Raw genomic sequence first — 288,358 nt, 5'->3', positions numbered from 1 at the left:
TCATGTTAAATAGCATCAGTCTAGGTTATACAGGCATAATACATAAACAATTTAAGCATAATTACACTAAAAAGCATCAAAATCGAATTGGGTATAAAATTGCTCAAGAACACTAATTTTCGAATTAAATGGTGTTTAGGTGTAGAAATTTACCGTTTTCCTTGAGTAATTCCTTGATAGCATTCTTCTCAACATGATTTTAGTAAAAAATGTGATGATTTTTGGTGAAAAAATTCGATTTTGAGAGTGTTTTTTCGGTATTTTTCGCAGTATTTTGAAGAGTGTGGTTTGGGACTGATCTGTTCGGCCCTTTTATTTTTTTCTGGATTTTAGACCCTCCGCGAGTCACGGCACTTTTGTTCTTCAAACTCCGCAAGTCGCGGAGTTTGACCTTTTTTTTTTATAAAAACCTTAACTTATAAAACAATTAATTAATTAATTTTAAAATTTTGTTTCCCTTGTTATTTAGGACGAGGTCGTTTCGGAATGATGTCCTAGTCCGTCCCTCGACAAAATTTTAAAATTTGTCTTTTTCAAGCGATTGTTTTAAAAGCTTAGATTTTTGAGTTTTTTAATGTTTTTGGCATACTTTAATTCAATAAGATTAAAAATAATGATAATAAAAGTTCTCGTCCCTCCCTCGGGTAAAGCAATTTCGGTTCAACGACCTAGTCTTCAACTCACGACGAATTTTAAAAATCATATTTTTAACTTAGCGAAATAAAGTAAATTTTTGTTTTTAAATTCACACCAAACTTTAAATTTAAAATGCATAAAATTAAAAATTCACACCAACTTAATTAAAAATTCATATTATAAATTCACACCAAACTTAAATTTAAAATGCATAAAATTAAAAAAAATTCACACCAAACTTATATTAAATTTTGTTTTTATACGTACAAACTTATATTAAAAATATTAATTTTTTTTCAAATATTTACAATTTTAAATATTTATTAATTTTAAAAACATGGTAAAAATAAAATTAAAAATCTTTTTGGCTTTTATCCCACTTTAATCAATCAAATATTATCAAAAATATGCGCCCCTCTTTTCGGTAAAGTAATTTCGGTTCCATGACCTAATTTAACTCATGACGAATTTTTGAAATATTTTTGGTTGATTGATTAAAGATATTTATACCTTAAGAATAAACGTTAAATTTCGCAGTGATGTAATAAATTTTTGAATGATATCAATAATTTCAGTCGCAAGACCTAATTTCATCGAATACCAATTTAATACTTTATAGCGAACAAATTAGCGTTTATTATCAAAAGGTTAAAAATAAAAATAAAAACTGTACAAACTTACCTGTGAAATATAATTCTTAGTGAAATGCTCTAGCCCACTCATAAGATAGTCGGACTAATTGATTTTCCATGGCTACATAGGCGTAACCTCGAGCATTTAATGTTTTTTCTTCTAAACATATGAACGGTCCATCTCTGCATAGAGTAACAAATTCGGTATTTGAATAGGTTTGATTATTTGAACATTTACCTTCGTGTGACCATTTTTCGCATTTGTGACATTTTTCAAGGTGTCGTGCTCTCCTTTTCGCTGCGGATTTTGATTTTCCTTTACCAAATTGTAACTTATTATCTTTGCATCTGGATTCTTTTCTTACTCCGTCCAATTTACCTTTGATTAATGATACTATTTCACTCGGAAGTGTATCATTATTACGTTTAGTGATCAAAGCGTGTAGCATTAGACCATGGTTTAGTTCACAGGAAGTCTTCATTTCGTAAAAACCTAAAAAAAAATAAAAATTCAGAATGGGGGGAGAAGACTAGTTCTTTAGGGTCTGCTAGGGAAAGACCATTCAGGTTCCATTTTCGAGAAATACACGAAAATAGAAAATCTAACTCTAACAGAAATACATATTATCCTTTCAAAGACTTGATTCTCCCCACACTTAGTTAGCTGTGGTATCGAAATTGTGATTAACTTCATTGTCAACTTCCATCAGACCATGTATGTAATGTTTAACTCTGTGACCATTAACTTTAAATTCAATCCCATTTGAATTTATTAATTCTACTGTTCCGTATGGAAAAACTCTTTTGACTATGAATGGTCCAGACCACCTTGATTTCAATTTTCCAGGAAATAGCTTGAATCGTGAATTGAAAAGAAGAACTCTGTCTCCTTCTTTGAATTCTTTTGAACTTCTGATTCTTTTATCATGCCATTTCTTCGTTCTTTCCTTATAGATTAACGAATTTTCATATGCTTGTCTTAATTCTTCTAATTCGTTTAATTGACTTAACCGTAGACGTCCAGCTTCATGTAAATCAAGATTACATGTCTTCAAAACCCAAAATGCTTTGTGTTCAATTTCTACTGGAAGATGACATGCTTTTCCGTAAACGAGTTTAAAAGGTGTGGTTCCAATTGGAGTTTTGTAGGCTGTCCTAAAAGCCCAGAGTGCATCCTCCAATTTTATGGACCATTCCTTCGGATTTGATCCTACGGTTTTCTCTAGAATACGTTTTAAAGCTCGGTTGGTATTTTCAACTTGTCCACTTGTTTGTGGATGATAAGCGGTGGAGATTTTATGAGTTACTCCATATCTTTTAAGAACTTTCTCAAGTTGATTATTACAGAAATGAGTTCCCCGATCACTTATTAAAGCTTTCGGTGTTCTAAACCTTGCAAAAAGAAGTTTTAAAAAGTTGACTACAACTCGTGCATCGTTAGTTGGGAGAGCTTGTGCTTCCGCCCATTTAGATACATAATCAATGGTTACGAGAATGTAGAGATTATTATGAGATTTTGGAAATGGACCCATAAAGTCAATACCCCAAATGTCAAATACTTCACATACTTGAATGACATTTTGTGGCATTTCATCACGTTGACTTATTTTTCCTGCCCTTTGACAAGCATCACAGGATTTGCAAAGAAGGTGTGCGTCTTTGTAAATTGTAGGCCAATAGAATCCAGCATCATAAACTTTTCTTGCTGTTAGTTGAGGCCCATAATGCCCTCCTATTGGTCCTGTGTGACAATGGTTTAAGATTTTACTAGGTTCATCTCCGAATACACATCGGCGTATTATTTCATCTGGACAACTTTTAAACAGATGTGGATCTTCCCATAAATAGTGTTTTATATCACTAAAGAATTTCTTTCATTTTTGGTACGATAATCCTTTTTCAAGGAATCCACATACTAAGTAGTTTGCATAGTCTGCAAGCCATGGAATTTCATTATAATCTATCTTTAATAGATATTCATCAGGAAAGTTGTCTTGTATGGCCGATTCATTTAGAACTTCTAATTCGGGATTTTCAAGACGAGAAAGATGATCAGCGGCGAGATTTTCTGCTCCTCTTTTATCTCGGATTTCAATATCGAACTCTTGTAAGAGTAAGATCCAACGGATTAATCTTGGTTTGGCATCTTGTTTCGAAAATAGGTATCTAAGAGCAGAATGGTCAGTATAGACTACCGTTTTAGCTAGAACGAGATATGAACGAAATTTGTCAAAAGCAAAGACAATAGCAAGGAGTTCTTTTTCAGTAGTTGTGTAATTCGTTTGTGCTCCTTGTAACGTCTTACTAGCATAATATATAGGTTGAAATCGTTTTTCAATCCTTTGTCCTAAAACGGCTCCCATTGCAAAATCACTTGCATCGCACATTAGTTCAAACGGTAGATTCCAATTTGGTGTTATCATGATCGGCGCATTAGTGAGTTTCTCTTTAAGAATATTAAAAGATTTGATACATTCATCTGAAAAGATGAATGGAGCATCCTTTTCTAGGAGTTTATTCATAGGAGTGGCAATTTTAGAAAAATCTTTTATGAAACGTCGGTAAAAACCGGCATGCCCTAGAAAACTCCTAACTCCTCTAACATTGGTGGGATGTGGAAGTTTAGCAATTACATCTACTTTAGCTCTATCCACTTCAATTCCTTCCTTTGAAATTTTATGTCCAAGAAAAATGTCTTCTTTAACCATGAAATGACATTTCTCCCAATTAAGTACTAGATTTGATTGTTCGCATCTAATAAGCATTCGTTCAAGATTAGCTAGACATGATTCAAATGTATCACCGAAGACTGAAAATTCATCCATGAAAACTTCCATGCATTCTTCTATCATGTCGTGAAAAATCGCCATCATGCACCTTTGAAAGGTTGCAGGGGCGTTGCAAAGTCCAAATGGCATGCGTTTGTAAGCAAAAGTACCATAAGGGCACGTGAATGTGGTTTTCTCTTGATCTTCGGGTGCTATTGGAATTTGAAAATATCCGGAAAAACCATCAAGAAAACGATAGTAACTGTTTTCGGCTAATCTTTCCAACATTTGATCAATGAAAGGTAAGGGAAAGTGATCTTTTCTGGTGGCGTCATTTAATTTTCTATAATCAATACATACACGCCATCCTGTTACAGTCCTAGCAGGAATAAGCTCATTTTTCTCATTTGTAATGACAGTCATGCCACCTTTCTTAGGCACGCATTGAACTGGGCTTACCCATGGACTATCAGAAATTGGATAAATTAAACCTGCATCTAGCAGTTTAATAATTTCTTTCTTAACTACATCTTGCATATTAGGATTTAATCTTCGTTGGCATTGCACATACGTTTTATGATTTTCTTCCACGAGGATTTTATGTGTGCAATACGAAGGACTTATTCCTTTAATATCATGAATCTTCCATGCAATGGCTGGTTTATGAGCTTTCAACACAGAAATGAGTTGTGATTTCTCATTTTCAGTAAGAGAAGACGATATTACTATAGGTAATTCAGATTCACCATGTAAATAAGCGTATTCCAAATGGTTTGGAAGTGGCTTTAACTCTAATGTCGGAGGTTCTTCTATCGATGATTTATATCGATATCTGTCTTCTTCTATTAGCATTTGAATTTCTTCTGTTGTTGGTTCATATCCATTAGCTATAAGTGTAGCTAACATTTCAGTTTCATCAATTGGTTCAGTACCTTCTCCTAAAGAACATTCTCCTGTTCCTTGTAATTCTGGAAATTCTTCTAACAATTCTGCATGTGAGTCTATAGTTTGAATATAATAACATGTATCATCTGCAGATTGCGGTTGTTGCATTGCTTTATCAACTGAAAAGGTAACACTCTCGTCCTCTATACTTAGGGTCAGTTTCTTACCAAACACGTCTATCATTGCTTTAGCCGTGTTTAAGAATGGTCTTCCAAATATGAGAGGAACTTGAGAATCTTCTTCCATATCTAGAACAACAAAATCTACTGGAAATACTAAAGTACCAACTTTAACTAGCATGTTCTCCATTATCCCTCTAGGATATTTTATTGATCGATCGGCTAGTTGTATGCTTATTCTTGTTGGTTTCAATTCTCCAAGGACTAGTTTAGTGTATAGTGAATACGGCATTAGATTTATACTAGCACCTAAGTCTGTCAATGCTTCTATTGAACTAAGACTACCCAGAAAATATGGAATTGTGAAACTTCCTGGATCTGATAATTTTTCTGGTATCTTATTCAACAGCACTGCTGAACAATTAGCATTCATAGTAACGGCCGAGAGTTCTTCCATTTTTTTTCTATTTGTGATTAAATCTTTCAGAAATTTAGCATATCTAGGCATTCCTAAAATTACATCAATGAAAGGAAGATTTACATTTATCTGTTTAAACATATCCAAGAATTTGGATTGCTCGGCTTCAAGTTTCTCTTTTTTCATTTTACTCGGGTAAGGAAGTGGTGGTTGGTATGGTTTAACATAAGGTTTAGCCTTAACTATGTTATCTTCATTAACCTTTTCAACTACCGGTTCTTTTTCCTTATCTTGTTCAGGTTGTGGTTCTTGTGGAGTAGGAATAGCTTCATCAGAAATTACAGGTATTTTAGGTGATTTAAGTGTTGTACCACTTCTTGTGGTAATGGCTTTAGCTGTTTCATTTCGGGGGTTTGCATTTGTATCACTAGGTAAACTTCCCAGTTTTCTTTCACCTATTAACCTTGCTAGGTTACTTACTTCTTGTTCCAAGTTTTGAATAGAAGCTTGTTGATTTCTAAATGCTTGAGCATTTTGTTCATTGGTTTGTTTCTGAGATGTGAAAAACTGCGTTTGAGTTTCAACTAGCTTTGTCATCATATCTTCTAAATTCGGCTTTTTATCATCGGTTTGTGGTAGTTTGTTTTGAAAATTAGGTCTTTGCTGATTGTAAGTATTGTTGGATACTTGTTGATTGCTAGGACCTTGTTGGTTGTTGTATGGAACATTTCGGTTATAATTCTGGTTTTGATTGTAAATCGGTCTTGGCGGTTGATAATTATTCTGATAATTATTTCCAGGCCTTTAGTTTATGTATGAAATATTCTCTCTTTGTTCCATTGTTAGCTCAATACTGAGACAATCTTTTGTCAAATGTGGTCCTCCACGCTGCTCATAACTAATTCGTATTGAGTGGATATCTTTAGTCATCTTTTCCATTCGTCTCTCGACAGCATCTATCTTTGCTGAAATGGAATCTAAGTCATGGCTAGAATCGGCTCTAGCTGCTTTAGATAATCTAACGATATCTTTTTCTTGGTGCCACTCATGTGAGTGGGAAGCAGTGTTATCAATAATTTTGTAAGCATCAGTTTCTGTTTTCTTCATAATAGAACCACCAGCTGCTATATCTATGTCTTTTCTTGTAGTGATGTCGCATCCTTGGTAGAATATTTGTACTATTTGACAAGTGTCTAAACCATGTTGCGGACATCCTCTTAATAACTTTCCAAATCTTGTCCACACCTCATATAGAGTTTCATTTGGTTTCTGTGTGAACGTAACAATTTCTCCTTGAAGTCTTACGGCTTTAGATGCCGGAAAGAATTGTTTAAGAAATTTTTCAACTAAAACGTCCCATGTGTCAATCGCCCTTTCAGGTAACGATTCCAACCAATCTTTGGCTTCTCCCTTTAAATTCCAGGGAAATAACATGAGATATATCTGTTCATCTTCAACTTCCCGGATTTTAAATAGAGTGCAGATCCTATTAAAGGTACGAAGATGTTCATTTGGATCTTCCTTCGGCGCACCACTAAATTGGCATTGATTAGTCACCATGTGTAGAATTTGTCCTTTGATTTCATAATCTGGCGCATTAATGTCTGGATAAGTAATTGCGTGACCTTGGCCAGTGCGTTTAGCTCTCATTCGGTCTTCCATACTTAAAGGTTCCAGATTCTCCATAATTGAATTTGTTGAATCTGAATCACTAGAAGATTCTGATTTAATGGTTCGTTCCTCAATAATCTCTGTTTGAATGATTGGTGGTTTCGGAGGAAAAATTAATGGTTCAGGATCTACGAATTGTCCCTGAATATTCTCCAGATTCTCAATTGTGAGGTCTGGTTCAAAAAATGGATTATCGGAAATTTGAATTGGAGTACTTGGTCGACTGGATGACGATTCTAAAGAAAAATCAACGGCGGTAATATTTGCTAAATGTCTTGATCTAGTTACAGGTGGTGAACGTACAAAAGGTGGTGAACGTCTTGCTCGGTGCATTTACTGAATATCCTATTAGTTTTTAAAAAGAAAGAAAAATTATATAAGTTATCCAATTAATAGACTTTTCTGATTTTGCCCACGTTTCGAATAGCCAAAAGATGCAGCAGAGGGGCAGGATTCGTTTGGTGTCAATATAATTGAGTACTGTTTGGCTCCAATAACCCGGTCCACGTACAAATCCAACTATTACTACGAACCAGAAAATTTTGATGTCTATCAATTTAACCACTTAAAATAAATTTTTGTAATTTTAAGAAATTTAGATAAGAAGTAGAATAAAAATCTATGTCCTAAAACTAGGATGGCGAGAAATAAGAAAGAAAAAGAGCGCGTCGAAAAAGGTCGAAAAAGAAAAGGATTGAAAAATAAAAGGCGTCGAAAAAATAAGAAAGAAAAAGAGTGACTATGAAACTTTAAAACACTCGACTAACCCAACCTTATTACTATCACTAACTTAAAATTAAAATTGCAAATTGAGATTACTAATTGGAGTGATAATTGATACATAGGTAAAAGGGCGTCGAAAAATGAAAGTAAGAAAGTAGCGCGTCTAAACTTAAAAAGGAACTAAAAACTAAAAATTAAAAGTTGCGTCTAAAAATATTAAAGCTTAAAAGAAATACTATATCCCAAATGGCAATATCTTAAAAAGGAACTAAAACTTAAAAAGGCGTCGCAAAATTCTAAAGCACTTAGATCTTAGTCTAAAGAGAAAGCACTTAAGGGATTTTACGGCAAAGCCTAAAAATCTAAAAATAAAAATAACTATGGCAAAAATTATATTTAAAACTAATTATGAGCGAAAAATACAAAAATTACGCTAAAAACAAATAAAAAGGGACAAAATATAAAAATATACTAAAAGTTGTAAAAAGTACAATTTTTTTATAAAAATATTATTTTTATATTATTTATTTATTAAAACTATTAATTTTATAAACTAATTAAACTAATTAAACTAAATATATAAAATACTAAATAAACTAAACTAAATAATAAATAATTAAAACCTATTTAGGGTTTTAAATTTAATAATAATAATAATTATACGTAATTAATGCCTGATTAGGGCTTCCTGTGTGCCCGTGTCAGACGGCTCCGCGAGTTGCGGTGCCACGTACCAGCAAACCCCGCGAGTCGCGGAGGTTAATATTTTAACTGCACAAGTTTCGTTCGGCAGGTTCTGTTTTTAATATATATATATATATATATATATATATATATATATATATATATATATATATATATATATATATATATATATATATATATATATATATATATATTTTTTTTTTTTTTTTTCTGTTTTATATTTTCTATTTTAATAATTAACTAAAATATTTATATAAATTAAATAAAAATTTATGTTTTAAAAACTAAAATAAAAATAGAAATACTTTATAATTTTATAAAAATCTTAAAAATAGATTTATATATTTTTTTTTGGTTTTTTAATTTTTTATATTTTTTATATATGTTTTAAATAAACACAAAATATTTAAATAAAACTTATATTTTTATTAAATAAAAATAAAGAGACTTTATAAAACTTAAATATTTAACAAACTCTTAAAAATATTTATATTTTTGTTTTTATTTTTATATTTTTGGATTTTTAAAACGTATTTTTAAAAACGTATTTTTATAAAAGTAAACTAAAAATAAAAATCTTTTTTTTTTCTTATATATTAGCGTTGCGCTTCCGGCGTTTAAGCTAGATTTTAAATTCCCCGGCAGCGGCGCCAAAAATACTTGATAGTTATGCGAGGTGTATATAAAATAGCTTATATTTTACTAGGAAAAACTATTAAATACGATACAATTTTACACAAGATATTTATTTATTTATAGAATGGATATACTTAAACCTTGCTACAACACTTATAGGCAGTGTACCTAATCGTACAGTAGTGTAGTTTTTAGTAAGTTCGGTTCGTTCCACAGGGAAAAAATCTTTAAACAAAGCTTAACGCTATATTAGTTTTATTTTATAAAAATATAAATATATATATAAGTAATATTATTATTGTAAAAAGGGGGGTTTTTACCGTTTAATGACTGGTTTGTCGATTTTAAAAACTTAAGTCGCAGTTAAAACCAAATGTAAAATATTAAAAATAAATACAAGACTTAATTTAAAGTGTAAAGTAAATAACGATAATGAAATTGCGATAAATAAAAGTGCGATAAAATAAACTTGCGATAATTAAAAAGTACGATAATTAAAAGTGCAATTAAATACAATAACAATAAAAGTGCGATAATTAGAAGTGCAATTAAATATAAAATAAAGGAAATTAAATATGAAATAAAATAATTATGCTTATTTAAACTTCCGTAATCATGATGTTTGACGTGTTGATTTTAGTTTTATGCCCATGGGTTAATTGTCCTTTGTCCTGGATTATTTAATATGTATGTCTGGTTTTTGTCCATAACAGTCCATCAGTCATAAATATAAAGTGCGAGTGTCCTTGTCAAATTATCCTTATACCCGAAGTTAAATATTCCAACTAATTGGGGACTTAAACTGTAACAAGGTTTTAATACTTTGTTTAATAATTACACCAGGTTATCGACTGCGTGTAACCCAAAGTTTTAATACTTTGTTATCAATTATGTCAAGTGTCCTTGTACATAATTTCACCCCTGTTTTAATAATTCTAGTGGCTATTAATCCATTCCCGTGTCCGGTTAAATGAACGATTATTCGTACATATAAATACCCCGCCCATCGTGTCCGATCGAGTGTATATGGTTATTTATAGGGACGTCCAATTGTAAATCTTTATATTAAAATTAACAAACTATCATTTAGTTAAACAAATATAAAGCCCATTAATAGCCCATAGTCTAATTTCCACAAGTGTCGTTCTTTTGTCCAAACCCCAATTATGGTACAAAGCCTAATTACCCAATTTTAGTAATTAGCCCAACATCATGATTACTTCGTTTTAAATAAGCATAATAATAACTTAGCTACGAGACATGAATGAAAATAATATAAACATAACTTACAATGATTAAAAATAGCGTAGCGTTACACGGACAGAATTTCGACTTACACCCTTACAACATTCGCTAACATACCCTTATTATTAGGATTTAAAATTAAAATTAAAATTAAAATATAAATTATATATATATATTTACGTATATATTGAGAGAGAGATAGATTATGGATATTTTTACGATCAAAATGCGTTGCCTTTTATAGGAATTTTCGTCCAGGGAAGCTCCGCAACTCGCGACATTTTTGGCCTTCAAACTCCGCAACTCGCGGAGTTCGTATTTCCAGCTCACACAGCCTTGGCTCCTAGCTTGCCGACGGTTTATAATATATTATATAATATATAAATAATTATAAGAATTATTTAAATATTATATTATATTTATGTGCATAGTTGACTTGTAGTTTTTAGTCCGTTGCGTCGAGCGTTGAGAGTTGACTCTGGTCCTGGTTCCGGATTTTCGAACGTCCTTGCGTACAATTTAATATCTTGTACTTTGCGTTTTGAATCTTGTACTCTTGTAATTTCGAGACGTTTCTTAACAATAATTGGAACCTCTTTGATTGTATTTTGTACTTTTGAGCTTTTTGGTCGTTTGCGTCTTCAATTCGTCGAATCTGTCTTTTATCTTCACCTTTTATTATTTAAACGAATATCACTTGTAAATAGAACAATTGCAACTAAAAGCTTGTCTTTCTTGAGGAATAATGCTATGAAATATATGTTCGTTTTTAGCATTATCATAACACTAATGAGCATTCTTCACTTAAGGGCAAGCTAACTATCTCTCTTAATCTCTCTTTGTTTGAAAGTAGTTCTTTGAAAAATTTGGCGCAGTTCGGCATTTCTACTAAAGCATCTACTAGACGTACATTCAAATGCAGATTTTTAATAATATCCCAATACTTAGCAAATTGTGCTTCTTGTTTTTCCTTCCTAAGCCTACCTGGGAAAGGTATGCGGGTGTGCGGAATAATTTCCGGGGCCTTAGGAGAGATAGGTTCTGGTGGATTGACGACTGGGTCAATTGGCACAGGTTCCTTATCGGAAAAATCTTGTATGGGTATATTAATAGTTATTTCTTTCCCTCCTCTAGTAATTACTAGGGCATCAAACTCACTACACTCTATATCAATTTTAGTGGTTAATCGTTTAAGCATAAGCTGAAAATTAGTGATTAATTCTTCAAAAGTCTTTATTAAAGTGTCGAACTTGTTCTGGCATTCTATGACTTGAAGGTTTATTATATATTACTTTTTCATAAATTCAACTAAAATTTCCTTAGAGTGGAGAGTAGGTTTATGCAATGGGAATATTATATTATGATCCGAGCTATTTTGCTATTTGTGTGCCCATCTAGGGTAAGGATACCTTAGATTGGTTCTAATAGCATCGGAGTTTTTAGGAATTTGTAAACTTTGAAGAGTGAGGGTGAGATCTTATGTAACGACCCGGATTTTTCCGCTAATATATTGAAGATTAATATTTACATAATTAAATGTTTCCAACATGTTAAGCAATCAAACTTGTCAAGATATATATATTTGGAATGGATTTTATGCAAATGTTTGACAACCCAGTCTGTCTGACGATTTACGAACATCATAATTTGAAATAATTATATAATGATGTATATATGAATATATATATATATATACTTATGATTTGTTAAAATGATATTTAAGTATCTCATTATATATAATAACAATTGGTTATATACATAAAATGAGATTACTAACTTAAAGACTTCAAGACTATATACATATATATAACGATTAACGTTGTAATAACTTCTAAATTAAAATGTATGTATATGTATTGTATTAATATGTATTAATACACTTTTGAAAGACTTAATAATATATATAAATATATTTATACTCAATAAAGATAGCTATACTCATTTTCTCATTGAATTTTATCAAGAATCATATTCGTATTCATATGGTATTTATACCCGTATAATACCCAGCTTCTATACGTATTTACAATGGGTATATACATACCAAATCATTGATCTTAGCAGCCCTCAATCAGTTGTGAGATATGTATAAACATGATGTAGACTTGTGGGAACCATGGCTTGGAAACTAGTATGACTAAATGCATAAAATTACAAACCATGGAGCCATGTTGTTGTCCCCATTTTGATGCCAACATGTAGGATAAATAACCATCCATTTCATTCCAATTAACTACATCATTTTACTCTCTAAACACATACTCAAACACTCTCTCAAACCTCCATTCAATTCAGCAAGTGTTGGTCTCTTAATCCAAGTTATAATCATCATAACAAAGCTTGATCAAGAACACTTCAAGAATTCCAAGCCATCAAGGGTATCTTTGAACTCAAGATATTCTCCTTATTTCTCTAGCAACTTTACTCATTTGATTTGAGGTAGTAACCTTATTCATAATCTTATTTGATTCGTATTCATATAGCTATCTTATTTTGAGTTATAACTAATAACAACAAGAACATAGTTTAGATTATTTCTAAACTTGTTTGCAAATAAACTTAATCCTTCTAACTTGACTTTTAAAACACTTCAACACATGTATTATGATAGTATGTCAAGCTAACATAAGGATATAAAACTTGTAAACACGAAGAACACCTTAAAATCGAATATACGCCGTCTTAGTTGAACGGGGGCTGTTTTGGGTTTAATTTTAAAAACCTATCTTAAACTTTGAATTAAAAGATTTCCTTTGGTGAAAAATCTTATTTTATATGGATATGAAATATATCCAAAATCCATGGTTAAACTCAAAGTGAAAGTATGTTTTTCAAAAAGGGTCATCAAGATGTCGTTCTTACGACGGATATGACTATCTACTCTTATTTGACACCTAAGCTGTATTTTCAACTATAAACCTATACTTTTTCTGTTAATATTAATAATGTTGAGTTCGATACGAAACCATGGCAACTCGAATCACTCAAAACGGATTTGTAACGAAGAAATTATGGGTAAAACAAAATTGGATATTTTTCTTAATTTTTAGCTACGGACATGATTTATAAAAATGGATGCTAACCTTATCCTAGCTAACTTACCTTGTATCCTGCATGTATTTATACATGTCTTGTTCCCGAACTTATGGAAATACAATTTATAATAGTCGTGATTAAGTTCTACGACAATATATTATAGTCTTAATAAAGATCGTAAGGCACCATATATATATATGACTTGATCACCGTGGACTCGTATACAAAGTTTTGACATATCATTTTGACTTCTTCTATATATATTATTGGAAAGAACTATTAAACACCATTGGCAGTAATCTCGAGTTAGCTGTGGGTTAAAGTGGATTCCAAAATATTATATACTTTGAGTTGTGATCGAGCCTGAGACATGTATACAATGGGTCACGGATTGCTTCAGACAATATACATATTATGTGTCTTATTATATTAAGATAATATATTATAGTGTTAGTGAATTCTAACACAATATACGCATTTATATTTATACTATTGGACTATTGGACTACGAACGTTGGACTACTAACAATGGACAATTAAAATTATCACAAGTATCATAAGTATGGAATATTAATTATATATATATATATACATCTTGACACAAGAATATTATTATTAGGTTCGTGAATTTGTCAAAAGGCCAAGTCTTATCACCATCTATTCGGAAATCATCACAAGTGAGTTATAGTCCCATTTTTACTATTTAAATTATTTTGGGATGAGAATACATGCAAAATTTATAAATGTTTTACAAAATAACCACAAGTTCATGGAACTTCATTCTACGATTGAATTGTTATACCGGATATCTGTACTTATTATTATTATGCTTGGTAACCTAAGAATTAGTGAAAAACACTAATTGACGTGAATCCTAAAGGTAGATCTACGGGCACCAACCACCCCCATTTTCGAATAGTGGAAATGCTTTAGTACTTTGAAGGGTTCTTGTCATACATTTGAATAGTGGAATGTATGATGCCAGATATCTTAAGCGCTCTATGTTAAGGTCGGTTACCAGGCGACTCATCGTATGAATGATTTTTGTAGTTGTAATGATCCTGCGCATTTAATTAAATGAAATCTTGTGGCTTATTAAATGTTATGATTATTATATAGAAATTAAACCTATGACTCACCAACATTTTTGTTGACATTTTAAGCATGTTTATTCTCAGGTGAATATTAAAAACGCTTCCGCGGTCGTATGCCAACCCAAGGTCAAGATTTGGAGTCGGCATAATTGTTTATATTGTTTAAACTTGCATTCGGACTATTTGTTGTAATATATTTGATCATATTGTAATGGGTTGTGTAAAAACTTATTTATTTGAGGAGATTGTCTTTGATAGACAATCTAAATTATGTCATTAAGACCTTTATTCAATAATAAAGATTATGATTGTTTTTAAAAACGAATGCAAGATTTGAAAAACGTCTCATATAGAGGTCAAAATCTCGCAAAGAAACCAATTAATATGAAACGTTTATAATTAATATGAACGGGGCATTTCATCTTGTAACCTGGTTTCCAACATTTTTACCGTATGAGCGAAGACGTCATCCTTCTCAGCAGCTTCATTGTTCCAATCTTCCTGCTGTGCAGCTATTGCGTCCAAGAGATTCCATGCTTCGTCTGCTGTTCGGGACATGAAATTGCCTTGCGAGGCCATGTCTAAGAGAGACTTATCACCCTTGGTCAAACCATTGTAAAGCGTACAGATTATATCTGCCCGACTTAACGAATGATTCGGACATCTTTTAAGCATCATCTTTACTCTATTCCATGCTAGACACAATGACTCATTTTCTTTTTGAGAAAAGTTTGTGATGTCATTTCTTAAACAGGTTTGCAGGGAGGGTGGATAAAATTTATTTAGAAATTTAGTATCTAAATCCTCCCATGTACGGATTGAATTCGGGTTAAGTGCTTCAAACCATGCTAAAGCGTGTGCAGAAAGTGAATATTGAAAAAGATGAAGTTTTAAAATATTTTTCTCGTTTGATTCCTTCTTAAAAGAGTCAACCAGACTGATAAATTTATTTATATGAAAGTTAAGATTTTCAGTCGGTAATCCTTGAAATTTACAGATTATACTGACTAGTTTAATCATGTGTGAACTGATTTTAGGAGTTTCTTCGGTTCCTAAGGTGATTGGTCCTCCTCTTTCCTCTAAGCATGACTTATGCATAGAATCAAGGGTATCTAATTGTTCCATTTTTTATATTTTCTGTTTTAAAAAGACTTAAAAGTAACTTTTAGAAAATATTAGTTTACTAAAAGGATCGATAATTTAATAAAAACAATTATTCTTGAAATTCGGTCGCTAACCAGATCGGATATCTTAACTGATAGGACTTCTCACAGATTACTCGTATCGAGGTGGCCAGGCCGACTACGGAGAGGCAGGATCCTTTTGGTTCCAATATAATTAGAGACTGTTCGGAAAATCCAATAACCAAGTCCGTGTATAATTGTCTTTCCTAGACACCACCAAATAATACTTTGTCTGCTTAAAATCTTTCTCGATCAAAATATTCGAGTCCTCGGCAGCGGCGCCAAGAAGAGACAGCTGATATGCCACTAACGGATGGTTTTGTTTTGTGCGGTGTCGTTAGGTCGCACGATGTCCGATTTGGTAGCACACAGCGTCTTCGTTTATTTATATTTTGCGGGGCCTAAATTTACTTTTACTTTCTAAGGTGTAGAAGGTGTAAGTTAACCTAGTGTCGAATTTTATGCTGATTAACGAATTGAAGATCAAGTGGATAATTGTCTTTTAGTTAAATTACCTGGATAAAAGATAGTAGTTGATTTTAGCTAAAGGTCCTAAATGCAGAAAAGTAAATAAAGTGGAAGGATATCCGAAGTATGCAGATCAGGGAAATGTTGACCAAGACATCAGTATTGGGTTAGGGAAAGGTAATTATGCTTATGTTAAGACTATGCTTGGATTGACGTAGATCTGGTTGGATGAGCCAATTACACAGACCTACTTATCTCTGAACTCTCGGAGTTCTCTTTGAGCAGTGAGAAGTATGTCACTTGGTCGTATAACTGAAGTGTAGCAATACCTCGGAGGTTATCCTCAGTAAAGTACTAGGTTTATTAGTGAGCTGAGCTCTAATCCTAACCCTCGTTATCAGTTTAGGTAACTGAATAACAACGTGCCGTGTTGATTGAACACTGATCATAAACGGAAGGAGTCCGTCGGTTTAAGTTGGCAAAACCTTAAATGAAAACTAACAACCATTTCATCATACTAATGAGATCTCAACATATCAAACATTATACAGCATTACAGTTAATATACTGATAGTAAAGCAGATAGAAACCTAATGAGTACCTAAACAGTTGATATGACTAAGACCTAAGGCAACAATTAGACAAGAGCATTCAATAGGCTTGGGTCATATAATAAAGGCACTAACTAGATCTTAACAACTCCTAAGAGGTCTCTTTGGAACAGTCAATAGGTATACTAGGTCATTCATGTCTCAATTCCTAGGTTCCGTGTCCTAAAAGTACATTAGATGCCTTTCGGGAACTCCGGCCATACCGAGTTCATAGAATCTTCAGATACAGTATAACCAGGGGTCTTAATCCTATGAAGTAGCTAATTTCATATAGGTGGACAAGTCCTGATCACAACCTAAGTTGGTCAATCCTTAAGATGCTAGCATACAAATCTATCAGACTTCCTAGTTCAGTATTATAACAGTAATCGTACTAAATTAACATAATTACGCTAACCCAAACTTCTATCATGGCAACATACAGATAAGTTAAGCTATCATGGCAATATCGGAACGCATTATTAAACATAAAAAGTAAGAATACATGTTTAATACAAAAGACAAGCGTTTCGGATAAAAAACCTGAAAAGGCCGAAAAAATCTGCCCGAGATCGCAGGGACTCGCCGGGATATCCTCCGAAAAATAAAAGCTAAGCTGGCTGCTACTAAAAACTAACTAAAAGATTGAAAATATAAATTGAATTGCAAGTTGAGTGTATGTTGGAATGGATGGAGAAGGCCCTTTAAATAGACCAGAATTTTGCCCAAATACGCCTGGCAGGCCGTATGGTGGCCCGTATTTGGCAGGCCGTATGGCTGGCTGGCCGTTTCTTGGGGGCGTTTGCTGGGCCGTGTGGCTGGCCGTATGATAATGCTAAAAACGAACATATATTTCATAGCATTATTCCTCAAAAAAAGACAAGCTTTTAGTTGCAATTGTTCTATTTACAAGTTATATTCGTTTAAATAATAAAAGGTGAAGACAAAAGACAGATTCGACGAATTGAAGACGCAAACGACCAAAAAGCTCAAAAGTACAAAAGACAATCAAAAAGGTTCCAATTATTGATAAGAAACGTCTCAAAATTACAAGAGTACAAGATTCAAAACGCAAAGTACAAAATATAAAATTGTACGCAAGGACGTTCGAAAATCCGGAACCGGGACCAGAGTCAACTCTTAACGCTCGACGCAACGGACTAAAAATTACAAGTTAACTAGGCATATAAATATAATATAATATATAATTAATTATATTAATTATATATATATATTATATATATATATTATAAAACCATCGACAGAGAAAGACTCCAAGGGTGTGAGCTGTAAATTCATTCTTCGCGACTCGCGGAGTTTGAAGAGGATTTTGCCGCGAGTCGCGGAGCCCCAAAATTCGACTTTTCCTATAAAAGCAACCGAATTCTGATCGCAATTCATAATCTTTTTCTTCTCTTATCATACGTAAACGATATATATATATATATATATATATATATATATATATATATATATATATATATATATATATATATATATATATAATTTATATTTTAATTTTAATTTTAATTCTAATAATAAGGGTATGTTAGCGAATGTTGTAAGGGTGTAAGTCGAAATTCTGTCCGTGTAACGCTACGCTATTTTTAATCATTGTAAGTTATGTTCAACCTTTTTACATTAATGTCTCGTAGCTAAGTTATTATTATGCTTATTTAAAACGAAGTAATCATGATGTTGGACTAATTACTAAAATTGGGTAATTGGACTTTGTACCATAATTGGGGTTTGGACAAAAGAACGACACTTGTGGAAATTAGACTATGGGCTATTAATGGGCTTTATATTTGTTTAACTAAATGATAGTTTGTTAATGTTAATATAAAGATTTACAATTGGGCGTCCCTATAAATTACCATATACACTCGATCGGACACGATGGGCGGGGTATTTATATGTACGAATAATCGTTCATTTAACCGGACACGGGAATGGATTAATAGCCACTAGAATAATTAAAACAGGGGTGAAATTACATTCAAGGGTAATTGGTGTAATTGTTAACAAAGTAGTAAAACCTTGGTCTACACGCAGTCGATAACCTGGTGTATTCATTAAACAAAGTATTAAAACCTTGTTACAATTCGAATCCCCAATTAGTTGGAATATTTAACTTCGGGTATAATAATAATTTGACGAGGACACTCGCACTTTATATTTATGACTGATGGACTGTTTTGGACAAAAACCAGACGGACATATTAAATAATCCAGGACAAAGGACAATTAACCCATGGGGCATAAAACTAAAATCAACACGTCGAACATCATGATTACGGAAGTTTAAATAAGCATAATTCTTTTATTTCATATTTAATTTCCTTTATTTTATATTTAATTGCACTTCTAATTATCGCACTTTTATTTATTGTTATTTAATCGCACTTTTAATTATCGTACTTTTTAATTATCGCAAGTTTATTTTATCGCACTTTTATTATTCGCAATTTCATTATCGTTATTTACTTTACGCTTTAATTTAAGTCTTGTATTTATTTTATATTTTACATTAGGTTTTAACTGCGACTAAAGTCTTAAAATCGACAAACCGGTCATTAAACGGTAAAAACCCCCTTTATAATAATAATATTACTTATATATATGTTTGTATTTTTATAAAAGTAAACTAATATAGCTTTGAGCTTTGTTTAAAGATTTCCCTGTGGAACGAACCGGACTTACTAAAAACTACACTACTTTACGATTAGGTACACTGCCTATAAGTGTTGTAGCAAGGTTTAAGTATATCCATTCTATAAATAAATAAATATCTTGTGTAAAATTGTATCGTATTTAATAGTTTTTCCTAGTAAAATATAAACTATTTCGTATACACCTCGCATAACATCAAGTATTTTTGGCGCCGCTGCTAGGAAAATCTCTTAAAAGCCGGAAGCGGAACGCTAATATAAAAAAAAAGATTTTTATTTTACTTTTATTAAAAGTCGCTTTTGTAAAAATACGTTTTTAAAAAAATTCGAAAATATAAAAAGAAAAACAAAAATTTATATATTTTTAAGAGTTTGTTAAAAGTTTTATAAGTTTCTTTATTTTTATTTTAGTTTATAAAAATATAAGTTTTATTAACTATCTTTTATTTATAGAAAAAAACAGAAAACAGATAAAAAAAAACGCGTAAAAATTTCAAACTGCTCCAGATCTGAAATTCTGAACCCCGCGACTCGCGGGGTTTGAAGCATTAAATACCGCGACTCGCGGAGACTTTCTGACACGCCGACAGAAGCCCTAATTCAGCATTTATTACGGATTATTATTAATTATTATTAATATAAACCCTAATTATGTATTATTATTATAATTAAGTTTTATTTTAAAATTTCTTTTTATTTAATTTGTTTTATTTTGTTTAAATTAGTTTTATTAAATTGTAAAATTAGTAGTTTTATTAAAAAAAAAATATAAAAATAATATTTTTATAAAAATTGTACTTTTTACAACTTTTTATATATTTTTATATTTTGTCCCTTTTTAATCGTTTTAGCGTAATATTTGTATTTTTAGCTCATATTTAATTTTAAACTTAGTTTTTGCTATAGTTATTTTTACTCCTAGATTTTTAGGCTTTGCCGTAGAATTCCTTAAGTGCTTTTTCTTTAGACTAAGATTTAGGTGCTTTAGAATTTTGCGACGCCTTTTTAAGTTTTAGTTTCTTTTTAAGTTATTTCCATTTGGTATTTAGTTTTTCCTGTAAGCTTTAATATTTTTTAGACACCTTTTACTATGTATCAATTTTCATTCCAATTAGTAATTTCAATTTGCGATTATAATTTTAAGTTAGTTGTAGTAATAAGGTTAGGTTAGTCAAGTATTTTTAAGTTTTTATAAGTTTCTTTTATTTTTCCGTCACCTTTTATTTTTCAACCATTTTTTCTTTTTCGACCTTTTTCGACGAACTCTTTTTCTTTCTCATTTCTCGCCATTCTAGTTTTTAGGACTTAGAATTTTTTCTACTTCTTATCTAAATTTCTTAAAATTACGAAAATTTATTTTAAGTGGTTAAATTAATAGACATCAAAATTTTCTGGTTCGTAGTAATAGTTGGATTTGTATGTGGACCGGGTTATTGGAGCCAAACAGTCCTCAATTATATTGAGACCAAACGAATCCTGCCCCTCTGTTGCATCTTTTGGCTATTCAAAACGTGGGCAAAATCAGAAAAGTCTATTGGTTGGATAACTTATTATAATTTTTTTTTCCTTTTAAAAACTAATAGGATATTCAGTGAATGCACCGAGCAAGACGTTCATCACCTTTTGTACGTTCACCACCTGTAACTAGATCAAGACATTTAGCAAATATAACCGCCGTTGATTTTTCTTTAGAATCGTCATCCAGTAGACCAAGTACTTCAGTTCAAATTTCCGATAATCCATTTTTTGAACCCAACATCACAATTGAGAATCCGGAGAATATTCAGGAACGGTTCGTAGATCCTGAACCATTAAACTTTCCTCCGGAGCCACCAATCATTCAAACAGAGATTGTTGAGGAACGAACCATTAAATCAGAATCATCTAGTGATACCGATTCAACAAATTCAATTATGGAGAATCTGGAACCTTTAAGTATGGAAGACCGAATGAGAGCTAAACGCACTGGCCAAGGTCACGCAATTACTCATCCAGACATTAATGCGCCAGATTATGAAATCAAAGGACAAATTCTACACATGGTGACTAATCAATGCCAATTTAGTGGTGCGCCGAAGGAAGATCCAAATGAACATCTACGTACCTTTAATAGGATCTGCACACTATTTAAAATCCGAGAAGTGGAGGATGAACAGATATATCTCATGTTATTTCCCTGGACTTTAAAGGGAGAAGCCAAAGATTGGTTGGAATCGTTACCTGAAGGGGCGATCGATACATGGTGTAACATCCCGCATTTTTCCGTTAAATTATTTTAACGCCCGTCTTTTTCTTTTTAAATAATACCCTTCGTATCTAGATTCGTATCCTTTGTTATGTAACGTTTTAAATATTCTCGTTATCGGATTTCAATATCTCCCGTACTCCCGTGTAACTTAAAATATTCGATCGGTTAAATCCCGCACCCGCTTTGAAACTCGAGGGACCGGAGTTGCCAAATGGGCAAACTAGTTGACTAGGTCAACTAGTCAACCCATTTTTCATTCCATCATCTCCCTCATCTCTTTTCTCTCCATCTCAAGAACACACACACAAACCCATTCCATTCATTCATCATCTAAATTCAATCTTGGAAGCTCACAACAAATCCGACTACATATTCTTAATCCTCTCGTCATTCTCTACGATTTGATACTAACTTCATCGATTTTGGGTAACATTTCTAAAACTCTAGATTTCTCAAATTCGTGTTTTTGACTTGATATGTTGTTAGTTAGTGTCTATGGCTCGTGTATAACATGAATATATGATTTGTATGCTCGATCTTGATGTTTAGGTGTAACTAGCTTGATAATGAAAAGTGTATGCTTAATCTTTGATTTTGGATGATGAAATGTGTTTAGATGTTAATGTTTGTGTGTTCAAAGTGTTAGTTACTTCAATAGCTTCGTTTTGGTGTGTTGATTGACATGAAAACCTTACATTAACATGATTAGTGATTTTGAGGTTTGGTTAGGGTTTGACAACTCTTAAAACGAAATTTTGATGCGTTGAATGCTTGTTAATGTTATTGATAAGTGTTTAGTTGTATTACACATTTCATTACCTTCAAAACGGCATATCCTATGTATAAATTGGATTCCCGAAACTTGAATTGCAATTGATGAACTTGAAACCTTGTTTTGGAACATTTAACGAACTTTCGACGAGATTTTTGTTGTCTAAAATGATAAATTTGATTTAGGAAATGTATCTAGTTGTGTTCCTTGTCGAAAGAGCTTTCCGGTGATATAAAATACATGTCTTAATTGTTTGCGGATCATAAACTAGGATTGATTGAAGTTTGGCTCGTGCCTTGTGTTTTCTGCAAGCAGGACCTGTAAGCCTTTTGGGACGCCGTCCCAACAACCTAGACGCCGTCCCACCCTTCATATTGGGACGCCGTCCTGACAATTGGGACGCCGTCCCACTCTTCATATCAGGACCCCGTCCTGATTTTTGGGACCCCGTCCTGATACACTAAAACTGGCTGTTCGATTTGGTCATTTGACATGAAAATGTTTGCTATGCTACGGACCTCCGATTAACATGAAACTTGGCCAACATGCTCATATATGATTATATAACTTAGAAAAATTGTCGGATATCCAACCCGACCCCGTTGACTTTTCCGTTGACTTTGACCCGACCAAGTTTGACTTTTTGTCAAACTTAACCAAATACTTATGCAACCTTTCTAACATGATTATTTACTTGTAACTTGCATGAAACTTGACTAGTTGATTCACATGTTAATATAATCGAGTCGTAACGAGCCATAGGACTAATTGAACATCTTTGACCGTTTGTGCTTACCGATATTGATATAACCTATATGTTTAGGTCAAGACTAGCTTTGTCTTTGCACGCGTTTACTTGTTGAAGTACTTTATTAACTCTCGCGCTCAAGGTGAGATCATAGTCCCACTTTTACTCTTTTTGAACTTATATTGGGATGAGAAAACATAAACGATTCTTTTGAACTAAGTGAACACAAAAACGGGAAAACAAACATTCTACATACGAGTTTAGAACAAAAATCCTCAATTCGATTATCATTAGTTACACTTGCCGGGTGTAAGCGAGAACTTATGTTATATGGCCATATGGGTTGACAACCCTCATCCTTGACGGTTCGCTACCGTCTACGGATGAAATATATTTTCGAGAATCAGTGTTTGTTCTAGCACTAAGTGATGGGGTATACAATGGAAGGAATGTTAAGCTTTGATAATTGGGTGCTCGTGAAACAAATTTTTGGAATGTATTACTATTATTTCATTGATGCAAATCTTGTGGTTCACTTGTACTTACTTACTTAAACCTATGATTTCACCAACGTTTTCGTTGACAGATTTCTATGTTTTTCTCAGGTCTTGCACAATATGTGAAACATGCTTCCGCTTACTATTTGATACTTGCATCCGATGTCGAGTATACATGCATTTCATGGAGCGTCTTTTGACTTTACTTTGAACCGTGTCGCCTAGATTTCAATCGTACTTATAACGTTGTAACTTAACTTTTGGTTGAACAATTCTTGTAAACTTTGAAACAATCTTTATTTTGAAATGAAGGCGACATATTTTGGTCAAACGTTATCTTAAAGACTTATAATCAGGTAATGGGACCCACGTAGCCGACGCCGTCACTTGACGATTTGTCGGGGTCGCTACAAGTGGTATCAGAGCCTTGGTTGTAGGGATTTAGAGTTCATTTGTGTCCACCCCGAGTCATAGGGTACATAGGTGAATCTAGACTACAACCGGCATATAGACTGAAGTAGGAATTATTTGACTAATTGTGCATTTATACTCGAACTCTTCTATCATATCTAACTCGTATTCGATCTTGATCTTACGTTGATAAATTTTGTTGATGCGCCACCTTGACTTTATGAAGTAATGTTAAATGCACATGAGAATCAGGGTAATATAATTTCCGGGATTATATTACGGTGATTCACATGGACGTTCCGACATTATGACGTAAAGAATTTAAGGCAAGTCAAGGAAAAATTTCCTCTCTATCCTATTTCCATACTCCGGTTAGTATTGTTGAAAATACTAACCAACGATATTCTTGTCTCATGAAGGAACAATGGCTCACCAAGGTCAACACAATACTCCTCTCGAAACTCTGGAACAAGCTCTTCAACGAATGATAACCACCGCCGTGGGTACGGCCGTGGCCGATCACTTTTCTAACAACAACAATCATGGAGCCGGTAATTCAATCGAGGGTTGCTCCTACAAGAACTTCATGAAGTACAATCCTCCCACTTTCGATGGAACCGGAGGACCGGTTACTCTCACCCGATGGTTTGAACAAATGGAGACCGTTTTTAACACAAGCGGTTGTCGAGACCAAGATAAGGTCAAGTTTTCCACCCTCACCTTCACCGGCATTGCTCTCTCGTGGTGGAACACGTATGTACAATTGGTGGGGAGCGATGAAGCCCACACACTCTCTTGGACCGAATTAAGAGAAAGAATGATCACCGAATACTTTCCGCGCGACGAGACTCGAAGGCTCGAACAGGGTCTAAGGAATTTAAAAACAGTCGGAAATGACCTCGAAGCTTATAATCAACGGTTTACCGAACTAGTCTCGATGTGTCCAAATCTCATGACTCCTGAATCCCTAAGAGTCGAACTTTACATGGATGGCCTCCCTAAGAGCATTCAACACAAGGTAATGACATCTCAACCCACTAGCCTACAAGAGGCTTTAACAATGGCCCGCCAAGCCTTAGAAACGGTGAATGAAATGGAAGCACCGGCACCAATGGTCGAGAACCACCCGAGTAACAACAAAAGAACATGGGAAGCCTCTCAATCAAGCAACCACAACAATAACAACAACCCCGCCAAGAAGCCTTTCGCCTCCAACGACAAGAAAGGCTATACCGGAAAACTACCTTTTTGTAACGAATGCCACAAGCATCACTTTGAAGGATGTGGCAGGTTTCACCACCGGCGCCAAGGACCCGTCGCTCGAAGGATGTCCAACGCACACAGAACGGGTGCTTGCTTCGAATGTGGCCAACTGGGTCATTTTAGGAATGTGTGCCCAAATAAGAAAATCAACCCCAACGCACGCCGTTGAACCTTCAACATCGACACCTAGGATGCCCGGAACGACGATGGACTAGTAACGGGTACGTTTCTTCACAACAAAATGTATACTTCATACTTATTCGATTTCATTACCGTTAGACGTTTTATAACCAAGTCTTTGACTCGTGCTCTTTGCAATCCACTTTTTCCCTAGACACTACTTAGGCAATTTAAGCGACCAACGGAAAATATTGTGTGCCTATAAATATTATCGGAGGATATACGTTAAGAAATTTAACTCGACACCAATAGAACTAAGGAACTCAAAACCTATTCATTAAGGAGAAATTGTTGCCCTACATTTATGTATAGATTATTGTGAACTAAGAAATTTTCGGTTGTAAACCGATACCCTCTCCCTCGCATCCATGACCTCATGATTATTTGCACGAATCCCGTATATTCCAAATCGACCTCCGTTCCGGTTATCACCAATTGGGGGTTAAGGGAGATGATGTCTCCTAAGCCACTTTCCGAACTCGCTACGTTAGTTGTAAATCTCTCTTAGTACCGTTTGATTTATTTAGGGCTCGCCCGTATCCATAAACCTCTTGAACCGCGTATGCAAATTCATATAGACTAATCTGTATTTATAGATGACATCTTAACTTATTCAAGTAAAGAAGGAAAACGAACAACATCACCATCTTAAGCTCGAACTTTTGAGAAAAGAGCAGCTTTATACCAAATTCTCCGAGTGAGAATTTCTGTTGAACGAAGTCCAATTTTCTAGACCATGATGTTAAAGGTCAAGGCATTACAATCAATCTCGAAATCAAGCCACATGTAATCAGGAAACTCTCCCAACTCAGACTTGTATTCGTAAAATCTTAAATCTCGTCTATTTTTTTTACCGAAGATTCATTTCTGACTTTTCTCGTGTTACACGACTTTTAAACTCGTTAACTCACTAAGGAAAACTTTAAACCTCTTCATGTCTGAGCCTTGAACGTGATTCTTCACACCAACCTTCCTAGCTAAATTCGTATAGCACTAGATGGAACTCAAACATGGAAATATTTCTACTCGAACGCCGAAAGGCATACTCTCTCGTCTCAAAAAAAAAAAAAAAAAAAAAAAAAAAACATAACTAAAATTCGTTATTTTACACGAAGAATTCGAATACTAAATTGTGGATCCGATCAAACTTCTCGTCATCACGTACCACACTACATACCTCTGTTATTTCACCGTCACCGTCTGATATTACTGAAATTTAAGATAACACACAACCCAACGATACTTCACTCTTCTTTGATTTAACGTCCTTGTGTTTCTGATAATCGGCCAACCACTATTCAACCCCGAACTATACAACTACGTGTACTATCTCGTTTCTCTTTCAAACCTCAACTTTTGACAACTAGAGGCACGATATGGCAACCTCGATGTGTAAACTCACTCTACTCTAAGTTCTCATTTCACTCCTATCTTTATCGCTCGCACTTCCGTATAAGAAAACTTCTTGTAACATTTCCCAATGGATAGAGAAACTCTTCATATTACTTTAGTATTCGCCACGAGGGTGAATAGTCCTAACGAACATTTTTCGAACCCTAACTGACTTGTTCAAACATATCTTGAGAGATTCTATTCCAACACGGTGTATCTTTGTCAATTATCCCGTATCGAAATACTCGTTTCACTTCTAGTTTTACAAGAAACCTTGGAGACCCGCTTAGACATGAGTACCGCGTACCACCCACAAACCGACGAACCAAGCAAACGAACGATTTATGTCTTGGAAAGACATGTCACAAACTCGTATTGTCACCTTTAGTAGTTCTCCTTACAACGACAGCTATCATTCGTATATTAACGCAACACTTCCGAAACCCTATATGACCGCAGATGTCATACCCCTGTTCATTTAACCAAAACATGTGGCAAGCAAAACACAGAATCTGAACTCAATCAAGAAACAACAATTGAGATCATTCAAGTCCGAGAAGGGCTCGAGACAACCCATAGTCACCAAAAGAGTTATACCAAACTTAGATGAAAACCTCACAAAATCCCTGTAACAGTGTAATATTGAGAACCCGCACCTTGGAAAGGTGTAATCCGTTTCGGGAATCAGGGAAAGTTAAACTCGCGACACGTTAACCCTTTTGAAACCTTGGGGCGTATTGGAACCGCTTCCTACCGTTTGGAACTTCTGACTCAATTAAGTTTCCGCTTACCCTGTGTACCATGTAACAAACTTAGAAACGTGTCCTGCGGAACAGGAACGTGCAATCCTGCTAGATACATCAACTATCGATGACAAATTTCTCTTCATAGGAAAACCAGTTGAAACCAGGTATCGTAAAAACCGAACCTTAATACAACGAAATACCCTAACTATCCAAATTCATGAGAACACTCAAGGACGTGCCTTCACTTATTCATAACATTGACAACGTAAAGTCTCGAGTAAGAGATATCGACTACTACTTCCAACTAAATTTCGGGACGAAATTTCTTTTGAGGTGTGGATAATGTAACATCCCGCATTTTTCCGTTAAATTATTTTAACGCCCGTCTTTTTCTTTTTAAATAATACCCTTCGTATCTAGATTCGTATCCTTTGTTATGTAACGTTTTAAATATTCTCGTTATCGGATTTCAATATCTCCCGTACTCCCGTGTAACTTAAAATATTCGATCGGTTAAATCCCGCACCCGCTTTGAAACTCGAGGGACCGGAGTTGCCAAATGGGCAAACTAGTTGACTAGGTCAACTAGTCAACCCATTTTTCATTCCATCATCTCCCTCATCTCTTTTCTCTCCATCTCAAGAACACACACACAAACCCATTCCATTCATTCATCATCTAAATTCAATCTTGGAAGCTCACAACAAATCCGACTACATATTCTTAATCCTCTCGTCATTCTCTACGATTTGATACTAACTTCATCGATTTTGGGTAACATTTCTAAAACTCTAGATTTCTCAAATTCGTGTTTTTGACTTGATATGTTGTTAGTTAGTGTCTATGGCTCGTGTATAACATGAATATATGATTTGTATGCTCGATCTGGATGTTTAGGTGTAACTAGCTTGATAATGAAAAGTGTATGCTTAATCTTTGATTTTGGATGATGAAATGTGTTTAGATGTTAATGTTTGTGTGTTCAAAGTGTTAGTTACTTCAATAGCTTCGTTTTGGTGTGTTGATTGACATGAAAACCTTACATTAACATGATTAGTGATTTTGAGGTTTGGTTAGGGTTTGACAACTCTTAAAACGAACTTTTGATGCGTTGAATGCTTGTTAATGTTATTGATAAGTGTTTAGTTGTATTACACATTTCATTACCTTCAAAACGGCATATCCTATGTATAAATTGGATTCCCGAAACTTGAATTGCAATTGATGAACTTGAAACCTTGTTTTGGAACATTTAACGAACTTTCGACGAGATTTTTGTTGTCTAAAATGATAAATTTGATTTAGGAAATGTATTTAGTTGTGTTCCTTGTCGAAAGAGCTTTCCGGTGATATAAAATACATGTCTTAATTGTTTGCGGATCATAAACTAGGATTGATTGAAGTTTGGCTCGTGCCTTGTGTTTTCTGCAAACAGGACCTGTAAGCCTTTTGGGACGCCGTCCCAACAACCTAGACGCCGTCCCACCCTTCATATTGGGACGCCGTCCTGACAATTGGGACGCCGTCCCACTCTTCATATCAGGACCCCGTCCTGATACACTAAAACTGGCTGTTCGATTTGGTCATTTGACATGAAAATGTTTGCTATGCTACGGACCTCCGATTAACATGAAACTTGGCCAACATGCTCATATATGATTATATAACTTAGAAAAATTGTCGGATATCCAACCCGACCCCGTTGACTTTTCCGTTGACTTTGACCCGACCAAGTTTGACTTTTTGTCAAACTTAACCAAATACTTATGCAACCTTTCTAACATGATTATTTACTTGTAACTTGCATGAAACTTGACTAGTTGATTCACATGTTAATATAATCGAGTCGTAATGAGCCATAGGACTAATTGAACATCTTTGACCGTTTGTGCTTACCGATATTGATATAACCTATATGTTTAGGTCAAGACTAGCTTTGTCTTTGCACGCGTTTACTTGTTGAAGTACTTTATTAACTCTCGCGCTCAAGGTGAGATCATAGTCCCACTTTTACTCTTTTTGAACTTATATTGGGATGAGAAAACATAAACGATTCTTTTGAACTAAGTGAACACAAGAACGGGAAAACAAACATTCTACATACGAGTTTAGAACAAAAATCCTCAATTCGATTATCATTAGTTACACTTGCCGGGTGTAAGCGAGAACTTATGTTATATGGCCATATGGGTTGACAACCCTCATCCTTGATGGTTCGCTACCGTCTACGGATGAAATATATTTTCGAGAATCAGTGTTTGTTCTAGCACTAAGTGATGGGGTATACAATGGAAGGAATGTTAAGCTTTGATAATTGGGTGCTCGTGAAACAAATTTTTGGAATGTATTACTATTATTTCATTGATGCAAATCTTGTGGTTCACTTGTACTTACTTACTTAAACCTATGATTTCACCAACGTTTTCGTTGACAGATTTCTATGTTTTTCTCAGGTCTTGCACAATATGTGAAACATGCTTCCGCTTACTATTTGATACTTGCATCCGATGTCGAGTATACATGCATTTCATGGAGCGTCTTTTGACTTTACTTTGAACCGTGTCGCCTAGATTTCAATCGTACTTATAACGTTGTAACTTAACTTTTGGTTGAACAATTCTTGTAAACTTTGAAACAATCTTTATTTTGAAATGAAGGCGACATATTTTGGTCAAACGTTATCTTAAAGACTTATAATCAGGTAATGGGACCCACGTAGCCGACGCCGTCACTTGACGATTTGTCGGGGTCGCTACACATGGGACGTTTTAGTTGACAAATTTCTTAAACAATTCTTTCCTGCATCTAAAGCCGTAAGACTTCAAGCAGAAATTGTTACGTTCACACAGAAACCAAATGAAACTCTATATGAGGCGTGGACAAGATATGGAAAGTTGTTAAGAGGATGTCCGCAACATGGTTTAGACACCTGTCAAATAGTACAAATATTCTACCAAGGATGCGACATCACTACAAGGAAAGACATAGATATAGCAGCTGGTGGTTCTATTATGAAGAAAACCGAAACTGATGCTTGCAAAATTATTGATAACACTGCTTCCCACTCACATGAGTGGCACCAAGAAAAAGATATCATTAGATCATCTAAAGCAGCTAGAGCCGATTCTAGTCATGACTTAGATTCCATTTCCGCAAAGATAGATGCTGTGGAGAGACGAATGGAAAAGATGACTAAGGATATTAACTCAATACGAATTAGTTGTGAGCAGTGTGGAGGACCACATTTGACAAAAGATTGTCTCAGTATTGAATTAACAATGGAACAAAGAGAGAATATTTCATACATAAACCAAAGGCCTGGAAATAATTATCAGAATAATTATCAACCGCCAAGACCGATTTACAATCAAAACCAGAATTATAACCGAAATATTCCATACAACAACCAACAAGGTCCTAGCAATCAACAAGTATCCAATAATACTTACAATCAGCAAAGACCAAATTTTCAAAACAAACCACCACAACAAACCGATGATAAAAAGCCGAATTTAGAAGATATGATGACGAAGCTAGTTGAAACTCAAACGCAGTTTTTCACATCTCAAAAACAAACCAATGAACAAAATGCTCAAGCATTTAGAAATCAACAAGCTTCTATTATAAATCTGGAACAAGAAGTAAGTAACCGAGCAAGGTTAATAGGTGAAAGAAAACCGGGAAGTCTACCTAGTGATACAAATGCTAACCCCAGGAATGAAACAGCTAAAGCTATTACCACAAGAAGTGGTACAACAATTAAACCACCTGAAATACCTGTAACTTCTGATGAAACTATTCCTACTCCACAAGAACCACAACCTGATCAAGATAAGGAAAAAGAACCGGTAGTTGAAAAAGTTAATGAAGATAACACAGTTAAGGATAAACCTTATGTTAAACCATACCAACCACCACTTCCTTACCCGAGTAAAATGAAGAAAGAAAAACTTGAAGCCGAGCAATCCAAATTCTTGGATATGTTTAAACAGATAAATGTAAATCTTCCTTTCATTGATGTGATTTCAGGAATGCCAAGATATGCTAAATTCTTGAAAGATCTAATCTCAATTAGAAAGAAAATGGAAGAACTCTCGGCTGTTACTATGAATGCTAATTGTTCAGCAGTGCTGTTGAATAAGATACCAGAAAAATTATCTGATCCAGGAAGTTTCACAATTCCATGTTTTCTGGGTAGTCTTAGTTCAATAGAAGCATTGGCAGACTTAGGTGCTAGTATAAATCTAATGCCGTATTCACTATACACTAAACTAGACCTTGGAGAATTAAAACCAACCAGAATAAGCATACAACTAGCCGATAGATCAATAAAATATCCTAGAGGGATAATGGAGAACATGCTAGTTAAAGTTGGTACTTTAGTATTTCCAGTAGATTTTGTTGTTTTGGACATGGAAGAAGATTCTCAAGTTCCTCTCATATTAGGAAGACCATTCTTAAACACGGCTAAAGCAATGATAGACGTGTTCGGTAAGAAATTGACCCTAAGTATAGAGGATGAGAGTGTTACCTTTTCAGTTGATAGAGCAATGCAACAACCACAATCTGCAGATGATACATGTTATTATATTCAAACTATAGATGCACATGCAGAATTATTAGAAGAATTTCCAGAATTACAAGGAACAGGAGAATGTTCTTTAGGAGAAGGTAATGAACCAATTGATGAAGCTGAAATGTTAGCTACACTTATAGCTAATGGATATGAACCAACAACAGAAGAAATTCAAATGCTAAAAGAAGAAGACAGATATCGATATAAATCATCGATAGAAGAACCTCCGAAATTAGAGTTAAAGCCACTTCTAAACCATTTGGAATACGCTTATTTACATGGTGAATCTGAATTACCTGTAATAATATCGTCTTCTCTTACTGAAAATGAGAAATCACAACTCATTTCTGTGTTGAAAGCTCATAAACCAGCCATTGCATGGAAGATTCATGATATTAAAGGAATAAGTCCTTCGTATTGCACACATAAAATCCTTATGGAAGAAGGTCATAAAACGTACGTGCAACGCCAACGAAGACTAAATCCTAATATGCAAGATGTAGTTAAGAAAGAGATTATTAAACTGCTAGATGCAGGTTTGATATATCCAATTTCTGATAGCCCATGGGTAAGCCCAGTTCAATGCGTACCTAAGAAGGGTGGCATGACTGTCATTACAAATGAGAAAAATGAGCTTATTCCTACTAGGACTGTAACAGGATGGCGTGTATGTATTGAATATAGAAAATTAAATGACCCCACCAGAAAAGATCACTTTCCCTTACCTTTCATAGATCAAATGTTGGAAAGATTAGCCGGATGGATTTTCCGGATATTTTCAAATTCCAATAGCACCCGAGGACCAAGAGAAAACCACATTCACGTGCCCTTATGGTACTTTTGCTTACAAACGCATGCCATTTGGACTTTGTAACGCCCCTGCAACCTTTCAAAGGTGTATGATGGCGATTTTTCACGACATGATAGAAGAATGCATGGAAGTATTCATGGATGACTTTTCAGTCTTCGGTGATACATTTAAATCATGTCTAGTTAATCTGGAACGAATGCTAATTAGATGCGAAAAATCAAATCTAGTACTTAATTGGGAGAAATGCCATTTCATGGTTAAAGAAGGCATCGTTCTTGGACATAAAATTTCAAAAGAAGGAATTGAAGTGGATAGAGCTAAAGTAGATGTAATTGCTAAACTTTCACATCCCACAAATGTTAGAGGAGTTAGGAGTTTTCTAGGGCATGCCGGTTTTTACCGACGTTTCATAAAAGATTTTTCTAAAATTGCCACTCCTATGAATAAACTCCTAGAAAAGGATGCGCCATTCATCTTTTCAGATGAATGTATCAAATCTTTTAATATTCTTAAAGAAAAACTCACTAATGCGCCGATCATGATAACACCAAATTGGAATCTACCATTTGAACTAATGTGCGATGCAAGTGATTTTGCAATGGGAGCCGTTTTAGGACAAAGGATTGAAAAACGATTTCAACCTATATATTATGCTAGTAAGACATTACAAGGAGCACAAACGAACTATACAACTACTGAAAAAGAACTCCTTGCTATTGTCTTTGCTTTTGACAAATTTCGATCATATCTCGTTCTAGCAAAAACGGTGGTCTATACCGACCATTCTGCTCTTAGATACCTATTTTCAAAACAAGATGCTAAACCAAGATTAATCCGTTGGATCTTACTCTTACAAGAGTTTGATATTGAAATCCGAGATAAAAGAGGAGCAGAAAATCTCGCCGCTGATCATCTTTCTCGTCTTGAAAATCCCGAATTAGAAGTTCTGAATGAATACGCCATACAAGACAACTTTCCTGATGAATATCTATTGAAGATAGATTATAATGAAATCCCATGGTTTGCAGACTATGCAAACTACTTAGTTTGTGGATTCCTTGAAAAAGGATTATCGTACCAAAGACGAAAGAAATTCTTCAGTGATATAAAACACTATTTCTGGGAAGATCCACATCTGTTTAAAAGTTGTCCCGATGGAATAATACGCCGATGTGTATTTGGAGATGAAGCTAGTAAAATTTTAAACCATTGTCACACAGGACTAACAGGAGGGCATTATGGGCCTCAACTAACAGCAAGAAAAGTTTATGAAGCTGGATTCTATTGGCCTACAATTTACAAAGATGCACACTTTCTTTGCAAATCCTGTGATGCATGTCAAAGGGCCGGAAAAATAAGTCAACGTGATGAAATGCCACAAAATGTCATCCAAGTATGTGAAGTATTTGACATTTGGGGTATTGACTTTATGGGTCCATTTCCAAAATCTCATAATAATCTATATATACTCGTAGCCATTGATTATGTATCTAAATGGGCGGAAGCACAAGCTCTCCCAACTAACGATGCACGAGTTGTAGTCAACTTTTTAAAACGTCTTTTTGCAAGGTTTGGAACACCGAAAGCTTTAATAAGTGATCGGGGTACTCATTTCTGTAATAATCAACTTGAGAAAGTTCTTAAAAGATATGGAGTAACTCATAAAATCTCCACCGCATATCATCCACAAACAAGTGGACAAGTTGAAAATACCAACCGAGCTTTAAAACGTATTCTAGAGAAAACCGTAGGATCAAATCCGAAGGAATGGTCCATTAAATTGGAGGATGCACTCTGGGCTTTTAGAACAGCCTACAAAACTCCAATTGGAACCACACCTTTTAGACTTATTTATGGAAAAGCATGTCATCTTTCAGTAGAAATTGAACACAAAGCATTTTGGGCTTTGAAGACATGTAATCTTGATTTACATGAAGCCGGACGTCTACGATTAAGTCAACTAAATGAATTAGAAGAATTAAGACATGAAGCATACGAAAATTCGTTAATCTATAAAGAAAGAACGAAGAAATGGCATGATAAAAGAATCAGAAGTTCAAAAGAATTTAAAGAAGGAGACAGAGTTCTTCTTTTCAATTCACGATTCAATCTATTTCCTGGAAAATTGAAATCAAGATGGTCTAGACCATTCATAGTCAAAAGAGTTTTCCCATACGGAACGATAGAATTGATAAATTCAAATGGGATTGAATTTAAAGTTAATGGTCACAGAGTTAAACATTACATACATGGTCCGATGGAAGTCGACAACGAAGTTAATCACAATTTCGACACCACAGCTAACTAAGTGTGGGGAGAATTAAGTCTTTAAAGGATAATATGTATTTCTGTTAGAGTTAGATTGTCTGTTTTCGTGTAGTTCTCGAAAATGGAACCCGAATGGTCTTTCCCTAGCAGACCCTAAAGAACTAGTCTTCTCCCCCCATTCTGAATTTTTATTTTTTTTTAGGTTTTTACAAAATGAAGACTGCCTGTGAACTAAACCATGGTCTAATGCTACACGCTTTGATCACTAAACGTAATAATGACATACTCCCGAGTGAAATAGTATCAGTAATCAGAGAAAGAATGGACGGAGTTAGAAAAGAATCCAGATGTGAAGATAATAAGTTACAATTTGGTAAAGGAAAATCAAAATCCGCAGCGAAAAGAAGAGCACGACACCTAGAACGATGTCACAAATGCGGAAAATGGTCACATGGAGGTAAATGTTCCAATAATCAAACCTATTCAAATACCGAATTTGTTACTTTATGCAGAGACGGACCGTTCATATGTTTAGAAGAAAAGACACTGAATGCTCGAGGTTACGCCTATGTAGCCATGGAAAATCAATTAAACCGACTATCTTATGAATGGGATAGATCATATAACTAAGAAATCTATTTCACAGGTATGTCTGTACAGTTTTTATTTTTTTTTTATTTTTAACCTTTTGATAATAAACGCTAATTTGTTCGCTAAAAAGTATTAAATTGGTATTGAATAAAATTAGGTTTGGCGACCGAAATTATTGATATCATTCAAAAATTTATTACATCACTGCGAAATTTAACGTTTATTCTTAAGGTATAAATATTTTTAATCAATCAAACCAAAATATTTCAAAAATTCATCATGAGTTAAATTAGGTCTTGGAACCGAAATTACTTTACCGAAAAGAGGGGCGCATATTTTTGATAATATTTGATTGATTAAAGTGGGATAAAAAGACAAAAAGATTTTTAAATTTATTTTTACCATGTTTTTAAAATTAATATTTAAATCTTAAATTAATATTGTAAACTTTGTAAAAACAATATTTTTAAAATTATAATTATTTGATTTTTTAAATTAAGTTTGGTGTGAACTTTTAATTTTTAAAATATAAATTCTTAATTTTATGCATTTTAAATTTTAAGTTTGGTGTGAATTTTTAATATTAATTTTGAATTTTATATTTAAGTTGTGTGAATTTAAAAACAAAAATTTACTTTATCTCATTAAGTTAAGAATATGATTTTTAAAATTCGTCGTAAGTTGAAGACTAGGTCTTTGAACCGAAATTGCTTTACCCGAGGGAGGGACGAGAACTTTTATTATCATTATTTTTAATCTTATTGAATTAGAGTATGCCAAAAACATTGAAAAAACCCAAAAATCTTAGCTTTTAAAACAATCGCTACAAAAAGACAAATTTTAAAAATTTTGTCGAAGGACAGACTAGGACATCGATCCGAAACGACCTCGTCCTAAATAACAAGGGAAACAAAATTTTAAAATTAATTACTTAATTGTTTTAATAAGTTAATGATTATAAAAAAAAAAAAAAAAAAAACCAAACTCCGCGACTCGCGGAGTTTGGAGCCTAAATCTCCGCGACTCGCGGAGGGACCAATTTACAAAAAAAAAATAAAACGTAAAAACACAGATCAGTGCACCACACAACTCAAACAACAGCAAAAAACACAGCGAATTCTGCACGCGAAAAACCCGAAAAACACCCCCAAAAATCCCAATTTTTAACCGTTAATCACCAAATTTTTTGCTAAAATCATGTTAAGAAGGATGCTATCTAAGAATTACTCAAGAAAAATGGTAAATTTCTACACCTAAACACCATTTAATTCGAAATTTGATGTTCTTGAGCAAATTTTTCCCCAATTTGATTTTGATGCTTTTTAGTGTAATTAAGCTTAAATTGTTTATGTATTATGCTTGTATAACCTAGATTGATGCTGTTTAACATGATTAGAAGCCTTAAACTTCAAATTTTGAATAATCTAGGGTTTGTGTTCTTGAGCAAATTTGGGGCTTTTTGATATAAACAGGTTATGGCCGATTTTTGTCATGAATTGTTGCTAAATTGAGTAATGTAACATGTCTAGGTAGTTAAATGATCCAAACTTTGAGCCTAAACATGATTTTGAGAATTAAAGTGGACTTTTTCAAGTCTAAAATTCATGAACTTGATTTTTGAAAGATAATGCCATTTGAGACTTGTTTGATTGCTAGTAATGATTATTTTGACATGTTATTTGAGTTGAATGCTTATGAACTTGGCGAAAATTTTTGTATATGCTTATTTGAAAAAGTGTAGATTTGATAAAAATGTGAAAATAAGCTTAAGTTTGATATAAATTGATAATGTCATTGTAATTATTTTGATTGATGATTTTGCTGACACTAATGCATATTTGGATGCACAAAAATTGTGTTTGATGTGTTTTGCAGAATGAAAGGGGTGAATCTTCATCCCAAGCCCGCAATGCTCCTGCTGAGAATTTGGAACAACAGGAGGTGGATAACTACTACAAGCAGGATATACCTCATCCAGTCATGACCTTTTCCGATATGCACTTGGAAGAGTTGCACCCGAACCTGAGATTTGACAGACTTTGGATAGATTATCCAAAATATCAAAGGGGTTTGCATACTCTTCATTCTAAGGTTGTTGAGGTACCGAGGGTCATAGAATGGGGACCCTTAGAAGCTGTAGAATTGGCCGGGCCAATTAGGGAATTACTTGTACAGAGGTATGGTAATTCTTCTTTTAATGACTGGGTACATTTATTCACCATACGTAGACCTGTATATAAAGTATGGTGTGAAGAATTGTTATGTAGTATAGAGTTGAATGATCGGGTAGCTAGTTTAACCGATCGTTCTTTTATTAGATTTTTGTTAGGCGGTTCGATGCGCCACATGTCTTTACTGGACATGGCTCAGGCTTTACGTATATATACGCCTGAGGAGTTAGCGTCTGCCGATTGTAGAGGATTGATACTAAACGGTAGAAAGATAGATGAAAATTTTGATACACACGGTGTGTGGAGTCAAATGACAAGCCATCACCGTTTCAAAGGGGGAAATTACTCTTATTTGGATATAGATAGAGCCGAATTAAGAGTGATACATAGGTTTTTAGCTAATTCGATTACACAAAGGGGTAAAAACAAGGAAAAAGTAAATGAACAGGATTTGTTTTACCATATGTGTATTCGAGACCCACAAAGCGCTGTAAGTATACCATATTGTGTGGGTTATTATTTATCAGCTATGGTTCGGGGGATGCGACCGCATAGCATAATAGGAGGTGGTATTTTTATTACTTTGATTGGTGAATATCTCGGTGTGGATATAAGTCGGGGGGGATTATTAGTAGAAGAACCAGAACCCCGCGATACTATAGGTTTAAATGTATACCATGGTGCGAAAGTTTTGAAGAGGCGAAATAACGCCGCAGTACGATACCATGGTAGACATCCACAGGTGGAGAGAAACCAACAGCAAGGTAATGTAGGAGGGGGGAATGAGATGCAAGAAATGCATAGGTTTATAGCTTCTCAGGAATACGAAAATGCTAGACAGAGAGCATTTGAAGATTGGCAAGTTCATCAGAACCAAATCATAGCTCATTGCCAACATATAGGTAGAAACTATATTCCTACACCGAAACCCATCTTCCCTCCTTGGTCTATAGAGATGCAGCCACCATATCCTACGTATGACCCTGCCGAAGCATTCTATAGCACTTATGGTTATGCCTGGAACCCCTATTGGTACCAATATCATCCTTAGTTTACTTATTATTATTTTTTTTTATTTTTTTATTTTGTAATTTGTAATTATTGATACGTTTAATACTTTTGTTAATATTGTAATCATTTTTATAATTATCTAACTTTTATTCTTAGATTTTAATAATTTTTGAACGTGGGGTAATATACCAAACTTCAAAAATATGTATATATGTTTGCAAGTTTATCTTATGTACACAACAGGGTAAAACAACGCATTTTCAAAGACTGGCATTAAGTTCAGCAAAAGCAACTAATTTTGACGACAAGATGCAAAATATATGTGAAATAACAACAAGACGGAATGAACAAATGATGTGCACCATTTATCATTCAGCAAACAAACGCCAATATATTTGGAAACTTTGATAAAAATTTAATCATTTTCACACAAATCACCCTCAATAATTTAAATTGTTACTGATTTCTTGTAAATGAGGGCATTGCAAGATCTTAAGTGTGGGAAGGGGTTAAATTCTTTCGGATTTTAAAAATTTTTACTTTATACACTTGGTTACCATTAAAAATACTAGTAAAGCAGTAGTTGTATTAGAATCTAGTGCTCTCTGATAAAAAAGAACAGCCCTAGTCTTATATACTGACTACCCAATTCTAGTAAAATTTTTCAAAATTTTCAATTAAATGAATTCAAATCATGTTTATACATATTTATGAACGATAAAACTAGGTTTTAACACCGAAATTATTGTTACCTCGGAAAGGACATAAATTGAGAAACAAACTAAAATGTTAAAATTCATTTAAAATGGAATAGAGGACGATAAAAAGGAAAATAAAAGCCAAGTGTGGGAAAATTTACCAAGTTATCTTAAACATATGTCACATATATCTGTAACAAATAACTGAAAATACTTTTGCTTTGGACTAAACTAAACTGTTTTACCCAATGAAAGAAAAGAAGAGATGGATCTACACGATGAATCAATTCCATCATTAAAAGGAAGTAAAGTCTTCCGAAAAAGAAACGCGCTTATTGATTTAGGTCATGAAGTTGTCGTCCAGACCAGCTGTAGGTTGACGAAAAATCTAGAAAAGTCATCACTAAAATCAGCAGGAAATCCACGGACCTCAGCATTAAACAGGGTCGCCAAGTGGTCAGATTTATCCTAACCATGAGAAGGATTTATCTCGTACAATGGGGGGGGCACCATGCAAATTAGCTGGATAAGACTAATGAATCAGATCCCCAGAAAGGATTATCTCCTTAAAGATTAAAAATCAGCTTTTAAGACTGATATTACTCAATCCTAGAGATTGACCTTAAAGATTGAGAATTACAAACTCATGGAATTCAATGATATCTAAACTCGAGCTTGAACGAGAAAATATTTTGATCAAAATTACAAACCGATTTGTTTTCTGAAAACCCTATTTTCAATACGTTCATTACCATTGAACGTAAAATCCTAGGAATTCACCTGGAATTCATTAGGTCACCTGAACTAAATCGGGTGTCAACCGTAAGAACGGTGGTTGCATAGTGGTCAAAGACAGGACCTTGTGCCATACCGAAAAATTATAAGGGTGAGTTTTACTATTGCTCCTACCAAGGATAGTAATTGCGTCCGACACGTTATAGACCATAATTAAAAGCATGTTAGGGGACATTGCCTTAACAGTTGCTTGTTCAACGCTTTCCTTTCAACCGGACGGTAGTTTACCGAAAGGTAATATACGGGACAAGTAAACTGGACGTGTTGCTTTCCAAATACAAGGTTAGCAAGTGGGTGACACAAAACCGCAAGTTTTGAGCTAAAATTTTCAAATCTAAAACCCACCAAATGTGAAGACCCGTCCTAATCCATCCGGACGAAGTCCATATCGATTATAAACGATTCACAACAGTTGATTACATCGCGAGATACTTGACCTCTATATGATACATTTTACAAACATTGCATTCGTTTTTGAAAAGACAAACTTTCATTACATCGAAAGTTGACAGGCATGCATACCATTTCATAATATATCCAACTATAATTGACTTGATAATAATCTTGATGAACTCGACGACTCGAATGCAACGTCTTTTGAAATATGCCATGAATGACTCCAAGTAATATCTATAAAATGAGCAAATACACAGCGGAAGATTTCTTTCGTACCTGAGAATAAACATGCTTTAAAGTGTCAACCAAAAGGTTGGTGAGTTCATTAGTTTAACTTAAACAATCGTTTCCATCATTTTAATAGACCACAAGATTTCAGATTTCCATTTCTCATAAACATACGTCCCATGCATAGAGACAAAAATATCATTCATATGGATTGAACACCTGGTAACCGACATTAACAATATGCATATATAAGAATATCCCCATCATTCCGGGATCCTCCTTCGGACATGATATAAATTTCGAAGTACTAAAACATCCGGTACTTTGGATGGGGCTTGTTGGGCCCGATAGATCTATCTTTAGGATTCGCGTCAATTAAGGTGTCTGTTCCCTAATTCTTAGATTACCAGACTTAATAAAAAGGGGCATATTCGACTTCGATAATCCAACCATAGAATGTAGTTTCACGTACTTGTGTCAATTTCGTAAAACAGTTATAAAAGTTGCGCATGTATTCTCAGCCCAAAAATATAAAGGGTAAAAAGGCAAATGAAACTCACGATACTGTATTTTGTAGTAAAAATACATATGACGTCATTGAACAATGCAGGGTTGGCCTCGGATTCACGAACCTATATCAATTGTGTATATATTAATACGTATAATGTAAGTTACAAAATTTCATTTATTAATATGTATTATTTATATATTATAGTTTTGTAGAATTTATTCTAACCTTTATTTTAAAACGTATACTTATATTATATTTTAAGTTATATTTTATATATATATATCGATTTTATGTATATATATCTATAATGATTTACGTTTATATAAATAGTGACATTAATATATTTATATACATATATTTGTGGTTAGTATTGTATTTATGAAATTTTATTAGTTTGTTATGTGAATTATTAATACAATCCTAGTATATACCATAAGTATATATATAGTGTACAAAAGATTTATTTGTTAAAATAATAATTTAGATAATAATGATTTACTAATAATAATAATAATTTTATTAATAATGATAATACTAATAGCAAAAAAAATGAAAATGATAACTGTTAATGATACTAATAATAATAACTCTAAAATAATATTAATACTAATACTAATACCATACTTATGTTAATAATAAGGGTTCTAATATTTATAAAATGATAAATGATAATCATAATAATACTAGTAAATATTAATGATGATACTGATAAATATGATATTATTAATTGTAAATGTACTGATGATACTATTATTTATAAACCGGTACAAATTCTAATATTGATGATAATAATATATTTTTATTTCCTTCATAATAATAATAATGATAATCATAATCCTAATGATGATAAAATACTAAAATGATAAGTTTATTACTAATAATAATATTATTAATACTTATCATAATAATAATAGTAATGTCTATAATACTTTCAAATATGATAACAAGTATGATACTAATAATAACAATAACAATAACAATCAAAACAATCACAATAATAATAATAATACTAATAATAATTAATATATAATAACAATAATAAAATTAGAAAAGAAAACTACCTCACATGAAAAGAGTTTCAAAAAAAAAAAAAAAGAAACTACCGTCCTCTGGACTCGATCTCGTGACCACATGCTCACACGCAAACACTCTCGACCATCCCACCAATTCTGATTCTCTGTACTAATATCGAATTTAAATTTTATATATAAACTGTTTTTCTTCTATTCCTCTTCTTCTCCACAAGTCTCATGGATTCAACAAAACATCAATAACCAAAAAAAAAAAAAAAAAAAAAAAATCAGGGTTCCTTTTAAAGCTTCAAAACATTACAGAAAAAAAAATAATTTGGGTTCTAAAATAAAAAAAAAACACTAAAGGCCTACTGCAGCGTCGGTTCTTGGAACAAAACAAAAAAAATTGATTTCGTAATAGATAACATTATAGATAATGTTTATAACACGAAATAGTTTTCTAAACATGTATAAAAACTACTGGAATCGTCAATTTGATCAGAAACATATACACGAACGCGAATTTGTCTCAAGAACAATTGTTGACTTTTTTTAAACTAAACTTTGACTTCAAAATTCAAGATCGATATAAAGATTTGAGAGTTGAGATTTTGCAGATAGATTCAAAGAAAGATTTCTAACCTTTCTGCATTTTTAGATTTTGAAACTTTATTCGAAATTGAATTAAGAGAAAAAAAATTGGAGCGTGCAGAGAAGAAGAAAAAAAAAATATCGCTGTGCTCTTTAATCCCATTGGATTTCCTTTTTATTTGATTTGCAATTATACATAATCATTTTGTAATAATAGAGATCGGTTGATAAAAAATGGAGAAAATGTGAACACAGGTTCACGAGTTTGGAGCAGGAAAGAAACAAAAAAAATAATAATAATAGAGATAAAGGATACAGAGGTCAAGCGTATAATATAGATCCCTACTATTTTTTTTAATTAATAATAATAATATATAATAACAATACTATTAATATCTAATAATATTAATAAAATTAATAATAATGATAAATATAATATTAATGATAATAATAATTGTAAAAAATGATAATAATAATAATAATAATAATAATAATAATACCATACTAATTATGATAATATTAATATTTTATCGATAATAATAATATTAGTAATAATAATCTAATTTATACATCCAATTTCATCTTTATATGATATAAAGTGATATTATGAATACAAATATTGATATTTGACGATACAAATAACATTACTACAACAACTATATTTGTATTTAAATTTAATTTATTAATATCATCTATTATTATGTAATATTTAATAATTATGTAATATGTATTGTAACATATACTGAATATTATATATTTATGCATTTTAATATAAATATATTATAATATTTATTTACATACTAATTATATTATACTTATGTATGTAATTATGAAAAATATAAATGTTTTATATATGTAAGTATTATATATATTTATTAAAATAGTACATTATTTCATCATAGATATATTATAAATTTCTACATATACATAATATAATAATTATGTATAAAATCATATATATATAGTTATATTTATGTATATATGTATACTACCATATATATAAAATCATGTTTTAAATGTTGAGTAGATGATTAATTATGTATATTAAACAATTAACTACAAAGTATAACATTGTACATTTAATATTTTGATAACGTTGGTAAAATATGTTTGAATCATTTATATACAATATACTATATATATTCAAAATGAAAATCTTTAGTTATTAAATGTTATCTTTTATAATAACAAAATTACTTAATAGTTCATTAATACTAATATAATTAGTTTTATATATAATTATTTATATTTACATTCTTAGTTACAATTAAAGGTTCGTGAATCGTCGGAAATAGTTAAAGGTCAAATGTTATCATGAAATAGTTCAAACATAATGAGACTCGGTTTAATAGACTTTGCTTATCGAGTCGAATCATATAAGATTATGTTTAAATTTGGTCGGAAATTCCCGGGTCATCACAGTACCTACCCGTTAAAGAAATTTCGTCCCGAAATTTGAGTGAGGTCGTCATAGCTAACAATAAATATGTTTTCCTGACGAATATGAGTTGATAACTTGAGTTTTATCATCATTGAGTAATATGGATAAAAATAATTCAATTATTCGAAGAGTGCGAATGAAGCTATTCACAAAAGGATGAAATGAGAAACAAAGATTTGTTTTTAACTTTTGACGTAGTCAGGTTTGAATTTAGAAAATAAGGCGCGTCTTAACTTTTGACATTGCCTTGGTTGAATTCCGGAATTTAAGGGATTTAAAGAAAATCTTGAAGATCTATAAAATCTGATTCTTCGGGATTTATGGAAATTAAGATCTCTTTAATTAAATACGGTGATCTGCCCCGATTACTACGTCTGATATTTCCAGTATAAATTAAGCTCTTCCTTTCCATTATTCTCACCATTCTTATACTTTCTTTCTTAGTTCATACATCCAAAAGATTCTGAAAATGATTAATCCAGTTCTGATCCTTGTCCTCATCCTTACTATCGCAACAATCATTCTCCTTTTCCAACTTCCACCAGAGGAATCTGCTTTCTTCTACTTCGCCCTAGGGATTATAATGTTTTTAATTCTCCCGTGTCTTTATGTTGCGATAAACATTGATATACACGGTTTGTAATTTATGTGTTGTTATCGGACTTTATATTCTCCCTTATATTTCAAAGCTCTATGCTTTTGTTTTCTCTTCCCGACTTCAAGTCAAGCGAATAATGGTCCAGAATTTATAGATATAGAGTTTCGAATGATTATAATGTTCTAAGCATGAAGGAACGTGATAGCACGATTTGATTTTCAAATTTATCAACATCACGGAAGATAGAACCATCAAGAATACATTTTCTTGATTTGTTACGGAGTTAAGTAGGATGAAAGAGTTATGTAACATGGCACATGATGACGTTATGATCTGTGAATCATCACGTTTCATTTAGAAACTCAGCATGACTTACTGTAATATAATCACGTTGATCAAGTGTCATTATATTATACTAACTCATGCATCAGTTCCCATCATTACTACAATAACATTCATATTTTAAGCTTGAAAATTTACATAATATAGAAACTAACAGTTTCTATATGATGTAATACTGATAGCACGAAAAGATTAATGATTTCAGATAAGAATAGTTATAAAAATATCTCCAGAAATATGGAGGATATTTATAATGAAAGGTACGATAATATCTCAGAATATCTAAGATCATAGGATGATAGAAACTATTGTCTGCAAGGGTTTAGAGTAAGGAGCAAGTTATTCACTATAGACTTTAGCAGACATTGAATTATTTGGATTCTTTGAAGTCAAACTTATTCTTTGTGATTTATCCACGGCTTTCTTCATAGTTTCGCATAATCTGCTTTTCGGTACTATATTTTCTATTGAATGTTTCCAATATATTGATACACAGGAAGTACGAAGAGGTATATAATTTCGGACGAGAATATTTATGAAAATATCCTCAGAAATATCAAAGATATTGATGATGATATTTTGGAATTTCTAAGTTCGACGGTTGATGGAGAAAGATTTTCCGCAAGATTTTAACATGACTTCGGAGCAAGATATTCTCTAAAGATTTCAACGGATCCAGAATTACCTGAATCCTTTGAATATAGGATTTGGTCCTTGTATTTGTCCTTGGTCTCCTTCATGGGTAACTCAATCTGTTTTTCAATACCCAATTTTCTATCGAGCGTTCCTAACACTCCTTTCTTTATCATCAAACTTTTGTCCGTTTAGACCATCTACCATTTTTCTGTTTCCTCTGCATTTAATGCTATGATATCTGAATCATCGGTTATTAATCCGAGGTGGTTTCAGGAGAATTGTGTTTTTAGATGATTAAACGCTGATGGTAATATGATGGAATATGAAAGGTTACCTGGTAACAATAAAAGAGCACGCGTATATATAAACGTTATAATAAGGTTGTTTCGTACGAAAAGTCGAAGTTGACTTGTTGGAGTTGTGACAAAATTGGCTAATTTTGAAAAGGGATCGCAAAGTTGTTTTTGTTAATAAATGCCAAAGGATCTGACGCGGCTACGTGTTGAACTTTTACTCAATTGCCGAGAGTTTCTCAGGTGCATAACTATATGCATAAATCTTTCCTTCCGTAGATGAAGTGCGGTTGATTCATCCTATCGATTGAGGTGTTTTCAAGAATCATGAAAGGTTTGAACGCAGAATGTAATCGTGAAGATACAAATGAGGTTTAAGACGAAATCAAGTGGCAAACTTGAAGAATTGTTTAGTTTCATATGTTATATTCAATATTTTAATTCATTTTAATTGTCCAATGTTATTAGTCCACAGTCGATAGTCCACAGTTGACAGTGCAATCATTCATATATAGTTTAATATATAATATTTGAATTAATTAATACGTATCGTGACCCGTGTACATGTCTCAGACTCGATCACAACTCAAAGTATATATATTATTATAGAATCAACCTCAACCCTGTATAGAGAACTCGATCATTACTGCATATAGAGTGTCTATGGTGATTCCAAATAATATATATAGATGTGTCGATATGATATGTCAAAACCTTGTATACGTGTCCCGATATTTAAAGTGCGTAAAATAAATAACAGAAATTAAATGACGATAAATAAAGTGCGTAAAGTAAATAACAGAAATTAAATGACAATAAATAAAATTGCGAGAATATAAATTGCGATAAAATAAATTGCGATAAATAAATTGCGATAAATAAAATGTAATACGGAATTAACAGTTAGCTAGGATTTTGTTAGCGTGGTTTCTTAATAAAATTTAATATTGTTAATTAGTCTGTTTCTAATCAATTTTTATTGTGTCCATTATTTCTTCATTATGCCACTTGTTGGATTCTGATAGGTCAAAATTCAAATATGAAATTGAATTTGAATGAAAATAGTTATTCTTTGGTGAACGGATAACTATCCCGGTGGTTGTAAATAGGATAGTGAATAACTGTTGAATCAGATTCGAAGAATATACAGTGTAACTTATTAATCTGAAATTTAAATATTCCTCGGGTATTACCTACCCGTTAAAATATTTTTATTATTAACAGTTTGTACAAAAGAATTTTTAATTACAATCTTTATGAAAACATATATACATATATATTTTCTTCAGATGTAATCATGAATTTAATGAGTTAACATGATATTAAACTCATTTAGTTTTCAGTTGGAACTAGAATAAATAATCTCTAAAACATTAGAGGTTACATAATCACCATGTCGAACGAAGATAACTGATGTAGAATGTCATGTAGAATGATGATTATACTCGAGGTATAGATTGAGATGTTGAGGCATGTGATATTGAAATTTGGGTTGTTGGTGGTACCGTTGGTGCCGGTGATTTGGATGAAGCTGGTACGTTTTGCACCATATTTTCCAAGACTACAACTTATGCGCGAAGTTCGTTAACTTCTTCTATTACACCGGGATGATTGTCGGTTCGGACGAGCGGATGAATGAGGTTTAGAATCTGAGATAGTATATGATCGTGATGAGATACTTTGGAAATGAGAGAGAAAATGGTGTCTCGAACAGGTTCGCCGGTAAACGTTTTAGGTCCATTGTCAAGAGGTGAATTTGGTTAGTGGAAATGATCGCCTTCTTCGCGTTTCCATTGATTAAGTCGACTACGAACCCATCTCCAATTCATTCAGAATAGATGATGGCTAATTGATCGATTCATTCCGGTTACTCTGCTTTCGGAGCTCGAGTGGAAATCCATATCGAAATAGCTGTCGGAATAACTATCGAAATAGCTATCGAAATCAGATGGACTCGAACTGGTTGAGGGATTCATCTCGTACGATCAGATGAAGGATTTTCGATAAGAAATAGATTATAGGATGTAGATTAGTACCCTGCAATACATAATTTACATATGCATACATAATACTAAAATCCCATAAGCTACGGAGGAATCTACGGAAGCTGTCAGGCAAAGGTAACAATAACAGATACGCTAAGATATGAATTTAACTATACACTGTCTATGCAATAAAGGCATTAAGACGTGTCTTAGACTTTAAGGATGATAAGTAAATAATTTTTCGACACTAAATGATAAGCAAAACTTTTGACATGCAAACACGGTCGAAGTCCAGACTCATTAATGCATTCTAACGACTATCAGTTAGACTCACTAATGCAAGACCTGGTTCGCTAAGACCACCGCTCTGATACCAACTGTGAAGACCCGTCCTAATCCATCCGGACGAAGTCCATATCGATTATAAACGATTCACAACAGTTGATTACATCGCGAGATACTTGACCTCTATATGATACATTTTACAAACATTGCATTCGTTTTTGAAAAGACAAACTTTCATTACATCGAAAGTTGACAGGCATGCATACCATTTCATAATATATCCAACTATAATTGACTTGATAATAATCTTGATGAACTCGACGACTCGAATGCAACGTCTTTTGAAATATGCCATGAATGACTCCAAGTAATATCTATAAAATGAGCAAATACACAGCGGAAGATTTCTTTCGTACCTGAGAATAAACATGCTTTAAAGTGTCAACCAAAAGGTTGGTGAGTTCATTAGTTTAACTTAAACAATCGTTTCCATCATTTTAATAGACCACAAGATTTCAGATTTCCATTTCTCATAAACATACGTCCCATGCATAGAGACAAAAATATCATTCATATGGATTGAACACCTGGTAACCGACATTAACAATATGCATATATAAGAATATCCCCATCATTCCGGGATCCTCCTTCGGACATGATATAAATTTCGAAGTACTAAAACATCCGGTACTTTGGATGGGGCTTGTTGGGCCCGATAGATCTATCTTTAGGATTCGCGTCAATTAAGGTGTCTGTTCCCTAATTCTTAGATTACCAGACTTAATAAAAAGGGGCATATTCGACTTCGATAATCCAACCATAGAATGTAGTTTCACGTACTTGTGTCAATTTCGTAAAACAGTTATAAAAGTTGCGCATGTATTCTCAGCCCAAAAATATAAAGGGTAAAAAGGCAAATGAAACTCACGATACTGTATTTTGTAGTAAAAATACATATGACGTCATTGAACAATGCAGGGTTGGCCTCGGATTCACGAACCTATATCAATTGTGTATATATTAATACGTATAATGTAAGTTACAAAATTTCATTTATTAATATGTATTATTTATATATTATAGTTTTGTAGAATTTATTCTAACCTTTATTTTAAAACGTATACTTATATTATATTTTAAGTTATATTTTATATATATATATCGATTTTATGTATATATATCTATAATGATTTACGTTTATATAAATAGTGACATTAATATATTTATATACATATATTTGTGGTTAGTATTGTATTTATGAAATTTTATTAGTTTGTTATGTGAATTATTAATACAATCCTAGTATATACCATAAGTATATATATAGTGTACAAAAGATTTATTTGTTAAAATAATAATTTAGATAATAATGATTTACTAATAATAATAATAATTTTATTAATAATGATAATACTAATAGCAAAAAAAATGAAAATGATAACTGTTAATGATACTAATAATAATAACTCTAAAATAATATTAATACTAATACTAATACCATACTTATGTTAATAATAAGGGTTCTAATATTTATAAAATGATAAATGATAATCATAATAATACTAGTAAATATTAATGATGATACTGATAAATATGATATTATTAATTGTAAATGTACTGATGATACTATTATTTATAAACCGGTACAAATTCTAATATTGATGATAATAATATATTTTTATTTCCTTCATAATAATAATAATGATAATCATAATCCTAATGATGATAAAATACTAAAATGATAAGTTTATTACTAATAATAATATTATTAATACTTATCATAATAATAATAGTAATGTCTATAATACTTTCAAATATGATAACAAGTATGATACTAATAATAACAATAACAATAACAATCAAAACAATCACAATAATAATAATAATACTAATAATAATTAATATATAATAACAATAATAAAATTAGAAAAGAAAACTACCTCACATGAAAAGAGTTTCAAAAAAAAAAAAAAAAGAAACTACCGTCCTCTGGACTCGATCTCGTGACCACATGCTCACACGCAAACACTCTCGACCATCCCACCAATTCTGATTCTCTGTACTAATATCGAATTTAAATTTTATATATAAACTGTTTTTCTTCTATTCCTCTTCTTCTCCACAAGTCTCATGGATTCAACAAAACATCAATAACCAAAAAAAAAAAAAAAAAAAAAAAATCAGGGTTCCTTTTAAAGCTTCAAAACATTACAGAAAAAAAAATAATTTGGGTTCTAAAATAAAAAAAAAACACTAAAGGCCTACTGCAGCGTCGGTTCTTGGAACAAAACAAAAAAAATTGATTTCGTAATAGATAACATTATAGATAATGTTTATAACACGAAATAGTTTTCTAAACATGTATAAAAACTACTGGAATCGTCAATTTGATCAGAAACATATACACGAACGCGAATTTGTCTCAAGAACAATTGTTGACTTTTTTTAAACTAAACTTTGACTTCAAAATTCAAGATCGATATAAAGATTTGAGAGTTGAGATTTTGCAGATAGATTCAAAGAAAGATTTCTAACCTTTCTGCATTTTTAGATTTTGAAACTTTATTCGAAATTGAATTAAGAGAAAAAAAATTGGAGCGTGCAGAGAAGAAGAAAAAAAAAATATCGCTGTGCTCTTTAATCCCATTGGATTTCCTTTTTATTTGATTTGCAATTATACATAATCATTTTGTAATAATAGAGATCGGTTGATAAAAAATGGAGAAAATGTGAACACAGGTTCACGAGTTTGGAGCAGGAAAGAAACAAAAAAAATAATAATAATAGAGATAAAGGATACAGAGGTCAAGCGTATAATATAGATCCCTACTATTTTTTTTAATTAATAATAATAATATATAATAACAATACTATTAATATCTAATAATATTAATAAAATTAATAATAATGATAAATATAATATTAATGATAATAATAATTGTAAAAAATGATAATAATAATAATAATAATAATAATAATACCATACTAATTATGATAATATTAATATTTTATCGATAATAATAATATTAGTAATAATAATCTAATTTATACATCCAATTTCATCTTTATATGATATAAAGTGATATTATGAATACAAATATTGATATTTGACGATACAAATAACATTACTACAACAACTATATTTGTATTTAAATTTAATTTATTAATATCATCTATTATTATGTAATATTTAATAATTATGTAATATGTATTGTAACATATACTGAATATTATATATTTATGCATTTTAATATAAATATATTATAATATTTATTTACATACTAATTATATTATACTTATGTATGTAATTATGAAAAATATAAATGTTTTATATATGTAAGTATTATATATATTTATTAAAATAGTACATTATTTCATCATAGATATATTATAAATTTCTACATATACATAATATAATAATTATGTATAAAATCATATATATATAGTTATATTTATGTATATATGTATACTACCATATATATAAAATCATGTTTTAAATGTTGAGTAGATGATTAATTATGTATATTAAACAATTAACTACAAAGTATAACATTGTACATTTAATATTTTGATAACGTTGGTAAAATATGTTTGAATCATTTATATACAATATACTATATATATTCAAAATAAAAATCTTTAGTTATTAAATGTTATCTTTTATAATAACAAAATTACTTAATAGTTCATTAATACTAATATAATTAGTTTTATATATAATTATTTATATTTACATTCTTAGTTACAATTAAAGGTTCGTGAATCGTCGGAAATAGTTAAAGGTCAAATGTTATCATGAAATAGTTCAAACATAATGAGACTCGGTTTAATAGACTTTGCTTATCGAGTCGAATCATATAAGATTATGTTTAAATTTGGTCGGAAATTCCCGGGTCATCACACCAAACCCACAAAAATATTTTGCAAACACCGGTAAAGGGTTATTCCGGAAAACTTATCTAGGGTAAAAAACTAGATTTCAAAAGATCAAATGTTTTCATAAAGATCCAATTTCCTTAATGGATCTAAATTTTTATAGTCATGTGGGACTGTAAACCATATCGTTACTACCATTGTTTATACCGCCGTATAGAAATCACTGATGTACAAAGTGTGAAGAATAAAGAAGTGATTCTTGTATTTCAAGACGAAATTGCTTGAGGACAAGCAACGCTCAAGTGTGGGAATATTTGATAATGCTAAAAACGAACATATATTTCATAGCATTATTCCTCAAAAAAAGACAAGCTTTTAGTTGCAATTGTTCTATTTACAAGTGATATTCGTTTAAATAATAAAAGGTGAAGACAAAAGACAGATTCGACGAATTGAAGACGCAAACGACCAAAAAGCTCAAAAGTACAAAAGACAATCAAAAAGGTTCCAATTATTGATAAGAAACGTCTCAAAATTACAAGAGTACAAGATTCAAAACGCAAAGTACAAAATATAAAATTGTACGCAAGGACGTTCGAAAATCCGGAACCGGGACCAGAGTCAACTCTTAACGCTCGACGCAACGGACTAAAAATTACAAGTTAACTAGGCATATAAATATAATATAATATATAATTAATTATATTAATTATATATATATTATATATATATTATAAAACCGTCGGCAGAGAAAGACTCCAAGGGTGTGAGCTGTAAATTCATTCTCCGCGACTCGCGGAGTTTGAAGAGGATTTTACCGCGAGTCGCGGAGCCCCAAAATTCGACTTTTCCTATAAAAGCAACCGAATTCTGATCGCAATTCATAATCTTTTTCTTCTCTTATCATACGTAAACGATATATATATATATATATATATATATATATATATATAATTTATATTTTAATTTTAATTTTAATTCTAATAATAAGGGTATGTTAGCGAATGTTGTAAGGGTGTAAGTCGAAATTCTGTCCGTGTAACGCTACGCTATTTTTAATCATTGTAAGTTATGTTCAACCTTTTTACATTAATGTCTCGTAGCTAAGTTATTATTATGCTTATTTAAAACGAAGTAATCATGATGTTGGACTAATTACTAAAATTGGGTAATTGGACTTTGTACCATAATTGGGGTTTGGACAAAAGAACGACACTTGTGGAAATTAGACTATGGGCTATTAATGGGCTTTATATTTGTTTAACTAAATGATAGTTTGTTAATGTTAATATAAAGATTTACAATTGGGCGTCCCTATAAATTACCATATACACTCGATTGGACACGATGGGCGGGGTATTTATATGTACGAATAATCGTTCATTTAACCGGACACGGGAATGGATTAATAGCCACTAGAATAATTAAAACAGGGGTGAAATTACATTCAAGGGTAATTGGTGTAATTGTTAACAAAGTAGTAAAACCTTGGTTTACACGCAGTCGATAACCTGGTGTATTCATTAAACAAAGTATTAAAACCTTGTTACAATTCGAATCCCCAATTAGTTGGAATATTTAACTTCGGGTATAATAATAATTTGACGAGGACACTCGCACTTTATATTTATGACTGATGGACTGTTTTGGACAAAAACCAGACGGACATATTAAATAATCCAGGACAAAGGACAATTAACCCATGGGGCATAAAACTAAAATCAACACGTCGAACATCATGATTACGGAAGTTTAAATAAGCATAATTCTTTTATTTCATATTTAATTTCCTTTATTTTATATTTAATTGCACTTCTAATTATCGCACTTTTATTTATTGTTATTTAATCGCACTTTTAATTATCGTACTTTTTAATTATCGCAAGTTTATTTTATCGCACTTTTATTATTCGCAATTTCATTATCGTTATTTACTTTACGCTTTAATTTAAGTCTTGTATTTATTTTATATTTTACATTAGGTTTTAACTGCGACTAAAGTCTTAAAATCGACAAACCGGTCATTAAACGGTAAAAACCCCCTTTATAATAATAATATTACTTATATATATGTTTGTATTTTTATAAAAGTAAACTAATATAGCGTTGAGCTTTGTTTAAAGATTTCCCTGTGGAACGAACCGGACTTACTAAAAACTACACTACTTTACGATTAGGTACACTGCCTATAAGTGTTGTAGCAAGGTTTAAGTATATCCATTCTATAAATAAATAAATATCTTGTGTAAAATTGTATCGTATTTAATAGTTTTTCCTAGTAAAATATAAACTATTTCGTATACACCTCGCATAACCATCACCGTACTCCATATTGGCAGCCCGTATGGCAGCCCGTATGGCCGCCCGTATGTGGTGCTGGTCAGCCTTGATTCACCGGATCGTAACTTGATTTCTTGTCTTTCACCGTTTTCGCTCTAGAATCTTCGTTTTAGCTCTGTTTTACTTTATTCTTTTTGCATCGCCTTTGTAATTACTTAGTCTACAAAATCAACCGAAAAAGCGATAATTTTGCCGACAAAGTTTTAATCTTTATTGTTTTAGGGCTTAATTTAGGGGGTAAAAATGTGACTTTTTGCCCGATATCATCCTCCTCATCCTCTCCACACACGCCTTTACCATAAACAGTTCCACCAACCGCAGCAGGCGCAAGCCACTTCGTTTTGTCTTTCAAAAACTCTCTTGCATCTTTAAACGTCCAAGTTTTCAACTCACTATTACAATACGCTTTTACCGCAGCCTAACAAAAGCATTTTTCAGTTTTTCCACTACGCCTTGGATTGCGTTTTTCGGCCTCATAATAGCCTTGAAAAGCTTTGCACCTCCTATCCACATAACGCCATTTTCCCGACAATCAGATTCTCGGACGCATCAAGCCAACATATTATTGAGATTTTCCGACAATCATATTCTCGGACTCATCAAGCCAACATTTCGCCAACCAAACTTCTTCGGTCGATGTCCAAATTCTTTTTTGACACGGTTCACGTGCCTTTTGTTTGTCTTTACGTTGGTGACTTCTTCTTCTCCTCGCACCACTGCCTTGTTCGGGTTCGGGTTCCACTTCGGGTTGTGATTCAGTTTGTGGTTGTGTTTGTGATTGAAAACGTGGATGTGGGGATAACCCGAGTTCTCTTTGAATTACTTGTAATTTTTGAAATTATTGTGGTTGCTAGATTTGTTGTTCAACTTCTTGTGGGTTCATATTCATATTGAACGAGCTAGTTGTATAATTGGAAAAACAAAGCCCAGGTCGGGATTGGTTTAAAGATGACAAACCGGGTGTTGTCGGCTCGCCGCTGCCGGTTCAAATGTTGTTAAACACTGACCACTCGTTCGGGTTTGACATTGTTAATAATTTTGTGAGATAAAGTGTTTGAAAATGAATATGAGATGAAGTGTTTGAGTTGTGAAAAAGTATATATGTTTGAGGTGTATATATAGAGGAGTGTTTTATTGATTTAATTTAATTTATTTATTTTGTTTATTTATTCGATTCTCATATATCCTTTACATTTGAATTGGCCAATATGCATCGAACACGTCATGCGGCAAGCATCATTTTGAACTGTGTTGGAAACGAGCACGCTGAAGACTATACCCTCCAACACCCCGCGTTAACCACGTGTTGGAGGCGTGTTGATGGCACATCGAGTGTAGCACGCGAACGTTAGAGACGGTCTAAGCGTCTTTCGCGTTTTTCTTTACAGGTCTACACGCGTAGAAGCTTTTATCCCATATGAAGTGCCCTGCCATGAATGTGCTGATGAAGTATCGTGAATCAACAAAACACAATAAACACAATGTTGTACATAAGAAAAGGATAAAATTAAGTTAGCTACACATCATCCACAAGACTCAGACCATCAATAACGCGTGTTAGGAGCAAAAACAGACTCAACACGCCACTAATGCGGCATGTTAGGAAAAAGTTCAAGGTTGCGTGCTACAAGGAGCACCGGAAGATTTCAAAGGCGTGTAGATTTTTTAATTATTATTTAATATTATTTTATATACTTTTTATACTATTTAATATACTATTAATATTTATCTTTTTCTTTTTTTTCTTCACCCAATTTTCAATCATATTTTGACACATCACCCTAACACGTCACTCAACACGTCACCTCACTATTTTCCAGTTTACCAACACAACTGCCACAGCGCCACACACCCCACCCCCTACTACGCCTAATTTGTCCATCACCACTAAAAAAGGGTCTTATAATCTATAGTTTTTGGTGCTGAAATAAGTGATTATGTGACATGAAATTGATCACTTTCGAATCAAAATAACAACAACAAAAAAATTAAACAAGCTGATCAGTTTAAGAAAACATAACTAAGATGTTTCTTTTTACATCGAACAAGTTGTCAACTTGATATTTGTAGAATCTGTAGTGCTAAAGTTCACATTCAGACCTCCGAAAGGAAAAGGAAAAAAACACGCCTATTAATTAACCAAATCACAGAAGTGTAAATTCCAAGAAAACACTTGAACCCAGCGCGTAGGCCTAAGTGAGCCACCAATTTATGATTCAAACTCTATGTCTGCGTAAGATTCTTATGTAGCTGATAATCTGATATTGATATTTACATCCATTAATTCACGTTCACGTAAGCGATCGAAGTATATATAAATAATAAGGAGTTAGTTAAGCTGCTCACCTCAACTGACCAACCAAACTCTAGCTAATCAGGCAAAAGTAGTTAAGCAAAATGAATCATTAATCAATAACAAATCTAAATTTACCAAAAAAGAAATAATATTGCTCAACAGAAAACATAGAATTACTTGATATTAGACTTGGTCAAGTAATCTTGGTAGCTACTACAATCTTGTTTAAAATTGGTACATTGTGCCTTCAGAAGCTTGTACGCATTCAATTCATTTGACCCGAAACTTTTCAGTGGTTTGTTGAATCTTAATTGTACCGGGCAATTCAAGTCAAAAATCACGTTTACAACATCCTTTTCACCAACTTTGAAGACCATCTTCGTATGATTAGAATCATCCATCATTGAATCTTTCTTAATCTTATACGAAGCAAACGGTTGTTTTGAACCATCAAACACGTCTTCTTTATCATCATCCATAGGATCATTGTCACAACTTTGAGAAGCAACTTGATTAGCTACCCTCATTACTCGACTACACTCGATATTTATTTCGGAGTCTGCAGCAGCAGCAGGTACGTTATCTTCTTCTTTTTGCATGTGGTTTTCATGAAACGTTATCAAAAGCGGAAGGGGAATAACGGGACCCACTAAAGAATCGGTCGGCTTTTGTTTATCCGACCACTTACTACTCCGAGATGACGGATCCCGAAACAAAAAGGGAGGTAAGTGAGGCTTCATGCATGGAACTTCCAAGAACTCAAACGGTACGTTTTTAAGTTCTCGGGCGAGATCTGAATAATTAGCAAAAGCAAATCTTAATAAGTGTTTGGGTAGATTTGCCCAAATTCTCCTTAAAGCAATTTCATGTATACTGGTTGGCGAGGTAACGTCTTTATAAACATCGTGAACACTTAGATCCCCGTTCATTCCAAACATGTTCACTTTTTGACATATCTTTTCATGAAACTCTTTCGTGAACATAAGTTTCTCTTGGATTTCATGGTAAGGGTTTTTAACTAATTTGTTGCTCACAATTTGAGCAAGATCGGATTTCAAATACCCTTCAAGAAAATCAAGTTTCAAGTATTGAAACACCTTTTTGAACTTATAGTTATATCCCTCCTCACCCTTTTCACACAAATCATAATCTTCTAAACCTAAAGGTTGCAGATAGTGACCTTTTCTTAAGGTTTTTAAATAATCCCACGAGGCACAATATCTATGTATTTCAAGATTTCCGGATGACGTTAACGTAATAAGCGTGAACCCACCGTACATATCAGGATCATACAATTGAGAAGAAATATTGCTATGAAGCATACCCAAACCCAAAATGGATTCTTTCTTTTGTTGCCAACTAACCCAATTTGGAAGTCGGTCCTTAACGAACTCTTCTTTTAAAAGACAACTACAACAACGACATTCATCGGTAAGTAACGAGAGATCAGAAGGGAGTCCCCATGCATAAAAAGATGAAGAAACCGACTCTCTAACATGTGGGCCATAGCAAAAAATACTAAACTCACCATTCAGAAAAGAACCCAATAAAATACCAAAACCCGTTTCAGAAGCCGAATTATAAGTAACATCCTCGGAGTGTGATCTTAACGCAGACAGACTAGAAACAATAATACAGCTCGGTTGAGCAACATTATGCTTCCAACGTAAAACAGGAGTCATCGGTTTTCTTATATCACAAAGGAGAACGTTGTGATTTGTAGCCACGGTGAAAAAGAATTGATCAGGAGCAGCAGCAATCGAGAATGCGAGAAAGGTATCGTTATCTTCGGGTTTTAACAACGGGGTAACAACATGTTTTAACAATGGAGAATTCACAGGTGACGAGTCAACAAGAAAAACCATCATTGAATGAACAACAATCAGGATTTTTGGATGATAACTGAAATCACAACCCAACCAACCTCCTTTATCAGAAATAACGGAATCATCCCATACAGCTTTTAATTTCTTCCAGCTAAAAGTTGGAGATGAGACCGAGGGTTCAAAGCTAAATCCCAAATCAAACAAAAATAAATCACCACTTTCTAGCAAGACCAAACTCTGTTCGGGCACGTGTGGGCTCCAAGAAGCATCAACAACTGCAGAACTTTTAAAATTCATCTTACCAACTAATTCCAGCTGCGGTGTAATTTTATCAGTGTACTCCATCGTGATCTTGTAGTAATGAACAGAATAAGTAGTGCAAGCCAACAAGTACCCAACTGTAGAAACACCTGAAACAAGTAGTCAACATTAAAAAGTTAAACCAATCAGTTGATGCACAAAAATTTGTCTGGAATATAAACATAATAGTTCAATTGTGTACTCCAAAACACTTTAATTCATATTATAATTATAATGTTAACCAACTATGACATTGACCAACTTTGACCGGGTAAATCTGTCTTTGACGGACTAAATCCGACTTATAACCGATTTTGACCCGTTGAATGTTATAGTGCCAATAAAGATAATTTACTTATTTTATTATAATGTTGCAATGGTTAAAGTGTTCACAAATTATGAAGATGATAACTCAACAATAGTTATGTCTATTCAAATTAACAAACTGATTACCTGAAATAAATTCATAATCATCAATTGGGGACACTAACATCTTTACAATCCGATGACTCGCCACATTTTTCAGTGCAAAAACTCCATTTTCACCAGAATCACCTCTAACATTCAGCCTTGAATTCTCAACAGATAATATAAGAAACCCAATTTGATCAGAGTTGGAACCGGTAGGAAAGAATGCGAGAATCGAATTCAAGCCTGGGCATCGAAGCAACTGAAGGGAGTTGTGTGTTACAAGTCTATCGGGTAGTGAGATACACGATGTGAGTTGTGAGGCAATAGAAGTTGCGGTTGAAGGGAGTATTAAAGAAGATGATGTACTTAGAAAATTAGAGAGGGAAACGTTAGAGAAAGGAGGGATTTGAGGAGAAATGGAAGGTAATGTGAAGAGAAGATGGTGGGCCCGTGGTTTTAAAGATGTATTGAAAATCAACGGTCCGATTTCATTGGTGGTTGTTGGTGATTTTAGTGTCTTCCAACGTACATTTTAGTTAGTTGCGATTTACTTGAATGCAGGTGTTAGCTAGTTATACTTACCAACGGGTTCGGAGAGTGTGGAGTACACGCCCGTAAGAGTTGGCTACTAACTGTCGCGCAAAATGCGGGGGTCAAGGGGGCTGCGCCCCCTTGCGGGGTCCAAGGGGCAGCGCCCCTGGCGGGGTCCAAGGGGCAGCGCCCCTGGCTGGGGTCCCGCTCCCAGGTGAGCGGGCAGGGGTCGAGGGGGCAGCGCCCCTCGCGGGGCTCGGGGCAGCGCCCCGAAACCTCAACAGAATTTGCACTATTCGTTACATAGAAACGTTGCATCCGAATGAGTATAAGCGAATAGTTGCATCTTTTGGTATACCCGAATTTCCCGCCAAAATTGAAGGGTTACACCCTTTCGGTTTAACTGTTTCCTATAACAGTTTAATGAACGTTTTTGTTCATCATTCTGCATTCATCAAACCAACAGAAACACACACAAATTCTCTAACAATTTGATCAGTGATTTCGTTGCCCAAAACACTGATTGCGTTCTTGTTTGATCCCTATAAAGATTTCGTGCAACTGTGGCAATCGTAGGGTCGAAATACTTTATAGAGACAGTGATTACACGATTCAAGAACGAATCCGGCAGTCAATTCATATCCGATTTCTAACAGTGGTGGTAGGGGAGAGGAGCAATGGAGGAGAGTGAACGGCTGAGATTGTCCACAACGATTTATATTCATCTGAGGTGTCCATCTTCTTGTATGATATAGACGAAGAAAAAATTAATTCACCAACGAGCTGCAAGATACAAAGACAAAATATATCATCAACGAGCTGCATGAATCGTCTACACCCCTTGTAGTTAACAAAACGTCAAAAAGATGTAAGCAGAAAGTGTCATTGAATATTTAAGGTAGCTATTATTGATATATCAGTCTAGTTAACGTATCTACTCTAAACAAAATCATTATAAGTACCAAGAAGTTTACAAGTTAGTTTCAATCATGAAAGCTCTGAACCGGTCATGAGTCATCATAGTGAAATAATCAAAAGCCCAACAATAAAACACACCACACACACATCAATAACTTAAAAGAAAATGCTCAAAAACTAAAAAGTACCTAGAGTAGTGATAGGGACCAAATGGGCGCAGGATAGCAGCCAAAAGATGAACAGTGTCTCGAAAGTGGTATTGAATAGGTAGCTAATGGAGACTGAAGGTGTGAAGTCATGAAGTGCTGTTTAAGGACAAGATTAAACATGAAAGCTAATTAGTAATCGGTGCTAAAATGGTTTATACATATGCATCGATATAATTAGAATTTTTTAAAAAACAAAATGTGGACGACCCACAGAACAATGAGATAACACATATAGTAAGTTCCACAAAACATAACATGAACATACAACGATGCATATACATATACAGAGTTTGGTGCTATGTATTATGAAAAAGTGGGTCCAATCTCAACAGAATATTCAAAAAATCACATTTGATGTAATAGGCTAACATAGGTTCAACAAAAAAAAAAAAAAAAAAAAAAAAAAAAAAAAAAAAAAAAAAAGACTGGTGGCTGTTATATTTCTAACAAATTCTTGCAGGTTAACAAACTAAAGGTGCACAAATATAGTAACCTCTGTTATCTAAAGTGATGGTAGCATGATTTACGAAGCATGTATATAACATTATAATACAGTAGAATTGATCAAGGTATATGCTTCGTCCTGAGCAGTAAACCACTTGATTCATGGTGGCTGGAAGTAAAAAGTTTCAGTCAGACAATTCACCAAACACCTTTCGACCTTTCGTGCACTTTAGAATACGATTATACAAACTAACGACACATCGGAATTCAAATAACTTGCTTTACCAACATCCACATTGATTCAATTTAAAATGCGAAATACACTAACAGCATAAATAGTAGGGTAATCAAATAAAATGACGGATATAATTAAAGTGAAATCGAGTACCTGATGAAGCAAAAGAAATGAATGAAATTTCACAAGGAAGATGAACAGAAATTGAATCCGAATAACAGAAACGAATATATGGAGTGAAAAAAGTGTCCATGATATATATATATATATATATAATAATAATAATAATAATAAATCAAGGAGCTTGAAAAGGAAATGATATTTTAGTAATGAAATGATGGTAATAAATTAGCGGCAATTTGGTTAATTATTAATGGTAAGTTGACAATACCTACCGGATTATCAAACGGAGCTAATTTAGCACGGGTTAGTTATACATGGTAAGTTAACAATACCCGAATTTTAACATCTCAATTGTATTTAACGCTCAATTAATATAGCAAGGTTTTTTTCCACGGATAAAAGATATAGTTAACGCTCAATTAAATTTTGATATCTCATTCAAATTTTATTTATTTACTATTTATTTTTCGTTTTATTTATAATTACTAATACGTCACTTGATCCTTTCAACTCAAAGTCAAATCTTTAAAGTTCCCCATAAGACTTGTTTTAACGCGGCATTAGAAGGGTCCACGTTAACTGAGTTGGCCAAGTTTGAAGCCCCTCGCGCCGATAACGTGGCGCCAAAGACTAACGAACGGGGGCGTTAGCTGATAATCTAACAGAAGAGTGAGGAAGGGTCAGGGACGCGTGACAGCTTCCGATTCGTTCTGGTAATTTAAAAGATATCCTTTGGAATTAAAATTATTATTTTTTATTTTCAAAATTAAATTTATTTAAACATTAATTTATATAACACCACATACACACACATATCTTCACAACCATCTTCCTCATCAATCTATTTTTTTTTTTTTAAAGATCTTCAAATATTCATCCATCTTAAATCTTACATTTTTTACTCATGAGTTCGAGGTTACGTGGTTCCAATTTCGATTCGGAATATTTTCCCCTTGTTAAACTTATTCAACAAATAGAAGAGGATGAGTCCGAAGTCGATTCCGCACCGCGTATTCCATGGGTTCGAGCTGACTTTCCTAGAAATCGTGAAGATGCTGCTGAACGATTCTGGAGTGATTATTTTTGTGAGTCGCCAATATATCCGCAAAAAAAGTTTAAAGGCGTTTTCGTATGCGGATACAATTATTCCTTCGAATTGTGCAAGGTATAACTAATTACCAAAGTACTAATATTCCTGTATATTTTAGTCATTTCACACAACGTTATGATGCTATTGGTAGGCCTACTTTTACTACTTTACAAAAATGTACTTCGGCTATATGTCAATTGGCGTATGGAACCGCTTCCGATATGTGAGACGAATATTTGCAAATGAGTGAGTCATCATCTATTCTATGTCTAGATTACTTTGGCAAGTGTGTCATCACTTTGTTCAAAAGTGAATACATGAGATCTCCCAACGCCCATGATGTTGCAATATTATATAGTGCACACAAGGAGAGACACGGTTTTAGGGGTATGCTCGGGAGTATAGGTTGTATGCATTGGGAGTGGAGGAATTGTCCTGATGCTTTAAAACAACAATACACTCGGGGGTGATCACAAAAAACCAACCCTTATGCTTGAAGTAGTTGCTTCATATGACTTGTAGATTTTGTTCAAGGTTAACCTGTAGACCAACTTTATGTTGGTGATTTTAGTGTCGTGTTAGCTAGCTATACTTACCAACGGGTTTGGAGAGTGTGGAGTACACGCCCGTAAAAGTTGGCTAGTAACTGTCGCGCAAAATGCGGGGGTCAAGGGGGTTGCGCCCCCTTGCGGGGTCCAAGGGGTGTCATTCAACAGTTTTTCCCGTCAAATATGAAGGGTTACACCCTTTCGGTTTTAACTGTTTTCCTATAACGGTTTATGGACGTTTTTTGTTCATTCATTCTGCATTCATCAAACCAACAGAAACACACACATATTCTCTAACAATTTGATCAGTGATTTCGTTGCCAAAAACACTGATTGCGTTCTTGTCTTATCCCTGTAAAGATTTCGTGCAACCAAAGCAATCGTAGGGTCGAAATACTTTATAGAGACAGTGATTACACGATTCAAGAACGAATCCGGCAGTCAACTCATACCCGATTTCTAACACTTTAGCTATGCAGACATATGTCGATTTCTCACAGCCCTATAAAATTGGTTATCGTTTATCATAAACATGTGAACATAACAAATGCTATCAGCATAATCACTTGTCATTCATTTATATATTATTAATTCTAAAGTTATACTTCAACAGAGAAAGTTCACAATGCACAAATAATAAACATAAACCTAAGGTATATACCTGCATATGAAGAGATCGATTTAGGACCCATATTATGTTAAGTAATATCATCAATTTTCTATTTAAATATAAACAATCAATAATGCAAAGTAAACAGATTAAATGAATGTAATATACAACAATCGAATTATCCAATGTGGGACCCCAATTTCAGCGTGAAAACAAAATCAACAATTTGGATTGGTAGAATACCTAAAAAGCTTTATGCTTCAACGTGTTCTGAAGCGCAGATCAAAGAAACAAACATATCCGATGGTTTTAGATGTTAGCTTGGTAAATTGGAGAGTAAACTCTACAATGAAGTAGGGAAGTGCAGGGAGAACTAGAGAATGCGTTTGAATGTAAATTTATTATTTTTCATTTGTTCACAGCTTTAGGGAATATTAAAATATTTTGGGTGAAATATGGGAGGGAAGTAGCCCTCCGTAATTGTGTGAAAAAAGTGAAAACTTTATTTTAATGAAGAGTAAATTACACCAATGGTTCCTGTGGTTTATTGTAAATTACGTCGCTCTTTCATATCTCTTAAAAATTACATGGTTCGTCCCTGTGGTTTTAAATATCAACGGCGCTGGTCCCTGTGGTTTATTATAAATTACGTCTCTCGTCCCTATCTCTTTAAAATTATATGGTTCGTCCACGTGGTTTTAAATATCAACGACGCTGGTCCCTGTGGATTATTATTATTATTAATTATTATTATTGATTATAAATCTATTCTTCAAAGTTATGGGCATTTGTAGGTTTCCTCTGTGACGACCCGGAAATTTTCGATCAAATTTAAACTTAATCTTTATATGATTTCGACACGATAAGCAAAGTCTGTAATATAGAAATCTCAAAAACTTTGAACTGTGTTCATGTATTCATTTACCCTTCGACTGCTCGCGACGATTCACGAATAATTAATTGTAAATAGATATGTGTGTATGTATATATAAATAATAATTCGAAATATAATTTGAAATGTTATATGTTGTTATTAAAAATTAATAAAATAAAAATAGGATATTATAATAATAATTATTTAAAATATATCTCTATATATAAATAATGTATATAAAAAATAAATATTAAATGACTGTAACACTCGTTTGATGTTACGATTGATATTAAGCAAGTTAAATTCAAACTTATGTAATTTTAAAATAAACGGTGATATGAAAATGAGTTATATAAATTTTAGGCTTATTAAAAATGTATTTAGGAACTATTTGTTAAGTTTTAACACTTTTTATATTTTACCCAGAATTGAGAGGGACAGTTGATGTAATTTTTATTTAACAAATTAAGGATCGAATTTTATACCATAATGACCAAAATAAATAAATATAGTTAATTTAAAAATATGGGATTTATCTGAGTACTTTTTGTCCGCCACTGATTAACACTGGAGCATGATATAATGTTCCGTGAAAAAGCGTCGGCAGTATAATAGTTATATGCATCCGTGAATGTAAATTAATATCATGTTTACTGTGCCATATTTGAAATATTAGTGTGTTGTTTTGTTATCATTCGTCCACTAACTACAGCGTATATAGTTATATATGTCCGTGATATTTAGAATTATGAATTGAACTACTGTATCTATTTTGTCTTTTGACCTCTTCATATCACTGAAACACTTATATATATTTATATGCCATACATATACTTTGGAATATAGACTAGTACACTAACTAAACAACCAACATCACTTCTACGACTACCACCTCTGCAACCCACTTCCACCATCACTATAACAACCACCAACTTCATGAAATCGAAAACCCATTTGGTCTATTTCCTTTATGTCGAACAAACCCATTAAAACGTACATCCCAACCTGGCACCGGTCCATGATAATGAAATCCAAGATTCAAACGCTAACACTGAGATTTGAAGCTGTTGTTGTCTTCGTGTTCAGTTGTTAATCAAACCACCACCATTGAATCATGTTACTGCCACGTACATCCCAATCAGGTTACAAACCAAAACTCACAACTGTTACAACCTGCTGCTCGATGATTCTTTCTACTACCTGTTACCCGTTTTCTGTTATGATCGAAGATGATGCTGCAAACGTTTATGTTTCAGCTTAATCTAACAATAAAAACTATTGTAAGTTATTATGTGCTGCTTATCGATGTTTTTGTTCCTGTTCGATACTAATCACAAACTACCATATCAATCTCACAAACAACCGTCACTTAAATCATCTCCATAACCATGATTATCACAACCTCAATTCAACTCTTGGTCACCACCAACCGGACCATCTCCATCGAGCTTTCATTTGAATCACCACTATCTATCCTCATAAAATAATGGAAATCACTTCACAAACCTAAAACTGCTTTTGTCCGAGTACCGGCCATACTCTACTCTATCTACACACTCATATGCTCGATCAATTTCCACAACCACACCGCCATCACCTTCACTTTCTTTATTATTGCAGCTCCATAGAACCACCACCATCATCTTCACTTACAAGAACACCCAACAAAACAACCTTCTCCATTTTATAAATTATACCTGCTCCGCCTTCTGTTTTTCTGTTTATGTAGAACACCAAACTGAACTATGGAACCTACGGAAGCTGCTGCAGTTCTCTTTTATATTTCTGTCCAAGAAACCAACTGCAATCTGTGATGACCATTACTGTTACGGCTGCTGTTATGGATTACGTTATGTTTTCTCTTTCAAACAATCACGAAATATAAAGTAATCAGATGATGATGGTTACGTGAGGGATGGATATTGATAATGATATATAATGAAGACTTCTCCGCTATCTTTTCTTTATGTTTTCCCTTTTTGATCGAACCCCACCAGCATAATACATTCCAGTTATTTCTTTTTATTTTTACATACGTTAAACCTACATGAGTTTGGACTTGTGAATTTGAACCGTGAATTGCTTATTCAGTTGGGCCACGAGTTATGTTTCTGTTGGGCTGGTTAATGGAGTTGGGCCGAGATCCATTTTAATTTTCTGCTGGGCCGAGAACTAGTTCTTGCTGTTGGGCCAAATTATAGAGCTAGTTATATTATACATGTAAATATACGATGATGATGATACATAAGATGATGATGATGATCATTGATGAGGGAGAGACGAATGAAACACGAATGATCATGATGGTGATGTTGTAAATGAAAGGATGGTGATCACAAAATAATTATGATGATGATAGATTAGGAACGGTGATGATATAGTTTAATGATAAGGAGATTAATGTGTTTAACGTAATTATAAACGTGTGATGCTGGTGAGATTAGGGTAACGATGATAAAAATGGAATGATGATAGAGATGATTATGATTTAGATGAGATGATGTTTCAAAACAGGAAGACTAAGTTAAAAGATATTAAAATCTTAGTAATAACTGAAAAGCATGATAGCTCGGATGGTTAAGGGTGTTGATGGGTTACCGAGAGGTCGCGGGTTCAAGCCCGGTCATGGGCATTTTTTAGAAAAGCTTTAAAGGTAGTTTTCAATATTATTACTATTATTGTTATTGTTATTGTTATTGTTATTGTTATTGTTATTGTTATTGTTATTGTTATTGTTATTAGTATTATTATTATTATTATTATTATTATTATTATTATTATTATTATTATTATTATTATTATTATTATTATTATTATTATTATTATTATTATTATTATTATTATTATTATTATTATTATTATAAGTATTATTATTATTAATAACATTATTATTATTATCATTATAATTATTAATGTAAGTATTATCATTATAAAAAAAACTATCATTTTATTTTCATTAAAACTATCATTATTATTGTTAAAATTGTCATTATTTTTATTATCATTATCATTATTATTACTTTTATGAAAATTACTAATATAATTAATTTTATGAATATCATAGTTATTATTGTTATCATCATTATTATTTTTTAACATTAATATTATTATTTATAACATTATTATTATTAGTATTATTATTTGTATTACTAATATTACTACTAGTATTATTATTATTATTATTATTATTATTATTATTACAACAAAAATTCTTTATATAAAATATAATTACATGTAACATAAATATAACTAATATTACAAACTACCATGTTTTAATATATTAACTAATATATTATTATTATAACATTAATTAAATTATATATATCATATATATAATATAACCTATTATAAGTATTAATATAATTATATAAAAGGATATTAATCATAATACATTATAAAATTTATAAATTTAGTTGATTAATATTATGTGTTAATATATATAAATAATTGATATAGGTTCGTGAATCCGAGGCCAACCTTGCATTGTTCAATGTCGTCATATGTATTTTTACTACAAAATACATGATTGTTAGTTACATTACTCCCTTTTTATATATATTTTGGGACTGAGAATACATGCGCTGATTTTACTAATGTTTTACGAAATAGACACAAGTGATCAAAAACTACATTCTATGGCTGGATTATGAATATTGAATATCACCCCTTTTTAGCTTGGTAACCTAATAATTAGGAAACAGGTATGGCCCTTAATTGACGTGAATCCTAAAGATAGATCTATGGACCTCGGCAAGTCCCATCCGGGGTACGGATGCTTTATGTAGTGACCCGAACTTTTCCATATTTATATATATTAATTGAGATTGATATTTACATGATTAAATGTTTCCAACATGTTAAGCAATCAAACTTGTTAAGACTTGATTAATTGAATTATGTTTCATATAGACAATTGACCACCCAAGTTGACCGGCGATTCACGAACGTTAAAACTTGTAAAAACGACATGACGATATATATATGGATATACATATGGTTAACATGAGATTATGATAAGTAAGTATCTCCATAAGTATATTAACAATGAGTTATATACATATAAACAAGACTACTAACTTAAGGATTTCGAAACGAGACATATATGTAACGATTATCGTTGTAACGACATTTAAATGTATATATATCATATTAAGATATATTAATATATCATAATATCATGATAATATAATAATTTAACATCTCATTAGATATAATAAACAATGGGTTAACAACATTAATTGAGATCGTTAACTTAAAGGTTTCAAAACAACACTTACATGTAACGACTAACGATGACTTAACGACTCAGTTAAAATGTATATACATGTAGTGTATTTAGATGTATTAAAATACTTTTGTAAGACTTCAAGACATATATCAAAACACTCATACTTAACGAAAATGGTTACAGTTACTTTCCCATTCTTTTCTTTCATCAAGAATTCTAGTCGTATTTTTACCCGTATTATACACAGCTTCAAAACGTACTTACTATGGGTATATACCAATAGGAACTAGCATGGGATTCTACTCTTGATTATTTCATGTATGACTAATCAATTTTAACTTCTACCATGAGCTAGTCAACTAACTAGAACTCCTTTTAACCCCACTCACCACTCACCAATTACCACTCATCATTCACTCCATTTCACTTCCAATTCTCTTTCTAATTCTCTCTCAACACACCCACACTATTATGAACGTATTTTTACAGTAGTTAATCATCATCTTCATCAAAAATCACTTCAAGAATCAAGCTATAATCATCATAGGAAGAACACTTCAAGAACACTTCAAAAATCCCTTCAAGTTTACTAATTTACTTCCAAGCTTTCTAATCCATTCCAAGTAATCATCTAAGATCAAGAAACCTTTGTTATATACAGTAGGTTATCTTTCTTATTCAAGGTAATATTCATATTCAAACTTTGATTCAATTTCTATAACTATAAACTATCTTAATTCGAGTAAAAATCTTACTTGAACTTGTTTTTGTGTCATGATCCTACTTCAAGAACTTTCAAGCCATCCAAGATCCTTTGAAGCTAGATCATTTCTTGTCACTTCCAGTAGGTTTACCTACTAAACTTGAGGTAGTAATGATGTTCATAACATCATTCGATTCATATATATAAAACTATCTTATTCGAAGGTTTAAACTCATAATCACTAGAACATAGTTTAGTTAATTCTAAATTTGTTCGCAAACAAAAGTTAATCCTTCTAACTTGACTTTTAAAATTAACTAAACACATGTTCTATATCTATATGATATGCTAACTTAAAGATTTAAAACCTGGAAACACGAAAAACACCGTAAAACCGGATTTACGCCGTCGTAGTAACACCGTGGGCTGTTTTGGGTTAGTTAATTAAAAACTATGATAAACTTTGATTTAAAAGTTGTTATTATGAGAAAATGATTTTTATTATGAACATGAAACTAGATCCAAAAATTATGGTTAAACTCAAAGTGGAAGTATGTTTTCTAAAATGGTCATCTAGACGTCGTTCTTTCGACTGAAATGACTACATTTACAAAAACGACTTGTAACTTATTTTTCCGACTATAAACCTATACTTTTTCTGTTTATATTCATAAAATAGAGTTCAAAATGAAACCATAGCAATTTGATTCACTCAAAACGGATTTAAAATGAAGAAGTTATGGGTAAAACAAGATTGGATATTTTTTCTCATTTTAGCTACGTGAAAATTGGTAACAAATCTATTCCAACCATAACTTAATCAACTTGTATTGTATATTATGTAATCTTGAGATACCATAGACACGTATACAATGTTTCAACCTATCATGTCGACACATCTATATATATTTCGGAACAACTATAGACACTCTATATGTGAATGTTGGAGTTAGCTATACAGGGTTGAGGTTGATTCCAAAATATATATAGTTTGAGTTGTGATCAATACTGAGATACGTATACACTGGGTCGTGGATTGATTCAAGATAATATTTATCGATTTATTTCTGTACATCTAACTGTGGACAACTAGTTGTAGGTTACTAACGAGGACAGCTGACTTAATAAACTTAAAACATTAAAATATATTAAAAGTGTTGTAAATATATTTTGAACATCCTTTAATATATATGTATATATTGTTATAGGTTCGTGAATCAACAGTGGCCAAGTCTTACTTCTCGACGAAGTAAAAATTTGTGAAAGTGAGTTATAGTCCCACTTTTAAAATCTAATATTTTTGGGATGAGAATACATGCAGGTTTTATAAATGATTTACAAAATAGACACAAGTACGTGAAACTACATTCTATGGTTGAATTATCGAAATCGAATATGCCCCTTTTTATTAAGTCTAGTAATCTAAGAATTAGGGAACAGACACCCTAATTGACGCGAATCCTAAAGATAGATCTATTGGGCCTAACAAACCCCATCCAAAGTACCGGATGCTTTAGTACTTCGAAATTTATATCATATCCGAAGGGTGTCCCGGAATGATGGGGATATTCTTATATATGCATCTTGTTAATGTCGGTTACCAGGTGTTCACCATATGAATGATTTTTATCTCTATGTATGGGATGTGTATTGAAATATGAAATCTTGTGGTCTATTGTTACGATTTGATATATATAGGTTACACCTATAACTCACCAACATTTTTGTTGACGTTTAAAGCATGTTTATTCTCAGGTGAATATTAAGAGCTTTCGCTGTTGCATACTAAAATAAGGACAAGATTTGGAGTCTATGTTTGTATGATATTGTGTAAAAACTGCATTCAAGAAACTGATTTCGATGTAACATATTTGTATTGTAAACCATTATGTAATGGTCGTGTGTAAACAGGATATTTTAGATTATCATTATTTGATAATCTACGTAAAGCTTTTTAAACCTTCATTTATAAAATAAAGGTTATGGTTTGTTTTAAAAATGAATGCAGTCTTTGAAAAACGTCTCATATAGAGGTCAAAACCTCGCAACGAAATCAATTAATATGGAACGTTTTTAATCAATAAGAACGGGACATTTCAGTTGGTATCAGAGCGTTGGTCTTAGAGAACCAGAATTTTGCATTACTGTGTCTTATCGAGTTTGTTAGGATGCATTAGTGAGTCTGGACTTCGACCGTGTTTACTTGAAAAATGATTGCTTAACAAATTTTGTTGGAAACTATATATTTTTAACATGTGAATATTATGTGATATATTAATCTCTTAACGCGTTTGATATTATGTGATAGATGTCTACCTCTAGAACAAGTCCCATTGACTCACCTAATAATAATGAAGAGTCAAATGTAAATTGGAATGATTCGTGGACAGATTCACAAGTTCCCGAAGAGGAACCGGAAGAAGAGTCGGAACCGGAAGAAGAATCAGAACCGGAAGAGGAGGAACCGGATGAAGAAATAGAACCGGTGGGGGAAATAATAAAACGGTTAAGTAAAAGAAAATCCTCAAACAACCGACCAAGGTTAATTATGGTCAATGGTGTTTCCGCCAAGGAAGCAAAATATTGGGAGGATTACCAATTCTCCGATGAATCGGATTCCGACGAGAATTCCGATGATGTTATAGAAATTACCCCAACTGAATTTAAAAAGGCAAAAGAAAATAATAAGGGAAAGGGCATAAAAATAGAGAAATCTAATTCCAACCCCGATGAACTTTATATGTATCGTCAACCCCCGAAGTCCTTAAGTTGTAACAATGACCCGGGAACCTCTAAACCACCAGGTTTTTCTAAACCAATGTGGAAAATTACGGCTCGTATTAGGGGAACATCATATATCCCTAGAAACTTGGCAAAACGAACCAAAACTGAAGAAGAAGAAACAAGCGAGTCGGAATAAGATAGTTGTATTCGTGTGGTGTAATATATGTAATATAGTGTGCTTATGCTTTATGATATATGTAAAAATTGCTTGTATTAATAAGTATTTTTTTTTATGAATCTAACTCTTGTCTATTTTACAGTATAAAAACACAAAATGGATAGACAACCCAATATTTTAAGAGACCTACCCGGAGACATGATTGATGAAATCTTGTCTAGAGTCGGTCAGCATTCTTCGGCACAACTATTTAAGGCGAGATCAGTTTGTAAGACATTCGAAGAACGTTCCAAGAATGCCTTGGTTTATAAAAGGCTTTCGTTCAAAAGATGGGGGATATCACATTGGGAAACCCATAAGTTACGATGTGTTTACTTTGACGCATATATTGCGGGGAACCCAAATGCTATTTTACGCAAAGGGTTAAGAAATTATTTTGACTCAATGTATCCGAATATAGGACTTCATGATTTAGAAAAAGCGGCTAACATGCAACAAAAAGAAGCATGCTATGCTTACGGGTTAGTAATGTTCGCTTCTCACCAAAGTGAGAAAAAGAACATCGGGCTACAGCTATTAAACAAAACGTTCCCACAAGTGACGGAGTCGGTAATTGGGGTAAGAAATGAGGTTTTAAGGTTATTACGAGACTGTTGGTCATTACGTAACCCTCGTCCCTTTGACGACGTTACAACACGCTGTCTTATCAATGGCCATAACGGTTATGTTCCACAAGACCAAGGATGGGAAGTAGTCCTAGTAAAACCAGAATGCATGACTTGTTTCTGGACGTATGAATTAAGTGTCTTTATTGCCTTTGCTGAACGACTTGTGTACTAGCTAGAATTATCTTCACAACTATATTGTATCAAAGTTATTGTGTGCTATATTTCATGCTTTATGTAAAATAAGCGGTATTGTAAGTTTGTAAAATATTGTATAAAAGTTTGAACGCGAAATATTATTATAATCAGTTTTTCATATAGAATTGTAGTAGTTGAATTGTATATTAGCTACCAAGTATGAACTTAACGGGTAGGTACTACCCGAATTTAAACTTATAAAACGCTAATATGAAGAAAAAGCTTTTATAAATGAGTTCATATTATGCTACGAAATACTATTAACTACTCTTAATATTCTATATGATTAACTTGTTCCATTTGACTATTTTGAAGGAAATGGCACCGACTACTCGACACACCGTGAATATGAATGAAGAGGAATTCCGTACTTTTCTAGCTTCAAACATAGCCGCAGTACAGGCTGCGCTACATACCAACAATAACCTTGGATCTAGCAGTACAGGAAATAGTGTAGGATGCACCTACAAAGAATTCACTGCCTGCAAACTTTTGGAATTTGATGGAACCGAAGGACCGATCGGATTGAAAAGGTGGACCGAGAAGGTCGAATCGGTGTTTGCCATAAGTAAGTGTACTGAAAAGGACAAAGTAAAGTACACTACGCATACCTTCACAGGTTCTGCGTTAACATGGTGGAATACCTATCTAGAGCAAGTGGGACAAGACGATGCGTACGCACTACCGTGGTCAGCATTCAAGCACTTGATGAACGAGAAGTACCGTCCCAGAATCGAGGTCAATAAGCTCAAGACAGAACTTAGAGGTTTACGAACCCAAGGATTTGATATTACCACGTACGAAAGACGATTCACAGAATTGTGCCTATTATGTCCGGGAGCATTCGAAGATGAGGAAGAGAAGATCGACGCGTTTGTGAAAGGATTACCGGAAAGAATCCAAGAAGATATAAGCTCACACGAGCCCGCCTCCATACAACAGGCATGTAGAATGGCTCACAAACTAGTGAACCAGATTGAATAAAGAATTAAAGAACAGACTGCTGAAGAGGCCAATGTGAAGCAAGTCAAAAGAAAGTGGGAGGAAAACGGTGATAAGAATCACCAATACAATAACAACAGCAATTACAACAATAATCGCAACAATTATCCCAGCAATCGCAACATCAATCGCAACTACAACAAACGGCCCAACAACAACAACAACAACAACAACAACAACAGCAGCAACTACAACAATCATCCCAACAACAATAATAACCGCAACAACAACAACAATCAGAAGCAGCTATGCCAAAGGTGTGAAAAGTATCACTCGGGGTTCTGCGCCAAATTTTGCAACAAGTGTAAAAGAAATGATCATAGCGCAGCGAAGTGTGAGGTCTACGGACCAGGGGTTAATAGAACGAAAGGAACAAATGGTGTCGGAACGAGTAATGGCGGAGCAAGTAGTGTCGGAGCAAGTTATGCCAATGTAGTTTGTTATAAATGTGGAAAACCGGGCCACATCATTAGAAATTGCCCGAACCAGGAGAACACGAATGGACAAGGCCGCGGAAGAGTTTTCAATATTAATGCAGCAGAGGCACAGGAAGACCCAGAGCTTGTTACGGGTACGTTTCTTATTGACAATAAATCTGCTTACGTTTTATTTGATTCGGGTGCGGATAGAAGCTATATGAGTAGAGATTTTTGTGCTAAATTAAGTTGTCCATTGACGCCTTTGGATAGTAAATTTTTACTCGAATTAACAAATGGTAAATTAATTTCAGCAGATAATATATGTCGGAATCGAGAAATTAAACTGGTTAGCGAAACATTTAAGAATGATTTGATACCAGTAGAGTTAGGGAGTTTTGATGTGATAATCGGTATGGACTGGTTGAAAGAAGTGAAAGCAGAGATCGTTTGTTACAAAAATGCAATTCGCATTATACGAGAAAAAGGAAAACCCTTAATGGTGTACGGAGAAAAGGGCAACACGAAGCTACATCTTATTAGTAATTTGAAGGCACAAAAACTAATAAGAAAAGGTTGCTATGCTGTTCTAGCACACGTCGAGAAAGTACAAACTAAAGAAAAGAGCATCAATGATGTTCCCATTGCAAAAGAATTTCCCGATGTATTTCCGAAAGAATTACCGGGATTACCCCCACATCGATCCGTTGAATTTCAAATAGATCTTGTTCCAGGAGCTGCACCAATAGCTCGTGCTCCTTACAGACTCGCACCCAGCGAGATGAAAGAACTGCAAAGCAAATTACAAGAACTTTTAGAGCGTGGTTTCATTCGACCAAGCACATCACCGTGGGGAGCTCCTGTTTTGTTTGTCAAGAAGAAAGATGGTACATTCAGGTTGTGTATCGACTACCGAGAGTTGAATAAACTTACCATCAAGAACCGCTACCCACTACCGAGAATCGACGACTTATTTGATCAACTACAAGGCTCGTCTGTTTATTCAAAGATTGACTTACGTTCCGGGTATCATCAAATGCGGGTGAAAGAAGATGATATTCCAAAGACTGCTTTCAGAACACGTTACGGTCATTACGAGTTTATGGTTATGCCGTTTGGATTGACTAACGCACCAGCTGTGTTCATGGACCTTATGAACCGAGTGTGTGGGCCATATCTTGACAAGTTTGTCATTGTTTTCATCGATGACATACTTATTTACTCAAAGAATGATCAAGAGCACGAAGAACATTTGAGAAAAGTGCTAGAAATATTGAGGAAAGAAAAACTGTACGCTAAGTTTTCAAAGTGTGCATTTTGGTTGAAAGAAGTTCAATTCCTCGGTCACATAGTGAACAAAGAAGGTATCCAGGTGGACCCGGCAAAGATCGAAACCGTTGAAAAGTGGGAAACCCCAAAAACTCCGAAGCATATACTTCAATTTTTAGGATTGGCTGGTTACTACAGAAGATTCATCCAAGATTTCTCCAAAATAGCAAAACCCTTGACTGCATTAACGCATAAAGGGAAGAAATTTGAATGGAAGGATGAAGAAGAGAAGGCGTTTCAATTATTGAAGAAAAAGCTAACTACGGTACCTATATTGTCATTGCCTGAAGGGAATGTTGATTTTGTGATTTATTGTGACCCATCAAAGCAAGGTCTCGGTTGTGTATTAATGCAACGGACAAAGATGATTGCTTATGCGTCTAGACACTTGAAGATTCACGAGCAAAATTATACGACGCATGATTTGGAATTAGGCGCGGTTGTTTTTGCATTAAAGACTTGGAGGCACTACTTATATGGGGTCAAAAGTATTATATATACCGACCACAAAAGTCTTCAGCACATATTTAATCAGAGACAACTGAATATGAGGCAGCGTAGGTGGATTGAATTGTTGAATGATTACGACTTTGAGATTCGTTACCACCCGGGAAAGGCAAATGTGGTAGCCGACGCCTTGAGCAGAAAGGACAGAGAACCCATTCGAGTAAAATCTATGAATATAATAATTCACACTAACCTTACTACTCAAATAAAGGAGGCTCAACAAGGAGTTTTAAAAGAGGGAAATTTAAAGGATGAAATACCCAAAGGATCGGAGAAGCATCTTAATATTCGGGAAGACGAAACCCGGTATAGGGCTGAAAGAATTTGGGTACCAAAATTTGGAGATATGAGAGAAATGGTACTTAGAGAAGCTCATAAAACCAGATACTCAATACATCCTGGAACGGGGAAGATGTACAAGGATCTCAAGAAACATTTTTGGTGGCCGGGTATGAAAGTTGATGTTGCTAAATACATAGGAGAATGTTTGACGTGTTCTAAGGTCAAAGCTGAGCATCAGAAACCATCAGGTCTACTTCAATAACCCGAAATCCCGGAATGGAAATGGGAAAACATTACCATGGATTTCATCACTAAATTGCCAAGGACTGCAAGTGGTTTTGATACTATTTGGGTAATAGTTGATCGTCTCACCAAATCAGCACACTTCCTGCCAATAAGAGAAGATGACAAGATGGATAAGTTAGCACGACTGTATTTGAAGGAAGTCGTCTCCAGACATGGAATACCTATCTCTATTATCTCTGATAGGGATGGCAAATTTATTTCAAGATTCTGGCAGACATTACAGCAAGCATTGGGAACTCGTCTAGAAATGAGTACTGCCTATCATCCACAAACTGATGGGCAGAGTGAAAGGACGATACAAACGCTTGAAGACATGCTACGAGCATGTGTTATTGATTTCGGAAACAGTTGGGATCGACATCTACCGTTAGCAGAATTTTCCTACAACAACAGCTACCATTCAAGCATTGAGATGGCGCCGTTTGAAGCACTTTATGGTAGAAAGTGCAGGTCTCCGATTTGTTGGAGTGAAGTGGGGGATAGACAGATTACGGGTCCGGAGATTATACAAGAAACTACCGAGAAGATCATCCAAATTCAACAACGGTTGAAAACCGCCCAAAGTCGACAAAAGAGCTACGCTGACATTAAAAGAAAAGATATAGAATTTGAAATTGGAGAGATGGTCATGCTTAAAGTTGCACCTTGGAAAGGCGTTGTTCGATTTGGTAAACGAGGGAAATTAAATCCAAGGTATATTGGACCATTCAAGATTATTGATCGTGTCGGACCAGTAGCTTACCGACTTGAGTTACCTCAACAACTCGCAGCTGTACATAACACTTTCCACGTCTCGAATTTGAAGAAATGTTTTGCTAAAGAAGATCTCACTATTCCGTTAGATTAAATCCAAATCAACGAAAAAATCCAATTCATCGAAGAACCCGTCGAAATAATGGATCGTGAGGTTAAAAGACTTAAGCAAAACAAGATACCAATTGTTAAGGTTCGATGGAATGCTCGTAGAGGACCCGAGTTCACCTGGGAATGTAAAGATCAGATGAAGAAGAAATACCCGCATCAATTTCCAGAAGATTCGTCAACACCTTCAACAGCTTAAAATTTCGGGACGAAATTTATTTAACGGGTAGGTACTGTAGTGACCCGAACTTTTCCATATTTATATATATTAATTGAGATTGATATTTACATGATTAAATGTTTCCAACATGTTAAGCAATCAAACTTGTTAAGACTTGATTAATTGAAATATGTTTCATATAGATAATTGACCACCCAAGTTGACCGGCGATTCACGAACGTTAAAACTTGTAAAAACGACATGACGATATATATATGGATATACATATGGTTAACATGAGATTATGATAAGTAAGTATCTCCATAAGTATATTAACAATGAGTTATATACATATAAACAAGACTACTAAAGGATTTCGAAACGAGACATATATGTAACGATTATCGTTGTAACGACATTTAAATGTATATATATCATATTAAGATATATTAATATATCATAATATCATGATAATATAATAATTTAACATCTCATTAGATATAATAAACAATGGGTTAACAACATTAATTGAGATCGTTAACTTAAAGGTTTCAAAACAATACTTACATGTAACGACTAACGATGACTTAACGACTCAGTTAAAATGTATATACATGTAGTGTATTTAGATGTATTAAAATACTTTTGGAAGACTTCAAGACATATATCAAAACACTCATACTTAACGAAAATGGTTACAGTTACTTTCCCATTCTTTTCTTTCATCAAGAATTCTAGTCGTATTTTTACCCGTATTATACACAGCTTCAAAACTTACTTACTATGGGTATATACCAATAGGAACTAGTATGGGATTCCACTCTTGATTATGTCATGTATGACTAATCAATTTTAACTTCTACCATGAGCTAGTCAACTAACTAGAACTCCTTTTAACCCCACTCACCACTCACCAATTACCACTCATCATTCACTCCATTTCACTTCCAATTCTCTTTCTAATTCTCTCTCAACACACCCACACTATTATGAACGTATTTTTCCAGTAGTTAATCATCATCTTCATCAAAAATCACTTCAAGAATCAAGCTATAATCATCATAGGAAGAACACTTCAAGAACACTTCAAAAATCCCTTCAAGTTTACTAATTTACTTCCAAGCTTTCTAATCCATTCCAAGTAATCATCTAAGATCAAGAAACCTTTGTTATATATAGTAGGTAATCTTTCTTATTCAAGGTAATATTCATATTCAAAATTTGATTCAATTTCTATAACTATAAACTATCTTAATTCGAGTAAAAATCTTACTTGAACTTGTTTTTGTGTCATGATCCTACTTCAAGAACTTTCAAGCCATCCAAGATCCTTTGAAGCTAGATCATTTCTTGTCACTTCCAGTAGGTTTACCTACTAAACTTGAGGTAGTAATGATGTTCATAACATCATTCCATTCATATATATAAAACTATCTTATTCGAAGGTTTAAACTCGTAATCACTAGAACATAGTTTAGTTAATTCTAAACTTGTTCGCAAACAAAAGTTAATCCTTCTAACTTGACTTTTAAAATTAACTAAACACATGTTCTATATCTATATGATATGCTAACTTAATGATTTAAAACCTGGAAACATGAAAAACACCGTAAAACCGGATTTACGCCGTCGTAGTAACACCGCGGGCTGTTTTGGGTTAGTTAATTAAAAACTATGATAAAATTTGATTTAAAAGTTGTTATTCTGAGAAAATGATTTTTATTATGAACATGAAACTATATCCAAAAATTATGGTTAAACTCAAAGTGGAAGTATGTTTTCTAAAATGGTCATCTAGACGTCGTTCTTTCGACTGAAATGACTACCTTTACAAAAACGACTTGTAACTTATTTTTACGACAATAAACCTATACTTTTTCTGTTTAGATTCATAAAATAGAGTTCAATATGAAACCATAGCAATTTTATTCACTCAAAACGGATTTAAAATGAAGAAGTTATGGGTAAAACAAGATTGGATAATTTTTCTCATTTTAGCTACGTGAAAATTGGTAACAAATCTATTCCAACCATAACTTAATCATCTTGTATTGTATATTATGTAATCTTGAGATACCATAGACACGTATACAATGTTTCGACCTATCATGTCGACACATCTATATATATTTCGGAATAACCATAGACACTCTATATGTGAATGTTGGAGTTAGCTATACAGGGTTGAGGTTGATTCCAAAATATATATAGTTTGAGTTGTGATCAATACTGAGATACGTATACACTGGGTCGTGGATTGATTCAAGATAATATTTATCGATTTATTTCTGTACATCTAACTGTGGACAACTAGTTGTAGGTTACTAACGAGGACAGCTGACTTAATAAACTTAAAACATCAAAATATATTAAAAGTGTTGTAAATATATTTTGAACATACTTTAATATATATGTATATATTGTTATAGGTTCGTGAATCAACAGTGGCCAAGTCTTACTTCTCGACGAAGTAAAAATTTGTGAAAGTGAGTTATAGTCCCACTTTTAAAATCTAATATTTTTGTGATGAGAATACATGCATGTTTTATAAATGATTTACAAAATAGACACAAGTACGTGAAACTACATTCTATGGTTGAATTATCGAAATCGAATATGCCCCTTTTTATTAAGTCTGGTAATCTAAGAATTAGGGAATAGACACCCTAATTGACGCGAATCCTAAAGATAGATCTATTGGGCCTAACAAACCCCATCCAAAGTACCGGATGCTTTAGTACTTCGAAATTTATATCATATCCAAAGGGTGTCCCGGAATGATGGGGATATTCTTATATATGCATCTTGTTAATGTCGGTTACCAGGTGTTCACCATATGAATGATTTTTATCTCTATGTATGGGATGTGTATTGAAATATGAAATCTTGTGGTCTATTGTTACGATTTGATATATATAGGTTACACCTATAACTCACCAACATTTTTGTTGACGTTTAAAGCATGTTTATTCTCAGGTGAATATTAAGAGCTTCCGCTGTTGCATACTAAAATAAGGACAAGATTTGGAGTCTATGTTTGTATGATATTGTGTAAAAACTGCATTCAAGAAACTGATTTCGATGTAACATATTTGTATTGTAAACCATTATGTAATGGTCGTGTGTAAACATGATATTTTAGATTATCATTATTTGATAATCTACGTAAAGCTTTTTAAACCTTCATTTATAAAATAAAGGTTATGGTTTGTTTTAAAAATGAATGCAGTCTTTGAAAAACGTCTCATATAGAGGTCAAAACCTCGCAACGAAATCAATTAATATGGAACGTTTTTAATCAATAAGAACGGGACATTTCACTTTAGCACTTCGAGATTATTATTATTATACAGACGAGAGGTTTTGTTTGGGGATATTCTATGCATTAAAGTTAAGTTGGTTATCAAGCGTTCACCATATGAATGATTTTTAATTCGCGAGTTAAGCATGTTATTTTATACTCGGGTTACGTGTACAATTAAATATATGAAATCATGTGGTCTATTAAAATGATGGAAATGAATGTTTATGATAAACTAATGAACTCACCAACCTTTTGGTTGACACTTGAAAGCATGTTTATTTTCAGGTTTGAAAGAAATCTTCTGCTGTGCATTTGCTCATTTTAGAGATATTACTTGGAGTCATTCATGGCATATTTCAAAAGACGTTGCATTCGAGTCATTGAGTTCAACAAGATTATTATTAAGTCATTGATAGTTTGATATATTATGAAATGGTATGCATGCCTGTTAACTTTCGATGAAATGAAAGTTTGTATTTTAAAAACGAATGCAATATTGGTAAAATGTATCATTTAGAGGTCAAATACCTCGCAATGTAATCATATGTTATTGTATTCGTCCTTATGGATTGGGACGGGTCGTCTCATGTGGTATCAGAGCGGTGGTCTTAGAGAACTAGGTCTGCATTAGTGTGTCAAACTGATAAGTCGTTAGAATGCATTAGTGAGTCTGGACTTCGACCGTGTCTGCATGTCAAAAGTTTTGCTTATCATTTTTGTCGGAAATTGCCTGCTTATCATTCTTAGTCTAGACACATCTTATTGCATTGATTGCATGAATAGTGTATAGACAAAATTCATATCTTACCGTATCTGCTAATTCATATTTTAGCGTATCTGTTACTGTAAACTTTGTCTGACATATTCCGTAAATTCCTCTGTAATCTACAAAATCTTTTGTTCTATATATATAGATATTCTATGTAAGTAGAATACCATCAGATAGCCAAAAATCATTTCATATCAAAAAATCCTTTATTCAATCGTACGAAATGAAATTCGTCATTAGTTCAAGTCCCTCGGATTCCGAAATGGAATCCCACTCAAGCTCCGAAAGCAGTGTGACCGGAATGGACCAACCAATCAGTCATCATCTATTCTGGATGAATTGGGGATAGGTTCGTAGCCTCCTTAATCATTGGAGACAAGAAGAAAGCGATCCTTTCCATCCACCACATTGCCATCTTGGCGAAGAACTTGAAGCACTTACCGGCGAACCCATCCGAGACACCATTTTCTCTCTCATTTCCAGAGTATCTCGTCACAATTATATACTACATCAAATTCTAGATTTTATGTAACAACCCAACCCGTTAACCTTCTGAAAATGTGCCACACAAAAAAAAAATTTCTGGAACAGTTGATCTGGACGGTGTCCAAAAGCTTGGACGGCGTCCAGAACTTAAGACTGGGACGGCGTCCAGCCATCTGGGACGGCGTCCAGATGTACTAAAACATTCTGATCAGTTTTTCGAACACACGCGGGCGAAAACCCGCTTCCCGACACTTTTAAACCAAAACACTTTCACAATAGATTACAATAGTTTAAACTAGGAGTTTTCCACAATAAAAACCGAGTTTTATGACACCGGGCCCACATCGACCCAAAATACCACAAGTGACTATTTCGACCCATTAGTTTATACAAAAACATAGGCCGAGCATGGGATTGGGGACACGCTACCCAATCCTAATCAAATCCAAAAGCAAGTCTTCTAAAGCAACTACGCAAGTCCACTAGTCCCCGCGCTTACCCGAGCCACCGCATCCGTGCAATCTATAAAAATGTAAACAACGAGAGGGTTCTTAGTGAATGATAATATACTACATACATATATATGCATAAAATGGACACGCCTCACAAAATCAAATACCGTATACCAGAGCATCCAAGCATAAAGGCAAGTTAGTCTAAGCATACCGTAAGATCACTAAGCAACGAGCTAAAGATACATCAACAAAATATAAGTTCACCAACAACGATGTGAACAATGCCAATAAGCTACACCTGGAGGGTTAGCTACATCACGACAATACAACATTATATGTATACAATATATATATATATATATATATAATTCGCTTACGCTTACAACACAATAACCATGGTTAACCAAATCTTCGCAAGGGAATGACTTCGCGAAACAAGTCTTCGATGTTCATAACATCCGTTAGGGTACTTAACACCTCGTATCACTAACCCCTAGGGTGGCACCTTAACACCTCGGCACTTCACCCCGAGTGGCATCTTAACACCTCGATGCTTCACTCATTATTTTACGGAGTGGTGTCTTAACACCTCGACACTATACCCCTAGTGACATCTTAACACCTCGATGCTTCACCCCGAGTGGCATCTTAACACCTCGATGCTACACTCTTCACGTGAAACGTGGTGTCTTAACACCTCGACACTACACATTTCACTCTACAACAAATAGATACATTATATACCTACGCATATAATTATTCCACTCACTATATTAACCCTTCGTCATTGGGGTTATATAAGTCCACATCACACGCCTATGTGATAACGTACACACAAAGTGTGCACCTCGCCAACGTGGTCAACCAAAATGCACAACCTTGCCAATTGGACCTATACACAAGTCCAATAATTCCACCTATACGAGAAGCAAGCTCTACAAGCGAGAACCCCTTCTCCCGAACCGCACCCATCCTACACATACATATGCATATAGGATATTAACACTTACCTAGTCGTCTTGATGAATGCTTCCAAGTAAACTGCAACGCGCCAAATGAAAAGTACCTATTCCATTATCACAAACACAACAACACAATTAGGGTTGACTTACAAACCAACCCAATTGACACCTAGTGCAAATTCGACCCATTTGCACTTCCAAGCACGAAACGCGCCCAAACTAACCAATAATCACTAACGCAAGTGAAAATGGTCCTAACACGCCAATTAAACCCGAACATAAGTGTTAAACACGTGCCATACCCATTTTGACACCAAAACCCTAATTTTGACCCATTTCAAAATTAGTTAGCCAAACTCACCCAAAAGAGTTTCAACACTTCCATAATCACTAAACCTAGTGATTAAACTCAAGATCAAACCCTAATCAAGGCTAAAATGTCAACCAACCCAAAACCCGCCAAGTGACAAGATTAACAAGTCACCATGAACCTACTTCATCATCTAAAAGGGTTTCACAACAATCTAGCTCAAAACCCTAACTTGAACATCAAATCTAACAAATGAAATTCGGAGTTTGAGCTTACCAATACCACCACAACGTAGCTAGGAGCGAGATGAACAACTTTAGAACCCGAGCTTTTGCGAGAATCCGACTCCTTCTCCAAATCCACCTCTCTCTCTCTGGAACTTCTCCTCTCTCTCTAAATAATGTTGGGAGTGTTTGTGAAGATGAAATATGATCCACAAATGACCAAGGAACCAGCCTTGAAGGCTCCAAATCGGCATCTAAGTGATTTTACCATGTTACCCCTTTTAAAATAATTAAAACAGCTGGCTCGACAGACCGTTTGGATGGCGTCCCAAACTTTGGACTGCGTCCCACCTTTTGTTGCTGGACTGCGTCCCCCCATCGGGACGGCGTCCCACCTTTTGTTGCTGGACAGCGTCCCTCCTATCTGAACGGCGTCCCGACCTACTGCAAAATCAGAAACAAAAACATGGTGTTACATTTTATTTATCCGCTCGTCCGAACTGACAATCACCCCGGTATAATAGAAGAAGTCAACGAGCTTCGCGCTTGGGTAGTGGCTTTGGAGAATATGGTGAAAAGGTTACAAACACCATCAGAAGAACCAGCAGCATAACCAGTACCACCATCATCAACGCCAACAGTACCATTACCACCCCCAACCACAACCGCATCGCAAACCTCAACTTACAATCTGTCCCATGAGCACCAATGTCATACGCTCTGTAGATACCAAGGAATACCAACAACAACAACAACAAACGATGAAGTGTTGATTCATAACTTCATTGGAGACACATTCTGCGACGATTATGTAGTCTCTAAAGTCTTAGAGATTATCTATTCTAGCCCTAACCATAAATTAGTTGAGTGAACCAAAATGATAGAAGGAAGAGTAGAAATCTTGACAAGAATGGTGTGTGATTTACAAGCTAGACTTGTTTTACCAACAGCATCAACAGAACCGTAGAATCAACATCACCTATAACATTACAAACTCCGCAACTTCAAGAATCACCGTGGACATCATTACAAATCAACAACAAGTATGTCATATCAATGAGTTATGAAGTATTAACTCATTTTCACTGAAGAATTTATATGTATATCTTATATATATATAAAATTTTAAACCATAATAAATCTTTCCGTACTGAGCTATTATGTGCGAATCTTAACTATTCGGTTAATTCGTATTACTAATATGCAATAGTGTACGTCATTCGTCCGCAACTTAACCATTCTTAACTAAAATCTCTGTCTCAATTCAATAAATTCCAATTCATAATAAATCAAGTGTATTATGTGACGACCCGGAAATTTCTGACCAAATTTAAAGTTGATCTTTATAAGTTTTCGACACGATAAGCAAAGTCTGTAATGTTGAGTCTCGAAAATTTTGGAACATATTACATGAATGCAATTACCCTTTGACTATTCCCGACGATTCACGAACAATTATTTGTAAATAAATATTTATAGATATATAAATTCTTGTAGTATTATTAGTAGTCATATTATTATTATTATCATTAATAATATTAACATTATTGTAATTAGTATTATTATTATTATTATCATTAATAATATTATTATATTCATTATTTTCATTTCACTTATCATTTTACCTATTATCTTTAATATTATTTTGTTATTATTACTAATATTATTATTATTACTATTAATTATTATTACTAGTATTTTTATTACTAATAATATTATCAATATTATTATTATTATTAATATTAATTAAAAATAAAAATAAAAAAATAAATAAGTGCACCAATTGTTAAACTTATCTATCTACTTTCTAATTTTTTTGTTTCTTCTCTTTTACTGGTTGATTTCTGTCCCTAATTCTTGTTAACAAATCGAATCTCATAACAGTATAATCCAAAATCTGTAGAAATCACTTTTAATTAATGATTAAAGTTTGTTTGATGTCTCTATCTAATTCTAATTTTCTTTGTCTGCTCCAGTACCTTGTCAAACTTTATTTGCTGTAAACCAAACGATCACCACACTTTCACTACACAACAACTTGATAACAACCCTTATGTTTGCACAATCATCACCTCATCATTTTCATTTCTTTTACTAATATATTCATTCTAGTTGACAATTCATATTCACATAACACATTATACATATCGATATATCTAATTAAAAACCGGTATCTAAACAAAGGCAACCAATAAAATCTGCTCCGCATTATTGCTGTTAATACACTATCACGTATACATATATATCATTAAAACAGTCCCTGAGTTGTCCATAACAATCGAAGTACATCATGAAAACACCACGGAAGCACCATTTATGTTCTGCTGCTATACTAGGCTGCTGCTATGTTTCGATTGATCAATGTTGCTGCAGATTGCAGCTACAATTGCAAGACTCCTTTTGCGTTACTACTCTCCCTTTTGTTTCCACTTGAAGGATGACCCAAACATCACCACTCGCGACATATTTTTTTTTCCTGTCCAACAACAATAAAAATAACCTACTTCTATATATAACTATATATACATAAGTGTATCATCAAATCATAAACATAATCCAAACAACCATTTATGTGTATAGAAACTCACTTGATTCGCCACCATTGTGCCACCAGTTCTTGTCATTTCTACTCAAAACCGCCATCAAACCAACACCATTATACCTGCACATCGTGATCCTACTGCTGTGACTTTATATTGTCTGGTTCTTTCTATTTGCAGTCGCCAATAATATCACAAAACCTGTTGCAATCTGGTATTCTGGTTAGACTATCTATCTATCTATTTATCTCACTTTACAAAGTTATTTCAAACCTGAACGTTTCATAAACAGGGACATAAACCACCCAATGATTCTGTATCCAGTTTCGTTGCAAAACACACCCTAAACCTTAATCATTAACCACCTGCAAAACCTATTTAATTGTTTGATTGTTTTGTTTCTGATATTACAAACACCACACCTTGTAAACCACCACTAAACCTTGACTGTAATATGTTTCTGATTTCAATTACAGCTACTGCTGCTACACCTGCAAAATCATCAAACTAGAACACCTTCGAATTCTAATGTTAAACTTTGAACCAATCCATAACGCCATCGATTTTTTTTTTATTCGGACCTGGGTACATTCTAAGGAAAGAAAACTAATATTTTCAAGCCTTCATATTCCAATCAAATCTGATTGAATTGAATAATAATCGATGGCTAATAAATATATATTTATATAAATCAATATGTAAATAAATAAAAAGGACACAAACCACTGTTCTTGAGCCGGTTGTTAATCGATGATGATAACAATCGATGAAAATTAATACAGTACCTGTAATTACACTACTGTAATCATTGATTTCTTCCTAGTTGAACAAACCTCAACTATTGCTTCGATTTTTCTGTTAACAACGATGATTAAGACTGATGAGGACGATGATGAATCATCGATTGATTGTTGGGATCGATTGATCCATTGATGAGGAAGATGATTGTCGATTGAATGATAGATGATGGTACAGGGATGATAAGCGATGATGGCGATAATGAAATGAAGTGACTCGTTGGTTGTTGCTGCTACTGATTCAGAAACCCTCGAATGTTACAGATGATACAAGAAGGGTTATTATTTGGGGTTGTTAAGTGGGTTTACTAATTGGGCTTGGACAAGTATTAAATAAGATAGATCCAAAGTAGCCCAATTGATTGTTAATGGAAAAATTATTATTAATATTATTATTAATATTATTATTAATATTATTAATATTATTATTATTATTATTATTATTATTATTATTATTATTATTATTATTATTATTATTATTATTATTGTTATTAGAAATTATTATTATGTTATTACAAGTATTAAAAATATAAATACTAGTTTCATTATTATTATTATTATTAGTAAAAACCATTATTTTTATAATAATTATTATTAGCATTTATTATTATTAAAATTAACATTTTTATTAAATGTATCATTTTTTATTTAAGTTATCATTTTTATCATTAATATTACAAGTATCATTTTTAACTCTATTATAATTATTATTAAAATTATCATTTTTATTAAAACTATTATTTTTATTTATCATTATTAGTATTATTATTATTATTATTATTATTATTATTATTATTATTATTATTATTATTATTATTATTATTATTATTATTATTATTATTATTATTATTATTATTATTATTATTATTATTTTTATCATTAACATGACTCTTATTATTATTATTAATAACATTATTTTATAAAAAATAAATATTAGATACATAGAAATATATTTGATACATAATATATTAGTATTATATAAAATTATAGAATAAACATATTAACAGTAATTATATAAATATTATATATAACAAATTATTGACTTTCAATATAATAATAATCACTTATATATACGAAACTATATAAATGTAATTTATTTTAAATAATAAATATACAAACTAAATATATGAGATATATAATTTAAGATATAATATATTCGATTACAACTATGTGTGTTAATATATATATATATATATATATATATATATATATATATATATATATATATATATATATATATATATATGATATATGTTCGTGAATCTGAGGCCAACCCTGCATTGTTCAATGTCGTCATATGTATTTTTACTACAAAACATTACTCCCCTTTTAAATGCTTTTGCAATATATATATTTTTGAGACTGAGAATACATGCGCTTTTATAAATGTTTTACGAAATAGACACAAGTAATCGAAACTACATTATATGGTTGAATGATCGAAGCCGAATATGCCCCTTTTTGCTTGGTAACCTAAGAATTAGTAAACCAGTCTACTAATTGACGCGAATCCTAAAGATAGATCTATTGGGCCTAACAAACCCCATCCGTTGTAGCAGATGCTTTAGTACTTCGAGTTTTTTATATCATATCCGATGGATGTCCCGGAATAATGGGGATATTCTTATATGCATCTTGTTAATGTCGGTTACCAGCTGTTCAATCCATATGAATGATTTTTATGCAGATTGCATGTTATTGAAAAATGGAAATACGAAATCTTGTGGTCTATTAAAATTATGGAAATGGTTGATTATGATAAACTAATGAACTCACCAACTTTTTGGTTGACACTTGAAAGCATGTTTATTCTCAGGTCTGAAAGAAATCTTCCGCTGTGCATTTGCTCATTTTAGAGATATTACTTGGAGTCATTCATGACATATTTCAAAAGACGTTGCATTCGAGTCATTGAGTTCATCAAGATTATTACTAAGACAATTATAGTTGGATATATTATGATATAGTATGCATGCCGTCAATTTTTTATGTAAAGAAAGTTTGTCTTTTAAAAACGAATGCAATGTTTGTAAAATGTATCATATAGAGGTCAAATACCTCGCGATGTAATCATATGTTATTGTATTCGTCCTTATGAATTAGGACGGGTCGCTTCATGTGGTATCAGAGCGGTGGTCTTAGTGAACCAGGCCTTGCATAAGTGTGTCTAACTGATAGTTGTTTAGATGCATTAGTGAGTCTGGACTTCGACCGTGTCTGCATGTCAAAAGTTTTGCTTATCATTTCGTGTTAAAAATTATCTGCTTATCAATCTTAGGGAATCACTTGCTTATCATTCTTAGTCTAGACACATCATACTGCAATGATTGCATGAATAGTGTATAGACAAAATTTATATCTTAGCGTAGCTGCTAATTCATATCTTAGCGTATCTGTTATTGTTACCTTTGCCTGACAGATTCCATATATTCCTCCGTAACTTATGGAATTTTAGTATTATATATGCATATGTAAATTATGTATTGCAGTGTACTAATCTATATCCTATAATCTATTTCTTATCGAAAATCCTTCATCTGATCATACGAGATGAATCCCTTAATCAGTTCGAACTCCTCAGATTCCGACAGCTATTCCGATATGGAGTTTCACCTAAGCTCCGGAAGCAGCGTTGCCAGAATGAATCAACCAATCATCCATCCCCAATTAATCTGATGGGTTCGTAGTCGACTTAACCGATGGAGACGAGAAGAAGGTGATCCTTTCCACCCACCAACCTGCACTCTCGACGATGAACCTGAATGCACTTACCGCAAACGTGTTCGTAATACCATTTTCTCTCTCATTTCCAGAGTACCTCGTCATGATTATATACTATCTCAAATTCTGGATCTTATTCATCCGCTTGTTACGACCGACAATCATTCCGGAGTAATCGAAGAAGTAAACGAACTTCGTGCTCAAGTAGTAGCTTTGGAGAATATGGTGCAAAATTTACCAGCTTCAGCAACATCACCGGCACCAACAGTACCATCAACAAACCATGCCTCAACATATCATTCTGTACCTTGAGTATAATCATCGTTTTACGTATCGTTCTACATCAATTATCTTCGTTCTTCATGATGATTATGTAATCTCTAATGTTTTAGAGATTATATATTCTTGTTCTAACGATAAATCAAATGAGTTGAATATCATATTGGCTCATTAAATCCATGATTACATCTGAAGAAAATATATATGTATATATGTTTTCATAAAGATTTTAATTAAAAATTCTTTTGTACAAACTGTTAATGGTGAAAATATTTTAACGGGTAGGTAATACCCGAGGAATATTTAGATTTCACATTAATAAGTTACACTGTACATTCTTCGAAGCTCATTCAACAGTCGTTTACTATCCTACTTACATCCACCAATATACGAATCCGTTCACCACAGAATAACCATTTTCATTCAATTTCATATTTGGATTTTGACCTATTAGAATCCAACAAGTGGCATAATGAAGAAAACATTGGACAAAATAAAATTTGTTAGAAACAAACGAATTAACTATGAGAAATTTTGTTAAGAATCCACGCTAACTGTTCCAGCTAACTATTCCTAGCAAACTGTTAATTCCGTATTACATTTTATTTTATCGTAATTTATTTATCGCAATTTAATTATCCCAATTTATTTATCGCAGTTTATTTATCGCAATTTATATTCTCGCAATTTTATTTATCGTCATTTAATTTCTGTTATTTACTTTACGCACTTTATTTATCGTCATTTAATTTCTCTTGTTTATTTTACGCACTTTAAATATCGGGACACGTATACAAGGTTTTGACATATCATATCGACGCATATATATATATATATATATATATATATATATATATATATATATATATATATATATATATATATATATAATTTAGAATAACCATAAACACTCTATATGCAGTAATGATCGAGTTAGCTATACAGGGTTGAGGTTGATTCTATAATAATATATATACTTTGAATTGTGATCGAGTCTGAGACATATACACGGGTCACGATACATATTAATTAATTCGAATATTATATATTAAACTATATATGAATTATTGGACTGTTAACTGTGGACTATCGACTGTGGACTAATAACATTGGACAATTGAAATGAATTAAAATATTGATTATAACATATGAAACTAAATATTTCTTCAAGTTTGCCACTTGAGTTCATCTTAAACCTCATTTGTATCTCGATGATTACAATCTACATTCAAACCTTTCATAATTCTTGAAAACACCTCAATCGAGAGGATGAACCAACCGCACTTCATCTACGGAAGGAAAGATTTATGCATATAGTGATGCACCTGAAAACACTCGGAACTTGAGTAAACGTCTAACACTTATCTGTGCTAACTCCTTTGGCATTGTTATTACCGAAAATAACTTTGCAATTTCTTTTCAAATTAGCCAAATTTGTCACAGCTCTAGCAAGTCAACTTCGACTTTTCAGTCGGACTAGCCTTAATATAACCTTGACATATATGCGTAATCTTTTATTGTTATCAGAGAACCTTTTATATTCTACCATATTACCAGCAGATGTACCAGCAACCTCGTCGCTCCTTGGTTTAAATCTCTCCGACAAATTTCTATATTTATCTATTAAAGTCTCATCATGTACTCGTCTGCATCTTGTAACAAGAATTGCCATACCAATTACCAGAAATCATCAAATATGTATTGTGAGTCTCGCAACGTGTGACGACCCGGGAATTTCCGACCAAATTTAAACTTAATCTTTATATGTTTCCGAAACAATAAGCAAAGTCTGTAATGATGGGTCTTAAAATTTTTGAATTATTTAGATGGATTCATTTGACCTTCGATTGTCTCGACGATTCACGAACAGTTGTTTATGATGAGATGTGAATAAACATATAAAAATAACATTAACAAAGTATTAAATGATATATTATGAGTTTAATTATTTCAATCTATAATTAATATATTTGGAGAATTTTAAAACATAATATTATACATGGTAGTTTGAATATATATATATATATATATATATATATATATATATATATATATATATATATATATATATATTATGTGTTGAACTTATAGTATCCATTTCTGTATAACTATACATAAATATTAATATATATGTTGTAAAATATATAAAGTATAAATATTATGTGTTGAACTTATAGTATCCATTTCTGTTATAAAATAACAAGATATTTTAAGTAAACATATAAGGCATATATATATATATATATATATATATATATATATATATATATATATATATATATATATATATATAAAATCTTATTAGTATTTTCATATTTACATGTATAGTATAATATAATACGCAAACATATATTATATAATAATATGAATATTAAACGTATAAATTAAATATTCAAAATATGTTAGATAATTATTAAATATTACATAATTAACAATATGTAACATATATATATTAAAGATACATACAAATAAAAATGTAGTTGTGATATTATTAAAATAAATATTAAAATTTATATTAATATCAATATTATTATAATTAATAATATAAATTATGAACTTAGTTATAATTAGGATTATCATTTTTCATTATTACCGCTATCATAAAAATCATGATTAATATTATAAATACTATTATAAAGATAATGCAAACTATTATTTTTTATCAATAATAAGATCAAATTTAAGAGTGTCAATTATAATTATTTTTACTATCAAGGTTGTTAGGACTATTAATAACTATTATTATTATATTTAATTATATAATTATTATTATTATTAGTATTTTATTTTTGTATTATTAATGAAATTATCCATACATTTATTATTAATATAATTATTAGTTAATAATACTAATTAAACATAAAATTATATAATCACAAGAATCATACTGGTTTGTTACCAGTCTTAATCGATATCTCCTTTAGTTTGTTATATACCCTCTAATTGATTTACCTGTCGATGCATCTCACATATCCAAACAAAATTAGTTGAACCACCATATCTGCTTTAATTATTTTATTTATGTTTATCCTTTATTTTTTTTTATTTTTTTTTCTTCTTCTTCTTTGACTGAGTAAATTATCGACACCATGTACCTATTTATCCATCGAATATTTCCAACTTTTTGATAAACCCATTTGAGCTCACTATCAATCATCAATTATTAACAGGAACTGAAAATTTTTCGATTGAATTAAATAGAAAAACAAAAATAAAACTGTCGGTCCTTGTTCTTCAACTTTTTGGTCAAAATTCGATTTTGAATCAAATTTTAAAATCCTTTAAAGTAGTTTTGTTAGAAATCCTTCATTTAAACTTCCTGTAAAAGCTCAAGATCCAATTGTTCCTATCGAATTCTAATTTCGAAGTCAAAGATCAATTTTAAAAAGTTAAACATTCGGTTCTTTACAAAAGTTCAACCTCGTGTTATTGTTTCAAGTTCAATTAACGATTTTAATTGTTTCTAGATGTGATTAGCAAACTATTTCATGTTATAATTCTTGTCTAAAACGGCTTTAAATTCGAAATCATTTTTTCTTCTTCTTATAATCAGCGACAGCAGCCGCTGTCATTTTTTCTTTATTTTTTTTTTGTTTTCAATTAAGTGAAGGATTGATATTGATTGTATATAAGACTTAAATGAAATTATAAATTCGTTATTCTGTTTTCTAATCTCTGGTCGAATTATTTTTTCTGAAATATAAATGAAGAAGATGAACGCTAGTAATAAGGGTTAAATATAAAACGTTCTGTGAATATTTCGAATAAACGGGTAACAGCCCAATGGTAATGAGTGTTAGCAGGGAGCGGGAGGTCATGGGTTCGAGTCCCACTTCGAGCAAATTTTTTTTGAAGAACCTCTAAGGTTCATGAATCCGAGGCCAACCCTGCATTGTTCATATTGTCATATGTATTTTTACTACAAAATACATTAGGTGAGTTTCATTTGCTCCCCTTTTAAATGCTTTTGCAATATATTTTTGGGACTGAGAATACATGCGCTGCTTTTATAAATGTTTGACGAAATAGACACAAGTAATTGAAACTACATTCTATGGTTGAATTATTGAAATCGAATATGCCCCTTGTTATTAAGTCTGGTAATCTAAGAATTAGGGAACAGACACCCTAATTGACGCGAATCCTAAAGATAGATCTATCGGGCCCAACAAGCCCCATCCAAAGTACCGGATGCTTTAGTACTTCGAAATTTATATCATGTCCGAAGGAGGATCCCGGAATGATGGGGATATTCTTAAATGCATCTTGTTAATGTCGGTTACCAGGTGTTCACCATATGAATGATTATTTTTGTCTCTATGCATGGGACGTATATTTATGAAAACTGGAAATGAAATTCTTGTGGTCTATTAAAATGATGGAAATGATTATTTATGTTAAACTAATGAACTCACCAACCTTTTGGTTGACACTTTAAAGCATGTTTATTCTCAGGTATTAAAGAAATCTTCTGCTGTGCATTAGCTCATTTTAAGGATATTACCTAGAGTCATTCATGACATACTTTGAAAGATGTTGCATTCGAGTCGTTGAGTTCATCAAGATTAATATTAAGTCAATTATAGTTGGATGTAATATGAAATGGTGTAACAACCCAACCCGTATTTCCATATGATATATTTTTTTTTATAATACACATTTACGCGCCAATTAAATATGTAAACCATTCCACAATTCCATTTAAACGTACATCAATTTAAATGTTTACAAAAGGCACAAAGGCCATTATTTAAGTTCAATACAAGTTTGACCCACTACAACGATAGTTTATAATCCAAATGACACTCGAGCATGGTTTGGGGCTAAACTACCCAAAACGGCAGGCCAACTTCAAAAGCTATCCCAAAAGCACCCCCTGTCAACATAAACGGGAGACCACTAATCCAACCGTATGCCCTTACCCTTGTCCAAGCCGGAACCTATAAAATGGTAAACAACGAGAGGGTAAGCAAGGCTTAGTGAGTGCAACAATTATACATACATATATATAACCTACTTACTTGCAAACACTCACCAAATCCGCATACATACTAGTTACATAATTAGCATACCTTTCACATGTATAACGCTAAGTACCACGATTACAAGGCTAGTATAATAATAGCATATAACACAACAATACAATATGCTAAAACATAAGTATAACGATGATGTTCACAACATCCATAGTACTCAAGATCCCAAGGCTTGCCCAACGAATGGTATCGTCAACATCGAACTTAAATCCCATTCGCCTACATTAATGTGGTATCGTCAACAACGAACTTTAAACCCACATATGAGGTATCATCAACAACGAACTTTAAACCCTCATCAACGTCACTAAATAATCGTATGGCATCATCAACATCGAACTTTAATTCCATACGTATGAGGTATCGTCAACAACGAACTTTAAACCCTCATTAACAACAATATGCTCTAGGGTATGGTATCGTCAACAACGAACTTTAACCCATACCTCACAAGTAAATAAATTATATACATGCATATATAATTATTCCACCCACCTTATCATCTTCGGTGAATTAGGAAGTAAGCTTGCAAGCTTCAAAGTAAAGCACCTATTACATTATGCATATAATTAACACACCATCAAGTTGAATTAAATGTCAACTTCTAACACCCGAGCATTTAATGGCCCGAGCATTAAATGACTCATCTACACCAACCACCCAAAATTGGTCAAGACTCATTATAATCACTAAAGCTAGTGAATTAAAGTCCATTACTCTTCAACTAGCACAACCTAGGGTATTTCTCACCTATTTTACCCAAATTAGGTCAACTTTGACTCATGTGACCCATCTAACACTTAAACACACAATTTTGGTCAAACATGACCCATTTAACATCTCTTTCAACTTTGAACAAGTGTTTTAATGCTTACAATACCTTTGACACTTACAAACCTCATTACATTAGACCAAAACCCTAGATTATGATAATTATGGTTTCCTTTCAACAATCTAACCTAAGATCCACCCATTTATCCCTCAAATGGGTCATACAAACCCTACATGAACCAAACCCTAGCTTAAACAAAATAAAACTCAAAACATAGAGTTAAGACTTACCAATACAATCACAACGTAGCTAGAGACGTAGGAAGCAACTTTAAAACTTGGATTCGGGTGAGATTTGGTCTCCTTCTTCTCCGAGTGAGCTTTCTCTCACTAAACCCTAACTCTCTCCCTCTCTCTCTAAATTGAATGTGGTGTAGGTGAAGATGTGTTAAATGAGTTAGGATAACTCATTTATCAGTTTTCTAGATCTAAAACCGTCCACAAGTGAAAAGACTTAAACACCCCCAAAGATGCCATTTAAATTGGGTCAAATTTGTCAAACAGCGACATCTGTCGCGTTTTACGACAACCTGTCGCGTAACGTGACGCCCAAACGTGACAAACCACAACAGAACGTGATAACCTTGACAGAACTGGGTTTCTGAATCTGTCGCGTTTCAGCCTACTTTGTCGCGTATCGCAACGCACCAGGACGCGATGAAACCCATTCAGACGCGACAGAAGACCTGATCAAACCATTTTCCATTATTTTCACACATTAAACTAAAATAAACGATCATAGATGCAATAATAAACGTACCCGAGGTTAATTACGCACCTTAACTCATATTCGAGGAAAACGGGATGTTACAACTCTCCCCCACTTGAATCGGAGCGCGTCCTCGCGATCCAAGCCGCATGACAAGAGGGTAGGTAAACCAACACGAATTCTTAGGGCTCCCAAGTAAATTCGAAACCTTTACTATGACACCATTGAACTTTAATAGTTCTCACTTCTTTATTTCTCAACCTTTTGACCTTCTCATCGAGTATAGCAATCGGCTCCTCAATATACTCTAACTTATTGTTTAGCTCAATTTCATCTAAAGGCATCCAAGAAGAATCATCCACAAGACACTTACGGAGATGGGAAACATGGAATGTATCATGGATCCCCGCAAGCTCTTCGGGTAATTCCAAACGATACGCAACTTCACCAACATGAGCTAAAACCTTAAACTGCCCAATAAACCGAAGAGCTAACTTTCTCCGTTTTCGAAACCGAATAATACCTTTCCATGGAGAAACCTTAAGCATCACCATATCACCTTCTTGAAATTCGATCATTCTTCTACGCTTGTCGGCATACGACTTTTGTCTATCTTGCGCCTTTTTCAAATGGTCCCGAATAGTATCGATCTTGTTATTCGTCTCCAAAACCAAATCGGTACTCCCGATTTCTCTTTGACCCACTTCACCCCAACAAATTGGAGTTCGACACCTACGCCCATAAAGCATCTCGTAAGGTGGCATCCCAATACTAGTATGATAACTATTATTGTACGATAATTCCACCAAAGGTAAGTGCTCATCCCAACTACCATCGAAATCGATAATACACGCTCGTAACATATCCTCCAAAGTTTGATTCGTACGTTCGGTTTGACCGTCCGTTTGAGGATGATATGTCGTGCTTAACTTCAATTGCTTACCCATATCTTCATGAAACTTCTCCCAAAATCGAGATGTGAAACGGGTATCTCGATCCGAAATAATAGATATAGGAACCCCATGTCGCGAGACCACTTCCTTGATAAACAACTTAGCCAAGGCCTCCGACGATATCGCTTCTTTAATGGGAATAAACAAAGCACTTTTCATCAAACGATCAACTATCACCCAAATTGTATCAAATTGGGTTCTCGCCATCTTAGGCAACTTTGTAATGAAATCCATGGTAATGTGCTCCCATTTCCTTTTCGGGATTTCTAACGGTTGTAATTTATCATACGGCTTTTGGTGTTCGCCTTTACTTGCAAACATGTAACACATTGTTCAACATATTTTACAACATCACGTTTCATGCCCGGCCACCAATAATCCTTCCTCAAATCATGATACATTTTCGTCGCGCCCAGATGAATGGAATATTTTGACTTATGTGCTTCATCAAGTAGCACCCGTCGGAAATCACCCATCTTAGGCAACCACACCCTTCCTTGAAAAGACAACAACCCACGCGGGCCCATAGTAATGAACTCCAATTGGCCCACGATTCGCTCCTTATGCTTGTTGTGAACATAAGCCTCTATTTGAATCTCACCAAGCTTCTCTAGAAAATCGTTGGTAATAATCAAACGTAACGATCCCACTTTTATCGCCGGATGTTGACTCTTTCGACTCAACGCATCCGCGACAACATTCACCTTATCCGGATGATAAAGTATCTCACAATCATAATCTTTCACCACATCCATCCACCTACGTTGGCGATAATTCAAATCTCGCTGATTAAAAAGATGTTTCAAACTCTTATGATCCGAATAAATCGTACACTTGACACCATACAAGTAATGGCGCCAAATTTTCAACGCATGCACCACCGCCGCCAACTCAAGATCATGAGTCAGATATCTCGTTTCGTGTTCCTTCAATTGTCGAGAGGCATAAGCGATGACTTTACCTCTTTGCATAAGAACACACCCGAGCCCATTGAGAGAAGCATCACAATAAACCGTCATATCTTCCACACCTTCCGGCAACACTAACACCGGAGCTTGACACAACTTCTCCTTCAACAATTGAAAAGAAATTTCTTGCTCGTTCTCCCAATTAAACCTAGCATTCTTTCTTGTCAACTTCGTCAATGGAGAAGCAATCTTAGAAAAGTCTTGGATAAATCGACGATAATAACCGGCCAATCCGAGAAAACTCTGGATTTCCTTAGGCGTAGTCGGTTGTCTCCAACTCTTCACTGTCTCTATCTTCCCCGGATCTACTTGAATGCCGTCTTTGTTCACAATGTGACCAAGGAATTGAACCTCCCTTAGCCAAAATTCACATTTGGAGAGCTTAGCATACAACTTCTCCTTTCGTAACGTCTTCAATACTTCACGCAATTGACGTTCATGTTCGTTCATACACTTCGAGTAGACTAGTATGTCGTCAATGAACACAATCACCGAATTGTCCAACATGGGTTGGCACACCCGGTTCATAAGATCCATGAATGCCGCCGGTGCATTCGTAAGACCAAAAGGCATTACCACGAACTCAAAATGCCCATAACGCGTTTAAAAAGCCGTTTTCTCAATATCTTCCTCAGGGACCCGCATTTGGTGATAGCCGGACCGTAGGTCAATCTTTGAGAAATATGTCGCACCTTGGAGTTGGTCAAACAAATCGTCAATCCGAGGCAATGGATAACAATTTTTGATTGTCACCTTATTTAACTCCCAATAATTGATGCACATCCGCATACTACCATCATTCTTTTTCACGAATAAAACCGGAGCGCCCCACGGCGAAGCACTCGGTCGAATAAAACCCTTCTCAAGAAACTCTTGGGTTTGATTTAACAACTCTTGCATTTCCGTTGGTGCTAAACGATAAGGAGTTTTAGCAATGGGAGTAGCTCCCGGAACCAACTCAATACGAAATTCAACTTGTCTTTCCGCCGGAACACCCGGTAACTCATCCGGAAAAACGTCTTCAAATTCACTAACTACCAGAATTTCACGAATGGGTGGTGGTTCATTACAAGTATCAAAAACATGGGTAAGAAAAGCCATGCCACCACTAACAAGAAAACGGCGTGCCCATGCAAAAGAACATATCGGCACAAGTATCCTCCGTTTATCACCGTGAATAATTATCTCTCCCCCACTTGGGGTCTTCACACGAATAGATTTCTCATGGTACATGATATCGGCTCTATTACGATCGAGCCAATCCATACCAACAACGATGTCAAAATCGCCCAAAGTCACAGGGATGAGATCAATTTTAAAGTTTTCGGCACCAAAAACAACGTCACAATTCTTACACACATCGACCACTAGCACCGTCTTGCCGTCCGCTATTTCGACTTCTACCGGATGACTTAACTTAGCTAACGGTCTATCAAGTTTAGGCACAAATTTTGGAGACACAAACGACAAATTTGCACCGCTATCAAAATGAATCTTTGCCGGATTAGAATTAACCAAGTAGGTACCTGAGACAACTTCGTTGGATTGCTTGGCTTCGTCGTTAGTCATCAAATAGTTTCGCCCTCGAGCCGTACCCGCCGCCTTCTCTAGCCTTTTAACATTATCGTTGTTCAAATCGGGACACTCTGTAACGACCCGGATTTTTCCAATCGTTTTATACTTATGAGATTAATATTTACATAAATTAAACCTTACCAACATGATAAGCAATCCAAATTGTTGAGACTTGTGTTTTTGAAAAGAGTTTTACACAACATTTGACCGTCCAATTTAACCGATGATATCACGAACTATATAACATACGATAATTATACGTTTGTGTATATATATGTATTTATATATATTTAACATGATCTAAGGATGGTTTAACATCTCATTGTGTACTAATGACAATGAGTTATAAGTATATGTTGAAACTACTAACTTAAGTTTTCAAAATGATAACTATACGTAACATTCTTTGATATATATACTTATAACCTATAATGCTTATACATGTATCGTATATATAATGTATTTAATCACTTTTTAAGGACTTAAATACATAAAATAATATAAGTATATTCACAAAAGATAGCTATATTTGAATTCTCATTCCGTTTCCTCAAGATTTCTATACGTATATCTAGGGTATATGTACCCGTATCATACCCAGCTTCTATATGTATTTACTATTGGTATATACACATTAAATCAACATCTTAATCAACATTATTACTGCCCTAGATATGAGGTAACTAGGATTTGTCAAGTAGCATGAATTATTAGTAAGAAAACAAAATTAGGAATCCTTTTCTTTCTTTATAAACTAAAAACGTTTTTATGAATGAACACCATTTCTTCACTCCATTTTCTCATACCTACACCCTCATTTCTCTCTCAAAATACTCCTAACTTCATACTTGATCATCTCCAAGCATTTTCGCCATCATTTAGCTTCAATTACAAGCCTTAAACACCATAAGAAAACTCTTTCAAGAACATATTAAAATAACCACCCATTTGAAGAAGTATACTTCCAACCTTTTGATCTAACTCCACCACTCTTTGATTCCAAGATTTTTTCTTATCTCTTACAGTAACTTTGTCCAAGTAACTTGAGGTAGTAACCTTGTTCATAATCCTGTTCGATTCATAATTATATAGCTATCTTATTTTATGTTGTAAAATTTTAACAACAAGAACATAGTTTGAATGATTTCAAACTTGTTTGCAAACTAAATAGATCCTTCTAACTTAACTTTTAAAAAATTTCAAGACCTGTAATATATCATAATGATATGCTAACTTAACAAGATATAACTTGGTTTTACAAAGAACACCTTAAAAACTGAATCTACGTCGTCGGAGTGCAACCGGGGGCTGTTTTGGGTTGGATAATTAAAAACCATCTTGAACTTTGAATTGGAAGTTCATGTTCTGGAAAAATGATATATCTTATGAATATGTTAACACATAAAAATTTCATGGTTTAACTCAAAGTGTAAGTATTTTTAGAAAAATGATCATTAAATGTTGTTTTTATGATGGAAAATGATCACTTTCATAAGTTTTACCAAAGTTTGACCTATAACCTGTGATTTTGAATACAAACTAAGGTATTTTCAGTTCATATTCTTAAAATTTGACTCGATCCAAGGAAGTGGCAAGTTGAACCAACAAAAACGGAGTTGTAATGAAGAAACTACGACTAAAACAAGATTGGGTATCCGAAGCTAGTTTAGCTACGAAAATATTTGGAGATAAAGTAAATTAATCATATCTTTTCTAATTAATATGATATTTTATATATAATTACTTATGATTTGATTTTATATATTTCAGGACCACCCGTAAATAACACGAGAAGATTAATCATAAGACCTCATGATTGTACGCAACACGTCATTTGACAACACGGTACTTTATGTACGCAACACATCATTTGACAACATGGTACCATGGGTCGAGATTAATTCTGATCAATACGAATACGATGGGGTCTTTATTTATTTTATTGAGCAACAAATTGTGGACCACTAACATCGGACTGCTAACTACGGACTAAGAAAATATTAAAAGTATATATATATATATATATATATATATATATATATATATATATATATATATATATATATATATATATATATATATATATATATATATATATATATATATGTAACGATTACTTGAAAAGAAAATATGTTGATATATTATATATATATGGTTAGGTTCGTGATATCTATCGGAGACCAAGTCGAGTTAAATACCTTCAAGGCAAAAGTGAGTATATAGTCTCACTTTTAAACTCTAAATATTTCGGGATGAGAATACATGCATTTTATGATTTACGTTATGGACACAAGTGATAAAAAAATATATTCTACGTTGAGTTGTACCACTAGCATACTTCCCTGTAGCTTGGTAACTACTATTTACATGTGGTATTGTAAACGCGAATCCTGTTGATAGATCTATCGGGCCTGACAACCCCAACCGGACTGGACGACCAGTATTTAACGGTTGCACAGTACTTCGTTTCGGTGACTACACTTGGTACAGTGTAGTGAGATTTCATAATAAAGGGAATATGCGACGTTGATTAAATGTTAAGTATGGTTATCAAATGCTCAACCACTTAGAATATTTTTATTAAAACGTTTATGTATATGAAATCTTGTGGTCTATATTTATAACGCTGCTAGCATTAAACCTATATCTCACCAACTTTATGTTGACGTTTAAAGCATGTTTATTCTCAGGTTCCTAGAAGTCTTCCGCTGTTTGAATATATGTTAGAGAAACCATGTGCATGGAGTCATACATGTTTTATTCGAGGAAGCATTGCATTCACAAAATCATCACCGTGTATTTATTTTGACTGCATTATCAATGGAAGTATTCTTGTAAACTGTTATTTACGGTGATTGTCTATATATAGAAATCATCAGATGTCGAAAACATTGAATTTTAAATATTCATTTATGGTATATCTTTTCAAAAGAATGCAATGTTTATAAAACGTATCATATAGAGGTCAAATGCCTCGCGATGTAATCATATGTTATTGTATTCATCCCTATGGATTGGGCCGGGTCATTTCATGTGGTATCAGAGCGGTGGTCTTAGCGAACCAGGTCTGCATTAGTGTGTCTAACTGATAAGTCGTTAGGTTGCATTAGTGAGTCTGGACTTCGACCGTGTCTGCATGTCAAAATTTTGCTTATCATTTTGTGTCGAAAATCATCTACTTATCATCTGTAGGAAATTACCTGCTTATCATCTTAAGTCTAAACGCGTCTTACTGCATTCATTGCATGAATGGTGTATAGACAAAATTCATATATTAGCTTATTTGCTAATTCATATCTACGCGTATCTGTTACTGTAAACTTTGTCTGACATATTCCGTAAATCCCTCCGTAATCTATGAGATCTTTTGTTCTATGTATGTGGATATTCTATATAATTAGAATACCACCCGATAGCCGGAAAATTATTTCATATCAAAAAATCCTTTATTCAATCATACGAAATGGAACTCGCCACTAGTTGAAGTCCCTCGGATTCCGATATGGAATACCACTCAAGCTTCGAAAGCAGTGTGACCAGAATGGATCAACCAATCAGTCATCATCTATTTTGGATGGATTGGGGATAGGTTCGTAGCTTCCTCAATCATTGGAGACAAGAAGAAGGTGATCCCTTCCATCCACCAAATTGCCCTCTTGACGATGAACCTGAAGCACTTACCGGCGAACCTGTTCGAGAAACCATTTTCTCTCTCATTTCCAGAGTATCTTGTCACGATTATATACTACATCAAATTCTAGATTTTATTTATCCGCTCGTCCGAACCGACAATCACCCCGGTGTAATAGAAGAAGTCAACGAGCTTCGCACTCGGGTAGTGGCTTTGGAGAATATGATACGAAGGTTACAAACACCATCAGCAGCATCAGCAGCATAACCAGTACTGTCAATAACATCAACATCGCAAGCCTCAATACCCTAAGCACCAGCAGCATCACCAGCATCAACGTTATCACCATCATCAACATCAACAGGATCATTACCACCACCAACAATCACATCCGCATCACACGCCTCAATATCACCATCCGTACCTCGGATATCAACGTCACACACACCATAGATACCAAGAAGTACCAACAACAACAAACGATGAAGTATTGATTCATAACTTCATCGGAGAAACATTCTATGGTAATTATGTAACCTCTAAAGACATAGAGATTACCTATTTCTGCCTTAACCAGAAATCAGATGAGTGGACAGAAATGATAAAAGGAAGAGTAGAAACCCCGACAAGAATGATGCGTAAGGTACAAGCTAGACTTGTTTTACCAACAGCATCAGCAGTACCCTTAGCCTCACCAACACAGTCAGTGCTGTCAACATCGTTAGAATCGTCAGCAACTTTAACATCACAAGCTCCACCAGTTCAAGAATCACCGTGGACATCATCAATAACGCGTATATTGCATCAACGAGTTATGAAGTATTAACTCATTCTTCTGAAGAATTTATATAAATATTTTATATATATGAATTCGGAAACCAAAATAAATCTTTTTGTACTAAGCTATTAAGTATGAATTGAAAAAGGGTAGATACTACTCGTTTAAATTCATACTACAAATATGCATTGATGTACGTCCTTCGTCAGCAACTTAATCATCGTTAACTACAATCCCTGTTTCAATTCAATGAATTTCGTTTTATAATAAACCAAGTGAAGGTTTTTCGTATGCCCGAGAGACATATTAAATTAATGTGGCTAATATGTTTTGATCCAAGTCGGGTCATACCCAATAACAAGCTTACCGACACCTTATTCGTATTTGATCTTAACGATTGTATCATTGATTAAATACGCGACACTTGAATTTTAAGGAAAAGGTTTCTTAAATAATATTACTTGATATGTTTATATATAAGTTATGGAACAACTTATATAACAAGGATTTAATTATTTATAGGTTAAATAATTGATTAAGTTATGATACATTTTATAAAATTGGTTTTATAAAATATACATAACAAATAATATATATACAAGTTTATAAAATGTATTTTATGAAATCAAGTTTTATAAAAACTGATTTTATAAAATCAGTTTTTTTTATAAAAGTATATTATATTATGGCAATGTGAGTGGCATGGGAGTTAGAATAAGCATGCATTTGTTTAATACTTGCTACCCATGCTTAACTAAGACCAAGGGGACTTAGTATTCTACACACACATGCATTCAAACATATCAAAAGAGCTAAAAAAACTGCACAAAAATTCTGTTGGAGCTGAGCAAAAGCCGTGGCCTTTTATTGCCAAAAGGGAAGTCTTAATTTGGTTTTTACAAGCTCATTTCTAGTGTCATTTAAATCCTAACTAATTACAAAGGTGTTGGGGTTATTGCTTGTGGGTATTTCAAGCTTGAGGCTTCAAGTAAGAAGCTTGTTCATCATCATCTTCTTCATCATCTTGTAGTAACCCTCAACTAGCTTGAGGAGGTAAAACTCTAAACCCACTTTTAGTTTGTAAGTATATTTCATGACATGATCTATTATTGGGATTTAATTTTAATTGGTTAAAGTAAACAAGTTTCAAATCGGGTTACATGCTTCCGCTTTAATATGAATCTTAATATGATTTTAGTGTTTATGAACTTGTTAAATCCCAACAATGGTATCTAGAGCCTAAGTCTTGTTAATATGCTTCTTGTTTTTGGCTAGTAAACTCATTTATTTTACAATCTACCAACATGCATGAAAGTAGAATGTAAAAATCATGAGTTTTGGTGGGTTTGTTGGTTTGGCCGAATTTTTGGACCCCAAAAGTGGGTTTGGGACTTCAAGTTTGGCCAAGATTTGATGTTATGTTATTGTTCACAATCGAGCCTAGACCGTGTGGTTTAATGTTTGAATGATTTGGTTATTATTCATGGTTGTAATATTCATTCATTTGGTTTGTATTAATTTGTAATAATTTTGTAATTTTGGTGTGTAATAAGTTGTAAGTAATCTTGTAATTTTTCATGTAATTTATTCTATTTGTTTGTAAAAATAGAATAGGTTGTTATTTCATTTTCTAGAAAAATTGTATTAGGATATAATTTTGTAAAAAGAAAATGAAGATTCAAGATGAAGATTACAAGATGGAGCTTTGAAGATTACAAGATTAAGTGGGAGATTTTGTTTAAAAATCTCTTGCTTTCTTTTGTTAACCCTTACTGGTGACATTTGTTTTTTGGCTAAACAAATGCCCACCAAAATGGCTCCCGATTGTGAACATATTTTGTTATGCATGTTTGTGTATGTTTGTATGATTGGTTGCTACAAGATTATCACATGTTAACAACTTGCTTAATACATTATAAATGGTTATAATAAAACATAACATAACGACACTAATAATTGGTTATTAGACCTAAATAAAATGGTTTATTTAAAAAGTATTAAATTGGTTCATGACTAGTAATTGGTTTTACTAAAAGGACATGAAAATGGGTTTTTCAAAATTTACTACACACCAAATGCATGTTGGTGTATAGCATTTTGTTTTCTAAAACTAGAATGTAGAAAACTTAAATCCCTTTAACTAAAACAAGGTAAACAAGTTAAACGCCATCCTTTTGTGAAAACACTTAAGACATATTAAGAAACTCTTGACGGGATAAAGGTCACCTAACCGTCATGAGTGGACTAATATGAATAAGGTAAATTTCGCACACTAGTGGGATAAAGGTCACCTAACCACTTGTTTGTTAAATTTACATGTCTACACAAGTAAGACGACTTGATTTGGGAATCATGAACTTAGGGTCACCGAAGCATGAGGAACAAATAGGCGTTGATGGGATTAATATGCCATGCAAAAGGATTGCATGATCCCATAACTTAGAAGTTGCAAAAGGATTGCAATTGTCATTATGACTACCTAGCTAAATCAAATGACGGGATAAAGGTCACCTAACCGAAATTTGATTTACCGTTGGATTCTAATATTTAATAAAACAAATTAAAAGGGTATTGTTTATTGAATTTAAAATCGATACTTAAAAGGACTTTGTTGAATTTTGTAGATGGCCGCTAATAACAACAACAACATGCAAAACGCACCACTTAACATGAACAACCTATCATTAAGGTCTCTCTTAGAGAAAGACAAACTCAACCATACAAACTTTATGGATTGGTTCCGCAATCTTCGGATTGTCCTCAAACAAGAGGATAAAGCGTATGTACTTGAGGACCCCATTCCCGATCAACCGGATGAGAATGATGTGGAGGCAATGGCCTCTTACGATAAGTATTGCCACGACTCCCTTCAAGTCTCATGCCTAATGCTTGGGACTATGATTCCTGAACTTCAAAAGGATTTCGAGCATCATAGTGCATACGACATGATAACGCAATTAAAGGAGATGTTCCTTTAACAAGCGCGTGTCGAGCGTTTCGAGACCGTTCGGGCGCTACATGCTTGTCGTATGGACGATACCCAATCGGTTTCATCTTATGTGCTCAAGATGAAGAGCCTTATCGATCGTGCTAACCGCCTTAACCTAAACATATCAAATGAGTTAGCCACCGATCTTATCCTTAACTCCCTATCAAAAAGGTTTGATCAATTTGTAATTAATTACAATATGAATGGGATGGATAAGAGCATAGGTGAGCTTCACGGTATGCTTAGAACGGCGGAAACTAGCATGGGTAAAAGGGCTTTACCCGTGTTAGCAATCGATCAAGGTGGGTCCAAAGGTAACACCTCTAAGCCAAAGGTGGCCAAGAGAAAAGGACCCGCCTATCAAGGAAAAGGGAAGGGGAAGATGGTTACTCCAACCATCAACAAGACTAAGAAGCAAAAGGTAGCCGAGAAGGAAAACCCCAAAGAAGACCCATGTTTCGGTTGCGGTGAGATGGGTCATTGGAAACGAAACTGTCCGGTCTATCTTAAGGAGTTGAAGGACAAGAGGGATGCGGGGCAAAACTCAGGTAATATATATATGGTATATATTGAGTTTAATATTACTTCTTCTAATACATGGGTATTAGACACGGGATGTGGAACTCATATTTGCAATTCTTTGCATGGGTTCAAAAGAAGTGATCATAAGGCGGGAACATCAAGTCTCTATATGGGCAATGGTGCAAAGGTGCATGTTAAAGCTCAAGGAGATTTTGTTTTGAAGCTTCCAAGCGGATTGGAACTTATTTTAGAAAATGTTTTGTATGCTCCGGATTTGTGTAGAAACATTATTTCTATTTCTCGCTTAAAACAATGTGGTTACATTGTTAATTTTATTGATGATGATATTCATGTTTCTAAAGATAATGTATTCTATTTCAAGGCTTCGCCTTCAAATGGAATTTATGAATTGGTTCATGATGACGCATCATCGAGCTCTATATACCATACTAGCACCAAGAAACTCAAAAGGGATTTGAGTGATTCCTATTTATGGCATTGTCGCCTTGGTCACATAAACAAGAACCGAATGCATACACTTCAAAAGAATGGACTTTTGAAATCAAATGAGATGGACTCGTTTGATGTATGTGAATCCTGTTTACAAGGCAAGATGACTAAAGCACCTTTCAAAGGGACCTATGAAAGGGCTAAGGACTTATTGGGATTAATACATTCGGATGTATGTGGACCCTTTAAGCCCATAGCTAGGAATGGTGAAAGATACTTCGTTACTTTCATTGATGACTTCAGTCGTTTTGGATATGTCTACTTGTTAAGACATAAGGACGAAACTTTTGAAGCATTCAAAGAATATCAAAGCGAAGTACAAAATCAACTCAATAAGACAATCAAGGTACTTCGTACCGATAGAGGAGGTGAATACCTAAGCGATGCTTTCCAAGATCATCTTAGAAGTTGTGGGATTATCTCGCAACTTACTCCACCCGGGACACCACAACTTAATGGTGTGTCCGAAAGGAGGAACCGAACCCAATGGATATGGTTCGATCTATGATGGCTAGAAGCTCGTTACCTCTATCATTTTGGGGTTATTGTCTATGCTCTGCGGCTCGTATTTTAAATATGGCCCCAACCAAGAAAGTGGAACGAACACCTCATGAGATGTGGTTTGGAAAACCTCCATCTCTATCATACTTAAAGGTTTGGGGATGTGAAGCTTATCCTAAGCGTTACGTCCCTAATAAGTTGAATGCTCGATCCACAAAGTGTATCTTCATAGGATATCCCAAGGATGATATGGGATACTATTTCTATGATCCAACCGGGCAAAATGTATTTGTTGCTCGAAAGGCGGAATTCCTTGAAACTAAGTTCCTAATGGAAGGTAATAGTGAAAGGAAGATAGATCTTGAAGAGGTCCAGGATCAAGTAGATGATACACAATTGGTTAACACTAGCACTCAACATGAAAATGTTGAGAATGATCAAATGGATGATCAAAGTATACAAGACATTCGCAAATCTGGTAGGATTAGTAATCCTCCTGAGAGATATGGGTTTCTCATGGATGATTGCTATGTGGTTGATTTGGATGAACCAACAAACTACCAAGATGCTTTATCAAGGATTGATAAAGATAAATGGTAGGAAGCCATGAACGCTGAGATGCAATCCATGTATGACAACCAAGTTTGGGAACTAGTTGTACAACCTGCTAGCTCCAAGTTAGTTGATTGTAAATGGATTTTCCAGATGAAAACCGACATGCATGGAAACTTAAATACATATAAAGCCAGACTTGTAGCAAAAGGTTTCACTCAAACTCAAGGGGTTGACTATGATGAAACTTTTTCGCCTGTGGCAATGCTAAAGTCTATTAGGATATTATTTGCCATTGCTGCTCATTATGATTATGAAATTTGGCAAATGGATGTCAAAACCGCTTTCCTAAATGGATATCTTGAGGAAGATGTCTATATGGTTCAGCCTGAAGGTTTTGTCGATCCGAAACATCCTAACAAAGTATGTAAGTTAAAGAAATCAATCTACGGATTGAAACAAGCATCTAGAATGTGGAATCATCGTTTTAATGAGGAAGCCAAGAAATTTGGCTTCATTAAAAATGGTGATGAAGCTTGTGTATACAAGAAAGCTAGTGGGAGCACTATCATGTTCCTTGTATTATATGTGGATGATATATTGTTATTTAGAAATGATATTCCGACAATGCAAGGTGTTAAGACTTGGCTGAAAAGCTGCTTCTCCATTAAGGATCTTGAAGAAGCACAATACATTTTGGGGATTAGGATCTACAGGGATAGATCCAAGAAATTGATAGGTTTGAATCAAAGTGCATACATTGAAAAGATCTTGAAAAGGTTCAAGATGGAGAACTCTAAGAAAGGTTTGGTACCTATTCAAAGAGGAACGCTCCTTAGTTCATCTCAGTGTCCCACCACAAAAGATGAACAGGAAAGAATGAAGAAAGTCCCATATGCGTCTGCTATTGGGTCAATCATGTATGCAATGATATGCACTAGACTGGATGTGTCATGCGCTCTTAGCCTGACAAGTAGATACCAGAATAACCCAGGAAACAGTCATTGGATTGCTGTTAAAAGTATATTGAAATACCTTAGGAGGACTAAGGATATGTTTCTAATATATGGGTCTGGTGAGGAGGAGCTCGCTGTGAAAGGTTACGTGGACGCGAGTTTCCAAACTGATCGTGATGATTCTCGATCACAATCCGGGTATGTCTTCACATTAAATGGTGGTGCGGTCTCTTGAAAGAGTTCAAAACAGGATGTTGTTGCATTATCCACTACAGAGTCTGAGTACATTGCCGCCTCATTGGCAGCTCAGGAAGCTGCATGGATGAAGAAATTCATCGACGACTTAGGAGTAGTCCCTTCCATTCAGGACCCTCTTGAGATCTTTTGTGACAACGAGGGTGCGATTGCTCAAATCAAAGAACCTCGTGCTCATCAAAAGACCCGTCACATTGAGCGGAGATTCAACTACATAATTGATGAAGTTGAAAAGGGAAAGATATGTATTCACAAAGTTCACACAGATCTTAATATAGCGGATCCTCTCACGAAGCTCTTACATGGATCAAAACATGCCGGACATGTTTGTGCATTAGGGCTTTGATATTCTAGTGATTGGTCATGATCTGTTTTAAGTATTGTAACGGAACGAAATTGTTCAAACTCATTAATATAATTATGGTATTAATTTATTTTGAGTTATGTTCCTATTTTGCATATTTTATCCATGAATAAGTAATTATTCTAGATTCCGTAGTCGATCACATTTGTGGGAGCAAATGTGAGGTTTATACTATTATGAACTTGGATTGGTATACATTCACGGGATGAATGTGGGGCAAGGTTGCAACCAAGGTTCATAGATATTTGTTGGATACAAATATTGGAAGACCCGCTCTCAAGATTTACTAAATGGAGCCTTTGTGGTTGATCACATGTAGTCTTGAGTAAAGGCGAATATCATTGTATCCTCTGACCTGAGATACATATTGGGTTCGGATATTTACCAAGTATTGTGCCTTGATTCGTTCCTTCGCTATTCTGAAATATGGTAGTTCATAAGGAAGAGCTCAGGTATAATACAAGGTATATATTTAGGACGTGTGTAGTCAAGATGGAATTTGTCCCTCTTATTCGTTGAGAGTCAGATGTCTAAGGCCTGATAAAGTTAAATCTAGAAGAGAGTGATCACTCTGTGTCTCTTGGATTTAACATGACATCTAGGACGAAAGGATATAATGAAAAGATTCACCTATTCATATTCGAGATGGGAACTTGAAAGGGATGATGTTATTGAATGGCACAAAGTCATAACATATTGGGGGTGATGGACGGTCGTTAGGTGGTATCCGTCACTTGCATTAATTTCTTATGTTTCTCGTGCAAGTGGGAGATTGAAGGTTTTTCGTATGCCCGAGAGACATATTAAATTAATGTGGCTAATATGTTTTGATCCAAGTCGGGTCATACCCAATAACAAGCTTACCGACACCTTATTCGTATTTGATCTTAACGATTGGATCATTGATTAAATACGCGACACTTGAATTTTAAGGAAAAGGTTTCTTAAATAATATTACTTGATATGTTTATATATAAGTTATGGAACAACTTATATAACAAGGATTTAATTATTTATAGGTTAAATAATTGATTAAGTTATGATACATTTTATAAAATTGGTTTTATAAAATATACATAACAAATAATATATATACAAGTTTATAAAATGTATTTTATGAAATCAAGTTTTATAAAAACTGATTTTATAAAATCAGTTTTTTTTATAAAAGTATATTATATTATGGCAATGTGAGTGGCATGGGAGTTAGAATAAGCATGCATTTGTTTAATACTTGCTACCCATGCTTAACTAAGACCAAGGGGACTTAGTATTCTACACACACATGCATTCAAACATATCAAAAGAGCTAAAAAACTGCACAAAAATTCTGTTGGAGCTGAGCAAAAGCCGTGGCCTTTTATTGCCAAAAGGGAAGTCTTAATTTGGTTTTTACAAGCTCATTTCTAGTTTCATTTAAATCCTAACTAATTACAAAGGTGTTGGGGTTATTGCTTGTGGGTATTTCAAGCTTGAGGCTTCAAGTAAGAAGCTTGTTCATCATCATCTTCTTCATCATCTTGTAGTAACCCTCAACTAGCTTGAGGAGGTAAAACTCTAAACCCACTTTTAGTTTGTAAGTATATTTCATGACATGATCTATTATTGGGATTTAATTTTAATTGGTTAAAGTAAACAAGTTTCAAATCGGGTTACATGCTTCCGCTTTAATATGAATCTTAATATGATTTTAGTGTTTATGAACTTGTTAAATCCCAACACCAAGTGTATTATTCAATAATATGTTTTATTTTACACTTTCATCTTCAATGTACTCGAAGCTTACTGGGAAACAACATTCACATCTTGCGAAGTTAGCAAGAGTTCAATGAGTATCAGCATGATTCACTAAGGAAATATATATAAGAATAAATAATGAAGTATTGATCCATAACTTCATTAATATTCTGTGAAGAATATGTGGTTCCTAATCGTTTTAGAGATTACTTATTCTAGCTCAAACCGAAAATCAAATGAGTCTAATATTATATTGACTTATTAAATTCATGATTACATCTGAAGAAGATATATATGTACATATATTTTCATAAAGATTGTAATAAAATTCTCTGGTACAAAACATTACTTGTGAAATTTTTTTTAACGGGTAGGTAATACCCGAGAGATATATAAATTCACAATTAATATGATTATATTCTTCGACTCTGATTCAACAATCATCAACTATACTCACTACCTTCACAATAATATACATTCTTTCATAGAAATCAAAACAACCATTCTCATCCAAATTTGATTACGACAAAACGAAATCCAAGTCAAGACTTAACAGAAGACATCACTCTTAGGACTCTTACATCTTTCAAAACTATACTTTGACTTCAAAACTATGCTAGAACATCATTCGATTCTTGGAACCTAGAAAAATATTTGTATCATTCAAAGTCCTAAAACATCATATGTATATTAACAATTACAATCTATGATCAAACCCTTCGAAATTCCCGAAGACACTTCAAATAATGGACAATTGAGATGATGATCCAACCACACATTACCCGCAGTCTTGCACCTGAAAAGCTCTCGAAACCAAGGAAATAATTTAACACGTATCCACGTTAAATCTTTTAGCATTTATTAGCAAAAATAACTTTGCGGTTCCTTTTCAAAATAGCAAATTTTGTCACAGTTTCAGCAAGTCAACCTCGACTTTCCATTCGAAGTAGCCTTATTATAACCTGTAATACATACGATTACCCTTTTGTTACCAAGGAACCTTTTATATTCCACGATATTATCAGCAGATGTACCAGCAACTCGTTACCCCTTTGGCGGAATCAACAATTGGTATTTTGAAATCTCGCAGCATTTCTATTTCGGCAGTTATATATATATATATATATATATATATATATATATATATATATATATATATATACAACGTCTATCCCCAAGAATTACATATTTCAAATGTGAAGTTTTTGAAAAATGCTCCAGTCTACGAATTAGTGCTATTAAGTTTTGGAAAAGACTGATAAAGTGGTAAAGACAGTAGACAACAATTACGGTCAGAAGTTTGACAAATAATAGATTGGAAAAGCTCGAACGAAAAATTTGGTACTGGAAAATGGATTGAGCAAAGTATAAAGGAGGTCGTGGACAAATCACAATGATGAAATCTACCTTCAAAGGATTCAAATGATTCAGTGTCTGCTGAAACCGTTAGTAAGAACCTTACTCCTTATTCTAAACCTTCACAGACAGATTTTCCGCGTCATTCCCTGATCTTAGATATTCTAAGATATTATCATATCTTTCATTATAAATATCTCCGATATTCCTGAAGATATATTCCCAACTATCCTCATCAAAAATCATTTATCTCTTCACAATATTTGCGTTACAACATAAAAGAAACTGTGTTAGTTTCTAAATTCTGAAAAATTCGAGTTTAAAATATGAATGTTTTGAAGTAGTATTGGAAACTGAAGCATGAATTAGTATAATATAATGATACTTGATCAACGTGATTATATTACAGTAATTCATGCTGAGTTTCTAAATGGAACATAATGATTCACAGATCATAACGTCATCATGTGCCATGTTACACAACTCTTACATTCTACCCAATCTCCAAACATATTAAGAACATATCTCCTTGATAATTCTATCTTTTCGGACATTCTGGTAACTTACCAAATCAAGATCGTGAAATTATTATTTCCTTCTTAGAACATTAACTATGTTTATTTCAAAATCCATACCTACGAATTCCGGACCATTATTCACTTGACTCGAAGTCGGGAAGAGGAAACAGAAGTATGGAACTGTTGAATATAAAAGAAAATATAAAGCTCGACAACAATAAATAAATTACAAACCGTGTATATCAATACGTATTGCAACGTAAAGGCACGGGAGAATTAACAATACTATAACCCCAAGGTAATAGTAGAAATAAATAAAATCCTCCGGAGGTAGATGAAAAAGAAGAATGACAGAGATGAAAGTTAAGAGTATATCCAGGATCAGTACTGGATGAAGCATACTGATAAATATTTTAAAGTATGAATTGAGGGAGGAAGAATAGAAGGTATGAGTTGTAAGGAAATGAAGGGAGGTGGATTTATAGTAAAAGATTCGATAGAGCAATCAAAATAGATGATCGCATTTAAAGCGGATTCTAATTTTCTTGATTATCGAAGAATCAAATCTCATTATGAAGATTTTACTCCAAATCTCTTGAACTTGGAAATCAATCCTATCTACGTCAAAAGATATGACGAATCTATACCTACTCATTTCACCCATTGGTGATAGCCTCACTCGTACTCTTCACAAAAATAAAATTACTTTATCAATATTACTTGATGATAATAAAACTCTAATTTCCAACTCGTATACGTCATGAAAACATACTTATTGTCAGCCATGACCATCCCATTCAAATTTCGGGACGAAATTTATTTAACGGGTAGGTACTGTAATGACCCGGATTTTTCCAATCGTTTTATACTTATGAGATTAATATTTACATAAATTAAACCTTACCAACATGATAAGCAATCCAAATTGTTGAGACTTGTGTTTTTGAAAAGAGTTTTACACAACGTTTGACCGTTCAATTTAACCGATGATATCACGAACTATATAACATACGATAAGTATACGTTTGTGTATATATATGTATTTATATATATTTAACATGATCTAAGGATGGTTTAACATCTCATTGTCTACTAATGACAATGAGTTATAAGTATATTTTGAAACTACTAACTTAAGTTTTCAAAACGATAACTATACGTAACATTCTTTGATATATATACTTATAACCTATAATGCTTATACATGTATCGTATATATAATGTATTTAATCACTTTTTAAGGACTTAAATACATAAAACAATATAAGTATATTCACAAAAGATAGCTATATTTGAATTCTCATTCCGTTTCCTCAAGATTTCTATACGTATATCTAGGGTATATGTACCCGTATCATACCCAGCTTCTATATGTATTTACTATTGGTATATACACATCAAATCAACATCCTAATCAACATTATTACTGCCCTAGATATGAGGTAACTAGGATTTGTCAAGTAGCATGAATTATTAGTAAGAAAACAAAATTAGGAATCCTTTTCTTTCTTTATAAACTAAAAACGTTTTTATGAATGAACACCATTTCTTCACTCCATTTTCTCATACCTACACCCTCATTTCTCTCTCAAAATACTCCTAACTTCATACTTGATCATCTCCAAGTATTTTCCCCATCATTTAGCTTCAATTACAACGCTTAAACACCATAAGAAAACTCTTTCAAGAACATATCAAAATAACCACCCATTTGAAGAAGTATACTTCCAACCTTTTGATCTAACTCCACCACTCTTTGATTCCAAGATTTTTTCTTATCTCTTTTAGTAACTTTTTCCAAGTAACTTGAGGTAGTAACCTTGTTCATAATCTTGTTCGATTCATAATTATATAGCTATCTTATTTTATGTTGTAAAATTTTAACAACAAGAACATAGTTTGAATTATTTCAAACTTGTTTGCAAACTAAATAGATCCTTCTAAATTAACTTTTAAAACACTTCAAGACCTGTAATATATCATAATGATATGCTAACTTAACAAGATATAACTTGGTTTTACAAAGAACACCTTAAAAACTGAATCTACGTCGTCGGAGTGCAACCGGGGGCTGTTTTGGGTTGGATAATTAAAAACCATCTTGAACTTTGAATTGGAAGTTCATGTTCTGGAAAAATGATATTTCTTATGAATATGTTAACACATAAAAATTTCATGGTTTAACTCAAAGTGTAAGTATTTTTAGAAAAATGATCATTAAATGTTATTTTTATGATGGAAAATGATCACTTTCATAAGTTTTACCAAAGTTTGACCTATAACCTGTGATTTCGAATACAAACTAAGGTATTTTCAGTTCATATTCTTAAAATTTGACTCGATCCAAGGAAGTGGCAAGTTGAACTGTGACGATCGCTCCAAATCCATATGGACGAACACGTCATTCATTGATTTCATTGCGAGGTATTTGACCTCTATATGATACGTTTTGTAAGCATTGCATTCTTTGAAAAGGCATACCTTAAATGAATATTTAAATCAAAGGTTTTCGACATCTGATGATTTCTACATATAGACAATCACCATAAATAATAGTTTACAACAGTATTTCCGTTGACAATGCAGTCAAAATAAGATCATGGTGATGATTTGGTGAATGCAACGTTTCCTTGAAAAATATGTCATGTAAGACTCCATGCACATAGCTTGTCTAACATCTAAGCAAACAGCGGAAGACTTCTAGGAAACCTGAGAATAAACATGCTAACAAGTGTCAACACAAAGGTTGGTGAGTTCATAGTTTTAATATTGCGCATAATCTGTATATAAAGGTGGATCACAAGATTTCAGTTGTTCAATCCAGAAACGTTTATCAAAATATTCTACGAAATTGAGCACCCTGGTAACTAAACTTAACGTATATATAATTTGTACCCTTTGTATAATCATCTTAATAATACACGCAAACTAACGTGTACGCTTCTCAAATAGCATACGTCCATTAAAAGGCTAGTGCTCTAGCTCGGACGGGGATATCAAGCCCTATGGATCCATATACTACTACTCGCGCCCACCAGTTCTTATAACCAGTAGTTACTAGTTACCAAAGCTAAGGGATTTTCGGTTCAAACTCGGTGTAGAATTTAGTATGTACTTGTATCCATTGCGTTTAAAAATAAAGTGCATGTATTCTCAGCCCAAAAATATAGATTGCGAAAGTAATTAAAAAGGGAGCAAATGAAACTCACCTTAGCAGCATATAAAGTCGTTCATCAAAATGTGACCGAAACACGGATTACCAAATAACCGTAGATCTCAACGTATCAATATTGAGATTCAATATTGTAGGATAGTACGTAGAAGTAACGAAGATGATAAACACTAGGTTTGATTCACAAATATACCCCCGAACATTACCCATAACCTCCTTGGCAATAACCCATAATTTCCTTAGCTTTAACTCGCTCGAAAACTTGTTTTGAATTTATTCGAGCAAAACCTCGTCGTAGTATTTTATGTGTACTACTAATAATAAGAATAATATTAATAATAATAAGATTTAATATTAATAATATTCTTAATAATAATAATAATAATAATAATAATAATAATAATAATAATAATAATAATAATAATAATAATAATAATAATAATAATAATAATAATAATAATATAATAATAAGTAAATAAATACGGAGTAATGGAATGAATCAGAAACAGATATGCTCGAGCTTTTATAGGTGTGGCCTGAATTCAGACCCCATGCGATCGCATGGTTCTGAAGGCCATTTGCCATGCGATCGCATGGCCCGTTTTTCCAGCTCACAAATTTTTGTAATTTAGCTCGTCGACATAATTTAATATAATATATATAATATATTTAATTTATATAATTAATTATATATTATATTAAATTCACATGCATCGTTGACTTGTAATTTTTGTTCCGATAAGTCGTACGTTGTCACTCGACTTATGTCCCGGTTTCGGTTTTTCGAATGCCCTTTCGTACGCTGAGAAAACTAGTACTTCTCGTTTCGTGAATCGTACCTTTGTCAAAATATAGTCTTAAATCATCCATAAACTATACCACTCGAGGTATAACTTATACATTTGAGTGTTTTGGTCATTTACTTCTATAAATCATCGTCTCGCTATTTGTTAATATATAATACATACATTTTCATTTTGAAATAGTGTTTTACTGTAGCAAAGTTACTGTAGCAAAGTCAATTTTTACTGTAGCAATTCACTGTAACAAAGTCAATTTCACTGTAGTAAATAGTGATTTTCGAAAGCATTTTGGGTACTGTAGCAATTTGAAAATACTGTAGCAAATTAGTGTTTTACTGGTTCATCTTAAATTCTTTAGTTAACTTATCTAAATATCAATCGAATCAATAAACGAATGTTACTATCGTTTACTAAATAACTTGAAATTATATATATGTATATATCTTTTTAATATACATAAATCAGTTTTTAAATACACATTGCAAGTTATTTATGAATAATTAATATTCCAATATATATATATATATATATATATCTATTTTCAAATAGATGTTCATGAATCGTTAGTCAATAGTCAAAGGTTAACTGAATATATAACATTAGTTCAAAAATTTTGAGAATCAATATTACAGACTTTGCTTATCGTGTCAGAAATGTTAATCATACAAAGATTAAGTTTAAATTTGATCGGAAATTTCCGGGTCATCACATGAACCAACAAAAACGGAGTTGTAATGAAGAAACTAAGACTAAAACAAGATTGGGTATCCGAAGCTAGTTTAGCTACGAAAATATTTGGAGATAAAGTAAATTAATCATATCTTTTCTAATTAATATGATATTTTATATATAATTACTTATGATTTAATTTTATATATTTCAGGACCACCCGTAAACAACACGAGAAGATTAATCATAAGACCTCATGATTGTACGCAACACGTCATTTGACAACACGGTACTTTATGTACGCAACACGTCATTTGACAACATGGTACCATGGGTTGAGATTAATTCTGATCAATACGAATACGATGGGGTCTTTATTTATTTTATTGAGCAATAAATTGTGGACCACTAACATCGGACTGCTAACTACGGACTAAGAAAATATTAAAAGTATTATAAGTATGTATATATATATATATATATATATATATATATATATATATGTGTGTGTGTGTGTGTAACGATTACTTGAAAAGATAATATGTTGATATATTATATATATATGGTTAGGTTCGTGATATCTATCGGAGACCAAGTCGAGTTAAATACCTTCAAGGCAAAAGTGAGTATATAATCCCACTTTTAAACTCTAAATATTTCGGGATGAGAATACATGCATTTTATGATTCACGTTATGGACACAAGTGATAAAAAAATATATTCTACGTTGAGTTGTACCACTGGCATACTTCCCTGTAGCTTGGTAACTACTATTTACATGTGGTATTGTAAACGCGAATCCTGTTGATAGATCTATCGGGCCTGAAAACCCCAACCGGACTGGACGACCAGTATTCAACGGTTGCACAGTACTTCGTTTCGGTGACTACACTTGGTACAGTGTAGTGAGATTTCATAATAAAGGGAATATGCGACGTTGATTAAATGTTAAGTATGGTTATCAAGTGCTCAACCACTTAGAATATTTTTATTAAAACGTTTATGTATATGAAATCTTGTGGTCTATATTTATAACGCTGCTAGCATTAAACCTATATCTCACCAACTTTATGGTGACGTTTAAAGCATGTTTATTCTCAGGTTCCTAGAAGTCTTCCGCTGTTTGAATATATGTTAGAGAAACCATGTGCATGGAGTCATACATGTTTTATTCGAGGAAGCATTGCATTCACAAAATCATCACCGTGTATTTATTTTGACTGCATTGTCAACAGAAGTATTCTTGTAAACTGTTATTTACGGTGATTGTCTATATGTAGAAATCATCAGATGTCGAAAACATTGAATTTTAAATATTCATTTATGGTATATCTTTTCAAAAGAATGCAATGTTTATAAAACGTATCATATAGAGGTCAAATGCCTCGCGATGTAATCATATGTTATTGTATTCGTCCCTATGGATTGGGTCGGGTCATTTCACACTCTGACTTTCGGTGTCCTTCTTTGTTGCAATTAAAAAAAGTGAGCTTGTTTGTTGAATTTGGCTTCGGAAAATCTCGAGCCATATGTCCACGTACCCCACAATTGTAGCAAGTAGGGACAAAGTTCCCAAAACCACCGGTAGCGCCCTTCTTCACACTATTGACACTTTCGGAACCCTTTTTGTTCTTGTTGTTTTTATTGGAAAAGTTCGAATGACTAGAACCTTCAAACTTTCTTTTTGAAAAAGTGAAATCGCTTTTTCTTGGAACCTCCGGCTCAAAACCCCGAGCCAACTCGAATAGCTCTTCAAAAGTATTAGCCATACCCCGACTAATCTTACCCTTGAACTCGTCGTTCAAAGTACGGTATAAATCTTTCATTAGCTTGTGATCGTCACCAACATATTCCGGGCAAAAGCGAGTCTTAGCCAAAAAGGTAGACTTGAGAGTAACCAAGTCCATTGAACCTTGTTGCAAATGATGCAACTCGTCCCGGATTCTATCAAGGTCGGAAGGAGTTCGGTATTCTTGGAAGAATTCCTTCTTAAACTCCTCCCATATCAAGCTCATGCATTGCTCTTCACCATATAAATTGATTTTATCGTCCCACCACAACTTGCCTTCCTCACGTAGCATGCTAGACCCATATCTCGTCTTCTTTTCGGGAGGACATTCCGTGGTATGAAAAGCTCCCTCGATATCGGAAATCCAATAAGTGCTTTTCAATGGATCCCTCACCCCATTAAACATCAGAGGTTGAGTATCCTTGAAATTCTTGTAGTGAAAGTCCCGCCTTCCACCCCCACCATTACCTTCACCCCCTTCGCCTCGAGGATAAATGTTTCTAATTTCCAAAGCCTCCTCTATTGCGGCTTTCATTCGTTCATTTATGATTTTCGTCACTTGTCCATCAACCGACTCTTGGAAAACCTTTCAAACATCGTCAAGAAAGTCCCTTTTTTAGTCTTTTAAAGATGGCCTCGACCTTGACCGTGAATTCGGGGTCCTCGCTTGTACCACCGATATCGTTATCGTGTCTGTTTCTCGTCTTCATTCTATAAAACGGAAAAGGTTAAACCATGAACGAAAAGGCACAACACGTAAGTATAAACATACATACCACACTACCCCATATTGCTCAACAATCGTCGTACATTACTCGTTTGACACGATTTGCACCCGTAACAACGGTAGCTAATCGTTGTTACTTGAGCACGTCGCATTAACTCGCTAGTACAACGTCCGTCTTGCTTGATGATTGCTAAACCCAACACAAAACAATTAGCACAAGGTTAGTTCACATAAACCAAGGCACTAACAATTCCCGATTAGACCCAAAGTCCTACAAGTCCCGCATAAAGCGCTCACCAATAAAGCCCAAGTCTAGGCACCTATCTCAAGTCACCTAAATCCCTTAGACCATGCTCTGATACCACTTGTAACAACCCAACCCGTATTTCCATACGATAATTTTTTTTATAATACACATTTACGCGCCAATTAAATATGTAAACCATTCCACAATTCCATTTAAACGTACATCAATTTAAATGTTTACAAAAGGCACAAAGGCCATTAATTAAGTTCAATACAAGTTTGACCCACTACAACGATAGTTTATAATCCAAACGACACTCGAGCATGGTTTGGGGCTAAACTACCCAAAACGGCAGGCCATCTTGAAAAGCTATCCCAAAAGCACCCCCTGTCAACATAAACGGGAGACCACTAATCCAACCGTATGCCCTTACCCTTGTCCAAGCCGGAACCTATAAAATGGTAAACAACGAGAGGGTAAGCAAGGCTTAGTGAGTGCAACAATTATACATACATATATATAACCTACTTACTTGCAAACACTCACCAAATCCGCATACATACTAGTTACATAATTAGCATAGCTTTCACATGTATAACGCTAAGTACCACGATTACAAGGCTAGTATAATAATAGCATATAACACAACAATACAATATGCTAAAACATAAGTATAACGATGATATTCACAACATCCATAGTACTCAAGATCCCAAGGCTAGCCCAACGAATGGTATCGTCAACATCGAACTTAAATCCCATTCGCCTACATTAATGTGGTATCGTCAACACCGAACTTTAAAACCACATATGAGGTATCGTCAACAACGAACTTTAAACCCTCATCAACGTCACTAAATAATCGTATGGCATCGTCAACATCGAACTTTAATTCCAAACGTACGAGGTATCGTCAACAATGAACGCTAAACCCTCATCAATAACAATATGCTCTAGGGTATGGTATCGTCAACAACGAACTTTAACCCATACCTCACAAGTAAATAAATTATATACATGCATATATAATTATTCCACTCACCTTATCGTCTTCGGTGAATTAGGAAGTAAGCTCGCAAACTTCAAAGTAAAGCACCTATTACATTATGCATATAATTAACACACCATCAAGTTGAATTAAATGTCAACTTCTAACACCCGAGCATTTAATGGCCCGAGCATTAAATGACTCATCTACACCAACCACCCAAAATTGGTCAAGACTCATTATAATCACTAAAGCTAGTGAATTAAAGTCCATTACTCTTCAACTAGCACAACCTAGGGTATTTCTCACCCATTTTACCCAAATTAGGTCAACTTTGACTCATGTGACCCATCTAACACTTAAACACATAATTTTGGTCAAACATGACCCATTTAACATCTCTTTCAACTTTGAACAAGTGTTTTAATGCTTACAACACCTTTGACACTTACAAACCTCATTACATTAGACCAAAACCCTAGATTATGATAATTAGGGTTTCCTTTCAACAATCTAACCCAAGATCCACCCATTTATCCCTCAAATGGGTCATACAAACCCCACATGAACCAAACCCTAGCTTAAACAAAATAAAACTCAAAACATAGAGTTAAGACTTACCAATACAATCACAACGTAGCTAGAGGCGTAGGGAGCAACTTTAAAACTTGGATTCAGGTGAGATTTGGTCTCCTTCTTCTCCGAGTGAGCTTTCTCTCACTAAACCCTAACTCTCTCTCTAAATTGAATGTGGTGTAGGTGAAGATGTGTTAAATGAGTTAGGATAACTTATTTATTAGTTTTCTAGATCTAAAACGTTCCACAAGTGAAAAGACTTAAACACCCCCAAAGATTCCATTTAAATTGGGTCAAATTTGTCAAACAGCGACATCTGTCGCATTTCGCGACAACCTGTCGCGTAACGCGACGCCCAAACGCGACAAACCACAACAGAACGTGATAACCTTGACAGAACTGGGTTTCTGAATCTGTCGCGTTTCAGCCTACTTTGTCGCGTATCGCGACGCACCAGGACGCGATGAAACCCATTCAGACGCGATAGAAGACCTGATCAAACCATTTTCCATTATTTTCACACGTTATACTAAAATTAACGATCATAGATGCAATAATAAATGTACCCGAGGTTAATTACGCACCTTAAGTCATATTCGAGGAAAACGGGATGTTACAAATGGTATGCATGCCGTCAATTTTTGATGTAAAGAAAGTTTGTCTTTTAAAAATGAATGCAATGTTTGTAAAACGTATCATATAGAGGTCAAATACCTCGCAATGTAATCAACTATTGTGAATCATTTATAATGTATATGAACGGGTCCTTTCAGTTGGTATCAGAGCGGTGGTCTTAGCGAACCAGGTCTGCATTAGTGTGTATAACTGATAAGTCGTTAGGATGCATTAGTGAGTCTGGACTTCGACCATGTCTGCATGTCAAAAGTTTTGCTTATCATTAGTGTCGAAAATTATTTGCTTATCATCCTTAAAGTCTAGACACGTCTTACTACCTCTATTGCATAGACAGTGTATAGATAAATCCATATCTTAGCGTATCTGTCACTGTAGACTTTATCTGACACGTTTCCTTAATTTTCTCCGTAATTCACGGGATCTTTGGAAGTATGTATAGATATTCTATATATAATTAGAATATCATTCGATATTCGAAAATTATTTCATATCAAAACCCTTTAACTGATCGTGAGAGATGGATCCTACACCTAGCTTGGATTCCATTAGTTCCAGAAGCGATTTCGAGATGTATATTGAAGCAGACTCCGAAGTCAATGAGCCAGAAGTGCCTCAACCATTTAGTTATTTTTCTTTCTGGAGGAGATGGGGGTGGGTCCGAGACTTACTCACTCGATGGAGAAATGAAGAAGGCGAGCCCTACTGCGAACCAAACTTACCTCCTAACATCGGAGAAAACGATATACTCACCGGTGAACCTATGCGCAACACTGTATTCACCCTTCTTGCTAAAGTTTTCCACCTCGAAGGTCGCGTTACTGCAATCTCAGAAAATATTCAACCTCTACTTCCGAATACCAATCGAAGGGGAATATTAGAAGAAGTTAGGGAACTTCGAATTGATAATCAAGATCTATCGAATCAGATGAGTGGATGGATAGAAATGATAGAGGGTAGAATAGAAAACCTAACAAGAATGGTGCGTGATTTACAAACTATATTTACTACACCAACATCATCACCAACCTTAGCACCAACAACACTTGTAGCACCGACAGCAACAGTACCACCATCAGCAGTACCAGCAACATAACCAGTACCAACAACAACAACATCATCACACGTCTCAACCTCGCAATCTATACCCCAAGCATAATCATCGTTCTACGAATCGTTCTACATAAACTATCTTCGTCCTTCATGATGATTATGTAATCTCTAATATTTTAGAGATTATGTACTCTAGTTCTAGCCGTAAATCTGATGAGTTTAATATCACATTGACTCATTAAATCCATAATTACGTCTGAAGAAAATATATATGTATATATGTTTTCATAAAAATTGTAATTAAAATTTTTATTGTACAAATTGTTAATGGTGAAAATATTTTAACGGGTAGGTAATACCCGAGGAATATTTAGATTTCGCATTAATAAGTTACACTGTACATTCTTCGAATATGATTCAACAGTCATTTACTATCCTACTTGCAACCACAGCTATACGAATCCGTTCATCACAGAATAACCATTTTCATTCAATTTCATATTTGGATTTTGACATATCAGAATTCGACAAGTGGCATAATGAAGAAAACATTGGACAAAATAAAATTTGTTAGAAATAAACAAATTAACTATGAGAAATTTTGTTAAGAATCCACGCTAACAAAATCCTAGCTAACTGTTCCTAGCTAACTGATTACATTTTATTTATTGCAATTTATTTATCGCAATTTAATTATCACAATTTATTTTATCGCAATTTACATTCTCGCAATTTTATTTATCGTCATTTAATTTCTGTTATTTACTTTACGCACTTTATTTATCGTTATTTAATTTTCTATTATTTATTTTACGCACTTTAAATATCGGGACACGTATACAAGGTTTTGACATATCATATCGACGCATCTATATATATTATTTGGAATCACCATAGACACTCTATATGCAGTAATGATCGAGTTCTCTATACAGGGTTGAGGTTGATTCTACAATAATATATATAGTTTGAGTTGTGATCGAGTCTGAGACGTATACGGGTCACGACACGTATTAATTAATTCGAATATTATATATTAAACTATATATGAATTATTAGACTGTCAACTGTGGACTATCGACTGTGGACTAATAACATTGGACAATTAAAATGAATTAAAATATTGATTATAACATATGAAACTAAACAATTCTTCAAGTTGCCACTTGATTTCGTCTTAAACATCATTTGTATCTTCACGATTACATTCTGCATTCAAACCTTTCATGATTCTTAAAAACTCCTCAATCGAGAGGATGAACCAACCGCACTTCATTTACAGGAGAAAAGATTGATGCATATAGTTATGCACCTGAAAACACTCGAAACCTGAGTAAACATTTAACACGTAGCTGTGATAATTCCTTTAGCATTATTATTACCGAAAAAAACTTTGCATCCGCTGTTCGAGATAGCCAGTTTTGTCACAGCTCCAGCAAGTCAACTTCGACTTTTCAATCGTATTAGCTTATTATAACCCTGATATATATAAGTTGCCTTTCATCATCGATACCGGAAAACCGTTTATATCCCACTACATTAGCAGTAAACTTACCAGCAACATCATTGATCTTTGACTTTATGAAAAATTATTATATTCATTGAAATCCTATCATCTACTCATCTGCATCTGATAACAAGAATTGCCGTACCAAATACCGAGAATCAGCAATCAGTATTTTGAAATCTCGCAGCATGTCTACATCAACAATTATATGTAAACATATGACATTTATCTCTTAGAATTATGATCTTCCATTCTGAAATTCTGAAAAGCTGAATACAGCAGCAAAAACTGTACACGACTTTAACCATCGAAAGTTTGATGATAAAGAATGGAGTATTGGAAACACTCAATAGAAAATTTAATACCAAAAAGCGGATTATGCGAAACTATGAAGGAAGCCGTGGACAAATCATAAAGAATAAGTTTGACTTCAAAGAATCCAAATGATTCAATACCTGCTGAAATCTTTAGCGAATACTTTACTCCTTAACCACTCCAAATCATCGTGAATGAATTTCTTCATCACAATTTAATTATGAAATCCTAAGATATCATCGTACCTTTGTTTATTAATATCCTCAATATTTCTGAAGATATCTTCATAAATATTCTCGTTCGATATTAATTATCTCTCTGCGCAATCTGTATTATATCATAAAAGGAAACTGTTTTAGTTCTATATTCTGCGAACCTTCGAATTTAAAATATGAATGTTTTTGAAGTAGTGTTGGGAACTGAAGCATGAGTTAGTATAATATAATGACACTTGATCAACGTGATTATATTACAGTGAGTCATGCTGAGTTTCTAATGAAACGTGATGATTCACAGACTCTAACATCATCATGTGCCATGTACACGACTCTTACATTCTATCTAGTCTCCAAACATATCGAGAACATATATTCTTGATAAATCTATTTTTTCCAGGATATTCTGGTAATTTGACAAGTCAAATTGCTCTATTACCATTTCTTTCTTAGGACATTAACAATGTTCATTTTGAAACTTATATCTGCGAATTCTGGACCATTACAAGAGATGCCCAATCGCAAGAAGAAGAAACGAAAGGACAAAGCTCCGAAACAGAAATTGGAGTATAAAATCGCAGCAAATAGGAGGAAGTATTAACTGGGGATGACAATGATTATAGAAAACAGAAGCAAGGGCTTCGAAGTATAAGGGAAGATATAAAGCCCGATAACAATACATAAATTACAAACCGTGGATATTAATACGAATAGCAATATAAAGACACGGTATAATTAAGAATAGTATCACCCCAAGGCGATAGTAGAAGTAACCAGATTCTTCTGGTGGAAGATTAAAAAGAAGGATGATAGAAATGATAATTAAGAAAATATCAAGGAGTAGAACTGGATGAAGCATTTTCCCAACCTTTTAGAAGTAAGAATTAAGAATGAAAGTATAGGAATGATGAAAATAAGGGAATGGAAGAAGTTCATTTATAGTGAAGATACCAGACAAAGCAATCGATACAGATCATCGCATTTAATTATAGAGATCTTAATTTCCTTACTCGCCGAAGAACCAAATCTTTTAGATTTCGAAGATTTCCTTTAAATCTCTTGAATTCTGGAATTCAAACGTGCCCACGTCAAAGGTTAAGACGCACCTTATTTTCTAAATTCAACCATGACTAGTCAAAAGTTATGATGAAACTTGTCTTTCTCATTTCACTATTTAGTGATAACTTCATTCGTACTCTTCGAATAATTGAATTGTCTTATTTATATTACTCATTGGTGATAAAACTCTATTTATCAACTCATATTCGTCATGAAAACATTTTTGTTGTTAACCATGACCACCTCACTCAAATTTCGGGACGAAATTTCTTTAACGGGTAGGTACTGTGACGACCCGGGAATTTCCGACCAAATTTAAACTTAATCTTTATATGTTTCTGAAACGATAAGCAAAGTCTGTAATGATGAGTCTTAAATTTTTTTAATTATTTAGATGGATTCATTTGACCTTCGATTGTCTCGACGATTCACGAACAGTTGTTTATGATGAGATGTGAATAAACATATAAAAATAACATTAACAAAGTATTAAATGATATATTATGAGTTTAATTATTTCAATCTATAATTAATATATTTGGAGAATTTTAAAACATAATATTATACATGGTAGTTTGAATATATATATATATATATATATATATATATATATATATATATATATATATATATATATATATATATATATATATATATATATATATATATTAAAACATTTATATGTGTGTGTGTATAATTACTATACATAAATATTAATATATATGTTGTAAAATATATAAAGTATAAATATTATGTGTTGAACTTATAGTATCCATTTCTGTTATATATATATATATATATATATATATATATATATATATATATATATATATATATATATATATATATATATATATATATAAATCTTATTAGTATTTTCATATTTACATGTATAGTATAATATAATACGCAAACATATATTATATAATAATATGAATATTAAACGTATAAATTAAATATTCAAAATATGTTAGATAATTATTAAATATTACATAATTAACAATATGTAACATATATATATATTAAAGATACATACAAATAAAAATGTAGTTGTGATATTATTAAAATAAATATTAAAATTTATATTAATATCAATATTATTATAATTAATAATATAAATTATGAACTTAGTTATAATTAGTATTATCATTTTTCATTATTACCACTATCATAAAAATCATGATTAATATTATAAATACTATTATAAAGATAATGCAAACTATTATTTTTATCATTAATAAGATCAAATTTAAGAGTGTCAATTATAATTATTTTTACTATCAAGGTTGTTAGGACTATTAATAACTATTATTATTATATTTAATTATATAATAATAATAATTATTATTATTAGTATTTTATTTTTGTATTATTAATGAAAATATCCATACATTTATTATTAATATAATTATTAGTTAATAATACTAATTAAACATAAAATTATATAATCACAAGAATCATACTGGTTTGTTACCAGTCTTAATCGATATCTCCTTTAGTTTGTTATATACCCTCTAATTGATTTACCTGTCGATGCATCTCACATATCCAAACAAAATTAGTTGAACCACTATATCTGCTTTAATTATTTTATTTATGTTTATCCTTTATTTTTTTTATTTTTTTTCTTCTTCTTATTTGACTGAGTAAACTATCGACACCATGTACCTATTTATCCATCGAATATTTCCAGCTTATTGATAAACCCATTTGAGCTCACTATCAATCATCAATTATTAACAGGAACTGAAATTTTTTCGATTGAATTAAATAGAAAAACAAAAATAAAACCGTCGGTCCTTGTTCTTCAACTTTTTGGTCAAAATTCGATTTCGAATCAAATTTTAAAATCCTTTAATGTGGTTTTGTTAGAAATCCTTCATTTAAACTTCCTATAAAAGCTCAAGATCCAATTCTTCCTATCGAATTCTAATTTCGAAGTCAAAGATCAATTTTAAAAAGTCAAACATTCGGTTCTTTACAAAAATTCAACCTCGTGTTATTGTTTCAAGTTCAATTAACGATTTTAATTATTTCTAGATGTGATTAGCAAACTATTTCGTGTTATAATTCTTGTCTAAAACGGCTTTAAATTCGAAATCATATTTTTTTCTTCTTATAATCAGCGACAGCAGCCGCTGTCATTTTTTCTTTATTTTTTTTGTTTTCAATTAAGTGAAGGATTGATATTGGTTGTATATAAGACTTAAATGAAATTATAAATTCGTTATTCTATTTTCTAATCTCTGGTCGAATTATTTTTTCTGAAATATAAATGAAGAAGATGAACACTAGTAATAAGGGTTAAATATAAAACGTTCTGTGAATATTTCTAATAAACGGGCAACAGCCCAATGGTAATGAGTGTTAGCAGGGAGCGGGAGGTCATGGGTTCGAGTCCCACTTCGAGCAAATTTTTTTTTGAGGAACCTCTAAGGTTCGTGAATTCGAGGTCAACCCTGCATTGTTCATATTATCATATGTATTTTTACTACAAAATACATTAGGTGAGTTTCATTTGCTCCCCTTTTAAATGCTTTTGCAATATATTTTTGGGACTGAGAATACATACGCTGCTTTTATAAATGTTTGACGAAATAGACACAAGTAATTGAAACTACATTCTATGGTTGAATTATTGAAATCGAATATGCCCCTTGTTATTAAGTCTGGTAATCTAAGAATTAGAAAACAGACACCCTAATTGATGCGAATCCTAAAGATAGATCTATCGGGCCCAACAAGCCCCATCCAAAGTACCGAATGCTTTAGTACTTCGAAATTTATATCATGTCCGAAGGAGGATCCCGAAATGATGGGGATATTCTTATATGCATCTTGTTAATGTCGGTTACCAGGTGTTCACCATATGAATGATTATTTTTGTCTCTATACATGGGACGTATATTTATGAGAACTGGAAATGAAATTCTTGTGGTCTATTAAAATGATGGAAATGATTATTTATGTTAAACTAATGAACTCACCAACCTTTTGGTTGACACTTTAAAGCATGTTTATTCTCAGGTATTAAAGAAATCTTCCGCTGTGCATTAGCTCATTTTAAGGACATTACCTGGAGTCATCATGACATACTTTGAAAGATGTTGCATTCGAGTCGTTGAGTTCGTCAAGATTAATATTAAGTCAATTATAGTTGGATGTAATATGAAATGGTATGCATGCCGTCAATTTTTGATGTAAAGAAAGTTTGTCTTTTAAAAACGAATGCAATGTTTGTAAAACGTATCATATAGAGGTCAAATACCTCGCGATGTAATCAACTATTGTGAATCGTTTATAGTGTATATGAACGGGTCCTTTCACAACGTTTCCACAACAACAGTTATATGTATCCATATAACATTTATCTCTTAGAACTATGATCTTTCATTCTAAAATTCTGAAAAGCACCCAGTCTGCGAATTAATACTCTGAATTTTGAAAAGTTGAATGAAGCAACAAAAACTGTAAACGACCTCAACAGCCAAAAGTTGATGATAAAGAATTGTATGTTGGCAAAGCTCAGAAAAAGTTTGAAACTGAAAAACTGATTGAGCAAACTACGAAGGAGTCTCTGAACAAATCACAAGGAATAAACTTATACATTAAGAATTCTGATGATTCTGTTTCTGATGAAATCTTTAGCGAATACCTTGCTTCTGACTCCAAACTCTTGCGGACAAATTTTCTTCACCATCCTTCAATATTAGAAATTCCAAGATATCATCAAATCTTTCATTATAAATATCCTCCATATTTCTGAAGATATTTTCATAACTATTCTTCACTTAAATCATTAATCTCTTCGTGCTATCAGTGTTACATCATATAGAAACTGTTAGTTTCTATATTCTGTAAACTTTCAAGCTTAAAATACGAATGTTATTGAGGTAATGTTGAGAAATGATGCATTAGTTAGTATAATATAATGACACTTGATCAACGTGATTATATTACAGTAAGTCATGCTGAGTTTCTAATGGGACGTGATGATTCACAGATCATAACGTCATCATGTGCCATGTTACACGACTCTTGTATTCTATTTAACCTCAAAAATATCAAGAAAATATTTTCTTGATGATTCGGTCTTTTCCGGATATTCTGGTAATTTAGACAAAATCAAATCGTGCTACTACCTTTCCTTTCTACCTTGTATATTATGATAATTCGAAATTCCATACTTACAAATTCTGGACCGTTACTCGCTTTACTAGAGGTCGGGAGGATAATAAAAAGGCAAAGAGCTCCAAAATGTAAGAGAAAATATAAAGCTCAATAACAACACGGAAGTTACAAACCGTGGGTATTAGTACTAATAACAATATAAAGACACGGTAGAATTAAGAATAGTATCACCCCAAGGTAATAGTAGAAGCAAACAGATTTTTCTGGTGGAAGCTTTAAAAAGAAGGATGACAGGAATGATAATTAGGAAAACATCAAGGATTAGAACTGGATTAAGCATTTTCGCAATCTTTTGAATATAAGAACTAAGAAAGAAAGTATAGGAATGGTGAGAGTAATAAGACAGAAGAGGTAAATTTATAATGGAAATATCAGATGGAGTAATTGAGGCAGATCACCGTATTTAATTATAGAGATCTTAATTTCCTTATTCGCCGAAAAATCAAATCTTTTAGATTTTGAAGATTTTCTTTAAATTCCTTGATTTACGAAAATCAACCGTGACTATGTCACCGGTTAAGACAAACCTGCATTTACACTTTTCATTTTTTGTGATAACTTCATTCGTACTCTTCGAATAATCGAATCGATTTATCTATATTACTCAGTGATGATAAAAACTCTATTTATCAACTCATATGAGTCATGAAAACATACTTATTGTCAGCTATGACCATCCCACTCATATTTCGGGACGAAATTTCTTTAACGGGTAGGTACTGTGACGACCCGCAAATTTCCGACCAAATTTAAACTTGATCTTTATAAGTTTCCGACACGATAAGCAAAGTCTGTAATGTTGAGTCTCGAAAATTTTGGAATAGATTACATGAATGCAATTACCCTTTGACTATTTCCGACGATTCACGAACAATTGTTTGTAAATAAATATTTATAGATATATAAATTCTTGTAGTATTATTAGTAGTCATATTATTATTATTATCATTAATAATATTAACATTATTTTAATTAGTATTATTATTATTATCATTAATAATATTATTATTTTCATTATTTTCATTTCACTTATCATTTTACCTATTATCTTTAATATTATTTTGTTATTATTACTAATATTATTATTATTACTATTAATTATTATTACTAGTATTTTTATTACTAATAATATTATCAATATTATTATTATTAATATTAATTAAAAAAATTAAAAAAATAAATAAGTGTACCAATTGTTAAACTTATCTATCTACTTTCTAATTTTTTTGTTTTTTCTCTTTTACTGGTTGATTTCTGTCCCTAATTCTTGTAACAAATCGAATCTCATAACAGTATAATCCAAAATCTGTAGAAATCACTTTTAATCAATGATTCAAGTTTGTTTGATGTCTCTATCTAATTCTAATTTTCTTTGTCAGCTCCAGTACCTTGTCAACCTTTATTTGCTGTAAACCAAACGATCACCACACTTTCACTACACAACAACTTGCTAACAACCCTTATGTTTGCACAATCATCACCTCATCATTTTCATTTCTTTTACTAATATATTCATTCTAGTTGATAATTCACATTCACATAACACATTATACATATCGATATATCTAATTAAAAACCGGTATCTAAACAAAGGCAACCAACAAAATCTGCTCCGCATTACTGCTGTTAATACACTATCACGTATACATATATATCATTAAAACAGTCCCTGAGTTGTCCATCACCATCGAAGTACATCATGAAAACACCACGGAAGCACCATTTATGTTCTACTACTATACTAGGCTGCTGCTATGTTTCGATTGATCAATGTTGCTGCAGATTGCAGCTACAATTGCAAGACTCCTTTTGTGTTACTACTCGCCCTTTTGTTTCCACTTGAAGGATGACCCAAACATCACCACTCGCGACATATATTTTTTTTCCTGTCCAACTACAATATCAGTAACCCACTTCTATATATAACTATATATACATAAGTGTATCATCAAATCATAAACATAATCCAAACAACCACTTATGTCTATAGAAACTCACTTGATTCACCACCACTGTGCCACCAGTTCTTGTTGTTTCTACTCAAAACCGCCATCAAACCAACACCATTATACCTGCACATCGTGATCCTACTACTGTGACTTTATATTGTCTGGTTCTTTCTATTTGCAGTCGCCAACAACATCACAAAACCTGTTGCAATCTGGTATTCTGGTTAGACTATCTATCTATCTATTTATCTCACTTTACAAAGTTATTTCAAACCTGAACGTTTCATAAACAGGGACATAAACCACCCAATGATTCTGTATCCGGTTTCGTTGCAAAACACACCCTAAACCTTAATCATCAACCACCTGCAAAACCCATTTGATTGTTCGATTGTTCTGTTTCTGACATTACAAACACCACACCTTATAAACCACCACCAAACCTTGACTGTAATACATTTCTGATTTCAATTACAGCTACTGCTGCTACACCTGCAAAATCATCAAACTAGAACACCTTCGAATTCTAATGTTAAACTTTGAACCAATCCATAACGCCATCGATTTTTTTTATTCGGACCTGGGTACATTCTAAGGAAAGAAAACTAATATTTTCAAGCCTTCATATTCCAATCAAATCTGATTGAATTGAATAATAATCGATGGCTAATAAATATATATTTATATAAATCAATATGTAAGTAAATAAAAAGGACGCAAACCACTGTTCTTGAGCCGGTTGTAAATCGATGATGATAACAATCGATGAAAATTAATACAGTACCTGTAATTACACTACTGTAATCATTGATTTCTTCCTAGTTGAACAAACCTCAACTATTGCTTCGATTTTTCTGTTAACAACGATGATTAAGACTGATGAGGACTATGATGAATCATCGATTGATTGTTGGGATTGATTGATCCATTGATGAGGAAGATGATTGTCGATTGAATGATAGATGATGGTACAAGGATGATAAGCGACGATAACGATAATGAAACGAAGTGACTTGTTGGTTGTTGCTGCTACCGATTCAGAAACCCTCGAATGTTACAGATGATACAAGAAGGGTTATTATTTGGGGTTGTTAAGTGGGTTTACTAATTAGGCTTGGACAAGTATTAAATAAGATGGATCCAAAGTAGCCCAATTGATTGTTAATGGTAAAATTATTATTAATATTAATATTATTATTATTATTATTATTATTATTATTATTATTATTATTATTATTATTATTATTATTATTATTATTATTATTATTATTATTATTGTTATTAGAAATTATTATTATGTTATTACAAGTATTAAAAATATAAATATTAGTTTAATTATTATTATTATTATTAGTAAAAACCATTATTTTTATAATTATTATTATTAGCATTTATTATTATTATTAAAATTAACATTTTTATTAAATCTATCATTTTTTATTTAAGTTATCATTTTTAACATTAATATTACAAGTATCATTTTTAACTCTATTATCATTATTATTAAAATTATCATTTTTATTAAAACTATTATTTTTATTTATCATTATTAGTATTAGTATTATTATTATTATTTTTATCATTAATATGACTCTTATTATTATTATTATTATTAATAACATTATTTTATAAAAAATAAATATTAGATACATAGAAATATATTTGATACATAATATATTAGTATTATATAAAATTATAGAATAAACATATTAACAGTAATTATATAAATATTATATATAACAAATTATTGACTTTCAATATAATAATAATCACTTATATATACGAAACTATATAAATGTAATTTATTTTAAATAATAAATATACAAACTAAATATATGAGATATATAATTTAAGATATAATATATTCGATTACAACTATGTGTGTTAATATATATATATATATATATATATATATATATATATATATATATATATATATATATATATATATATATATATATATATATAAATGATATAGGTTCGTGAATCCGAGGCCAACCCTGCATTATTCAATGTCGTCATATGTATTTTTACTACAAAATACAGTATTGTGAGTTCATTACTCCCTTTTTAAATGCTTTTGCAATATATATATATTTTTGGGACTGAGAATACATGCGCTTTTATAAATGTTTTACGAAATAGACACAAGTAATTGAAACTACATTATATGGTTGAATGATCGAAGCCGAATATGCCCCTTTTTGCTTGGTAACCTAAGAATTAGTAAACCAGTCTACTAATTGACGCGAATCCTAAAGATAGATCTATTGGGCCTAACAAACCCCATCCGTTGTAGAGGATGCTTTAGTACTTTGAGTTTTTTATATCATGTCCGATGGATGTCCCTGAATGATGGGGATATTCTTATATGCATCTTGTTAATGTCGGTTACCAGGTGTTCAATCCATATGAATGATTTTTATGCAGATTGCATGTTATTGAAAAATGGAAATATGAAATCTTGTGGTCTATTAAAATTATGGAAATGGTTGATTATGATAAACTAATGAACTCACCAACCTTTTGGTTGACACTTGAAAGTATGTTTATTCTCAGGTCTGAAAGAAATCTTCCACTATGCATTTGCTCATTTTAGAGATATTACTTGGAGTCATTCATGACATATTTCAAAAGACGTTGCATTCGAGTCGTTGAGTTCATCAAGATTATTACTAAGACAATTATAGTTGGATATATTATGATATGATATGCATGCCGTCAATTTTTGATGTAAAGAAAGTTTGTCTTTTAAAAACGAATGCAATGTTTGTAAAATGTATCATATAGAGGTCAAATACCTCTCGATGTAATCATATGTTATTGTATTCGTCCTTATGGATTAGGACGGGTCGCTTCATATTATTCAAATATATGTTTGATTTTACACTTTCATCATCGATGTACTCGAAACTTTTCTGATAACATCATTCGTACTTTGCGAAGTTCACAAGAATTTCACGAAAACCAATATCATGCATCAACAAATAACGAAGTATTGATTCATAATTTCAATCATCTTGAATAAATACTCCGTAAAAGTTATGTAATTTCTAAAGTTTAGGGATTATTCAATTCTAGTTTCAACCGAAAATAAAATGAGTTTAAATTAATAGTAACTCATTAAATCTATGTTACATCTGAAGAAAATATACATATATATTTTCATAAAGACTGTAAAAAAAAATTTTTGTACAAAATATTAATTGTGAAATTTTTTTAACGGGTAGGTAATACCCGAGAGATATAAATTCATAATTAATATGTTACATTCTTCGAATCTGATTCAGCAATCTTCATATACTCACTATTTTCATAACAATACACATTCTTTTATAGAAATCAAATCAACCATACTCATTCAAATTAAATTACATATTCTGAATTTGAAATTGAAAAATTTAATTCGAGATATAACTGAAATTATCATTCTTAGATCCTTACCTCTTTCAAAGCTATACTTTGACTTTAAAACTGTGCTAGAATATCATATGTATATTAACGATTACAATCTGTGTTCAAACCCTCCAAAATTTCTGAAGACACTTCAAACAATGAACAATCGAGATGATGATCCAACCACATGTTACTCATAGTTATGTACCTGAAAAACTCTTGAAACCAAAGTCATAATTTAACACGTATTTGTGTCAGACCCTTTGGCATTTATTAGCTAAAATAACTTTTCAATCCCTTTTCAAAGTAGTCAATTTTGTCACAGCTCCAGAAAGTCAACTTCGATTCTTCAATCGAAACAGCCTTATTATAACCTTGATATATACGTTGCCCTTTCTCCATCGTTACCGGGAAACCATTTATATTCCACCACACTAGCAATAAGCTTACCAACAACTTCACAGCTCTAAGATTTTACAAAAAATCATTATAAACCCCATCATTTACTCATCTATATCGTGTAACGAGAATTGACACACGAATCATCGGGAATTAGCAATCAGTTATTTGAAATCTTGCAGCATGTTATGACGACCCGGAAATTTCCGATCAAATTTAAACTTAATCTTTATATGATTTCGACACGATAAGCAAAAGTCTGTAATGTTGAGTCTCAAAAAGTTTGAACTGTTTCATATATTCAATTGACCTTCGACTGCTCTCGACGATTCACGATCAATTAATTGTAAATATATATGTGTGTATGTATATATAAATAATAATTGGAAATATAATTTAAAACATTATATGTTGTTGTTATTAAAACGAATTATGTAAAATAAAATAAAAATAGAATATTATAATAATTATTATTTACAACATAACTATATATAAATAATGCATAGTAAAAATAAATATTAAATGACTGTAATACTCGTTTGATGTTCCGATTGATATTAAGCAAGTTAAATTCAAACTTATGTAATTTTAAATTAAACGGTGATACGAAAATGAGTAATATAAATTTTAGGCTTCTTAAAGATGTATTTAGGAACTATTTGTTGAATTTTAAAACTTTTTATATTTTACTTGGGATTGGGAGTGAATAATTAATGTAATTTTTATTTAATAGTTAATGATCGAATTTTATACCATAATGACACATTTTAATATTATATTATATTATAATTATTATTATATTATTTTATTAAATTATTGTACTGAGTCTATGGAATCTATTACTATTACTACTACTGTGGCAAATTGAGTGATTGAATTATCTCCACTACCTAATTCTATCTATATTATATATACATATGTCTCTGCATATGATTTCAAAACTCCATTTGTGGACTACTACTAACGATTCGGTTCCTGCTTCTTTATCTTGTTCGACATCATCAATTAAACCAAGAACCATCCACCACCCTTAAACCATCTATTTATCTGTTACAATAATCACTTCATCATATTGTTTAACCACACCAAACAATCATCACCGTAGTACGCCAACCCAATCGGCCACCTTTTATCCCATGGAGATTCACGATCAAACCACCATAACTATCACCAAACCTCACGTAAAACACCACCATAACCATTGAAACCCACCAACCCACACAGTTATGTGAATGGTTATTGCATCGATCAATGCTGCTGAACGAAACCCATTTACAAACTATAGTCCCATCGTGATTAGCTGCTACAATTATTCAAGACAGACCACCATCATATCATCATCACTAACTGCTACAGATATGTATATTTTTTTATTACTTGACTTCAAACGTAAACCTGCAACAGTTCATTATTACTATTCTGGTTACGGGTTGATTCAACCCAAGCAACCATCTTTTATAGTTCAAGTTAAACGTACAAATTTTTTTTGTCAAACCCAAACCACCATCGAACACCTGCAAGCACCAATGATCTCCATCACAAACCACTAATTGATATATAAACATTTACATACGTACATACATACGAGAACGGATACCTTTCTTTTGTTTTCTGTTCGAATACCATCGTCTTTATCAACCCAAGAACATCATCTTCTTCGTTTTACTACGTGCAACTATTACTGTTCCGATCAAACGTCAACCACTTGCTATTGATTCGGTTTCGGATTCCTGTTTCTCTCCGATAACAATTTCCTTTCCTACTACTACGTATGATTACCATGTTGCAACTGTTCAAGGGATTCTGTTGAAATTCTATCGCTAGTTAATCTCTAGGGTTGTTGTGTCCAATCGAAGCAAAGACATAAAGCAACGAATCGTAACCCTTTTGTTATTTAATGTTACTTGGGCCACTTGTGGATGCTAAATAGATTGCAACATATTGGGCTATCTTTTCCGTTTGTGTTTTGGGCCGTTGAGGATTATTTGGGCCGAGACTTTGGTTGGGCCGAATTAATTGAAGAAGAAAAGAGGAACATTTAAAACGAGTTATATTTTTTTTAGATGGGTTTAATTCCAGGAAAAATAGGAATGGTGATATGGTTAAGTGTTGATTTGGGTGAACGAGAGGTCTAGGGTTCGAGTCCTGTCTGGGTCACTTTATTTTTGGAAAAGCTTTTTAAGGTGGTATTTCCTTTTTATTATTATTACTATTATTTTATTATTATTATTATTATTATTATTATTATTATTATTATTATTATTATTATTATTATTATTATTATTATTATTATTATTATTATTATTATTATTATTATTATTGTTATTATTATTAATTATTGTTGTTATATGATTAATATTATTATGATTCATAATAAGTATTAACATTAAGTATTATAAGTATTAGTATTATTATTATCATTAATATCATTATTAGAAAAAATTATTATTATTATAGTTATTATAGTTATTATTATTATTATTATTATCATTTATATCAAAAATATTAAAATTATCATTTTTATTATGGTTGTCATTTTTATGATTATTATCAGTATTGGAAAAATTACCAGTTTTATCAAAATTATTATTATTATTATCATTATTATTATTATTATTATTATACTTAGTGACATTATTATTATTTTTATCGTTATTATTATTATTATTATTATTATTATTATTATTATTATTATTATTATTATTAATCAAATACACCTTTTATTTATTATTATTAATATTATTTTACCAAATAAATATTTGTTATATAAAATTATAATAAAAAAACATATAACATAGCTATATTAATATTTTTATAATAATTACTAATTATATATCTAAAGTATATAGAATAAAAGTAGTTAATTAAGTTATTAATAAACCATATAATTTACTAAAATAACAAATAAAATATAAATCTGTTCGATTAAAATTATATGTGTTAACATATATAGTATTGATATAGGTTCGTGAATCCGAGGCCAACCCTGCATTGTTCAGTTCCGTCATATGTATTTTTACTACAAAATACAGTATCGTGAGTTTCATTTGCTCCCTTTTACTCTTTACATTTTTGGGACTGAGAATACATGCGCTGTTTTTACAACTGCTTTATTAAATGCTTTTGAAATACATTTTTGAACTGCGAATACATGAAATGCTTTTATAAAAGTTTGACGAGATAGACACAAGCAAAACATTCCTTGAATGAATTATTATACAGACAGAAGTTCTATGGATTATTATTGAATTATGTGGACATTATAATTGCCACCAATTGATGTGAATATTTTTCCCTGATTATTATTGCTTGGTAACCTAAGAATTAGAATTGGGTATGGCCCTAATTCACGCGAATCCTAAAGGTAGCTACCGGGTTTAACACCCCCACCCAGAATGTTCACTAGACAGAAGAGCTAGTTAGCGTGGTGTTTAGTACTTCGAAGTTTATTATTATTATTCAGACGAGATGTTCTGTTTTGGGGATATTATTGATGCGCAATATATGTTAAGGTCGGTTACCAAGCCAAGCAATGAATGAAAAGTGAATGTTATATATCGAGAGAATGATTTTATACACAGGTTATGTCTATGATATTTTTGTACACGAGATATGTGTACGGTTACTAAGATTTATGAAAATGGTTTCGTACACGAGATAGGTGTACTGTATTTGAATCTTGTGGTCTATCAAAATGATGAATTTTATTGTTTTAAGATAAACCTATGAACTCACCAACCTTTTGGTTGACACTTGAAAGCATGTTGATTCTCAGGTATGAAAGAAACCTTCCGCTGTGCATTTGCTCATTTTAAAGACATTACTTGGAGTCGATCATCGCAATGGGACCAGATGTTGGTGACTTCATCCAGATGGATTAGGACGGGGTATGACATGTGGTATCAGAGAGGTGGTCTTAGCGAACCAGGTCTTGTATTAGTGTGTCTAACTAGTAGTTGTTTAGATGCATTAGTGAGTCTGGACTTCGACCGTATCTGCATGTCAAAAGTTTTGCTTATCATTTAGTGTCGAAAATTATTTGCTTATTATCCTTAAAGTCTAGACACGTCTTACTGCCTCTATTGCATAGACTGTGTATAGATAAATTCATATCTTAGCGTATCTGTTATTGTTACCTTTGCCTGACAGCTTCCGTAGATTTCTCCGTAACTTATGGGATTTTAGTATTATATATGCATATGTAAATTATGTATTGTAGGGAACTAATCTACATCCTATAATCTATTTCTTATCGAAAAATCCTTCATCTGATCGTACGAGATGAATCCCTCAACCAGTTCGAATTCCTCGGATTCCGACAGCTATTCCGATATGGAGTTTCACCTAAGCTCCGAAAGCAGTGTCACCAGAATGAATCAACCAATTCATCTGATGGGTTCGTAGCCTACTTAATCATTGGAGACAAAAAGAAGGTGATCCTTTCCATCAACCAAATTCACCTCTTGGCGAAAAACCTGAAGCACTTACCGGTGAACCAGTCCGAAATATCATTTTCACCCTCATTTCTCGAATATCTCATCATGATTACATAATATCTCAGATTCTAAACCTTATTAATTCGCTCGTTTCAACCGACAATCATCCTGGAATAATAGAAGAAGTCAACAAACTTCGCGCTCGAAAAATAAATTTGGAGAATATGGTGCAAAATTTACCAGCTTCAACAACATCACCAGCACCAACAGTACCACCAACAACCCAAGTTTCAACATCACATGCCTCAACATCTCATTCTGTACCTCGAGAATAATCATCGTTCAACATGACGTTCTACATCATTTATCTTCGTTCGACATGATGGTTATGTAACCTCTAATGTTTTAGAGATTATGTAACCTCTAATGTTTTAGAGATTATGTACTCTAGTTCTAAACGTAAACCAAATGAGTTTAATATCATATTAACTCATTAAATCCATGATTACATCTGAAGAAAATATATACGTATATATGTTTTCATAAAGATTGTAATTAAAAATTCTTTTGTACAAACTGTTAATGGTGAAAATATTTTAACGGGTAGGTAATAGCCGAGGAATATTTAGATTTCACCTTAATAAGTTACACTGTACATTCGTCGAAGTTGATTCAACAGTCATTTACTATCCTACTTACAACCACCGATATACGTATCCATTCACCGCAGAATAACCATTTTCATCAATTTCATATTTGGATTTTAACCTATCAGAATCTAACAAGTGGCATAATGAAGAAAACATATGACAAAATAAAATTTGTTAGAAACAGACAAATTAACTATGAGAAATTTCGTTAAGAATCCACGCTAACTGTTCCTAGCTAACTGATTACATTTTATTTATCGCAATTTAATTATCGCAATTTATATTCTCGCAATTTTATTTATCATCATTTAATTTCTGTTATTTATTTTACGTACTTTAAATATCGGGACACGTATACAAGGTTTTGACATATCATATTGACTCATCTATATATATTATTTGGAATAACCATAGACACTTGATAATGCTAAAAACGAACATATATTTCATAGCATTATTTCTCAAGAAAGACAAGCTTTTAGTTGCAATTGTTCTATTTACAAGTGATATTCGTTTAAATAATAAAAGGTGAAGACAAAAGACAGATTCGACGAATTGAAGACGCAAACGACCAAAAAGCTCAAAAGTACAAAAGACAATAAAAAAGGTTCCAATTATTGATAAGAAACGTCTCGAAATTACAAGAGAACAAGATTCAAAACGCAAAGTACAAGATATTAAATTGTACGCAAGGACGTTCGAAAATCCGGAACCGGCACCAGAGTCAACTCTTAACGCTCGACGCAACGGACTAAAAATTACAAGTTAACTATGTATATAAATATAATATAATATATAATTAATTATATTAATTATATATATATTATATATATATTATAAACCATCGGTAAACAAAGAGCCAAACTCCTCTGAGCTGTAAAAGTAACCTCCGCGACTCGCGGAGTTTGAAGGCAAAATATGCCGCGAGTCGCGGAGCCCCAAATTGAAAAACTGCCTATAAAGCCAACCGAATTCTGATCGCAAATAAATAATCTTTTTCTTCTTCTTATCATACGTAAATTATATATATATATATTTATAATTTATATTTTAATTTTAATTATAATTCTAATAATAAGGGTATGTTAGCGAATGTTGTAAGGGTGTAAGTCGAAATTCTGTCCGTGTAACGCAACGCTATTTTTAATCATTGTAAGTTATGTTCAACCTTTTTACATTAATGTCTCGTAGCTAAGTTATTATTATGCTTATTTAAAACGAAGTAATCATGATGTTGGGCTAATTACTAAAATTGGGTAATTGGGCTTTGTACCATAATTGGGGTTTGAACAAAAGAACGACACTTGTGGAAATTAGACTATGGGCTATTAATGGGCTTTATATTTGTTTAACTAAATGATAGTTTGTTAATGTTAATATAAAGATTTACAATTGGGCATCCTTTTAAATTACCATATACACTCGATCGGACACGATGGGCGGGGTATTTATATGTACGAATAATCGTTCATTTAACCGGACACGGGAATAGATTAATAGCCACTAGAATAATTAAAACAGGGGTGAAATTACATTCAAGGGTAATTGGTGTAATTGTTAACAAAGTAGTAAAACCTTGGTTTACACGCAGTCGATAACCTGGTGTATTCATTAAACAAAGTATTAAAACCTTGTTACAATTCGAATCCCCAATTAGTTGGAATATTTAACTTCGGGTATAAGAATAATTTGACGAGGACACTCGCATTTTATATTTATGACTGATGGACTGTTATGGACAAAAACCAGACGGACATATTAAATAATCCAGGACAAAGGACAATTAACCCATGGGCATAAAACTAAAATCAACACGTCAAACATCATGATTACGGAAGTTTAAATAAGCATAATTCTTTTATTTCATATTTAATTTCCTTTATTTTATATTTAATTGCACTTCTAATTATCGCACTTTTATTTATTGTTATTTAATTGCACTTTTAATTATCGTCCTTTTTAATTATCGCAAGTTTATTTTATCGCACTTTTATTGCAATTTCATTATCGTTATTTATTTTACGCTTTAAATTAAGTCTTTTATTTATTTAATATTTTACATTAGGTTTTAACTGCGACTAAAGTTTTAAAATCGACAAACCGGTCATTAAACGGTAAAAACCCCCCTTTGTAATAATAATATTACTTATATATATATTTGTATTTTTTTAAAAGTAAATTAATATAGCGTTGAGCTTTGTTTAAAAAAAGATTCCCTGTGGAACGAACCGGACTTACTAAAAACTACACTACTGTACGATTAGGTACACTGCCTATAAGTGTTGTAGCAAGGTTTAAGTATATCCATTCTATAAATAAATAAATATCTTGTGTAAAATTGTATCGTATTTAATAGTATTTTCCTGCTAAAATTAATAACTATTTTATACCCCTCTGCTAAAACATCAAGTATTTTTGGCGCCGCTGCCGGGGAACTTTCTAAACGCCGGAAGCGCAACGCTAATAATAAAAAAAAAAAGATTTTTTTATTTACTTTTATTAAAATTCGCCTTTGTAAAAATACGTTTTAAATATTCGAAAATATAAAAAGAAAAACAAAAATTTATATATTTTTAAGAGTTTGTTAAAAGTTTTATAAGTTTCTTTATTTTTATTTTAGTTTATAAAAACATAAGTTTTATTTAAGTATTTTGTTTTTATTTAAAAACGTATAAAAAAAAATATAAAAAAAAAATATATATATATAAATCTAGTTTTAAGATTTTTATTTATAAAATTATAAAGTGATTCTATTTTTATTTAAGTTTTAAATATAAGTTTTATTTATACACATATTTTTTTTATAAACAGAAAAAAAAACTAGAAAATAAAAAAAAAAAAAAAAAAAAACGCGTCGATTCAAACTGTGCCAGAGTTGAATTTTGGAACCCCGCGACTCGCGGGGTTTGATGCTTTAAATACCGCGACTCGCGGAGACTTTCTGACAGGCGACAAAACCCTAATCCTGCATTAATTACGGATAATTATTAATTATTATTATTATTTAACCCTAATTATTATTATTATTATTATTAGTTTTATTTTAACTTTTACTTTTTAATTAATTTGTATTTTTAGTTTAATTAATTTATTTAAATTGTAAAATTAGTAGTTTTATTAAATAAATAATATAAAAATAATATTTTTATAAAAATTGTACTTTTTACAACTTTTTGTATATTTTTATATTTTGTCCCTTTTTAATCGTTGTAGCGTAATATTTGTATTTTTCGCTCATATTTAATTTTAACTTAGTTTTTGCCATATTCATTTTTACTCCTAGATTTTTAGGCTTTGCCGTAGAATTCCTTAAGTGCTTTTTCTATAGACTAAGATTTAGGTGCTTTAGAATTTTGCGACGCCTTTTTAAGTTTTAGTTTCTTTTTAAGTTATTTCCATTTGGGATTTAGTTTTTCCTGTAAGCTTTAATATTTTTAGACACTTTTTACTATGTATCAATTATCATTCCAATTAGTAATCTCAATTTGCGATTATAATTTTAAGTTAGTTGTAGTAATAAGGTTAGGTTAGTCATGTATTTTTAAGTTTTATAAGTTTCTTTTATTTTTCCGTCACCTTTTATTTTTCAACCATTTTTCTTTTTCGACCTTTTTCGACGAACTCTTTTTTTTCTTATTTCTCGCTATTCTAGTTTTAGGACATAGATTTTTATTCTACTTCTTATCTAAATTTCTTAAAATTACGAAAATTTATTTTGAGTGGTTAAATTGATAGACATCAAAATTTTCTGGTTCGTAGTAATAGTTGGATTTGTACGTGGACCGGGTTATTGGAGCCAAACAGTCCTCAATTATATTGAGACCAAACGAATCCTGCCCCTCTGCTGCATCTTTTGGCTATTCGAAACGTGGGCAAAATCAGAAAAGTCTATTGATTGGATAACTTATTATAATTTTTCTTTCCTTTTTAAAACTAATAGGATATTCAGTGAATGCACCGAGCAAGACGTTCACCACCTTTTGTACGTTCACCACCTGTAACTCGATCAAGACATTTAGCAAATATAACCGCCGTTGATTTTTCTTTAGAATCGTCATCCAGTCGACCAAGTACTTCAGTTCAAATTTCCGATAATCCATTTTTTGAACCCGACCTCACAATTGAGAATCCGGAAAATATTCAGGAACGGTTCGTAGATCCTGAACCACTAAACTTTCCTCCGGAACCACCAATCATTCAAACAGAGATTGTTGAGGAACGAACCATTAAATCAGAATCATCTAGTGATACCGATTCAACAAATTCAATTATGGAGAATCTGGAACCTTTAAGTATGGAAGACCGAATGAGAGCTAAACGCACTGGCCAAGGTCACGCAATTACTCATCCAGACATTAATGCGCCAGATTATGAAATCAAAGGACAAATTCTACACATGGTGACTAATCAATGCCAATTTAGTGGTACGCCGAAGGAAGATCCAAATGAACATCTACGTACCTTTAATAGGATCTGCACACTATTTAAAATCCGAGAAGTGGAGGATGAACAGATATATCTCATGTTATTTCCCTGGACTTTAAAGGGAGAAGCCAAAGATTGGTTGGAATCGTTACCTGAAGGGGCGATTGATACATGGGATGTTTTAGTTGACAAATTTCTTAAACAATTCTTTCCTGCATCTAAAGCCGTAAGACTTCAAGCAGAAATTGTTACGTTCACACAGAAACCAAATGAAACTCTATATGAGGCGTGGACAAGATATGGAAAGTTGTTAAGAGGATGTCCGCAACATGGTTTAGACACCTGTCAAATAGTACAAATATTCTACCAAGGATGCGACATCACTACAAGAAAAGACATAGATATAGCAGCTGGTGGTTCTATTATGAAGAAAACCGAAACTGATGCTTACAAAATTATTGATAACACTGCTTTCCACTCACATGAGTGGCACCAAGAAAAAGATATCATTAGATCATCTAAAGCAGCTAGAGCCGATTCTAGCCATGACTTAGATTCCATTTCCGCAAAGATAGATGCTGTGGAGAGACGAATGGAAAAGATGACTAAAGATATTCACTCAATACGAATTAGTTGTGAGCAGTGTGGAGGACCACATTTGACAAAAGATTGTCTCAGTATTGAATTAACAATGGAACAAAGAGAGAATATTTCATATATAAACCAAAGGCCTGGAAATAATTATCAGAATAATTATCAACCGTCAAGACCGATTTACAATCAAAACCAGAATTATAACCGAAATATTCCATACAACAACCAACAAGGTCCTAGCAATCAACAAGTATCCAATAATACTTACAATCAGGAAAGACCTAATTTTCAAAACAAACCACCACAACAAACCGATGATAAAAAGCCGAATTTAGAAGATATGATGACAAAGCTAGTTGAAACTCAAACGCAGTTTTTCACATCTCAAAAACAAACCAATGAACAAAATGCTCAAGCATTTAGAAATCAACAAGCTTCTATTCAAAATCTGGAACAAGAAGTAAGTAACCTAGCAAGGTTAATAGGTGAAAGAAAACCGGGAAGTCTACCTAGTGATACAAATGCTAACCCCCGGAATGAAACAGCTAAAGCCATTACCACAAGAAGTGGTACAACACTTAAACCACCTGAAATACCTGTAACTTCTGATAAAGCTATTCCTACTCCACAAGAACCACAACCTGATCAAGATAAGGAAAAAGAACCGGTAGTTGAAAAGGTTAATGAAGATAACACAGTTAAGGATAAACCTTATGTTAAACCATATCAACCACCACTTCCTTACCCGAGTAAAATGAAGAAAGAGAAACTTGAAGCCGAGCAATCCAAATTCTTGGATATGTTTAAACAGATAAATGTAAATCTTCCTTTCATTGATGTGATTTTAGGAATGCCAAGATATGCTAAATTCTTGAAAGATCTAATCTCAAATAGAAAGAAAATGGAAGAACTCTCGGCTGTTACTATGAATGCTAATTGTTCAGCAGTGCTGTTGAATAAGATACCAGAAAAATTATCTGATCCAGGAAGTTTCACAATTCCATGTTTTCTGGGTAGTCTTAGTTCAATAGAAGCATTGGCAGACTTAGGTGCTAGTATAAATCTAATGCCGTATTCACTATACGCTAAACTAGACCTTGGAGAATTGAAACCAACCAGAATAAGCATACAACTAGCCGATAGATCAATAAAATATCCTAGAGGGATAATGGAGAACATGCTAGTTAAAGTTGGTACTTTAGTATTTCCAGTAGATTTTGTTGTTTTGGACATGGAAGAAGATTCTCAAGTTCCTCTCATATTAGGAAGACCATTCTTAAACACGGCTAAAGCAATGATAGACGTGTTCGGTAAGAAACTGACCCTAAGTATAGAGGATGAGAGTGTTACCTTTTCAGTTGATAGAGCAATGCAACAACCACAATCTGCAGATGATACATGTTATTATATTCAAACTATAGATGCACATGCAGAATTATTAAAAGAATTTCCAGAATTACAAGGAACAGGAGAATGTTCTTTAGGAGAAGGTAATGAACCAATTGATGAAGCTGAAATGTTAGCTACACTTATAGCTAATGGATATGAACCAACAACAGAAGAAATTCAAATGCTAAAAGAAGAAGACAGATATCGATACAAATCATCGATAGAAGAACCTCCGAAATTAGAGTTAAAGCCACTTCCAAACCATTTGGAATACGCTTATTTACATGGTGAATCTGAATTACCTGTAATAATATCGTCTTCTCTTACTGAAAATGAGAAATCACAACTCATTTCTGTGTTGAAAGCTCATAAACCAGCCATTGCATGGAAGATTCATGATATAAAAGGAATAAGTCCTTCGTATTGCACACATAAAATCCTTATGGAAGAAGGTCATAAAACGTATGTGCAACGCCAACGAAGACTAAATCCTAATATGCAAGATGTAGTTAAGAAAGAGATTATTAAACTGCTAGATGCATGTTTAATTTATCCAATCTCTGATAGTCCATGGGTAAGCCCAGTTCAATGTGTACCTAAGAAGGGTGGCATGACTGTCATTACAAATGAGAAAAATGAGCTTATTCCTACTAGGACTGTAACAGGATGGCGTGTATGTATTGATTATAGAAAATTAAATGACGCCACCAGAAAAGATCACTTTCCCTTACCTTTCATAGATCAAATGTTGGAAAGATTAGCCAGAAATAGTTACTATTGTTTTCTAGATGGATTTTCCGGATATTTTCAAATTCCAATAGCACCCGAAGATCAAGAGAAAACCACATTCACGTGCCCTTATGGTACTTTTGCTTACAAACGCATGCCATTTGGACTTTGTAACGCCCCTGCAACCTTTCAAAGGTGTATGATGGCGATTTTTCACGACATGATAGAAGAATGCATGGAAGTATTCATGGATGACTTTTCAGTCTTCGGTGATACATTTAAATCATGTCTAGTTAATCTGGAACGAATGCTAATTAGATGCGAACAATCAAACCTAGTACTTAATTGGGAGAAATGCCATTTCATGGTTAAAGAAGGCATCGTTCTTGGACATAAAATTTCAAAAGAAGGAATTGAAGTGGATAGAGCTAAAGTAGATGTAATTGCTAAACTTCCACATCTCACCAATGTTAGAGGAGTTAGGAGTTTTCTAGGGCATGCCGGTTTTTACCGACGTTTCATAAAAGATTTTTCTAAAATTGCCACTCCTATGAATAAACTCCTAGAAAAGGATGCTCCATTCATCTTTTCAGATGAGTGTATCAAATCTTTTAATATTCTTAAATAAAAACTCACTAATGCACCGATCATGATAACACCAAATTGGAATCTACCATTTGAACTAATGTGCGATGCAAGTGATTTTGCAATGGGAGCCGTTTTAGGACAAAGGATTGAAAAACGATTTCAACCTATATATTATGCTAGTAAGACGTTACAAGGAGCACAAACGAACTATACAACTACTGAAAAAGAACTCCTTGCTATTGTCTTTGCTTTTGACAAATTTCGATCATATCTCGTTCTAGCAAAAACGGTGGTCTATACCGACCATTCTGCTCTTAGATACCTATTTTCAAAACAAGATGCTAAACCAAGATTAATCCGTTGGATCTTACTCTTACAAGAGTTTGATATTGAAATCCGAGATAAAAGAGGAGCAGAAAATCTCGCCGCTGATCATCTTTCTCGTCTTGAAAATCCCGAATTAGAAGTTCTGAATGAATCGGCCATACAAGACAACTTTCCCGATGAATATCTATTGAAGATAGATTATAAAGAAATCCCATGGTTTGCAGACTATGCAAACTACTTAGTTTGTGGATTCCTTGAAAAAGGATTATCGTACCAAAGACGAAAGAAATTCTTCAGTGATATAAAACACTATTTCTGGGAAGATCCACATCTGTTTAAAAGTTGTCCCGATGGAATAATACGCCGATGTGTATTTGGAGATGAAGCTAGTAAAATTTTAAACCATTGTCACACAGGACCAACAGGAGGGCATTATGGGCCTCAACTAACAGCAAGAAAAGTTTATGATGCTGGATTTTATTGGCCTACAATTTACAAAGACGCACACCTTCTTTGCAAATCCTGTGATGCATGTCAAAGGGCCGAAAAAATAAGTCAACGTGATGAAATGCCACAAAATGTCATCCAAGTATGTGAAGTATTTGACATTTGGGGTATTGACTTTATGGGTCCATTTCCAAAATCTCATAATAATCTATATATACTCGTAGCCATTGATTATGTATCTAAATGGGCGGAAGCACAAGCTCTCCCAACTAACGATGCACGAGTTGTAGTCAACTTTTTAAAACGTCTTTTTGCAAGGTTTGGAACACCGAAAGCTTTAATAAGTGATCGGGGTACTCATTTCTGTAATAATCAACTTGAGAAAGTTCTTAAAAGATATGGAGTAACTCATAAAATCTCCACCGCATATCATCCACAAACAAGTGGACAAGTTGAAAATACCAACCGAGCTTTAAAACGTATTCTAGAGAAAACCGTAGGATCAAATCCGAAGGAATGGTCCATTAAATTGGAGGATGCACTCTGGGCTTTTAGAACAGCCTACAAAACTCCAATTGGAACCACACCTTTTAGACTTGTTTATGGAAAAGCATGTCATCTTCCAGTAGAAATTGAACACAAAGCATTTTGGGCTTTGAAGACATGTAATCTTGATTTACATGAAGCCGGACGTCTACGATTAAGTCAACTAAACGAATTAGAAGAATTAAGACATGAAGCATACGAAAATTCGTTAATCTATAAAGAAAGAACGAAGAAATGGCATGATAAAAGAATCAGAAGTTCAAAAGAATTTAAAGAAGGAGACAGAGTTCTTCTTTTCAATTCACGATTCAAGCTATTTCCTGGAAAATTGAAATCAAGATGGTCTGGACCATTCATAGTCAAAAGAGTTTTCCCATACGGAACGATAGAATTAATAAATTCAAATGGGATTGAATTTAAAGTTAATGGTCACAGAGTTAAACATTACATACATGGTCCGATGGAAGTCGACAACGAAGTTAATCACAATTTCGACACCACAGCTAACTAAGTGTGGGGAGAATCAAGTCTTTAAAGGATAATATGTATTTCTGTTAGAGTTAGATTGTCTGTTTTCGTGTAGTTCTCGAAAATGGAACCCGAATGGTCTTTCCCTAGCAGACCCTAAAGAACTATTCTTCTCCCCCCATTCTGAATTTTTATTTTTTTTAGGTTTTTACAAAATGAAGACTGCCTGTGAACTAAACCATGGTCTAATGCTACACGCTTTGATCACTAAAACAAATAATGACATACTACCGAGTGAACTAGTATCAGTAATCAGAGAAAGAATGGACGGAGTTAGAAAAGAATCCAGATGCGAAGATAATAAGTTACAATTTGGTAAAGGAAAATCAAAATCCGCAGCGAAAAGAAGAGCACGACACCTAGAACGATGTCACAAATGCGGAAAATGGTCACATGGAGGTAAATGTTCAAATAATCAAACCTATTCAAATACCGAATTTGTTACTTTATGCAGAGACGGACCGTTCATATGTTTAGAAGAAAAGACACTGAATGCTCGAGGTTACGCCTATGTAGCCATGGAAAACCAATTAAACCGACTATCTTATGAATGGGATAGATCATATAACTAAAAAATCTATTTCACAGGTATGTCTGTACAGTTTTTATTTTTATTTTTAACCTTTTGATAATAAACGCTAATTTGTTCGCTAAAAAGTATTAAATTGGTATTGAATAAAATTAGGTTTGGCGATCGAAATTATTGATATCATTCAAAAATTTATTACATCACTGCGAAATTTAACGTTTATTCTTAAGGTATAAATATCTTTAATTAATCAACCCAAAATATTTCAAAAATTCGTCATGAGTTAAATTAGGTTTTGGAACCGAAATTACTTTACCGAAAAGAGGGGCGCATATTTTTGATAGTATTTGATTGATTAAAGTGGGATAAAAAGACAAAAAGATTTTTAATTTTATTTTTACCATGTTTTTAAAATTAATATTTAAATCTTAAATTAATATTGTAAACTTTGTAAAAAAAAAAAAATATTTTTAAAATTGTAAATATTTGAAAAATTAATATAAGTTTGGTGTGAATTTATAATATGAATTTTTAAAATTAAGTTTGGTGTGAATTTTTAATTTTTAAAATATGAATTTTTAATTTTATGCATTTCAAATTTTAAGTTTGGTGTGAATTTTTAATAATAATTTTGAATTTTATATTTAAGTTGTGTGAATTTAAAAACAAAAATTTACTTTATCTCATTAAGTTAAGAATATGATTTTTAAAATTCGTCGTAAGTTGAAGACTAGGTCTTTGAACCGAAATTGCTTTACCCGAGGTAGGGACGAGAACTTTTATTATCATTATTTTTAATCTTATTGAATTAAAGTATGCCAAAAACATTGAAAAAACTCAAAAATCTTAGCTTTTAAAACAATCGCTACAAAAAGACAAATTTTAAAATTTTGTCGAGGGACGGACTAGGACATCGATCCGAAACGACCTCGTCCTAAATAACAAGGGAAACAAAATTTTAAAATTAATTACTTAATTGTTTTAATAAGTTAATGATTATAAAAAAACAAAAAAAAAATACCAAACTCCGCGACTCGCGGTGTTTGAAAGGGAAATCTCCGCGACTCGCGGAGGGACCAAAACCCAGAAAAAAAATAAAACGTAAAAACAGATCAGTTTACTCCCCACAAAAACACACTGCGAAGAACACAGCGAAAAAACCCCGAAAATACACGAAAAATACACCCCAAAATCACAATTTTTAACCGTTAATCACCAAATCTTTTGCTAAAATCATGTTGAGAAGGATGCTATCTAAGAATTACTAAAAAAAAACGGTAAATTTCTACAACTAAACACCATTTAATCCGAAATTTGGTGTTCTTGAGTCATTTTTTTCCCAATTTGATTTTGATGCTTTTTAGTGTAATTATGCTTAAATTGTTTATGTATTATGCTTGTATAACCTAGATTGATGCTGTTTAACATGATTAGAAGTCTTAAACTTCAAATTTTGAATAATCTAGGGTTTGTGTTCTTGAGCAAATTTGGGGCTTTTTGATATAAACAGGTTATGGCCGATTTTTGTCATGAATTGTTACTAAATTAAGTAGTGTAACATGTCTAGGTAGTTAAATGATCCAAACTTTGAGCCTAAACATGATTTTGAGAATTAAAGTGGACTTTTTCAAGTCTAAAATTCATGAACTTGATTTTTGAAAGATAATGCCATTTGAGACTTGTTTAATTGCTAGTAATGATTATTTTGACATGTTATTTGAGTTGAATGCTTATGAACTTGGCGAACATTTTCGTATATGCTTATTTGAAAAAGTGTAGAATTGATAAAAATGTGAAAATGAGCTTAAGTTTGATATAAATTGATAATGTCATTATAATTATTTTGATTGATGATTTTGCTGACACTAATGCATATTTGGATGCACAAAAATTGTGTTTGATGTGTTTTGCAGAATGAAAGGGGTGAATCTTCATCCCAAGCCCGCAATGCTCCTGCTGAGAATTTGGAACAACAGGAGGTGGATAACTACTACAAGCAGGATATACCTCATCCAGTCATGACCTTTTCCGATATGCACTTGGAAGAGTTGCACCCGAACCTGAGATTTGACAGACTTTGGATAGATTATCCAAAATATCAACGGGGTTTGCATACTCTTCATTCTAAGGTTGTTGAGGTACCGAGGGTCATAGAATGGGGACCCTTAGAAGCTGTAGAATTGGCCGGGCCAATTAGGGAATTACTTGTACAGAGGTATGGTAATTCTTCTTTTAATGACTGGGTACGTTTATTCACCATGCGTAGACCTGTATATAAAGTATGGTGTGAAGAATTGTTATGTAGTATAGAGTTGAATGATCGGGTAGCTAGTTTAACCGATCGTTCTTTTATTAGATTTTTGTTAGGCGGTTCGATGCACCACATGTCTTTACTGGACATGGCTCAGGCTTTACATATATATACGCCTGAAGAGTTAGCGTCTGCCGATTGTAGAGGATTGATACTAAACGGTAGAGAGATAGATGAAAATTTTGATACACACGGTGTGTGGAGTCAAATGACAAGCCATCACCATTTCAAAGGGGGAAATTACTCTTATTTGGATATAGATAGAGTCGAATTAAGAGTGATACATAGGTTTTTAGCTAATTCGATTACACAAAGGGGTAAAAACAAGGAAAAAGTAAATGAACAGGATTTGTTTTACCATATGTGTATTCGAGACCCACAAAGCGCTGTAAGTATACCATATTGTGTGGGTTATTATTTATCAGCTATAGTTCGGGGGATGCGACCGCATAGCATAATAGGAGGTGGTATTTTTATTACTTTGATTGGTGAATATCTCGGTGTGGATATAAGTCGGGGGGGATTATTAGTAGAAGAACCAGAACCCCGCGATACTATAGGTTTAAATGTATACCATGGTGCGAAAGTTTTGAAGAGGCGAAATAACGCCGCAGTACGATACCATGGTAGACATCCACAGGTGGAGAGAAACCAACAACAAGGTAATGTAGGAGGGGGGAATGAGATGCAAGAAATAAAAAGATTTATAGCTTCTCAGGAATACGAAAATGCTAGACAGAGAGCATTTGAAGATTGGCAAGTTCATCAGAACCAAATCATAGCTCATTGCCAACATATAGGTAGAAACTATATTCCTACACCGAAACCCATCTTCCCTCCCTGGTCTATAGAGATGCAGCCACCGTATCCTACGTATGACCCTGCCGAAGCATTCTATAGCACCTATGGTTATGCCTGGAACCCCTATTGGTACCAATATCATCCTTAGTTTACTTATTATTTTTATTTATTTTGTAATTTTTAATTATTGATACGTTTAATACTTTTGTTAATATTGTAATCATTTTTATAATTATCTAACTTTTATTCGTAGATTTTAATAATTTTTGAATGTGGGGTAATATACCAAACTTCAAAAATATGTATATATGTTTGCAGTTTATCTTATGTACACAACAGGGTAAAACAACGCGTTTTCAAAGACTGGCATTAAGTTCAGCAAAAGCAACTAATTTTGACGACAAGATGCAAAATATATGTGAAATAACAACAAGACGGAATGAACAAATGATGTGCACCATTTATCATTCAGCAAACAAACGCCAATATATTTGGAAACTTTGGTAAAATTTAATCATTTTCACACAAATCACCCTCAATAATTTAAATTGTTACTGATTTCTTGCAAATGAGGGCATTGCAAGATCTTAAGTGTGGGAAGGGGTTAAATTCTTTCGGATTTTAAAAATTTTTACTTTATACACTTGGTTACCATTAAAAATACTAGTAAAGCAGTAGTTGTATTAGAATCTAGTGCTCTCTGATAATAAAGAACAGCCCTGGTCTTATATACTGACTACCCAATTCTAGTAAAATTTTTCAAAATTTTCAATTAAATGAATTCAAAATCATGTTTATACATATTTATGAACGATAAAACTAGGTTTTAACACCGAAATTATTGTTACCTCGGAAAGGACATAAATTGAGAAACAAACCAAAATGTTAAAATTCATTTAAAATGGAATAGAGGACGATAAAAAGGAAAATAAAAGCCAAGTGTGGGAAAATTTACCAAGTTATCTTAAACATATGTCACATATATCTGTAACAAATAACTGAAAATACTTTTGCTTTGGACTAAACTAAACTGTTTTACCCGATGAAAGAAAAGAAGAGATGGATCTACACGATGAATCAATTCCATCATTAAAAGGAAGTAAAGTCTTCCGAAAAAGAAACACGCTTCTTGATTTAGGTCATGAAGTTGTCGTCCTGACCAGCTGTAGGTTGACGAAAAATCTAGAAAAGTCATCACTAAAATCAGCAGGAAATCCACGGACCTCAGCATCAAACAGGGTCGCCAAGTGGTCAGATTTATCCTAACCATGAGAAGGATTTATCTCGTACAATGGGGGGGCACCATGCAAATTAGCTGGATAAGACTAATGAATCAGATCCCCAGAAAGGATAATCTCCTTAAAGATTAAAAATCAGCTTTTAAGACTGATATTACTCAATCCTAGAGATTGACCTTAAAGATTGAGAATACAAACTCATGGAATTCAATGATATCTAAACTAGAGCTTGAACGAGAAAATATTTTGATCAAAATTATAAACCGATTTGTTTTCTGAAAACCCTATTTTCAATGCGTTCATTACCATTGAACGTAAAATCCTAGGAATTCACCTGGAATTCATTTGGTCACCTGAACTAAATCGGGTGTCAACCGTAAGAACGGTGGTTGCATAGCATGGTCAAAGACAGGACCTTGTGCCATACCGAAAAATTATAAGGGTGAGCTTTACTATTGCTCCTACCAAGGATAGTAATTGCGTCCGACACGTTATAGACCATAATTAAAAGCATGTCAGGGGACATTGCCTTAACAGTTGCTTGTTCAACACTTTCCTTTACAACCGGACGGTAGTTTACCGAAAGGTAATATACGGGACAAGTAAACTGGACGTGTTGCTTTCCAAATACAAGGTTAGCAAGTGGGTGACACAAAACCGCAAGTTTTGAGCTAAAATTTTCAAATCTAAAACCCACCAAACCCACAAAAATATTTTGCAAACACCGGTAAAGGGTTATTCCGGAAAACTTATCTAGGGTAAAAACTAGATTTAATTTTCAAAAGATCAAATGTTTTCATAAAGATCCAATTTCCTTAATGGATCTAAATTATTATAGTCATGTGGGACTGTAAACCATATCGTTACTACCATTGTTTATACCGCCGTATAGAAATCACTTATGTACAAAGTGTGAAGAATAAAGAAGTGATTCTAGTATTTCAAGACGATATTGCTTGAGGACAAGCAACGCTCAAGTGTGGGAATATTTGATAATGCTAAAAACGAACATATATTTCATAGCATTATTTCTCAAGAAAGACAAGCTTTTAGTTGCAATTGTTCTATTTACAAGTGATATTCGTTTAAATAATAAAAGGTGAAGACAAATGATAATGCTAAAAACGAACATATATTTCATAGCATTATTCCTCAAGAAAGACAAGCTTTTAGTTGCAATTGTTCTATTTACAAGTGATATTCGTTTAAATAATAAAAGGTGAAGACAAAAGACAGATTCGACGATTTGAAGACGCAAACGACCAGAAAGCTCAAAAGAACAAAAGACAATCAAAAAGGTTCCAATTATTGATAAGAAACGTCTCAAAATCACAAGAGTACAAGATTCAAAACGCAAAGTACAAGATATTAAATTGTACGCGAGGACGTTCGAAAATCCGGAACCGGGACCAGAGTCAATTCTTAACGCTCGACGCAACGGACTAAAAATTACAAGTTAACTATATATATAAATATAATATAATATATAATTAATTATATTAATTATATATATATAATAAAAACCGTCGGCAGCCAGAAACTCCAAGGGTGTGAAATGAAAATACCTCTCCGCGACTCGCGGAGTTTAAAGGGGTTTTTGCCGCGAGTCGCGGAGCCCCAAAAATCAAATCTGGCTATAAAGCCAACCGAATTCTGATCGAATTTATATCATATTTTTTTCTTCTCTTCATACGAAGTAATATATTTATATTTATAATTTATATTTTAATTTTAATTATAATTCTAATAATAAGGGTATGTTAGCGAATGTTGTAAGGGTGTAAGTCGAAATTCTGTCCGTGTAACGCTACGCTATTTTTAATCATTGTAAGTTATGTTCAACCTTTTTATATTAATGTCTCGTAGCTAAGTTATTATTATGCTTATTTAAAACGAAGTAATCATGATGTTGGGCTAATTACTAAAATTGGGTAATTGGGCTTTGTACCATAATTGGGGTTTGGACAAAAGAACGACACTTGTGGAAACTAGGCTATGGGCTATTAATGGGCTTTATATTTGTTTAACTAAATGAAAGTTTGTTAATGTTAATATAAAGATTTACAATTGGGCGTCCCTATAAATTACCATATAAACTCGATCGGACACGATGGGCGGGGTATTTATATGTACGAATAATCGTTCATTTAACCGGACACGGGAATGGATTAATAGCCACTAGAATAATTAAAACAGGGGTGAAATTACATTCAAGGGTAATTGGTGTAATTGTTAACAAAGTAGTAAAACCTTGGTTTACACGCAGTCGATAACCTGGTGTATTCATTAAACAAAGTATTAAAACCTTGTTACAATTCGAATCCCCAATTAGTTGGAATATTTATCTTCGGGTATAATAATAATTTGACAAGGACACTTGCAATTTATATTTATGACTGATGGACTGTTATGGACAAAAACCAGACGGACATATTGAATAATCCAGGACAAAGGACAATTAACCCATGGGCATAAAACTAAAATCAACACGTCAAACATCATGATTACGGAAGTTTAAATAAGCATAATTCTTTTATTTCATATTTAATTTCCTTTATTTTATATTTAATTGCACTTCTAATTATCGCACTTTTATTTATTGTTATTTTATTTTATCGCACTTTTAATTATCGTACTTTTTAATTATCGCAATTTAATTTTATCGCATTTTTATTATTCGCAATTATCGTTATTTACTTTACGCTTTAATTTAAAGTCTTGTATTTATTTTATATTTTACATTAGGTTTTAACTGCGACTAAAAGTTTTAAAATCGACAAACCGGTCATTAAACGGTAAAAACCCCCCTTTATAATAATAATATTACTTATATATATATTTATATTTTTAATAAAAGTAAACTAATATAGCGTTGAGCTTTGTTTAAAGATTTCCCTGTGGAACGAACCGGACTTACTAAAAACTACACTACTGTACGATTAGGTACACTGCCTATAAGTGTTGTAGCAAGGTTTAAGTATATCCATTCTATAAATAAATAAATATCTTGTGTAAAATTGTATCGTATTTAATAGTATTTTTCTACTAAAATTAATAACTATTTTATATACACCTCTGCTTTGACATCAAGTATTTTTGGCGCCGCTGCCGGGGAATATCTTAAAAGCCGGAAGCGCAACGCTAATATAAAAAAAAAAAAAAAGATTTTTTTTTTTAGTTTAATTTTATTAAAATTCGTTTTTGTAAAAATACGTTTTAATCATTCAAAAATATAAAAAGAAAAACAAAAATATAAGTATTTTTAGGATTTTGTTAAATATTTAAGTTTTATAAGTTTCTTTATCTTTATTTTAATTTATAAAAATATAAATTTTATTAAAAATCGTTTATTTAAATAAAAAACAGAAAACAAAATAAAAAAAAAAAAAAAAAAAAAATAAAGAAAAACGCGTAAAAAGTGAAACCTGTCAACTGTTTTTCTGAACTCCGCGACTCGCGGGGTTTTCCTCTTTATTCACCGCAACTCGCGGAGGGTTTCTGACACACGGACAAAACCCTAATCACGGGTTTTAATTTATTATTATTATTATTAATTACTTAATTAATATTATTATTATTAATTTTAGTTTTATTTTTACTTTTTACTTTATATTTATGTATTTTGTTTAATTAGTTTTATTAAAATTGAAAAATTAGTAGTTTTATTAAATAAATAATATAAAAATAATATTTTTTATAAAAATTGTACTTTTTACAACTTTTTGTATATTTTTATATTTTGTACCTTTTTAATCGTTGTAGCGTAATATTTGTATTTTTTAGCTCATAATTAATTTTAAACTTAGTTTTAGCTATAGTTATTTTTACTCCTAGATTTTTAGGCTTTGCCGTAGAATTCCTTAAGTGCTTTTTCTTTAGACTAAGAATTAGGTGCTTTAGAATTTTGCGACGCCTTTTTAAGTTTTAGTTTCTTTTTAAGTTATTTCCATTTGGGATTTAGTTTTTCCTGTAAGCTTTAATATTTTTAGACCTTTTACTATGTATCAATTATCATTTCAATTAGTAATTTCAATTTGCGATTATAATTTTAAGTTAGTTGTAGTAATAAGGTTAAATTAGTTAAGTATTTTTAAGCTTTGATAAGTTTCTTTTATTTTTTTTCGTCACCTTTTATTTTTCAACCATTTTTTCTTTTTCGACATTTTTCGACGCGCAATCTTTTTCTCTCTTATTTCTCGCCATTCTAGTTTTTAGGACTTAGAATTTTTTCTACTTCTTCTCTAAATTTCTTAAAATTACGAAAATTTATTTTAAGTGGTTAAATTGATAGACATCAAAATTTTCTGGTTCGTAGTAATAGTTGGATTTGTACGTGGACCGGGTTATTGGAGCCAAACAGTACTCAATTATATTGAGACCAAACGAATCCTGCCCCTCTGCTGCATCTTTTGGCTATTCGAAACGTGGGCAAAATCAGAAAAGTCTATTGATTGGATAACTTATTATAATTTTTCTTTCCTTTTAAAAACTAATAGGATATTCTGTGAATGCACCGAGCAAGACGTTCACCACCTTTTGTACGTTCACCACCTGTAACTCGATCAAGACATCGTTTAACAAATATAACCGCCGTTGATTTTTCTTTGGAATCGTCATCCAGTCGACCAAGTACTTCAGTTCAAATTTCCGATAATCCAGTTTTTGAAACAAACCTCACAATTGAGAATCCAGAAAATATTCAGGAACGGTTCATAGATCCTGAACCATTAAACTTTCCTCCGGAACCACCAATCATTCAAACAGAGATTGTTGAGGAACGAACTATTAAATCAGAATCATCTAGTGATACCGATTCAACAAATTCAATTATGGAGAATCTGGAACCTTTAAGTATGGAAGACCGAATGAGAGCTAAACGCACTGGCCAAGGTCACGCAATTACTCATCCAGACATTAATGCGCCAGATTATGAAATCAAAGGACAAATTCTACACATGGTGACTAATCAATGCCAATTTAGTGGTGCGCCGAAGGAAGATCCAAATGAACATCTACGTACCTTTAATAGGATCTGCACACTATTTAAAATACGAGAAGTGGAGGATGAACAGATATATCTCATGTTATTTCCCTGGACTTTAAAGGGAGAAGCCAAAGATTGGTTGGAATCGTTACCTGAAGGGGCGATTGATACATGGGATGTTTTAATTGACAAATTTCTTAAACAATTCTTTCCTGCATCTAAAGCCGTAAGACTTCAAGCAGAAATTGTTACGTTCACACAAAAACCAAATGAAACTCTATATGAGGCATGGACAAGATATGGAAAGTTATTAAGAGGATGTCCGCAACATGGTTTAGACACCTGTCAAATAGTACAAATATTCTACCAAGGATGCGACATCACTACAAGAAAAGACATAGACATAGCAGCTGGTGGTTCTATTATGAAGAAAACCGAAACTGATGCTTACAAAATTATTGATAATACTGCTTCCCACTCACATGAGTGGCACCAAGAAAAAGACATCATTAGATCATCTAAAGCAGCTAGAGCCGATTCTAGCCATGACTTAGATTCCATTTCCGCAAAGATAGATGCTGTGGAGAGACGAATGGAAAAGATGACTAAGGATATTCACTCAATACGAATTAGTTGTGAGCAGTGTGGAGGACCACATTTGACAAAAGATTGTCTAAGTATTGAATTAACAATGGAACAAAGAGAGAATATTTCATACATAAACCAAAGGCTTGGAAATAATTATCAGAATAATTATCAACCGCCAAGACCGATTTACAATCAAAACCAGAATTATAACCGAAATATTCCATACAACAACCAACAAGGTCCTAGCAATCAACAAATATCCAACAATACTTACAATCAGCAAAGACCTAATTTTCAAAACAAACCACCACAACAAACCGATGATAAAAAGCCGAATTTAGAAGATATGATGACGAAGCTAGTTGAAACTCAAACGCAGTTTTTCACATCTCAAAAACAAACCAATGAACAAAATGCTCAAGCATTTAGAAATCAACAAGCTTCTATTCAAAATCTGGAACAAGAAGTAAGTAACCTAGCAAGGTTAATAGGTGAAAGAAAACCGGGAAGTTTACCTAGTGATACAAATGCTAACCCCCGGAATGAAACAGCTAAAGCTATTACCACAAGAAGTGGTACAACACTTAAACCACCTGAAATACCTGTAACTTCTGATGAAACTATTCCTACTCCACAAGAACCACAACCTGATCAAGATAAGGAAAAAGAACCGGTAGTTGAAAAGGTTAATGAAGATAACACAGTTAAAGATAAACCTTATGTTAAACCATACCAACCACCACTTCCTTATCCGAGTAAAATGAAGAAGGAAAAACTTGAAGCCGAGCAATCCAAATTCTTGGATATGTTTAAACAGATAAATGTAAATCTTCCTTTCATTGATGTGATTTCAGGAATGCCTAGGTATGCTAAATTCTTGAAAGATCTAATCACAAATAGAAAAAAAATGGAAGAACTCTCGGCTGTTACTATGAATGCTAATTGTTCAGCAGTGCTGTTGAATAAGATACCAGAAAAACTATCTGATCCAGGAAGTTTCACAATTCCATGTTTTCTGGGTAGTCTTAGTTCAATAGAAGCATTGGCAGACTTAGGTGCTAGTATAAATCTAATGCCGTATTCACTATACGCTAAACTAGACCTTGGAGAATTGAAACCAACCAGAATAAGCATACAACTAGCCGATAGATCAATAAAATATCCTAGAGGGATAATGGAGAACATGCTAGTTAAAGTTGGTACTTTAGTATTTCCAGTAGATTTTGTTGTTTTAGACATGGAAGAAGATTCTCAAGTTCCTCTCATATTAGGAAGACCATTCTTAAACACGGCTAAAGCAATGATAGACGTGTTCGGTAAGAAACTGACCCTAAGTATAGAGGATGAGAGTGTTACCTTTTCAGTTGATAGAGCAATGCAACAACCACAATCTGCAGATGATACATGTTATTATATTCAAACTATAGATGCACATGCAGAATTATTAGAAGAATTTCCAGAATTACAAGGAACCGGAGAATGTTCTTTAGGAGAAGGAAATGAACCAATTGATGAAGCTGAAATGTTAGCTACACTTATAGCTAATGGATATGAACCAACAACAGAAGAAATTCAAATGCTAAAAGAAGAAGACAGATATCGATATAAATCATCGATAGAAGAACCTCCGAAATTAGAATTAAAGCCACTTCCAAACCATTTGGAATACGCTTATTTACATGGTGAATCTGAATTACCTGTAATAATATCGTCTTCTCTTACTGAAAATGAGAAATCACAACTCATTTCTGTGTTGAAAGCTCATAAACCAGCCATTGCATGGAAGATTCATGATATTAAAGGAATAAGTCCTTCGTATTGCACACATAAAATCCTTATGGAAGAAGGTCATAAAACGTATGTGCAACGCCAACGAAGACTAAATCCTAATATGCAAGATGTAGTTAAGAAAGAGATTATTAAACTGCTAGATGCAGGTTTGATATATCCAATCTCTGATAGTCCATGGGTAAGCCCAGTTCAATGCGTACCTAAGAAGGGTGGCATGACTGTCATTACAAATGAGAAAAATGAGCTTATTCCTACTAGGACTGTAACAGGATGGCGTGTATGTATTGATTATAGAAAATTAAATGACGCCACCAGAAAAGATCACTTTCCCTTACCTTTCATAGACCAAATGTTGGAAAGATTAGCCGGAAATAGTTACTATTGTTTTCTAGATGGATTTTCCGGATATTTTCAAATTCCAATAGCACCCGAAGATCAAGAGAAAACCACATTCACGTGCCCTTATGGTACGTTTGCTTACAAACGCATGCCATTTGGACTTTGCAACGCCCCTGCAACCTTTCAAAGGTGTATGATGGCAATTTTTCACGACATGATAGAAGAATGCATGGAAGTATTCATGGATGACTTTTCAGTCTTCGGTGATACATTTAAATCATGTCTAGTTAATCTGGAACGAATGCTAATTAGATGCGAAAAATCAAATCTAGTACTTAATTGGGAGAAATGCCATTTCATGGTTAAAGAAGGCATCGTTCTTGGACATAAAATTTCAAAAGAAGGAATTGAAGTGGATAGAGCTAAAGTAGATGTAATTGCTAAACTTCCACATCCCACCAATGTTAGAGGAGTTAGGAGTTTTCTAGGGCATGCCGGTTTTTACCGACGTTTCATAAAAGATTTTTCTAAAATTGCCACTCCTATGAATAAACTCCTAGAAAAGGATGCGCCATTCATCTTTTCAGATGAATGTATCAAATCTTTTAATATTCTTAAAGAAAAACTCACTAATGCACCGATCATGATAACACCAAATTGGAATCTACCATTTGAACTAATGTGCGATGCAAGTGATTTTGCAATGGGAGCCGTTTTAGGACAAAGGATTGAAAAACGATTTCAACCTATATATTATGCTAGTAAGACATTACAAGGAGCACAAACGAACTATACAACTACTGAAAAAGAACTCCTTGCTATTGTCTTTGCTTTTGACAAATTTCGATCATATCTAGTTCTAGCAAAAACGGTGGTCTATACCGACCATTCTGCTCTTAGATACCTATTTTCAAAACAAGATGCTAAACCAAGATTAATCCGTTGGATCTTACTCTTACAAGAGTTTGATATTGAAATCCGAGATAAAAAGGGAGCAGAAAATCTCGCCGCTGATCATCTTTCTCGTCTTGAAAATCCCGAATTAGAAGTTCTGAATGAATCGGCCATACAAGACAACTTTCCTGATGAATATCTATTGAAGATAGATTATAAAGAAATCCCATGGTTTGCAGACTATGCAAACTACTTAGTTTGTGGATTCCTTGAAAAAGGATTATCGTACCAAAGACGAAAGAAATTCTTCAGTGATATAAAACACTATTTCTGGGAAGATCCACATCTGTTTAAAAGTTGTCCCGATGGAATAATACGCCGATGTGTATTTGGAAATGAAGCTAGTAAAATTTTAAACCATTGTCACACAGGACCAACAGGAGGGCATTATGGGCCTCAACTAACAGCAAGAAAAGTTTATGAAGCTGGATTCTATTGGCCTACAATTTACAAAGACTCACACCTTCTTTGCAAATCCTGTGATGCATGTCAAAGGGCCGGAAAAATAAGTCAACGCGATGAAATGCCACAAAATGTCATCCAAGTATGTGAAGTATTTGACATTTGGGGTATTGACTTTATGGGTCCATTTCCAAAATCTCATAATAATCTATATATACTCGTAGCCATTGATTATGTATCTAAATGGGCGGAAGCACAAGCTCTCCCAACTAACGATGCACGAGTTGTAGTCAACTTTTTAAAACGTCTTTTTGCAAGGTTTGGAACACCGAAAGCTTTAATAAGTGATCGGGGTACTCATTTCTGTAATAATCAACTTGAGAAAGTTCTTAAAAGATATGGAGTAACTCATAAAATCTCCACCGCATATCATCCACAAACAAGTGGACAAGTTGAAAATACAAACCGAGCTTTAAAACGTATTCTAGAGAAAACCGTAGGATCAAATCCGAAGGAATGGTCCATTAAATTGGAGGATGCACTCTGGGCTTTTAGAACAGCCTACAAAACTCCAATTGGAACCACACCTTTTAGACTTGTTTATGGAAAAGCGTGTCATCTTCCAGTAGAAATTGAACACAAAGCATTTTGGGCTTTGAAGACATGTAATCTTGATTTACATGAAGCTGGACGTCTACGATTAAGTCAACTAAACGAATTAGAAGAATTAAGACATGAAGCATACGAAAATTCGTTAATCTATAAAGAAAGAACGAAGAAATGGCATGATAAAAGAATCAGAAGTTCAAAAGAATTCAAAGAAGGAGACAGAGTTCTTCTTTTCAATTCACGATTCAAGCTATTTCCTGGAAAATTAAAATCAAGATGGTCTGGACCATTCATAGTCAAAAGAGTTTTCCCATACGGAACGATAGAATTAATAAATTCAAATGGGATTGAATTTAAAGTTAATGGTCACAGAGTTAAACATTACATACAGGGTCCGATGGAAGTCGACAACGAAGTTAATCACAATTTCGACACCACAGCTAACTAAGTGTGGGGAGAATCAAGTCTTTAAAGGATAATATGTATTTCTGTTAGAGTTAGATTGTCTGTTTTCGTGTAGTTCTCGAAAATGGAACACGTATGGTCTTTCCCTAGCAGACCCTAAAGAACTAGTCTTCTCCCCCCATTCTGAATTTTTATTTTTTTAGGTTTTTACGAAATGAAGACTGCCTGTGAACTAAACCATGGTCTAATGCTACATGCTTTGATCACTAAAAGAAATAATGATATACTACCGAGTGAATTAGTATCAGTAATCAGAGAAAGAATGGACGGAGTTAGAAAAGGATCCAGATGCGAAGATAATAAGTTACAATTTGGTAAAGGAAAATCAAAATCCGCAGCGAAAAGAAGAGCACGACACCTAGAAAAATGTCACAAATGCGGAAAATGGTCACATGGAGGTAAATGTTCAAATAATCAAACCTATTCAAATACCGAATTTGTTACTTTATGCAGAGACGGACCGTTCATATGTTTAGAAGAAAAGACAATGAATGCTCGAGGTTACGCCTATGCAGCCATGGAAGACCAATTAAACCGACTATCTTATGAATATAATAGATCATATAACTAAGAAATCTATTTCACAGGTATGTCTGTACAGTTTTTATTTTTATTTTTATTTTTAACCTTTTGATAATAAACGCTAATTTGTTCGCTAAAAAGTATTAAATTGGTATTAAATAAAATTAGGTTTGGCGACCGAAATTATTGATATTGTTCAAAAATTTATTACATCACTGCGAAATTTAACGTTTATTCTTAAGGTATAAATATCTTTAATCAATCAACCCAAAATATTTCAAAAATTCGTCATGAGTTAAATTAGGTCTTGGAACCGAAATTACTTTACCGAAAAGAGGGGCGCATATTTTTGATAATATTTGATTGATTAAAGTGGGATAAAAAGACAAAAAGATTTTTAATTTTATTATGTTTTTAATCTTAATATTTAAACCTTAAATTAATATTGTAAACTTTATAAAAACAATATATTTAAAATTATAAATATTTGAAAAATTAATATAAGTTTGGTATGAATTTATAAATTTTTAAAATAAGTTTGGTATGAATTTATGAATTTTTAAATTAAGTTTGGTGTGAATTTTTAATTTTTAAAATATGAAATTTTAATTTTATGCATTTCAAATTTTAAGTTTGGTGTGAATTTTGAATTTTTAATATTAATTTTGAATTTTATATTTATGTTGTGTGAATTTAAAAACAAAAATTTACTTTATCTCATTAAGTTAAAAATATGATTTTAAAATTCGTCGTAAGTTGAAGACTAGGGCCAATGGGGCTTTGCCTCATTGGTCACCATGTTAACATGGTGTTCGAGGAGACCAGGGTTCGAGTCTCGGGGGGGGGGGATTTTCGTGAATTAACTTCGTGAGCTAACCACTAACATTGCCTTTCAAAAAAAAAAAAAAAAAAAAAAAGTTGAAGACTAGGTCTTTGAACCGAAATTGCTTTACCCGAGGGAGGGACGAGAACTTTTATTATCATTATTTTTAATCTTATTGATTTAAAGTATGCCAAAAACATTAAAAAACCCAAAAATCTTAGCTTTTAAAACAATCGCTACAAAAAGACAAATTTTAAAATTTTGTCGAGGGACGGACTAGGACATCGATCCGAAACGACCTCGTCCTAAATAACAAGGGAAACAAAATTTTAAAATTAATTTCTTAATTGTTTTATAAGTTAAAGATTATAAAAAAAAAAAAAAAAAAAAAAAAAAAAAAAAAAAAAATAACTCCGCGACTCGCGGAGTTTTAAGTACAAACCTCCGCGACTCGCGGAGGGACCAAATTACAAAAAAAAAATAAAACAGCTGCACACGATCAGTTCACTCCCACCAACACATAAACACCCAAAATACTGCGAAAAGAACCCGAGAAAACCCACAAAAATCATCCCAAAAACTCAATTTTTCACCGTTAATCTTCAAATTTTTCACTACAATCATGTTGAGAAGGATGATATCTAGGAACTACTCAAGAAAACAGGTAAAATTACACCCCAAATCACCTTTAAATCCGAATTTTAGTGTGTTCTTGAGCATATTTTCATAATTTGAATTTTGTTAATTTTTAGTGTAATTAGTGTTAAATTGTTAGTATATTATGCATGTATAACCTAGATTGATGCTTGTTAACATGATTTGAAGCCAAAAACTTCAAAATCTTTAGAATCTAGGGTTTGTGTTCTTGAGCAAAATTGGGGCTTTTTGATATAAACAGGTTATGGCCGATTTTTGTCATGAATTATTGCTAAATTGAATAGTGTAACATGTCTAGGTAGTTAAAAGATCCAAACTTTGACCCTAAACATGATTTTGAGAATTAAAGTGGACTTTTTCAAGTCCAAAATTCATGAACTTGATTTTTGAAAGATAATGCCATTTGAGACTTGTTTATTTGCTAGTAATGATTATTTTGACATGTTATTTGAGTTGAATGCTTATGAACTTGGCGAAAATTTTCGTATATGCTTATTTGAAAAAGTGTAGATTTGATAAAAATGTGAAAATAAGCTTAAGTTTGATATAAATTGATAATGTCATTGTAATTATTTTGATTGATGATTTTGCTGACACTAATGCATATTTGGATGCACAAAATTTGTGTTTGATGTGTTTTGCAGACTGAAAGGGGTGAATCTTCATCCCAAGCCCGCCATGCTCCTGCTGAGAACTTGGAACAACAGGAGGTAGATAACTACTACAAGCAGGATGTACCTCATCCAGTCATGACCTTTTCAGATATGCACTTGGAACAGTTACACCCGAACCTGCGATTTGACAGACTTTGGATAGATTATCCAAAATATCAACGGGGTTTGCATACTCTTCACTCTAAGGTTGTTGAGGTACCAAGGGTCATAGAATGGGGACCCTTGGAAGCTGTAGAATTGGCCGGGCCAATTAGGGAATTACTGGTACAGAGGTATGGTAATTCTTCTTTTAATGACTGGATATGTTTATTCACCATACGCAGACCTGTATATAAAGTATGGTGTGAAGAGTTGTTATGTAGTATAGAGTTGAATGATCGGGTAGCCAGTTTAACCGATCGTTCTTTTGTTAGATTTTTGTTAGGCGGTTCGATGCGCCACATGTCTTTACTAGACATGGCTCAGGCTTTACGTATATATACGCCTGAGGAATTAGCGTCTGCCGATTGTAGAGGATTGATACTAAACGGTAGGAAAATAGATGAGAATTTTGATACACACGGTGTGTGGAGTCAAATGACAAGCCACCACCGTTTTAAAGGGGGAAACTACTCTTATTTGGATATAGATAGAGCCGAATTAAGAGTAATACATAGGTTTTTAGCTAACTCGATTACACAAAGGGGTAAAAACAAAGAAAAGGTAAATGAACAAGATTTGTTTTACCATATGTGTATTCGAGACCCACACAGCGCTGTAAGTATACCATATTGTGTGGGTTATTATTTATCAGCTATGGTTCGGGGGATGCGTCCACATAGCATAATAGGAGGTGGTATTTTTATTACTTTGATTGGTGAATATCTCGGTGTGGATATAAGTCGGGGGGGATTATTAGTAGAAGAGCCGGAACCCCGCGACACTATAGGTTTAAATGTATACCATGGTGCGAAAGTGTTGAAGCGGCGAAATAACGCCGCAGTACGATACAATGGTAGACATCCACAGGTAGAGAGAAACCAGGAACAAGGTAATGTAGGAGGAGGGAACCAGATGCAAGAAATGCAAAGGTTTATAGCTTCTCAGGAATACGAAAATGCTAGACAGAGAGCATTTGAAGATTGGCAAGTTCATCAGAACCAGATCATAGCGCATTGCCAACACATAGGTAGAAACTATATTCCTACACCGAAACCCGTCTTCCCTCCTTGGTCGATAGAGATGCAGCCACCATATCCTACGTATGACCCTGCCGAGGCATTCTATAGCACTTATGGTTATGCGTGGAACCCCTATTGGTACCAATATCATCCTTAGTTTACTTATTTTTATTTTTATTTTGTAATTTGTAATTATTGATATGTTTAATATTTTTTGTTAATATTGTAATCATTTTTATATTTATCTAACTTTTATTCTTAGATTTTAATAATTTTTGAATGTGGGGTAATATACCAAACTTCAAAAATATGTATATATGTTTGCAGTTTATCTTATGTACACAACAGGGTAAAACAACGCATTTTCAAAGACTGGCATTAAGTTCAGCAAAAGCAAGTAATTTTGACGACAATGATGCAAAATACATGTGAAATAACAACAAGACGGAATGAACAAATGACGTGCACAATTTATCATTCAGCAAACAAACGCCAATATATTTGGAAACTTTGGTAAAAATTTAATCATTTTCACACAAATCACCCTCAATAATTTAAATTGTTACTGATTTCTTGCAAATGAGGGCATTGCAAGATCTTAAGTGTGGGAAGGGGTTAAATTCTTTCGGATTTTAAAATTTTTATATTAAACACTTGGTTACCATTAAAAATACTAGTAAGGCAGTAGTTGTATTAGAATCTAGTGCTCTCTGATAAAAAAGAACAGCCCTAGTCTTATATACTGACTACCCAATTCTAGTAAAATTTTTCAAAATTTTCAATTAAATGAATTAAAATCATGTTTATACACATTTATGAACGATAAAACTAGGTTTTAACACCGAAATTATTGTTACCTCGGAAAGGACATAAATTGAGAAACAAACTAAAATGTTAAAATTCATTTAAAATGGAATAGAGGACGATAAAAAGAAAAATAAAAAGCCAAGTGTGGGAAAATTTACCAAGTTATTTTAAACATATGTCACATATATTTGTAACAAATAACTGAAAATACTTTTGCTTTGGACTAAACTAAACTGTTTTACCCGATGAAAGAAAAGAAGAGATGGATCTACACGATGAATCAATTCCATCATTAAAAGGAAGTAAAGTCTTCCGAAAAAGAAACGCGCTTCTTGATTTAGGTCATGAAGTTGTCGTTCAGACCAGCTGTAGGTTGACGAAAAATCTAGAAAAGTCATCACTAAAATCAGCAGGAAATCCACGGACCTCAGCATTAAACAGGGTCGCCAAGTGGTCAGATTTATCCTAACCATGAGAAGGATTTATCAAGTACAATGGGGGGGCACCGTGCAAATTAGCTGGATAAGACTAATGAATCAGATCCCCAGAAAGGATAATCTCCTTAAAGATTAAAAATCAGCTTTTAAGACTGATATTACTCAATCCTTGAGATTGACCTTAAAGATTGAGAATTACAAACTCATGGAATTCAATGATATCTAAACTCGAGCTTAAACGAGAAAATATTTTGATCAAAATTACAAACCGATTTGTTTTCTGAAAACCCTATTTTCAATGCGTTCATTACCATTGAACGTAAAATCCTAGGAATTCACCTGGAATTCATTAGGTCACCTGAACTAAATCGGGTGTCAACCGTAAGAACGGTGGTTGCATAACATGGTCAAAGACAGGACTTTGTGCCAGACCGACAAATTATAAGGGTGAGCTTTACTATTGCTCCTACCAAGGATAGTAATTGCGTCCGACACGTTATAGACCATAATCAAAAGCATGTCACGGGACATTGCCTTAACAGTTGCTTGTTCAACGCTTTCCTTTACAACCGGACGGTAGTTTGCCGAAAGGTAATATACGGAACAAGTAAACTGGACGTGTTGCTTTCCAAATACAAGGTTAGCAAGTGGGTGACACAAAACCGCAAGTTTTGAGCTAAAATTTTCAAATCTGAAACCCACCAAACCCACAAAAATATTTTGCAAACACCGGTAAAGGGTTATTCCGGAAAACTTATCTAGGGTAAAAACTAGATTTCAAAAGATCAAATGTTTTCATAAAGATCCAATTTCCTTAATGGATCTAAATTTTTATAGTCATGTGGGACTGTAAACCATATCGTTACTACCATTGTTTATACCGCCGTATAGAAATCACTGATGTACAAAGTGTGAAGAATAAAGAAGTGATTCTAGTATTTCAAGACAATATTGCTTGAGGACAAGCAACGCTCAAGTGTGGGAATATTTGATAATGCTAAAAACGAACATATATTTCATAGCATTATTCCTCAAGAAAGACAAGCTTTTAGTTGCAATTGTTCTATTTACAAGTGATATTCGTTTAAATAATAAAAGGTGAAGACAAAAGACAGATTCGACGATTTGAAGACGCAAACGACCAGAAAGCTCAAAAGAACAAAAGACAATCAAAAAGGTTCCAATTATTGATAAGAAACGTCTCAAAATCACAAGAGTACAAGATTCAAAACGCAAAGTACAAGATATTAAATTGTACGCGAGGACGTTCGAAAATCCGGAACCGGGACCAGAGTCAATTCTTAACGCTCGACGCAACGGACTAAAAATTACAAGTTAACTATATATATAAATATAATATAATATATAATTAATTATATTAATTATATATATATTATATATATATAATAAAAACCGTCGGCAGCCAGAAACTCCAAGGGTGTGAAATGAAAATACCTCTCCGCGACTCGCGGAGTTTAAAGGGGTTTTTGCCGCGAGTCGCGGAGCCCCAAAAATCAAATCTGGCTATAAAGCCAACCGAATTCTGATCGAATTTATATCATATTTTTTTCTTCTCTTCATACGAAGTAATATATTTATATTTATAATTTATATTTTAATTTTAATTATAATTCTAATAATAAGGGTATGTTAGCGAATGTTGTAAGGGTGTAAGTCGAAATTCTGTCCGTGTAACGCTACGCTATTTTTAATCATTGTAAGTTATGTTCAACCTTTTTATATTAATGTCTCGTAGCTAAGTTATTATTATGCTTATTTAAAACGAAGTAATCATGATGTTGGGCTAATTACTAAAATTGGGTAATTGGGCTTTGTACCATAATTGGGGTTTGGACAAAAGAACGACACTTGTGGAAACTAGGCTATGGGCTATTAATGGGCTTTATATTTGTTTAACTAAATGAAAGTTTGTTAATGTTAATATAAAGATTTACAATTGGGCGTCCCTATAAATTACCATATAAACTCGATCGGACACGATGGGCGGGGTATTTATATGTACGAATAATCGTTCATTTAACCGGACACGGGAATGGATTAATAGCCACTAGAATAATTAAAACAGGGGTGAAATTACATTCAAGGGTAATTGGTGTAATTGTTAACAAAGTAGTAAAACCTTGGTTTACACGCAGTCGATAACCTGGTGTATTCATTAAACAAAGTATTAAAACCTTGTTACAATTCGAATCCCCAATTAGTTGGAATATTTATCTTCGGGTATAATAATAATTTGACAAGGACACTTGCAATTTATATTTATGACTGATGGACTGTTATGGACAAAAACCAGACGGACATATTGAATAATCCAGGACAAAGGACAATTAACCCATGGGCATAAAACTAAAATCAACACGTCAAACATCATGATTACGGAAGTTTAAATAAGCATAATTCTTTTATTTCATATTTAATTTCCTTTATTTTATATTTAATTGCACTTCTAATTATCGCACTTTTATTTATTGTTATTTTATTTTATCGCACTTTTAATTATCGTACTTTTTAATTATCGCAATTTAATTTTATCGCATTTTTATTATTCGCAATTATCGTTATTTACTTTACGCTTTAATTTAAAGTCTTGTATTTATTTTATATTTTACATTAGGTTTTAACTGCGACTAAAAGTTTTAAAATCGACAAACCGGTCATTAAACGGTAAAAACCCCCCTTTATAATAATAATATTACTTATATATATATTTATATTTTTAATAAAAGTAAACTAATATAGCGTTGAGCTTTGTTTAAAGATTTCCCTGTGGAACGAACCGGACTTACTAAAAACTACACTACTGTACGATTAGGTACACTGCCTATAAGTGTTGTAGCAAGGTTTAAGTATATCCATTCTATAAATAAATAAATATCTTGTGTAAAATTGTATCGTATTTAATAGTATTTTTCTACTAAAATTAATAACTATTTTATATACACCTCTGCTTTGACATCAACAAAAGACAGATTCGACGAATTGAAGACGCAAACGACCAAAAAGCTCAAAAGTACAAAAGACAATAAAAAAGGTTCCAATTATTGATAAGAAACGTCTCGAAATTACAAGAGTACAAGATTCAAAACACAAAGTACAAGATATTAAATTGTACGCAAGGACGTTCGAAAATCCGGAACCGGGACCAAAGTCAACTCTTAACGCTCGACGCAACGGACTAAAAATTACAAGTTAACTATGTATATAAATATAATATAATATATAATTAATTATATTAATTATATATATATATTATATATATATTATAAACCGTCGGTAAACAAAGAGCCAAACTCCTCTGAGCTGTAAAAGTAACCTCCGCGACTCGCGGAGTTTGAAGGCAAAATATGCCGCGAGTCGCGGAGCCCCAAATTGAAAAACTGCCTATAAAGCCAACCGAATTCTGATCGCAAATAAATAATCTTTTTCTTCTTCTTATCATACGTAAATTATATATATATATTTATAATTTATATTTTAATTTTAATTATAATTCTAATAATAAGGGTATGTTAGCGAATGTTGTAAGGGTGTAAGTCGAAATTCTGTCCGTGTAACGCTACGCTATTTTTAATCATTGTAAGTTATGTTTGTTGGGATTTAACAAGTTTGAAACTCTTAAAACCATTTAAGATTATAATCAAAACGGAAGCGTGTAATTACAAATTAAACTTGTTAATCTTTAACCAATTAAAGTTAAACCCCAAGTAGGATCAAGTTGTGATATATACTTACAAACTACAAGCAAGAAAGGAGGTTATACCTATTCCAAGCTAGGTAATGAATGATGAAGATGATGATGTTGAATGGAGCTCCAAAAGAATGAAACCTCAAGTAGATATACCCCAAACTTGTGCACCAACACCTTGCTTTTGGTTAGGATTTGTTTGGCACTTGAAATAGCTTGCAAAAAAAATGAAATGAACTCTCCTTGGTACCAAAAACCCCACGGCAGAATACAGCAAAGTGGAGAGAGTTTTTGCAGTTTTTTTGCTTATGCTTTGATGTGTAAATGCATGCCTTGGTGGTCTCCAACAATGCATTGGTTAATATGCATCTTGAATTGAAGTAACCAAGTAAAAGACTTGTCAAAATGGCATGCTTACTCCACAACCAATGCCACTTGCAAGTATTAAATAAAATGGTCTTCTTTTATAAAATTTGATTTTATTAAATACATTTTATAAAACCTCCATTTTATTTATTATGTGTACATCATTTATAAAACCTATTTTATAAAAAAATGTAACATAATTTATTAATTATTTAACCTATAAATAATTAAATCCATATTATATAAATTATTCCATAATTTATATATATATATATGTACACATCAAGTAATATTTCAGAAAACCATTTTTCTTAAGGTTCAAGTGTCGCGTATTCAATTAACGATCCAATCGCTAAGATCAAATACGAATAAGGTGTCGGTAAGTTTGTTATTGGGTATGACCCGACTTGGATCATAACATGTTAGCCACATTAAAATTTTAATATGTCTCTCGGGCATACGAAAAACTTTCAATCTCCCACTTGCACGAGATACATAAGAAATTAATGCAAGCGATGGATACCACCTAACGACCGTCCATCACCCCCAACATGTTATGACTTTGTGCCATTCAATAACATCATCCCTTTCGAGTTCCCATCTCGAATATGAATAGGTGAATCTTTCATAATATCCTTTCGTCCTAGATGTCATGTTAAATCCAAGAGATACAGAGTGATCACTCTCTTTTAGATTTAACTTTATCAGGCCTTAGACATCTGACTCTCAACGAATAAGAGGGACAAATTCCATCTTAACTACATACGTCCTAAATACGTACCTTGCATTATGTCTGAGCTCTTCCTTGTGAACTACCATATTTCAGAATAGCGAAGGAAAGAATCAAGGCACGATACTTGGTAGATATCCAAACCCAATATGTATCTCAGGTCAGAGGATACAATGATATTCGCCTTTACTCAAGATTACATGTGATCAACCACTAAGGCTCCATTTAGTAAATCTTGAGGGCGGGTCTTCCAATATTTGTATCCCACAAATATCTATGAACCTTGGTTGCAACCTTGCCCCTCATTCATCCCGTGAATGTATACCAATCCAAGTTCATAGTAGTCTAAACCTCACACTTGTTCCCGCAAATGTGATCGACTACGGAATTTAGAATAATTACTTATTCATGGATAAAATATGCAAAATAGGAACATAACTCAAAATAAATTAACGCCATAATTATATTAATGAGTTTGAACAATATCGTTCCGTTACAATACTTAAAACAGATCAAGACCAATCACTAGAATATCGAAGCCCTAATGCACAAACATGTCCTGTATGTTTTGATCCATGTAAGAGCTTCGTTAGTGGATCCGCTATGTTAAGATCTGTGTGAACTTTGCGAATACATATCTTTCCTTTTTCAACTTCATCCCTTATGTAGTTGAATCTCCGCTCAATGTGACGGGTCTTTTGGTGAGCACGAGGTTCCTTGATTTGAGCAATCGCACCCTCATTATCACAAAAGATCTCAAGAGGGTCCTGAATGGAAGGGACTACTCCTAAGTCATCGATGAATTTCTTCATCCATGCAGCTTCCTGAGCTGCCAATGAGGCGGCGATGTACTCCGATTCTGTAGTGGATAAAGCAACAACATCCTATTTTGAACTCTTCCAAGAGACCGCACCTCCATTTAACGTGAAGACATAACCGGATTGTGATCGAGAATCATCTCGATCAGTTTGGAAACTCGCGTCCACGTAACCTTTTACAGCAAGTTCCTCCTCACCAGACCCATATATTAGAAACATATCCTTAGTCCTCCTAAGGTATTTCAATATACTTTTAACAGCAATCCAATGACTGTTTCCTGGGTTATTCTGGTATCTGCTTGTTAGGCTAAGAGCGCATGACACATCCGGTCTAGTGCATATCATTGCATACATGATTGACCCAATGGCAGACGCATATGGGACCTTCTTCATTTTATCTTGTTCATCTTTCGTGGTGGGGCACTGAGATGAACTAAGGAGTGTTCCTCTTTGAATAGGTACCAAACCTTTCTTAGAGTTCTCCATCTTGAACCTTTTCAAGATTTTTTCAATGTATGCACTTTGATTCAAACCTATCAGTTTCTTGGATCTATCCCTGTAGATCCCAATCCCCAAAACGTATTGTGCTTCTCCAAGATCCTTAATGGAGAAGCATTTGCTTAACCAAGTTTTAACACCTTGCATTGCCGGAATATCATTTCCAAATAACAATATATCATCCACATATAGTACAAGGAACATGATAGTGCTCCCACTAGCTTTCTTGTATACACAAGCTTCATCACCATTTTTAATGAAGCCAAATTTCTTGGCCTCCTCATTAAAACGATGATTCCACATTCTAGATGCTTGTTTCAATCCGTAGATTGACTTCTTTAACTTGCATACCTTTTTAGGATATTTCGGATCAACAAAACCCTCAGGCTGAACCATATAGACATCTTCCTCAAGATGTCCATTTAGGAAAGCGGTCTTGACATCCATTTACCATATTTCATAATCATAATGAGCAGCAATGGCAAGTAATATCCTAATAGACTTTAGCATTGCCACAGGCGAAAAAGTTTCATCATAGTCAACCCCTTGAGTTTGAGTGAAACCTTTTGCTACAAGTCTAGCTTTATATGTATCCAAGTTTCCATGTATGTCGGTTTTCATTTTGAAAAGCCATTTACAATCAACTAGCCTTGAGCCAGCAGGTTGTGTAACAAGTTCCCAAAGTTGGTTGTCATACATGGATTGCATCTCAGCGTTCATGGCTTCCTGCCATTTATCTTTATCAATCCTTGATAAAGCATCTTGGTAGTTTATTGGTTCATCCAAATCAACCACATAGCAACCATCCATGAGAAACCCATATCTCTCAGGAGGATTACTAATCCTACCAGATCTGCGAACGTCTTGTGTATTTTGATCATTCTCAACATTTTCATGTTGAGTGCTAGTGTCAACCAATTGTGTATCATCTACTTGATCTTGAACCTCCTCAAGATCTATCTTCCTTTCACTATTTCCTTTCATTAGGAACTTAGTTTCAAGGAATTCCGCCTTCCGAGCAACAAATACATTCTGCTCGGATGGATCATAGAAATAATATCCCATATCATTCTTGGGATATCCTATGAAGATACACTTCGTGGATCGAGCATTCAACTTATTAGGGACGTAACGCTTAGGGTAAGCTTCACATCCCCATACCTTTAAGTATGATAGAGATGGAGGTTTTCCAAACCACATCTCATGATGTGTTCGTTCCACTTTCTTGGTTGGGGCCATATTTAAAATACGAGCCGCGGACCATAGACAATAACCCCAAAATGATAGAGGTAACGAGCTTCTAGCCATCATAGATCGAACCATATCCATTAGGATTCGGTTCCTCCTTTCGGAAACTCCATTCAGTTGGGGTGTTCCAGGAGGAGTGAGTTGTGAGATAATCCCACAACTTCTAAGATGATCTTGGAAGGCATCGCTTAGGTATTCACCTCCTCTATCGGTACGCAATACCTTGATTGTCTTGTTGAGTTGATTTTGTACTTCGTTTTGATATTCTTTGAATGCTTCAAAAGTTTCATCCTTATGCCTTAACAAGTAGACATATCCGAAACGACTGAAGTCATCAATGAATGTAACAAAGTATCTTTCACCATTCCTAGTCATGGGCTTAAAGTGTCCACACACATCCGAATGTATTAATCCCAATAAGTCTTTAGCCCTTTCATAGGTCCCTTTGAAAGGGGCTTTAGTCATTTTGCCTTGTAAACAAGATTCACATACATCAAACGAGTCCATCTCATTTGATTTTAAAAGTCCATTCTTTTGAAGTGTATGCATTCGGTTCTTGTTTATGTGACCAAGGCGACAATGCCATAAGTAGGAATTACTCAAATCCCTTTTGAGTTTCTTGGTGCTTGTATGGTACATTGAGCTACTAGATGATGTGTCATCATGAACCAATTCATAAATTCCATTTGAAGGCGAAGCTTTGAAATAGAATACATTATCTAAACAAACATGGATATCATCATTAATAAAATTAACATTAAAACCATATTGTTTCAAACGGGAAACAGAAATAATGTTTCGACACAAGTCGGGTGCATACAAAACATCATTCAAAATAAGTTCCATGCCACTTGGAAGTTTTAACACAAAGTCTCCTTGAGCTTTTACTTGTACTTTAGCTCCATTCCCCATGAAGAGACTTGATGTTCCCGTTTGCTTGTTACTTCTTTTGAACCCCTGCAAAGAATTGCAAATGTGAGTTCCACATCCAGTGTCTAATACCCATGTATTAGAAGAAGTAATACTAAGCTCTATATATACCATATATATATTACCTGAGGATTGCCCCGCATCCCTCTTTTCCTTCAACTCCTTAAGGTAGACCGGACAGTTTCGTTTCCAATGACCCATCTCACCGCAACCGAAACACGGGTCTTCCTTGGGGTTTGCCTTTTCCGCAACCTTTTGCCTTTTGTTCTTGTTCTTGGTTGGGGTAACCATCTTCACCTTTCCCTTGCCTTGATAGGCGGGTCCTTTTCTCTTAGCCACCTTAGGCTTAGAGGTGTTGTTACCTTTTGACCCGCCATCATTGATCATTAGCACGGGTGAAGCCCTTTTACCCATGCTTGTTTCGGCATTCCTTAACATGCCATGAAGCTCACCGATGGTCTTATCCATCCCATTCATATTGTAATTAATTACAAATTGGTCAAACCTCTTTGACAAGGAGTTTAGGATAAGATCGGTGGCTAGCTCATTGGAAATGTTGAGGTTAAGACGGTTTGCGCGATCAATGAGGCTTTTCATTTTGAGGACATAGGAGGAGACGGATTGGGTGTCATCCATACGACATGCATGTAGCGCTCGAACCGTTTCGAAGCGCTCGACACGTGCTTGTTGAAGGAACATCTCCTTCAATTGCGTTATCATGTCATATGCACTATGATGTTCGAAATCCTTTTGGAGTTCGGGTATCATAGTCCCAAGCATTAGGCAACCAACTTGCACCGAATCGGCACAATATTTGTCATAGTAAGCCATGCCCTCCGTATCATCCATGTCGGGTTGATCGGGAATGGGGTCCTCCAACACATACGCTTTATCCTCGAGTTTGAGGACAATCCTAAGATTACGGAACCAATCCATAAAGTTCGTATGGTTGAGTTTGTCTTTCTCGAGGAGAGACCTTAACGATAGGTTGTTTAGGTTAAGTGGTGCGTTTTGCATGTTGTTGTTGTTATTAGCGGCCATCTACAAAATTAACAAAGTTCATTTAAGTATTGATTTCAAATTTAATAAACAATACCCTTTTATATTATAATTGTTTTATTAAATATTAGAATCCAACGGTAAATCAAATTTCGGTTAGGTGACCTTTATCCCGTTATTTGATTTAGCTAGGTAGTCATTTATATGACAATTGCAATCCTTTTGCAACTTCTAAATTATGGGATCATGCAATCCTTTTGTATGGCATATTTATCCCATCAACGCCTATTTGTTCCTCATGCTTCGGTGACCCTAAGTTCATGATTCCCAAATCAAGTCGTCCTACTTGTGTAAACATGTAAAATCAACATACAAGTGGTTAGGTGACCTTTATCCCACAAGCATGCGAATTTTACCTTAACCATATTAGTTAGCTCATAACGGTTAGGTGACCTTTATCCCATTATGAGTTCCCTACTATGTTTAAGTGTCCCACAAAAGGATGGCGTTGAACTTGTTTACCTTGTCGATTAAGGGATTTTAAGTTTTCGTTAATTCTAGTTTAAGAAAACATTTATGCCATACACCAACATGCATTTAGTGTATGGTTCATTTGAAATCCATTTTCGAGTCTTGTAATTTGCCAATTACTTGATATAAACCATTTTATATATATGTGATCCTTTTCTTGTTCTTAATAACCATTTATTAAGGTCTTTTTGTTATTTCAATTTAACCATTTAAATTACCGTTTTGCATGTTGTTAATAACGTCTAATTTAACCAATTAAATTTTAGTTTTGTTTGTTGTTAACTTGTGTGATTAATTTGTAGCAACCAAATATACAATCTATAATCAAACAAACAACCATGCATGCAAAACAATATGTTCACAATCAAGCCATTTTGGTAGACATTTGTTTAGCCGAAAACAAATGCCACCGATAAAGGGTTATAACACAAAGTAGGAGATTTTAAATCTCCCACTTAATCTTGCATCCAAATGCTTCTTCTTGTGTTCTTCATCTTGCATCTTCATCTTTTACAAAAAATATATCCTAATACATTTTTCTCTAAAAAATGAAAATACAACCTAATCTATTTTACATGCCAAATATAAAATAAATTACATAACTAAAATAATAATATTACAAACCAAATGAATGAATTAATATTACATACCAAATGAATGAATTAAATTAATCAAACATGCAACTATTCAAACACAAGGTCAAGGCTTGATTGTGAATTTTAACATACAACAAAATTGACCAAATGGCAAGTTCCAAAACCCATTTGGAACCTCCTAAAATTCGGCCAACCAACAAACCCACCCAAACACTTTAATTTTTGCATTTTACAATCATGCATGTACATAAAATGCAAAATATATAGTGAGTTTAATAATCATCTCGAAGCATATTTCAACAACTTCGGCTCTAGATACCATTGTTGGGATTTAACAAGTTTGAAACTCTTAAAACCATTTAAGATTATAATCAAAACGGAAGCGTGTAATTACAAATTAAATTGTTAATCTTTAACCAATTAAAGTTAAACCCCAAGTAGGATCAAGTTGTGATATATACTTACAAACTACAAGCAAGAAAGGAGGTTATACCTATTCCAAGCTAGGTAATGAATGATGAAGATGATGATGTTGAATGGAGCTCCAAAAGAATGAAACCTCAAGTAGATATACCCCAAACTTGTGCACCAACACCTTGCTTTTGGTTAGGATTTGTTTGGCACTTGAAATATCTTGCAAAAAAAATGAAATGAACTCTCCTTGGTACGAAAAACCCCACGGCAGAATACAGCAAAGTGGAGAGAGTTTTTGCAGTTTTTTTGCTTATGATTTGATGTGTAAATGCATGCCTTGGTGGTCTCCAACAATGCATTGGTTAATATGCATCTTGAATTGAAGTAACCAAGTAAAAGACTTGTCAAAATGGCATGCTTACTCCACAACCAATGCCACTTGCAAGTATTAAATAAAATGGTCTTCTTTTATAAAATTTGATTTTATTAAATACATTTTATAAAACCTCCATTTTATTTATTATGTGTACATCATTTATAAAACCTATTTTATAAAAAAATGTAACATAATTTATTAATTATTTAACCTATAAATAATTAAATCCATATTATATAAATTATTCCATAATTTATATATATATATATATATATATATATATATATATATATATATATATATATATATATATATATATATATATATATATATATATATATATATATATATATATATATGTACACATCAAGTAATATTTCAGAAAACCATTTTTCTTAAGGTTCAAGTGTCGCGTATTCAATTAACGATCCAATCGCTAAGATCAAATACGAATAAGGTGTCGGTAAGTTTGTTATTGGGTATGACCCGACTTGGATCATAACATGTTAGCCACATTAAAATTTTAATATGTCTCTCGGGCATACGAAAAACCTTCAATGTTCAACCTTTTTACATTAATGTCTCGTAGCTAAGTTATTATTATGCTTATTTAAAACGAAGTAATCATGATGTTGGGCTAATTACTAAAATTGGGTAATTGGGCTTTGTACCATAATTGGGGTTTGAACAAAAGAACGACACTTGTGGAAATTAGACTATGGGCTATTAATGGGCTTTATATTTGTTTAACTAAATGATAGTTTGTTAATGTTAATATAAAGATTTACAATTGGGCGTCCTTATAAATTACCATATACACTCGATCGGACACGATGGGCGGGGTATTTATATGTACGAATAATCGTTCATTTAACCGAACACGGGAATGGATTAATAGCCACTAGAATAATTAAAAGAGGGGTGAAATTACATTCAAGGGTAATTGGTGTAATTGTTAACAAAGTAGTAAAACCTTGGTTTACACGCAGTCGATAACCTGGTGTATTCATTAAACAAAGTATTAAAACCTTGTTACAATTCGAATCCCCAATTAGTTGGAATATTTAACTTCGGGTATAAGAATAATTTGACGAGGACACTCGCATTTTATATTTATGACTGATGGACTGTTATGGACAAAAACCAGACGGACATATTAAATAATCCAGGACAAAGGACAATTAACCCATGGGCATAAAACTAAAATCAACACGTCAAACATCATGATTACGGAAGTTTAAATAAGCATAATTCTTTTATTTCATATTTAATTTCCTTTATTTTATATTTAATTGCACTTCTAATTATCGCACTTTTATTTATTGTTATTTAATTGCACTTTTAATTATCGTCCTTTTTAATTATCGCAAGTTTATTTTATCGCACTTTTATTGCAATTTCATTATCGTTATTTATTTTACGCTTTAAATTAAGTCTTTTATTTATTTAATATTTTACATTAGGTTTTAACTGCGACTAAAGTTTTAAAATCGACAAACCGGTCATTAAACGGTAAAAACCCCCCTTTGTAATAATAATATTACTTATATATATATATTTGTATTTTTATAAAAGTAAATTAATATAGCGTTGAGCTTTGTTTAAAAAAAGATTCCCTGTGGAACGAACCGGACTTACTAAAAACTACACTACTGTACGATTAGGTACACTGCCTATAAGTGTTGTAGCAAGGTTTAAGTATATCCATTCTATAAATAAATAAATATCTTGTGTAAAATTGTATCGTATTTAATAGTATTTTCCTGCTAAAATTAATAACTATTTTATACCCCTCTGCTAAAACATCAACACTCTATATGCAGTAATGCTAGAGTTAGCTATACAAGGTTGAGGTTGATTCTACATTAATATATATACTTTGAGTTGTGATCGAGTCTGAGACATGTACACGGGTCACGATACGTATTAATTAATTCGAATATTATAAATTAAACTATATATGAATTATTGGACTGTTAACTGTGGACTATCGACTGTGGACTAATAACATTGGACAATTAAAATGAATTAAAATATTGTTTATAACATATGAAACTCAACATTTTTTCAAGTTTGCCACTTGATTTCATCTTAAACCTCATTGGTATTTTGACGGTTACAATCTGCGTTCAAACCTTTCATAATTCTTGAAAACACCTCAACTGAGAGGATGAACCAACCGCACTTCATCTACGGAAGAAAAGATCGATGCATATAGTTATGCACCTGAAAACTCTCGAAAACTGAGTAAACGTTTAACGCGTAGCTGTGCTAATTCCTTTAGCGTTATTATTACCGAAAATAACTTTGCAATCTCTTTCCAAATTAGCCAATTTTGTCACAGCTCCAACAAGTCAACTTAGATTTTTCGTTCGAAACAACCTTATTATAATCTTGATATATATGTGTGCTCTTTTATTATTACCGGGGAACTTTTTATATTCCATCATATTACCAGCAGACGTACCAGCAACCTCGTTGCTCCTTGGCTTAAATCTCTTCGACAAAACACTATATTTATCTATTGAAGTCTTATCATGAACTCATCGGCATCTTGTAACAAGAATTACCATACCAAGTATCGGGAAATCAGCAATCAGTATTTTGAATCTCGCAGTGTTTCTACATCAAAAGTTATATATACATATAACATTTATCTCTTAGAATTATGATATCTCATTCTGAAACTCTGAACAAATCACAAGGACTAAACTTGTACATAAAGAATCCTGATGATTCTATTTCTGATGAAATCTTTAGCGAATACCTTGCTCCTTAATCGCTCTAAATCATCGTGAATGAATTTCTTCATCACAATTTGATTCTAAAATTCTAAGATATTATCGTATCTTTCAATATTAATATCCTCAATATTTCTGAAGATATCTTCATAAATATTCTTATCCGAAATCATCTATTTTCACGTGTTATCAGTATTACATCATAAAGGAAACTATATAGTTTCTATATTCTGTAAACCTACGAGTTTAAATTATGAATGTTTTTGAAGAAGTGTTGGGAACTGAAGCATGAGTTAGTATAATATAATGACACTTGATCAACGTGATTATATTACAGTAAGTCATGCTGAGTTTCTAAATGGAACGTGATGATTCACAGAATATAACGTCATCATGTTCCATGTTACACGACTCTTACATTCTATCTAATCTCCAAACATATCAAGAACGTATCTTCCTGATAGTTCTATCTTTTCTCGTGACCTCTGGTAATTTGAAAAGTCAGACCAAACAATCGAGACATATTATTGCATTTAAGCAAAGAAAATTTTAATTTCTTTAATTATCGGAAAAAATCGAATCTTATTACGAAGATTTTCTCTAAATCCCTTGAATTCCGAAATTCTACAGTGACTACGTCAATAGTTAAGAAAAATCTTTAATTCCTCATTTCACTATTTTGCGATAACTTCACTTATACTCTTCACGTAATTGAATTGTTTTATCCATATCACTCAATGATGATAAAACTCTATTCATCAACTCATATGCGTCATGAAAACACTCTTATTGATAGCCATGACGACCTCGATCAAATTTCGAGGACGAAATTTCTTTAACGGGTAGGTACTGTGACGACCCGAAAATTTCCGATCAAATTTAAACTTAATCTTTATATGATTTCGACACGATAAGCAAAAGTCTGTAATGTTGAGTCTCAAAAAGTTTGAACTGTTTCATATATTCAATTGACCTTCGACTGCCTCGACGATTCATGATCAATTAATTGTAAATATATATGTGTGTGTATGTATATATAAATAATAATTGGAAATATAATTCAAAACATTATATGTTGTTGTTATTAAAATGAATTATGTAAAATAAAATAAAAATAGAATATTATAATAATTATTATTTACAACATAACTATATATAAATAATGCATAGTAAAAATAAATATAAAATGATTGTAATACTCATTTGATGTTCCGATTGATATTAAGCAAGTTAAATTCAAACTTATGTAATTTTAAATTAAACGGTGATACGAAAATGAGTAATATAAATTTTAGGCTTATTAAAGATGTATTTAGAAACTATTTGTTGAATTTTAAAACTTTTTATATTTTACTTGGGATTGGGAGTGAATAATTAATGTAATATTTATTTAATAGTTAATGATCGAATTTTATACCATAATGAACAAAATAATTAAATATATTTAATTTAAAAATATGAGATTTTTCTGAAGACTTTTATCCGCCCCTGATGATCAACGAAACACGAATTTCAGTCCGTGAATGAAATAGTAGACGATGGCTAATTTAATAACACGTTTTAATATTATATTATATTATAATTATTATTATATTATTTTATAAAATTATTGTACTGAGTCTATGGAATCTATTACTATTACTACTACTGTGGCAAATTGAGTGATTGAATTATCTCCACTACCTAATTCTATCTATATTATATATACATATGTCTCTGCATATGATTTCAAGACTCCATTTGTGGACTACTACTAACGATTTGGTTCATGCTTCTTTATCTTATTCGACATCATTAATAATGCTAAAAACGAACATATATTTCATAGCATTATCCCTCAAGAAAGACAAGCTTTTGGTTGCAATTGTTCTATTTACAAGTGATATTCGTTTAAATAATAAAAGGTGAATGCAAAAGACAAATTCGACGAATTGAAGACGCAAACGACCAAAAAGCTCAAAAATACAAAGTATAATCAAAGTGGTTCAAATTATTGATGAGAAATGTCTAAAAGTTACAAGAGTACGAGCCGCAAAACGCGAAGTACAAGATATTAAATAGTACGAAAGGACGTTCGAAAATCTGGAACCGGGACCAGAGTCAACTCTCAACGCTCGACGCAACGGACTAAAAATTACAAGTCAACTATGCACATAAATATAATATAATATATAAATAATTCTTAAAATTATATATATATATATATATATATATATATATATATATATATATATATATATATATATTATATTTATTTATTAAAACCATCGGCAAAAAAAAAAGTATGTGTCATAACCCGTCCTTAACCATAAGAACGAGTTAGATAACGTATGATTTCATTGCGAGGTATTGACCTCTATATGCGACATTTTTAAAAGAACAACTGCATTTATTTTACATTACAAACCATAACTCTTATTTTAATACAAGTTTTAGACAATATAAAGATGATTATCGTTTAGCGATAATCTTAGACTTACAAACTTTACATGTGATGATAACAATACGATTTCTAGCATATTTTACATTACAATTCCTCGGATATGCAGTTTTATTTTTGACACAAATATGCATACTCAAGATCTTGCTTAAATTCAACATGTTGCAGCGGAAGCTTCTAATTATCACCTGAGAATGAACATGCTTAAAACGTCAACATAAAGTTGGTGAGATATAGGTTTAATGCCGGAAGCAATATATATATATATATAGACCACAAGATTTCATATATAAACATTTTAATAAAAATATTCTAAGTGGTTGAGCACTTGGTAACCATACTTAACATTTAATCACGTCGCATATTCCCTTTATTATGAAATCTTACTACACCGTACCAAGTATAGTCACGAAACGAAGTACTGTGCAACCGTTGAATACTGGTCGTCCAGTCCGGTTGGGGTTGTCAGGCCCGATAGATCTATCAACAGGATTCGCGTTTACAATACCGCTGTAAATAGTAGTTACCAAGCTACAGGGAAGTATGCCAGTGGTACAACTCAACGTAGAATATATTTTTCAGTTACTTGTGTCCATATCGTAAAACATAAAATACATGTATTCTCATCCCGAAATATTTAGAGTTTAAAAGTGGGACTATATACTCACTTTTGCCTTGAAGATATATATTTTGACTTGGTCTCCGGTTGATATCACGAACCTATCCATATATAGTTTATCAATATATTTCCATTTTAAACAATCGTCACATATATATACTTATTATACTTTTAATAGTTTTAATAATTTCTTAGTCCGTAGTTAGCAGTCCGATGTTAGTAATTCAATTTTAATGGTTCATATTTAGGTGTTTAATAAATAAAACCCCCATCGAAATAAATAAAACCCCATCATATTTGTATTGGTCGGGATTAATCTTGACCCACGGTACCGGTATTGTCAAATGACGTGTTGCGTACATAAAGTACCGGTGTTGTCAAATGACGTGTTGCGTACAATCATGGGATCTTATGATTAATCTTCTCGTATTGTTTACGGGTGATCCTGAAATATATAAAATTAAATTATGAGTACATATATATAAAATATCATGTTATTTTAAAAAGATGTGATTTATTTAATTTTTCTCCAATTATTTTCGTGGCTAAACTAGTCTTGGATATCCGATTTTGTTTTGGTCATAGTTTCTTCGTTACAACTCCATTTTCGTTGGTTCAACTTGCCAAGTCCTTGGATCGAGTCCCTCTTTAAGAATATAAACTGTAAATACCTTAGTTTGTATTCGAAATCACAGGTCATAGGTCAAACTTTGGTGAAACTTATGAAGTTGATCATTTTCCATCATGTAAACAACCTTAAATGATTATTTTTCTAAAAATACTTATACTTTGAGTTAAATCATGAAATTTTTATGTGTTAACATATTCATAAGAAATATCATTTTTCCAGAATATAAACCTCCAATTCAAAGTTCAAGATGGTTTTTAATTATCCAACGCAAAACAGCCCCCGGTTGCATTCCGACGTCGTAAATTCAGTTTTTAAGGTGTTCTTTGAAAAACCAAGTTATACCTTGTTAAATTAGCATATATTTATGATATATTACAGGTCTTGAAGTATTTTAAAAGTTAAGTTAGAAGGATCTATTTAGTTTGCAAACAAGTTTGAAATCATTCAAACTATGTTCTTGTTGTTAAAATTGTATACCATAAAATACGATAGCTATATATATATGAATCGAATAAGGTTATGAACAAAGTTACTACCTCAAGTTACTTGGACAAGATTGCTGTAAAAGAGAAGTAAAAACCTAGAACCAAAAGAGTGATGGAATTGGATGAAAGATTGGAAGTAAGCTTGTGTTCTTGGAAGGATTCTTGAAGTGTTTTTGTAAGGGTTTTCTTATGATGATTAAGTGATGTTTTTGGAACTAGATCTTCATGGTTGTGAGCTGAGATGGTTAAGGGGTTTAAGGCTCATGAAAGTGTGTGTGTTTAGCTAGAAAATGGAAGTGAAAATGAATCAAAATGGAGTACTCCTTGCCCTTTAAAAAAACGTGAATGGGGGGAGACAAAGACAAGTTTTTCCTTTTGTTATTTTGTATGACTTTCAATGCTAGCATCCAATTTCTAATTACCTTATACATAAGGCATGAACAAGGGCTGGTTGGTGGTGATTTGATGTGTATATACTAATAGTAAATACGTATAGAAGCTAGGTATGATACGAGTACATATACTCTAAATATACGTATAGAAATCTTGTGAAAACGGAACGAGGATTCAAATATAGTTATATTTTGTGAATATACTTATATTGTTTTATGTATTTAAGTCCTTAAAAAGTGATTAAATACATTACATATACGATATATGTATAAACATTATAGGTCATAAGTTTTTATGTCAAATAACGTTACGTATGGTTATTGTTTTGAAAACTTAAATTAGTAGTTTCAAAATATACTTATAACTTATTGTTATTAATACAAAATGAGATATTAAAACATCCTTAGATCATGTTAAATATGTATATATACATATATATACAAAAACGTATAATTATCATATATTTTATAGTTCGTGATATCATCGGTCAAACTAGACGGTCAAACGTTGTGTAAAACTCTTTTCAAAAACATAAATCTCAACAATTTGGATTGCTTATCATGTTGGTAAGGTTTAATTTATGTAAATATTAATCTTATAAGTATAGATCGATCGAAAAAGTCCGGGTCATTACAGTACCTACCCGTTAAATAAATTTCGTCCCGAAATTTTAAAATCGTACCTATTTTGCGTCATCGGGAAACAAATGCGGATATTTTTGTTTCATTTGATCCTCTCACTCCCAAGTAAACTCGGGACCTCTTCGTGCATTCCAACGAACTTTAACGATCGGTATGTTGCTCTGCTTGAGCCGTTTAACTTCACGGTCCATGATCTCGACTGGTTCTTCTACGAATTGTAATTTCTCGTCAACTTGGATTTCTTCTAGAGGAATGGTGAGGTATTCCTTTGCAAGACACTTCTTAAGGTTTGAGACGTGAACTGTATTATGTACTCAAGCGAGTTGTTGTGGTAACTCGAGTCGATAAGCTACCGGTCCAATGCGTTCGATAATCTTGAACGGGCCTACGTACCTTGGGTTCAGTTTACCCCTTTTTCCGAAACGTATTACACCTTTCCATGGTGACACCTTTAACATAACTATGTCACCGATCTGAAACTCTAATGGTTTCCTTCGAACATCGGCGTAGCTCTTTTGGTGACTACGGGCTGTTTTCAATCTCTCCTTGATTTGTACTATCTTCTCAGTCGTTTCGTGTATGATCTCGGGACCAGTTAATTGTGGATCTCCTACTTTATTCCAACAAATAGGAGATCTACACTTCCTTCCGTACAATGCTTCGAATGGCGCAACTTTAATGCTCGCATGATAACTATTATTATACGAGAATTCTGCTAACGGTAAATACTTATCCCATCCGTTTCCAAAATCGATCACACATGACCTGAGCATGTCTTCAAGAGTCTGGATTGTTCTTTCACTCTGCCCGTCGGTTTGCGGATGATATGCGGTGCTCATATCCAAACGAGTTCCTAGGGCCTCCTGTAGTGATTGCCAGAACTTTGATGTAAATCTACTATCCCGATCGGATATAATGGAAATAGGTATTCCATGCCTTGAAACAATTTCCTTTATGTATAATCGTAATAATTTCTCCATTCTATCCGTTTCCTTTATAGGCAAGAAATGTGCAGATTTGGTAAGACGATCAACAATCACCCAAATGGTGTCGTATCCCCAGGCAGTCTTTGGTAACTTCGTGATGAAATCCATGGTAATACCATCCCATTTCCATTCTGGGATTTCTGGTTGTTGAAGTAACCCTGACGGCTTTTGGTGTTCTGCTTTGACTTTGGAACAAGTTAAACATTCCCCAACATATGTTGCAACGTCTGTCTTCAAATTAGGCCACCAATAATGCGTCTTAAGATCTTGATACATCTTTCCAACTCCAGGATGTATCGAGTATCTTGTCTTATGTGCCTCATTCAATATTAACTTTCTTAATCCACCCAACTTTGGTACCCAAATACGGTTTGCAAAATATCGAATTCCATCTTCCCGTATAACGAGTTGTTTCCCATACTTCTTCATTATTTCATTTCCTATGTTTTCTTTAGTAAGAGCTTCTCGTTGAGCCTCTCTGATTTGTGAGTTGAGATTCATGCGAATTTTTATGTTCATCGCTCGAACTCGAATTGGTTCTCGTTCCTTTCTGCTTAAAGCATCGGCCACCACGTTCGCCTTCCCGGGATGATAACGAATTTCACAATCATAGTCGTTTATCAGCTCGACCCACCTACGTTGCCTCATGTTCAACTGTTTCTGATCAAAAATATGTTGAAGACTTTTATGATCAGTAAACACAGTGCATCTAACCCCATATAAGTAGTGTCTCCATATCTTCAACGCAAACACGACTGCTCCCAGTTCTAGATCATGCGTCGTATAATTCCGCTCGTGAATCTTCAATTGTCGGGATGCGTATGCAATAACTTTCTTTCGTTGCATAAGAACACAACCAAAACCTTGTCGCGAAGCGTCACAATATATTTCAAAATCATCGTTCCCTTCAGGTAACGATAAAATAGGCGCCGTAGTTAACTTCTTCTTCAGTAATTGAAATGCGTTCTCCTGCTCCAAGGTCCATTCGTATTTCTTCCCTTTTTGCGTTAATGCTGTCAACGGCTTAGCTATTCGGGAAAAATCTTGAATAAACCTTCTATAATAACCGGCTAAACCCAAAAATTGGCGTATCTGCATTGGTGTCTTAGGAGTCTCCCATTTTTCAATGGCTTCAATTTTTGCTGGATCAACCTGAATTCCTTTGCTACTAACAACGTGGCCAAGAAATTGCACTTCTTTCAACCAGAAAGCACATTTAGAAAATTTAGCATATAGCTGTTCTTTTCTCAACAACTCTAATATCAACCTTAAATGCTGCTCATGCTCTTGCTCACTCTTGGAATAGATAAGAATATCATCAATGAAAACGATAACAAACTTATCTAAATATGGACTACAAACTCGATTCATGAGGTCCATGAATACAGCTGGCGCATTTGTCAACCCAAACGGCATGACCAAAAATTCGTAATGACCATAACGTGTCCGAAAAGCAGTTTTCGGTATATCTTCTTCTTTGACGCGTAATTGATGATAGCCCGATCTTAGGTCAATTTTCGAGTACACACATGATCCTTGGAGTTGATCAAATAAGTCGTCAATTCTCGGTAGTGGATACCGATTCTTGATAGTTAACTTATTTAATTCACGATAATCTATACACATCCTAAAAGATCCATCTTTCTTTTTAACAAATAGAATCGGAGCTCCCCACGGTGAAGTACTTGGTCGTATGAATCCACGATCCAGTAATTCTTTTAACTGACTCTGAAGTTCTTTTAACTCGGACGGTGCAAGTCTATATGGAGCACGGGCAACTGGTGCAGCTCCTGGTACTAAATCTATTTGAAATTCTACAGATCTAAATGGAGGTAATCCCGGCAACTCTTCCTGAAAAACTTCAGGAAAATCTCTTGCCACAGGCACGTCGTTGATGCACTTCTCTTTTTCTTTCTTTTCGACTTTATTAACATGTGCTAGAATAGCATAACATCCCTTTTCTAAACACTTCTTAGCTTTCAAATAGCTAATGAGTTTTAGCTTTGAGTTACCCTTCTCTCCATAAATCATCACCGGCATTTTATCCTTACAAGGAATGCGAATTGCCTTCTTGGCACACACAACTTCAGCTCCTACTTTGGACATCCAGTCCATGCCGACTATTACATCAAAACTTCCTAATTCTACGGGTATCAAGTCAATTTTAAACGTTTCTCCGGCTAAATTTATTTTACAATCACGGCAAATTTTATCAGCTTTAATTAGTTTACCATTAGCTAACTCAATCATGTACTTAGCATCTAGAGGTAATGATGAACAATTCAATTTAGCGTAAAAGCCTCTACTCACGTAACTTCTATCGGCACCAGTATCAAATATAATAGATGCGGATAAGTTATTAATGGTAAACGTACCCGTAACAAGCTCCGGATCTTCACACGCCTCTCTAGCATTAATAACAAATGCTCTTCCACGTGCAGATCCATTATTCTTCTCTGGATTCGGACACTGGCTCTTATAGTGACCTTGTTTTCCACACCCATAACAAGTAATGGTAGCCAAAGCAGTTCTATTTGCATTGGTGGCAGGAGTCTTGGTACCATTTGTATTTGTAACGAGAGCCCTACAATCTTCAGCAAGATGACCCTTTCGATTACATTTGTTGCATACCACATTACAGTAGCCAGAGTGATGTTTGTGGCATCGGTTACATAAAGGATTTTGTCCTTTGTAACCAAAGCTTAAACCACTACCCGTACCTTGCGTGATTTCTTGTTTCTTAAAAGATTGTTGTTGGTTACCTCGATCATAATTTCCATTCCACTTTCTTTTGTTACCTGATACCTTCACATCAGTATTGGATACTTTCTTATCCATGATGACCTGATCCATTAGCTCGTTTGCCATGGTTATAGCTTCATGAATTGTCTTAGGTTTCGATGCTGTAACATTTGCCTTGACCTTTTTGGGCAAACCATCTTTGTACATTTCAATCTTCCATTCTTCGGTTGGAACCAATTCAGGACATAGCAAAACTAATTCCATGAATCGCTGATTGTAGTTGGTGATTTCAGTACCAACAACCTTCAGGCTTCGTAATTCATCTTCCAACTTCCTAACCTCGTTCCTTGGACAATACTCGTTGATTAACATTATTTTGAATTCTTCTCATGGGGTATCATAAGCTACATCTCCTCCTACAGCCTTCACATAATTTTTCCACCACATGAGTGCACTATCTTGTAAAGTGCACGATGCATACTTGGTCATGTCCTTTTCAACACAACCACTGATTTTAAACACAGTCTCCATCTTTTCTATCCACCGGGTTAAACCGATCGGTCCTTCCGTTCCACTGAATGATGAGGGCTTGCAAGCTTGAAAAGTCTTGTAGGTACATCCTACACGAGGATTTGGGTTAACTGCAGCAGCTCTTGCAGCTTCGACCCATAACATTCTGTCGTTCACTCGCTGATTGATGAATTCCTCGACTTCTGGTTCCGTCATTCGATTCAATCGCGCCATTTCCTAATGAAAGAAAATAATTATTCACATGGAATATTATAGATGTAGTGTGTATTTATAGTACATTATAGCTTGTTAACAATATGAACCAGGTATTATTATAAAAGCCTTTTCTTCTTATTAGCATTTTATAATTATATCTAGGGTAGTACCTACCCGTTAATGTTCATACTTAATAGCTTAGTACAGAACCAATTACTACAATCTAAATAATACTTAACCATGGAAAATTATTGCATTTCATACTTCACTATTTTACATATGCTTATCTTACATCGAACATTAAGCAAACCACACTAATAATATTATACAAAACATTATATGATCCCATGGTTTAATACGGCAGCGCATCGTTTGGTCTATTTTCTAGGACGTTTAGGTTCAAGGAATGGCCTAACGCTTATCCTAGCTGTCTGCCTATATTTTGGCTGTGGGGCTGAAGAACTAGATGCCGGGATAGAACGAATAGGAATAGCGGGAATAGGGGTGGTAGTGTCTAGTGGAGTTGGTGCCACATCATCCTTACTAAACTCAGGATTTGAATTTTCTAATTCATTAGCCTTTCGTTTCTTTCCTAGTTCGAACTTGTCTTTCGTAATTTCTTGTATTTCTTCCTCGGGTTCACTTTCCTCCTCGGGTTCACTTTCCTCCTCGGGTTCACTTTCCTCCTCGGGTTCACTTTCCGGGTTCTCTATAGTCGGTTCATCCGGAATTTGTGAGTCTTCCCCAAAGATATCATCTTCGTCATCGGATAGGTTAATGACTGGAACACCATCTGAAGATTCTGATTCGGAGTCGCTGAATGTGATAACAAGTTTTGAGCCCGACATCTATCACACAACAACTAACCCATTAGTACTACATAATATTTACATATAAATTTTAACCAACAATGATAAGCAATGGTTTTTAAATCAGACCCGGTCAAAGTCCAGACTTACTAATGTATCCTAACGACTTATCAGTTAGACACACTAATGCAAACCTGGTTCGCTAAGACCACAACTCTGATACCACATGTTATAACCCGTCCTTAACCATAAGAACGAGTTAGATAACGTATGATTTCATTGCGAGGTATTGACCTCTATATGCGACATTTTTAAAAGAACAACTGCATTTATTTTACATTACAAACCATAACTCTTATTTTAATACAAGTTTTAGACAATATAAAGATGATTATCATTTAGCGATAATCTTAGACTTACAAACTTTACATGTGATGATAACAATACGATTTCTAGCATATTTTACATTACAATTCCTCGGATATGCAGTTTTATTTTTGACACAAATATGCATACTCAAGATCTTGCTTAAATTCAACATGTTGCAGCGGAAGCTTCTAATTATCACCTGAGAATGAACATGCTTAAAACGTCAACATAAAGTTGGTGAGATATAGGTTTAATGCCGGCAGCAATATATATATATATATATATAGACCACAAGATTTCATATATAAACATTTTAATAAAAATATTCTAAGTGGTTGAGCACTTGGTAACCATACTTAACATTTAATCACGTCGCATATTCCCTTTATTATGAAATCTTACTACACCGTACCAAGTATAGTCACGAAACGAAGTACTGTGCAACCGTTGAATACTGGTCGTCCAGTCCGGTTGGGGTTGTCAGGCCCGATAGATCTATCAACAGGATTCGCGTTTACAATACCACTGTAAATAGTAGTTACCAAGCTACAGGGAAGTATGCCAGTGGTACAACTCAACGTAGAATATATTTTTCAGTTACTTGTGTCCATATCGTAAAACATAAAATACATGTATTCTCATCCCGAAATATTTAGAGTTTAAAAGTGGGACTATATACTCACTTTTGCCTTGAAGATATATATTTTGACTTGGTCTCCGGTTGATATCACGAACCTATCCATATATAGTTTATCAATATATTTCCATTTTAAACAATCGTCACATATATATACTTATTATACTTTTAATAGTTTTAATAATTTCTTAGTCCGTAGTTAGCAGTCCGATGTTAGTAATTCAATTTTAATGGTTCATATTTAGGTGTTTAATAAATAAAACCCCCATCGAAATAAATAAAACCCCATCGTATTTGTATTGGTCAGGATTAATCTTGACCCACGGTACCGGTGTTGTCAAATGACGTGTTGCGTACATAAAGTACCGGTGTTGTCAAATGACGTGTTGCGTACAATCATGGGATCTTATGATTAATCTTCTCGTATTGTTTACGGGTGATCCTGAAATATATAAAATTAAATTATGAGTACATATATATAAAATATCATGTTATTTTAAAAAGATGTGATTTATTTAATTTTTCTCCAATTATTTTCGTGGCTAAACTAGTCTTGGATATCCGATTTTGTTTTGGTCATAGTTTCTTCGTTACAACTCCGTTTTTGTTGGTTCAACTTGACAAGTCCTTGGATCGAGTCCCTCTTTAAGAATATAAACTGTAAATACCTTATTTTGTATTCGAAATCACAGGTCATAGGTCAAACTTTGGTGAAACTTATGAAGTTGATCATTTTCCATCATGTAAACAACCTTAAATGATTATTTTTCTAAAAATACTTATACTTTGAGTTAAATCATGAAATTTTTATGTGTTAACATATTCATAAGAAATATCATTTTTCCAGAATATAAACCTCCAATTCAAAGTTCAAGATGGTTTTTAATTATCCAACCCAAAACAGCCCCCGGTTGCATTCCGACGTCGTAAATTCAGTTTTTAAGGTGTTCTTTGAAAAACCAAGTTATACCTTGTTAAATTAGCATATATTTATGATATATTACAGGTCTTGAAGTATTTTAAAAGTTAAGTTAGAAGGATCTATTTAGTTTGCAAACAAGTTTGAAATCATTCAAACTATGTTCTTGTTGTTAAAATTGTATACCATAAAATAAGATAGCTATATATATATGAATCGAATAAGGTTATGAACAAAGTTACTACCTCAAGTTACTTGGACAAGATTGCTGTAAAATAGAAGTAAAAACCTAGAACTAAAAGAGTGATGGAATTGGATGAAAGATTGGAAGTAAGCTTGTGTTCTTGGAAGGATTCTTGAAGTGTTTTTGTAAGGGTTTTCTTATGATGATTAAGTGATGTTTTTGGAACTAGATCTTCATGGTTGTGAGCTGAGATGGTTAAGGGGTTTAAGGCTCATGAAAGTGTGTGTGTTTAGCTAGAAAATGGAAGTGAAAATGAATCAAAATGGAGTACTCCTTGCCCTTTAAAAAAACGTGAATGGGGGGAGACAAAGACAAGTTTTCCTTTTGTTATTTTGTATGACTTTCAATGCTAGCATCCAATTTCTAATTACCTTATACATAAGGCATGAACAAGGGCTGGTTGGTGGTGATTTGATGTGTATATACTAATAGTAAATACGTATAGAAGCTAGGTATGATACGAGTACATATACTCTAAATATACGTATAGAAATCTTGTGAAAACGGAACGAGGATTCAAATATAGTTATATTTTGTGAATATACTTATATTGTTTTATGTATTTAAGTCCTTAAAAAGTGATTAAATACATTACATATACGATATATGTATAAACATTATAGGTCATAAGTTTTTATGTCAAATAACGTTACGTATGGTTATTGTTTTGAAAACTTAAATTAGTAGTTTCAAAATATACTTATAACTTATTGTTATTAATACAAAATGAGATATTAAAACATCCTTAGATCATGTTAAATATGTATATATACATATATATACACAAACGTATAATTATCATATATTATATAGTTCGTGATATCATCGGTCAAACTAGACGGTCAAACGTTGTGTAAAACTCTTTTCAAAAACATAAATCTCAACAATTTGGATTGCTTATCATGTTGGTAAGGTTTAATTTATGTAAATATTAATCTTATAAGTATAGATCGATCGAAAAAGTCCGGGTCATTACAGTATGTGAGCTGTAAAAGAAGGCCATGCGATCACATGGCCAGGAAGACCAAAAACCATACGATCGCATGGTGCACAGTATCAGCTCAGGTCCTATAAAGTTCGCGTGTTTTGGCCGAAAATAACACACCTTTTTCTAATCTATCTCTCACTCTCTACGATATATATATATATATATATATATATATATATATATATATATATATATATATATATATATATATATATATATAATTTATAATTATAATTTTAATTTTAATTTAATAATAATAAGGGTATGTTAGCGAATGTTGTAAGTGTGTAAGTCGAAATTCTGTCCGTGTAACGCTACGCTATTATTAATCATTGTAGGTTATGTTCAACCTTTTTAAATTAATGTCTCGTAGCTAAGTTATTATAATGCTTATTTAAGCCGAAATAATCGTGTTGTTGGGCTAAAATATTAAAGACGGGGTAATTGGGCTTTGTACCATAATTGGGGTTTGGACAAAAGAACGACACTTGTGGAAATTGGACTATGGGCTAGTAATGGGCTTTATATTTGTTTAATTGAATGATAATTCGTTAATTTAATATAAAGATTTACAATTGGACGTAATTATAAATAACCATATACACTCGATCGGACACGATGGGCGGGATATTTATAAGTACTAATAATCGTTCATTTAACCGGACACGGGAATGGATTAATAGTTAATGGACTCATTAAGACAGGGGTGGTTTACATGCAAGGACACTTGGTGTAATTGATAATAAAGTATTAAAACCTTATTACAGTTTAAGTTCCCAATTAGTTGGAATATTTGACTTCGGATATAAGGATAATTTGACGAGGACCCTCGCACTTTATATTTATGACTGATGGACTGTTATGGACAAAAACCAGATGGACATATTGAATAATCGAGGACAAAAGACAATTAACCCATGGTAATAAACTAAAATCAACACGTCTAACATCATGATTACGGAAGTTTAAATAAGCATAATTTCTTTATTTCATATTTTATCGCACTTTTATTTACTGTCATTTTATTTATTGCACTTTTAATTATCGTACTTTTTAATTATCGCAATTTTATTTATCGCACTTTAATTATTGTCATTTACTTTACGCTTTAAATTAAGTTATATTTATTTTTAATATTTTACATTAGGTTTTAACTACGACTAAAGTTTTAAAATCGACAAACCGGTCATTAAACGATAAAAACCCCCTTTTATAATAATACTACTTATATATATATATATATATATATATATATATATATATATATATATATATATATATATATATATATATATATATATATATATATATATATATATATATATATATATATATATATACAAATATAGTTTTAAAAATATAGCGTTAAACTTGGCTAGTTGTATATGGACGAACCGGACTTACTAAAAACTACACTACTGTACGATTAGGTACACTGCCTATAAGTGTTGTAGCAAGGTTTAGGTATATCCACTCTATAAATAAATAAATAACTTGTGTAAAATTGTATCGTATTTAATAGTATTTCCTAGTAAAAATATAACTATTTTGTATATACCCCTACGCACATCAAGTATTTTTGGCGCCGCTGCCGGGGACAAACAACGCCGAAAGCGTAATGCTATATAAAAAAAATATTTTTATTAAGTTTTAATTTCTTTTTGTAAAAATACGTTTTAAATATTAAAAATACAAAAATATAAATAGAAAAACAAAATATATATATTTTTAAGAGTTGTTCAAAATATATAAAATTATAAAGTATTTTTATTTCCATTTTAGTTTTTAAATTTAAGTTTTTATTTATTTTATATAAATACTTTATATAAATATAAAACAGAAAATTAAAAATAAAAAAAAAAGAATACGGTCCGACACTGTAGCAGCCCATCTAAACAGACCTGGAAACCGAAGCCATGCGACCACAAGAAAATCCTACACACAATCCATGCGATCGCATGGATTGATTTGACAGCCCCGGTACCTTAGTTTGCAGGTTAGGGTTAAGATTTTAATTATTATTAATATTAATTATAATTAGGGTTTAATTAATTAATTAGTTTTTAATATTTAGTTTTAATTAATTTGTAATATTTAGTTTAAATTTGTTTTATTAATTATATAAATTAATACTTTTATAAAATAATAAAATAAAAATAATATTTTTATAAAAAATTATATTTTTTTACAACTTTAAGTTTTATTTTTATATTTTATATCTTTTTATTCGTAATATTTTTATTTTATCGTTCGTAATTAGTTTTAAAGTTTAGTATTTTACCGTAGTTATTTTTATTTCTAGATTTTTAGGCTTTGCCGTAAAATCCCTTAAGTGTTTTTTCTTTAGATTAAGATTTAGGCGCCTTAGAATTTTACGACGTCACTTATTGTTTTAGTATTTAAGATTTTAGTACTTTTTAAATAATTGCCATTTTGGATATAGAATTCCTTTAAGCTTTAATACCTTTAGACGTAACTTTTAATTCTTAGTTTTTAGACTTTTAAGTTTCGACGCGCTACGTTCTTTTTATTATTTTTCGACCTTTTATTTTTCGACGTTTTTCCGACGCGCTCTTTTTCTTTCTTATTTCTCGACACTCTAGTTTTTAGGACATAGAATTTTCTATTTCTTCTCTAAAATTTCTTTAAATTTCGACGAAAAATTATTTTAAGTGGTTAAATTGATAGACATCCAAAATTTTCTGGTTCGTAGTAATAGTTTGATTTGTTAGTGGCGAGTTGTGGGCTTCCGATTTAAAGGGTCCTGGCTACCTGTTGCATCTATTGACTATTCGAAACGTGGGAAAAATCAGAAAAGTCTATTAATTTGATAACTTATATAATTTTTATCTTTTATAACTAATAGGATATTCAGTGAATGCACCTAGCAAAACGTTCACCACCTTTCATACGTTCACCACCTGTAACTCGATCAAGACATCTAGCCAATATTGTCGCCGTCGATTTTTCTTTAGAATCGTCATCCTGTCGACCAAGTACTAAAATTCAAATTTCCGATAATCCATTTTTTGAACCCGACCTCACAATTGAGAATCCGGAGGATATTCAGGGACAATTCAGAGATCCTGAACCACTAATCATTCCTCCTGAACCACAAATCACTCATCCAGAAATTGTCGAGGAAGAAACCATTAAGTCAGAATCCCTTAGTGATTCAGATTTAACAAATTCAATAATGGAAAATCTGGAACCTCTAAGTATGGAAGACCAAATGAGAGCTAAACGCACTGGCCAAGGTCACGCAATTACTCAACCAGACATTAATGTGCCAGATTAGGAAATCAAAGGACAAATCCTACACATGGTAACTAATCAATGCCAATTTAGTGGTGCGCCGAAGGAAGATCCAAATGAACATCTTCGAACCTTTAATAGGATTTGTACTTCATTTAAAATAAGAGAAGTGGAGGATGAACAGATTTATCTCATGTTATTTCCCTGGACTTTAAAAGGAGAAGCCAAAGACTGGTTAGAATCGTTACCTGAAGGGGCGATTGATACATGGGATGTCTTAGTTGAAAATTTTCTTAAACAATTCTTTCTGGCATCTAAAGCCGTGAGACTTCAAGGAAAAATTGTTATGTTCACACAAAAGTCAAATGAAACTCTATATGAGGCATGGACAAGATTTGGAAAGTTATTGAGAGGATGTCCGCAACATGGTTTAGACACTTATCAAATAGTACAAATATTTTACCAAGGATGCAACATCACTACACGAAAAGATATCGACATAGCAGCTGGTGGTTCCATTATGAAGAAAACCGCAACTGAAGCTTATAAAATTATTGATAACACTGCTTTCCACTCACATGAGTAGCACCAAGAAAAAGATATCGTTAGATCATCTAAAGCAGCTAGAGTCGGTTCTAGCCATGACTTTGATTCCATTTCCGCAAAGATAGATGCTGTCGAGAGACGAATGGAAAAGATGACTAAGGATATTCACTCAATAAGAATTAGTTGTGAGCAGTGTGGAGGACCACATTTGACAAAAGATTGTCTCAGTATTGAACAAACAATGGAACAAAGAGAGAATGTTTCATACATGAACCAAAGGCCTGGAAATAATTATCAGAATAATTATCAAACGCCAAGACCAATCTACAATCAAAATAAGAATTATAACCGAAATGTTCCATACAACAACCAACAAAGTCCTAGCAATTAACAAGTATCCAACAATACTTACAATCAGCAAAGACCTATTTTTCCAAACAAACCACCACAAATCGATGATAAAAACCCAAATCTAGAAGACATGATGTCAAAGCTAGTTGAATCTCAAACTCAATTTTTCACATCTCAGAAACAAACTAATAAACAAAATGCTCAAGCATTTTGAAATCAACAAGCTTCTATTCAAAATCTGGAACAAGAAGTAAGCAACCTAGCAAGGTTGATAGGTGAAAGAAAACCGGGAAGTCTACCTAGTGATACAAATGCTAACCCCCGGAATGAAACAGCTAAATCCATTACCACAAGAAGTGGTATTACACTTAAACCACCTGAAATACCTATAATTTCTGATGACTCTATTCCTACTCCACAAGAACCACAATCTGAGCAAGATAAGGAAACAGAACCGGTAGTTGAAAAGGTTTATGAAGATAACACAGTTAAGGCAAAACCTTATGTTAAATCATACCAACCACCACTTCCTTACCCGAGTAAAATGAGAAAAGAAAGACTTGAAGCCGAACAATCTAAATTCTTGGATATGTTTAAACAGATAAATGTCAATCTTCCTTTTATTGATGTGATTTCAGGAATGCCAAGATATGCTAAATTCTTGAAAGATCTAATCACAAATAGAAAGAAAATGGAAGAACTATTGGCTGTTACTATGAATGCTAATTGTTCAGCAGTACTGTTGAATAGGATACCAGAAAAACTCTCAGATCCAAGAAGTTTCACAATTCCATGTTTTCTGGGTAGTCTTAGTTCAATAGAAGCATTGGCAGACTTAGGTGCTAGTATAAATTTAATGCCGTATTCATTATACGCTAAACTAGACCTTGAAGAATTGAAACCAATCCAAGAGGGATAATGGAAAACATGCTAGTTAAAGTTAGTACTTTAGTATTTCCAGTAGATTTTGTTATTCTGGACATGGAAGAAGATTCTCGAGTTCCTCTCATATTAGGAAGACCATTCTTAAACACGGCTAAAGCAATAATAGATGTGTTCGGTAAGAAACTGACCCTAAGTATAGAAGACGAGAGTGTTACTTTTTCTGTGGATAGAGCCATGCAACAACCACAATCTGCAGATGATACATGTTACTACATTTAAACTATAGATTCACATGCAGAATTGTTAGAAGAATTTCCAGAATTACAAGGAACAGGAGAATGTTCTTTAGGAGAAGGAACTGAACCAATTGATGAAGCTGAAATGTTAGTTACACTTAAGGCTAATGATTACGAACCAACAACAGAAGAAATTTAAATGCTAAAAGAGGAAGACAGATATCGATATAAATCATCGATAGAAGAACTATCGACATTAGAGTTAAAGCCACTTCCAAACCATTTGGAATACGCTTATTTACATGGTGAATCTGAATTACCTGTAATAATATCGTCTTCTCTTACTGAAAATGAAAAATCTCAACTCATTTCTGTGCTAAAAGCTCATAAACCAGCTATTGCATGGAAGATTCATGATATTAAAGGAATAAGTCCTTCGTATTGCACACATAAAATCCTGATGGAAGAAGGTCATAAAACATATGTGCAACGCCAACGAAGACTAAATCCTAATATGCAAGATGTTGTTAAGAAAGAAATTATTAAACTGCTTGTTGCAGGTTTAATTTATCCAATCTCTGATAGTCCATGGGTAAGCCCAGTTCAATGCGTACCTAAGAAGGGTGGCATGACTGTCATCACAAATGAAAAAAATGAGCTTATTCCTACTAGGACTGTAACAGGATGGCGTGTTTATATTGATTATAGAAAATTAAATGACGCCACCAGAAAAGATCACTTTCCCTTACCTTTCATTGATCAAATGTTGGAAAGATTAGCCGGGAATAGTTACTATTATTTTCTTGACGGTTTTTCCGGATATTTTCAAATCCTAATAGCACCCGAGGATCAAGACAAAACCACGTTCACGTGCCCTTATGGTACTTTTGCTTACAAACACATGCCATTTGGACTTTGCAACGTCCCTACAACCTTTCAAAGGTTCATGATGGCGATTTTTCATGACATGATAGAAGAATGCATGGAAGTTTTCATGGATGACTTTTCAGTCTTCGGTGATACTTTTGAATCATGTCTAGTTAATCTTGAACGAATGCTTATTAGATGTGAGCAATCAAATATAGTACTTAATTGGGAGAAATGCCATTTCATGGTTAGAGAAGGCATCGTTCTTGGTCATAAAATCTCAAAAGAAGGAATTGAAGTGGATAGAGCTAAAGTAGATGTAATTGCTAAACTTCCACATCCCTCCAATGTTAGAGGAGTTAGGAGTTTTTTAGGGCATGCCGGTTTTTACCGACGTTTCATAAAAGATTTTTCTAAAATTTCCACTCCTATGAATAAACTCCTAGAAAAGGATGCTCCATTCATCTTTTCAGATGAATGCATCAAATCTTTTAATATTCTTAAAGAAAAACTCACTAATGCGCCGATCATGATAACTCCAAATTAGAATCTACCGTTTGAACTTGGAGCCGTTTTAGGACAAAGGATTGAAAAACGATTTCAACCTATTTATTATGCTAGTAAGACGTTACAAGGAGCACAAACGAATTACACAACTACTGAAAAAGAACTCCTTGCTATTGTCTTTGCTTTTGACAAATTTCGTTCATATCTAGTTCTAGCTAAAACGGTGGTCTATACCGACCATTCTGCTCTTAGATACCTATTTTCAAAACAAGATGCTAAACTAAGATTAATCCGTTGGATCTTACTCTTACAAGAGTTTGATATTGAAATCCGAGACAAGAAGGGAGCAGAAAATCTCGCCGCTGATAATCTTTCTCGTCTTGAAAATCCCGAATTAGAAGTTCTAAATGAATCGGCCATACAAGATAACTTTCCTGATGAATATCTATTGAAGATTGATTATAATGAAATTCCACGGTTTGCAGATTATGCAAACTATTTAGTATGTGGATTCCTTGAAAAAGGGTTGTCGTACCAAAAACGAAAGAAATTCTTTAGTGATATAAAACACTATTTCTGGGAAGATCCACATTTGTTTAAAAGTTGTCCCGATGGAATAATACGCCGATGTGTATTCGGGGATGAAGCCAGTCAAATCTTAGACCATTGTCACACAGGACCAACAGGAAGGCATTATGGGCCTCAACTCACAGCAAGAAAAGTCTATGACGCTGGATTCTATTGGCCTACAATTTTCAAAGACGCACACCTTCTTTGCAGATCCTGTGATGCATGTCAAAGGGCCAGAAAAATAAGTCAACGTGATGAAATACCACAAAATGTCATTCAAGTATGTGAAGTATTTGACGTTTGGGGTATTGACTTTATCTGTCCATTTCCAAAATCTCATAATAATCTCTACATTCTCGTTGCCATTGATTATGTATCTAAATGGGCGGAAGCACAAGCTCTCCCAACTAACGATGCACGAGTTGTAGTTAACTTCTTAAAACGTCTTTTTGCAAGGTTCGGAACACCGAAAGCTTTAATAAGTGATCAGGGTACTCATTTTTGTAACAATCAACTTGAGAAAGTTCTCAAAAGATATGGAGTAACTCAAAATCTCAACCGCTTATCATCCACAAAAAAGTGGACAAGTTGAAAATACCAACCGAGCTTTAAAACATATTCTAGAGAAAACCGTAGGATCAAATCCGAAGGAATGGTCCATGAAATTGGAGGATGCACTCTGGGCTTTTAGAATAGCCTATAAAACTCCAATTGGAACCACACCTTTTAAACTCGTTTATGGAAAAGCATGTCATCTTCTAGTAGAAATTGAACACAAAGCATTTTGGGCTTTGAAGACATGTAATCTTGATTTACATGAAGCCGGACGTCTACGGTTAAGTCAACTAAATGAATTAGAAGAATTAAGACATGAAGCATATGAAAATTCGTTAATCTATAAAGAAAGAATGAAGAAATGGCATGATAAAAGAATCAGACGTTCAAAAGAATTTAAAGAAGGAGACAGAGTTCTTCTTTTCAATTCACGATTCAAGCTATTTCCTGAAAAATTAAAATCAAGATGGTCTGGACCATTCATAGTTAAAAGAGTTTTCCCATATGGAACAATAGAACTAATAAATTCAAATGGGGTTAAATTTAAGGTTAATGGTCACAGAGTTAAACATTACATAGATAATCTAATGGAAGTTGACAACGAAGTTAATCACAATTTCGACACCACAACTAACTAAGTGTGGGAAGAATCAAGTCTTTTAAGGATAATATTTATTTCTGTTAGAGTTAGATATTCTATTTTCGTGTAGTTCTCAAAAATGGAATCCGAATGGTCTTTCCCTAGCAGACCCTAAAGAACTAGTCTTCTTCCTTCATTCTGAATTTTTATTTTTTTAGGTTTTACGAGATGAAGAATTCCTTTGATTTGAACCATGGTCTAATGCTACATGCTTTGATTACTAAACGCAATAATGACACACTCCCGATTGACCTGGTGTCAGTAATAAGAGGCAGATGTGACAAAGTAAGGAAAGAACTCAGGAAAGATCATCATAAGACATATTTTGGTAAATGATAACGCCAAAATTATACATATTTGTTGTCGTTATTTCGATCTGATTTTTTATCATTTTGTATGTAATTGTTGTACTTGTGTATTGTAATAAGTTAAAATGTGTGTATAATCCATTGCGAGTGTTGAAGCGAAGATTTATGGAAAATATTGCTGATTTTAGAAGATTATGCGCACCTGCACCGATTTGGCCATAACTCGGTCATACAAACTCGAAAAAGGGTGAATCCAGAGCCCAGACGTCCGTAACTTAGAGCTCTACAACATCAAATTCGAAAATTACCAATAAATAGTACCAAATGCGGCGCATCTGCTATAGATGTGGCGCATCTGAGGCCAAAATAGTCCCGACAGCTTTAAATGCGGCGCATCTGTGCTAGATGCAGCGCATCTGAGCCAGATGCGGCGCATCAAAAGTCCTGCCGACAGTTCTGGGTCCTAAAATGAGCTAGAAACCACTAAAAATAAAGGGATGCGGCGCATCACCTTTAGATGTGGCGCTTCTGATGCATTTCTGGCCATTTTACCTAACTTTTGAGCCTATTTAAGAAGAGCTTTGGTTACACATTTGAGACACCACAATATAGATCAGTAGTAGTCCGAGAAGGGGGGTTTCCCCAGCCATTCTAAAGGGTTCTTCACCCTTTTGAACATCAAGATTGAAGAAGGGATCATACGCTACAATAGGTACTCTCGGTTACATATATTTTAGTGATAAGATTATGAATTCCTATTGTTTCGATTGTATCGTTGTAACCTTCATTATTATGATTGGCTAAAGCCTTGTGTGTTTACTTTAATGTAAGATTTATGGTTTGGGATTGTTTTATCTTTTAATGTTATTTAAGTTACTATGATGTTTGATTGATTAAATTACCATGTCCAACTAAAAGAACCATAGTTATGCTAGTTTGGTACTTTCCTTCAATTTCATAGATTGTTAACTACATGTGACACTAGGAACACAATCTATGCTTCAATACTTTTAGTAATCTAGACGGGTAAACATATACTTAATTGACGACTTTGCTATATGTTTAGATCAGTAATTGAATAAGTACTAGAACTACATAGTCATGAATTTACCTCAAGTGATTGTTGTAATTTAGGTTTTACGTGAGTTTAATCGGGTTGGGTCTAATTAATCTAGTCAATCTAAATCAATTATGTTCTTCCATAGATCCATTGTTGTAAGTATCCATTTACTCTAGTTCAATTATACAAGTTATGAATTAGTTTATGTGAGTTTATCAATGTTCATGACTAGTACTTCAACACCTAGTGATTTAGACATCTACACGTGAGTGTAGGATGGTAATTGAATGGTAACTAAATTTTACAATAGTGTAGTTTATTTAGAGTGATCTTAATAAACTAGGTTTTATGTGAATTCGACCAAGGAAGAGTCTTATTGATTAAACATAGGTAAAGAAGAACTAATGACAAGGTTTATGTGAATTTACTAAGTTTATAGTTCTCGGTTTATAGATATTGTGAGATTGATATGAACCATTTACTTGTAACTACAAAATAACGGGTTTAAGTATAAAAGAACAATCCTTATCATTTATCAAGCATTGAAGTAAACACCGCCTTCTTATCCTTGTTATTTATCTCATTTTATTTCCCGTTTGTTACTTAACAATTCTACAATTAAAACTCCCCTTTTTCTTAGAATAATTAACTGTTTTTGAAGTCCTTAAAACAAACTTCTCCCTGTGGATCGAACTGGTCAATTTACTTGCTAGTTACTACATGATCGGGTTTTAGTTGCCTGTATTATGTGTTAATTATTAAGCATATTGTCTACATTTTAAAGGTTACGTCTTAACACATCAACTTTTTGGCGCCGCTGCCGGGGAGTGGTTTTGTTTAAAAGATTTTAATAGAGTTTTACTTATTCGATCCTTTCGTGGGAAGTTATTTTCACGAAAGTTACCTACTTTATTTTTGTTTTTTGTTTGTTTTGTTTTTCTTTTGTGGTGTGATTGCAGCTAGGTTATAGGTATAATTTGGCTGGGTATGATTATATGATTTCGAAAGCCATGTATGATGTCCAACAATTAGGTGAATCATCAGTTTTCATGGGTATGAATGAAGATTGGTATATGGGTTCTTGGGAAGCTAGGGTGGAACCAAGAGGTGTTTGTAAGACTTATGGAGGTTACTATATACCCGAGGAGTGTGATGATAGTCTTATGTATCATTATACCCCTATGGACCAACCATGGGATTATTATGAAGATGGTAACTCATCCTGGGATTCATCTCAACAACACTTTCAAATTCAAGAAGGAGAGGAGAGTCAGTCGAATTTAGAAGATGTAATTTTAGACTTCATGAGAAACAAGGCTGAACGGAGCCAAAATTTGCAATAAATATTAGCGGGCCAACAAGAATCCATTGAGCATTTACAGAGGACCATGAGCTGTCTACTCCAGTAAATTGAAGAAAGGGAGCTGGACACTTTTCCGGCTAATTCACTAGCTGATTCGAGGGGTAATACGCAGATACCCGAGGTAGAAAGTGTTGAGCGTACCATTATTATACCACCTACCACCCCAGTTATGTCCACGTTTGCAATGCTTTATTCAGGAATTGATGAAGGGGAATTACGGGCAATAGGTTGGTATTCATGGGATAGTGATGATGATGACGTTTTAACTACCGAGGTCGAAGAAATGGATTCATCAAAGATCATCGACGATGAGGAGTCTAATATAGTGGAACCATTTGAGGAGTCACCTTCTCATGTGGAATTTGTATATCCTCACGAGGTTAGCACTTGGAATATATTAAAAGATGATCCGTTTGGACATGATCCACCTGAAAGAATAAAATTTTTGCTGCAAGCCGCACTTAGGAGAGAGTCATGTGTTGACTCTCGGGTTAGGTATTCCTTTTTCAAGAAATTGAAAAAGAAATTATATGATATGTTATATACCACCCGAGGGGTTAATGACTGGCTCACGTTACTTATTCGTGAAACTTTTTCCACTGATTTTACATGTCGTTCGATAAGTGTGGGGAAGAATGACCCCATTAGGTGTTAAAAGAAGGGGTAAAGTTTGGTGCACAACTCATTAATAAATATGCACCATATAAAATGAGTATTGTGCTATGTGCTGCAATTTTCAAAGACTGGCATGAAGTTCAGCAAAATACTTACATGATGATTGGTTTGTGATAGTGTTTAAGGAATGGATGATGTTCTTATCGTGACAGCCAATTCAGCGCCATCATCCTGTGATCTTCGGCCTAAAGCCTAGAAAGTATTTACTCTCTTTCATACTATTTGCCCTCTCAAATTTACTATTTTTCTGATTTCATGTAATGAGGGCATTACATGATCTTAAGTATGGGGAAGGAGTAAATTCTTTCGGGTTTTACAAAAACATGGTTTAAAATGGCTTAAAATGTGGGTTTTACAAAAAAAAAATTGGTTTAAAATGGCTTAAAATGTGAAATTTTTTAACTTTATAAATTCATTTGCATGAATTTATTTTGTATAAAAGACTCGAGAAATAGCCAACTAAGGAAATGATCAACACGCTATATCACATACTTCGCGCAAGGATTCTATAGTACTTTGTTGAATCGGAAATCATATCTAATACTCATTGAATTAAGGAAGTCAAGTCTTCCAAAATGACGCACTTGCTAACTTATGTTAGAAGATGTAGTCCAGAATAGATGTAGGTTGATGAGAAATCTTGAAAAGTCATTTCTATCATCGGCTGGAAATCCACCTCACCTCAGCATCAAATAGGGTTTTTGGTGGTCAGACTTATCCTAACCATGAGATGGATCTGTCTCGTACAATTGGGGGTGGGGCACATTGCAAATTAGCTTTTAAGACTAATAAATCTAATTCCTACATGGATGATCTTCGTAAAGATCAACTGCATCTATGTTGACCTCGGTCAACATACATATGCCATAACAAATTGAGGTGTGCAAACTCATGGTTCACCGATGATATTTGGACACGATATAGTTTCTTCTAAAACTTATGCTATTTTATGAACTATATTGTGTAAAACCATTTTTAGGACATCTGGTTTCAAGTTCCATGATACTTCAATTATGGGGGCGAGTAGCTTGCTAAACGTCGACTGAAACTTCAGTTTTCAGTTACCCTCAACCGGACTTTGAGGTTAAAACCGGAAAACTTGTTAGTAAAAAACTAACATGACTATTTTTCAAAATATCAAAGGTTTTTCGCAAAGGTCCTAATTTTCCTAAGGATCCAAATTTTTAAGAAATGTGGGACTTTAAAACCACCTTTCGACTTTGGTGTGATTTCAATTCACGTGTGTACTCTAAATGTGTGTGTATACTCAAAACGCGTGCGTGTGTTACATTGTGAAATAAATAAAAAGTGTGAGTATGATTCGTGTGTGTTTTTCAGAAATGTATGTGTTCATCGTAATATATTTTAGTTTTTGTAAGTCTTGCTTGAGGACAAGCAAGGTTTAAGTGTGGGGATTTGATAATGCCAAAATTATACATATTTTTTGTCGTTATTTCGATCCGATTTTGTATCATTTTATATGTAATTGTTGTACTTGTGTATTTTAATAAGTTAAAATGTGTGTATAATCCATTGCGAGTGTTGAAGCGAAGATTTATGGAAAATATTGCTGATTTTAGAAGATTATGCGCACCTGCACCGTTTTGGCCATAACTCGGTCATACGAACTCGAAAAAGGGTGAATCTGGAGACCAGACGTCCGTAACTCAGAGCTCTACAACATTATATTGGAAAATTACCAATAAACAGTACCAGATACGATGCATCTGCTATAGATGCGGTGCATCTGAGGCCAAAATAGTCCCGACAGCTTTAAATGTGGCGCATCTGTGCCAGATGCGGCGCATCTGAGCCAGATGCGGCGCATCTAACTTAGATGCGGTGCATCTGAGGTCCTTCCGACAGTTTTGGGTCCTAAAACAAGCTGGAAACCACTAAAAATAAAGGGATGTGGCGCATCACCTTTAGATGTGGCGCATCTGATGCATTTCTGGCCATTTTACCTAACTTTTGAGCCTATTTAAGAAGAGCTTTGGTTACACATTTGAGACACCACAATATAGATCAGTAGTAGTCCGAGAAGGGGGTTTTCCCAGCCATTCTAAAGGGTTCTTCACCCTTTTGAGCATCAAGACTGAAGAAGGGATCATACGCTACGATAGGTACTCTCGGTTTCATTTATTTTAGTGATAAGATTATGAATTCCTATTGTTTCGATTGTATCGTTGTAACCTTCATTATTATGATTGGCTAAAGCCTTGTGTGTTTACTTTAATGTAAGATTTATGGTTTGGGATTGTTTTATCTTTTAATGTTATTTAAGTTACTATGATGTTTGATTGATTAAATTACCATGTCCAACCAAAAGAACCATAGTTATGCTAGTTTGGTACTTTCTTTCAATTACATAGATTGTTAACTACATGTGACACTAGGAACATAATCTATGCTTCAATACTTTTAGTAATCTAGATGGGTAAACATATACTTAATTGACGACTTTGCTATATGTTTAGATCAGTAATTGAATAAGTACTAGAACTACATAGTCATGAATTTACCTCAAGTGATTATTGTAATTTAGGTTTTACGTGAGTTTAATCGGGTTGGGTCTAATTAATCTAATCAATCTAAATCAATTATGTTCTTCCATAGATCCATTTTTGTAAGTATCCATTTACTCTAGTTCAATTATACAAGTTATGAATTGGTTTATGTGAGTTTATCAATATTCATGGCTAGTACTTCAACACCCAGTGATTTAGACATCCACATGTGAGTGTAGGATGGTAATTGAATGGTAACTAGATTTTACAATAGTGTAGTTTATTTAGAGTGATCTTAATAAACTAGGTTTTATGTGAATTCAACCAAGGAAGAGTCTTATTGATTAAACATAGGTAAAGAAGAACTAATGATAAGGTTTATGTGAATTTACTAAGTTTATAGTTCTTGGTTTATAGATATTGTGAGATTGATATGAACCATTTACTTGTAACTACAAAATAACGGGTTTAAGTATAAAAGAACAATCCTTATCATTTATCAAGCATTGAAGTAAACACCGCCTTCTTATCCTTGTTATTTATCTCATTTTATTTCCCGTTTGTTACTTAACAATTCTACAATTAAAACTCCATTTTTTCTTAGAATAATTAACTGTTTTTGAAGTCCTTAAAACAAACTTCTCCCTGTGGATCGAACTGGTCAATTTACTTGCTAGTTACTACATGATCGGGTTTTAGTTGCCTGTATTATATGTTAATTATTAAGCATATTGTCTACATTTTAAAGGTTACGTCTTAACACATCAGTAAAGGAAAATTAAAATCTGCAACAAAAAAAGAGCACGACACCTTGAAAGATGTTATAAATGCGGAAAATGGTCACACGAAGGTAAATGTTCAAATAATCAAACATATTCAAATACCGAATTTGTTACTCTATGCAGAGAAGGACCGTTCATATGTTTAGAAGAAAAGATATTGAAGAATCGAGGTTACGCTTACGTAGCTATGGAGAACCAAATCACACGACTCTCCTATGAGTCATCTAAAGCAGGTCTCTGAGAATTCCATCTCACTGGTAAGTATGTACATTTTTTATTTTTATTTTTATTTTTATTGCTTTTAACCTTTTGATAATAAACGTTGAATCGTTCGCTATAAAGTACTAAATTGGTATTCAATAAAATTAGGTATGCGTAACCGAAATTATTGATATCATACAAAAATTTATTACATCACTGCGAAATTTACCGTTTATTCTTAAGGTATAAATATCTTTAATCAATCAACTCAAAATATTTCAAAAATTCGTCAGGAGTAAAACTAGGTTATGGAACCGAAATTACTTTACCGAAAAGAGGGGCGTATATTTTTGATAATATTTGATTGATTAAAGTGGGATAAAAGACCAAAAAGATTTTTAATTTTATTTTTACTATGTTTTTAAAATTAATATTGTAAATTTTAAATCAATATATTTAAGTTTATAAATATTTGAAAAATTAATATTTTTAATATAAGTTTGTATGTATAAAAATATTAATAATATGAATTTTTAATTTTATGCATTTTAAATTTAAGTTTGGTGTGAATTTAAAAATAAAAATTTACTTTATTTCATTAAGTTAAAAATGTGATTTCTAAAAATTCGTCGTGAGTTGAAAACTAGGTCGTTGAACCAAAATTGCTTTACCCAAGGGAGGGACGAAAAATTTTATTATCATTATTTTTAATCTTATTGAATTAAAGTATGCCAAAAACATTAAAAAAATCCCAAAAATATTTACTTTTAAAACAACGCTTTAAAAGTGACAAATTTTAAAATTTTGTCGATAGATGGACTAGGACAACGATCCGAAACGCCCTCATCCTAAAAAGAAACAAAATTTTTAATTAATTATTTGTTTTAAAAGTATAAGGTTTTTATTTAAAAAAAAAAAAACAGACCCCATGCGATCGCATGGGGTTCCTTCACTAAATCCATGCGGACGCATGGTGATAAAAATCTGGTCAGGTTACAAAGTCCAGCGAGCCTGGTCTCTGTTTCCACTCCAACACACACATACACACGAACAAACTCACAAACACACTCAAAAATTCTCATTTTTTCACCAAATTACTCCAAATTTCTCACAAAACTTCGCTATAATCATGCCTAGGTTTGGATTTTTTAGCAAGAAGGTAAAAATTACACCCCTAAACTCTTAAATTTCCTAGTTTTTGTGATAATTACCAATATTTTACCTAATTTGATTTTGTTAATTTCTAGTGTAATTAGAGTTAAATTGTTAGTATATAATGCATGTATAACCTACATTGATGCTATTTAACATGATTTGAAGCCAAAAACTTCAAAATTTTTAGAAATCTAGGGTTTGTGTTCTTGAGTAATTTGGGGCTTTTTGATATAAACAGGTTATGGCCGATTTTTGTCATGAATTATTGCTAAATTAAGTAGTGTAACATGTTTAGGTAGCTAAATGATCCAAACTTTGATCCTAAACATGATTTTTGAGAATTAAAGTAGACTTTTTAGGTCTAAAATTCATGAACTTGATTAAATTGATGTAAATGCCATTTGAAACTTGTTTAATTGCTAGTAATGATTATTTTGACATGTTATTTGAGTAGAATGCTTATGAACTTTGTAAACATATTCATATATGCTTATTTGAAAAAGTGTAGAATTGATAAAAATGTGAAAATGAGCATAAGTTTAATATAGATTAAACATGTTATTGTAATTGTTTTAATTTGTTATTTTGCTAACACTAATGCATATTTGAATGCACAAATTTTGTGTTTAATGTGTTTTGCAGAGAAATACCAATACTGATGGTGCATCATCATCATCTTGGCAACCTGTTCCAGAACCACAACCAGAAATGCAATATGAGCCACAATATGAACCAGAACCTGAACAGGAACAACAACAGGAACAACAATATCAGAATGATCAACACGTACCATACTATGATCCGCAACAAGAATATGTTAATGCCTACGTACAATTTCCGATTCATCCAATAATAGAACACCCAACGATTCATGAAGAACAGTTGCATCCTAATTTAAGATTTGATCGAAGTTGGAGAGATTACCCGACATACCAAAGTAACAAATTTAAACTGGTACAGAAAAATGTAGAAGTACCGAGGGTAATCGATTGGGAGCCTTTGGAAAGGGTCCAACTAGTTAACTCAGTTAGACAGCATCTGATCCAAAGGTATGGCAGCTCTTCTTTTCCCGATTGGGAACGTTTATTCACCATTCGTAGGCATGTATATAAAGAATGGTGTGTTGAGCTTATGAGTACTATAACATTAAATACGGATGTAGTTAGGTTAGATGATAGAAGTTTTCTTAGATTTTTACTTGGCCGTAGGATGTACAGGATGTCCATGCTGGACATGGCCAGGGCTTTACGGATTTACACTCCTAGTGAATTACTACTACCCAATTGTACAAATTTGATTTATCATGGGGAGCGGGTAGATAGGAATTTTGACGCGGACGCCGTCTGGAGGCGTATGTCAAATTATAATGTTTTTATGCTGGGAGGAAGACACTCCTATTTAGATATTAACAAAGCAGAGCTACGTATACATATATTTTTAGTTAATTCGATTACACAAAGAGGTAAAAACAAGGAGAAGATGACCTTACACGATTTATTTTACCTTAAGTGTATTTGAAACCCTAGAAGCTTTGTTAATATTCCCTACTGTGTTGGTTTTTATCTATCCAAAATGGTGGCATGAATACAGGACGGGGGAGTAATAGGAGGAGGTATTTTTGTTACTCTCATTGGAGAGTATTTGTGTGTAGGTAGGGATCAAGGGGGTCCATTGAGGGTGTGTAGGGAACAGGTTGACACTTTAGGATTGAAGGTCTATCAGGGTGCAAAGGTATTAAAGAGCAGACGCAATCAGGTAGTACCATATGATGGTCGTCATCTACAAGTAAAGAGAGGTTCAGATAAGGAAATGGAGGATCCGAATGACATTAGGGATGTCATTAGGGAGGCTGTTACTGACGTTTATCAGCGTATAGATGAGGTAGAAATGACAAACGAGGCTAGATTTAGTCAGTTCGAGCAGTGGCACGTCGAGAATGTGTACGAGCATTCTAGGCAACGATAGCATGATAGATGGAACTATCATCAGCATCAGATCATGAGCCAGCTATCACCTCAGGTACCAAATAACTACGTACCGACCCGACCTGCTTACTATCCTCCACACCAGCCCGATATGCGACCACCATTTACTCTCTACGACCCTAACCAGGCCTATCAGTACACCTATAACCAATCGTGGAACCCGCCCGACGACATGAACTGGAACCCCTATCCAGATTGATATAGTTCCGTTGGTGATTTCTATGATTTTTATCATTTTATTATTTCTATTTATTTATGTTTAAACATATAATATTCTGATACTTTATTGTAAGTTTTAATTTTTTTTTTATGTTGTACTAATATTTCATATTTGATTTGAAAGTGGGATGTTAAGTCCCATTTCAAATTACCATGCATGTTATTATTTATATGTATGTATATTGTCAATTATACACAACAGGGTAAAACAGCGAACTTTCAAAGACTGGCATTAAGTTCAGCAAAAGCTACTAATTTTGACGACAAAATGAAAAACAAATGTGATGTAACAACAAGACAGAATGAACAAATGATGTGCACCATTTATCATTCAACAAACAAACACCAATATATTTAGAAACTTTGGTAAAATTTAATCATTTTTCTACGCTAATCACCCTCAATAATTTAAATTGTACTGATTTCTTGCAAATGAGGGCATTGCAAGATCTTAAGTGTGGGAAGAGGATAAATTCTTTCGGATTTTTAAAATTTTAAATTTAAACACTTGGTTACCATTAAAAATACTACTAACGCAGTTGTTGTATTAGAATCTAGTGCTCTCTGATAATAAAGAACAGCCCTAGTCTTATATATTGACTACCCAATTCTAGTAAAATTTTTCAAAATTTTCAATTAAATTAACTCAAAATCATGTTTATACAAATTTATGAACGATAAAACTAGGTGTTATCACCGAAATTATTGTTACCTCGGAAAGGACATAAATTGAGAAACAACCCAAAATATTAGAGTTCATTTAAAATAGAATAGAGGAAAATAAAAAGGCAAAGAAAGGAAAATAAAAGCCAAGTGTGGGAAAAATTTACCAAATTATTTAGAACATATATCACATATTTTTGTACAAATAATTGAAGATACTTTTGTTTTGGACGATATTTATCAGTTTTACCCAGTTTATTGTAATATAAAAGGAAGTAAAGTCTTCCGAGAAAAAAATACACGCGCTTCTTGATTTAGGTCAGGAAGTTGTCGTCCAGACCAGTTGTAGAGTCTACGAAAAACCTTGAAAAGTTTTCTCGAAAATCAGCTGGAAAACCACGGACCTCAGCATCAAACAGGGTCGCCAAGTGGTCAGACTTATCCAAACCATGAGAGGATCTATCTCGTACAATGGGGGGGGGGGGGAATGTGCAAATTAGCTTATAAGACTAATGAATCCGATCCCCAGAAAGGATAATCTCCTTAATGTAACAACCCAACCCGTAATCCTTACGATAAAATATAATTTTTTTATACAACACAATTACACGCCAATTAAATATGTAACCCATTTAACGAGTTCTATTTAAAACGCACAACAATTAATTGTTTACAATAGGTACGAGGGCCACGAATAAAGTTTAGTTTGACCCATTACAAATGATAATTTATAAACCAAACGACGTTCCGAGCATGGTTTGGGACTAAACTACCCAAAACTAGGCCAACTTCCAAAAGCTCCAACATAACAACAACAAGGGACACCTAGGGCCCAACGACCCCCTTGCCCTTGTCCGCGCCTGCATCTAAAAAGATAAATAATGAGAGGGGTAAGCAAAGCTTAGTGAGTAGAATAAATATATACATGCATATAAGACTTACCCACACGCATCCACGATATCATATAACGCACACAATCGCATAACATCTCGATAAATAAGCTAGTATCGTCAAACCGTACAACTAGCCACATTAATAACATAAATATCATAATCATAAATCAAATACTAGCATCACCAACTATAAACCATGGTTAACCAAAATCCTTCGCAAGGGGAATGACTTTGCGGAACAAGTCATCGATGTTCATAACAACCGTTAGCTCCCAAACCCAGCTATGTTATACTAACCCCCGAGGTGTTCCAAAAATGGCTATGGCATCACCCCTAAGTGTTCCCAAAAACGGCTATGGCATCACTTGATCAACATGTGAGTAAAACATGGCTATTACTCACAATCTTGTACACAAACACGGCTATATGCACAAATAACACGAATAATAATGTGGGAGTAAAACATGGCTATTACTCGCCACTATATGCACAAACACAGCTATGTGCATAAATAACATACGTAGACCAAAACGGCTACGTCTCTCAACTATGGTCACAAAACGGCTATGTGACACCATCAATACGGCACATAAATCATATACATACATATATAGATATTCCACTCACCTCAAGTCCCTTGTGAAAGCTAACCAAGCTCGCAACCCTTCAATGTAACGTACCTATTACATTATGCATTTATTAACATACAATCTAGTTGAATTAAATGCCAACCACGAACCCTTGAGCATTTAATGACCCGTTTGCATTAAATGACCCAACTACACCAAAACCGCCCATTAATGGCCATGCCTCATCATAAATCACCAAAAGCTAGTGATTAGGGTTTAATAACATCAACTAACATACACTTGGTGCATTTCATAACCATTTCACCCGATTAGGTCAACTAGTGCTCTTTTGACTCTTTGACTCACAAATCAAGTCAAACTTACACAATAACAACTCTTTCATCCTTTTAAAAGTGCATTAATGACTAACAACATCATTTAGCACTTACAACCTCAAATCACAAGACCAAACCCTAGATAATAGCTACTTAGGGTTTCCTTTCAACAATCCAACCCAAAATCCACCCATTTAACCCTCAAATGGGTCACACAAGTTCCATATGAACCAACCCTAGCTTAAACTAATTAAAAATCAAAACTTAGAGTTGAGACTTACCAAAACTATCCTCTTGTAGCTAATAACAAGGAGAGTAACTTTAATTCTTGCTTCTAGGATTGATTCACAAAACTTCACCTTCAAATCTTGAGTTTAATCTAAGTGGGTTTTAGGATTTGAGAGGAAAAATGTGAAAGAAAATGGAAAAGAAATAGAAATGGATAACAAGTAGTTGCTATTAAAAGCTCCAACCAGATCTACATGCAAAAAGACCAAATTGCCCCTAAACCCTATTTAATTTGAGTGGAATTCGAAGTCAGAACTGTAGAATTGCCGCGGCGCGGCACCTTTGTCGCGGCACGACATAAAGAAGGAAAAACGACCCTTCTTAACTCAAGTTCTGATCTGGATTTGCTTTGTTTGTCGCGTCGCGGCCCCATTCCTCGTGGCGCGGCACTGGCCTGTTCCTGGTCACTTTGACAACAAATCATAAAACGAAGGTTCATACAACTAGCACACCTCGTTCACTATTCCAATGCATGTCTAAGCTTCGACCTTAAGTCTCACACGACTCAATACCATCGCGACACATACATAAACACGTACACGCACGCATTCGCATATATATGTATATATATATATATATATATATATATATATATATATATATATATATATATATATATATATATATATATGTATATATATATATATATATATATATATATATATATATATATATATATATATATATATATATATATTTACATATCCATACATGTACTTACACAAAACTAACACTTGGCTCACTTAATCACACAAACGAACAAGTTATAAGCGTGCTAATAAATAAGGTTGTACCTTTAAACGCGTACGGAAAATGGGGTGTTACAACTCTCCCCCACTTAAATCGGAGCGCGTCCTCGCGATCCATGCCGCATGACACGAGGGAAGGTAAACCAACACGAATTCTTCGGGCTCCCAAGTAAACTCAGAACCTTTACCACGACGCCATTTGACCTTAAAGGTCCTCACCTCTTTGTTACGCAACATTTTTACCTTCTCATCGAGTATAGCAATCGGCTCTTCAACGTATTCTAACTTGTTGTTTAGCTCAATTTCGTCTAAAGGCATCCATGAAGAATCGTCCGCAAAACACTTACGGAGGTGGGAAACATGAAATGCGTTATGGATCCCCGCAAGTTCTTTGGGTAATTCCAAATGATACGCGACTTCACCAACACGAGCTAAAACCTTAAACGGCCCAATAAACCGAGGAGCTAACTTTCCTCGTTTCCGAAACCGAATAATACCCTTCCATGGCGAAACCTTGAGCATCACCATATCACCTTCTTGGAATTCGATCAAACGTCTACGCTTATCGGCATAAGACTTTTGCCTATTTTGCACCTTTTTCAAATGTTCCCGAATCATAACGATTTTATCATTTGTCTCCAATACCAAGTCGGAGCTCCCGACTCCCCTTTGACCCACTTCACCCCAACAAATCGAGGTTCGACACCTCCTACCGTATAACATCTCATATGGTGGTATTCCAATACTAGAGTGAAAACTATTATTGTACGAGAATTCCACCAATGGAAAATGTTCGTCCCAACTACCACCGAAGTCAATGATACACGCACGTAACATATCCTCCAATGTTTGGTTCGTACGTTCGGTTTGACCGTTCGGTTGAGGATGATACGCCGTACTCATATTCACCCTCGTACCCATGTCTTCATGAAACTTCTTCCAAAATCGAGAAGTAAAACGCGTGTCCCGATCCGAAACAATAGACGCGGGAACGCCATGTCTCGATATCACCTCTTTAATGAACATCTTCGCGAGTGCCTCCGACGAAATTGCTTCTTTAATAGGAAGAAACAACGCAATTTTCGTTAATCTATCAACAATCACCCAAATAGTATCAAATTGGGTTCTTGCCGTTTTTGGCAACTTGGTAATAAAATACAGGGTAATATGCTCCCACTTCCACATCGGAATTTCTAGCGGTTGCAACTTACCATACGGCTTTTGATGTTCGGCTTTAACTTGCAAACACGTGACGCATTGCTCAACATACTTAACAACGTCGAGTTTCATGCCCGGCCACCAATAATCTTTCTTTAAATCATGGTACATCTTTCGTCGCACCCGGATGTATGGAATACTTAGACTTGTGTGCCTCATCAAGAAGAACCTTTCGGAAATCACCCATCTTAGGCACCCACACTCTTTCTTGAAAAGACAATAAACCACGCGAACCCATCGTAATGAATTCCGATTTCCCCACAATTCGTTCCGCATGCTTGTTGTGAACGTAAGCCTCTATTTTAATCACACCAAGTATTTCAAGAAAATCGTTAGTAATAATCATACATAACAATCCCAATCGTAACGCCGGATGGTGACTCTTTCGGCTTAACGCATCCGCGACCACATTTGCCTTGCCCGGATGATAAAGTATCTCACAATCATAATCCTTCACCACATCCATCCATCTACGTTGACGATAATTCAAATCCCGTTGATCAAAAAGATGTTTCAAACTCTTGTGATCCAAATAAATCGTACACTTGACACCATACAAGTAATGGCGCCAAATTTTTAAAGCATGGACCACCGCCGCTAATTCGAGATCATGAGTCGGGTATCTCTTTTCATGTTCCTTTAATTGGCGAGAGGCGTAAGCGATGACTTTACCTCGTTGCATTAGAACACACCGAGCTCATTCAAAGAAGCATCACAATAGACCGTCATATCATCTACACCTTCCGGCAATACTAAGATCGGAGCTTTGCACATTTTCTCTTTCAACAATTGAAAAGTGATTTCTTACTCGTTCTCCCAATTGAATCTTATATTCTTCCTTGTCAACTTCGTTAATGGCTAAGAAATCTTGGAAAAGTCTTGGATAAATCGACGATAGTAACCGGCCAATTCGAGAAAACTTCGGATTTTCGTAGGCGTAGTCAGTCGTCCCCAATCCTTCACCGCCTCTATCTTCCCCGGATCCACTTGAATACCATCCTTGTTCACAATATGGCCAAGGAATTGAACCTCCCTTAGCCAAAATTCACACTTTGAGAATTTAGCATACAACTTCTCTTTTCTCAACGTCTTCAATACATCGCGTAAGTGGTGTTCATGTTCCTTCATACTCCTAGAATATACAAGAATATCGTCAATGAACACAATTACTGACTTGTCCAACATCGGTTGGCACACTCGGTTCATAAGATCCATGAATGCCGCCGGTGCATTCGTAAGACCAAAAGGCATAACTACAAATTCAAAATGCCCATAACGAGTACGAAAGGCCGTTTTCTCGATATCTTCCTCACGGACCCGCATTTGATGATAGCCGGACCGTAGGTCAATTTTAGAGAAGTACGTAGCACCTTGAAGTTGGTCGAATAAATCGTCAATCCTAGGCAATAGATAACGAACAAGACCGGAGCACCCCATGGCGAAGCACTCGGTCGAATAAAACCCTTCTCAAATAACTCCTGAATTTGATTCAATAATTCTTGCATTTCTGTCGGTGCTAAACGATAAGGAGTTTTAGCAATGGGAGTAGCTCCCGGAACCAACTCAATGCGAAATTCGACTTGTCTTTCCGCCGGAACACCCGGTTACTCATCCGGAAAAACATCGTCAAACTCACTCACCACCGGAATTTCACGAATGGGTGGTGGCTCATCACGAGTATCAACAACATGAGCAAGGAAAGCCATGCCACCGGTAACAACGAGACGACATGCCCGTGCAAAAGTGCATATCGGCACCGGTCTCCTTCGTTTATCACCATGAATAATTAGCTCTCTCCCACTAGGGGTCTTCACACGAATGGATTTCTCATGGCATGCAATATCGGCCCTATTATGATCGAGCCAATCCATACCAACCACGATATCAAAATCAACCAAGGTCATCGGGATGAGATCAATTTTAAAGTTCTCGGAACCAAACACCACATTACAATCTTTACACACATCAACTACTAGCACCGCCTTGCCATCCGCTATTTCGACTTCTACCGGACGACTTAACTTAGCTAACAGTTTATTAAGTTTAGGCACAAATTTTGGTGACACAAACGATAAATTTGCACCGCTATCAAATAGAATCCTTGCCGGATTAGAGTTAACCGTGAAAGTACCTGAGACGACTTCGTTGGATTGTTTGGCTTCATCATTCATCATCAAGTAGTTACGCTCCCTAGCCGACCCCGGCGCCTTCTCTAGCCTCTTTACTTGGTCGTTTGATAATTCGGGACATTCCGCCTTCCGGTGCCCCATCTTTTGACAATTAAAGCACGTGACCGTCTTGGTCAAACAATCACGAGCGTAATGACCCGGCTTCCCACAACTATAACAAGTAGGCGTAAAAGTATTCGAACCACCCTTCTTCATACTTCTGACGCTTTCGGACACACCCTTGCTCTTCTTGTTGGAGTAACTAGGCGCTCCAAATTTTCTTTTGCTCGACCCATAACTAACTGGAACTGGACTCGGAGCTTGTGCTTCAAACCCTTTTGCGACCGCCAAAAGCCTAGCGAAAGTTTCAACATGACCGATACTAATTTTACCCTTTAAATCATCTCTAAGGGTTGCATGAAAGTCTTCCATTAGCATTTGATCATTTCCCGCATACTCTGGACAAAAACGTGCCTTGGCGAGAAAGTTGGTTTTGAGAGTGTTTAGGTCCAACGACCCTTGACGCATGTTCCTTAACTCATTTCGCAATTTGGAAAGATCCGCTTGCGTACGATATTCAAGGAAAAACTCTTTCTTGAACTCCGCCCATGATAAACCTACAAAAGTCGCATCACCCACCATATCAATCTTACCATCGAGCCAATATTTAGCATGGCCCCTTAACAAACTAGTAGCAAGCCTCATTTTCATCTCGGGTGGGCACTCGGTCGTGCGAAAACAACCTTCAACATCGAAGATCCAAGCCGCACTCTTCATGGGGTCGGGATCCCCGTGAAAGTGAGGAGGCTTAGTCGCCAAGAAGTTCTTATAGCTAAACTCCAACTCGCCCACATTTTGAGGTCTAGGAAACCTCCTTTCAACTTCTTCTTTAACGGCATTAGTCATCCGTTCTTGAATCATATCGACAATTTGTTCCGAAACTGACTCTTCGAATATTTGTTTAACCCTTCGTGAGAAAATCGAAACATAGTTTTCTAAAGCGGTCTCAATCTTGGTAGTCATCTCATCTTCCTCCACATGAGAGGGACCACCATTGCCATTTGTATTCATTCCGTTTCTCGTCTTCATTCTAAAGATTAAAAATGGATTAGACATCACCAACAATTTAATACACATATATACCTATGCATATGACCGCACACACACCACATCTAGCTCGATACTTGTCGCACATCCTTGCTCGACTTGGCTTGCAACCGTAATAGTGGTCGCGACTCACTATTACGCTCACATGCCGTGCCATGCTCAAACGTATCACAACCATCTTGTTCGATGTTCAAAACAATAACACACGATCAGTAACATCATAACATAGCATAGTTGTCCACTTATGCATCAAAGAACTAATCAAACCCCGCACTGACCCGTAATCCTACAAGTCCTGCATATAATTCCACAACACAACAGTCAAAGTCTAGGCGTCTATCTCAAGTCACCTAAATCCCTTAAACCATGCTCTGATACCACTTGTAACAACCCAACCCGTAATCCTTACGATAAAATATATTTTTTTTATACAACACAATTACATGCCAATTAAATATGTAACCCATTTCACGAGTTCCATTTAAAACGCACAACAATTAATTGTTTACAATAGGCACGAGGGCTACGAATAAAGTTTAGTACAAGTTTGACCCATTATAAATGATAGTTTATAAACCAAACGACGTTCCGAGCATGGTTTGGGACTAAACTACCCAAAACTAGGCCAACTTCCAAAAGCTCCAACATAACAACAACAAGGGACACCTTGTTGGGATTTAACAAGTTACAATATGCTTAAAACCTTTTAAGAATCAATTAAAAGCGGAAGCATGTTCATATTATCATTCAAAACTTGTTAATCTTTAACCAATTAAAGTTAAATCCCAATTAGGATCAAGTTGTGATATATACTTACAAACTACAAGAAAGTAAAGAGATTATACCTACTCCTAGCTTGCTAGTAAATGATGAAGATGATGAAGATGAATGGAGCTCCAAAATGTATGAAACCTCAAGTTGTAATACCCCAAGCTTATTACCAACACCTTGTGCTTTGGTTAGGATTTGTTGACACTTGAATTAAGCTTCCAAAAACCAAACCATGAACCTCTTATCCCTCATAAAAGGCCACGGCCTACTGCAGCAGAAAAAAGAAGTTGTGCAGTTTTTTTTGGAGTGTATTTAATGTGTTTTTGCATGTATGTTCAAGTGTTTAAGTCTCCAAGAGGTCTTGGTACTTATCACATGGAATCTTTGAAAGTAACACTTAAAATCTAGTAAAATAATAGCATGCTTGTGAAACTCCCATGCCACTTCCAAATATGTATTATAAAATAAGTTTTATAAAAGAGTTAATTTTTTTATAAAACTATTTTATAAACTTCCATATTTATTTATGTACATTTTATTATATAAAACCCATTTATATAAAATGTAACATAAATTTATTAATTATTTAACCTATAAATAATTAAATCCAAATTATATAAATTATTCCATAATTTATATATATACACATCAAATAATATTTCAGAAAACCGTTTTTCTTAAAGTTCAAGTGTCGTGTATATAATCAACGATCCAATCGTTAAGATCACATACTAATAAGGTGTCAGTAAGCTTGTTATTGGGTATGACCCGACTTGGATCAAAACATATTATCCACGTTAATTTAATATGTCTCTTGGGCATACGAAATACCTTCAATCTCCCACTTGCACGAGAAACATAAGAAATTAATGCAAGTGATGGATACCACCTAACGACCGTCCATCACCCCCAATATGTTATGACTTTGTACCATTCAATAACATCATCCCTTTTGAGTTCCCATCTCGAATATGAATAGGTGAATCTTTCATTATTTCCTTTCGTCCTAGATGTCATGTTAAATCCAAGAGACACGGAGTGATCACTCTCTTCTAGATTTAACTTTATCAGGCCTTAGACATCTAACTCTCAACGAATAAGAGGGACAAATTCCATCTTGACTACATACGTCCTAAATATATACCTTGCATTATACCTGAGCTCTTCCTTATGAACTACCATATTTCAGAATAGCGAAGGAAAGAATCAAGGCACAATACTTGGTAAATATCCGAACCCAATATGTATCTCAGGTCAGAGGATACAATGATATTCGCCTTTACTCAAGATTACATGTGATCAACCACAAAGGCTCCATTTAGTAAATCTTGAGGGCGGGTCTTCCAATATTTGTATCCCACAAATATCTATGAACCTTGGTTGCAACCTTGCCCCACATTCATTCCGTGAATGTATACCAATCCAAGTTCATAATAGTCTAAACCTCACACTTGTTCCCACAAATGTGATCGACTACGGAATTTAGAATAATTACTTATTCATGGATAAAATATGCAAAATAGTAACTTAACTCAAAATAAATTAAACCATAATTATATTAATGAGTTTGAACAATTTTGTTCCGTTACAATACTTAAAACAAATCATGACCAATCACTAGAATATCGAAGTCCTAATGCACTAACATGCCCTTGATGTTTTGCACCATGTAAGAGCTTCGTGAGTGGATCCGCTATATTTAGATCTGTGTGAACTTTGCGAATACATATCTTTCCTTTTTCAACTTCATCCCTTATGTAGTTGAATCTCCGCTCAATGTGACGGGTCTTTTTATGAGCACGAGGTTCCTTGATTTGAGCAATCGCACCCTCTTTGTCACAAAAGATCTCAAGAGGGTTCTAAATGGAAGGGACTACTCCTAAGTCGTCGATGAATTTCTTCATCCATGCAGCTTCCTGAGCTGCCAATGATGCGGCGATGTACTCCGACTCTGTAGTGGATAGAGCAACAACATCCTGTTTTGAACTCTTCCAAGAGACCGCACCTCCATTTAATGTGAAGACATAACCGGATTGTGATCGAGAATCATCACGATCAGTTTGGAAACTCGCATCCACGTAACCTTTTACAGCGAGTTCCTCCTCACCAGACCCATATATCAGAAACATATCCTTAGTCCTCCTAAGGTATTTCAATATACTTTTAACAGCAATCCAATGACTGTTTCCTGGGTTATTCTGGTATCTACTTGTCAGGCTAAGAGCGCATGACACATCCGGTCTAGTGCATATCATTGCATACATGATTGACCCAATGGCAGAAGCATATGGGACTTTCTTCATTCTCTCCTGTTCATCTTTCGTGGTGGGGCACTGAGATGAACTGAGAAGTGTTCCCTTTTGAATAGGTACCAAACCTTTCTTAGAGTTCTCCATCTTGAACCTTTTCAAGATCTTTTCAATGTATGCACTTTGATTTAAACCTATCAGTTTCTTGGATCTATCCCTGTAGATCCCAATCCCCAAAACGTATTGTGCTTCTCCAAGATCCTTAATGGAGAAGCATTTGCTTAACCAAGTTTTAACACCTTGCATTGCCGGAATATCATTTCCAAATAACAATATATCATCCACATATAGTACAAGGAACATGATAGTGCTCCCACTAGCTTTCTTGTATACACAAGCTTCATCACCATTTTTAATGAAGCCAAATTTCTTGGCCTCCTCATTAAAACGATGATTCCACATTCTAGATGCTTGTTTCAATCCGTAGATTGACTTCTTTAACTTGCATACCTTTTTAGGATATTTCGGATCAACAAAACCCTCAGGCTGAACCATATAGACATCTTCCTCAAGATGTCCGTTTAGGAAGGCGGTCTTGACATCCATCTGCCATATTTCATAATCATAATGAGCAGCAATGGCAAGTAATATCCTAATAGACTTTAGCATCGCCACAGGCGAAAAAGTTTCATCATAGTCAACCCCTTGAGTTTGGGTGAAACCTTTTGCTACAAGTCTAGCTTTATATGTATCCAAGTTTCCATGTATGTCGGTTTTCATCTTGAAAAGCCATTTACAATCAACTAGCCTTGAGCCAGTAGGTTGTTCAACAAGTTCCCAAACTTGGTTGTCATACATGGATTGCATCTCAGCGTTCATGGCTTCCTGCCCTTTATCCTTATCAATCCTTGATAAAGCATCTTGGTAGTTTGTTGGTTCATCCAAATCAACCACATAGCAACCATCCATGAGAAACCCATATCTCTCGGGAGGATTACTAATCCTACCAGATCTGCGAACGTCTTGTGTATTTTGATCATCCATTTGATCACTCTCAACATTTTCATGTTGAGTGCTAGTGTCAATCAATTGTGTATCATTTACTTGTTCTTGATCCTCTTCAAGATCTATCTTCCTTTCACTATTTCCTTCCATTAGGAACTTAGTTTCAAGGAATTCCGCCTTCCGAGCAACAAATACATTCTGCTCGGATGGATCATAGAAATAATATCCCATATCATTCTTGGGATATCCTATGAAGATACACTTCGTGGATCGAGCATTCAACATATTAGGGACGTAACGCTTAGGGTAAGCTTCACATCCCCATACCTTTAAGTATGATAGAGATGGAGATTTTCCAAACCACATCTCATGAGGTGTTCGTTCCACCCTTTTGGTTGGGGCCATATTTAAAATACGAGCCGCGGAGCATAGACAATAACCCCAAAATGATAGAGATAACGAGCTTCTAGCCATCATAGATCGAACCATATCCATTAGGGTTCGGTTTCTCCTTTCGGAAACTCCATTCAGTTGGGGTGTTCCAGGAGGAGTGAGTTATGAGATAATCCCACAACTTCTAAGATGATCTTGGAAGGCATCGCTTAGGTATTCACCTCCTCTATCGGTACGCAATAACTTGATTGTCTTGTTGAGTTGATTTTGTACTTCGTTTTGATATTCTTTGAATGCTTCAAAAGTTTCATCCTTATGCCTTAACAAGTAGACATATCCGAAACGACTGAAGTCATCAATGAATGTAACAAAGTATCTTTCACCATTCCTAGTCATGGGCTTAAAGGGTCCACACACATCCGAATGTATTAATCCCAATAAGTCTTTAGCCCTTTCATAGGTCCCTTTGAAAGGTGCTTTAGTCATTTTGCCTTGTAAACAAGATTCACATACATCAAACGAGTCCATCTCATTTGATTTTAAAAGTCCATTCTTTTGAAGTGTATGCATTCGGTTCTTGTTTATGTGACCAAGGCGACAATGCCATAAGTAGGAATCACTCAAATCCCTTTTGAGTTTCTTGGTGCTTGTATGGTACATTGAGCTATAAGATGATGTGTCATCATGAACCAATTCATAAATTCCATTTGAAGGCGAAGCCTTGAAATAGAATACATTATCTAAACAAACATGGATATCATCATTAATAAAATTAACATTAAAACCATATTGTTTCAAACGGGAAACAGAAATAATGTTTCGACACAAGTCGGGTGCATACAAAACATCATTCAAAATAAGTTCCATGCCACTTGGAAGTTTTAACACAAAGTCTCCTTGAGCTTTCACTTGCACTTTAGCTCCATTCCCCATGAAGAGACTTGATGTTCCCGTTTGCTTGTTACTTTTTTTGAACCCCTGCAAAGAATTGCAAATGTGAGTTCCACATCCAGTGTCTAATACCCATGTATTAGAAGAAGTAATACTAAGCTCTATATATACCATATATATATTACCTGAGGATTGCCCCGCATCTCTCTTTTCCTTCAACTCCTTAAGGTAGACCGGACAGTTTCGTTTCCAATGACCCATCTCACCGCAACCGAAACATGGGTCTTCCTTGGGGTTTGCCTTTTCCGCAACCTTTTTGCTTTTTGTTCTTGTTCTTGGTTGGGGTAACCATCTTCACCTTTCCCTTGCCTTGATAGGCGGGTCCTTTTCTCTTAGCCACCTTAGGCTTAGAGGTGTTGTTACCTTTTGACCCGCCATCATTGATCATTAGCACGGGTGAAGCCCTTTTACCCATGCTTGTTTCGGCCGTCCTTAACATGCCATGAAGCTCACCGATGGTCTTATCCATCCCATTCATATTGTAATTAATTACAAATTGGTCAAACCTCTTTGACAAGGAGTTTAGGATAAGATCGGTGGCTAGCTCATTGGAAATGTTGAGGTTAAGACAGTTTGCGCGATCAATGAGGCTTTTCATTTTGAGGACATAGGAGGAGACGGATTGGGTGTCATCCATACGACATGCATGTAGCGCTCGAACCGTTTCGAAGCGCTCGACACGTGCTTGTTGAAGGAACATCTCCTTCAATTGCGTTATCATGTCATATGCACTATGATGTTCGAAATCCTTTTGGAGTTCGGGTATCATAGTCCCAAGCATTAGGCAACCAACTTGCACCAAATCGGCACAATATTTGTCATAGTAAGCCATGCCCTCCGTATCATCCATGTCGGGTTGATCGGGAATGGGGTCCTCCAACACATACGCTTTATCCTCGAGTTTGAGGACAATCCTAAGATTACGGAACCAATCCATAAAGTTTGTATGGTTGAGTTTTTCTTTCTCAAGGAGAGACCTTAACGATAGGTTGTTTAGGTTAAGTGTGCGTTTTGCATGTTGTTGTTGTTATTAGCGGCCATCTACAAAATTAACAAAGTTCATTTAAGTATTGATTTCAAATTTAATAAACAATACCCTTTTATATTATAATTGTCTTATTAAATATTAGAATCCAACGGTAAATCAAATTTCGGTTAGGTGACCTTTATCCCGTTATTTGATTTAGTTAGGTAGTCATTTATATGACAATTGCAATCCTTTTGCAACTTCTAAATTATGGGATCATGCAATCCTTTTGCATGGCATATTTATCCCATCAACGCCTATTTGTTCCTCATGCTTCGGTGACCCTAAGTTCATGATTCCCAAATCAAGTCGTCCTACTTGTGTAAACATGTAAAATTAACATGCAAGTGGTTAGGTGACCTTTATCCCACAAGCATGTGAATTTTACCTTAACCATATTAGTTTGCTTATAACGGTTAGGTGACCTTTATCCCATTATGAGTTCCCTAATATTTTTAAGTGTCACACAAAAGGATGGCGTTTAACTTGTTTGCCTTGTTAATAAGGGATTTTAAGTTTTCATTATTTCTAGTTTAAGAAAACTTTTATGCCATACACCAACATGCATTTAGTGTATGGTACATATGAAAATCCATTTTCATGTTATGTAATAAAGCCAATTCATTACTTTGATATAAACCATTTTATATGTGTTTCAATAACCAATTATTCTAATCCTTTTAGTGTTCTTAATAACCATTTATTAATGTCCTTTTGCCATTTTAATTTAACCATTTAAATTGTCGTTTTGCATGTCATTTATAATGTCTAATTTAACCAATTAAATTGCCATTTTGCTTGTTGTTAATTTGTGATTTACTTGTAGTAATCAAACATACAATCCATAATCAAATAAATAAACAACCACGCATGCAAAACAATATGTTCACAATCAAGCCAATTTGATAGACATTTGTTTAGCCGAAAACAAATGTCACCGGTAAAGGGGTTATTACACAAAGTAGGAGATTTCAAATCTCCCACTTAATCTTGCATCTTCCTTGTCTTTATCTTGCAACTTCATTTTTACAAAAAATATATCCTAATACATTTTTCTAAAAAAAGAAAATACAACCTAATCTATTTTACATACCAAATATAAAATAAATTACATAACCAAATGAATTATTACATGCCAAATGAATAAATATTATTACAAACCAATTGAATAAATATAAATCAACCATGCATGCAACCAAACACAAGGTCAAGGCTTAGATTGCGAACTTTAACATACAACCAAGTATGAACCAAATAGAAGAACCAAAACCCATTTTTGGAACTCCATAAATTCGGCCATATAATAAACCCACCCAAAACCATAAATTTTTTGCATTTTACAATCATGCATGTACATAAAATGCAAAATATATAGTGAGTTTAATAACTATCTCGAAGTATATTTCAACAACTTCGGCTCTAGATACCATTGTTTGGATTTAACAAGTTACAATATGCTTAAAACCTTTTAAGAATCAATTAAAAGCGGAAGCATGTTCATATTATCATTCAAAACTTGTTAATCTTTAACCAATTAAAGTTAAATCCCAATTAGGATCAAGTTGTGATATATACTTACAAACTACAAGCAAGTAAAGAGATTATACCTACTCCTAGCTTGCTAGTAAATGATGAAGATGATGAAGATGAATGGAGCTCCAAAATGTATGAAACCTCAAGTTGTAATACCACAAGCTTATCACCAACACCTTGTGCTTTGGTTAGGATTTGTTGACACTTGAATTAAGCTTCCAAAAACCAAACCATGAACCTCTTATCCCTCATAAAAGGCCACGGCCTACTGCAGCAGAAAAAAGAAGTTGTGTAGTTTTTTTTGGAGTGTATTTAATGTGTTTTTGCATGTATGTTCAAGTGTTTAAGTCTCCAAGAGGTCTTGGTACTTATCACATGGAATCTTTGAAAGTAACACTTAAAATCTAGTAAAATAATAGCATGCTTGTGAAACTCCCATGCCACTTCCAAATATGTATTATAAAATAAGTTTTATAAAAGAGTTAATTTTTTTATAAAACTATTTTATAAACTTCCATATTTATTTATGTACATTTTATTATATAAAACCCATTTATATAAAATGTAACATAAATTTATTAATTATTTAACCTATAAATAATTAAATCCAAATTATATAAATTATTCCATAATTTATATATATACACATCAAATAATATTTCAGAAAACCGTTTTTCTTAAAGATCAAGTGTCGTGTATATAATCAACGATCCAATCGTTAAGATCACATACTAATAAGGTGTCAGTAAGCTTGTTATTGGGTATGACCCGACTTGGATCAAAACATATTAGCCACGTTAATTTAATATGTCTCTCGGGCATACGAAATACCTTCACACCTAGTGCCCAACGACCCCCTTGCCCTTGTCCGCGCCTGCATCTAAAAAGATAAACAACGAGAGGGGTAAGCAAAGCTTAGTTAGTAGAATAAATATATACATGCATATAAGACTTACCCAGACGCATCCACGATATTATATAACGCACACAATCGCATAACATCTCGATAAATAAGCTAGTATCGTCAAACCGTACAACTAGCCACATTAATAACATAAATATCATAATCATAAATCAAATGCTAGCATCACCAACTATAAACCATGGTTAACCAAAATCCTTCGTAGGGGGAATGACTTTGCGAAACAAGTCATCGATGTTCATAACAACCGTTAGCTCCCAAACCCGGCTATGGTATACTAACCCCCGAGGTGTTCCAAAAACAGCTATGGCATCACCCCCAAGTGTTCCCAAAAACAGCTATGGCATCACTTGATCAACATGTGAGTAAAACACGGCTATTACTTACAATCTTGTACAAAAACACGGCTATGTGCACAAATAACACGGATAACAACGTGGGAGTAAAACACGGCTATTACTCGCCACTATATGCACAAACACGGCTATGTGCATAAATAACATACGTAGACCAAAACGGCTACGTCTCGCAACTATGGTCACAAAACGGCTATGTGACACCATCAATACGGCACATAAATCATATACATACATATATAGATATTCCACTCACCCCAAGTCCCTTGTGAAAGCTAACCGAGCTCGCAACCCTTCAATGTAACGTACCTATTACATTATGCATTTATTAACATACAATCTAGTTGAATTAAATGCCAACCACTAACCCTTGAGCATTTAATGACCCGTTTGCATTAAATGACTCAACTACACCAAAACCGCCCATTAATGGCCATGCCTCGTCATAAATCACCAAAAGCTAGTGATTAGGGTTTAATAACATCAACTAACATAAACTTGGTGTATTTCATAACCATTTCACCCGATTAGGTCAACTAGTGCTCTTTTGACTCTTTGACTCACAAATCAAGTCAAACTTACACAATAACAACTCTTTCATCCTTTTAAAAGTGCATTAATGACTAACAACATCATTTAGCACTTACAACCTCAAATCACAAGACCAAACCCTAGATAATAGCTACTTAGGGTTTCCTTTCAACAATCCAACCCAAAATCCACTCATTTAACCCTCAAATGGGTCACACAAGTTCCATATGAACCAACCCTAGCTTAAACTAATTAAAACTCAAAACTTAGAGTTGAGACTTACCAAAACTATCCTCTTGTAGCTAATAACAAGGAGAGCAACTTTAATTCTTGCTTCTAGGATTGATTCACAAAACTTCACCTTCAAATCTTGAGTTTAATCTAAGTGGGTTTTAGGATTTGAGAGGAAAAATGTGAAAGAAAATGGAAAAGAAATAGAAATGGAGAACAAGTGGTTGCTGTTAAAAGCTCCAACCAGATCTACACGCATAAAGACCAAATTGCCCCTAAACCCTATTTAATTTGAGTGGAATTCGGAGTCAGAACTGTAGAATTGCCGCGGCGCGGCACCTTTGTCCGGCGCGACATAAAGAAGGAAAAACGACCCTTCTTAACTCAAGTTCTGATCTGGATTTGCTTTGTTTGTCGCATCGCGGCCCCATTCCTAGCGGTGCGGCACTGGCCTGTTCCTGGTCACTTTGACAACAAATCATAAAACGAAGGTTCATACAACTAGCACACCTCGTTCACTATTCCAATGCACGTCTAAGCTTCGCCCTTAAGTCTCACACGACTCAATACCATCGCGACACATACATAAACACGTACACGCACGCATTCGCATATATATATATATATATATATATATATATATATATATATATATATATATATATATATATATATATATATATATATATATATATATATATATATATATATATATATATATATATATATATATATATATATATATATATATATATATATATTTACATATCCATACATGTAATTACACAAAAGTAACACTTGGCTCACTTAATCACACAAACGAACAAGTTATAAGCGTGCTAATAAATAAGGTTGTACCTTTAAACGCGTACGGAAAATGGGGTGTTACACTTAAAGATCAAAAATCAGCTTTTAAGCCTGATATTACTCAATCCTTGAGATTGACCTTAAAGATTGAGAATTACAAACTCATGGAATTCGATGATATCTAAACTCGAGCTTGAACGAGAAAATATTTTGATCAAATTAGAAACCGATTTTTTTTCTGAAAACCCTATTTTCAATGCGTTCATTACCATTGAACGTAAAATCCTAGGAATTCACCTGGAATTCATTAGGTCACCTGAACCAAATCGGGTGTCAACCGTAAGAACGGTGGTTGCATAACATAGTCAAAGACAGGACCTTATGCAGACCGAAAAACTATAGGGTGAACTTTACTATTGCTCCTACCAAGAATAGTAATTGCATCCGACACGTTATAGACCATAATCAAAAGCATGTCACGGGACATTGCCTCAACAGTTTCTTGTTCAACGCTTTCCTTTACAACCAGACGGTAGTTTACCGAAAGGTAATATACGGAGCAAGTATACTGGATGTGTTGCTTTCCTAATACAAGGTTAGCAAGTGGGTGACACAAAACCATAAGTTTTGAGCTAAAATTTTCAAATCTGAAACCCACCAAACCCACAAAAACAATTTGCAAACACCGGTGAAGGGTTATTCCGGAAAACTTATCTAGGGTAAAAGCTAGATTTAATTTTCAAAAGATCAAATGTTTTCATAAAGATCCAATTTCCTTAAGGATCTAAATTTTCATAGTCATGTGGGACTGTAAACTACAACGTTACTATCATTGTTTATACCGCCAAATCAAAATCACTGATGTACAAAGTGTGAAGAATAAAGAAGTAATTCTAGTATTTTTTATTTCAAGACTATATTGCTTGAGGACAAGCAACGCTCAAGTGTGGGAATATTTGATAATGCTAAAAACGAACATATATTCAAGCTTTTGGTTGCAATTGTTCTATTTACAAGTGATATTCGTTTAAATAATAAAAGGTAAAGAAAAAAGATAGATTTGACGAATTGAAGACGCAAACGATCAAAAAGCTCAAAAGTACAAAGTACAATCAAAGTGGTTCAAATTATTGATAAGAAACGTCTGAAAGTTACAAGAGTACGAGCCGCAAAATTCAAAGTACAAGATATTAAATAGTACGAAAGGACGTTCGAAAATCCGGAACCGGGACCAGAGTCAACTCTCAATGCTCGACGCAACGGACTAAAAATTACAAGTCAACTACGCACATAAATATAATATAATATATAAATAATTCTTAAAATTATATATATATTATATTTATTTATTAAAACCGTCGGCAAATAAAAAATAAAAGTATGTGAGCTGTAAAAGAAGGCCATGAAATTGCATGGCCAGGAAGACTAAAAACCATGCGATCGCATGGTGCACAGTATCAGCTCAGGTCCTATAAAGTTCGCGTGTTTTGGCCAAAAATAACACACCTTTTTCTAATCTATCTCTCACTCTCTACGATATATATATATATATATATATATATATATATATATATATATATATATATATATATATATATATATATATATATATATATATATATATATATATATATATATATATATATAAAATTTATAATTTTAATTTTAATTTTAATTTAATAATAATAAGGGTATGTTAGCGAATGTTGTAAGTGTGTAAGTCGAAATTCTATCCGTGTAACGCTACGCTATTATTAATCATTGTAAGTTATGTTCAACCTTTTTAAATTAATGTCTCGTAGCTAAGTTATTATTATGCTTATTTAAGCCGAAATAATCGTGATGTTGGGCTAAAATATTAAAGACGGGGTAATTGGGCTTTGTACCATAATTGGGGTTTGGACAAAAGAACGACACTTGTGGAAATTGGACTATGGGCTATTAATGGGCTTTATATTTGTTTAATTGAATGATAGTTCATTAATTTAATATAAAGATTTACAATTGGACGTAATTATAAATAACCATATACACTCGATCGGACACGATGGGCGGGATATTTATAAGTACTAATAATCGTTCATTTAACTGGACACGGGAATGGATTAATAGTTAATGGACTCATTAAAACAGGGGTGGATTACATGCAAGGACACTTGGTGTAATTGATAATAAAGTATTAAAACCTTATTACAGTTTAAGTCCCCAATTAGTTGGAATATTTGACTTCGAATATAAGGATAATTTGACGAGGACACTCGCACTTTATATTTATGACTAATGGACTATTATGGACAAAAACCAGATGGACATATTGAATAATCCAGGACAAAGGACAATTAACCCATGGTTATAAACTAAAATCAACACGTCAAACATCATGATTACGGAAGTTTAAATAAGCATAATTTCTTTATTTCATATTTTATCGCACTTTTATTTACTGTCATTTTATTTATTGCACTTTTAATTATCGTACTTTTTAATTATCTCAATTTTATTTATCGCACTTTAATTATTGTCATTTACTTTACGCTTTAAATTAAGTTATATTTATTTTTAATATTTTACATTAGGTTTTAACTGCGACTAAAGTTTTAAAATCAACAAACCGGTCATTAAATGGTAAAAATCCCCTTTTATAATAATAATACTACTTATATATATATATATATATATATATATATATATATATATATATATATATATATATATATATATATATATATATATATATATATATACACAAATATAGTTTTAAAAATATAGCGTTAAACTTGGCTAGTTCCCTGTGGACGAACCAGACTTACTAAAAACTACACTACTGTACGATTAGGTACACTGCCTATAAGTGTTGTAGCAAGGTTTAGGTATATCCACTCTATAAATAAATAAATAACTTGTGTAAAATTGTATCGTATTTAATAGTATTTCCTAGTAAAAATATAACTATTTTGTATACACCCCTTCGCACATCATGATCAATTAAACCAAGAACCATCCACCACCCTTAAACCATCTATTTCTCTGTTACAATAATCACTTCATCATATTGTTTAACCACACCAAACTATCATCACCGTAGTACGCCAACCCAATCGGCCACCTTTTATCCCATGGAGATTCACGATCAAACCACCATAACTATCACCAAACCTCAATTAAATCACCACCATAACCATTGAAACCCACCAACCCACACAGTTATGTGAATGGTTATTGCATCGATCAATGCTGCTGTACGAAACCCGTTTACAAACTACAGTCCCATCGTGATTAGCTGCTACAATTATTCAAGAGAGACCACCATCATATCATCATCACTAACTGCTACAGATATGTATATTTTTTTATTGTTTGACTTCAAACACAAACCTGCAACAGTTCATTATTACTATTCCGGTTACGGGTTGATTCAACCCAAGCAACCATCTTTTATAGTTCAAGTTAAACGTACAAATTTTTTTTGTCAAACCCAAACCACCATCGAACACCTGCAAGCACCAACGATCTCCACCACAAACCACTAATTGATATATAAACATTTACAGAAATACATACATACTAGAACGGATACCTTTCTCTTGTTTTCTGTTCGAATACCATCATCTTTATCAACCCAAGAACATCATCTTCTTCGTTTTACTACGTGCAACTATTACTGTTTTGATCAAACATCAACCACTTGCTATTGATTCAGTTTCGGATTCCTGTTGCTCTCCGATAACAATTTCCTTTCCTACTACTACATATGATTACCATGTTGCAACTGTTCAAGGGATTCTATTGAAATTCTATCGCTAGTTAATCTCTAGGGTTGTTGTGTCTGATTGAAGCAAAGACAGAAAGCAACGAATCGTAACCCTTTGGTTATTTAATGTTACTTGGGCCACTTGTGGATGCTAAATAGATTGTAGCATGTTGGGCTGTCTTTTCCGTTTGTGTTTTGGGCCGTTGAGGATTATTTGGGCCGAGACTTTGGTTGGGCCGAATTAATTGAAGAAGAAAAGAGGAACTTTTAAAACGAGTTATATTTTTTTAGATGGGTTTAATTCCAGGAAAAATAGGAATGGTGATATGGTTAAGTGTTGATTTGGGTGAACGAGAGGTCTCGGGTTCGAGTCCTGTCTGGGTCACTTTATTTTTGGAAAAGCTTTTTAAGGTGGTATTTCCTTTTTATTATAATTACTATTATTATTTTAATTTTATTATTATTATTATTATTATTATTATTATTATTATTATTATTATTATTATTATTATTATTATTATTATTATTATTATTATTATTATTATTATTATTATTATTATTATTGTTATTATTATTAATTATTGTTGTTATATGATTAATATTATTATGATTCATAATAAGTATTAGCATTAAGTATTATAAGTATTAGTATTATTATTATCCTTAATATCATTATTATCATTATTAGAAAAAATTATTATTATTATAGTTATTATAGTTATTATTATTACTACTATTATTATTATTATTATTATCATTTTTATTATCAAAAATATTAAAATTATCATTTTTATTATTGTTGTCATTTTTATTATTATTATCAATATTGGAAAAATTATCAGTTTTATCAAAATTATTATTATTATTATCATTATTATTATTAGTATTATACTTAGTGACATTATTATTATTTTTATCGTTATTATTATTATTATTATTATTATTATTATTATTATTATTATAATTATTATTATTATTATTATTATTATTATTATTATTAATCAAATACACCTTTTATTTATTATTATTAATATTATTTTAACAAATAAATATTTGTTATATAAAAATATATTTAAAAACATATAACATAGCTATATTAATATTTTTATAATAAATACTAATTATGTATCTAAAGTATATAGAATAATAGTTGTTAATTAAGTTATTAATAAACCAAATAATTTACTAAAATAACAAATAAAATATAAATCTGTTCGATTACAATTATATGTGTTAACATATATAGTATTGATATAGGTTCGTGAATCCGAGGCCAACCCTGCATTGTTTAGTTCCGTCATATGTATTTTGACTACAAAATACAGTATCGTGAGTTTCATTTGCTCCCTTTTACTCTTTACATTTTTGGGACTGAGAATACATGCGCTATTTTTACAACTGCTTTATTAAATGGTTTTGAAATACATTTTTGAACTGCGAATACATGAAATGCTTTTATAAAAGTTTGACGAGATAAACACAAGCAAAACATTCCTCGAATGAATTATTATGCAGATAGAAGTTCTGTAGATTATTATTGAATTTTGTGGACATGATAATTGCCACCAATTGATGTGAATATTTTCCCCTGATTATTATTGCTTGTGTAGTGACCCAAATTTTTCCATGTTTATATATATTAAATGAAATTGTTATTTACATGATTAAGTGTTTCCAACATGTTAAGCAATCAAACTTGTTAAGACTTGATTAATTGAAATAGGTTTCATATAGACAATTGACCACCCAAGTTGACCGGTGATTCACGAACGTTAAAACTTGTAAAAACTATACGATGACATATATATGGTTATATATATAGTTAACATGATTTTATTATAAGTATGTATCTCATTAGGTATTTTAACAATGAGTTATATACATAAAAATGAGACTATTAATTTAAGAAACTCGAAAACGATATATATAACGATTATCGTTATAACAACGTCTTACTAGGTACATATGAATCATATTAAGATATTGATACACTTGTTTAATTATGTTAAATGATAAGTAAATATATTATTAAGTGTATTAACAATGAAATACATATGTAAAAATAAGACTACTAACTTAATGATTTCGAAACGAGACATATATGTAACGATTATCGTTGTAACGACATTTAACTGTATATATATCATACTAAGATATATTATATATCATAATATCATGATAATATAACAATTTAACATCTCATTTGTTATAATAAACAATGGGTTAACAACATTCAACAAGATCGTTAACCTAAAGGTTTCAAAACAACATTTACATGTAACGACTAACGATGACTTAACGACTCAGTTAAAATGTATATACATGTAGTGTTTTAATATGTATTCATACACTTTTGAAAGACTTCAAGACACTTATCAAAATACTTCTACTTAACAAATATACTTACAATTACATCCTCGTTCAGTTTCATCAACAATTCTACTCGTATGCACCCGTATTCGTACTCGTACAATACACAACTTTTAGATGTATGTACTATTGGTATATACACTCCAATGATCAGCTCTTAGTAGCCCATGTAAGTCACCTAACACATGTGAGAACCATCATTTGGCAACTAGCATGAAATATCTCATAAAATTACAAAAATATGAGTAATCATTCATGACTTATTTACATGAAAACAAAATTACATATCCTTTATATCTAATCCATACACCAACGACCAAAAACACCTACAAACACTTTCATTCTTCAATTTTCTTCATCTAATTGATCTCTCTCAAGTTCTATCTTCAAGTTCTAAGTGTTCTTCATAAATTCCAAAAGTTCTAGTTTCATAAAATCAAGAATACTTCCAAGATTACAAGTTTACTTCCAAGTTTTCTAAATCCATTCCAAGTAATCATCTAAGATCAAGAAACCTTTGGTACTTACAGTAGGTTATCTTTCTAATACAAGGTAATAATCATATTCAAACTTTAATTCAATTTCTATAACTATAACAATCTTATTTCGAGTGGAAATCTTACTTGAAATTGTTTTCGTGTCATGATTCTGCTTCAAGAACTTTCAAGCCATCCAAGGATCCTTTGAAGCTAGATCCATTTTTCTAATTTCTAGTAGGTTTATCCAAGGAACTTGAGGTAGTAATGATGTTCATAACATCATTCAATTCATACATAAAAAGCTGTCTTATTCAACGTTATAAACTTGTAATCACTAGAACATAGTTTAGTTAATTCTAAACTTGTTCGCAAATAAAGTTAATCCTTCTAACTAGACTTTTAAAATCAACTAAACACATATTCTATATCTATATGATATGCTAACTTAATGATTTAAAACCCGGAAACACGATAAACACCATAAAAAAACTGGATATACGCCGTCGTAGTAAAACCGGGGGCTGTTTTGGTTGGGATAATTAAAAGCTAAGAAGAACTTTGATTTAAAAGCTATACTTCTGGAAAAATGATTTTTCTTATGAACATGAAACTATATCCAAAAATCATGGTTAAACTCAAAGTGAAAGTATGTTTTTCAAAATGGTCATCAAGATGTTGTTCTTTCGACGGAAATGACTACCTCTTTCAAAAATGACTTGTAACTTGTATTTCCGACTATAAACTTATACGTTTTCTATTTAGATACATAAATTTAAGTTCAATACGAAACCGTGGCCACTGGAATCACTCAAAACGGATTAGAAACGAAGAAATGGCGAGTAAAAAAAGATTGATAAAAACTACTCATTTTACCTACGTGAAAGTTTAATAAATCTATTCCAACCATAACCTAATCAACTTATATTGTATATTATGTAATCTTGAGATACCATAGACACGTATACAATGTTTTGACCTATCATGTCGACCCATCTATATATATATATATATTGCAGAACAACCATAGACACTCTATATGTGAATGTTGGAGTTAGCTATACAGGGTTGAGGTTGATTCCAAAATATATATATAGTTTAAGTTTTGATCAATACTGAGATACGTATACACTAGGTTATGGATTGATTCAAGATAATATTTATTGATTTATTTCTGTACATCTAACTGTGGACAACTAGTTGTAGGTTACTAACGAGAACAGCTGACTTAATAAACTTAAAACATCAAAATGTATTAAAAGTATTGTAAATATATTTTGAACATACTTTGATATATATGTATATATTGTTATAGGTTCGTGAATCAACCAGTGGCCAAGTCTTACTTCCCGATGAAGTAAAAATCTGTGAAAGTGAGTTATAGTCCCACTTTTAAAATCTGATATTTTTGGGATGAGAATACATGCAGGTTTTATAAATGATTTACAAAATAGACACAAGTACGTGAAACTACATTCTATGATTGAATTATCGAAATCGAATATGCCCCTTTTTATTAAGTCTGGTAATCTAAGAATTAGGGAACAGATACCCTAATTGACGCGAATCCTAAAGATAGATCTATTGGGCCTAACAAACCCCATCCAAAGTACCGGATGCTTTAGTACTTCGAAATCTATATAATATCCGAAGGGTGTCCCAGAATGATGGGGATATTCTTATATATGCATTTTGTTAATGTCGGTTACCAGGTGTTCACCATATGAATGATTTTTATCTCTATGTATGGGATGTGTATTGAAATATGAAATCTTGTGGTCTATTGTTACGATTTGATATATATAGGTTAAACCTATAACTCACCAATATTTTTGTTGACGTTTAAAGCATGTTTATTCTCAGGTGAATACTAAGAGCTTCCGCTGTTGCATACTAAAATAAGAACAAGATTTGGAGTCCATGTTTGTATGATATTGTGTAAAAACTGCATTCAAGAAACTGATTTCGATGTAACATATTTGTATTGTAAACCATTATGTAATGGTCGTGTGTAAACAGGATATTTTAGATTATCATTATTTGATAATCTACGTAAAGCTTTTTAAACCTTTATTTATGAAATAAAGGTTATGGTTTATTTTAAAAATGAATGCAGTCTTTGAAAAACGTCTCATATAGAGGTCAAAACCTCGCAACGAAATCAATTAATATGGAACGTTTTTAATCAATAAGAACGGGACATTTCAGTTGGTATCCGAGCGTTGGTCTTAGAGAACCAGAAAATTTGCATTAGTGTGTCTTATCGAGTTTGTTAGGATGCATCAGTGAGTCTGGACTTCGACTGTGTTTTCTTTAAAAATGATTGCTTAACATTTTTGTTGGAAACTATATATTATTAACATGTATATATTATGTGATATATTAATCTCTTAACATGTTTGATATTGTGTGATGGATGTCTACCTCTAGCACAAATCCCATTGACTCACCTAATAATAACGAAGAGTCGAATATATATTGGACTGATTCACAAGTTCCCGAAGAAGAACCAGAAGAAGAATCAGAACCGGAAGAAGAATCATAACCTGAAGAGGAGGAACCGGAGGAGGAAATAGAACCGGTGGGGGAAATAATAAAACGGTTAAGTAGAAGAAAATCCTCAACCAACCGACCAAAGTTAATTATGGTCAATGGTGTTTCCGCCAAGGAAGCAAAATATTGGGAGGATTACCAATTCTCCGATGAATCGGATTCCGACGAGAATTCCGATGATGTTATAGAAATTACCCCAACTGAATTTAAAAAGGCAAAAGAAAATAATAAGGGAAAGGGCATAGAAATAGAGAAATCTAATTCCAACCCCAATGAACTTTATATGTATCGTCAACCCCCGAAGCCCTTAAGTTGTAACAATGACCCAGGAACCTCTAAACCACCAGGTTTTTCTAAACCGTTGTGGAAAACGACAGCTCGTATTAGGGGAACATCATATATCCCTAGAAACTTGGCAAAACGAACCAAAACCGTAGAAGAAGAAACGAGCGAGTCAGAATAAGATAGTTGTATTCGTGTGGTGTAATATATGTAATATAGTGTGCTTATGCTTTATGATATATGTAAAAATTGCTTGTATTAATAAGTATTTTTTTTATGAATCTAACTCTTGTCTATTTTACAGTATAAAAACACAAAATGGATAGACAACCAAATATTTTAAGAGACCTACCCGGAGACATCATTGATGAAATCTTGTCTAGAGTCGGTCAGAATTCTTCGGCACAACTATTTACAGCGAAATCAGTTTGTAAGACATTCGAAGAACGTTCCAAGAATGTGTTGGTTTATAAGAGACTTTCGTTTGAAAGATGGGGGATATCACATTGGGAAACCCATAAGTTACGATGTGTTTACTTTGACGCATATATTGTGGGGAACCCAAATGCTATTTTACGCAACGGGTTAAGAAATTATTTTGACTCAATGTATCCGAATATAGGACTTCATGATTTAGAAAAAGCGGCTAACATGCAACATAAAGAAGCATGCTATGCTTACGGGTTAGTAATGTTCGCTTCTCACCAAAGTGAGAAAAAGAACATCGGGCTACAACTATTAAACAAAACGTTCCCACAAGTGACGGAGTCGGTAATTGGGGTAAGAAATGAGGTTTTTAGGTTATTACGAGACTATTGGCCATTACGTAACCCTCGTCCCTTTGACGATGTTACAACACGCTGTCTTATCAACGGCCATAACGGTTATGTTCCACAAGACCAAGGATGGGAAGTAGTCCTAGTAAAACCAGAATGCATGACTTGTTTCTGGACGTATGAATTACGTATCTTTATTGCCTTTGCTGAACGACTTGTGTACTAGCTAGAATTATCTTGACAACTATTTTGTATCAAAGTTATTGTGTGCTATATTTCATGCTTTATGTAAAATAAGCGGTATTGTAAGTTTGTAAAATATTGTATAAAAGTTTGAACGCGAAATATTATTATAATCAGTTTTTCATATAGAATTGTAGTAGTTGAATTGTATATTAGCTACTAAGTATGAACTTAACGGGTAGGTACTACCCGAATTTAAACTTATAAAACGCTAATATGAAGAAAAAGCTTTTATAAATGAGTTCATATTATGCTACGAAATACTATTAACTACTCTTAATATTCTGTATGATTAACTTATTCCATTTGACTATTTTGAAGGAAATGGCACCGACTACTCGACACACCGTGAATATGAATGAAGAGGAATTCCATACTTTTCTAGCTTCAAACATAGCCGCAGTACAGGCTGCGCTACATACCAACAATAACCTTAGATCTAGTAGTATAGGAAATTGTGTAGGATGCACCTACAAAGAATTCACTGCCTGCAAACCTTTGGAATTTGATGGAACCGAAGGACCGATCGGATTGAAACGGTGGACCGAGAAGGTCGAATCGGTGTTTGCCATAAGTAAGTGTACTGAAGAGGACAAAGTGAAGTACGCTACGCATACCTTCACAGGTTCTGCGTTAATATGGTGGAATACCTATCTAGAGCAAGTGGGACAAGATGATGCTTACGCACTACCGTGGTCAGCATTCAAGCACTTGATGAACGAGAAGTACCGCCCCAGAACCGAGGTCAATAAGCTCAAGACAGAACTTAGAGGGTTACGAACCCAAGGATTTGATATTACCACGTACGAAAGATGATTCACAGAATTGTGCCTATTGTGTCCGGGAGCGTTCGAAGATGAGGAAGAGAAGATCGACGCGTTTGTGAAAGGATTACCGGAAAGAATCCAAGAAGATATAAGTTCACACGAGCCCGCCTCCATACAACAGGCATGTAGAATGGCTCACAAACTAGTGAACCAGATTGAAGAAAGAATTAAAGAACAGACTGCTGAAGAGGCCAATGTGAAGCAAGTCAAAAGAAAGTGGGAGGAAAACGGTGATAAGAATCACCAATACAACAACAACAACAATTACAACAATAATCACAACAACTATCCCATCAATCGCAACATTAATCACAACTATAACAAACGGACCAACAACAACAACAACAACAACAACAACAACAACAACAACAACAACAACAACAACAACAAGAACAACAACAACAACCACAACAACAACAACAACAACAACAACAACAACAACAACAACAATCATCCCAACAATAATAATAACCGCAACAACAACAATCAGAAGCAACTATGCCAAAGGTGTGAAAAGTATCACTCGGGGTTCTGCACCAAATTTTGCAACAAGTATAAAAGAAATGGTCATAGCGCGGCGAAGTGTGAGGTCTACGGACCAGGGGTTAATAGAACGAAAGGAACAAATGGTGTCGGAACGAGTAATGGCGGAGCAAGTAGTGTCGGAGAAAGTTATGCCAATGTAGTTTGTTATAAATGTGGAAAATCAGGCCACATTATTAGAAATTGCCCGAACCAGGAGAACACGAATGGACAAGGCCACGGAAGAGTTTTCAATATTAATGCGGCAGAGGCACAGGAAGACCCGGAGCTTGTTACGGGTACGTTTCTAATTGACAATAAATTTGCTTACGTTTTATTTGATTCGGGTGCGGATAGAAGCTATATGAGTAGAGATTTTTGTGCTAAATTAAGTTGTCCATTGATGCCGTTGGATAGTAAATTTTTACTCGAATTAGCAAATGGTAAATTAATTTCAGCAGATAATATATGTCGGAATTGAGAAATTAAACTGGTTAGCGAAACATTTAAGATTGACTTGATACCACTAGAGTTAGGGAGTTTTGATGTGATAATCGGTATGGACTAGTTGAAAGAAGTGAAAGCAGAGATCGTTTGTTACAAAAATGCAATTCGCATTATACGAGAAAAAGGAAAACCCTTAATGGTGTACAGAGAAAAGGGCAACACGAAGCTACATCTTATTAGTAATTTGAAGGCACAAAAACTAATAAGAAAAGGTTGTTATGCTATTCTAGCACATGTCGAGAAAGTACAAACTGAAGAAAAGAGCATCAGTGATGTTCCCGTCGCAAAAGAATTTCCCGATGTATTTCTGAAAGAATTACCGGGATTACCCCCACATCGATCCGTTGAATTTCAAATAGATCTTGTATCAGGAGCTGCACCAATAGCTCGTGCTCCTTACAGACTCGCACCCAGCGAGATGAAAGAACTGCAAAGCCAATTACAAGAACTTTTAGAGCGTGGTTTCATCCGACCAAGCACATCACCGTGGGGAGCTCCTGTTTTGTTTGTTAAGAAGAAGGATGGTACATTTAGGTTGTGTATTGACTACAGAGAGTTGAACAAACTTACCATCAAAAACCGTTATCCACTGCCGAGAATTGACGACTTATTTGATCAACTACAAGGCTCTCGGTTTATTCGAAGATCGATTTACGTTCTGGATATCATCAAATGCGAGTAAAGGAGGATGATATTCCAAAAACTGCTTTTAGGACGCGTTATGGTCATTACGAGTTTATGGTTATGCCGTTTGGATTGACTAACGCACCAGTTGTGTTCATGGACCTTATGAACCGAGTGTGTGGGCCATATCTTGACAAGTTTGTCATTGTTTTCATCGATGACATACTTATTTACTCAAAGAATGATCAAGAGCACGAAGAACATTTGAGAAAAGTGCTAGAAGTATTGAGGAAAGAAAAACTGTACGCTAAGTTTTCAAAGTGTGCATTTTGGTTGGAAGAAGTTCAATTCCTCGGTCACATAGTGAACAAAGAAGGTATCCAGGTGGACCCGGCAAAGATCGAAACCGTTGAAAAGTGGGAAACCCCAAAAACTCCGAAGCATATACGTCAATTTTTAGGATTGGCTGGTTACTACAGAAGATTCATCCAAGATTTCTCCAAAATAGCAAAACCCTTGACTGCATTAACGCATAAAGGGAAGAAATTTGAATGGAAGGATGAACAAGAGGAGGCGTTTCAATTATTGAAGAAAAAGCTAACTACGGTACCTATATTGTCATTGCCGGAAGGGAATGATGATTTTGTGATTTATTGTGACGCATCAAAGCAAGGTCTCGGTTGTGTATTAATGCAACGAACGAAGGTGATTGTTTATGCGTCTAGACAATTGAAGATTCACGAGCAAAATTATACGACGCATGATTTGGAATTAGGCGCGATTGTTTTTGCATTAAAGACTTAGAGGCACTACTTATATGGGGTCAAAAGTATTATATATACCGACCACAAAAGTCTTCAACACATATTTAATCAGAAACAACTGAATATGAGGCAGCGTAGGTGGATTGAATTGTTGAATGATTAAGACTTTGAGATTCGTTACCACCCGGGGAAGGCAAATGTGGTAGCCGACGCCTTGAGCAGAAAGGACAGAGAACCCATTCGAGTAAAATCTATGAATATAATGATTCACACTAACCTTACTACTCAAATAAAGGAGGCGCAACAAGGAGTTTTAAAAGAGGGAAATTTAAAGGATGAAATACCCAAAGGATCGGAGAAGCATCTTAATATTTGGGAAGACGGAACCCGGTATAGGGCTGAAAGAATTTGGGTACCAAAATTTGGAGATATGAGAGAAATGGTACTTAGAGAAGCTCATAAAACCAGATACTCAATACATCCTGGAACGGGGAAGATGTATAAGGATCTTAAGAAATATTTTTGGTGGCCAGGTATGAAAGCCGACATTGCTAAATATGTAGGAGAATGTTTGACGTGTTCTAAGGTCAAAGCTGAACATCAAAAACCATTAGGTCTACTACAACAACCTGAAATCCCGGAATGGAAATGGGAAAACATTACCATGGATTTCATTACTAAATTTCCAAGAACTGCAAGTGGTTATGATACTATTTGGGTAATAGTTGATCGTCTTACCAAGTCAGCACACTTCCTGCCAATAAGAGAAGATGACAAGATGGAGAAGTTAGCACGACTGTATTTGAAGGAAGTCGTTTCCAGACATGGAATACCAATCTCTATTATCTCTGATAGGGATGGCAGATTTATTTCAAGATTCTGGCAGACATTACAGCAAGCATTGGGAACTCGTCTAGACATGAGTACTGCCTATCATTCACAAACTGATGGGCAGAGCAAAAGGACGATACAAACGCTTGAAGACATGCTACGAGCTTGTGTTATTGATTTCGGAAACAGTTGGGATCGACATCTACTGTTAGCAGAATTTTCCTACAATAACAGCTACCATTCAAGCATTGAGATGGCGCCGTTTGAAGCACTTTATGGTAGAAAGTGCAGGTCTCTGATTTGTTGGAGTGAAGTGGGGGATAGATAGATTACGGGTCCGGAGATAATACAAGAAACTACCGAGAAAATCTTCCAAATTCAACAAAGATTGAAAACCACCCAAAGTCGACAAAAGAGCTACGCGGACAGTAAAAGAAAAGATATAGAGTTTGAAATTGGAGAAATGGTCATGCTTAAGGTTTCACCTTGGAAAGGCGTTGTTCGATTTGGTAAACGGGGGAAACTAAATCCAAGGTACATTGGACCATTCAAGATTATAGATCGTGTCGGACCAGTAGCTTACCAACTGGAGCTACCTCAACAACTCGCGGCTGTACATAACACTTTCCACGTTTCAAATTTGAAGAAATGTTTTGCTAAAGAAGATCTCACTATTCCGTTGGACGAAATCCAAATCAATGAAAAACTTCAATTCATTGAAGAACCCGTTGAAATAATGGATCGTGAGGTTAAGAGACTTAAACAAAACAAGATACCGATTGTTAAGGTTCGATGGAATGCTCGTAGAGGACCTGAGTTCACCTGGGAGCGTGAAGATCAAATGAAGAAGAAATACCCGCATTTATTTCCAGAAGATACGTCAACACCTCTAACTGCTTAAAATTTCGGGACGAAATTTATTTAACGGGTAGGTACTGTAGTGACCCGAATTTTTCCATGTTCATATATATATATATATTAAATGAAATTGTTATTTACATGATTAAGTGTTTCCAACATGTTAAGCAATCAAACTTGTTAAGACTTGATTAATTGAAATAGGTTTCATATAGACAATTGACCACCCAAGTTGACCGGTGATTCACGAACGTTAAAACTTGTAAAAACTATACGATGACATATATATGGTTATATATATAGTTAACATGATTTTATTATAAGTATGTATCTCATTAGGTATTTTAACAATGAGTTATATACATAAAAATGAGACTATTAATTTATGAAACTCGAAAACGATATATATAACGATTATCGTTATAACAACGTCTTACTAGGTACATATGAATCATATTAAGATATTGATACACTTGGTTAATTATGTTAAATGATAATTAAATATATTATTAAGTGTATTAACAATGAAATACATATGTAAAAATAAGACTACTAACTTAATGATTTCGAAACGAGACATATATGTAACGATTATCGTTGTAACGACATTTAACTGTATATATATATCATACTAAGATATATTATATATCATAATATCATGATAGTATAACAATTTAACATCTCATTTGTTATAATAAACAATGGGTTAACAACATTCAACAAGATCGTTAACCTAAAGGTTTCAAAACAACATTTACATGTAACGACTAACGATGACTTAACGACTCAGTTAAAATGTATATACATATAGTGTTTTAATATGTATTCATACACTTTTGAAAGACTTCAAGACACTTATCAAAATACTTCTACTTAACAAAAATGCTTACAATTACATCCTCGTTCAGTTTCATCAACAATTCTACTCCTATGCACCCGTATTCGTACTCGTACAATACACAGCTTTTAGATCAGCTCTTAGTAGCCCATGTGAGTCACCTAACACATGTGAGAACCATCATTTGGAAACTAGCATGAAATATCTCATAAAATTACAAAAATATGAGTAATCATTCATGACTTATTTACATGAAAATAAAATTACATATCCTTTATATCTAATCCATACACCAACGACCAAAAACACCTACAAACACTTTAATTCTTCAATTTTCTTCATATAATTTGTCTCTCTCAAGTTCTATCTTCAAGTTCTAAGTGTTCTTCATAAATTCCAAAAGTTCTAGTTTCATAAAATCAAGAATATTTCCAAGATTGCAAGTTTAATTCCAAGTTTTCTAAATCCATTCCAAGTAATCATCCAAGATCAAGAAACCTTTGTTACTTACAGTAGGTTATCTTTCTAATACAAGGTAATAATCATATTTAAACTTTAATTCAATTTCTATAACTATAACAATCTTATTTCGAGTGGAAATCTTACTTGAAATTGTTTTCGTGTCATGATTCTGCTTCAAGAACTTTCAAGCCATCCAAGGATCCTTTGAAGCTAGATCCATTTTTCTCATTTCCAGTAGGTTTATCCAAGGAACTTGAGGTAGTAATGATGTTCATAACATCATTCGATTCATACATAAAAAGCTGTCTTATTCAACGTTATAAACTTGTAATCACTAGAACATAGTTTAGTTAATTCTAAACTTGTTCGCAAATAAAGTTAATCCTTCTAACTAGACTTTTAAAATCAACTAAACACATGTTCTATATCTATATTATATGCTAACTTAATGATTTAAAACCCGGAAACACGATAAACACCATAAAAAAACTGGATATACGCCGTCGTAGTAAAACCGGGGGCTGTTTTGGTTGGGATAATTAAAAGCTAAGAAGAACTTTGATTTAAAAGCTATACTTCTGGAAAAATTATTTTTCTTATGAACATGAAATTATATCCAAAAATCATGGTTAAACTCAAAGTGAAAGTATGTTTTTCAAAATGGTCATCAAGATGTCGTTCTTTCGACGGAAATGACTACCTCTTTCAAAAACGACTTGTAACTTGTATTTCTGACTATAAACTTATACTTTTTCTATTTAGATTCATAAATTTAAGTTCAATGCGAAACCGTGGCCACTGGAATCACTCAAACGGATTAGAAACGAAGAAATAGCGAGTAAAACAAGATTGATAAAAACTACTCATTTTACCTACGTGAAAGTTAGTAATAAATCTATTCCAACCATAACCTAATCAACTTATATTGTATATTATGTAATCTTGAGATACCATAGACACGTATACAATGTTTCGACCTATCATGTCGACCCATCTATATATATATTGCGGAACAACCATAGACACTCTATATGTGAATGTTGGAGTTAGCTATACAGGGTTGAGGTTGATTCCAAAATATATATATAGTTTGTATTGTGATCAATACTGAGATACGTATAAACTGGGTCGTGGATTGATTCAAGATAATATTTACCGATTTATTTTTGTACATCTAACTGTGGACAACCAGTTATAGGTTACTAACGAGGACAGCTGACTTAATAAACTTAAAACATCAAAATGTATTAAAAGTATTGTAAATATATTTTGAACATACTTTGATATATATGTATATATTGTTATAGGTTCGTGAATCAACGAGTGACCAAGTCTTACTTCTCGACGAAGTAAAAATCTGTGAAAGTGAGTTATAGTCCCACTTTTAAAATCTAATATTTTTGGGATGAGAATACATGCAGGTTTTATAAATGATTTACAAAATAGACACAAGTACGTGAAACTACATTCTATGGTTGAATTATCGAAATCGAATATGCCCCTTTTTATTAAGTCTGGTAATCTAAGAATTAGGGAACAGACACCCTAATTGACGCGAATCCTAAATATAGATCTATTGGGCCTAACAAACCTCATCCAAAGTACCGGATGCTTTAGTACTTCGAAATTTATATCATATCCGAAGGGTGTCCCGGAATGATGGGGATATTCTTATATATGCATTTTGTTAATGTCGGTTACCAGGTGTTCACCATATGAATGATTTGTATCTCTATGTATGTGATGTGTATTGAAATATGAAATCTTGTGGTCTATTGTTACGATTTGATATATATAGGTTAAACCTATAACTCACCAACATTTTTGTTGACGTTTAAAGCATGTTTATTCTCAGGTGAATACTAAGAGCTTCCGCTGTTGCATACTAAAATAAGGATAAGATTTGGAGTCCATGTTTGTATGATATTGTGTAAAAACTGCATTCAAGAAACTGATTTCGATGTAACATATTTGTATTGTAAACCATTATGTAATGGTCGTGTGTAAACAGGATATTTTAGATTATCATTATTTGATAATCTACGTAAAGCTTTTTAAACCTTTATTTATGAAATAAAGGTTATGGTTTGTTTTAAAAATGAATGCAGTCTTTGAAAAACGTCTCATATAGAGGTCAAAACCTCGCAACGAAATCAATTAATATGTAACGTTTTTAATCAATAAGAACGGGACATTTCAGCTTGGTAACCTAAGAATTAGAATCGGGTATGGCCCTAATTCACGCGAATCCTAAAGGTAGCTACCGGGTTTAACACCCCCACCCAGAATGTTCACTAGACGGAAGAGCTAGTGGGCGTGGTGTTTAGTACTTCGAAGTTTATTATTATTATACAGATGAGATGTTATGTTTTGAGGATATTATTGATGCACATTATATGTTAAGGTCGGTTACCAAGCCAAGCAATGAATGAAAAGTGAATGTTATATATCGAGAGAATGATTTTATACCCAGGTTATGTGTATGATATTTTTGTACACGATATATGTGTACGGTTACTAAGATTTATGAAAATGGTTTCGTACACGAGATAGGTGTACTGTATTTGAATCTTGTGGTCTATCAAAATGATGAATTTTATTGTTTTAAGATAAACCTATGAACTCACCAACCTTTTGGTTGACACTTGAAAGCATGTTTATTCTCAGGTATGAAAGAAACCTTCTGCTGTGCATTTGCTCATTTTAAAGACATTACTTGGAGTCGATCATCGCAATGGGACCAGATGTTGGTGACTTCATCCAGATGGATTAGGACGGGGTATGACACATGTCTACACCAACAGTTATATGTGTACATATAAAGTCTATCTCCTGGACTTACATATTTCGAATGTGAAGTTTCTGAAAAACACCCTAAACTGCGAACTAGTTCTCCGAATTTTGGAAAAATGCTGATGAAGCAGCAAAAACTGTAAACGACCTTAACAGTCAAAAGTTCGACAATAAAGAATAGTGTGTTGGTAAAGCTCAAAAAAAGAGAAGTTTTAGAACTGGGAAACGGATTGAACAAAGTATGAAGGAGGCTGTGGATCAATCACAAAGACGAAATCTACCTTCAAAGAATCTAGATGATTCAGTATCTACTGAAATCACTAACGAATACCTTACTCCTGACTCTAAACCCTGCGGACAATATTCTTCATCATCCTCTTATATTAGAAATTCTAAGATATCATCGTATCTTTCATTATAAATATCCTCCATATTTCTGAAAATATTTTCATAACCATTCTCATTTGAAATCATTTATTCCCTCGCGTTATCTGTATCACCTCATAAAAGAAACTGTTTTAGTTTCTAAATTCTGAAACCTTCGAGTACAAAGTATGAATGTTTTGAAGTAGTGTTGGGAACTGAAGCATGAGTTAGTATAATATAATGACACTTGATCAACGTGATTATATTACAGTAAGTCATGCTGAGTTTCTAAATGGAGCGTGATGATTCACAGATCATAACGTCATCATGTGCTATGTTACACGACTCTTACATTCTATCTAATCCCCAAACATATCGAGAACATATCTTCCTGATAGCTCTATCTTTTCTCTTGAATTCTAATAATTTAACAAATCAGATCGTGCTATTACAATTTCCTTCTTAGAACATTAATGAGGATCATAATTTTCTTAATTTCCGAAGGATCAAATCTTTATAAGATTTGCTTTAAACCTCTTAAATTCCAGAAATCAAATATGACTACGTCAAGAGTTAAGACGAACCTTTATTTCATTCACTTCACTCTTTTGTGGTAGCTTCGCTCGTACGTTTCGAGTAATCGAATTATTTCATTCATATTACTCAAGGATGATAAAACTCTATTTATCAACTCATATTCGTCATGAAAACATACTTATTGTCAACCATGATGATCTCTATCAAATTTCGCGAACGAAATTTCTTTAACGGGTAGGTACTGTGACGGCCCAGAAATTTTCGATCAAATTTAAACTTAATCTTTATATGATTTCGACATGATAAGCAAAGTCTGTAATATTGAAATCTCAAAAACTTTGAACTGTGTTCATATATTCATTTACCTTTCGACTGCTCGTGACGATTCACGAACAATTAATTGTAAATAGATATGTGTGTATGTATATATAAATAATAATTCGAAATATAATTTGAAGTGTTATATGTTGTTATTAAAAATTAATAAAATAAAAATAGGATATTATAATAATAATTATTTAAAATATATCTCTATATATAAATGATGTATATTAAAAATAAATATTAAATGATTGTAACACTCGTTTGATGTTACGATTGATATTAAGCAAGTTAAATTCAAACTTATGTAATTTTAAAATAAACGGTGATACAAAAATGAGTTCTATAAATTTTAGGCTTATTAAAAATGTATTTAGAAACTATTTGTTAAGTTTTAACACTTTTTATATTTTACCCAGAATTGAGAGGGACAGTTGATGTAATTTTATTTAACAAATTAAGGATCGAATTTTATACCATAATGACCAAAATAAATAATTGTAGTTAATTTAAAAATATGGGATTTATCTGAGTACTTTTTATCCGCCACTGATTAACAATGGAGCATGATATAATGTTCCGTGAAAAAGCGTCGGCAGTATAATAGTTATATGCATCCGTGAATGTAAATTAATATCATGTTTACTGTGCCATATTTGAAATATTAGTGTGTTGTTTTGTTATCATTCGCCCACTAACTACAGCGTATATAGTTATATATGTTCGTGATATTTCGAATTATGAATTGAACTACTGTATCTATTTTGTCTTTTGACCTCTTCATATCACTAGAACACTTATATATATTTATATGCCATACATATACTTTGGAATATAGACTAGTACACTAACTAAACAACCAACATCACTTCCACGACTACCACCTCTGCAACCCACTTCCACCATCACTATAACAACCACCAACTTCATGAAACCGAAAACCCATTTGGTCTATTTCCTTTATGTTGAACAAACCCATTAAAACGTACATCTCAACCTGGCACCGGTCCATGATAATGAAATCCAAGATTCAAACGCTAACACTGAGATTTGAAGCTGTTGCTGTCTTCGTGTTCAGTTGCTAATCAAACCACCACCATTGAATCAGGTTACTGCCGCATTCATATATATATATATATATATATATATATATATATATATATATATATATATATATATATATATATATATATATATATATATATATATATATATATATATATATATATATATATATATATATATATAATCCCACAACTGTTACAACCTGCTGCTCGATGATTCTTTCTACTACCCGTTACCTGTTTTCTGTTATGATCGAAGATGATGCTGCAAACGTTTATGTTTCAGATTAATCTAACAATCAAAACTATTGTAAGTTATTATGTGCTGCTTATCGCTATTTTTCTGTTCCTGTTCGATACTAATCACAAACTACCATATCAATCTCACAAACAACCGTCACTTAAATCATCTCCATAACCATGATTATCACAACCTCAATTCAACTCTTGCTCACCACTAACCGGACCATCACCATCGAGCTTTCATTTGAATCACCACCATCTATCCTCATAAAATAATGGAAATCACTTCACAAACCTAAAACTGCTTATGTTCGAGTACCGGCTATACTCTACACTATCTCCACACTCATATGCTCAATCAATTTCCATAACCACACCGCCATCACCTTCACTTTCTTTATTATTGCAGCTCCATAGAACCACCACCATCATCTTCACTTACAAGAACACCCAACAAAACAACCTTCTCCATTTTATAAATTATACATGCTTCGCCTTCTGTTTTTCTGTTTATTTAGAACACCAAACTGAACTATGGAACCTACAGAAGCTACTGCAGTTCTCTTTTATATTTCCGTCCAAGAAACTAACTGCAATCTGTGATGACCATTACTGTTACGGCTGCTGTTATGGATTATGTTATGTTTTCTCTTTCAAACAATCACGAAACAGAAAATAATCAGATGATGATGATGGTTACGTAAGGGATGGATATTGATAATGATATATAATGAAGGCTTCTCCACTATCTTTTCTTTATGTTTTCCCTTTTTGATCGAACCCCACCAGCATAATACCTTCTAGCTATTTCTTTTTATTTTTACATACGTTAAACCTTCATGAGTTTGGACTTGTGAATTTGAACCGTGAATTGCTTATTCAGTTGGGCCACGAGTTATGTTTCTGTTGGGCCGATTAATGGAGTTGGGCCGAGATCCATTTTAATTTTTTGTTGGGCCGAGAACTAGTTCTTGCTGTTGGGCCAAATTATAGAGCTAGTTATATTATACATGTTAATATATGATGATGATGATACATAAGATGATGATGATGATCATTGATGAGGGAGAGATGAATGAAACACGAATGATCATGATGGTAATGTTGTAAATGAAAGGATGGTGATCAAAAAATAATTATGATGATGATAGATCAGGAACGGTGATGATATAGTTTAATGATAAGGAGATTAATGTGTTTAACGAAATTATAAACGTGTGATGATGGTGAGATTAGGGTAACGATGATAAAAATGGAATGATGATAGAGATGATTATGATTTAGATGAGATGATGATGTTTCAAAACAGAAAGACTAAGTTAATAGATATTAAAATCTTAACAATAACTGAAAAGCATGATAGCTCGGATGGTTAAGGGTGTTGATGGGTTACCGAGAGGTCGCGGGTTCAAGCCCGGGCATGGGCATTTTTTTAGAAAAGCTTTAAAGGTAGTTTTCAATATTATTACTTTTATTGTTATTGTTATTGTTATTGTTATTGTTATTATTATTATTATTATTATTATTATTATTATTATTATTATTATTATTATTATTATTATTATTATTATTATTATTATTATTATTATTATTATTATTTTTTATTATTTTTATTATAAGTATTATTATTATTAATAACATTATTATTATTATCATTATAATTATTAATGTAAGTATTATCATTATAAAAAAACTATCATTTTATTTTCATTAAAACTATCATTATTATTGTTAAAATTGTCATTATTTTTATTATCATTATCATTATTATTACTTTTATGAAAATTTCTAATATAATTAATTTTATGAATATCATAGTTATTATTGTTATCATCATTATTATTTTTTAACATTAATATTATTATTTATAACATTATTATTATTAGTATCATTATTTGTATTACTAATATTACTACTAGTATTATTATTATTATTACAACAAAAATTCTTTATATAAAATATAATTACAGGTATCATAAATATAACTAATATTAAAAACTACCATGTTTTAATATATTAACTAATATATTATTATTATAACATTAATTAAATTATATATATCATATATATAATATAACCTATTATAATTATTAATATAATTATATAAAAGGATATTAATCATAATACATTATAAAATTTATAAATTTAGTTGATTAATATTATGTGTTAATATATATATATATATATATATATATATATATATATATATATATATATATATATATATATATATATATATATATATATATATATATATATATATATATATATATATATATATTGATATAGGTTCGTGAATCCGAGGCCATCCTTGCATTGTTCAATGTCGTCATATGTATTTTTACTACAAAATACATGATTGTGAGTTTCATTACTCCCTTTTTATATATATTTTTGGGACTGAGAATACATGCGCTGATTTTACTAATGTTTTACGAAATAGAAACAAGTGATCAAAAACTATATTCTATGACTGGATTATGAATATTGAATATCACCCCTTTTTAGCTTGGTAACCTAATAATTAGGAAACGGGTATGGCCCCTAATTGACGCGAATCCAAAAGATAGATCTATGGACCTTGACAAGTCCCATCCGGGGTACGGATGCTTTAGTACTTCAAGATTATTATTATTATACAGACGAGAGGTTCTGTTTGGGGATATTCTATGCATTAAAGTTAAGTCGATTATCAAGCGTTCACCATATGAATGATTTTTAATTCACGGGTTACGCGTGTTATTTTGTACTCGGGTTACGTGTACAATTAAATATATGAAATCTTGTGGTCTATTAAAATGATGGAAATGAATGTTTATGATAAACTAATGAACTCACCAACCTTTTGGTTGACATTTGAAAGCATGTTTATTCTCAGGTTTGAAAGAAATCTTCCGATGTGCATTTGCTCATTTTAGAGATATTACTTGGAGTCATTCATGGTATATTTTAAAAGACGTTGCATTCGAGTCGTTGAGTTCAACAAGATTATTATTAAGTCATTGATAGTTTGATATATTATGAAATGGTATGCCTGCCTATTAACTTATGTAACGACCCGACTTTTTTGACTTGCTTTTGTGCCTTGTGTTTTTGCGAAACTGCGTATTGTGCGTACTGTGCTACTTTATACTCTAGAATCTTTATACACATGGCTTACTTTAATTTATGTGTTAAAACGTGCCTTTAAGTACGTAGGTTACTTAACTTGATCACCGGAAGCCTTTATGACCGTTAGTGTCACTTGACGTTACGAACAAACTGCGTACTGCGTACACGTTTAACTTTTGTCATAATCGGAATATTATGACTACGGAATCCTAATTATTATTATATAATAATAATTACTTGGGTTTATGGATGCTTAATTACGCGTAGTAATTTACTTATGCTTACTAGTTAGTCTTGTTGGACTTTCTACCTTGTTGGGCCTTAGCCCACCCTACACAAGTTAGTGGACTATTTAATTAGCCCAATTATTATTAGCTAGTGACCCATTAATATATAAGACAAATGCCCATTTATTAGAGGGAACATGCTAGCATTTATGTCAAGTATTATCCTTAATGTTGCATGGGATCCTAACATAAGCACCAACTTTAGACAACCATTAACCAAAAAGCAAACTTTTATCCCCCCTTATCCCCCCTAATTCCAACGGCCATGACACCCCTCTCACACCCCATTCACCTATAAATACTAGCCTTATTCCATCCTTTTTACACTTACTTTCATTTGTAATTCACACACACTCACTCTCTAATTCTTTCTCTAGTCTTTCTCTATCTAAATGTGTAAGTATTTTGAATTTCTCTTCTTCTTTTCCTTCTCATCATCATGAATTCATCATCATCATCATCATGGGTCTAGCTTTTTAGCTTTTGATCTTGATTACATCTTGTAGATTCAAACATGGATTTGAATCCTTCAAGAACATGAAAGATTCAAGCTTTCTAGCTTTGAATATTCACCTACTTTGTAGATCTATATCTTTTAACTTTAAATCTTGTTATTTTGTTATAAAGATTCAAACTTGTGTTTGTAATCTTCATGTAACTTAAAGATCCAAGATTTATGCTTCAGGATATTCAAGAACAACCAAGATGCAAGCTTTCTAGCTTGAATCTTCATATCTTTTGTTGGATCTAAGTTTCCTAACTTATGATCTCTTTATTTTGTTATAAAGATCAAAACTTGTGTTTATGGTCTTCATGTAACTTAAAGATATAAGCTTTATGCTTCAAGTTCTTCAAGAACACTAAACGTTTAAGCTTTCTAGCTTTGTGACCTTATAACTTGTGTAAAAGGGATCCAAGCTCTCTAGCTTAGGGTTCCATCACTTCATTTGACTTAGATTATGTTCATACTTTCTTGATTGAAATAAAGTTTGTAGCTTTAGTTGTAAATGTAACTTGTAATTGTGTTAAGACTAAGGATATGATGTAACCTTGGTTCATCATCCATCTAAGACTCTTAAATGAGTTGTGTTCTTACTTGGTCTTAACATATTGTGTGTTGATAGTAGAATCTTGGTCAAAGTGATGCTAACCCATCAATGAGTTGTACACTTGAAGCTACAAGCATCAAGGATGAGAACCGTGATGAGCATCAAGCACTAAGAACCCCACCGGAGCACCTTGCTTACTGTTTTCGGGATCTGATCAGACCACCCGTGCGACGACCGGTGAAATTTCTGACCAAATTTAAACCTAATCTTTATATGATCTCGACACGATAACCAAAGTTGAATTTCAAAAATGTTGAACTGTGTTTATGTATTCATTTAATCTCGACCATTCCCGACGATTCACGAACAATTAATTGTAAATAGATATGTGTGTGTATATATATATATATATAAATAATAATTGAAAATGTATTTTGAAATATAAATTGAAATATTATATGATTTAATTAATTATGTAAAATAAAATAAAGATATGACATTATGATAATTATTATTATTTAAGACATATCTATATATATATACATATAAAACTATAGTGAATATATAATTAGTTTCGAATTGATTTAGTAAATGACAGTAACACTCGTTTGACATTCGTTTGTGATTAAACACACTTTAATACAAAATATCCTCCGTAAAAACTAGCGATGACATATAGCCAAATGATATTCATGAAAGAAGCAATACAAAGTGGCAACTAGATATTTTGTTCCCACGATTTTAAATTATAAATACACACACACACACACATACACACACACACACACACACACACACACACACATATATATATATATATATATATATATATATATATATATATATATATATATATATATATATATATATATATATATATATATATATATATATATATATATATATATATATATATTTGTCTTGGTCCAACATGAATCCACACCCACAAATTTTATTTCTGTTCACTATTACTGTTTTCGGTTTAAATTACAAGTGTCATTCACGTTAAAGTTATTGGATTACTGTTATTGCTGAAATATTCTCATTAATTTGGTTTCTTCTTAACATTATAGCCAATAATATATACATGCATACAATGATGGTTATACATCACAATCAAACGTTTTGTTTCTTTCTTGCGATTAGATTAAAATGTTACTATCAAACATATATGTATACACCTCAGCAAGCACTAACCTAAGATACCACCTTTATTAGTTTTACTTCTTTCTCTGCTAACCATACAATAAATTCCAAGACACCACCACCTTATTTTCTCATATAAATCTATACATACAACAAGTGCTTAATTAAACCAAACTCACTTATTTTTTTTTTTTTTTTTTTTTGCAAGGACTCAAGCTAATAGATCATTAACCTTGTCTTTTTATTATTCCTTCATAAACCCATATCCGCCATCTTCACCACTCACCTTCACCACCACCGAAAATGTTGACAAACCCACGAACTACCACCTTGTTACTACTAAAGGTTACGGCTACTTTTAGATAACAAATTCTATTTGGAATCCGAGAATATCACTACAAACTCTATATCACTCGTCTCCTCTCTTTCCTATTTACAATTGAAAACCAAACACCACTTTCATCATCTCCCATAATAAAACCCACATCAACCATAACCGGCACCTCCACCATTCGCTATCTTTCTTTTCTTCATGTTTCTGTTTGCAGCCCAAGAACAAACCGGGATCAAAACATTAATGTTACTGCTATGGGAAGCATTCTGTTTCTGCTGCAACTACACGTAACCATTGTAAGTGTGATGCCCCGTACAAAACCATCGTGTACGAATCATCAACAACAGGATCATTACAAGGTCAAACACTATATACGTTTTCAAAACAAGTTTGCATTCATGATAAAATGTGACGTCATAACTAACGTCAAATGTTTTACATCAAAAGCATGCTTCAATGAACAGAAGCCATTAATAATAGTACGTGACCCTTAGGTTGTTACAAATCATAGTTTCAAAAGTATTAAAGTTATGAATGCAAGATAATCAGTTCATGCGGTGATAACTCTAGAGCAGCGGGTGTCTACAGCAAGACTAGTACAGAGCGGAAGCAACCTTAAGCACCTGAGAAAAACATGCTTAAAAACGTCAACACAAAGGTTGGTGAGCTATAGTTTAAGTATAACAGTATGTAAGGTAGGCCACGAGATTTCAGTGCTACAAAGAGCATTTCAAAACAGTATGATAAAGTATATGTTTAACCGTGGGCACTTGGTAACTAACTTAATGTTTATACCCCCTGAAAGTACACTTGGCAAGTGCGTATGTTTACGAAGTATTAATCACTCGTTAAATACTAGCGCAACTAGCCCGAGTGGGGATGTCAAACCCTATGGATCCATATCTAAGATTCGCGTTCACCGGTTCAAAAACCAATGACTAAACGTTACCGAGCTAAAGGGAATGTTTATGCCGCTGTATAACCCACACATATATAAGTTTAAGTACTTGTGTCTAGTATGCAAAACGTAAAATGCGCATGTATTCTCAGTTTCCAAAATAGTTAAAGTAAAAAGGGATGCTATAACTCACAATGATAAAGTAGCGTTAAAGTATGAGTCGGAAAGTAACCAAGTATGTAGGTTGTCCAAACGGGTCCTCAACCAAAGTCAAATAGTACTAAGTCAGTAAATCATCTCAATAGGTTTAAATGTATGTAAATTAGGTCTTAAAGGTCATCATCATTCATCATTAAACAAAAGGTGTAAAGTAAGTTTCGTTCAAGTATAGTGTTTAAAACAAAGGCTGAGTTTGGTCAGTCACCACGGCCTCAATACCCACTGAAATAAGGTGAGACCAGTGGATATGGCTCCGTATATGATTCCTTTAGTTGTGTAAAAAATCCCAGAAGCAAACTCGTCTTCGTTTGACCGTGGCGACGGTCTAAGTGCGAGTAGGTCAGAATTTTCTGCACAACGTTAAAAGGACATAGTGACGATCGGAGGGCCATAAATCCTAAACCCTAACTCGGATTAAGACAAGTCCTAAATGAAAAGTTATCTACTCGAACAGAGCTATCTGAAAATCATGTTTATAGTAGCCCAGGTTGTACGGTTAAGACCCAGAAATAGTAAAACATTAGGGTCATTAGGTTCAAGTCGTTCTTGGTGCTCGATGCTTATCATGGTTCTCATCCTTGATGCATATAGCTTCAAGTGTATAACTCGTTGATGTGTTTGCATCATTTTCACCAAGTTTTGACCATCATAACCCAAGTGTAAGTCTAAGACATGAAGCACAACTCACTTAAGTGTTGCAAGTGTTTTGATGAACCAAAGTTACATCAAAGTCTTAGATCTAACACATACATGAACTTTAAAACTAACATTAAGTTACAACTTGAAAATAAACTTATAAAATCAAGATCTTAAGTTGTAGAACATAGTTCTTAGTTAGATCTTGAAGATCCTAGACCCAAAAGTCTAGATCTAACATAAGTGTACCAAGTTATAATTAAAGAAAGCTTGCTTACATGTTCTTGAACTTTTAAAAGTTAACTTTTAGTTCAAGATTAATGAGATCAAAGTTAACTAGTAACACTTGACCAATCTTAACAAACAAACATGAATTTAAAGTGCATAATATAAAGAAATAAGCTAAGTAAACAAGTTACTAGTTCATGGGTTGTTCATACTTTAAAGATTCAAACCAAAGTTTGATCTTTAAGAATGTAAACTTCTAAGTTTACAAACATGATTCACAAGTATGGTTTACAACACATGAACTTACAATCTTTTGAAACAATAATGTAGAACATAAACTAGGAAGTTTTGTTCTTGTTTGTTCTTGTAATTACAAAATAAAATAAAGAATTAAACTAGGTAGTTTGATTCTTGTAACTAGTAAGTAATATCTAACAAAGACATGTAACAAAATAACAACAATGAACAAGTAATTAAACAACAACATAAAACAAGTGATAATGATGATTATGTGTGCTATATGTTTCGGTTTTTAGGGAGAAAAGAAGAGAAAAAGAAGCTTTGTTCTTACAATATTTGAGAGAGAATGAGAGGAAGAAATGAGATGCAAGTTAGTGTGTGTAAAAGTGAGGAAGTAAAATGAGAATACTAGTAGCTAAGATAACAAAATTTGAAACAAAAAAAGCATTCCCAAGGCCATAAAGGCCGACGGCCAAGCAAGGGAAAGGGGGAGCAAAAGTATCCACAAGGTTCTTACAAGTATTGGCTAAAAAGATGGTTAATATGGGTGCATGCATGGGGATTATGTTGTAACTAGATTCTTCATGTAAAAAATAGCTAGTTACATCATTAAGTAATACTTACACATGAAAGACATGGGCTAATGAATCCATTTAAGATGTAGGGTGGGCTCATAAGCCCAATATCATGACTTCATAACATTAAAAAGGCCCAAGTTCAAGTATTTAACAACTAAAGTCCAACAAAGCCCAAGTAATTAACTAGAAACCATAGTTAATTAAAATGATTAATAAACTTAATCATGAATGTAAATAATATTCTAAAAATATTATTCGTGAAAGTTTCATGTGTCACAAAGACGTTTAGGGCAATTAAAGTCAAGTTTGGGCAATCATGGTAACAAGTAAATGTAATAACATACATTCGTTAATTCACAAATATTAATAATAACAATTATTAATAAATAAACGTTGGAAAATCCAGGATCGTTACAGTAAGCCACCACTACAACTCAATTATGCTACTACTACTTCCATTCGTTTACTGTTGTTGCAGCCTAATACCAACCAAAACACCACTGCCACTGTTAACAGTTTCTGCTATAGCTGTTTTCGTAGCAATGAAACCATCATGAAACTGACACCCTGCGAGGACTTTAACTCACCTTCCTTCCCCGTTGAACCACCACCACCACAGCTGGACCATCACCACACCTTTAAGATTGTTTCTCTTTTCTTTCTGGTTGGACAAGTAAACAACAATCAAGAAATCACCACAACCCATCACCATATATGTTCGAACCATATTACTATCTCTGGTAATGCTCGACAATACCATAACTATATATCATCATTTAGTTTTCTATTTACTCTGTTTCTGTTTTGACTCGCCATCAAACAACCATCATTAAAAACACCACGAATACATTATCTAATCAACTTCTGTTTGAATATACTAATTGTTGCAACCATGTTATTGTCCATCTGACTTCGATGGAACCCAAACCCAATTCAAAACAAAATGAACTACTGCTCAGGATAATCAGCTACTAATGGTATTATAAGGGCTATTATTATTTCTCAGATGAACACCATCACCACTTGTACTTTTGTTTTTAATTCCTATCGAGCAAAACCCTAATGAACAACTTCCATTAAACTATCTGTTTTGTTCTATGATCGAAGCTACTGCCATAACCCTGTTCAGTTTCAAGTACCGATCACAATGACCCACAACCCATCAAACCATGTAAAAAAATAATAAATAAATAAATAAAATAATAATAATAATAAATATAAAAACCTGCAATATCTTCGAACTGCACTATTGCATCTTTCTGTCTCTGATACAGATAGAAACCCACTCAAGAACAATCCCAAAATTTCTATTTCTGCCTCTACTAGTCGACTGTGATGTGGTGGTAAACAGGATGATTGATGATGACGATAATGATTATGATGATTATGAAGAAAAGAATAGAAGATGAATGAATAAAAACATGATAACGGTGATGATTATTGATTAACTGAACGATGATGATATTTTTTTTCCTGCGTTTTGTTCCTGATGATCTCGACCTAATGCGTAATTTGCCTTTTTATTAGGTATTAATATTTTATTCTAATTATTATTATTATTATTATTATTATTATTATTATTATTATTATTATTATTATTATTATTATTATTATTATTATTATTATTATTATAAGAATCATTATTAGAATTACTATTATTATTATTATTATCATTTTTATTATTATTAAAAGAATCATCATTTTTTTAAAATTATCATTTTTATTATAATTTTCATTTTCATTAAAATTATAAGTATTATCAAAAGTAACATTTAAAAATTATTAAGATTTATATTATTATTAAAACTACCTTTTTATTTAAAATTTCATTACCATTATTGTTATTATATTATTATAATAAATAAATATTTTGTATATAAAAATATACTTATACTAAAATTTATTAATATTAACAATAATTATATATTAAAAATATTAATAATTCTATTATGAATATACAAAATAAATACATATATATAATGTAATTGCAGATATAAAATATATTTGAATTTAGTACAAATTGTATATAAACTACAACACTACATATATAAATACTATATCATTAATAGATGGAATTATTTGATTTTCATTATATGTTTTAATATATATAACTAATATAGGTTCGTGAATCCAAGGCCAACCCTGCATTGTTCAATATAGTCATATGTATTTTTACTACAAGATACATTAGGTGAGTTCATTTGCTCCCTTTTACTCATTACATTTTTGGGCTGAGAATACATGCAATGTTTTAATAACTGTTTTATAATATTTATATGCGTGAGTTCATTTGATTTCCTTTTACTCTTTACATTTTTGGGACTGAGAGTACATGCGCTACTTTTACAACTGCTTTATTAAATGCTTTTGAAATACATTTTAAACTGCGAATACATGAAATGCTTTTATAAATATTTGACGAGATATACACAAGCAAAACATTCCTCGAATGAATTATGTGGACGTGATAATTGCCACCATTGAATTATGTGGACGTGATAATTGCCACAATTGATATGAATATTTTTTCCCTGATTATTATTGCTTGGTAACCTAAGAATTAGGGAACATCACTAATTTTGAGAATTAGTGCACGCCAAATTGACGCGAATCCTAAAGGTAGCTACCGGGTTTAACACCCCCACCCAGAATGTTCACTAGACGGAAGGGCTAGTAGGCGTGGTGTTTAGTACTTCGAAGTTTATATGATTATTATACAGACGAGATGTTCTATTTTGGGGATATTATTATGCACATTATATGTTAAGGTCGGTTACCAAGCCAAACTATGAAAGCAATGAAAAGTGAATGTTATGTATCGAGAGAATGATTTTATACACAGGTTATGTGTATGTTATTTTTGTGCACGAGATATGTGTACGGTATGACAACCCGGAAATTTCCGAGTTAATTTAAATGAAAACTTTTCATGAATTCATTTAACTTCTATATGATTTCGACGATTCACGAACAATCCTTCATAAATAATTATGCATTAGTATCAATTCATTATATTAATATTATTATTAATATCATTTTTATATATCTCTCATCATTACCAAGTATTATTATTACAACTATTAATAATATCATTATTAGCAGTATTATTATTATCGTTACTAATATTGTTATTATTAACATTATATAGTTATCATTATTAATAATGATAATTTAATATTTTTATTAAAATTATTATTGTTATTAATATTAACATATTATTATTAATATCATTATTAAACTTGATATTAATTATTATTATTATCATTATAATTATTATGATTAATACTTATTATTAACTCTATGATATTATTATTAGTATTTTTATTACTCTTAATAATATTAAAAGTATTACTATTATTATTAATATAATTATTATTATTAGTATTATTATTATTAATATTAATTAGCAATATCAATTAAAAAAATAAAATTTAAAAGTCAAAAAGAGATGTACTGATATTTTTATTTGATCTGATCCTCCAGCTTATATTTTTTTTATTTTAATCTCCTGATTTCTGCTTTTACGTATTTTAATTAAAACAGATCTACTTTTTATTTTTTTATCACCATTTTTTATATTCATAACCTGATTTATTATTTATATGAACATGATATATTTTTAATTATGCCATTGGTTTGGATTTTGTTTTTGTTTTTGTCTACCAAAATCATGCTATAAATTAGTCATCTACAATCACGAATGAATCATACAGAAATATATTATTTCTATTTTTTTTCTTCCCGTCGTTCTCCTTTGTTCTTGATAAAAAATTCAAAACCTCGATTTCATTTTAAATTTAAAAATCTGTAAATGCAGCTTGGTTAGTAATCTCATACTCAAACTATGTACAAAGTTTCAAATCCCAATTTTCTATATCGAATTCTAATTTTTGAGTAAAAATGTTATTTTCTAAAAAGTCAAAGGTTGTGTTCTTGGCAAAAATTCGAATTCCATTGGATGTTTTAGGTTCAATTGAAGTTACAGAAAGATTCAAGGAGTAATTTGAAAAATATTTCGTGTTATAATCTTTATCAAAAACATTATAAAAATCAAAAATCATAATTTTTTTTTTTGTTTTTGTTCGCTGCACAGCAGCTTTCACATTCTTTTTTTATATTTTTATTTATTTAAATACTAATGAATTGTTTTTAAAATCTATTTTTAATCCTAACACTAATTAGTAAACTTATTTTACTTGGGTTTGATTCATAGTTCGATTAAATTTTGATGAAGAAGAAGAAGAAGGTAGAACACGAGTAAAATGGGTTAAGTAAAATAAATATGAGTATTAAATCAGAAAAACACAGACAACAGAATGGTTTAGAGTGTTTACGGGTTAGCGAGAGGTCACGGGTTCAAGCCCCGTCTTGGGCATATTTTTTTGGTGAAGAGCAGGCTGTTGTAGAGAACCAGGATTGCATTTTAAGTGTGCCTTATACAATTAGGTACCTTAGCAATGTAGGACTATAACTTTCCTTTGACTATATTGCCTTTAATTGTTGCCTTTAATTGTTAAATGCTACACTATACTTTAGGAACTTTACTTATCTTAGAATTCCGAGCAAATCTAAGAACTCTGCTCACTTTCCTAAGTACTATCCAATTACGCCACCGCATCTAAATGCGACACTATGATTTCTGAAATTCTTGACATTCCTAAGTCATCTATCATGGTTTGTGTATTACATATGTATTACATGAAATATTATCCATGAATTTTGAAACTCCTATATTTGTTACTATTCATACTCAAACGTATATAACTCCCTGTTATATCACGTACCTATATGTCTTATGCCTTTATGCATCGGTTTGCGAACCAGAAAATGTCATTGAGTTATTGAGAATCTCAAAGACATTATAATCACTACTCATATTCATTACTTTTAAATCTTTGATTTCTCGTTATTTTTTATCATTAAATTTTTTTTACGGATGGCGTCTACGAAACTCTAGAATGGAAGGGTTTGGATTACCGATTTAAAGGATCCTATAGCTCAAGTCCCTAGACCTGAATAGGTCATTACGAATTGAAAATCTTTAATCAAAAGATTACCAGATTACATACTTATCATCTAGACACATCATACTGCCATTATTAGAGTATAGACATATCATATCTTATTATAACTTATCGTATCTTTCCCAATAATCTTTGTCTAACACTTTTCCTAAATTTCCTCTGTAAATTACGGAAATCTTTTTGCTACAAATACATATTCAAGGAGATGAATATATCATCCAGTATTCAACACTAATCTCATATCAAACCCTAATTCAAATCACATAATATGGATTTCTCAACTGATTCCTTGAGCTCCAATGGCAGCGTAACCGGAACAAATGAACCAATCAGCCATCATCTATTTTGGATGAATTGGGGATGGGTTCGTAGTAAACTTAATCAATGGAGACAATAAGAAGGTAATCCCTTCCACCAACTGAATTCACCTCTTGGTGAAGAACCTGAAGCACATACCGGCGAACCCGTTCGGAACACTATTTTCACCCTCATTTCCAGGATATCCAGTCACGAATATATAATATCTAAAATTCTAGATCTTATTCATCCACTTATCCGAACCGCCAATCATCCCGGAATAATAGAAGAAGTCAACGAGCTTCGCGCTCGAGTAGTGGCTCTGGAGAATATCGTGCGAAACCTATGGACACCAGCAGCAGCACCAGCAGCATAACCAGTACCATCAGCATCACCACCAACAGCATCAGCTTCACCACCAACAACATCCGCATCCCACGCCTCAACATCACACTCAGTACCTCGTCTATCAACATCATACGCCCCATAGATACCAAGGAATATTAGTAATAATGAGTTAAGATGTATTGACTCATTCTTCCTGAAGAATTATATATCTATACTTTATATATATGGTTTGAAACACTAATAAATCTTTTCGTACTAAGCTATTATGTGTGAATCTTAACTAGTATGTACTACTTGGTTAATTCATATCATTAATATGCTACGATGTACATCTTTTGTTAATAACTTAACAATCGTTAATCACTGATTCAGCACAATAAACTCCATTTCATAATAAACCAAGTGTATTACTCAAATACATGATTGATTGTATATTTTCATTTTCGGTGTACTCGAAACTTTCTAGAAAACATTATTCGTGTCTTGTGAATTTCACAAGGATTTCACGAGCACCAACATCATATATCAAGGTATATAAATAACAATGAACAATGAAGCATTGATTCATAACTTCATTAGCAAAATATTTCGCGACAATTATGAAATCTCTAAGGTTTTGGAGATTATTTATTCTCGTTTCAACCGCAAATCAAATGAGTTTAATATTATATTAACTCATTAAATCTATATTATATCTGAAGAATACATATATGAACGTATATCTTCATAAAGATTGTAATTAAAAATTCTTTTGTACAAACTGTTAATTGTGAAAATATTTTAACGGGTAGGTAAAACCCGAGAAATATTTATATCTCACATTAATATGTTACATTGTACATTCTTCAATTATGATTCAGTAGTCAGTAAATATACTACTTACAATCACAAGATATATGTATTCGTTCACTAAAGAACAACCATTTTCAATTACATATTCTGATTTTGATATATCAGAATTCAAGTAAAGCTTTAGCAGGTGTTATCTTCCTAAAGATCACTACATTCATGAATTATATTCATTCGTATTCTATGATGAATTATCACATCAAACCACCGAAATAATCATTCATTACTTTTGAAATCAACAACGCTTATTCGTCAACCAATAGATCCGTTGACGATTACAATCAGCGTTTAATCATCTAAAAATAAAATTTCTTGAAACCATCTCGGATTGATAATCAATGATTCCGATTCGTTAACCTTGAGAATGTTGACGAAGCAGCAAAAGCTATAGATGGTCTTAATGGCCAAAAGTTTGATGATAAAGAATGACCCATTGAAAAAGCTCAGATTTGGAACTGGAAATTGGTTTTTGGATTGAGCAAACCATGAAGGAAGATGTGGACAAATCACAAGGACTAAACCTGTAATCAAAGAATCTAGATGATTCGATTTCTGATGAAAATCACAGAAGATTTTTACGCATTCTAAATCTTTACGGAAGAATTTTTCTCATTATCATTCGATCTTAGAAATTCTAAGATATCATCGTATCTTTCGTTATAAATATTCTCTATATTTCTGAAGATATCTTCATAACAATTCTTGCCCACAATTAATTATCTCTTTGCGATATCTTTATTACATCATAAAGGAAACTGTTTAGTTTCTATATTCCGTAAAATTTAAGTTTAAATTATAAATGTTTTGAAGAAGTGTTGGGAATTGAAGCATGAGTTAATATAATATAATGAAAGCAGGCCAACGTGATTATATTACAGTAAGTCATGCTAAATTTTTAATGAAAGATGATGATTCATAGACTTTATAATCATCATTTGCCATGTTACACGACTCTTACATTCTACTTAATCTCTGAACATATCAAGAAAATTTATTCTTGATAGTTCTATCCTCGGTAATTCTGATAATTTACCAAATCAAATCATGATATTACGCTTAGAACAGTAGGTCCGCTCGAAACTTCATACCTACAAATTCTGGACCATTACTCGCTTAACTTAGAGAAGAGAGGAGAATAAAAAGGCAAAGAACTCTGACATATAAAGGAAAATACAAAGCCCGATAACAACACGAAAATTACAAACCTTGTATATCAATGCGTATAGCAACATAAAGACACGGGATAATTAAAAACACTATAACCCCAAGAGCATAGTAGAAGTAAACAGATTCCTCTGGCGGTAAAAGAAAAAGAAGAATGACTGCATAGATGGTCAATATAATAACCAGGATCAGAACTGGATTAAGCATTTTCTTAAGCTTTTGGAAGTTTGAATTGAGGAAGAAAGTATAGAAGTGGTGAAGATAATGAAACGGGAGAAGCTAATTTATAGCAAAATTCCAAACACAATAATCGAGGCAATTCACCGCATTTAATCAAAGAAATCCCAAAATTCTGTAAATACCGGAGAATCAAATCTTATAGATTACAAAGATTTCCTTTAATCCCTTGAATTCCGGAAATTAATCGTGACTAGGTCAAAAGTTAAGGCGAACATTTAATTTTCTCATCTCCCTCTTTTATGATAGCTTCGGTTATACTATTCCTATAATCGAATTATTTTATCCAATAGTGATAAAACTCTATTTTTCAACTCATATTCATTATTACAATATTCTTGTTGTAAACAAGGACGATCTCTATCAAATTTCATGACCGTGATTTTCACGAACTCCTCTCTATTTGTCTGCCTTAATATTGTGGCATAAACGCTCAAAGTTTTAAATGAGCTCAATATTATTCATAATCCATTTCATGTTTCCAATTTACTGAAATGACTTGTATAACATCATCATTTTGAATGATCTCTGCATTAATGATAAAATGCACTTTGTAGAAGAACCTGTAGAAATTATGGTTCGTATGACTTAAACGCTTGAAACAAAACAATATTCTATCCGTTGAAATTTACGAAAGGCCCCGAGCATACCTGGGAACGTGAAGACCAAATTAAACGTAAATATCCTCATCTATGTACGAACAACGCCGATTGATGGCAACAACTAAATTTCGAGACGAAATTTCTTTTAACGGGTAGGTACTATGACAACCCGGAAATTTCCGAGTTAATTTAAACGAAAACTTTTCATGAATTCATTTAACTTCTATATGATTTCGACGATTCACGAACAATCCTTCATAAATAATTATGCATTAGTATCAATTCATTATATTAATATTATTATTAATATCATTTTTATATATCACTCATCATTACCAAGTATTATTATTACAACTATTACTAATATCATTATTAGCAGTATTATTATTATCCTTACTAATATTGTTATCATTAACATTATATAGTTATCATTATTAATAATGATAATTTAATATTTTTATTAAAATTATTATTGTTATTAATATTAACATATTATTATTAATATCATTATTAAACTTGATATTAATTATTATTATTATCATTATAATTATTATGATTAATACTTATTATTAACTCTATGATATTATTATTAGTATTTTTATTACTCTTAATAATATTAAAAGTATTACTATTATTATTAATATAATTATTATTATTAGTATTATTATTATTAATATTAATTAGCAATATCAATTAAAAAATTAAAATTTAAAAGTCAAAAAGAGATGTACTGATATTTTTATTTGATCTGATCCTCCAGCTTATATTTTTTTATTTTAATCTCCTGATATCTGCTTTTACGTATTTTAATTAAAACAGATCTACTTTTTATTTTTTTATCGCCATTTTTTTATATTCATATCGTGATTTATTATTTATATGAACATGATATATTTTTAATTATGCTACTGGTTTGGATTTTGTTTTTGTCTACCAAAATCATGCTATAAATTAGTCATCTACAATCACGATTGAATCATACAGAAATGTATTATTTCTATTTTTTTCTTCCCGTCGTTCTCCTTTGTTCTTGATAAAAAATTCAAAACCTCGATTTCATTTTAAATTTAAAAATCTGTAAATGCAGCTTGGTTAGTAATCTCATACTCAAACTATGTACAAAGTTTCAAATCCCAATTTTCTATATCGAATTCCAATTTTTGAGTCAAAGTTATTTTCTAAAAAGTCAAAGGTTGTGTTCTTTGCAAAAATTCGAATTCCATTGGATGTTTTAGGTTCAATTGAAGTTATAGAAAGATTCAAGGAGTAATTTGAAAAATATTTCGTGTTATAATCTTTATCAAAAACATTATAAAAATCGAAAATCATATTTTTTTTTTGTTCGCTGCACAGCAGCTTTCACATTCTTTTTTATATTTTTTTTATTTAAATACTAATGAATTGTTTTTAAAATCTATTTTTAATCCTAACACTAATTAGTAAACTTATTTTAGTTGGGTTTGATTCATAGTTCGATTAAATTTTGATGAAGAAGAAGAAGAAGAAGGTAGAACACGAGTAAAATGGGTTAAGTAAAATAAATATGAGTATTAAATCAGAAAAACACAGACAGTAGAATGGTTTAGAGTGTTTACGGGTTAGCGAGAGGTCACGGGTTCGAGCCCCGTCTTGGGCATATTTTTTTGGTGAAGGGCTTTTAAGGTAGTTTTCATCTCTTTTATTATTATTATTATTAATATTATTATTAAGAATTAGTAATATTATTGTTACTATCATTATTATTACAAGTATTATTATTTAAAGCTTATTAGTATTATCGTTACTAATATTATTATTATTAGTATTATTAATTATTGATATTATAATTATTACTAATATTAAAGTTATTATTAAACATTAAATATTAGAAACATGGTTATAATTAAAAGTACCATTTTATCTTATCATTGTTATCAAAATTATCATCTTTATTGAAATTATTATTACTACTATCATTATTATCATTAAAGGTAATAGAATTATCATTGTAATAAATTATCACTTTTAATAACATTGACATTACTATTAAAACTATCATTTTAACTATCATCAATAGAACCATTAATATTATTATTATTATTATTATTATTATTATTATTATTGATATTTATATTATCATTATTATTATTACTAATATTATTTTAGTATTATGATAATTACTATTTTAACAAACAAATGATATATACATATATAAATATATTTACACATAACATAATAAAATTTATATTTTTATCTATTTAGAATATATAAAATAAGTATAAGAAACTTACATGTTATTAATACAAAAATAACATAACTAATAAATTTATATAAATAAACTTATTCGATTACGAGTATATGTGTTAATATATATACTTGATATAGGTCCGTGAATCCGAGGACACCTCTGTACTTGTTCAGTGCTATCATACGCATATCATACAAACTATCCTATCGTGAGTTTTCATAGCTCCCTTTTTATATATTTTTTGGGCAGAGAATACATGCGCAAATTTTATAGCCATTTTACGTTTAGGCACAAGTACTCAAACTTTTATGTTATATACGTGCTTTGGCATGCTAAATCCCCACCGTAATATCGTTAATTGCTGAGGTATAAGATGCAAACTTAGTTATTGTGAGTAGCGCTACTGAGAGTGACGTCTCTAGTCAGTTGACCGTTGGTCTTTGACTACATAATAATGATTCAACGACACGAATAACAAGTGTCGCGGGGTAACTTTTGTTTAGTCGTGATATTACAAACTCGGCATTACTTTTAGATTGGTATTTCTATATCAATCAACACTTTATATTGATATTTCTATATCAACTTTATTAAATCTTGTGGTCTAACATTATTATTGAAATCATTATTTATGATAAACCTATGAACTCACCAACCTTTTGGTTGACACTATTTAGCATATTTATTCTCAGGTCCTACATAATGCTTCTGCTGTGTATTTGCTAATTGAAAGCAACATATCAACGAGTCATTCATGGATAATTTGAAAGACTTGCATTTGCTAATTTGATGATGATTGCTTGCTATGCTTGGAGTCTTCATTACATATCATATCAATTAAAGACATTTAATGCGTTGTTTATTAAATACAATGTAATATATTTATCTTCCGCTTCAAAACTCAATAAAACGTCTCATATAGAGTCCTTCTCGTTTATACAACTGTGATTTGATATAATTAGTCACAAATACCCCAGGCCCTATTTGGGGGTGTGACATACGGTTACTAAGATTTTATGAAATGATTTTGTACACAAAAAAGGTGTATTGTATTTAAAAGATATCGCATGTACATTATAGGTGGGTATAGGATTCAGGCTCATTTGTACCATGCAGCATTTAAATCTTGTGGTCTATCAAAATGATGAATTTTATTGTTTTATGATAAACCTATAAACTCACCAACCTTTTGGTTGACACTTGAAAGCATGTTTATTTTCAGGTATTAAAGAAATCTTCCGCTGTGCATTTGCTCATTGTAAAGACATTATTTGGAGTCGATCATCGCAATGGAACCAGATGTTGGTGACTTCGTCCGGACGGATTAGGACGGGGTATGACATGTGGTATCAGAGCGGTGGTCTTAGCGAACCAGGTCTTGCATTAGTGTGTCTAACTAGTAGTTGTTTAGATGCATTAGTGAGTCTGGACTTCGACTGTGTCTGCATGTCAAAAGTTTTGCTTATCATTTAGTGTCAAAAATTATTTGCTTATCATCCTTAAAGTCTAGACACGTCTTACTACCTCTATTGCATTGACAGTGTATAGATAAATTCATATCTTAGCGTATCTGTTATTGTTACCTTTGCCTGACAGCTTTCGTAGATTCCTCCGTAACTTATGGGATTTTAGTATTATATATGCATATGTAAATTATGTATTGCAGGGTACTAATCTACATCCTATAGTCTATTTCTTATCGAAAATCCTTCATCTGATCGTACGAGGTGAATCCCTCAACTAGTTCGAGTCCCTTAAATTCTGATAGCTATTCCGAGAGTTATTCTAACAGCTATTCCGACATGGATATTCACCTAAGCTCCGAAGGCAGTGTAACCGGAATGGATCAACCAAACAGCCATCATCAATTCTGAAAGAATTGGGGCTGAGTTCATAGTCGACTTAATCAATGGATACGCGAAGAAGGCGATCCCTTCCACCAACCGAATTCACCTCTTGGTGAAGAACCCGAAATACTTACCGACGAACCTATCCGAAACACCATTTTCAGCCTCATTTCTAGAATAGCCCGACACGATTATATTCTATCCACAATTCTAAACCTTATTCACCCGCTCGTTCCGACCTACAATCATCCCGGAGTAATACAAGAAGTCAACGAACTTCGCGCTCGAGTAATCAATTTGGAGAATATGGTGCAAAACGTATCAGCTTCAGCAACATCACCGCATCAACAGTACCACCAACAACACAAGTTTCAATATCACACGCCCCAATATCTCATTATTTACCTCGAGTATAATCATCGTTCTACGAATCATTCTACATTATTTATCTTCGTTCGACATGGCGATTATATAATCTTTAATGTTTTAGAGATTATATATTCTTATTCTAATGGTAAATCAAATGAGTCTAATATCATATTGACTCATTAAATCCATGATTACATCTGAGGAAAAAATATATATAAGTATATTTTCATAAAGATTGTAATTAAAAATTCTTTCGTACAAACTATTAATGGTGAAAATATTTTAACGGGTAGGTAATACCCGAGGAATATTTAGATTTCACATTAATAAGTTACGTTGTACATTCTTCGAATCTGATTCAACAGTCATTTACTATCCTATTTACATCCACAGATATACGAATCCGTTCACCACAGAACAACCATTTTCATCCAAATTTCATATTTGGATTTTGATTTATCAGAATCCAACAAGTGGCATAATGAAGAAAACATTGGACAAAATAAAATTTGTTAGAAACAAACAAATTAACTATGAGAAATTTTGTTAAGAATTCACGCTAACTGTTCCTAGCTAACTGTTAATTCTGTATCACATTTTATTTATCGCAATTTATTTATCGCAATTTATATTCTCGCAATTTTATTTATCTTCATTTAATTTCTGTTATTTATTTTACGCACTTTAAATATCGGGACACGTATACAAGGTTTTGACATATCATATCGACGCATCTTGTAACGATCGCACCAAATCCCTTCGGACGAATACATCATTCATTGATTTCATAGTGAGGTTTTTACCTCTATATGATACGTTTTGTAAACATTGCATTCTTTTGAAAAGGCACACCATAAATGAATATATAAATCTAAGGTTTTCGACGTCTGATGATTTCTACGTATAGACAATCACCGTATATAATAGTTTACAACACTACATCCGTTGAAAATGCAGTCAAAATAAGATACATGTTGATGATTTTGTGAATGCAAAGTTTTCTTGAATAAAGCATCTATGACTCCATGCACATAGCTTGTATAACGTATAAGCAAACAACGGAAGACTTCTAGAAACCTGAGAATAAACATGTTTAAAAGTGTCAACACAAAGGTTGGTGAGTTCGTAGTTTTAATGTTGCGCATAATCTGTATATAAAGGTGGATCACAAGTTTTCAATTGTTTCATCCTGAAACGTTTATCAAAATATTCTACGAAATTGAGCACCCTGGTAACTAAACTTAACGTATATATAATTTATACCCTTTGTATAATCATCTTAATAATACACGCAAACTAACGTGTACGCTTCTCAAATAGCATATATTCGTTAAAAGGCTAGTGCTCTAGCTCAGACGGGGATATCAAGCCCTATGGATCCATATACTACTACTCGCGCCCACCAGTTCTTATAATTGGCAGTTACTAGTTACCAAAGCTAAGGGATTTTCGGTTCAAACTCAGTGTAGAATTTAGTATGTACTTGTATCCATTGCGTTTAAAATAAAGTGCATATATTCTCAGCCCAAAAATATAGATTGCAAAAGCAATTAAAAAGGGAGCAAATGAAACTCACCTTAGCAACACATTAAGTTGTTCATCGTAATGTGACCGAAACTCGGAATATCAAATAATCGTAGATCTCAACCTAGAGAACATATGTTGGTCAATAAATGTTTAACAAGCTAGGTTTGGTCATGGTGTATCACAATCCTAATGCTCGAGATCGACATACAAAAGTTATCCAAAGTCGTTTCAAAAAGTCAATTTTGACAATAGTTCAACAAAACGAGACGTACCTTATTTAAGGATTCATTTACTCGGTTGGTAATATTCAAAAATTCAATTTATCAATCTTACAAACAAGTTGTTTAAATCTTAATTGCAGATTCAAAAGCAATTTCAATTAACGTCAATCATAATTCAGTTGATCATATCTTTTAATTCGTTCATCGAAACTATTCGATATCTAAATGAAAAGTTATTGATTTTTCACCAGCTTTCCAAAAACATGCATATCATATACCTTTTTCCAGTAATATATGTATTTAATTCGCGATTCATTATAAACTGTTTAACGAAGAAATTTAGCATACAAGCATGCATAAATATATATACTCGAGCACTAGACATGGATACACAATTAATATATAAAAGATAAGATATGAATGCTCACGTATCAATATTGTGATTCAATATTGCAGAAAAGTACGTAGACGCAACGGATATGATAAATACTAGTTTGACTTGCGAACAATACCCACGAATATAACCCATAACCTCCATAGCTATAACCCATAATTTCCTTAGCTCTATCCCGTTCGAAAAGCTTGTTTTGAAGTGACAAACTCATGACCTCGTCGTAGTATTTTATGTATAATAATAATAATAATAATAATAATAATAATAATAATAATAATAATAATAATAATAATAATAATAATAATAATAATAATAATAATAATAATAATATATAAAGAGAGCTGAGGATATATGTGTGTGTAATCGAGTAAAAACGAATTCAATTTGTAGACTTTTCCTGAAATCTGACCCCATGCGATCGCATGGGTTTTATGCCTATTTTTCATGCGATCGCATGGCCCCAAAATCCAGCTCACAATTTTTTGTTGTTTTGTTTGTAGACATATTTAAATATAATATATATAATATATTTAATTTAAATAATTAATTATATATTATATTAAATTCATGTGCATAGTTGACTTGTAATTTTTGTTCCGATGACTCGTACGTTGTCACTCGACTTATGTCCTGGTTCCGGTTTCTCGAACGCATTTTTGTACGCTTAGAAAACTCGCAATTTACGTTTTGTGACTCGTACCTTTGTCAAAATATAGTCTTAAATTATCAATAAACTATATCATTCAAAGTGTATCTTAAACTTTCGAGTGTTTTGGTCATTTACTTTTATAAATCATTATCTCGCTATTTGTTAATATATATATAATAACAAATCGTTTTATGACCAAGTCAATATATATTTTCAACATTCATAAACACGTTTTAAATATACGTCGCAAATTATTCATACAATTAATATTCCAACTTATCATATATATTCAAATAAATATTTAAACCAATAAGTTTAATGTACAGTATCAAACAATTAATACATTGGTACGTTTTCAAGTTATAGTATATATATATGCATCTATATACATATAATTGTTCGCGAATTTTCAAGAACAACCGAAAGGTATTTGAATATATGAAAGTAGTTCAAAAATTTTGAGATTCAGTTTTACAGACTTTGCTTATCGTGTCAGAAATGTTAATCATACAAAGATTAAGTTTAAATTTGGTCAGAAATTTCCGGGTCATCACAGTACCTACCCGTTAAAGAAATTTTGTCCCGAAATTTGAGTGAGGTCGTCATGACTAACAATAAAAAATTTTTCATGACGTATATGTGTTGATAAATAGAGTTTTATCACCGTTGAATAATATGGATAAAACAATCCGATTATTCAAACGTATGAGAGAAGTTATCGTAAAAGAGTGAAATGAAGAATAGAGATTCGTCTTAACTCTTGACGTATTAACGATTGATTTCCATAATTTAAGGAATAGAAAATCTTCATAATCTAAATAAGATTTGATTCTTCAAAATTTAAGGAAATTAAGATTTCCTTTAAATACGTAATCTACCTCGATTGCTATGTCTGATATTTTGCTATAAATTAACCACTTCCGTTTCATTATTTTCACCACTCCTACTTCTTCTTCTTTATTTCATACTTCCAAAAGATTGTGAAATACTTAATCCAGTTTTGATTCTTGATATTTTCTTGGCTATCATATCCTTCATTCTTCTTTTTTATCTGCCACCAGAGGAAATTATTTTCTTCTACTATTACCTTGGGGTTATAGTATTTTTCATTCTCCCGTGTCTTTATATTGCTATACGCATTGATATACACGGTTTGTAATATATGTGTTATTGTCAGGCTTTATATTTTCCCGTATATTTCAAAGTTCCTGCTTCTGTCTTCTATAATTATTATCATCCCCAATTAATGCTTTCTTTTATTTGCTGCGATTTATACCCCAATTTCTATTTCGGAATTTTGTCCCTTCGTTTCTTCTTCTTGTGACTAAGCATTGCTTGTAATGGTCCAGAATTCGTAGGTATGGATTTTGAAATGAACATAGTTAATGTTCTAAGAAGGAAATTGTAATGGCACGATTTTGATTTGTCAAATTACCAGAATATCCGAAAAAGACCGAATCATCAAGAAAATATTTTCTTGATATTCTTAGAGATTAACTAGAATACAAGAGTCGTATGACATAGCACATGATGACGTTATGATCTGTGAATCATCACGTTCCATTTAGAAACTCAGCATGACTTACTGTAATATAAGCA

General features: G+C 33.0%; 1 protein-coding gene across 1 annotated transcript; it reads right to left on the bottom strand.

The window, feature by feature from the left end:
- Positions 1 to 56,614: 56,614 nt before the first annotated feature.
- LOC139875504 (uncharacterized) lies at positions 56,615 to 62,354 on the bottom strand. Its single transcript, XM_071862840.1, has 7 exons — positions 62,217 to 62,354; positions 62,096 to 62,110; positions 61,274 to 61,402; positions 60,978 to 61,064; positions 60,131 to 60,605; positions 57,729 to 59,787; positions 56,615 to 56,696 (listed from the first exon to the last, which is right to left on the bottom strand). The coding sequence occupies exons 1-7, from the start codon at positions 62,352 to 62,354 to the stop codon at positions 56,615 to 56,617; spliced, it is 2,985 nt and encodes a 994-aa protein (XP_071718941.1).
- Between the last annotated feature and the right edge of the window lie 226,004 nt (positions 62,355 to 288,358).

The sequence above is a fragment of the Rutidosis leptorrhynchoides genome, chromosome 11, assembly GCF_046630445.1.
Source record: "Rutidosis leptorrhynchoides isolate AG116_Rl617_1_P2 chromosome 11, CSIRO_AGI_Rlap_v1, whole genome shotgun sequence".
Lineage (NCBI taxonomy): Eukaryota > Viridiplantae > Streptophyta > Magnoliopsida > Asterales > Asteraceae > Rutidosis > Rutidosis leptorrhynchoides.
This window is presented reverse-complemented; position numbering and strand designations above follow the sequence as displayed.

Excerpts from the sequence above, each read along its gene's own strand:
- LOC139875504 (XM_071862840.1), bottom strand. The coding sequence starts at position 62,354 with ATGAATCAAGTGGTTTACTGCTCAGGACGAAGCATATACCTTGATCAA. Across the intron at positions 61,065-61,273 it reads TCCTCTCCCCTACCACCACT|AATGATGAACAAAAACGTTC; the intron begins GTTAGAAATCGG and ends TGATGAATGCAG. Across the intron at positions 56,697-57,728 it reads TTGACCAAGTCTAATATCAA|CACATTCATGGCAGGGCACT; the intron begins GTAATTCTATGT and ends ATACTTCATCAG.